This window comes from Adiantum capillus-veneris, chromosome 29 (assembly GCF_014529385.1).
Source record: "Adiantum capillus-veneris isolate H3 chromosome 29, ASM1452938v2, whole genome shotgun sequence".
Taxonomy (NCBI): Eukaryota; Viridiplantae; Streptophyta; class Polypodiopsida; order Polypodiales; family Pteridaceae; genus Adiantum; species Adiantum capillus-veneris.
Genome location: NC_140959.1, coordinates 92,695,556 through 92,983,913, shown reverse-complemented (window position 1 = coordinate 92,983,913; position 288,358 = coordinate 92,695,556). Strand labels below are relative to the sequence as shown.

The 288,358-nt window shown below is 42.8% G+C and overlaps 5 protein-coding genes and 1 pseudogene across 6 annotated transcripts; 2 read left to right on the top strand and 4 right to left on the bottom strand.

Annotated features, from left to right (window-relative positions):
• Positions 1–12,708: 12,708 nt before the first annotated feature.
• LOC147419602 (uncharacterized) lies at positions 12,709–13,646 on the top strand. The gene is made up of 3 exons (XM_086506224.1): positions 12,709–13,150; positions 13,235–13,323; positions 13,428–13,646. The coding sequence occupies exons 1-3, from the start codon at positions 12,967–12,969 to the stop codon at positions 13,500–13,502; spliced, it is 348 nt and encodes a 115-aa protein (XP_086362350.1). The 5' UTR covers positions 12,709–12,966; the 3' UTR covers positions 13,503–13,646.
• A 1,900-nt stretch (positions 13,647–15,546) lies between these two features.
• On the bottom strand, positions 15,547–20,042 carry LOC147419601 (peroxidase P7-like). The gene is made up of 4 exons (XM_086505803.1): positions 19,543–20,042; positions 18,158–18,346; positions 16,909–17,077; positions 15,547–16,218 (listed from the first exon to the last, which is right to left on the bottom strand). Exons 1-4 carry the CDS (start codon positions 19,870–19,872, stop codon positions 15,815–15,817), a joined length of 1,092 nt encoding a protein of 363 aa, XP_086361929.1. The 5' UTR covers positions 19,873–20,042; the 3' UTR covers positions 15,547–15,814.
• Positions 20,043–124,773: 104,731 nt separating this feature from the next.
• Positions 124,774–127,058, bottom strand: LOC147419600 (high affinity nitrate transporter 2.5-like; annotated as a pseudogene).
• A 1,666-nt stretch (positions 127,059–128,724) lies between these two features.
• On the top strand, positions 128,725–185,175 carry RBL14 (RHOMBOID-like protein 14). Its single transcript, XM_086505451.1, has 2 exons — positions 128,725–129,069; positions 184,152–185,175. Exons 1-2 carry the CDS (start codon positions 128,851–128,853, stop codon positions 184,971–184,973), a joined length of 1,041 nt encoding a protein of 346 aa, XP_086361577.1. The 5' UTR covers positions 128,725–128,850; the 3' UTR covers positions 184,974–185,175.
• Positions 185,176–193,183: 8,008 nt separating this feature from the next.
• LOC147419598 (uncharacterized) lies at positions 193,184–251,034 on the bottom strand. Of its 2 annotated transcripts, none has more exons than XM_086505381.1 (12): positions 250,030–251,034; positions 249,835–249,916; positions 249,648–249,725; positions 249,480–249,544; positions 249,144–249,397; positions 221,384–221,469; positions 221,240–221,281; positions 201,488–201,561; positions 201,349–201,407; positions 201,082–201,249; positions 193,657–193,713; positions 193,184–193,558 (listed from the first exon to the last, which is right to left on the bottom strand). In XM_086505381.1, exons 1-12 carry the CDS (start codon positions 250,742–250,744, stop codon positions 193,460–193,462), a joined length of 1,779 nt encoding a protein of 592 aa, XP_086361507.1. In that variant the 5' UTR covers positions 250,745–251,034; the 3' UTR covers positions 193,184–193,459. The 2 variants fall into 2 exon arrangements, with proteins under 2 accessions (XP_086361507.1, XP_086361506.1); XM_086505380.1 differs by having other exon boundaries at positions 201,349–201,410; positions 250,030–250,744.
• Positions 250,789–251,193, bottom strand: LOC147419597 (uncharacterized). Its single transcript, XM_086505382.1, has 2 exons — positions 251,041–251,193; positions 250,789–250,923 (listed from the first exon to the last, which is right to left on the bottom strand). The coding sequence occupies exons 1-2, from the start codon at positions 251,154–251,156 to the stop codon at positions 250,830–250,832; spliced, it is 210 nt and encodes a 69-aa protein (XP_086361508.1). The 5' UTR covers positions 251,157–251,193; the 3' UTR covers positions 250,789–250,829.
• Between the last annotated feature and the right edge of the window lie 37,165 nt (positions 251,194–288,358).

Below are 288,358 nucleotides of genomic sequence, written 5' to 3'. Positions count from 1 at the left end.
TTGCTAAGGGGGGCTTGTGTTGACTTCTCTATTTTCTCAATGGTTCTTGTGTACACATTGCCTTGCCCCTCTTCCCCCGATTGATCATTATTCTTTTGTGGTGGATTCCATGAACCAGTATCTGTCTAGGGCACTGCTAGCGCATCTTTGTTCTCTACAATACGGCATGCTGCCATGGTTGAGGTAGTTGAACATGCCCTAGCAAAGTGCCCAAATTTTTTGCACTTAAGCATGCATCAAAGAAGGTGCCAAAGTTGAGGGGGACAACTTTCAGACCATCTCCCACATTCACCACCAGGTTCTTGGGTTGTGGTTTTCTAGGGTCCCACCAAATGCACACCTTATTAGCTGAGGTCCCAACCGAGCGCCGGTGCTTTCTTTCTTTCTTCTTCTTTCTTTCCTTACCTTCTTCCTTTTTCTTCCCTCCATTTTCTTTCACGCTCCTTTCTTCTTCCCCTCCTTTCTTGCACTAGTGGTAGCGGTAATGGGGGTTCCTCTCTCCCCTCCCACCTCTTTCCGCATTAAAGAAAAACCCTTTATTTTTTGCCCTTTTTCTCCTTTTTTACAAAACTCACAATTGTGAGTGATTGTTGTTAAGTATGGAGCCTGATTCACCCCTTGTAATTTTCTGTGGTAAAAACGCACATTTGTAAGGCTCCCTTTATGAGGAGAAGCCATCGTGCGTTAAGAAAAATAACTCGCTGGAAAATAAAATCACTTGTCGGAAACCAAAATCACCGGAATATTCCATTTTGCTGGAATATTATGGCCAGATGGCGGCCGAAAAGTGGTCAAAAAACGACTGGTCGGTTGGCCGGTTGGCCAATGGCTGGTAGTCAATGGCTGGTGGCCGGTGGTTGAAAGTCAATGGTCGGTGGCCGAGTTCAAATGCAGACTTGTCTTCTCAAGGGAGGCCACACATGGGCGGATTGGAGGGTCCGATTTGGACTTATCTACACAAGGGCGGCTACACATGGCTGCCTCTCATGAGAGAGGGTAGCCCTTTTGGCCTATAAAAGGAGGCCGTTTCTACACACATTTCATAATGTGTGAAGTTGATGCAACAAGGTGAGTGTGAGGTGGTGAGAGTGAAGCAAGGCAGGAGCTCTCTTAAGGGTATAATCCCTTTGTAAACTACTTGTTTTGAAGTACTAAAGCCATTGAATGGCTACTTTCCCGTGGACGTAGCCCACATTGATTGAACCACGTATATCATGTGTACTCTCTCTCTCTCTCTCTACTCTACTCTATAATCTCTTGTGTGTGAAATCTATCTCTCTCCATTAAGTAATCTACCCAAATATCTATTTAGCTACGTCATATTTCCTAACAACTGGTATCAGAGCAAGGTTTGCTTGTAGCTAAGTTATCTCAAGGAAAAGATTCCTTGAATTGAGTGGGAGTTATGGCGGAGGAAGGGAAGCTCAAGATTGAGAAGTTCAACGGAAAAAACTACCAACATTGGAAGATGTAGATTGAAAACTGTCTCTACCAGAAGGACCTCTATCTGACACTAGGCGGTCCTGCAAAGAAGCTCCAACGATGGCAGATGAAGCATGGATTGTCCTTGATCGAAAGGCACTGGGAACAATCCAGTTAAGCTTGGCGTCAACGGTGACCTTCCATGTTTCGGAGATGAAGACCACGGAGGACTTGATGAAGTCACTTGACGACTTCTACGAGAAACCATTGACATCCAATAAGGTATTTCTTATGAAGTGCTTATTCAATCTAAAGATGGCAGAGAATGGTTCAGTTGCAGAACACCTAAATGACTTTAACACAAACATAAGTCAACTTTGATCGGTGAAAATCAATGTTGATGACAAAGTGTGAGCTCTCCTTATACTATCATCTCTACCGGATAGTTGGGACAGCGTTGTGATGGCTGTAAGTAATTCTATTTCTGGCACAAATACTCTTAAGTTTGATGATTTTGTGGGTGTTCTCTTAAGCGAGGAAATACAAAGGAGAAGCACACGAGAATCATCAAGTGCAGCACTGTCAGTGGAAACAAGAGGAAGGCCTAAGGAGAGGTTCAAAAACCAAAAGGGTCATGATCGCTCAAGGCGGAGCAAGTCACGCACAAAGTCAGTTCTTGAATTTTGGAATTGCGGCAAGAAGGGCCACGTCAAGAAGGATTGCTGGTCCAAGAAGAAGAAGGAGATAGAGTCTCCTTCTTCTTGCTGGTCCAAGAAGAAGAAGGAGACAGAGTCTAAAGACAACAAGCCAACATCGGAGGCCAATGTGGCAGGTAAAGTAGAGAAAGATGCTCTAATTCTCTAATTGGACAATGTGTCTCATTCCTAGATAGTAGATTCCAGGGCTTCATTCCATGCAACACCACACAAGCAACATTTCCAAGATTACACCAAAGGTAATTTTGGGTATGTATACTTGGGAGATGATGAAGCTTGTGGGATTGTCGGGAAAGGTACAGTTTCTGTCAAAACTGCTAAAAGAAATGAATGGAAGCTTAAAGATGTTAGGCATGTTCCTTCTCTTCGCAAAAATTTGATCTCTACAGGACAACTGGACGATGAAGGTCACAACATTGCATTTGGAAACAAACGGTGGAAGATCTCAAAGGGATCTTTGGTGGTTGGTTGCCAAGGGAGAAAAGGTCGGTACACTTTACTTGTGTACTGTTAGTACGCAACCTTCAGCTTGTGCAGCAACTACAGAAGTTGACAGTGTGGTGTGGCACTACCGGCTTGGGCATATGAGTGCGAAAGGAATGAAAATCCTTCAAACAAAGAAGCTTCTACCAGGTTTGAAATAAGTGGACTTCGAGTTCTGTGAAGATTGTGTTTATGGTAAACTAAAGAGGGTAAAATTTCAAAAATCAGGAAATGAAATAAAAAATAAAAAACTTGAGTTGGTTCATTCTGATATTTGGGGTCCTGCAAGTACACCATCACTTGGTGGCTCATTGTACTATGTAACATTCATAGACGATGCGACTAGAAAAACATGGGTTTATATCACGAAGAATAAGTCCGATGTATTTTCCATATTTCAAAGGTGGAAAGCCTTTGTGGAGATTGAAACAGGTACCAAGGTTAAATGCCTTAGATCCCAAAATGGAGGTGAATATTGAAGCCAAGCTTTTGAAAGCTTTTGTGTTAGCAATGGCATTCAAAGGCAAAGGACAACCCCAAAGACACCTCAACAAAATGGGATTTCGGAAAGGATGAACAGGACAATCATGGAGCGAGCACGAAGCATGCGGCTATATGCAGGCCTACCGCTTGAGCTTTGGGCGAAAGCTGTAAGTACGTCTATGTACTTAATCAACCGGTAACCCTCAACAACATTGGATGGGGGAGTTCTAGAAGAGGCATGGACAGGTAAACCGGTGAATTATGCATTTCTCAAAGTGTTTGGGTGTGAGGCTTTCATGCACATAGATAGAAGCCTAAGATCAAAGCTAGATGCAAAGTCCAAAAAGTGTTTCTTCATTGGCTATGGAGAAGGTGACTTTGGGTATCGCCTATGGAATCCTAAAGATGGTAAAATCTTAAGGAGTAGGGATGTAATTTCTAACAAAAAAAATATGTACAAAGATTACTTGGAAAGAAAACAAACAAAAGAAACAGGTGATGAGTACATGGAGCTTGAGGACGGTGAAGACTCAAAGACTGCAAACGGTGACAATGTGCAACAACGTCAACCAAATGAGGAGCCTCAACCTATTCCACTAGGATCTACAAGAGCAAGTAGACCTCCAGAAAGGTTTATTCCTTCCTTCAACCATCTCTTGATCTTAGATTTTGGAGAGCCGGAATCATACGAAGAAGCTATGCAACACGAATCCAAAGAAGAATGGATGAAGAGCATGCAAGTGGAGATGGGCTCACTACATCGCAACCAAACATGGGAGTTGGTTGAGTTTCCTAAAGGTAAGCGGCACTTCAAAACAAATGGGTGTACAAGCTGAAGGAAGAAGAAGGTGGGAAGAAAAGGTACAAGTCTAGGCTTGTGGTAAAAGGGTTTTCTCAAAAGAAAGGTATTGACTTCAATGAAATATTTTCTCCAATTGTAAAAATGAACTCAATTAGGTTTATCTTAAGCCTTGTGGCTGCTCATGATTTAAATCTCGAGCAAATGGATGTAGATATGGCATTCCCTCACGGTGACTTAGAGGAGGAAATCTACATGCTTCAACCAAAGGGTTATGAAGTAAAAGGTAAGGAGAAAATGGTTTGCAGATTAAAGAAGAGCTTGTCACTGGTTTAAAGCAAGAATCAAGACAATGGTACTTGAAGTTTGATCGATGGATGTTGGATCATGGATTCACAAGATGCAACTCGGATCACTGCGTCTACACGAAGAATTTGAGAGATGGGAATTCATCATCCTAATGTTGTATGTTGATGACATGTTGATTGCAAATGCTAACATGTAGGACATCAAAGACCTAAAAGAGGAGCTGTCTAAATCTTTTTCAATGAAATATTTAGGTGCTCCAAAGAGGATACTTGGTATGAAAATATCAAGGGACAGGACGAAGAAGACAATAAAGCTATCTCAAGAGGATTACATCAAGAAGATACTAGAAAGGTTTGCAATGCAAAATGCAAAACTAGTTCCTACACCTTTGGCTAGTCACTTTAACCTAACGAAGGATAAGTGTCCAAAGACACAAGAGGAGATAGCCTATATGTCTAAAGTTCCATATGTTACAGCGGTGGGTTCTCTAATGTATGCTATGGCCTGGACAAGGCCAGACATTGCACATACAGTGGGAGTTGTGAGTAGGTTCATGGACAACCCAGGTAAAGAGCATTGGCAAGCTGTGAATTGGATACATAGGTATCTAAAAGGGACAACAACAAATACTTTGTATTTTGGAGGAACTAATATTTTCCTAAAGGGTATGCTGATGCAGATATGGCAGGTGACAAAGATACTCGAAGGATCACTATGGGCTATGTTTTCACGGTTGGAGGCACAACAGTAAGCTGGGCTTCAAAGCTGCAGAAAGTGGTATCACTTTCTACCACGGAAGCACAATATGTAGCAATGATGGAGGCAAGCAAAGAAATTATGTGGCATCATAGATTCTTAAAGAGCTTGGATTCAAACAAGACAATTGTGTTTTGTACAGTGATAGCCAAAGCGCTATCCATCTTGCGAAGAACTCAGCCTTTCATTCAAGGACAAAGCACATTGAGGTGAGATATCACTTCATACGCACTCTTTTGGAAGAGGGACAACTAAAGCTAGGAAAGGTGCATACAACTGAAAATCCTGCAGACATGTTTACAAAGGTGGTCAACAAGGAGAAGTTGAGCTTTTGCTCATCTTTAATCGGCATTCAAGGATAAGAAGCCAGGATGGAAAGAAGTCACAGGTTTGGTTTGGAGATCAGTTTCCAAGTGGGAGATTGTTAAGTATGGAGCCTGATTCACCCCTTGTAATTTTCTGTGGTGAAAACGCCCATTTGTAAGGTCCCCATTATGAGGAGAAGCCATCGTGCGTTAAGAAAAATAGCTCACCGAAAAAGAAAATCACTCGCCAAAAACCAAAATCGTCAGAATATTCCTTTTCGTCGGAATACTATGGCCGGACGATGGCCGGAAAGTGGTCGAAAAACGATCGGCCGGTTGGCCTGTGGCCGGTAGTCAATGGCCGATGGCCGGTGGTCGAAAGTCAATGGCCAGTGGCCAATGGCCGAATTCAAAAGCAGACTTGTCTTCTCAAGGGAGGCCACACATGGGCAGATTGGAGGGTCCGATTTGGACTTATCTACACAAGGGCGGCTACACATGGCTGCCTCTCATGAGAGAGGGCAGCCCTTTTGGCCTATAAAAGGAGGCCATTTCTACACACATTTCATAGTGTGTGAAGTTGATGCAACAAGGTGAGTGTGAGGTGGTGAGAGTGAAGCAAGGCGGGAGCTCTATTAAGGGTATAATCCCTTTGTAAACTACTTCTTGTTTTGAAGTACTAAAGCCATTCAGTGGATGCTTTCCCGTGGATGTAGCCCACATTGGGTGAACCACGTATATCGTGTGTACTCTCTCTCTCTCTACTCTATAATCTCTTGTATGTGAAATCTATCTCTCTCCATTAAGTAATCTACTCAAATATCTATTTAGCTACGTCATATGTCCTAACAATTGTATTAGAATGCCACCAAAAATTTACAAATGAGCCTCAAACTCATGCCAAGCATTTAGGGCCAGATGGTTACATCAATATTAATATACTATTACCAAAAGCCCAATCCTTTACACCGCAAGGTTCGAGAAAATGGTCTATAAAACTCTCCCTCCACGGGTTTTAAAAAAGCCCTCTTTTATTTCCTCCACACCTTAGTCAAGTGATAGCATGCAAGCTTCACTTTACTTTTAGTAAGTGACCCATGAGAAGCATCACATGTGCATCTCTTTCGTCCGCGACTTCACACTCCTAGCATAATTAAAAACTCTTTCTTGCTTGTGCCAAGGCCTCATGGCTGCTAAAGAAAGCAATCCATTCTAGTGCTGGCTTTGTGAAGAGGTCCTCATAAAAAAATTCCACAATCATCTCACAACCGTCCTCTGTAACCTCGTCGCTGGAATATCCGATTGCAGAATTGCAAAGCACTAGATCAATTATGGTTGTATCAAGCCTGTTTCTTATCTGATTTGAGCATGGTAAAATATGGCTAGTACCCGATCTTATTTCCCACATCCAAATCCTTGATCTTGTCACAAATCTTCAATATGTACACCCTTGCATTATTAATTAAATTGAGCTTGATTTGGTCAAGTTAAGCTCATGATGTGAGTGTTGCAAAGCATATTTGGAAGCTCGTGTCACAAGCTATCAAGAAAAATATGAAGAGCTGAACTTGACCACCTGGTATTCCAAAGCCGAACCAAAACCTATAGACCCGGCCCCTAAAAAATGTTGAACTATCCATAACTTTCCAGTTCTCACTTTGATTGGCAAGCCATAAATACATGATTAGAGACCGTTTTGAGCACTACCCTTTCACTTCATAAACTTTCATTTTAGAAACATCCATTCATTTTGGCTTAGAGGTATCGAACCACACATAGTGGTCCCAAAATTTACATTTAGCAGGCATTTTGGCAACCTTATGTTATAACAAAACCTTGGTATAAACCATGAAGTACGAAAAACCCCATAATACATGGAAACCTTTCTCTTTCACCCCGTGATGGTAGAACAATGTGACATCCACACCATCTGAACCAACACATCTTCGGCATGTGCCAAAGGCCTTGGAATGTAACACATAAACTATAACACACCAGCATTGCCCCACCATAAATAGACCTCAATAAGCACCCAATATACAACGAATCCTTTACATCAAGACACATAAAAATATCCCCTCATGCATCCTCATACCCTTCTAGGTCAAATGGTAAAAGAAGAAATTGTCAAATTAGTTGATCTGCATAAAACCCTTTTTTCATATGCGACTGCAAAAAACCATAGTGTATGTGTATTCTACAGACTTCACACAACATAACACCATAACCCAACCCCACACATAGCATTTGTAATATTTCCAATACATGAAAATCTATCATGAATCAAGAGGAGCACCCAAACCCTATTGGTAATGGGTAGTTGGCAATAGAATCTATCTTTTGGCATGCACATAGAAGTAACTACTCCCCTATGTTGGCAATTATAAGACCCGTGACACGATAAAAAATAAGGAAATTCTTCTTGGCTCCTTTTGAATCCAAAGGCCAAAAGGGAACTAAGAAAACATGTATATAGTATCTGTATTGAGCATGAATATAGAAACTTTGATGATAGCTCCGTAGAATGGCAAAAATGCAACTTGTTTGTACCAAATTCTTTTGTCAAAAAACAAAATAGTGAGGCAAAAGCAACCATATTTTTGGATCACTAACCCATTGAAGTTAATGGAAAAATTTATCTCATGTCCTACAAAAATCCCCCATCTTATCTATATAAAATCAACCCTAAGAAAGTGTTGTTTTGGGCAAAATGGACTAGTCCATCAACTTTGGAGGCTTGTTATGAATAAGATTTGAGAAAAAAATTCTCATTTTTTCCATATGTATAATCCTTGAATTATAAGCTCATGAGTATTTTCCAAATGAGTGATTCTACTATGGTTTTGGAAGTTGTTTTCAAAACCTTGAAAGGGCACTTTTTTGTCATGTTAGGTTACCTATCTAGTGACATAGAACTTTTGTAACCACACCTACTACCATATAATAGAGTACTAGATTTGGCACTGTCTCCACCAAATTGGCCTTAAGAATGTACCAAACAAATTACAATTACAAAGAGTAGTTATTACTTGAGAATCATTGAGTAGATGCATAGGATGTTTGACAACACTTTTTCTTTCAATTATATTCTTTCATATTTCCTTCTTATTAGGTGAAACTCTAGTCTTCGATGTTTAAAAGGCATACACCAAATATCTTGTTTCATCGGTGATAATGGTACGTCAAGGCAATTTTCTTTGATAAGCACTCCGTGGCAAGGCTTCATGCTCATCTGTATTCTCTAGCCGAGAGCTCACAATTATTATGTTCCTTCGATGGATACCCAAGATACTAGCAATTCTAGATTGGTTCACTAATGTTACACCTATGTTATTGTTCAAGATCATTGTCAAAGATGTTCTTCTCACAAAAATCTCACTTGCTGAGTGGGGGACCTTAAGTTGAGTCAAAGTGTTGCATAAATCCGAGAGAACAATGTCTTTGAGATTGTTGAAATTTGAGTTTTGTAGCTCAAAAAATGTATAATGGTCCAAGAGTTGCTTAATTTATTTATTTTTTTGTTCATTGCCAAGCCTTTAACTCGTAGATGCTATGTTCCTTTGATGCATACCCAAGACACTAGAAATTCTAGATTGGTTTACTGATGTCACGCCCGTGGTATTGTTCAAGATCATTGTCAAAGAGGTTCTCTTTGCAAAAATCTCACTTGAAAGTTGAGTCAAAGTGTTGTGTACACTCAAAAGAATGGCCTCTTTGACATTTTATTCATTGCTAACCCTAAGTTTGCTTGTGCCAACATAGTGTCATAGCTACACAAGAATTATTCCTTGACTTAGCTTTTGGTAATCCAAATGCAAAAAGAGGGAAGGCTTTTTTTTAAGTACAATAATTACAAAGGAATTCTTGATTAATGGGACTTGTCTCAATGGAATTATGGTGGAATGTATTTGTGGATGTTTGGACCACCTTCCATCATGTTGATAGAGAGTAGTTGTGTCACCCAAGCTATATTCTTCAGTGGTATTTTCCATTGCCAGTGAGAGAGAGAGAGAGAGAGAGAGAGAGAGAGAGTAGGCATCCCTCTACAGGATCACACCTCCAACCCATTTTGGCCCTTCCTTGCCCCATCCCCCATGTCTCCAAAATGATTTTGTTTCACTCATGAAACGCCTTTATAAAAAAAATATTATTCCATGCTCAATTTTAATTAGAACCCCTTTTTCTACACACATGAACCACCAAAGGCAAAGTGGTCTCAAGGATACTTCTTTTTGTACCACAAGATTTCCTTTATGAGAACACAAAGGGTGACAAGATGATCAATGGTGCTATGACGTGGCTGAAACTCGCTTGTCCTTTTTCATGCTTGTTGTTCTTCTAGCCCACTCAATTATCTCCATTATGCACCCAAATAAATTTTCCATAAGAGACCCTAATATCATAGTCCTATTTACATCCCCTTCTTTATGGAAAGCTTGATTAATTAGTGCTCCAATCACAAGGCATACCATGTTGAAGTGCAAGGTTGATCATATCACACATCCAATGATGTGATGCCTCTCCCATACTTTTAATAATTTTTGGCTTGATATCTTGAAGATCTCTCGCTTTGCAAGTGGATTACTTTTGAAGCCCACCACATATATCTTCAAGACTAAAAAAAGAGGGCATATATGGGAGTGAACCATAACATAACTTTCTTGCATTTGTTGGTTTCTCATCGATAGTTGCCTATATTGCATGTACATATCCATAAAACTCAAGTTACCAAAACTCTCACCCCGCTTTTCCTTTAGGTTTCTCCAAATTTTCCAAAAGTACGTGCCTTTTCTAGAACTAGAATTTTTATTTTGATTGACTTCCCATCTTCTTTTCTTTTGAATTAGTGCTTTGTACACATACAAATGACTTTGATAGTTATCTTTGTCCTTAAATGCATCTAGCTTTATTTGGGACTTTTGAGCATCTTGAAACTCTTTATCAAACCACCTCTTGAGCGATCTACCATTGTTCACACCTCTGACATGCTTTATGGAAAAGAAATCTTTGACACAAGAACAAATAACTTTCTTGAAGGATTTCCATTTATTTTCCAATGATGCATAATTTTGGAGCTTTCTCATTCATAAATGTTTCTCAACCATTTTAGTACACATCCGTGATTGTTTGATATCCATACAAAGAAAACTTTTCTTCACTTTAAATGAGATTTTTATGATTACTTGTTTCTCCACATGTAAGATCAATAGGTAAGGTCCAATGTTATGATTATAGGCCCCATTGTTCTCATTATGGGATCCATTGTTTTGATTTTGGACTCCATTGGCCAATTGTAAAACTCTATAAGTGATGGCTTCAAAGAGTAGCATATAGTCAATCACACTATTCCCATCGTGTTTTCTAAATGTAAATTCTTCAATTCCATTCCATAAAGATACACCATTTGCAATGACCATACGCATACTCTTGCACATGCATAGGAGATTGTGATCTAGATCTTTCTTACCCATCGAAGTATGATCATACAAGTGAAAGTCCTCCAACTCTCTTTAATGATGACATATCAAACTGGTGTGTATCATGGTGCAATGTTTTTGTGTGGCCATTTTATCCCTAAAGATAATATCATCACTTTTGCCTTTAAAATAAGCAATGTCCTTCTCTAACATTAAAAAATTTCTAATTTCTATCCATGCAAGCAAGAAAGGGGGAACCATGATGATGGATGTAACAATCGGCAACAAAAATGGTTGCTCTTTTTGGTGTCATAGTTTTCAGCCATACGTAACATTTGCGCTTGCCATCTTTTACAATTGATACAAAACATTCCAACCCTTTCTAAACCATGGATGAACCCCTCCTTTACTTCTTCATTGATTTATATTTTTTCACCACTTCAATCAATGTACATTGTATTCCTCCATCCCATTAATCTATGTGTGTCATGCTCCCAAGTTTCACAAGAAGTACATTATTAGCTTTGTTAGGTAGTTCATTCGTACCAATTGCCACATTCATAGGTATTCATTGACATTCCAAATAATTCTTTCAATTGACATTCATAGGTCACATATTCTTATTTTCTTAATGAGCTGGCCTCCTTCTTAAGCATATGTTTTCTTCATGAGACATGTCCTTGTTTTTCTTGTTCCTATTACATTTAACTACATAATAGTATGATCTTCACATACAAAATATTTTGTAGCTCTCAAATATGTCTCACTAGGATAATATTTTGCTTGGTCGCATTCGACATAGAGCATATGATTGGCCTTTCTTTTGAGAAGAGAGCTCCTTGCTTACCCACTCTAAGTGCTCCCTAAACCATAAATCTTTACATACTCAAGTGGGTTTTGAAAAAATCTTCAATAAAAATGGCAAGAGAAGGAGACATCTTTGACTTCTCTTTGAGAATTCCACAATTCTAATCTCTCTCTCTCTCTCTCTCTCTCTCTCTCTCTATTGTTCTCTCTCTCTCTCTCTCGCTCTTGTTTACCCTATCTCTCTCATATTTTTATATTACATCTCTTTCTCTCTCTTGTGTATTGTATCTCTCTCATCTTTGTGCATTAAAGGGGATGGATATGGAAAGAGAATGAGCATATGACATGTTGCATTCCTCTTGATAGCCTTTTGTATTCCATCAAGTAGTAATTCTTTCTAAAGTAAAGTAATAGCATTATTCTTTGGCATTTGGTTCAAGACATCACACATGACATTATGTTTGCAAGATTTCTATACTATCTTGATGCCATAATTAGCTAAGACATATTTTCAGTAACCCTACTTGGTCGAAAGATTTGGCTATGTTTGGACATATTTCAAGGATGTGTGTGTGTGTGTGTGTGTGTGTGTGTGTGTGTGAGAGAGAGAGAGAGAGAGAGAGAGAGAGAGAGATTCTAGTATCATCCCTGAAGGTCAAATATGACCAAATGGACCAAAGATACATGTGATGTACTTTGTATGGGGCTGACAAGTGATTTTCAATGCTCCAAGATAGTGGTGATGAGAATGTAATGGAGAGCCCACACTATGTCTGGGAGAGGAAAGTATATAGGTTTAAGTCATGGATGAAAGTGTGAGGGACCTCAAGGTTTTTTTTTTTTGAATGTATGGTTTTATGGAATAATGTGGTGGTATTGTGATGCCTTGGCTTGTTACGAGCACGGTTTCTTTGTAAATTTTTTGGTTCAACACTCATGATTTGTGAGTTCTGCACAAAAAAAAAAGTCATCTGGACCCGGGCCCAGATGGATCACATCTACATTCTTCAAATGCCATGCTAACACAATCGGGCAAATTACCTCAATGCTCCATAGTGCTCCTCTACAAATTAAAATAAGATGGTAATGCTTGTTTCATAGAACCCACCTTGTAATCTATGGTTTCCCTTACCTACTCCTGCCACCTACATCACCCTTGTCTGTTACACCTACACAACTCGCACGATTTTCACTTGGGCCAAGGTGCGTGCAACCTTGTAGAGATTATAGAGGGTAAGAGAGAGAAAGAGGGGTATGGTCAATGCCTTTTTTTTCCCAAAAGTTTGGACTTGAGACTATAGTCTAAGGTCTGCTGGGATCTCTATGGTTGCACTCTCCATGAGGCAGGGGATCTCACATGCGGTGCTACGGCAGGGCGGGGTACTTGTAGCCAAGCTGGATGATGGTGTGGCACCAAGGCAGACGTGGCCTCCTCTGGGGTGAGGGACCGGGCGATCTTCCTCCTCGCCATGGTTTGCCCCTTGGCTGACACCCTATATTTTTGGCATGCAACCTCCCCTTGGAGGAAAATTGGCAGTCGGTTTGTGGGCCTGCTTGCAAGAGGCGGTCAGCTCGTGGCAACAAGGGCTCTACTCTGTAGGGGCTTGCCTCATCTTTTAAAGCCTATGGCTTCTCATGGACTCGATGTAGAAGGTGGATTTTGTTTCCTTCGATTGCTCCTTTTTTGAGTCGGGGTTCTGCTCTGTGCTGCTTCTTTTTTTTGTCATGTCTTGCTAGCTCTCTCAAGTGGAGGTCTATCTCTTAGTGGCAACAAGGGTTGGGTCATGGCAACCTCTCGAAGAAAGCATGGCATGCAAGTGATGGAGGTAACGCCTCCCCCTTTCTGCAACAAATATGTCTTCATATTGGTTATGGTGTTTCAAAATCAGCATTGTACTGATGGGGTCCTGTGGTGTTTTGCTCCATCTAGAGGGGGATCTCACCCAAGTGTGGCAAGCTTGGTGTTAATCCATGGCACCTTGTGCTATTGGGTGTACCCTTCTAAGTCTATTTGGTATGTTGGCTTGATTGTATCCAATTTTTCTTGGGTTGTCTTGATGCCCTAGCTCGATTTGTGAGCGGGGCTAATCTTGTAAATTATTTGATCTGATTCATTTATTCATTCACTGTTGTGAGTTTTGCAAAAACAAAAAAAAAACCTCACTTTCCTTGATGTCCAAAGGAAAGTAAAAGCTCTCTCTCTCTCTCTCTCTCTCTCTCTCTCTCTCTCTCTCTCAAAGCAAACGCATCTTCTCAAGGGCACAACCACATGGATTAGCGAGGCTCTAACCCCCGCCCAACTCAAGATAAAGAAGCAACGGTGAGTACGTCGTCTATCATGGTGGTAGAGCCATCATTGAAGAGTTTCGAACACAGAAACCCACCCGACATCTTCCTCCTCCCCCTTAGCCACCCCTACCTCTTGGGATAGTTTCCTATGACATTAAAACTCTCTTCTTCTTCTTCTTCTCTCTCTCTCTCTCTCTCTCTCTCTCTCTCTCTCTCTCTCACACACACACACACACACACTCGTCTGCAGAGAGAGTTTGGGTTGAGTACATTTTGAACTAATTAAAATTACAAAATCTTGTGTAGATTTTTTGCTTTCCTCAAAGAAAATCTGAAAAATTTCACAAGTTTTAGTGTTTTGCACTTTGCCCCTCACCTTATATTCCTCTCTCTAGCCCCCCGCCCCCCCCCCCCCCCCCCCCCCCCCCCCCCCCCCCCCCCCCCCTCTCTCTCTTTAGCCCCCTCCTTACCCACTACCCTCTCTCTCTTTGATCTTCTCCTACCCCATATTCCTCCTCCTCTCTCTCACACACACACGTGCGCGCACACACACACACACCAATGTATTTTGTCTTTAACAGAATCCAATGGGTCACACTTCATACACTACATCACCCATACTACCCCCCCCCCCCCCCCCCCCCCACACACACACACACACACACACACACCAATGTATTTTGTCTTTAACAGAATCCAATGGGTCACACTTCATACACTACATCACCCATACTACCCCCAACTACAAAACCGTGTCCTTTGCTGAAAAAGGAAATTGTACTCGCCATTATATCCTTGAGACTATCCCTTTGTCAATGATACACACTATCTTAATCATTTGACTTAGCTGCCACTCCCCTCAATGAGAGATGGGACACTCGGGATGCACATTATTCTCATTGCAACTTCAAGAGTATAAGTACCACACACTACTAGAGTGCTTAGCGCTTACTCACATTTGAACTTGCTTCCCCACACTTTCAGCCATGACTTAGACCTACACACTTTCCTCTACTAGCCACAATGTGGGCTCCATGGGATTCTCATCACCACGATCTTGGAGCCCTGAGACTTGAGGGTGCATCGAGGTCCATGAATAAGGGATTGAAGCCGATAGGCAATAAGAAACCACATATCTAGACAAGAGGTGTATGCGAAAGGGGGGATCATGCATCTCAAGCACGAGAAAGGCTCATGGCTAAAGTAAGCCCCTTAGGGTGGGTTCAGACTAGAGCGACGGAAAAACAAATTAGAGGACTTTAGGATCCAACGTCTCTTTGAGAACAACCACTCGATAACTAGTTTCAAATTGAATCTACTAACATAATATGGTGGAGGGAGTGACCCTTTACACATGTCACGTTCTGCGAGATGAAGGCTATAAGCCAAAAGTGGGGGAGCGAAAAAGAGAGAGAGAGCTCAAAAGGGGGGCGAAGGAGAGAGAGAGAGAGAGGCTGTCAAAGGCGGCCGACGATACTCGTATTTAAGAAAGTAAGGAAGTGATCGTCTCTATTGGAAACCGTTTGAAGAGTGGACTCAAGCAATCAAAGTCATTATGGTTCTGATATCAATCAATCCACAAAATGTAACTATCTAAGTAGCTTTTGTCGCTCTTGTCTGTGAGGGCCTTTGTAGATTTGAAACGTGTGTTATGACCCCTCAAGGCACCCAACATGCTTGAGGTAATTGTACAATCTTTCGAGATTAATATGACACATCCACTCACAATTGTAAGTATGGGGGAAAAAAAGAGAGGACTATACCAGCAAAGTTTAGTACATTCTTTTGCAAGAACTAGCCATTGCTAGCACAATACAACGTTGGAAGAGGACCAATTGACACTAACAAGAAAAGGCTACATATAGAAGAATGAGATATGGAAACTTAGTGAAACTGAGCATATTTTGAACAAAACTTTTATGAAGGGCTCGTATAAATGAACTTGAAGAGCTATGGAAACACACTAGGTTTACTCATCTGCATCATCCTTGTAGAACTAGGGACACACATTAGGAATTTGGTAGATTTTTATGAGTTTGGAGCTGTGCATTTTTTCCTAATGACTCCTTTTTGACCAGTTAGGACACCCAACTGGCTCATTTTGACCATAGAGATTGAAAATTGTTGAAAGAAGAGGGGCTGATTTTGCGCATACAATTGAACAAGTTGCATGGTATCCGAGGCATTTAAGAGTGTTGCATCTGTATGAAAGATTGCTACCTTTGCCAAAACATTCTTAAAGTATGCATTGTCAAAGAGGTTCTTGGTGATGAAATCTAAGTGCACTGTGAACCCTGCCTTTGCTGAGTTGCTTGCTGGTAGGCAAATGCGTGATAGATTGGATGCAAAGGCGGGGTTAAGATCGGTAGAAACTGTGGGTGTTATTTGTGGATCCACAAACCTGCAATGCGCTTGCCCAATCGAATGGCCCCCTATGTATTAAAAATCAGCATTGTATTAGTTAGAGGAACATTGATTAATTTATAATATAGCTCTAATCTTATAAACAGTAGGATGTAAATCCACATGCATAGTTGGATGTATTCCCCTTTCAAGAAAGGGCTTAACTTTGCTTTCAAAGCTTAATCACAAGAAGATTTATAAGGAATTTTCTCATGTAGGAAAACGGAGTCTTTTTCAGTGTTTTTCATACAATGTCCAGCAGACCGGCGGTCCCCTACCCCCTATCGTACCTAGCTAGGTATGCGGTGCCTCCCTCATAGAAGCTCCTGATGTTGAGGTAAGTCACAATGTGGGAATTATTGTGAGAATTTGTCCTAAACTTCTTGTGAATGACAAGCCAATGGCTTTGAAAACAAGCTTATAATTTTCAATTATAGTTAATCATTCATATTATTAAGATAACACTAAAGTGTATCAATCTCCACATATGTGATTAATGTAATAGCACATCCAAGCAGAGATGGTTTAATTGTTCTCAATAAGAACTAGGATGTGTGTGTGTGTGTGTGTGTGTGTGTGTGTGTGTGTGTGTGTGTGTGTGTGTGTGTGTGTGTGTGTGTGTGTGTGTGTGTGTGTGTGTGTGAGAGAGAGAGAGAGAGAGAGAGAGAGAGAGAGAGCATAGGCATTGGCATACAATTCCATTCTTTCCTTGAGCTTACCAGATAAGGAGACAAGATCCTTGATGTCAAGCCCATGGTTTTGGAAATTCTGTTTGAGAGCAGAAATGTTGAGTGTGGGAGGAGGGATGTTGTTAACGACAGTTTGATTGGAAGCGGCAGAGATGCTATCACGCCGTCCCATTTGCATCGGAATGTTTGGCCCACCCACCTATACACAATGCCTTGTAAGTCTTGACATGAGAAACAATATATAGCATGTAAGGGTGCCAATCTCAATGTGCCTATACCATAAATTTAACATAATTTATGATAAATCTATGTGAGAAACTTAAAATTATCCACAAGCTTATGTTAATAAGCATCAAGGTTTTGCATGCAAAATCTAGAGCAAAAATGGTGCATACCTCTTAAATAATCAAGAAAAGTTCTTGGAATTATAAGCAATATAATCTTAGGTATATCAACTATGTTTCAATGGTGTTAGATATTTTATTAGCAGAGGATACTTATTTAGCAGAATCATGCGAAAATAATTTGAGAAGAGTGTACATGTGCCATGTAACAATAATATCATGCAATATTTAGAAATTTAGAATGTGTGCTGTCGGAGCTAATCAAGACTTCCTGTTTTTTTTATTAAGACTAAGCGTCTGGCTTATTTCTTTTAGCTTTTACAGTAAAACACTGATGTACATAAGGAGGAAGGGTTTTGAAAATTTTGTATCTTGATCAAGCAAGGGCAATGTATTGCCATAAGCAAGTGCCACAACCACCATGATGTACTGTTTGTGGTGGTTGAATTGTGTTTCTCTTGCATGCTTTACAAGGAGAGTTCAAGTGATGCTTGATAAAAATCAATTTTTTGGCAATGTTTTTTAACTAAGATTTATGTCAAAATCTATGATATTCGTCGAGATTTTGCACTAAAATACCCATTTTTGGAATGGAATTACCACCGAGATTTTTCATTTTCAACGGAGAAATTTACACTACAAACCAGCACTGAGTCCAAGCAAAAGCCTTACCCTCACAACCTTATAATCATGAAGCAAAAGCCTTCAGTAGAGTAGATTAATACATAGGGACATCATTATTGTGAATTAGCTTTTGAGCTCATTTGCATTTTTATAGCTACCCTCTTAAAAAGCAACAATTGCAAGACCTTCACAATGGAAAAATCATCCCCATGCAATCCTTTTCTCTTAATTGGACCTTTTTCTGCCATGATTTAGTTCAATGTGATATGCTTCAATCATATATTCCCTTTATAGAACAATGCAAAACTCACCAAGGCAACTGCAATCTTTGTTGATAAGATGATAGTGTCTGCACAGGAGACAACACCTGGGCACACAGCCTCTACTGATTCTTTGATTTCATCCAAAGCTCTTAATGAGGATGCTCTAATGCTTGCATTATTAGGAGTGGCAGTTTGCTCTGTCACGGGTTTCACCAACAAAAGAGAGGCATCACAACCCTGAATGTTTGTAACCGACCAAAAGCTTGTTAGTGTCTCTTCCTTGTCAACAATGTAGAGGACGAGCTTGCAAATGAAATGTGACATACAATGCACATATATGCATGTGCCTTAATTCTTGACTAGAGAATTAGTGTATAACCCACTAAGGTTTATCGTATGGTGTCGCGTGAGTATACAACATGGAGATTTTATAAGGCAAAAGAGGTAGATTTTACAAAGGAGGGTTCCTTATATAAGGTTCAAAAAGGCAATTTTGGTGCATGTAGGTGACATCTCCCTAGTATTGATAGTGGATCTCTAGTGGATCCCTCAGGTGTATAAGCTTGACTATAGAAAATAAGATATTAATTTGGAAAGTGAATAATCAGTTAATTAACTACAAAAAAGAGCTAAACTAGTAGCATTTGGCATAATGATCTTGGTGCAAGTATCTTGTAGCAATACGAGCATTATCGCCCGTGTTGATACAAAGGATGTCGTGAGAAACTACTAGGGAGTCGCTTGGTTGCCTTCGAACCCATGACCCAAATCACGAACGATGAAGACTCAACCAACCAAGCTAGCTCCTTTGGACCTTGGTGCAAGTATCTTAATGTAGTCATTGTTGAAATTGAAATCATGCACAATGGAAACAAATGTTACCCTTGTGATAGAAATGAGTATCCTTGCTTTCATTGGGAACAGATGCATTGAAAGAAGAGAAAGACACACACAAAGCAATAATAATTATATTCTATAGAATAAAGAGATGGGAAAATGGTGAGAATGATTAAGGTTAAAATGTGACAACTTGTAAGATTGATATTATCTTGAACGTTGAGAGCTCAATGCTTGGAGAGAAAAGTGGGTTTGTTGTGATTGCACCCATAAGCTAGAAATAATTTAGAAAAATGAAATATTTATGAGAAAGCTTGCAGAATTAATGTATGGTTCTTCAAATTATAATGATTGAAAGAAACGTAGGTTTAGTATGATTGTTCTACCAACTTAAGCTAGGCTAGTGGAAAGGCTTTGCAAGACAAATTAAGGGTTTGGAAAGAGGAGCATTTTGAAGTTGTATTGTGGTGATGAACTCAAGACCTCTATGGAAGAGAGAGAGAGAGAGAGAGAGAGAGAGAATTACAACCTTGACAGAAGAAGAGATTTGAGAGAGAGAGAGAGAGAGAGAGAGAGAGAGGACGGGGAAGGGAGACCTGAACAAAGCAATCGTGGAACATGATACGAAGGATGCCAGCAGCTTGGCCGGGGTCCCTTTGAAGGATGGCCCGCATTTTCTCTTCAATCACTTGCTCCACCTGCGGGCAGGAGGCCTTGTAGAACTCCATAGACAGGTCGCCTCCGCCACTACTACTACTACCACCACTAGGACCCGGCCCCTTGTTGTTGTAATTGTTGTTGTTGCCGCTGTTTCCATTTCGTGGCTTGAACTGAGCGCCGCCACCCTGGCCGCTCACCATGGTCCCCAACACCAAGCTTATCCCTGCTATTATTATTGCCACCACACTCACACTCAGCTTCCCCATCTCTCTCTCTCTCTCTCTCTCTCTCTCTCTCTCTCTTTTGCTCTTGCTTCCAACTTCTGTGGGTTGACGCTTTTGCCCCCAATTTGGCTTATATACAGATAGCTGGCCTTCCCCAATATTCCAACAACTCCAACGACGCGCTCTCTCGTTAGGAGTTGGCAGAAAAGGTAAGGCTAGGCTACGAGACACATTCTCTAAAGAAGAGCCTTTCTTAGCGCTCGCTCGCTCTCTCTCTCTCTCTCTCTCTCTTATGCACATGCACAAAGACCCACTCACTCATCCCCCAAAGGGTCAAGGGAAATTCTCTAAACAAGAACCTTGGTAGTTTGGTGCTCTCTCTCTCTCTCTCTCTCCCCTACACACATACACACCCAAAAGTAAAAGAAAGTTCCCTAAACAAGAACCTCAGTAGTTCGGCTCCCCCCCCTTCTCTCTCTCTCTCTCTCACACACACACACACACACACACACCCCTTTGACCAAACATTAGGTTCACCCACACCCAACGAACCAACAAGCACACATATGCCCCTCAAAATTCCAAGAGCTTCCATGGAGTTGCATTCCCATATCCTTCCCTTCTCTCATAGGGGGTGTGCAGTGTTAGGAAAAAACCGGGGTCCAATGTATTTTAACCGGTTGAAATCCTAAAATCCCGGTTAGATTTTGAGCTTGTGTTGAAGAAAACCAAGAAGTTTTCACAAATTTTAGTGTAATTACCGACAAAAGCTTTAAATTTTGACCTAAAAACCGGGACAATTTCAAGCTTGCCCTTATTTTCTTCGGTTAGGACAAATGTATTTTTCTAGCCCTGGGGGTGTGTGTTGCCATGCATCAAAAAAAGCTTCTCACTTCCTAGTACCTACTCTACTCTGCCTTTCAAACAAACCAAGAAACAATCCTGTATGTCGGCTTTAGCAAGTTCCTTGCGTGTCAAAAATCAATGCATTTTAATGCAAGATATGAACGTTGGCCCATAACCATAAGGGAATAATTGTACAAGCCTCCCCTCCTCCTCTCATGAGTTGTTGTGTTTATGTTGTTTTGTACAAAGCACACATGTCCCTTTTGCCTTTTCATTGCACATATGCACCGTTAATTTATGTCCTCATCCTCCTCCTATATAAAGGAATGTGGTTGACAAGTGCCTCTTTTCTCTTCCTAATTCCTCTTTCTTCCCGTTTTTCCATAGTCACAATTGTGAGTGGAAGAGTTGTATTATCTCTATAAAAAAATCTATACTATATATAGATAACGAGGGGGAGGGATTCCGACCCCCCCTCTCTGCCATACATCTTTAGCTCCTTCATCCGGCAAATTCAGGCAATCAATGCTCACTATGCAAATAGCTAGAGAGAGAGAGAGAGAGTACTTGTTCATTTATGTCCTCATCCTCCTGTGCCAAATTTGAGGATTCTCTTCTCTTCCTAGTTTCTATATATCTTTCCCTTAAGCATCCGAACGGCTCCTCCTAGAGACCAAGCAGGTGCACATGGTCCCACAACCCACAAATTTAATTGTAGTGCTTGGCAAGTAAAAAGTTGCTCACATTCACAGATGCCAATATCCAAAGGTTAGAAACTCACACATACCTGTTTAGTGAGGATGCCTCCCCCCCACACCCCCTTCTTTTCAAAGTCGAAAACCCAAAAAAAAAAAAAAAAGGCAAACCTAAGGAGGATTTTAGTGAATGTCACTTAAAATATATGTACTATCACATGGGTTCAATAGGTTGCCCCAATTTTGGAAGCAGGTGGATTAACGGGTATCTTCCGAGATGCCTTGGATAGATTTGAAGTCAAAAAGGGGGAAGCAAACACATGGAGGCAGGAGAGAAAGTCAGTATACACGACATGTTCTCTGGAAGTGAGAGAGAGAGAGAGAGAGAGAGAGAGAGAGAGAGCATCCCATTTGCAAGGGCTCGGTAGAGCGTGAACGGGGAGAGAAGCAAGGCGGCGTAGAAGAGGAGTCTGTTGTCCAAGATGTGGAGGGAAGCAAGGAGACGTGGGAAGCAAGGTGCATGGCAGTGGGGGTGGTGGTCGTGGGTATGGGAGGCGTAGAGAGGATGCTGCCAGGCAGGATGGTGGAGGCACAAGGGGGGCGATGCACAGCACGCGAGTAAACAGAGCGCCAAGCGATGGCGAGCACGTAGGGGAAGCGAAGAGAGAGGAGAGAGACGGATTGTTTTTCTTTTTGTTTGGAGTGCAGGGATCTTGCGAGATTCAGTTAATAGGAGCGTAGACCCAATAGATTATAATACCAACAACAGTCACTTGTTTATTTAATGAGGAATATCACTGAAGTAACTTCAAAAAGTAAATATATAGATTGAGTGGAAAAAGAGTGTGTTACATTAATTTTGAAAAGATCACAGATAAAGGATGTTTACAATACCCGTTGAACACATGTGATCTAGAAGTTTTACATATATTGAACCCCATGCAAAATATTCTCATCCCACTTCACAATGCCCCCAGGCCGTTCTTCCATGGGCCCCTTGTGGGACGAAATGACGACCAGCTTCTTCTTTGCATGTGGAGCTGTGGAGCTCATGAAGGGGAGTGGGGAAGGTGGCAGGTTCCCTACTTCTAGTGGCAGTAATGGTCACCTTGGCTTTGTGGAGGTGTGTGCTTGGATCACCCTGAACAGCCTAAAGGTTGGTGACCAATTCAGTGCATGTCAACGGCATGTTCTTCTTTTTTGGATGTTGGCCCTGGGGCCGATGATAGAGACCCTATGACTCCGTCCATCTTCGGCTTTACTGCTCCGAGATACTGGTTTCGAGTCCCTTCCTCGACAAGGGTGTAGTGGATGGTAGATGCTAGTCACCCTGTGGCATCCATGGAGTTTTGACGAGGTTTCTCCCTGTTCATCTTGCTTCTAGGTTCTCTTTGTTATATTGATGGGGTAGCTCCCATGTTTTCCATGGTTATTTGGGTTTGAGGGCTTCCTGTAAAAGCCCTCAAAACATTGTTTGATTTCTATTATGCTACCATGATGCCATGGCTCATTTTGAGCATGGCTACTGATGTAATTCTTTTTGCTATGCTTATGTATATAATACTCACAATTGTGAGTACTGCAAAGAAAAAAACGACAAATATCCTAAGAAAAACATTTAAAGTAAACTTCATAACAAGGAGGATGGGATCTAAGAGGGCCAATTTATTTGCCATGAGATTATAGTGGTGATTAACATTTTGACAAATAAATGCATGCCATGCATGTTAGAATGGTGGGTGTGTGGCTACTAGCCAAGGGTGTTCAATAATAGAATTGTGGTCTCTCTTGAAGTCAAAAGATCTATTAATTAGGGATTCCCTCTAGCCTCCTTGCCTTTTGCCATTGGCTCTCATCCTCTAATTATTGTGTTGGAAGCTACTGTTGCAAGAGGGGAGATCAAAGGGTTGACCATGCCGGGTAATGCCCAACTACTAGGGAAGCTTTTCACATAGGATTCCCACTTATTCTTGAAAGCTTGCCCTCAGATTGTCAGGAAGATTGTGCAAATATGTTTTGTAGCCTCAGAATCAAAGTCTTATACTGAGAAATCAAGATTGATCTCTCTCTCTCTCTCTCTCTCTCTCTCTCTCTCTCTCTCTCTCACTATAAAACACTCATTGGACCCATCTTTATGGATGGGAGGCACTTTGTTGAAAGGAAAGATCTTCCAACATCTGGGAGCTCCCTTGGGGTAGACATAATGCAGAAGCAAAGATTTCAATGGGTCTTGGAAAAGTTTAGGTGTAAATGACAAGGTGGGAGTGTGTGCTGCTGCCTTTTTTGAGCCAAATCAACGTAATCAATTCTTATATGCTCCCTTTGGCATTGCCTTTACTAGTCCACTCCTAAAAAAATAGCCAAATTTAACTGGAAAGATTTCTTGAAATTGGTAAAAAGGTTCATATGGAAAAATAACACCAAAGACTTTGCAATGGGAGAAATGGGTGTCAATTGCTAGGCCAGTGGAGCAAGGCGGTATCAGAATACTCAACCCAATTATTCATGTTGAGGCCCAATGTGTGGTCACGCTTGTGAAACAAGAATAGGTTTGGGCTATTATGACAATTTATATGATGGACAAGGCGGAGCTTCACTCTAAATGTGGCCATTGGAAATGGATAGAGGTTTACAACAAACTTCTAGTCCCCCGATGGTCCAACCTGAGACTGGGTGGCATAATGGATGAGCTGGTATGTAAGTGTAATAGAGAAATAGAGGCACTAGAGTGGGGAGAGATAACCATATATTTCCAAAACTCCAAAACACATTGGTCCCCTTGGCTCTCTAAAGTTGGGGGCATACTATCAAACCCTTTTTGGATAGAGATTTCCAGAAAGGTTAACAAAGGACTTTAACATTTGACCCATTTGTAGGACAATAGTAGTAAGAGCTAGAAAGAGACGGACCTTTTGGCTATGCAGTATGACCTCAATGGCAATGAGAGATTACTGGTCAATAGAGCTATAGAAGGGCTGGAAAATATTTTGATGCCTCTTTGGGAATCCAATTTTGAGTGGAATGCCTGGCATTGGCCCAAGAACAATCATTTCTATAAACTACAAATCAAGGGTTTTACCTCACACTAATGCTCAGGGCTGATTGGTTCACCCCTTGAACAAGCAATGGGACAAACAATGGCCGAAAGATAGATGGGAGATTGTGGCAAGAAACATCTACAACCCATAGTGGCCTTTGTCAATGAAGATTTTCTTGAGGAAGGTGCTTTGGAGGACAGTGCTGACAAACTCAAGATCAAAGCTCAAGGTATTGGGCTAGGTAGGTGCCTGGGGTACAAAACGACTATTGAGGACCCCCGTCACTTGTTCAAGGAGTGCTCGGTGATTACAGGACTAGCAGGTAAGATTTTAAATGGATTCAAAGGACTTGGAAAATAGGGTTCTTCAAGGATGATTTGTTCCTAGGATGGAAGGGGATGAAAAGGCAAGCACTCTTGCTTTGTACATAAATTGTTAAATTATTCTTCTTTCATCATATTTGGAAGGCCAGAAAAGGACCTTTTTGTGGCTAACTTTGTAGAGATTATCCAAGAAAGCAGGTAAACAATTGTTGCAATTGGAAAAGCAAAAAATTCAAATGAGTGGAGCGGGGCATCTAGCACAATCAAAACTAATTACGATAAATATGGGATATGTTTTGCCTCTATTTGAGGCCGTGTAACTTCTTAATGTAATCAACGATCCCTCAAGGCTTGGCATGAGCTTGAGGTTGGATTTTACATTACTTTGTAGAACATCCAATACGTCCTCTCACTATTGTGAGTTTTTTTATGAAAAACAACAAGAATGTGGGTGTTTAAGAGAGGTGTAATGGTGGTCAAAATATGCACTTTTTTCCCAAAAAGGACTTGGACAATTTTATGATTTCTGGCCTTCTATAATCTTTTTGTAAATTTGTTACAAGAATATAGGAAATTATAGATGTGTGATGTACATGCCAAGCTCTTTATGTAAATTTGTTACATGATATGGTTTTATCTACTAGGTTTTAAATTTTAGTTTGGGGGAAAATTTTGGAATAAAAAACTAGCCGTTTTTCCTATTCAAATTCAAAACCTTGGATTGCTTTTTTAATACTAAAGGTTTAACTCCTTTAAACTACCAAATAAAGAGGCTCTGCTAAACCTCTTTCTCTTCCTCATGTTTGTATTGGAAATTGTAAAACTAAGATCTACCGCTTAATACAATCCAATGATTGTTGAAAGCGGCTCGTGAAGTATAAAACCATATGTTGGTTCATAAACCAAATGTTCAATTACAAAATGGGAGATATTCACATATGATTAAATATTAAAAAACTGCATCTAAGCACCATAGTGTTTTACATGATGATCCTTATCTACAGCTACCTTTTGTTACTTATGGCATCTTTAATCTTTTGAAATGCACTCTCTAAATCATGTATAAACTTATCCACCATCAAAAATCTTATTATGTGTTCTTGAGATAGGAGGAACTCCTTCAACAATCCCACATGTAGAATATTTTCAACAGAAGTATACACTATGTTGTTACATGTATATTCTATAAGTGATGAGTAGTTCAGTCACTAGTTTCTTTGGTCTACTCTATTGACATAATTCTTAAATAGATCCAATATAGTGGAGCTAGAAATTTCACTCAGTACTTAAATTTTCAATTAATTCTCGCCGGAAGAGACTTGTCATTTGTGAGTCTCTATCAGAGACAATTGAATTTGGTAAGCCATGATACTTGAAGAGCCAAGAAATATAAAGATGAGCCTCTTGCGGGAGTGAATCACACCACCCAGAAAGTGCATGCAACACAACTTAGATCAACATAATGTCAATCGAGGACACAAATGACACGATAGGCACACGGAGTCTTTAGCTTGTCAGGGTGAGAACATCCTACACATACAACACTATGGAAGGCCAACTAAACCACAGCCTAGAATCTCCCTGCTCTCAACTACACCACCTACCCACATACACACAACGAAAGGAAACCCATCAAATCATGTCACAATCGTATGTAGCTTAAGAAACACCATCCCTCACTAGGATACACATGTCCCAAAGTCTCTACACTCAAAACCCTAGATCTAAACCCATTTGCGGAAGACGTGTATAAAGATAGGGCAAAATTCTAAAATGCATGAAATTGAAATCTATGAGTACCTATGGATAGCTTATGTTTCCACAATTCTAATGACTACTTGCATGCAAAAAACATACATCATTTGATATACTTATGAACGCAAATAGCTCATAGATGTGTCAGCGTGTTCGCTTTGTTCCACGAGGAATGCTTGGCGTTGTTGCCGCATAGCTCTCCTCGAGGCTACAACAATGGTGGAGTCAGATCTCCAATGCGATGAGTGAGTCGGGTGTAGCGTGAGGATGAAGCTCAAGCTTTCTCTCTCACACATAGTAGACGGTAGCGCTAAACTTCAATTATGATTAAGTGTTTCTACAAAAGTGACCTATGTACCTTATACACTAAGGCTACCTTAGGTTACTCAAAAATAGAGTTTGAGGGGTCAAATGGCTTGGTATTTACAATCTGGAAGTGCCATTGCACCCCGGCTTCTGCAACTAGACTACCTCCTTATTACAAATGATGTTTATAACCACAATCCTCAGCGTTCCATAGCTCTCAAAAAATAAGGCTTTGTTGAGTTATGTCATGATGTTGACCCAGTGGTCAACACTCCCCTCCTTCGAATTCGTGTCATCCCTGACATGACCTAGTTGTTGATGTTGGTGTGGTCTTTGTTTTCATTTTGCTGATGTAAAGAAAGTATAGCATGTAGCCTTTGCACGAGCTCTTCATGTTCATCCAATCCGACATACATAGTCTTCACATGATTTAGGAAAATCATAATTGATGAAGAACATCATCTGCCAATTTTGTGTCTTTCTCATTTTTAGAAACAACTTTTACAATCTGTAGAATTGAATGATTGGCTTTCATATCTTGTGAGCCAATGACAACTTTGTAAGGATTCTGTAGAAATCGTATGGCTAAACCTTCAACTTCTTTAGGCCAAGTTGCACTCCAATGCAAAGTCTGTCTGTCAGGTCGAATATGGGAGATAACAATCTTTTGAGATCCTCTGATTACTTCTGTGTCAGCTCTTCTTCATTGGGGACTTCTTTGTTCCTACATCAAGGTGATCAAAGCCGCATTTTCCATTGTTAGCTTTTGTGTCATGTGTAAATCCTTATAGTGCTTCTACTTAGACATGATTTAATTAAAACCCGACAAACCCCAACTAATTCCCCAAGTTAGTAACTTGCTTCCAAAGGGCTTTATCTGACATCATTCGTGGTAGATGACCATCGATGAGCTATCATAGTCCATTTGTCCCCAAAATTTATATACATGATGTATAGGGGATGTAGATGGCTATCATGGCTTCAAATTTGAAAATATTGCATCTTTGGCTAAGGGTTAGACTTTCTCTTTTTCTTTTTTTTTTCTTTTTATTTAAAATTTTTAAACCCTTAGCTTGCATTCTCTATTCATAGCCTTTTCACAAAGTTTAGCTTGAATTGGACTTGTGTGTGTTAGCTTTTCAAGCTAACTTTTTGGATTTTAGTCTTGAAAATGACTAATGGGCATCATGGCACCTTCTGCCTACCAAACACATGTAGAACCAATGATGATGATCAGAATTGGGCTTGACCCTTGGTTGCTCTTGCAAATATCTATCACAATAGATGACTGAACCGTCATTTCTACCCATTTTGTTCTTGTCAGTATTGTTAGTCCCTTTTGTTTGTTAGGCTTCATTAAGTCACATACAAGATAGAAGATTATAATATAAAGATCTACTTCCTATATACGGCCTTGTCGTCACGTGAAGTGTTTGATGGCAACTTTACACTTGGTGGGTGCTTTTGTTTAGTTGCATCACCAACTTCCTTTGTCCTTATAGGCCATCCCAAAGTTTTATGACCATTCTCAGTCATGTTTGTCCTCATGTTGTTGTCGAAGGTTGATCGGCATTATTTGTTTACCTCTGACATTACCTATTGTGCGTGTGGCTTTTGAGACATACCTCGTGAAGTGTCATCATTTTCATGTACCTTCTTCCCTTTGTACTGCTTAGGCATCTCTTCATTTGGATTATGGATCTTTTTTGTTTTTCTCAAGAGAATCTCAAAAAAAAACTAAATAAAACAAAAAATGAACTCAACACAAAAAGCAAGATCAAGTTAATAGAAATCTAAACACTATGTACACTGTACACATGTCCCTATGAGCTCATATATGGCTTTTATCCCCGTAGTCCTCTTGTAATGCTACTATGAGGGCATATACTTTGAATTTTGTCAAAAAATCATCACAATCAAATGTAAAAAATCAATACAAGTCACAAAACATTGCCCTCTAATATTCATAATATTAGGTCTGCATTTAGAATGCCTCCCCCCATCCTATTTGGAGTCCTCCTTGATGACTGTACTATAGCCCTATCATGCATACACAGTCAATGCATGGAAAATATTTATGATGTGCAAGATGTGGGTATAAGCAATTTACTTATTAGCATTTGTTGGTGAGGCTTCCTATTCTAAGCAATGTTATGGTCGTTGAAACTCTTGTGCCGTTTTGCTTGATTGAACTTTGTAGAGATTTTTTGAAGGCTTACTTATTTGTTTGATGCTTCTTTGGAATCCATTGTAGCCTTGTGGTTGGTTGTTGTATTTGGCATTGTTCCTCAGAGTTCTCTTTTAATTGTACTTTAATTTAATTGTAGGAGGAATTGAAAGAATTCAAGTGAAGGTGCAATGAAAGAAGTTTTATTGGTTACCTTTGGGACCCACTTGTTCATGATTACTGGTTGTTTCATTGATGCTACTCGTTTGGGAAACCATACTTGTCCCCATTTTGTTTTTGTTTGAAGAGATTTCTTTGGGATCCACCTTGTCTTTGTGTGAGTCTTCATCGATCTTTGCTTCAACTCATGTACGCTTTGTTGGCGACGAGATTCAGACTTTGGGAGTTAACAATTTAACCATTTTTTAATCCAAATGAACTCCTGACCTCTTTGTGCTTGAGTCAACTTCTTTGGAACCCAAACCCAATTTGCGAAAGCTTGCAACTTTGTGATTTTGTTAGCCATTCTTGCACAATTTGATTTTTTTCCTTTTGGTGTTGGATCTTGTGATTTTTCATCAGAGATCTTTGTCTTCTTGATCCATACCTGGTTTTGGCCAATCTAGCTCTTTGGTACTTCCAGATTTGTCGAACTTTTTGGTTTTGACTTGTTGTCCTTTTCTTTTGGCCTTTCTTGGTTGTTACTGAAGCTGTTAGTGATAGTGATGGCCTCAGTTTCTGGTAAGGAATGTCATAAGAATCATCACTATCATTGCTATCCTCAACAAGGTTGCATTCTAGCACTTTCCCTTTGTGGTTTAGCTTGTTATGGAAAGTTACTGTCTGCTTGCTCTTGGGTTGTTGTACCCACTTAATTAGAGCATTGGTAGATTGTTGACATGGTAGTCTTCTTCTTGGCTGAGTCTTTTCTTCATGTATGGGAGCCACATATGAGGATGCTTGTTGCAGTTGCAGTTTCATTTCCACCAAGGATTTTGGAATCCACTTTTGATGCACTTTATTCTTGTAGCGGTGACATTGTTTCCTGGTTCTTTGATTTGGACAATCATAGAATCATGCATTTGTTGAAGTGTTGTTCATGTCACCTACTGGGTTGTTTGGATATGCTCTTTGCAAGCCGAAAAATGCTTCAAATTTGATGAAATTTGGCCTATATGCTTCCTAAATGTTGTAGATCACAAGGGTTCACTCAAATGTAACTTTTGACCTTAGATCTGGCCTCTAAGACATCATACGTGAATGATGTCCAGGTGGTCACAATGGACTTCTGTTTCTGCCAGAGCTGCCCCTTGGTGTGTACAACAAGAATATATGCTCACAGTAAATTTTGGATGTCAAGATTGCACAAGTATATCAGTTTTTGACATGGAAATCCCCTGAAAGAGTAAAATCCCCTTAAGTCTCAATCTATATGTCCAAATGACATGAAATCTAGTGGGTGTGCTTAGCACAACATGCAAAAGATGGGTATAATGTCAAAAGTTCAAATTTTTTGCCAGAATTAGCCTTGAGACATCATACGTGTATGATGTCTGCTGATAGATTTTTGGCCAGAACTCATTCACAGACATCCCCAAGTCTCTAGCACTGGTTTTCAAGCACTTCTACCAATTTTCATGCAAAAATGTGCTCAAAATTATAGATTTTTCTATTTTCCATTTCAGACACTCCGTCTTTTGCCTTTTGGGTGTCAAGAGTTGGTCAAAACTCTAGTCTCAGTGTATATTTAGGGTAAAACCTCCCTTCTGAATACTCTGGTAAAGTCAAAATTTTCAATTTTGGTCTTTAGATGCCTCTTGAGACATCATACGCGTATGATGTCCAAGTTTACAAAAGTACAGGTTTTGTTCACAGAACCCTTGCACATGCCCTCTTATATATTTTTTATTGCAACCATCACACGAGTGTTAGTAGGAATACCTACCTTAAGTCCTTGTGTCCCCGGTAGCAGCGCCATTGTTGCAGGAGCGAATCACACCACCCATAAAGTGCATGCAACACAACCTACATCAACATAATGTCAATCGAGGACACATATGACACGATAGGCACACGGAGGAAATCTCTTTAGCTTGTCAGGCTGAGACATCCTACACATACAACACTCTGGAAGGCCAACTAAACCACAACCTAGAGTCTCACTGCTCTCAACTACACCACCTATCCACATACACACAACAGAAGGAAACCCATCAAATCATGTCAGGATTGTACAAAACATAAGGAACACCATCCCCTCACTAGGATACACGTGTCCCAAAGTCTGTACACTCAAAACCCTAGCTCTAAATCCATCTGTAGAAAGTGCATATAAAGAAAGAGCAGAATTTTGAAATGCCTAAAACTAAAATCTATGAGTACCCATGCGTAGATTATGTCACCACAATTATAATGACTACTTGCAGGTAGAAAACAGACATCATTGGATATACTTACGATCGCAAATAGCTCATAGATGCGTGAGCGTGTTCGCTCCATTCTGCAAGGAATGCTTAACGTTGTCACGTAGCTCTCCTCAAGGCTACAACAATGGTACAGTCGCATCTCCAATGCGATGAGCGATCCGGGTGTAGCATGAGGATGAAGCTCAAGCTTACTCTCTTTCTCTCTCACACACAGTAGACGACAACGCTAAACTTCAATTATGATTAAGTGTTTTTACAAAAGTGACCTAGGTACCTTATATACTAAGGCTACCTTACGTTACTCAAAAATAGAATTCGAGGGGTCAAATGGCTTGGTATTTACAATCTCAAATTGTCATTGCACCCAGGCTTCTGCAACTAGACTACCTACTTATTACAAATGATGTTTATAACCATAATCCTCAGCCTTCCATAACTCTAAAAAATAAGTCTTTGTTGAGTTATGTCGTGTTGTTGACCCAGCGGTCAACAGAGCCATATGCTAAGATTTGATAGTCTTTTTGGTATGTGTACTGTCAAGGAAATGGTAGGACTCGAGTGGGGCATAGACCCTAGGCAAGGTCGGCAATGCATGCATGCTTAGGTGTTCCTAAAGATAGGCTATAGGTCTCTAAGCGGATGTGGTTGGGTGGAGTGTTGGTGTAAACGTGGTGTGCCTCTTACCCTGGTTGGACGCGCTAGAGGCATTCGACCACCCATGGCTGAAAGCAAGGGATGGTGGTTCAGAATGGATTGTCCTTGACATCACATAGGCTTGGTGGGTTTTCTAAGTAGAACAAGACTAAAGTAAAAGAGGACAAAAAGGAAATAACGGAGAAAATTTAAAGTGAAAGTTCTTGAAGGTTTTATATTTTAGACCTTTTTTTTGAAACATTCCATAATATATCAACGTAGGTGTAGACGTGGTGGGACTTTCAGCATGCAAGGAAGCATATTCTGCTACTCTGGGGGGGGGGGGGGGTGGCATGTGTGATGTGTGTGTGTGCGCGTACATCCATGGCAACTCCGACCAGTATCATATCTACAAAGATAATAATGGAAGTTGAGTGTGATCCCTTCATCAATATTGAGTCACGAATATTTGCATTTTTAGAGGGTACTATCATGGAAACCATGAGCACTCATGAACCTGTCCGCAAACAAGAATTTTTGTGGGACTATTGGGCACAAAAGAATCATGAGAAATGATGCAAGGAGCGCAACCCTGCTAAGACAGCTGAACTTTCAAGAACTAGATCAAGAAAAAATATATGTAAAGCCATGGCTTGATGTTCGTGTTGGTAGACCCAAGGACTAACAACCATAGAACAAGAGGAAATTCTAGAGCAACTCATGCATCATCATCCATTTTCCAAGTTGAGGAGTTTGGATGTGTAATTGAGTCTTGTTTATTATGTTTGCAACACATTGACTTAGCTGAAAGTACCCCACTTTGCAAGTGAGCTTTTTGTGAAGAGAACCTCTTGATGAATAGTGAACAGAGAACAACATTAGTGAACCATTCCAAAATTGCTATTATTTTGGGTGTTCATTGACGGAATATAGTGGCAGCAAGCAATCAACTAAAATGAAATATGAGGATGAAGTGTTGCCACTTAGTGCTTGTCACAGACAATTACCTCGCCATACAAGTATCACAAGTGAAACTTGATATTTGATGATCGCATTTTGGAAATCCAAGACGAGAGTTCCACCTAACAAAAAGGATATTTTTAAGCAGAGGATCAAGGCAAAATGTGTCATCAAACATCCCATACACCTTCTAGATGACTCTCAACTAATATGTTTTTCCTATAATGCAATCCTTGGTGGCCTTCGTTTCTGTTGGAATAGTACAAAATTTGTAGTCTTTGGACAACATTCACATTTGGTTGTACACAGAACCAAATTAGTATTTTTTTTCCAACAATCACTCTAGGACATATAGTACTAGTTTGGTATTTTTTGGGTAGCAATCATTGTAGGTACCAACTCCCAGCTCCATCGTACCATGGTACCAATTTCCACCTCCATAGTACCAAATTTGGTGCTTCTCTGGATTTTTCATAGTACCAAACAAGATGCACACACTTGGTAGTGTAATACCAAATCGTGTTTTGAAACAAATTTGGTGCTTTCAGTGTATCCTGCAAAGTACCAATTTTGGCGCTCTTTTGTATCTAGAAAACTTTCCAGTTTGGTATTATGGATCCAGCTTGGTACTATGCAGTATACAAAAAAGTACCCAATTTGATACTATGTAGGGTACTTTTAGTGTTTGCATAGTACCTACTAAGGAGATCCACAGTAACAATTTGATACTTTTGGGCACTTCTCACACTTGGAAGTATAATACCAAATTGGATTTTGGAAACAAATTTGGTGCTTACAATGTATCCTGCAAAGTACCAAGCTCAATGCAAAGTACCAATTTTGAAGCTTTTTTGTATATTGAAAGGTACCCCATTTAGGACTATGGATCCAGTTTGGTACTATGTAGTATGCAAAAAAGTTTCCAGTTTGGTATTACGGACCCACTTTGGTATTGTGTAGTGTACAAAAAAGTACCCAGCTTGGTACTATGCAGGGTGCTTTTAATATGCTTGCATAGTACCTTAGGGATCCATAGTCCCAATTTGGTACTTTTAGAAACCACTCACACTTGGTAGTATCATACCAGATTGGGATTTGAAAACAGATTTGATGCTTTCATTGTATCCTACAAAGTACCAAATTAGATGCATAGTACCAATTTGGTGCTTTTTTCTATTTTAAAAAAATGCAGTTTGGTATTATGGATCCAGTTCGATACTATGCACTTTATAGAAATGTACCCAATTAGGTACTATGGATCCAGTTTGGTACTATGCGGGGTGCGTTTAGTGTGTCTCAATAGTACCTTAGGGGATCCATAGTACCAAGTTTGGTGCTTTCATCAACATAGTATCAAAGATTATATGCACAATTGAGTAATTCTTTTGAGCACTAATCATTCTACGTAGTATAGTACCAAATTGAATTCTAAAAACAAAGTTGTTGCTTTTATGGTACTTGCACAGGTTACATAGAACCAAATTTGGTGATTTTTTGCACCCAATTTGGTACTATAGTCTAATTTTTGTCGATACAGTGCCTACAGTGAAGTTGTCACTTAGTGCCTTTGAGACACTTAAGAAATTATTTATCCAAAAATTGAAAGAGTGTTATTCTTGTTGCTGTATTTACCATATCAGAATGGTATACATCAAGGATGCTTTCAATCAAATGCGCCAGAACAAGTTTGGGCATCATTCCATGTACATGATCCATGTATGGTAGACATAGTGACGCAAGTCAAATATTCACAAAACCTGATAGTTTTTCAACACATAAGTAACTTGCTAGATTTCATATTGTTCCTTCGCCCTAAGGATTATGAATATCATGCAAAGAGATTCTTGCTTGGAGAGATCCCTAGATGTGGTGTAAGAAAGTTGTAATTTTGCCTAGACGAGATTGCAATAGATAGCAGGGAGGTGACTGTTAAGATATTTAAGGATGCGGGTATTAAATAGGTTAATGCCAAAGGAAAGAGAAGAAGAGAAATGACTTGGTTCCGGAAAGGATGAAAAGTGCAACTTTCAAGGCAGTGTTCTCCAAACCAAACAATTTTTCAACACATAAGTAGCTTTTTGGATTCCATATTGTGCCCTTGCCCTAAGGATTATGGTTATCATGCAAAGAGATGCTTGTTGCATAGTTCCCTAGATGTGGTGTGAGAAAGCTTCTACCTGTACAATCATTTAGTTACTACTATTTTATACAGTACCAGTCTTTGGTGGTAGTATGCCACCAAATTTGGCATTGTAGTGCCAAATTTTGGTATTGTGCTAAATGGTTCTTTTGCAGCCAAAGTTATAAATCCCAACAATATGGTGGTAATAAGCAGTCTTTCTAGTACTCTGCAATAACTATCCACTTCCTCTCACTCATCCTCCCCTCCCTTGATCTCATCATCTCTCTCCCCTTCCTTCCTTTCATCCTCTTCCTTCCTCTCATCCAATCTTGAAGAGGAACTACTAACCTGGAAACTCCCACTTGTCACTAACTCCAAAGTCACCCTTGTCACCAAGTAGTAATAGAAAAGTACCAAAGCAGTAGCAAGAAAAAGTACTTGTACAAAAAGATAAAGTGCACCAATAAAAATTTTCCAAGGACCAAGGTACATGCACAACAATAGTTTTCATGAAAAGCCACAGGCAATGTACAAGCTTACAATATCTTTTACACATCAAGGGGGTCAAAGAAGTACAAATACCCTCTACAGATACAAAGTAGTTGGCAATGTACAAGGAAATGTCATCCTTGACATCAAACAAGGGTGTGATATGGTTGTAAGTAGTGGAAAACTTCTCAGTTCACCACCAAGAAATCAATGAAAAAATGACCTCCGTAAGATACTTTGGCTTTTTGGGGTCATAGCACTTCGGCTCATATGACCAGATGCATTAGTACAAGTTGTAATCATTTTTCAAGGACTTGTATCTTGTGTCATCAACAAGGAGGGTGTTCTCTTTAATGAATTTTGGATGCTTGCACCACACTCTTTTTAGGAGCTTTAGAAAATAGGCTTGTTGTTTGCAGAACTTCTCCGAAAGGGCTGGCACATCTCTGAGTATGGGAGTCCACATCTCACATTCACACTAGTCAAAATTATCGATAGCAGATAAACTAGGGAGTTAGACCAACTATAAAAATAAGATTACCAAAGTAACAAATTGTATATAGTGGTGACAGAGTATTGAACTTGGTACAACATAGTACCAAAGAACCAAAGTACAAAATAGTACCTAATTGTGTACACAATACCAAACATAGTACCAAAGTACCATAGCACTAGAGTACCAAAGACAAACAATGCCAAATTTTTGTACACAATAGTACCAGATTGTGTAAACATTACCAAATTTCATGAACAGTACAAAATTTACCAAAGTACCAAATTGTGTAAAGAATGCCAAGGTACCAAAGTAACATATAGTACCAAAATGTGTACAAATCAGTAGCAAAGTGTGAAACAATACCAAAATCAATAAAACCAGTTTGAAAGTTGAGGGATAAATACCTAAAAAAAGTTCTTTCATCTTCATCAATTGAAGGAATCAAGCATTCATTATGGCCAACAAATTATTCCTTTGGCTCTATGACTAAAGTATCACATAGCACCTCCTCCTTAAGTTGATGATGAAATCCTCCACATCAAGTGTGACCACACAACACAATATTTATATCGGGAGACTTGCACACCTTGGGTAATTTCTAATGGGAATGGGATATTCCACAAACATTTGGGTTCTTCAACCTAATCCTTCAGTAGCACTCCTATGACATCCGAAATTACAAGGTGCCTATCACTCACCATTATATATGTCAGCATTGGATGTATCCGATCATTGTTCATTTAGACACCAATTGTCCCTTTTGCTATAGTACCACAAAACTATATGAGTAGAAGAACACATCATTTTTTCAATTGCAAAGTTGGACATCAAGCACCATATAAGTTTACCAATAGGACATGATAGTTCACAAACACATTGACATCTTTCAAGGGTAGCGTGACATGACACCAAATGAATTGACATAAGAAAAATGGGCTAGTATTTTATATTAAGCTAGAAGCAAGTACAAATGTTATCACAACAGCTAATTCTTGTAGGTTTGTGGCTTGAGACCACAACCAATGGGGCGCTTTCTAGATTTCATAAGGAAGAGTTGGGAGAGGGTGGTTGAGTCAATACTATCACTTGTTTCTAAAGACGTTGCATCCGACGTCTCCTCTGCACCTTTGACCTCCCCCGCACCTTTGTCCTCCTCCATGCCTTTAGCCTCCTCTACACCTGGGCTACACCTTTGGCCTCCCCCGCACCTTTGGCCTCCTCCGTGCCTTGAGCTTCCTCTACACCTTCGGCCTCCTCTACACCTTCGGCCTCCGTGCCTTGAGCTTCCTCTACACCTTCGGCCTCCTCTAAACCTTTAGCCCCTTTGGCCTCCTTCACGCCTTTAGCATCTTTCATGTCTTTGGGCTCCTCTGCACCTACAACCTCTTGTGCACTTTTAGTAGCTTTCTCCACCCTCTTTACCTTCTTCCTCCCCTTTTTGCCCACCTTCTTCTCTGCAAATTTTGATGTCGCATCCAAAAATTCTATCGCCGAGAGAATTTCACATGTCATCATCACCTCACATCAACCGGCATTTCTTTGTTGATCTTCTCGCCTTGGTCAATCTCCATATCAACAACTTTCTCAATCTAATTACTTCCCTCCTATTGTTTTTTTTGCGGTCCCCTCTCCTCTTTAACCCTCTCTTACACTCTGGCATTCAGTTGATCTTCTCCCAAGCTTGAGTCCATAGTAAGCTCAACCCCTTTCCCTTCCATTGTGCTGGCATCAAGGTCTTGTAGTATTTATTGCACTGACTTGTAAGGATATTATTGGACCATGTGCATGGCATTAGACTTCTTGTGACCACGGAGATCCTTTCAATCCACTAGGGTGTTGTCATGGGTGCCTGCACCAAAAGCTCCTCTACCTACATATACACAAAGATAAAATATAAGATTAGATCATCAATTCAAACGATATAGATATATAGTGTCCAGCACAAACACCCCACTTACTCTTCAATAAGTAATAACCTTCCTTTGCCTACATATACATATACACAAAGATGAAATATAAGATTAGATCATCAATTCAAATGATATAAATATATAGTGTCCAACAAAAACACCCCACTTACTCTTCAATAATAACCTTCTTGATACCCAGGCCTTTGCCTCCAAAAGGAATTTTGGTGTTGCAACATACCTTCATGCATATATCTTTCATTTTCAGCAAAACTGCAAAACACAGTGGATGGTACTGGATGCCTGCTGTGAAGAATGAAGGTACCAACCACGTAAGAAATCTTCAAACCCTCTCCATATGCAACACAAGTACCAAAAACATGAATTGTGTTTTGAGGGTCCACAACATGAGGCCTTGGCGTCAATGTGCATGTCATCTCTTCACACCATCACACAGCTTTCTTACAAACTCGTAATGGTCTTGTGTTTCTAGGCACTCATTGTAGATCTTGGCATACTCCATGTGCAAAAAAAAAGATATTCTATTAACTTATCTGCCAAAACAAACAATTAGCAAAAGGAATAACACAAGGAATACCAAAACAGTATTAAAATAGTACCAAAACAATACCAAATAGGTACCAAAATATGTCAAATTATACTAAAACAGTTCTATACAACACTAAATTGGTACAACAAAGTACCACAAACTCCCAAGACATACCCAAAAAGTACCAAAAGAATACTAAATAGGCATTAGAACAATACCAAAATGGTACAAAATAGGGACCAAAACAATATCAAAACTGATCAGATTATACCAAAACAATTTCAAAAAGTAGTAAATTGATACAATGAAGTACCAAAAATTCTTTAAAAAACCAAGCAATACCAAAACAGTACTAAATATGTAACAATGTAGTACCAAAACAATAAAAATATAGTACCAAATGCATAACAAAACATGTCATATTGTACCAAAATAATTTTAAATAGCACTATAGTGGTACAAAAAAGTGCCCAAAACTCCCAAGAAATACCCAATGAGACCCAATAGCTTATCACAAGAAGGTTCCAAACCAGTACTAAAATAGTACCAAATGAAGCGTAGAAAACACCAAAAATACCAAAGATAGGACCAACATAGCACCCAAGATATATTTAGTAGTACCTAATAAGACCCAAAAATTTGTAACAAAAAAGCACCAATGCAATACCAAAATACTTCCAAAGAGAACCAAATGAAGCAAAGAAGCACCAAAAGTACTAAAGACAGTAACAGCATAGAACCCAAGACATATCCAATAGTACTCTATAAGACCAAAAAACTTATAACTAGAAAGTACTAAAGCAATGCCAAATTAGGTCAAAAGAGTACCAAGTAAACAAAAAAGCACCCAAAGTACCAAGGATTGTGCCAACATACCACAGAAGACAAAATGAATAGTACCCTATATAACTCAAAATCTCGTAACAAAAAAGTACCAAACGAGTACCAAAACAGTCCAAGGGAGTACCAAATGAAATAAAGAAGCACAAAAAAAGTATCAAGGAAAGTACCAACATAGCACCTAGTGTTCCAAAATGTACCCCAATAGTTAAATAATATACCAAGAATTGTGGTGAGTTGCTCCTCCCACATCTTGTATTCTCTCTCTCTCTCTCTCTCTCTCTCTCTCTCTCTCTCTCTCTCTCTCTCTCTCTCTCTCTCTCTCTCTCTCTCTCTCTCCAATGGGAAGATATGATCCAATTTTGAATGAGCTTGAGAGGATCTCCTAACGAATCTAAAGAACCAGATGTGTTTTTAGGAACTCCATGCTTGTGATGACAAATCACTCAATAAGTGTTGATGGTCACATATTGGACCCTTCACACTTGCACTTTCAAGGAAAGAAGTTCTCAAATGCCAAGGGGTGGTAGATAAGTTCACTATACCAATATTCTTACCATCACTATTGAAAGCATGCTGGCGTATGGTGGTACCTATTTTCCTAGTCGTTTAAGTAGTATACTTTTTCAAGTTTTCAAGCCAAGACCCAAGGTTCTTGGACAAGATAAAGCAAGGGCTTGTCCAAGTTGTGCAATGGTGTTGCACAACTTTTCTTGATGCAAGTGACATAGTTGTGCATAGCTACAAGGTATTAGTTATGGGCAAGGATTAGAGGTTAGTGTACAATTGAATTCTTTGTGTATTATGTGATGCCATCGCATAAAACATGCATTAGGCTGTTAATTTCATGGCATATACTCTCACAACATTCCTAACATCACATCCAAGTCACTCACATGCAAAACAAAGGAAATGATGAAAAAAGTTCTTGTTGTAGGCCATCAAGCAGAGTCCAAAAAGTGTAGATGTGCAACAAAAGAAATATTTTCGGCCTCTATTCTTCAAGTTAAGGCTGCACACCAAAAAATTCAATGAGCAACAACTCTACGCTGTGGTAGAGGAAATGGATCCCTTGGTGCAAGATAACTAGTAATCAATATATTGCATCTACTATTGTGCTTGTGTTTTTTATTTTCGAATATATTACCAAATGTATGTTGTTTGTAATCCTCCTTTCATTGAATGTTTCCTCTAGTGTTGGATGATCTATCACATTAATGTAGATTGACCCAACCAAAGATTCATTTGGTATCAACGCACTTCGAAATTTGAAATGAAACTTCTTTCAAGGTAGTCAATTTCTAAAATAAGGTGAAAAAGAAGAAAAGTCCTTTGTTCTCAAAATGTCCACAGTGTGACCATCATCAATTGTTGACTTGGTGAACCGTATGAGACAAAATGGAACACAAAATCTACGTCACACCTAGGCTCAATTCAATCACACCAAGCAGGTTGCGGATTGGGTAAGAATGGTGTGTCATGTATACAAACCAAAGTTTGTTTCTCAAGCATATTAAATGTTATACTGGCCTGCAAGAAACTAATTTTATTCGTGGGATGGGATAGCATGTAAGATTTGTTCATTGTAAAAACATGAAAAATGAAGGAAGAGTACAAGGATTCACAATGTGTTTTCAGGACTGCCTAAAATGAAACATTGGGCAAACATGGTTGTGAGCCAGCACATTCTTTTGGTTTCATGGCAAAGAAGTGTATGCAAACTAGAATACAATGCACCATGTGTTCAATGGAAATAAGGGAAATTTGATAAAAAGGTAGGGAGCATTCTTGCCTTTTTCATTGGAAGTAGATTATGCATCATCATGCAACCATATATGTAGTGGCACCCTCATAAGCAACCCACAAAGAAATGTGTGAGAAGTGGAGACAAGCAAAAATTAAGGAAGTCAATGTAGTCAAGGACTAATTGCTATGACAATGGTGGTGACTAGGGAATTGCATGGAAACATATCTTGCATACATGGATTCATGGCTAAGGTGGTCGGAGGTCTGCATTGCCCATTGGGTAGCATCATGAGTTTGAGTTCCAACATCCCTGTGTTGTCTAGCAAGAGAGGGATTCAAGAACTGGATATTGATGCACAGTGCATGCACTACTGACCTAGAAATTCCCTTCTTCAAAGCACGAATATTTAATGAATCCACCAAAGGAACCCCATGCTACGTGGTTCTCTCAACTCTAGTGATAAGAAAATATCTCAAAAAAAGAGGTTGCCAACAGAGCTGATTAATGTAGAGGATGAATCAACTCACCAATCGGAGTACAATTTAGTCACCAAGGATCATCAGCCAAAGGAGCAGTCAAGGAAGATGAACATTGCAAGTGAAGGGTTCACAAATACGCCTGCTAGGAGGGATGAAGAGTGAAAACTTGCATTAAAAGAGAGAAAGATCAATGAAGCAATGTGGGTTATTCAATGCACCTACACTGGTGGATGGCAAAGACATAGTAGGTTCATCGCAAGATCTAGTGTGAGAGTTTGAGCTCCCTCTTTTGAAAGATATCACAAGGATCCAAGAAGAATGGTTTGGCAATGGTTTTGGTTCTTTTCTAATCCCGTGCTACATTGCCATATTTTGGATAGCAATATATGACACATAACCTGGGACTGTACTAATCATTTGTCTTGTGTAAGTTGGCACAAACCTTACTCCAGAGGAGCTGCATAAATTGCATGAAGGTGGGCATCAAGTGGAGAAATCTATAGGGGAGTACAATCCTACAAATGTGCATACTCTAGGGGCCAACGAGTATGTGATGGAGGAATCACATACTCCAATGCAAAGCAAGCATTCCACCACTCAAAATGGGGTGTGAACAAAATATCAGACAACAGTTTCAATGGAGGCACCACCTCTAGCTTTTAAGGCAAGGGTGATAGAGGAGATTTGTCAAGCCAAAGGGATGCATAAAGTTTTCAAGGTGGAAACCCATGGAGAAGGAAACCACGGCAATAAGTGACACTCAAATTTGCAAAGATCCAATTTGCACATGCATGGATTTTTAAAATCATGTTGCATGCAGGTGACCCTATCTTGCATGTAAACACATATATTTTGTATTCTTGTGCATTCTAGGTTCAATCCATAATGAGCATATATCTATCCATCACACAACTATTGGAAAAGTCCAAGTCTTCAATACACTAAGTAGAGAGATCACTTATTCTACCATTGACATGCAAGTGGGTTTTTTTCACCTTCCTCACCAATAAAACATGTTCTTGAATATATATTTTACCATTGACTCACTCTTCCCTACGTATTTGCAGTTTTGGAATCCTAATGATGAAGTTCATCAATAGTTGCATGTTTTTTGTATGATTTTAGAATGCATCTTCTTTGGCTACCTGGAAATTACAATGCAATGTTTTGTAATGCTTTTTTACATTGTGCCAAAAGGTGTGAGGTTTCTAGCTTGTCACATCAAGTATCTATTCATGTTAATGTTAAAGTAAAAGCCTCTCAAGGGCTATAAACTGGCATTATATTCACATTTTTAGCAATATATCCACTAGCTTGCATAGAGCATTACTTTTTTGTCATGGTGCGCATGTCCTCGAGGCATCCATCAAGGATGGTTGGGATACCTTGGAAGCCATCATCAATGGCGAAGCAACTTATGGAGCTCAATGGTTCAAGTAGATGATCAAGGAAACCATAAAAATCTATGGCTTTTATTGCATTTTTGTGGAGCTCAAGATGTGTATGTTGCTAAACTTTAATAAAAAGGGCCAATTCCCCGCAGATAGTCGGGATCATCACAAAGGATAATGATGAAATATTGAAGAATAGGTGAAGCAAGTGGTGAATAGTCTTTTTCCCATACATGGCCATGCTCCTAGAAAACTTGAGCTTTCTTAAATTGAATGCGGTCCAGCCTACATGTCATACACAATGTAATGCATTCTATGAATGATGGATGTTCATCTCTTTTGAAGCTTTGTTGTCCATGATTTTTGCGATGATGTAGTTTGTTACTAATGATATGCATGCCTCTCTCTCTCTCTCTCTCTCTCTCTCTCTCTCTCTCTCTCTCTCTCTCTCTCTCTCTCTCTCTCTCAAGCTGGACACACCCCACGGCATCTAACTACTCGACGGACTATTATTTTTGTAATTATTCATTCATTGAGGAAAACCCGATTTTTCACCTTGTAAATATTGGGATTTACAGAAGTTTCCAAATTGTATTCCAGTTTTGATAGTTAGATTGAATAGATGGTTGATTTTGGAACTTTAGGGTTGAGAAGTTGCAAGGTATATATATCACTTTTTGACCTTAATGAAAAACCTTTTGTCATTTCAAAACAAGTTTGAAGTCTGTGACAGCGTACTGTGTACAAGAGACAGAGTGAGAGCTTCATCTTGACACTACGTGTGCTTCGGTGGTTGGAATTGAGTGCGGAGAAGTGCAGCGTGTTGCCCCCGACGAGAGCTACACGCCGATACCTACATTGCGCGTGTACAGTTCGGTCTTGCGAGCTCCTTCTACGAGCTTCATCGGTTGCTTGGGTGAGCATACGTTGTCCGATTTTGCATTGCAGCATATCCATGCATTCACAATGAGTAGAACTACACATTAGGCACTTTAGATTTCAGAAACAGAGACCTGCAGATTTCGGCCAGACATCCTACGCGTTTCTGCACCGGGTGTTTTGGGTCGGGATTTTGGTTCATAGACCTTAGGGAGAGTGACCTATTGGTAGTAATAGGGTCTCCTTCAAGTCCTATGGTGTTTCGAGATCGTTTGATGGGTGTTCGGCTCCAAAAAGCGTTGTAGGATGTTTCCTCTTTTGCACTCTTGAAGGCTGTGACTTAGAAAATTGGTAGAGACCTCTGTAGGAATCAGTTAGGAGTCGTTCGAGGGTAGGTTTACACCTTATGCTTGCTTCCATGCGCCTGCGGGTCGAGCTTCGTCCTTAGCTGACATTATATGTTAGGTGAGTTCTCGCTGTGCTGACGTCCGTCGCAGCGTAGCCGTCCTTAGGTAGGTGATTGAGACTAATCCTTGAGGATTGGGATTTTTGGCTTGCCAAGAGTCTCGCTTTACATTTAGATAGGATCAGAGGGTGGAGGACTCTCTAGGTCTTAGAGGGAGTCTAGGAAGCGTGTATCTGGCCTAGATCCTTCGACTTAGGTAGAAGAGGTAGACTTAGGTATTTTTAGGTAGTAGTCGAGTTCTAGAGTAGGAGGTGGAGTGGAAGAAGCCGTGAGAGGAGAGCTTGAGAGTCCGGAGAGGCCAAAAAGCAACCAAAAACACCATTTCTTCATGATAGGTAGGAGTAGAGTAAGTAGGACATCATGATTCAGATCTAGAGCATTTCATGCATGTACACTTGCTTGGTATAATCATTACAAGTTTGTAAAAGAAGCAAAAAGACGCAAAAGTGTGGGTGAAAGCCTAATTGAAGTCCAAAAATTGATGTGAGTGTTTCTGATAGATCTACAGAGCTTCAGGAACTTCAGGAACATTCCTGTCAGGAAAAACTTTAATTTTAAGCCAAGAGACATCCTACGCGTAGGATGTCTATAGGACAATTTGGAAGGAATTTTGGAATTTTGAAGTTGACCAGTGTGTTCAGGAGGTAGGGTTTACCCTAATTTCAACTGGAAAGTGAAAATTTTGTCATATCTTGATAGGATAAGGCCAAATAGACTGAAATTGCTAGACATCCTACCCAAATAGTGCCAAAACATTAATTTGAGACCAAAACCATAAGATGGCTGCATGAGCATGTCTTGCATGATATATTGAGTGACTAAAAGGGGTTTCACCTCATTTGGGTAAGAAAATTGGGTTCAAAGCGGACTTTAGCACTTTTGACTTTAAAAAAAAGCAAAAACAGCTGAAATTTAGGACTTTTGACATCCAAACCAAAATCTAAGCATACCACTGGGTTACTGACATCCAAGGGAAGCTGTGGGACAAATATGGGGTCAAACACGCCAAAAAGACATCCTACGCGTAGGATGTCTTTTGAGTGATTTGGGACTCCAAACTGAATTCTGAGTATCCCAAAGTGATCAGCAATTCAAGGGGAGCTTGGGCTTTGAGTTTTAAGCCATTCTGATGAAAAAGACATCCTACGCGTAGGATGTCTAATGCATGAAAATGAAGCCAGACTTTGACTTTGAGCATAGTAAGGTGTTATATAGCCTAAGGCAAGCCTCCTAGTCAATTTTGGTCTAATTTGGAGTTGATTAGACTGATCAAAACCATCAAGAGGCCATCGGAACAGATTTCTGGCTCATTGACAAGCTAATAGGTGTCCAAATCAAAAAGTCAAAGCAGCTGTGAGCTCAGCACAACAAAAGGAAACAACAGTGCAAAAATCCAGGCAAAACACAGAAGGAGACATCCTACGCGTAGGATGTCTATTGCAGCATACTGCAGAGAAAATTTGACCTGGCCTTGACAGTGAGGTTCCATTTGGCTTAAGGGTTCCAGAACTTCTTTCAGAAGTGAATTTGGACCTTGTTTGCCCATTTGACAAAGCAAAGACTGAATTCAGAATTTTTCGCGTAAATTGCCAACATCAGAGGGAAGTATTGTTCCATATTAGCAAACCTAATCCAGAACATCAGCAGTGTATAAAATACAGTAGTGGTTGAGATTAACTCTCCAGTTATACCAATCATTACTAAGATAACCTCTAGCAGATAAATTCTTTGATTCAATTGCCGAAATTAAAACGCTTGTGTATTGGTATATTCAGCAACAGAGCAAGAAGTTGTGCAGAAACTGACCCATTGCCAAGTGAGTGGTTGAATTTGTGATAAATTGCATTGATAAGTTTGATGAATTTAAGATCAGGAAGATACATTGTTAGAGACCAGAAGGTGGCAGGTGACCAAGGTAGCTTAGTGTCCACCGAAGAGAGTGTAACTCAGGCAAGGCTAGATCTGCTTGCACCAATTATTGAGGAAGGTAGTGATACTGACACTTGGTCAGACAAATCTTTCTTCATGATGGGTAGTCAACAGCCAGGAGGTTTCACCTATGATGGACCTATGCGAGGAGGAAGCACCTCCCAAAATCCTTTGAATGATTCCAGGCTCACGGTGATCTTCTTAGAGGGAACAAACTCAAGAGGAGCCCTAGTCTATTCTGGCTATCGAGGTCGCAAGTGCATTTGTATCGAAGAGAGGCCATCACAAAGATTGGAGATAATCCGAGTGTATGATGATGGAGATAGATTCCGAGACGAAAAGGGGAACCACTATTTAATAGTTAGCAAACCTGAAGATTACAACAGATATGGAGATAACGTGGCAAAAGGGAAAATGGTTTCAGAAACTCATGAACCGCCACCAAACATTGATCGGCCTGGAGCTATTTTTATGTATGATAAGAAAACAACCAGGATTCCAACTTATAACGAGAATGTGGGAATCTACAAACATGAGAGTGAGGGTATTGTCTCTTACTTTCGCAGCAAAGAACCATATGTAAACGAACTAAGCAAAGACAAGGTTCTCTACTTATTCTCTTATGAAACTACTACGGGGAAGGGCATAGTTTTTGTTGATAGATATGGACAAGAATATCAGCGTATTCTCCCAGAGGAAGTAGAAAGAGCAACAGGTCCAAGAGCATCAGCATATGCCCCTAAGGAAATGCCGAGAGCCATCCACACCCCAAGCAAGTCAACAAATCCATTTTCAGATGAGTATGACACTACCTCACATTCCCCCAGACCGCAAGCATTCAACAACCAAGACCAACCAGCAAACTAGCCATCATTGCAGGCATGGCTTTGACAGAGTGCAACAATGGAACCAGACCGAAACTGAGACGGTTATCAAGCCGCACGAGGGCTCAGGGATTTGCAAGAACCACCACACTATTCAAGGTATCAAGCAGAGAGTAAGACACAAGGGTCGACCGAGCCTGGAGGACCACCCATGGAACGAGTTCGAAGAGATGAACCACCTCCAGCGAGAACCGTGAGAAATTATAGCACCGTTGGGAGAGGAACCAGCCTATTACAGAAGGCCTGAGGAGGTGTATCGACTTGGACGGGGTGATCCAATGATGAGGTTTGTAGACCATCGCAGAATTAGACCTTCTCAAGTGCAAAAATGGGTAAACAAGAAATACACAGGAAACAGAGACCCAAGAGATCATGTAGCAGCCTTTGTGCGTGTAATTAGAGCCGAAGAGGTGTTAAATTTTCCTACCCAATTTGCAGGGTTTGGACTAACCCTAGAGGATGATGCTGCAACTTGGTTTGACTCGGTAGAGCGTAGAGACTTTGAGTCGATGGAGGAAGAGTTTGATGAGTTTATTGAGGAATTCTCTCAAAGGGGAATAGCTCATAATACCGTCTCACAAATCCATAAATTCAAACAAAAAGATGGAGAATCTGTACGGAAGGTAGCCCTAAGACTAAAAAGATATGTTAAGTTCTGTCTTGTTGAAGAACTGCCAACTCAGTCCAGACTTATGCTGATATTCATCCAAGGACTAAGGAATGCAGATCTCCAGAAAGACTTACATATGAAGAGGAGCACGACATTAAATGAGTTGACCAAGGAAGCTCTGTACCTTGTGGACAATTGTGTGGTCTACAAAGAAGGGGAGTTCAAGGACCTTGATGATGATTCATCTTCGCAGCAAAGTGGGAGCAAGTCTTCCAAGACAACACTGAAAGGAGAAATAGTGGTAAACCAGGAGCAGCTCGTAGATGAAGTGCTAAAAAAGATCAACTTGTACGCCAAACCCCAGGCTAAACAGCCCAAGTGGTGTGCTAATGAACAAAAATGGACAAACCATGGAGCCGAGGAATGTTACTATAACAAGGGATATGTGAGAGAGAGACCTTATGCTCCCCAAGCTCCAGTAGCTTCCCCTCAAGTACCACCGATGCCTAGATATCAAGCAGGCAACTTACCAGGACTTGTAGGTGTAGAAAGACCACAACCAGTGTTGGGGCAATAACCACCCCCACCAGGATTACGACCAGTTGATATAAGATACACACCAACGATAACTCAATCAGAAGAAAAGGCTTGGTGCCTATGCATGCATATTATGAAGATCCCAATGGATATGCGGCAAACCCTGTCTATTACCCACCAGAAGAGCCCTCGACACCAGAATCATGGAGCATGATAGGGAATCAAGGACCACCAACTGCTGCACAGGCCGCGGGAGAAGGAAGATATAGCCTAGATGAATGAACACTGATGTTCATAGACAATGGAGGCATGGGCGGACAGAGACATGCTTACCAGCAAAGAGGGGCTCAAGGAGCACCTCAACAACCCAAGGGACCCTGTTTTACAAGTATGGCGGAGACCATTGGCTGAGGGACTGTCCTCATGATGAAATCATTAGAGTCAATGTGTATTGCCCTGATTGTGAAATTACTCATTTGATTCCCGATTGCCCTAAAAACCCGAGCAAAGGAGCAAAAACCACCTTGAACCTGTTAGGAACAGTACCTTCCAGTGGAGGATCGGAAAATGAAACAATCATACCTATTCAGGCGGTAACACGAGCCCAAGCCCAAAGAAGGACGAACGAACCCATAGTAGAAGAACCAAAAACCGATGCCCAAAGTTCAAAAACGAAAAATCAGAGAAGCACTTGGAAAGCTAGAAAGGCGCATAGGAAAGCGAGGAAAGAACGAGAGCAAGCAGCCCTATCCGATGAGTTGAAACATACAAAGAACAGATTGGAGCGGTTAGAGGATCTAGCTAGCTTAAGCTCACACACCACAGCAGTCATAGCACCCAAAGAAATAGAAGACCCCAAAAGTGCAGGACCGGGAGGATCTGTACTGGCAGACAAGGTAAACGAGCAATTGGATGCGCTTCTAAAAGCTTATGAAGCTCGACTTAAAAAGAACCAAACCCAGGAGCAAAGGTGGATGACTTATCCATATGCACAAATAGAAAAACAGAGGTTGGATATGTGTAAAAAGATGATTGAGACGGCTCAATCATTGATGGAAGAACCGTTGGGTAAACCGGCAAATTGTCATGAAGCACCAGCTCCAACCCCTATCCAACCAACATTAAAGAAACATGAAGAAACAAAGGAAAGACTCACGAATGCCTATGAGTCCAGAGGAGAGCCTATCATAGTGCCAAACACCACCGATGGGGCAAGTGACGGGTTCCAGCCTAAAATATTGGCAGAAATGGGTAAGGACGATAACGGTTTAGATGATCTGTGGAAGCAAATCCGAGAGGCCAATGAGGCTAATAGGATGAGTAACCACATGAATGGCATGAGAGAAGAAAAGAACGTGATCTTGCCTCCTATTGAAGAATTTGAGGCAAGATCACAAATGAACTTAGAGATACATTCACAAGGGGGAGACCAAGGATCTATTAGTTTGGGGCACAGCCAACAAGACTCTTTGAGAACTTTACCCTCTTTCTTGGAAGAATATGAAGCTAAGTCGGAAGTAAGAGCAATCCCATCTCAAAGACTTTCTTCTAACAAGGTGATGGATTCGCAAGGATTGATTGAGTTGTTATCCACCCCGGTGGCATGCACAATCACGTTAGCAGAACTCTTAAGGATAAGACCAAACATGTGGACCACAGTAGCAAAATGCCTAGAAAAATTTGGAGTGAAAGACCCCACCTTGAAGCTCCAAGAAGGAATCAGGGAGTTGGACAGACCTAACCTAAACACTAGGCCGGTACCATTGAATAAGGTTGCAGAATATTGCGAGGGAGAAGACGGAAACACGACGCTATCGGTAGAATTCCAAGGAATAGTTTCCAAAGCTATTGTGCGCTCCTTGCCGCACTGTCGAAGCAAGGGACTTGCCAATACACCGTATGCGAGCCACAAACGGCTCCAAGCACACAACAAGCCTAAACTAGCAAGCTCAAGAAAACAAAGGGTGTGTCACTCACCGCTCTACGCTCGCCTTCGTGGTGGATTCCTCGCCGCGATGAAGAAGAAGCTGCAGTCGTGCCGCGCTCAACCGCTTCGCCGCCGTCGTGCCTTCGTAATGCTCGATCGCACACACACTCTCCCTCTCTCTCACACACACACACACACACAAGGAGGTGAAGAAGAAGAAGATGGAGATGGAGCAAGAGCACTCTTCAATTGCACAAATGAGAGAATGAGTAAAAATTAGGTTTAGTTGGCTTTTATAGGAGCTCACCCCATTCACACTTGGACGCCCATGCTTAACCAACTAATCCCTTGAATGTCCAAGTTAAAGTGCGCCTCTCATCGGCGATCACTCTACCTTTCCCCATTGGACCGACAAGCCCGGTACCTGACTCTAAATAATACAACGTTTATAGATCATAGGGTGTCCGTGTGCCGTGAGGGTTAACATGCCCCCCTTCCTGATGTAGATTCCGTCCTCGGAAGCTATTGAGTTGAAGCTGGTTCGTCGAGGTGGAAGAGCATTTGAGATGAATGTCCTTAGCCTTCTTCAGTCACTGCAAAATCAAACAACATTGGCACAGTAATTGCATTCTCTTAAAAAGCATATGCAGTTTTAGGTAGACACATTGATTGGTAAAAGAATTGCAAACAATTTGTTAGCAATGAACATTAAATTGCAATGTAATCAAATGCATAAACAGATGTAAAGACAAAAAATTAAACAAGTCTGGGGTCGCTAATTTGACGGTCGAAAGGCACTAGAGATCAAATATTAATACCATGGGTAAGCTTCTTAATTTTCTGTGGTCAATTAAGTTGTTTAATCGCGAGAGCCAAGTATTCATGTTCAAGGGCTGACTAGAGGCTATATCTAGAAAACCTTGTAATTAAGCTACCATAAAAGGAATTTCTCATGAAATCATCGCCTGACTGATTACTTTTTCTTTGACCCCCCAAAGTCTTTTCACACTGATTCAATTATGATGTGTGTGCTTATTTTGTATGCCTTGGGTTTTTTGCTTTTCAAGGAAAAGCGCCCACACTGGGAACCTCTAGGGCTCTAGTACCATAGGCGATACATGTGAGTGAAGTACCAAATCAAGCTGAGATTTCTCTTCCAGCTTAAAATTTTACATTGTGGCACTTTGATTTTTTGCTTGTTCATTTTTCATCATTTTAATTTTGTAACTTTGGGGGGTCATATAACACTGTTACCCTCCCCAGGCTCATCACATTAGTAAACTCCCTTTATAATACTTAAGCTAAAGGTCACTAGTGTTAAACCCACTAGAAAGCCCTAGTACATTTCATACAATGCTGCCTAAATCGGATTAAGAACCTAAGTAACCATTGTTTATTAGGAAGGCATTCCCCATGGTATTAAGAGAAGATTTCTAACACCTAACTTGGTCAAACTAGCTTAGTCGGACTGCTTGATTTTTACACCTTAAACAAGTGATTATGACAAAAGATTGCATTGAATTAAATGTTGGATACTAAGCCAATGCGCTGAATAGTATGCTACCAATCACAATCAAAGCAGACAATCATAGATGCAAAAAGATAACGGCAATGCTAATGGACAAGAAACACCTGTTTGTGTTGATGGTCGCGCTTGATTTGAAGGTTCCATGAAGGTCCAAATCCTATCAATAGCAACACGTTCCTGTACACACTATGAAATACAAACAATACCTCTAGGAGGCACATCAGTGGGAAAAGAGATCTTTGCTAATCACTCAACTCTAAAACAGAAACACTCCTATCGTACTAATCTTACCTACCCTCCATCATTCAAGTGATGAGGATCAAAGGTGTTTTATGGCATAGGTTTCTGTTTCACTGTACCAGATGTGACATGTGTAGGTCTGAGTCAATGTTTTGACTTTTATTGTGCATACTCGTTTGCTAATTGCTCTTGCTCCTTTTTTTTTTTTTTTTGAGTATAAAGCTTTATATGTACATTCCCTAAGATTGGAATTGAGAGGTCAGGGCAAAAGGTTGAGAGGGAAACAAATGAATGATGACTGTCAGCAAACACTCCCCCCTTCCTTGGGTAGATCATACCGTTTGAAATGAGCTTGTCACCCTTTGAAACCAATTGTTCCAGTTGGTAATAGGTGAGGATTTTTGCCAGTAGTTTGCTATTACCCTAGGTGCCTCGTCAAGTTGTAAGGGTGGTAAGGTACTCTCCCAGGATTTTATTTGCAACGTTGTTGTAGGTGGTGAACTTACCCCGGAAGGTGCAAACTCTTTCGTGCTTGGATGGATATGTACAGTGGTAGGTGGAGGTTGTGTCGAAGCTTCTATTTGCATATAGGAACTACATGAAGAGCAAGAAGCTTCATTTGATTTCCCTGTTCCTGAGCTAGGTGGAACAAATCGTTCTTTCTTTGGTACCCAAACTAGCTCTAGAACGGGTGTGTAACATTCCATGATTTTTTCCTTTCCGCGATTTTCAATTTGTTTTGGAGCCACAGGATTGGGTTTACTTGGGTCAGGTGATAGGTAAGAGCACAATCTACGTTTTGGCACCCAGATTTGATCATTTCCTTGATAGTAGCCTTGGGCTTCCAATAGTCGTTTAGGGATCCATCGCAACATTTTCGTACTTTTCTTGGAGCGAGTGGTACGTTTCTTACAAGGCTTCTGTTTTTTAGCACTAGCTATGGTCGCTAAAGAAGCTTTAGGGACCCACTTGTATGTTTTCTCTGTTATATTAGGATGGTTCTTGTGTGTCTCAAGCTTTCTTTCAACTACATCAGTTGAAGCTCTAGAGAGTTGGGCTATGGGGACGTATGGTTCAACCTCCTGGACATGCAATGTCTTGGGTTTTATTTCCTTGGGCAATATCTCAGGGACTATGGCTTGAGTGGTAGGGCTAAGAGTTGGTTTTTGCGTTGTAACACCCCCAGTCCCCCAATCAATAGTGCATTTGGTGGCTATCATCCACGTGCGGCCTAGGTTTATATTACCCTCCATATTTCCAGTAGGCATGACCAAAAAGTCTTGAGCTACCACCCCATTGTCGTAACTGACAGAAGTGTGCCAGATTCCAAAAACTGCAGTTTTTTTCTTGTTGACACCCTTGACTTGGATAATACTCTCAGATAGAGGTGGCTTCCCTAACTGACACCACACCCCATAGGATAGCAGATTGTATTTAGCACCCGTGTCCAATAAGGCGTTATATAGCACTTTTCCATAGGCACTATTTAACTCAATGGGGTATCGTAGAGGTGTGTCAGAGTCCAACCCATCCTCTTCGTGTGCTTCATTTGCATCAGGTTCCGAGCGAGTAGCTCTACCTAATGTTTCCATGAAACGGCTAAACATACTAGTACTAGGCTGTGGAGCTTCGAGAGGTGCATGGCCTTCTCTCTCAGTGTTTTGGGTAGGGTATGCTTCCATGATTTCTGAGTCGGAGGAGGAATCACTAGCGGCTATTTTAGGGTCTTGGGTGGTGCTACCTTGTGTCCCCGCTGAGGGTCTAGAGCTTATCGTGGATGGGTAATGGGTGTCCGTATGAACAGAGGCACCCTCAATATGCTCGTGTTCTAGCACCCGCCCAGAGCGTAAGTGCATGTGCTTTTGATACCCTAAGGTGTCAAAAAGTTGCTCTAGGAGGCCTTGTGACTAGTTTTTAGCGTGTTTTTTGTTTGTTTTTTTGCTAGATTTTTTAGAGCGTGTCGTGGAATGGGCCGTGTGATAGCTCAAAACGAGCGTATCGGTCAGAGGGTCGTGCCGTGCTTTACAGCCCTCCGTTTGGTCACTCTATGCCCTCGGAATCCCTAAAACTGTCAATTTCCAGTAGGGAACTAGGCCCAAACTAAAAAGTCTAAGGGTGCAAGTGGGAAGAGAAAGGAGGAGAGTGGAGGACTTGTCCCACATGCTCTCATTCTCTCTTGAGGGAGTAGGGTATATATATAAGAGTGAGTCTAGTATATATCATAAGACTGAGGCCTGGGGCCTGGGCCTGGGCTTGGGCTTGGGAAAATGATCCCGATCCCGATCTATCTTTTATACAAACCAACCCGTCCGTTTTAAGAGTCGCGTTTTTTATTTTCGAAAAATATTCCGGATTTTTTTCCTTTTTTTTTTTTTTTTGGCTGATGCAGAAAATACAGAAATTGAAAAACGCAGAAATGCAGAAATTGCAGAAAATGCAAAAAACGCAGAAATTGTAGAAAATGCAAAAAAAAACGCAGAAATTACAGAAAATTGACAGAAATGCAGAAAATTGCAGAAATTGAAAACGCCGAACTTGAAATTGCAGAAATTGAAAAAACGCAGACAATAGCAGAAATTGAAACTTGACAACAATTGTAGAAAATGCAAAAAACAGAAACCTTCCACACACTCCTTCCCTGCCTTTCCTATGATAGAAATTGCACCACAAGGAAGCGTAAAGTGCTAACCGAGCTTAGTGTAGGGCATATCCCCGGCAACGGCGCCAAAAATGTGCGCTCCTTGCCGCACTGTCGAAGCAAGGGACTTGCCAATACACCGTATGTGAGCCACAAACGGCTCCAAGCACACAACAAGCCTAAACTAGCAAGCTCAAGAAAACAAAGGGTGTGTCACTCACCGCTCTACGCTCGCCTTCGTGGTGGATTCCTCGCCGCGATGAAGAAGAAGCTGCAGTCGTGCCGCGCTCAACCGCTTCGCCGCCGTCGTGCCTTCGTAATGCTCGATCGCACACACACTCTCCCTCTCTCTCTCTCTCTCTCTCTCTCTCTCTCACACACACACAAGGAGGTGAAGAAGAAGAAGATGGAGATGGAGCAAGAGCACTCTTCAATTGCACAAATGAGAGAATGAGTAAAAATTAGGTTTAGTTGGCTTTTATAGGAGCTCACCCCATTCACACTTGGACGCCCATGCTTAACCAACTAATCCCTTGAATGTCCAAGTTAAAGTGCGCCTCTCATCGGCGATCACTCTACCTTTCCCTATTGGACCGACAAGCCCGGTACCTGACTCTAAATAATACAACGTTTATAGATCATAGGGTGTCCGTGTGCCGTGAGGGTTAACATCTATTCTTGACAGTGGAGCGGGAGTTCCTATCGCCACCAAGGAAATCTGGAGAAAATGGGGAAAACCAGCTTTGAGGGCTACCAGAATGAAGCTGCAGTTGGCAGATGGGTTCATGGAGAAGACTCTAGGAGTCTTAGAAAAAGTAATTGTCACTTCGTGCGGAATCGAGTATGAGCATACATTTGCAATAGTCGATTTTGACAAAAAGAACAATTATGAGATAATCTTAGGATGACCATTCATGCGACAACTGAAGATGGTCCAAGATTGGGGTTATGACCACATATACCTCAGACATGGCGAGACGACAAGTAAAATACACCTGAAAGACCATAGTTACGAAGATGTAAACCAAACACCAGTAGAAGAGTTTGATTCGGCTACAGTAGCAGGATCGGAACTACCAGCATGGTTAGGGCAACCAAAAGAGCTATAGATGTGCGGAGCTTCACATTGTGGAAGTTTAATAAAAGAGGAATGCGTCTTAGAAAGAGCAATTGAGGACAAACAGTATATTCAAGAACCTTTCCCTGAAGATGCCTTGGAACCTCTAGAATGGGAACACATACTGGCAACATTGGATGTCTGTACCATTAGTGACAGTCCAACAACAAAATTTTGCGATAAGGATGGCTATGATGTGCTACCCTATTACATGGTAAGCATTGTACCGGAAAAAGAGATGGTAGAACCTCCAGAACAAGAAGAGTTTTACAACTCCTCTGAACATTTAGAAGTAAATGATGATGCAGATAATGAGTGTTCAGACACCTCAAGTGAGCGTGGAAATAAAGCCAAGAATATCAAGTTTTATGATTTTGCTAATCAACACCCTAGACGCCAAGAACGCTATAAGAGGAAAAGAGCAGGAAACAAAGTGAGAGAGAACCTGATGCCCAGGATAAAAGGTAAAACTCACTATTTGATGCTTGTAAAAGCAAAGGATTGTGTAAAAGATCAAATATCAGGAAAATTCTCAAAAAATCGAAAAGAAAGAACGCGAGGAGAAATAAAACAGGTAAGAAAAGCTAAAACCGAAACAAAAATCAAAAAAATCAAAAAAAGAAACAACAAAAGACCAAGAGTGGACCAAACTGGAGCGTAAACAGAAATATCAAGAACTGAAATGGTCTTTGAGAGAGATATGGACTACTGAAGAAGATAGTGATGGAAAAAAGGAGTCAGAAAAAGGCAACATGAACGTACCAGCACACTATCGGAAATTTACTATCCAAGATAGAAAAATCATTATGACACCACCAATCAGGGAGAGAACCAACCAAGAATCTTACGATGGGCCTGAAAATGCAAAAAAGATAGACCTCGCAGAACCAGGTGAAAAGCCTTAGCTGGTCTATATAGCTAACGATTTAGAGCCTGAGGAGAAAGTGCAGCTAACACAACTTCTCAAGAAGTATAAAGATGTGTTCCCTTGGTCCTACAAATACCTCAAAGGAGTTGATCCATTGATATGCCAACATACAATTCCTTTGAAATCGGATGCAAAACCTAGCAAACAACGTCCTTATACATATAATGACACATTTGCAACAAATCAAGAAAGAGATTGATAAACTAATGGAAGCGGAATTCATCTATGAGATTGAACATACAGATTGGGTGTCACCAATTGTGGTAGTTCCCAAAAAGAATGGAAAACTGCGGGTGTGTGTAAACCTCAAGAAGGTGAATGCAGCAACCATAAGGGTTAATTATCCCTTGCCAATCACAGAACATGTGCTGGAGCGAGTGGCCGGGAAACGGGCTTATTCCTTTCTAGATGGGTTTTCAGGATACAACCAACTGGCAATAGCAAGGGAGGATCAACACAAAACAGCGTTTGCCATAGAATGGGGGATTTATGCATATCGAGTTATGCCATTTGGCTTAACAAATGCACCAGCCACTTTCCAGAGGTTAATGACTCATGCTTTCAAGGAATACCTAAGAATATTCTTAGAAATTTACATGGATGACCTGTGTGTACACTCTCTTCTGCGAGAGGAACATATTGACCATTTGCAAAAAGTCTTTGAAAAGTGCAGAACATATCGAATCTGTCTAAACCCGGAAAAGTGTGTATTTATGGTTAAGCAAGGACGAATCTTAAGACACATTGTCTCACGAAACGGCATAACCACAGACCTAGACAAAGTCAAAGTCATTGTAGACCTGCCCAGGCCTACTAATGCAAAACAAGTACAATCCTTCATGGGGCACTGCGGATATTATCGAAGATTCATATACATGTATGCGGTTATCGCACAACCTCTGTATCGGTTGCTAGTCAATTACGAGTGGACTGAGGAGTGTGAGACCTCATTCCAAAAGCTGAAGGAAAATCTTATATCAGCACCTGTACTAAAGGCACCAGATTGGAAAAAGATATTCCATGTGCACATTGATGCCTCAGCATATGCCATTGGAAGTATTCTAGCTCAACCTAGAGACGGAACAATGGATTTTCCGGTTTGCTATGCGAGCCGACAGTTAAACAGTGCAGAAAAGAACTACACAACCACCAAGAGGGAAGGATTAGGAATGATTTATGCTGTAAAGAAATTTCGGCATTATCTACTTGCAAACAAATTTGTGTTCTTTACAGATCATCAAGCTCTTTTGTACCTAGTAAATAAACCTTGCAATACAGGGAGAATCGTGCGTTGGTTTATTATATTGCTAGAATTTGACTTCACAGTGGTGGTCAAAAAGGGTAAAACCCACCTGCAGAAGGGGTAGATGATGACATACCAGATGCTTATCTTTTCAACATTGAAATGGTACCCAAATGGTCTCAGGAAATAGTTAGCATTCTCTCCTTCGGACATGAGTTTGATAATACAGAGTGCAAATCCAAACAACAAACAATTCGACAAACAAAGAACTTCCAGTTGATAGCAGGACGGCTGTATCATCTTGAATCTAACCTAATCCTACGATTATGTATAAATCCGGAAGAATTCGAGTGCTACCTTGAAGAGGCACATGTCCAGGGATGTGCTTTTCACTGTTCAACAGTGAAAACACACCAGAGACTGAAACAGTTAGGGGTTTATTGGCCAACTATGTATGCGGATACACATTCTTATGTTACCAATTATACAGTATGTAGTGCCAAACGACCAGTGGATCACGCAACTTTGTTTCAGGTGAACATAGCACCTGAATGGAGTCAATATGTCATTGACTTCTTAACGACCAGAACATTCGCTGAGAACATTACAAGAGCACGAGAAAAAGCTATAGAGCTGGAAGCACGTGACTTTCAGTTAATTGGGAATCAACTCTATAAGCGAGGAAAGGACATTCAACTTAGAATCTGTGCAAGTGAAAGTGAATACCTGCTGATTCTAGAACATGCACATAGTGGAGTAAGTGGAGGCCATTTTTTAGGCGATAAGACGGCAAAAATTGTCTTAACCGCAGGAATTTGGTGGCCTACATTACACATGGATGCTGAAGAGTTTGTAAAGCGTTGTGATGCATGTCAACGCACCAAGATACCACTAAAAAGAGATGAGATGCCATTACGGCCAATGATTGGGGCAAGAGCATTTGCAAAATGGGTCATTGATTTTGTGGGACCTATATCACCCCCTACATATCGCACCCATACCCAATATATCATTGTGGCTACGGACTATCTCACAAAATGGGTCGAAGCCAAAGCAACACAAAAAGCTGATGCACGCACCACGGCACAATTTTTGTATGAGCATGTTTTTGTACGTTACGGGTTACCAATAGAAATTGTCAGTGACCGTGGAACACACTTTCTCAATGAAGTCATTGAATATCTACTAGGGAAATTCATGATCATACATAGGAAATCAGCACCATACCATCCAAAGGCCAATGGGCAATCTGAGGCCACAAATAAAACACTATGCACGGTTCTCACTAAGATAGTGTCAGAATCAAGAACAGATTGGGATCAGCAACAGCTACACTCAACACTATGGGCATACAGGGTAGCTTACAAAACATCAATAGGAACAACACCATACAACATGGTGTTTGGACTAAATGCTATACTACCCATAGAGTTTTTAATTCCAACTCTACGAGTAGCAACAAGCTTGGAATGGACAGGGCATGAACTCTCTTCGAGGATTAATGATCTTGAAAAGCTCGATGAACTACGCTTACGAGCTGTCGCTTCAATCTATGCTAAAAAGAGAAGACAAAAGGAATTTTTTGATAAACATGTGCGTACAAAAGAGTTCAAAACAGGTGATTACGTACTTGTTTATACCTTGAAGCAACATGCCAAGAAACTAAAAAAGCGAGGGATGGGACCATTTGTGATTCATGATCTATCACAAAGTGGAGCTGTCAAGCTTGCTACACTAGCTGGTGAAGAAATGCCAAACTGGATTAGTGGATGTCGACTAAGAAAATATCATCTACCACTCACACAGGAGATGCTCCAACAAATTCACCAAGGAAAACAAAGAATGATGGAAAAAGAGAGAGTAGAGCGGAAGCTCAAGCCGAAGCACAAGAACGCATCGCAAAAAGACGGCTTCTGCGACGACGACAACAAAGTGGACCACCACTGAGAATCAACGCCATTCGACTGATGAAGTTGGAGGAAGAAACAGTGGAGCCAATAACTACACTCAAAGTGGGCAACAATCAAGTTGAATCAACGGCTTTGCTTGATTCGGGTGCTCAAGTAAATTTGATCTCTTACGGATTATACCAACAACTCAGAGTCACAGATCAACTTCATCCTACTCCCCAAGTGCTGGAAAGTAGCACATCACACCCATTGAAAACATTGGGATGGACTATATTGTATGTACAAATACATCAATATGTTTACCCACACAAATTCTATGTGGTGACAGATGCAAGCACACAACAACAAATAATGTTAGGGCAACCTTGGCAAAAAGCATACAATGTGCAGATCGATTGGAAAGCAAAGGCAGTCAAAATTCAACATGAACATGAACAACAAGTGATACCTTTTGCTCCGCAATACCATCATGATCAACTGCAAACCATGCAATCACTGGAAACAAAGCCTACAACACGAATGCCAGTCAAGAACAAAATGATACCAGAGACCAACAATAAGGTAAAAGTCAACCATGCTAATTACAGACAGATGAAGTCACCAGCCACAATGCAAAAATTAGGGCTACCAAAACAAGGTAAACAAGTATGGATGCGGCAGGATAGAAATGCAATGGCGGAAAAACCACAATGTAACAAACGGATTCCAACAAAGAAGACGGTTCAACCCCACACCCAGGGCATAAAACAGATGTGGATACCAAAGAAAATGCTTAGCAATAATCCAAATGTCACTCACATTTAGATACCAAAGCAAAAGCAAAAGGAACTACATTCCGTACAAACAACAAAGGAAAGCAGACAACTGCATTTCAAAAGGGAACACCATCGTATGTGGATGCCGATGACAGACAAATCAGTGGCAAAAAAGAACGTACCAAACCATCTACAAAAATTGGCAGCAACAAAATACCAATGGAAAGCCAAGGTCATAAGGCCCATAGCCATTCAATCACAGCCCTCTCTATCCTTAGAAACAGCTACGACTCCATCAACAGCGTCGGCAAAGCAATTGCCTCTTGCCAAAAGGACAATTAAACAGAGAGCAGTAGAGTTACAGCTGCTACTTGCAAAGAAAACAGGAAGCCTTGACGGCGAGTGCCAATAAGCATCTTGCTTATTCCCTTCTCTTGCACAGCATTAATTTTTCCATGCATTGACCGAGTATGCATAAAGCAGGGCCCGTTAATCGGCAAGGCATTAGCACAACTGTTTCAACCTATGCACGGCACATACTCCGAGGCAATACCTTGTCGTCCGGGAGGACTCCGGCTAGGAGGGGGGGAGGCATTCTAGAGTTACTCTCAAATGCGGAAACAATAACAGAAACAGCAAAAAAGGGCATGATTTTCTACTATTTTAAGGGTTGTTGTTTGATTGCGAAATTTTTTGGAGTAACCCAAGTATATATGCCCTTATACAGCATGAAGCTACAGGTATATGGGGGCCAAACGCCAAATCAAGCCCCTAGGTGTGTGTGTATATAAGTAGAAATAGCCATTTTTCAGGCAAAATATTGGTAAAACGGAGAAATCTAGCCATAAAAATTGCATGTGAGTGTATATAATGTGTTGCGGTGATGTTTGTGATTTATTATAATTTTTGGGGATTTTCTGGGTTTGATTTGCTATTTTCCTTTTAATTTTGCTAATTTTCGTCAGAAAACTTCAAAAATATAAAAAGCAGGTGAGAAACAATCGTAATGAAAAACAAAAAATATAGTGATGATCAGTGACTATAGGAAAACCTATGGTACAGTGGGGGTGCAATTATGAGACTGGAGCGGAAAGCGTGTTTTGGCCGGATTTTGACCGAAATGCCAAAATTCTGGTAAACAGGGCAAATGGAGTCCAAATCAAGAAATTTTTGAGCCTAGACCGCATCTCGCGAGAAGATAGGAGCACATGTCAAATTTCATGAAAAGTGCTTCGGGGACCTCCATTACAAGAAATTTTCACCCCATTTTTAGCTCATTTTCACTATTGACTTTGTGGAGAGAGCTTCTGCCACCTAGAGCGGATCGACCTTCCAGCGGCTTCTACGACGCGCACGACTACCCGACAAGCTCCAGACATGAGAGGTAGGCTCAACACCTTGAGCTCTTCACGCATGATTGTCATTATGTCGCGAAAACTAGCGTAGAGGTCACACACAAAGTGAGCGGTAGAGACCTGCAAGTAGAGACAGCGGCCTAACGGCTAACCCGAAAGCAACAAGACTTCATCAGCAACTTACCCTAGTCTAGGAGACCAGTCCTAGATAGCCAAACACAGTGGGAAACCATCGGGAAAAAACCTAAGTCCCAGAAACCCGCAAGAGGCCACCAAATGGGAAATCGGCGAAACGGCGACCAAATGCTACCAAAATTTATGGGTAGGAGCATCTCGACATGCTCGACAAGTCCATATGACCCGCATGACCAAAACGTGACCCGAAGCAGCACTAAACCTCACAAACGGCATCAGACACACAAAGCGTCCAAATGCACTTGCGACCCAACCGCAAGTCTGTTTGCTACCAAACTTCACGAGCGGCTTTCCTAGACCATCAACAACCAAGTCCTATGGTGGTAGACCACCACAAATCATCAAAGGTATGTAAACGCAACCGCGGGTGCTTCTAGAGCGACAAATTGCCAAATGGAACTCCGGTGAAGCCAAAGTCGACAAAAACCATATGGCAAGGATCCCCAAGGGATCGAGAAGCTATGGAGACCAACATCGAGAAATTTCATCGCCTTAAAGCACTCCAAAAGTCAGAAAACGGCTCAGAGGCTCTGAAGTACATACAGGGAGTTATACTTTATCCATTTGACTTTTTTGTTGAAATTAGGCTCAAAAGGGACTTAGGGGAGCAAAGGGCAAGCACTGGGAGCACCAGCACTGAAAAAATCACCAGGAGACATCCTACGCATAGGATGTCTCAAGGACACTTTTTGGCACAAACCTCATCAATTTTTGTCATGCACATGTTCTGAATGACATTTACAAGCCATACACCAAGTTTCATCACATTGGGACCAGATTTGACCTCATATGCATGGAAAAACGCAAAGTTAGAGCAAAGAGGCAATAATGGGCCATTGACCTACCAAATCTTGTCCAAATCTCATGAAACTTGCACAACACATGCACATACACATCAGCAAACAATCTGTGTGGTCAGGGAGTCAAAATGATGAAAAAGACATCCTACGCGTAGGATGTCTAATGGACCTTTTTGGCATGGAAGGGATGTTTTGTCATTTCAGATCTAATTACCTCATCATCAAGAGCCCATATGTCAATTTTAAAGCCATTCTAATCACTTTTGACCCCCAACACCTTCAAGATACACTTTTTGAGCCCAAAAACACCTCACAGTGCCCTACAAGCATCAAATCTTATCCAAATTCAAATCCAAGAACATGGCCATGTTCCATAGGCCAAGGACAACCCACAGAACAAGTTTCATGCAATTCTGATGAAAAAGACATCCTACCCGTAGGATGTCTTCAACATAAATTTAGCCTTCTATGCAAGGAATGACATCACAGGAGCCACTACCATGGTGCAATGAGCCCATATACCAATTTTCAACCCATTTGGACATCAATTGCTACCTATGATGGACATTCTACCTAAATTGTGACCTAATGCCTGAATCAGCCCAAAAATCTACTTTTTGATATCCAAATTCAAATCCAAGCCTATAACCATGCTCCATGAGCCTTACACTACCTGCATGTCAAGTATGAACCAATTCTGAAGAAAAAGGCATCCTACGCGTAGGATGTCTAGATGGAAAATTTTAGCCAGATTTGCACTGTGAGCACATGCACAGCTTCACAAGTTCCTTTTAAGCTATAATTCCAATTTTCAAGTCATTTGGATGAGTAAAACTCAGTTTCGCAGCTAATATGGAAAAAACGCTAACTTCGGACTACTGAGTGCAACAGGATCTATGGCAGCCTCGAAGTCACCGGCAAAGAGAAAAAGAATGACAATCAAAGACTATCTGGACGAGGTGGAACCTTTTGTCATTCTAGAGGGAACACTAAAGCCCACCAACACCTGGATACAAGAAGATCTGTTAGAGTCAAACGACCTAAAGATCTACCAGGGCGTGTTCAAGGACATTGAAGGCAATGTTATAGAGCTACCAATGCTGCCAAGAGAGCTCAATGAGTTTGCACGAAGCAAAATGGCCGGCTACTTGGAGAAAATCGACCTCCACAACTACTTCGAAGCAATACCAGCAGGAGTGGACGTCAAAAGAGTATGGGAGTTTGTAACCAACATCAAAGAGGATGGAGTGGCCAAGGTAACAGATTTACAAGGGAGACCAGATACAGAGATCATAATCACGGAGCGGGTTGTAGCCCATGCACTAGATCTCTCCAATCAGGGAGACAGTGTGACAAAAAGAAGGGATGAAGTCAAGGTGTACAAAGAGAAAAAGGCAAATTACACCTTTGAAGACATTTCCAACCCAAAGGTGGCAATATGAGCCAGTTGTACAACCAGTACTTCCACATGTGCACTAAGAGGCCACAGAAGTAGAGGATGCCGCCAGGTGCAATTGCCACAACGTTTACTTGGGCAATGACAAAAGGCACCCCAAAGATTATCAACTACGCGGCATACATACATGACAGCTTGGTAAAGATGGGCAATAAAAATCCAACCTACATAGTGCCAGGAGAAATGATAACCAAGGTGGTTTATGCAGCACTACACGCTAAAGGAAGGTGGCCTGACCCCCCATCTCAGAACGATTGGTTAAGGGTGAAAGAAGACAAGGAAGATGAGCCGCAAAGGGCACCAAGGGTGGCTACGAGGTTGCAAAGATGGCTAGAGCCAGTTGAAGAGGAGCTACCCGAGCAGAAGAAAGGAAAGAAAGAGTTTGTTCAAGTGCCGGCTAAGGAAACCAGGTCTCAGAAAGCGGCAAGACTCGAGAGGCTGATGGAGAGTTTCCGAGTAGAAAGAGCCCTCAAGGGTGATTTAAACGAACTCTGGAAGCCATCTCTCGAATCTATGTCCGGATCATCCAGAAGAGTGCAGAGGGACCGCTTTGAAGATTACATCAAGAATTTCGAGATTCTTGATGCTGCAGCGGAAAACATTCCCCATGTCCCTTTCACCGAGGAGGAAATGGAGTAGATAAGGCAGACATTGCTAGATGAGCAAGAAAGCCAAGAAAGGGAAAGGAAAACAAAATCAGACAGGGACTTAAAAGGCAAATCGGAAGCTTTACTAGAGAGCCCTAAACCCAGCCCACAACCGTCACCACCACCCTCACCACCTCCCAGCAGCCCTCCACCAGAAGATAATGCAGCTGAGCAAAAACAAGACGAAAATCAAGGAGAGAAGCAAGAGCAAAGGCAGGAACCTGAGCCAAAGGAAGACGCCAAGCCTAAGTCTGAACAAAAAGAATCACATGAGGCCTATTATACATTTTTGGACCTACTAGCTACAGGCTATACAAAGTAAGAAGCCGCCACAGTCGCATTTGACTTGGCAAGAGAAGTGCATAAAGAACAGATGCAAGGCATCCGGCTAGTGGAACTTAAAGAAATTACTACAGACACTGTGGACCTGCACCCGCCCTCCAATGACTGGGACAAGGTGATAACAAAGCTAGCCGGATTGCGAACCCAATCTATGGCTTTAGAGAAAGATATGATAACTCTCAAAGCCAGCGAAGAAAAGACCAAGATGGAAAGGGATTCTCTGCAAGCATAAAGCTAGAAACAAAAAGAGAGAGAAGCTGACCTCCAGGCCAGGTTGGCAACGGCTCTACAAAACTGCCAAGCAATGAAAGAAGCAAATGAGGCAACAGCAAAAAGAATACAAGCAGCTGAAGAAGAGTGTCTACAGCTCAGCAATTCATTGCGAGATGCTGAAAAAGAACGGGATAATCTGACACTACAACTGGCAGAGGAAACAAAAGAAGTTGAGGCCATGAGGAATGCCAAGGAAAGAGCAGAAATAGAACAAAAAGCAAGCCTGGATGAAATCCTTGAGCTCAAGGATCAATTAAAAGTCAAAGATCAAACCATCCAGAGGCTGCGAGCATCGCCTGCTAGAGTCAGAGCTACGAGCTCGACTCAAATCATTTCCGAGAGTCAAATATATGAAGAGCAAATGCAGGAACTTCAGAAGGAGCTGACTCTCGAGAAAAAGCAGAGATTAATGATGGCTAAAGGGTCTATTGTAATGCAAACAAGAATGAAGGACAGCCAAAAAGCCCTACAAGAAGAAGTGGAGAGCATAAAGGTGAAGCTCGAGGAGGCAGAAAAAATAAACACTGAACTTAATGACCTCCTCGTGAATATGGGCGGACAAGCTGAAGCGGAGAAGCAAACACTCCTCAGGCAAATTGAGGAGTTGAAAGGCCAGCAAGGAGGAGAGGCAGAAATCTCAAGGCCAGCCGCCAATGAGGGAATCGACATCGAAAATGTGGGAGAGCCTGTGGACACAACCATGCAAGAGGAAAGCATAGCAGGATCCTCTCAAGAGCCACAGAGTCTAACACAAGAAGAGGAGGAAAATCTGCGTAAGGCAATAGAGACAGAGCTACGAGAAAGCACAAAGGAAGCCTTGGAATGGGAGCAGAGGGTCTTCAAATCTATGACCATCCAGAGGATCGACGCCATCAATGTCAGGCGCGAGTGGCTTCAGCCCTCTCTCCCATATCCATTGTTGAAATATGAAGCAGCAACAATAAACAAGCGAATCAGGGAAGAGCAAACGGTACCTCTCTACAATGCAGACACCTCGAGGCCAGAAGGAGTGAAGCTTATCGTGGATTCTCAGCCAAAGTGGAGGAAGGCTTGGCTTACCAAATATCCACAATACCTAATCCACTTGGTAGAGGCACCTAAACATATCAGAGACATCCTCAGCTTCTGTCCTCTACCAAGAATTAGGACGTGGAAGGCACAAGAAATTCTGCAAAGAAGCCAACCCACTTGGTTGAATTACCCAAAGTTGCCGGGCGTGAAGGCGGGTGAGAGCATAAGTGTCCAATACATGGTGAAAACCCTAACGGGCGCCATAAAATTTTTCACTGGCTCTCCTGACCTTACATGCATTATGATGAGAAAAATCTGCAGAACAATCCTAGCAGTGCTCGAGACATTCAAGCCAGGACAGGTGACTGACAGCATATTCTTCTTCCAGGACACATACAAATGTGCTTATGATATGTCAGGTCAGCCTTCCAAGGAGGTGATACATGCGCTGTATCAAAGAATCATGTTTCTACCATCTTATCACCTCAAGGCTTTTGAAGAATCATTTTATACAGGATTCTTCACCATGAACACAGAAATCTTTGGACCAACAATGCTTAACCTACATGCTAGGTACGAATCACAACTAAAGATGCGGGAAACGATAAGATGAGGCAGCTGATCAAGGCCATGTCGGGGACGACATGAACAAGGAGGGGGGGGATGTTAGAAGCTGGACACACCCCAAAGCATCTAACTACTCGGCGGACTATTATTTTTGTAATTATTCATTCATTGAGGAAAACCCGATTTTTCACCTTGTAAATATTGGGACTTACAGAAGTTTCCAGATTGTATTCCAGTTTTGATAGTTAGATTGAATAGATGGTTGATTTTGGAACTTTAGGGTTGAGAAGTTGTAAGGTATATATACCACTTTTTGACCTTAATTAAAAACCTTTTGTGATTTCAAAACAAGTTTGAAGTCTGTGAGAGCGTATTGTGTACAAGAGAGAGAGTGAGAGCTTCATCTTGACGCTACGTGTGCTTCGGTGGTTGGAATCGAGTGCGGAGAAGTGCAGCGTGTTGCCCCCGACGAGAGCTACGCGCCGATACCTACATTGTGCGCGTACGGTTCGGTCTTACGAGCTCCTTCTACGAGCTTCATCGGTTGTTTGGGTGAGCATACGTTGTCCGATTTTGCATTGCAGCATATCCACGTGTTCACAATGAGTAGAACTACACATTAGGCACTTTAGATTTCAGAAACGGAGATCTGCAGATTTCGGCCAGACATCCTATGCGTTTCTGCACCGGGTGTTTTGGGTCGGGATTTTGGTTCATATACCTTAGGGAGAGTGACCTATTGGTAGTCATAGGGTCTCCTTCAAGTCCTATGGTGTTTCGAGATCGTTTGATGGGTGTTCGGCTCCAAAAAGCGTTGTAGGAAGTTTCCTCTTTTGCACTCTTGAAGGCTGTGACTTAGACAATTGGTAGAGACCTCTGTAGGAAATAGTTAGGAGTCGGTCGAGTGTAGGTTGGCACCTTATGCTTGCTTCCACGCGCCTGCGGGTCGAGCTTCTTCCTTAGCTGACATTATATGTTAGGTGAGTTCTCGTTGTGCTGACGTCCGTCGCGGCGTCCAACATTGGATGTTAGAAGCTAGACACACCCCACGGCATCTAACTACTCGGCGGACTATTATTTTTGTAATTATTCATTCATTGAGGAAAACCCGATTTTTCACCTTGTAAATATTGGGACTTACAGAAGTTTCCAGATTGTATTCGAGTTTTGATAGTTAGATTGAATAGATGGTTGATTTTGGAACTTTAGGGTTGAGAAGTTGTAAGGTATCTATACCACTTTTTGACCTTAATGAAAAACCTTTTGTCATTTCAAAACAAGTTTGAAGTCTGTGAGAGCGTACTGTGTACAACAGAGAGAGTGAGAGCTTCATCTTGACGCTACGTGTGCTTCGGTGGTTGGATCGAGTGTGGAGAAGTGCAGCATGTTGCCCCCGACGAGAGCTACGCGCCGATACCTACATTGTGCGCGTACGGTTCGATCTTGCGAGCTCCTTCTACGAGCTTCATCGGTTGTTTGGGTGAGCATACGTTGTCCGATTTTGCATTGCAACATATCCATGCGTTCACAATGATTAGAACTACACATTAGGCACTTTAGATTTCAGAAACGGAGACCTACAGATTTCGGCCAGACATCCTACGTGTTTCTGCACCGGGTGTTTTGGGTCGGGATTTTGGTTCATAGACCTTAGGGAGAGTGACCTATTGGTAGTAATAGGGTCTCCTTCAAGTCCTATGGTGTTTCGAGATCGTTTGATGGGTGTTCGGCTCCAAAAAGCGTTGTAGGAAGTTTCCTCTTTTGCACTCTTGAAGGCTGTGACTTAGACAATTGGTAGAGACCTCTGTAGGAATTAGTTAGGAGTCGGTCGAGTGTAGGTTGACACCTTATGCTTGCTTCCACGCGCCTGCGGGTCGAGCTTCGTCCTTAGCTAACATTATATGTTAGGTGAGTTCTCGCTATGCTGACGTCCGTCACGACGTAGCCGTCCAACACACTCTGTCTCTCTCTCTCTCTCTCTCTCTCTCTCTCTCTCAATGCAGATGGAGAGAGAGAGAGAGAGAGAGAGAGAAAGATTCAAAGAAAGAGAATGAATAGATCTTTGTGGTATGTATTCTCTCTCGCACACGCACATTCTCTTTAGAATATTCTTTGGAATCTATTTTTTGGATTCCAAAAAGTGCTCGCTAGAAAGCCCCCCTTGAAATTAGTAGCTACATGGATTTTTATAACAATGGACTCTTAGGATTATTGGGTTTTAAGGCTAAATAACAATGTTATCTTTTTCCTCTTATTGCATGCAGGAAACAAATTTTGGCACAAGGGCTCTATCCTTACTTGCAAAATGTGGAAAATTGGTTCATTCTTCGAGATGTTTTGCCTCATCACACCAAGGAGAACTAGACTTTGACTTAGAGTGCAAGACTCAATATGGATAACAAAATTTACTCCTGTTGAGGAGAGAAAAACCATCAAACATGCCCGAATTTGGACTATGCCACCTGAAAAGCGTTCTCAAAATATTTTTTTGACCTCTTGGCATACTTCAATTCTCTTCATACAAAACGATATTCAAGTGTTCAAAGCTTCAAGAGAGATTACAAATTTCTCTTCTTGGACGAGTGGTTGTCATCAAGAGGGAGGTTATATCTTATACTTCTATGGCATCAAAGTTTTAAGATGGATTTCATGATATTTTGGCATGGCAAGCATCAGAGTTTTAAGATGGATTTCATGATATTTTGGCATGGCAAGCATGGATGCAAGGATTCTCTGCTAGGCAAGACATCATATACGAGGTCTCAAATTTGAGGAGTGAGGTCATGCACAAGGCTCTTGAATTTTAGGGGTGAGACCATACAAAGGCATGCAATAGCTTGCTAGAATCCATATCATACATAATTCAATGGGCCTTCAAGTTACTACAAGATGGCTTTCTAGAGTCAGTACCCAAGTAAAATTTGAAGCTTTAAATTCTAAACTTATCCAATCTTGTAGAACTCTCCACAATACAAACACCGTAAGAAAAAATTTATTATGTTAATAAGCAAGGTTGGACAATCTAAGGTACACTTTGTCAATGCAATTATGGCATGCATAATTGCAAGTACTTTTGATGCTTCCACTATAAGGTACAACTCAACAAGGTCAATTATTTGTCAATAATTGACAAGGTCAATTTTATTTTTATTCTCCAAGTATTCACTATGGTGCATAAGTTCATGGTTTCTAGTTATGACTTTTTGGACAAAAAGGTTTCACAACCCTTGACACTCAACAAGGTCCATCACATTTTCTGAGCTTTTCTAAGATTTTGAATTTTGCAAGAAAGACTAGAACATGAGCAGGTTTCAAAAACTTTGAAGCTCCACCTTGGGTTACCAAAGAAACAAAGACAAGTTTTCTTACAGTATGGCTCTCACATCTTAGCCCGTGAGAGTTGTATCATGCATGACGTAAATGTCTAATGAGGAATTTTAAAAACATTTTAGCATAAGTGTTAACCACTTATGGACACCCTATCACCTTTGATGGATGCCTTATTACTTTATTTGAATCATGGACCGGGCTTGTCAGACCTATAGGTGCGTAAGTGATCGCCGATGAGAGGCGCACCACTTATCTTATTTTTGCTATGACCGGCCATTGTGGGTGCCCATGTGTGAATGGGTCAAATTCATATAAAAGGTCCATTTTGACCTAAAATCCTCATTCTTGAGGTGCATGCTAAAGAAGTGCTCTTGCTCTACCTCTACCTTCTTCTCCATCGTGTGCTCACGAGTGTGTGTGTGTGTGTGTGTGTGTGTGTGTGTGTGTGTGTGTGTGTATGTGTGTGTTTAAGTATGAAAAATCCCCTCATAATTGAACCATACTTAGACAATTGTATTAAATAATATATTAAATAACAATATTTTAAAACAAGATGTCATAAATCTCAATTATCATGTCATATACACCACTATAACATTCTGTATCTAATGGATAATACAATCATTTAGATCAAAAATTTGATCTTTGATCACTACAATTTAATATCTTAGTGTTGTATCTTATGTGCCTATCCTTTGGGATGAGCTTCTACTATATCTACATGTAGAAGGATCTAGCTGGTACATTAGCTAGTACATTGGATAATCTTCCGTTATTGCTGCAGTTTTCGTTGTAATCCCAAGGAAAGAATCTCTTACCTGTCATCCATCCAAGAAACACAAGCCTATCAAAACTGGCATTACTTGGGAAGACAGGTGTCAACGACTCCCTCCCCTTGTTATTGGTGTCAAAAATTACAGCAAAAACTAGCAACATAACATAGATCGAATATTATACTAAAAGACTAAGCAATTTATTTCCGATATTGTTTACATCTTTTAATTCCAGAAAAAATCGGACAGCATCCCCTTTGTAAATTGGATCAGTTCTCAAAAAAGTCCAGTCTAATGCCATTTCCTCTGAGACCCCCCACTTGAGGATTAAGGCTCTTTTAACAATCATTGGATTAATTTCCAAGCAAATTACAACCCTTTGTTTCAAAAGCTATGCATTTATTCATCAAGGAAGGATAGCATCAAAACAACTCTGTGAATTCACCACTATATACTTACCTTTACCAAAAGTGAGCTCCTGCACAGAAGTACAATTTAAGAAAAATGGTTTTTACTAATATCTGCAGTAAGTCGTATTGCATCCTTCTTTACCAATGTTTACAGCTATGCATCTGTTCTTACTAGCCTTGAACACAAGATAAGTTAGTTCCGAGCTAATAAAGTTGGGTAAGTGGCCTTGAAACGATTCCCTGCTTCTGGTATTAAAGATCTCTAAAAAGAAAAAATTGGGCAGCATCTCCTTTGTAAAACGGACAATATTTCAAGTTTCCAATCAATGCCATCTCTACTGAGACCCTCACATGAGGTTTAAGGCTCTAGCAACCAATACATATGTGTTATTTTCAAGTCAAAAAGTCATCATGCCAAACTTGGTCATGCCAAATTCTGAAGTCTACAAACAATTCTCTTTATGATGCAGTAAACCAGCCATGTATGTTCAATCATGTAGGTAGGTCACAGCATGTATAAAAACCAAGTAGTGACATCCTGTACCATTTCTGGTTCAGAGGGGATACACACCAATAATTGAAATATGCCTCCTATGACTGAATATAGAGCCAAATGAGTAAAAAAACCTTTTCCTTAACTTTCCATTGAGACTTCTTATATTCTTCTATGAGTGAATGTAGATCGAAAGAGTAACTAAAAAACCATTTTCATTCATTTTCAGTGGCACACAAATTATGCCAGCAATTTGCTTGTGTATTTGACCTTTTTCCAAAACATAACAGTAGAACATCCTCCAAATGCATTATAGGACCAGAAAATGCATTAAAAAACGAATTCAAATGTTACACGAATCCACTTCCAAACCCTAAATTCTGGTAGAATCACCACAAGTTCAATACCATGGCATGGAATCTATGCTATGAGCTATGTACAGGTAGGCAACCAGGGAAATGAAATCATATAACGGTCATAGTTCCTCAACTGTTGACACCGAATTTTCCAGAATACATACCTGTAGGCTTAATAATGCAAATATACCTATTTTTAGAGAATCCAAAAATTTAAATGTATTGAATACCAAAAAAGACTAGTACCAATATCTTACTGAGCCTATCACTATCTATTCAGGTTATACATTATCGAAGCCAAAAACGAGTAAGTAGGTTTTAAGGCACACCATGATTTGCACACACGAGGAAGCTGTTACCATGTAGGTTATTTTCAATGTACAAATCATATAATATAAGCTTCAATACACAATCCTAGTTTCACTTTTCGATCATTAGTTCAAATGCTATACGTATTGAGAAAATGTTATACGTATTGAGCAAGTGTATTATCTGAGGTAGCATCACTCCAGCTTCTGGTATTAAAGATCTCTAAAAAGAAAAAATTGGGCCTCATCTCCTTTGTAAAACGGACAATATTTCAAGTTTCCAATGAATGCCATCTCTGCTGAGACCCTCACATGAGGTTTAAGGCTCAAGCAACCAATACATATGTGTTATTTTCAAGTCAAAAAAACCATCATGTCAAATTCTGCAGTCTACAAACAATTCTCTTTATGATGCAGTAAACTAGCTATGTATGTTCAATCATCTGTTAGACCAATCTTGAACAGTCAACAAAGCTCAATGATCATACCTATTATGCTAATGGTAATCATTCCATATCCATACATTTATTATTGCTTTTGTGTGTGTGTGTACCGTTTAAAAGTTAGAACCACTGAATAATCATATCAAAAGTCTGAGATATACACTAGGTATATATTGCATGGTTGGTATGTTACGGAATTTTTCTACTCTGTTTTACGACTATGCATACGATTTTGGTTGTCACTATCCCTTTATCCACAGAGGCCTAAGGCATATCTGTATACATTAATTGAGTCAAATTTGTTAAATAGTTAATCATGGCCATCTATCTTGCAAACTTCCATTTCTACAATCTGATACGTCCTTTTGTATCATTATACCATCAAAATAATCTAAACAAGGACTGCATGCTTATGGTTATTATGCTCTATCAAATTCTCTACGACTATGCTACTTTGTCAAGTATATGAATTTTCAAGAAAAAGATCACATTACATATGTCAAATAAGAAATCCCAAGATTACTGAGTAGGTGCAAATGCACCTACCTGTAGTTTGTTCATGCACCTTCCGTCGAACATGTCGGTGAATGCATAGGTGATGCTACTCTCATGTATACCCCAGTGTTTCCTTTGTTCCTTCTGCATGCTTTTGGTGTGTTTTATGCCTGTCGATGGAGTCAATAAGACTGCCCAAGGTTGTGATCCATTGTATCCCACGAAGCACGTTTGTTCCAATTTTCTTCAAGGTTGTTCAACTCCGATCAAGAGAGAGTGTGTGTGTGTGTGTGTGTGTGTGTGTGTGTGTGTGTGTGTGTGTGTGTGTGTGTGTGTGTGTGTGTGTGTGTGTGTGTGTGTGTGTGTGTGTGTGTGTGTGTGTGTGTGTGTGTGTACTACAAAAGCTGTGTATGGCTCTAAAAGCTTGGCATGGTTGTATACAAAGACAGGGCAGCACACGGTTACCCATGCGCTGCAGAAGCAAAGTGATGTGGGCAAAACATATGCTTGAAGATACCTGTGGATTTCCTGGGGATGGCCTCTGTGTGTCTGTGTCTGTGTCTGTGTCTGTGTGTGTGTGTGTGTGTGTGTGTGTGTGTGTGTGTGTGTGTGTGTGTGTGTGTGTGTGAGAGAGAGAGAGAGAGAGAGAGAGAGCGAAAGCAAAAGTGTGTACAGCAATAAGAGCATGCACAGGGAGTAGTACAGCATGGTGATCTGGGATAGGAGAAGCCCAATATGCGCAACCCGAATCAGAAAAAGGCTTGACGAGTTTTGGGGGCGAGCGAGTAAGCTTTATGTGGGAGGGTGAGATAGCTTCAAGACAATACAAGGATGCCAGCAATGAGAGAGAAAGGTGGGGTAGCACCAAAAACTGCTAGGAAAAATAGAGAACAGTATATGGGCTGCACATGCATGGCCAAATAAAGAGAAGAACAGCTCATATAGTTAAGTTACCAGGTGGTTGGTGTGCATGTGTACCCACCTCCAACCGGTACCCCGATTATGGACCTAAATACGTAGTGATTCCGTGAGAAGTGAAAAGTCTCCAAGAAGGGAAAGGTCCATTCTCTACAGATAGAGACAATCAGAGAGTGCAAGAGACTTTGCACATATTTGTACCAATCTTTCCTCGAGTCAGTGGGTGCTCAGAAATTTACTGACTTTGTGTGTGTACTGCACACCATTGAGAAGGGCGGACAAGGCCTTCCAGAATGTTGTCATGGCGTAGATATAGGAATCAACACTATCAACTCGTATAGTGAGCCACAGGTCGTGATTGGATAAGGGACGAAATAGAGAATAGAATCTATATTTAATAAGCAAGGGTGTGTGTGGATGTGGTATACATCTGGTAGAGATTTGGTACCATGAGCAATTATAGGTGGTCTTCTCTAGCGACTCGATGAACCTTTTCTAGAGAGTAGCAGCTCTAGGTTAGCACACCAAAGAGGGAAGCTGTTAGCCCAAGGGTTAGCCAACGACTTGTCAGCCAGATAAGTGTGTGTATGTGTGTGTGTGTGTGTGTGTGTGTGTGTGTGTGTGTGTGTGTGTGTGTGTGTGTGTGCGTGTGCGCGCGCGCGCACGCGCACGTGTGTGTGCTTGAGAGAGAGAGAGAGAGAGATAAAGAGAGAGAGAGAGAGAGAGAGAGAGAGAGAGAGAGTGTGTGTGTGTGTGTGTGTGTGTGTGTGTATGTGTGTGTGTGTGTGTGATCGAGCATTACGACGGCATCAGCGACGGCAAGGCGGTTCAGCGCGGCGGTGGCGGCTCCCTCTTCTTCACGGCACGGGAACCTTCACGATGGCAAGCATTGAGCAGTGAGTGACACACTATTGCCCCTTTGAACCTACTAGGAGATTCTAGTTGTGTGCTTGAATACGGGAATATGGACAATAGTCGACAGGTTTAGCAAGCAAGCACACTTTATTCCTGTCAAAAAGACTATTAAGGCATACCAATGGCAACTCTCTTCATATCTCAGATTTTCAAACACCATGAATTACCAACATCCATCGTGTCGGATAGAGATCCTAGAATGACCAGTAATTTTGAAAAGGTCTCTTTGAAAATCTAGGAACAAGATTGAATTTCTCTTTGGCCTATCACCCACAAACGGATGGCCAAAGTGAGATAGCCAATCTTATGATACTCGATCTACTCAAGACTAATGTTACCGAAGTAGATCAACGCTCAAAATAGGAAAAGTACTTACCTCTTGTAGAGTATGCCTACAATAATACTATACATACTTCTACGGGAAAAGCACCTTTTGAGATCATTGAGGGAAGACCTAAAAGTCCCTTGCTACTCAAAGTACATGGGAAGATCTTCGTCGCCGATGAGTATAGCGGTGACCTACAAGAATCTTTTCAATAGATTAAGGAGGCTATATCCATCTCTCAACAAAGGCAAAAAGCTGTTGCTGACAAGCATAGAAGGGCCTTAACGTTCAAAGAAAATGGCTGGGTCTTACTCAAGTTTCCTAAGGTTGGATTAAGGCAAACGATGGGCAAAAATCCTATGGGCCATCAAAAGTATTATGCTAAGCTATAAAAAAGATACTATGGTCCTTTCCAAATCTTGAAGCCCATCAATGAGATGGCTTACCAACTCAAGTTGCCCAACCATTGGCTCATACACAATGATTTTCATGTGAGCCTACTTAAGTGCTACAAAGGAGAGCCACCAAGTGAACGAATTATTGAAGACCCACCCAAAGTTGAAGACCAAGAAGAGGTGCTACAACCCGAAGCTATCCTTCGGCATGAAAACAAGGTACTACAACATGGTAAGATTATCCGGCAGTATCTTATTAAGTTCAAAAATTATCCTTTTGAAGATGCTAGATGGATGCAAGGAATACAACTTGAGGATAGTATGAACCTTGTCAATTCTTATAATGCTACATTAGAGTAAGCAAATGTACAAAGTTCTTTTAAATGATGCATATTTTTGTCTTATAAGATTCTCTCTTTTCATTGTTGTGCACAAATTCAATGAGTATACATGCTTAGGATCATGTTGTGGAGATGACATCTCCCAAATACCAAGTAGAACTTGTCACTCTACTTTGGAAGTATGATATGGACTAAAGAGCAGGCATGCTTGCGACAGACGGTGTCTCTCAGCACCAAGAGTAATAGTCATCCACTCTGGAATGATGTCGTAGGGTAAAAAGGGATCCTCTACCCGCTAAGTAAAATGGACTAATGAGTATGCTTTACCCTCCTTACCTCATAGTCGAGGACGACTATGATTTCAAGAGAGAGGTAATGTCATAAAATCTAACATCTAACTTTACCAAATGATTTTCTCATGTTAAACTAATCATTTTATATGGGGAGATAAAAGGGAAACAAGAGTTAGAATATAGATATGTGTTTGTAGACATATCTCAACCATGGGCCTAAATGAGAGATAATGTTATCTCTAACTAGAGGCCAAAATGGAGAGAGTCTACTAAAGAGCTAGATGCCATAAGTGCTTTAAGTTCACCTCACCATGGGACTGAGAGGAGAGATGACTGCATCTCATTAGGGGTCCATAATGGAGGCATCTTAATAAAGAGCAAGGTGCACTTAATGAAGCTCTAAAAGACCTTAGGTTTGGCTTCATTAAAGCCTCCAAAGATAAGTGTTAAAATCCTTAAGACATAGTCTTAAATTTTTAACTTTAGTCAATTAATGTCCAAGCAAGCAAGGGGGAAGATTGCTTAGGCAGGGGCTGTGCTTAAGAAGGGTTCCTGCCTGCTTACCAAGTTCAAAGAACTAGCTACAAAGGAGGGGGCGAGCCCTAAAAAGGAAGGAGGTAGGTAGTGTGTGTGCACCTCACCAAGGGCCCATACTCTCATGAGAGGAAAGGGGCCACATGTCAGGTGTAGAGGCACACTGCTCAAGAAAGCAGGGGTTGTGCTTAAGCAAGGGGGGTGCTAGCTTAGCCTCACAAGAGGGAAAGAAGGACACTTGTCAAGAGAATACACACCTTGCCCCAAAGGGAGCCAAGCTCTCATTGGCTAGAGGGTTGCAAGGCCCAATGAGCTTCAAGGGTAAGCCTAGGAAAGGGGGTCGATCAAGCTCTCTCTCTCTCTCTCTCTCTCTCTCTCTCTCTCTCTCTCTCTCTCTCTCTCTCTCTCTCTCTCTCTCTCTCTCATTTGAGCCTCCCACGAGCCCTCTCCCTCTCTCATTCTTCTCTTCACAAACTCTTGTGAAGCAAGAACTCCATCTCCTTCTCCAAGCTTCAGAAGTTGAGTGCCTACTACAACAAGCTCTTGGCTATGGATGCAAATCCACACAAGAGAATGCTTATCAATCTCTCTAATCTCCATTATCACTATGCTAAGCTATGCTACAAGAGCCATGAGTGATTATGTGCAAGAGGGTATTGCTTTCTCGTAGAGCTACTTCTACTTCTCTCTTTTTCCTCACTCCCTGCCCGCTCTCCTCACCTTTCATGGTATTTGAGGCCTTGGGATTGAGGCTGGGTATTTTTCAAGTTCATGCTAATCATGTTTATTGTTGTTGTTATGCTAACTCTTTGTTAGTGAATCTTGCAACCTTTGCCTCATCAAGAAGGTCTCAAGGAACACAATAATTTGTATTGTAAACAATTCTTCCGTCATGGAAGAATCTATAATACAAATGCCTATTGGAGGGGGGACCGCCGGCTCCAACTAATCCGGTCCTCTGTCAATTTCTCTAAACTCTCACTCTCTTTTACAAGTATTGTTCATGCCATGTTAATGAAGTATGTGTTAGTGTTGCTCTCTCCATCCAAGCACTCTTTTTCTCATTCTATATCTACACACAAAGGAATGCTCAAGGAAATGCTCAATATGTTATTCAATTTCTGCTCCAGTTCAAGTTAAAAGGCTAATTCCATTACATACGAAATAAGCACACACGTCAAAAATTGAATCAATGGGGAAAACACTTTGGAGGGTCAAACAAAGGGAATAATTCATGCGATGATTTCATATGCAGTTCCTTTTATCGTAGCTTAACTAGAAGTTCCTCTAGGTATAGTCTCTAGTTAGCCCTCGGACATGAAATACTTTGCTATCACGATTAAACAACTTAATTGACCAGAGAGAATTGAGAAGCTTGCCCATGGTATTAATAGTTGACCTCTACTGCCTCTCGACCATTCAATTAGTGATCCTAGACTTGTGTATTCTTTGACCTTTGCAAATGCTTATGCATTTGATTATGTTACAGTTTAATGTCTACTGCTGAAAAATTGTTTACTATTCTGTTACCAATCAATTTGTGTGCCTATTCATTGTATATGCCTTTTAATTATATATGTTCTATGAGAACGCAATTATTGTGCCATTCTTGGCTGATTTTGTAATGTTTGAAGAAAGCTAAAGATATTGAATCTCAGATGCTCTTCCACCTCGACGAACGGGCTTCACCTTACTAGATTCTGAGGACGGAATCTACATCACGAAGGGGGGCATGTTAACCACTTGCTGACACCCTATCACCTTTGATGGATGCTTTAACACTTTATTTGAGTCGGTTTATAGGTGCATAGGCAATCGCCGATGAGAGGCGCACCAGTTATGTCATTTTTACATTATTTTTGCTATGATCAACCACTGTAGGCGTCCATGTGTGAATGGGTCAGATTCATATAAAAGGTCTATTTTGACCTAAAATCCTCATTCTTGAGGTGCATGCTAAAGAAGTGCTCTTGCTATACCTCTATCTTCTTCTCCATCTTGTGATCACAAATGTGTGTGTGTGCGTGCGCGCACACACGTGCACGTGCGTGCGCGCGCGCTTGAGAAAGAGAGTGTGTGTGATCAAACATTGCGGCGGCATCAATCGCCGCCACAGCAAGGCGGTTGAGCGCGGCAATGGAGGCTCCCTCTTCTTCACGGCACGAGATCCTTCGCGACTGCAAGCATTGAGCAACGAGTGACACACCATTGCCCCTTTGAGCTTACTAGGATAGTCTAGTTGTGTACTTGCAGCCATTCATCGCTCGCACACAGTGTTCGGCAAGTCCCCAGTCTCCGACACGTGTGGTAGAAGCGCACAATAAGCTATCATCATAAAAATTTGGGGGGCTTTGCAAGTATCTTAGCAATTATCCAATAGGTTCTGGCATGTACCAATCCAACAAGATTCTAAGGTGCATAGTAAAGACTCAAGATATATCAAAATCCATGGCTATGAGTCAGATCTGAGTTGGATCCAAAAAGTAAGAAAGTTGAAAAGCCACAGCTATGAGCTAGATATAGAGCTCAAACACTCAAGTCAAGAGGGAAAAAATCAAAGAGCAATGCTTATTAAATTGAAGTTGGTACTTGCTCCTACATTGTAAGAACTACAAAATTCATGGTAACAAGGTTGGAACATTTCAAGTTTTTATCGTCTTTCATGTGCTTTTAACCTTTAATTTAAAAGAATCATGACTTGCAAAGCAATATTCTCAAGGCTTTTATGTGTTTTTAACCTTTAATTTTGAAAGAATCATGTCTTGCAAAGCAAGGTGCTTTGAAAGCCATAATAGATAGCAAGGCTTCTACCCCATGCCAATGCCCTTCTTGTTGAGTTAAGATCTATGACAAGGTACCAAGGGCTAGGGAAATTGGCATTATTGAGATACTAGTTCACATTTTATGAGTGACAAGGTCAAATCGTGCTTGAATGTATCAATGCCAATTCTAGATAGTGCAAGGTACTTAAGGTTATTAGCTCAAACTATTGAAGCCCGTTGTAGCCAAGGGCTTATCAATCTATTTTTTATGAGCTGCATGCAAGATGTTCTAGTAAGGTAGAATTAATTACACACAAAAAAAAAATTACGCTTCCACTTTGATGCAAGATACTCTATCAAGGATATTATACTTCAGCTAATGTTTGATTATTTTCTTGATAATTGATAAGGTGGATTCAATTTTATATGGTATCCATAGGATTATTTTAGAATACTCAATAGCCATTGTGGCTGGTATATTTGTTGATCTTTGTTGCATAGGAATGCATCGACGGGCACTATATATCTAATTGTCTCTATTCACAAGGTGCCTGCACTAAGAGTGATGGTGATGTCTTTAGACAAGCATGGCTTGGATATCAAGAAACTAGTTTATGTGATAACATGACTTGTCTATGGGAGCCTCCAAGCAGGTAGTCTCTTATTTCCATTATATCTCTGTGGACTTTCAACCACATATTCATGCTTCATTATGGTGGTCATACATCTCTCTTTAATCTATGCAAGGCATATCTTAAAACAAAAACCAAAGAATGCCTACTATGACAACTTTCTTCAGTCTTTTGAGAATCTTTCACTTTTTTCAATGAGATGATATGATCCAATTTTGAATCAAATTCTAGCTTGAGAGGATCTCCTAATTAATCTAAAGAACCAGATATGTTTTTAGGAGCTCCATGCTTGTGAATGAAAAATCACTCCTTACGTGTTGATGGTCACATATTGGACCCTTCCTGAGGACCCTTCATACATGTGCTTTCAAGGAAATAAGTTCTCAACTGCCAAGGGTGGTAGATAAGTTCACTATACCAATCTTCTTACCATCACTATTGGTAGCAAGGTGGCCTATGGTAGTACCTATTTTCCTAGTGGTTTAAGTTGTATACCTTTTCAAGTTGACAAGCCAAGACCCAAGGTTCTTGGACAAGATAAACCAAGGGTTTGTCCAAGTTGTGCAATGTAACATTTAATGGCCTAAAAAATTGTGTGTAGCGGAAATTGGCATGAACATAGTGGGAATTTCATTAGCATAGATTCCTAATGAGAATTACAAGAGTGCTTGGGTGGAGAGAGCAACAAAAAGCATAACACCTATTTAGATAGCAATACTTTCAAAAGAGAGAGAAATTTTGACAACAGTTGAGGACCGGATTTGCATGGAGCCGGTCCCCCCTCCAAAAGGCTTTGTATTATGGTTTCTCCCATCAAGAGAGACATTGTACAATACAATTCTTTGTGTTCCTTCAAGAGTAGCTAGTGCAATGAAGATGAAAGATTCATGCACTAAGCAAAACACTTAGCAAACACAACATCAATTATCCCCGGTCTCAGATCCAAGACCTCACACACCTTCAAAGATGGTGAGAGCTAGCAGGGTATGAGAGTAGATTGAGAGGAAGAAGGAGTATCTTACAAGAAATATGTACATCTCCTCACATAATCACTCATATTAGCATAGCTTAACTTAGTAATTAGCATGGTAGAGGAGATGAGCATGCATTGAAGCTTGGCTCTTGGTTGGATTTGCATCACAAAGCCAAGAGTTGTTGGTGTAGGCCTCCCTTCTCACAAGCTTGGAGTAGGTGATAAGCTTTCCATTAAAGCTTGAAAAGGAGAGAGAGTCTTCTTTACTTCACACATGAGATTGTGTGAGTGTGTGTGTGATAATGCCTTGCAAAAATCAGCCCCCTCTCTCCCTTGGGCGACCCCTCTTGCTATTCTCCCATTGGACCTCCCTAGGGCTAGCCAATGACAATTAAGCAGCATAAGTGATAGCCTTCTGACATGTGTCCCCCTTTCCCGTTCTGTGAGAGATTTAGGTAATTTAATAATTCAACTAAACTCTCAATGGACCCCTTTGCCTCCTAGCCAATAGGAATTAGGCAAGCCATTGGGCTGTTGAATGCTCATTGGACCCCTTGGGAGACTGTCCAATAGTCTTCTAGAGGAATTAATTCTCATTGATTCTTTTATTAAGTGTTTTAAATTAATTAAACTAGATTTACTCTAGCCTAATTCTCATTTTTCCACCTCCAAGGCCATCCAATAGAAATTGGGTACACCTTGTGGGCATCTGGGCTAGGGAGCTGACATGTGTCCCTCATTCCCTTTGTGTAAAGGGAGCTTGTCTGTGTGTGTGTGTGTGTGTGTGTGTGTGTGTGTGTGTGTGTGTGTGGTGTGTTGTGTGTGTGTGTGTGTGTGTGTGTGTGTGTGTGTGTGTGTGTGTGTGTGTGTGTGTGTGGCATTCTCTCATCCCCTACAAGACAGGCTCGCCCCCTCCTAATTAGGGATGTGTAAAGACTTTTTTGGACACACACAAAGCATCCAATTCCCCTATGGTTGACCTTTGGACACAACCTTTGAATTTTGGAACCTTAGCATTTTGGAAGTCTTAATGGGCTGAACCTTAGGGTCTTTTTAGCCCATTGTTGCACATGGCTCTTTTGCAGATGCCCCCCCCCCCCCCCCCCCCCCCCCCCCCCCCCCCCCCCCCCCCCCCCCTGCCCCCTAGCTTAACCCTAGCTTTGTCTCCCCTGGCACTTCCCCATATTAAATGATCAGTTTAACATGAGAAAATCATTTAGAAGAATTAGATATTGATTATTATGACAGTTGCAACGGTGTTGCACACCTTTTCTTGATGCAAGTGACATAGTTGTGCATAGCTACAAGGTAGTAGTTATGTCAAGGATTAGAGTTTAGTGTCTCGAGTACCTCCTCTACTAATTTTTCCTTATCCATGTTATTTTTCCTTATGATGGAATCGAGAGTGCACTCTAGGTATTATCTACTCTTTTAGTGGTCAAATCACTTAAGATGGTCCTAGGCTTACAAGATAGGGATAAATTTGGGCATGTGTTGTCAGTCACAAGATTTACAACATGGTCTAGGCACTCAAGGAGTTCAGTTTAGCCAATTTGGAGGTCTCTCAGTCTTATCGCTGAGATTTTTTGCTAGTTTCACACACTAGTGCTTTTTGTACTTGATGAATGTTACATTTCTTGACATCATAATATGAGATATATTCCACACATGGAGGGTATGAGATCTCTAGGACTCACATTGGCACCTTCTTAACTATGTATCACAACAAAGTCCCTATGTGCTAGTCAAATTTGTTTATTAGACCATTTCAAGCATGCAGTATCAAGAAAAGTTTTAGGTTATGTAACAAGTATTGTCAGCACTTTTCAATGTAACAAGTACTGTCAAAAACATTTACAAATGGTTGTTTATAATTTCTAGTTGCATCTATGCATACCTAATACACACATAGCAAGGACCATGGTCCAAAGCGTGCATTGTGTATGCATGGTGTGCGATGAACAAGATAGCACACAAAGATGGGTGGATCCAACCTCACCATTGAGAGGATTCCCTTATTCATATATATGTACAATGAATAAGATATGAGTAAGTGAGAAATCAAACATTGTGTCTGTCCTCGGGGTGAGGCACACCACCTTTACTTCAACAGCCTTCCACTTAAAGGCGAGTGTGTTGATAAGTGAATCTACTATAGGACGTAGTAGAATATACAAAGGAGGGAGAGTACGCTCTCAACCTATGACCGGTAGCTCTCTCAAAATACATGCATGTCATTGTGCGAGACAAATGAAAATGAAGTTGCCAAAAAATTGCAAGCCTTGTCAAAGGATCTGCAAAACTCACATTTAATTTATAGGCGTGATGAGACGAGTACTTTGCAGAAGAAGAATCTCTTTCACACAAGCACACTTGGTCAAGGCGAGGTCCTCAAGTGTGTGTATGCACCCTTAGGGGTTAATTTGATCAAGATGCCTTAGCTTTTGACACCTTAATGTGTGGAAGAAGACCTTCAAAGGCTATGGTGCCGTGCAGTAAAGCGCACAAAAATTGAGAGAGAGAGAGAGAGAGAGAGAGAGAGAGAATTTTGTTTGGAGATTGGGGCCCACATACAGTGACGAGAGTTGCTGAGGATGCCAATGCAAACACAAAGAGGGCATCAATGCACCGTTTTGTAGTGTTCGACACCTATCTCCCCTTGTGACTAAGGGCCTAAATAGACCTGCACTAATGTCGAGAAAATTTCCATCATCTTCTCCACGATTTCCATAACCTGCAAGCCCAAAAAAGATCACGTCCAGCTTTTCTAAGAATAGCTTTGATACCATTGTGAGGCCTTGGGCTTTGAAATTGTACTCTCCTCCTGATCTCATGCTTCTTTATGAGCTGACCCTGGCCTACCCTAGCCTTACAATAATAGTAATAATTCTATTTTTGAATAGGATAGCAATGATTGTTATAGATTGAGAATTAATTTGTCTATAAAGCTAATAGATAGTCTTGGTGGTGCTTGCAAATCTCTTTACAATATGCTGAAAGGATACGACTATAATGCCCTAAGGTGGATAGACCAACGAGGCATTCATTATAGTGAGAGTTTCATGACAATCAGAATGCAAATAGATTAGAGAGAATGTACTCAATGAAAATAGAAATTCTTGATTGATTATGATGATAGAGCAAATTACAAGCTCAGCATTATGGCCTTATATAGGCTCAAAGTGAAAGGTGGTATTAAATGCTAGAAAGTGATATTCATCACATTTGGGAGAAAATCCAAGTGGCATGTGGCTATACCAAATAGCATGTGACTATAAAGAAGCATGTGTTTAAGGAAGTCTATGTAGTGGGATGCATACATGCACATAATGGTGCATGGTTGGTATGCTTGGCTTCAGGTGTTGGTCGTGTATAAAGTGTAAGCTAAATGGATTGCCCCAAAAAAAGCCCTCGTAAGTTGAATCTTACACAAAGGGGCATGGATTCTAATCAGGGAGTCTAACATGGGCTACATTGGGTAACTACATAGGGCTCATAAAGATGGAATTCGATGCAAGAGAGGGTAGGGATTACCTCCAAACTTTGGGTTTGTTAGGATTCAAGCCCTAAACTATTGCCAAGCCATGGGAACATGCCCCATGGCACGCACAAAAGATCAGTTCAACTCTAGTTTGCATGGCCAATTGCTCTATATATATGTAAGTCTTTTCATAAATATAACAATATCATAGCATGTTCTTTCTTTTTTGTTGTGTCAAATCTCTCTCTCTCTCTCTCTCTCTCTCTCTCTCTCTCTCTCTCTCTCTCTCTCTCTCTCTCTCTCTCTCTCTCTCTCTCTCTCTCTCTCATTCAACTCCTTCCTTGCTCTTACTCCACTCTACATGCTCCTAAGCCATGGCGAAGGCAAGGTGGCATCCTCCCTGGCTGATGCAAGCCTTTCATGTGGTATCAGAGCTATGAGGTTCAACCAGAAAAGCTTCGTGGGAAAAGTCGCTTATAGCGAAGAAGAAGGTTTCGTGAACCTACATGGTTTTGGGCATAGCTTCCATTAGCAAGCCTCTCCATGGCCTAAGCTACGACCCCAAATTCGGCCTTGGTTTGTTGCTTTAAAGCAAAGCTTTTGTCAATGCCTCTACAGAGCTCGCCATCAACATCGTTCGTTTTTTTATTTTTCTCTTTCACTCTCCATTAAACTTTAACCCCTTTTTCATTTTGGTTTTGGACTTAAAGAGGGTCTTCACACTCTATAGATGACTCCAATCAAGCCGTAGACGTTGCCCCTCCATAGCAAGAAGAAGAAGGAACCAGATTGCATCAGAATTCCTAATGTCTTTGTTTTAATATTGCAATGCCACTGAGCTAATAGGAATTACATTCAAACAAATTCCCATTTTGAATAATTTCAGAGAAAGATAACATTTGATTTAGGATTTATGCAACGCTTGGATCCTCTTGATGATACTGACATTAGATGCAAAAGTTTTGGAGTCAAGCTCAATGCAACCAAGCTCTATGGCTAGCTACTTGATCAGTGCATGAAAGATAGCATCAATGATAGGACATATGAATATGGAAGCTCTTCAAAGAATAGGCTTGAAGTTGTTTTTACTAGTTTAATATCAAAGTTTTGTTCAAGATTTGTCTGTTGTCAGCACAATCATATATTTTTTAATCAAAGCCTTCTTTTAGTTTATCAGTTGTTGTGAGTTATTTTCATGCCAAAATTTTGTACGGGTTATAGAAATTGCCACATATAAGTGGTAAGACCTCATATTTTTGCTTGGTTTTGAGTTCTTGTTGTCTTAGTTGTTTGAGGAAAGTGCGCACACACACCTATGTTGTTTCCGGGGGGGCTTCTACTCGTAGTTTTGGGTGATTGAACTCTATTATAGTTTGTATGAAGTCCATTGTCAGTTGTTCGGGCTTGAAGGGGATTGTTAGGATTCAAGCCCTAAAATAGTGCCAAGCCCTGGCGTGTTCTTTTTGTGTTGTTGTGTCAACTCTCTCTCTCTATCTCTCTCTCTCTCACATTCACCTCCTGCCTTACTCTTACTCTGTTGCACACCCTCCTAAGCCATTGCAAAGCCAAGGTGGCATCCTCCCTAGCTGCAGCAAAAATTTCAAGGTTTGGGGTGGTGTCTAAAACCCAGTACAATACATCCTCATAGTGTTGACATCCTCTTCTTCTTCTTCTTTTTCTTCTCCTTCCACAATGCATACTTTACCTTTCGAATCTCTAGAATTCTTTTGGTTCATAGCATTATATTTGAAGAAACATGGTTGGGTGCATGTCCCTTCTTTTTGCAACAATGAGGGCACACCTTGGTGAACATAGTGCTTGTATACATGCAAGCATAGTGCTTGTATACATGCAAGCATAAATGCAATAGATTTGTACAAAAGCGGAAATACTTGTGCAAATGCATGGCTTGGTGTTACAATGGCCATTGCTAAACTTGGGATTAGATAGTTCATACATATCAAGCGAGCTTTGTGCAAATGAATCCTTAATTGAATTTACAAAATGTTGACTGAATGTGAAATTAATCTTTACTTTTGTGAAGCACCTCTTCATAGTGGTTGAAGATCTTGAAGCCCGAGGTTTGTGGGAAAAATCATTGAGAGCAATTGTTGAACTTGAGCTTGCTCAAGGAAGGTGCCAAGACTTAAGGATTAGTGAGCCCTTGGATCTTAACTTGAGAGTGTGGAAACATGGGCTTGATCGGAGAGGCCCCTCTTAAAGCACCCTTGAGTTTTTGGGAACAGAGCAGGCAAGCCGGGAAGGCTCGGGCAGCTAGGCAGCAATCTGAGCAAGCCGAGCAATTTCAGGCAGGTCCAAGTAGGTCCGAGAAAGCAGGGCAGTTTGGGATAGATTGGGGAAACCGGGCAGTTTTGGACAGTCGAATAGAAATTCGAGTAGGCCGGGCAATTTTGATAGACGGGGAGGCCGGTGGGTAGGCTAGGGTAGCGGGCAGCCAAGGGAGGTACTTTAGGCCATGTGCCTCAAAACTTTTAGGCAAGCAAGGGGTCCCATGTTGTGTTTCAATGTATTGAAGGTGTGCTTTGACTTCTTTGACACCTTTTCAAAAGGGTACACACACACACACATGTTAAAGTGGTGCACACACACATGTCAAATGGCATGCGCGCACACACACACACACACTTAATGAGTGGAATGAGAAGAAAATGAGTGCTTAAAAGTTTCAATTGTTGATAAACGTAATCATGTATTACTTTCTCATGCATAATCCAAACGAGGCATAGGAAGGCTCAATTAAAAGCTCTTGTGATGCGCTACGCAATCACATGGGTGTAGATTGAAAAACTCCAATGATTCCAAAGATACAAGCCCAACAAATGAGAGGGTTTATGGGGGGTTTATGTACAATACACATACTCAAAACACACAAAAAAAATCTAAAACTAATCACACCAAGCACTAGTGATTACACCAAGCGAGGATAGTATCTCATTGGCATTACCAAGAACATGCCCAAACATTAACTAAATCAAGAAGTGTAGGTATGCTTATTGCTAAATAATATAGAAGGAAATCATGTTTCTAGCCATAGGCCTTGCTTGAACTTGCCTTATTGCTAAGGAACCTTGCATATATGCTTAATTAACTACTAAAAAATCAAAAGTAGTCACCTTGTTCCCATTAGAAATATGTTGAGAAGCATCAAAACAACTCTCTTTGGTCCCATCAATCTCCTTGATCTTGGAGCCCATATAGATAAACTTTTCGACTCTAGTCTGAATTTCTTATCGGCCTCTACATAATTTCCTACTATGTCGTGCATGCATTCAAAAATAACTTTGCAGTACTTTGTCGTATGACAAAGTGGTGGCTTGCAATGCTACACACCATGAGGAAATGAATCCATCTCTCTTCCCTTCATCGACCTCCTTGCTAATCTTGTCGTGCTGGCGATATAGCTACAATCATCGGCTTCAAGTTTCAACTGCTACAGTTTTATCGTGGGAGCACTACAAGAAGTTGTGTGCACTTGTGATGTTTTTAGCGACAAAAATACATTGGGTTTTTATACTCCCCGACGTCGCTAACAGCGTAGCTACGGGAACATCGCTATATGTGTCACTATAGGCCTTGCTATCATCGTTGCATGACCATCGCTATATAGCGACGATTGCACGTCTTCTATAGCGACGGTCATAGCGACATTGCAAAGCCTTATATAGCGACGCCCGAGAGTAAAAACATTTGGGTGGCAGGGCATTCACCCGTCAACCATATTGAATGTTTCAATAATAGAGTAAACTTAAATGAATCCAATATAAGCCCAGATTCACCTTTGAAAGAAAGTGCAAGGTATAGACCCAAAGTAGTCACCCACAAGACAATATGACCATTAACTCCATCATGCATAGTATTGTTTGCAGAATAAAGATATAAAACTGACAAAAGTAAATTGATGAAAGTAAATCAATGACAATTGTACAGATCATAAGCAAAATCACCTGATTGTTAAGCTTTGCAAATATAATAGCTACAACACCATTGTCATTATTGAGAAAAAACATGGTTTTCCAATAGTTACAAAAAGACGTATATACGTTATCTCATTATACATGCTATGACAAAAGGAAACTAATGCTCTGGCTACGGTTAGACTCATGTCGTCTAATCAGATGTCTCATAGCGTCCAAGTGGCGTATCCGTCGGATTCTGCAGAAAAAAACAATAAGACTTTCTGTAAGTATAAACATATAATTTACAAAACAGTCTATTTTTTTAGCTTATCATTAAAATACAACGAATGTAAAAGAGTAAAGTGAAATACTAACCATGCCACTGCGAGAACTCAGAATGTCCATCAGGGCGTTTAAGCCCTTTCTGCTTGCGTACTCACGCTCGTACGGTGTGGGGTCATGTCCTATCATCAACCACTGTTCAAAACATACAAAGAATCCATTATGTTAGAATTTAAAAGTACAAATAGATGTAACTACCAAACATAAAGAGCAATGCAAAAACACTTACAAAATCGGCCTCAAATGATACCCACCCACCACTCCCCAGGTGGTGCAAGCTCCCTGTGTCTACTCGCGCTTTAGCTCCCTCCTTTTGTTGCTTCCACTTGTCAGGATTTTCGCGCATTCTTCCAATCTTCTTTGGCCAGCCAATTTGGTTTGTTCCACCCATGTTTTATTGCTTTTTGTACTTCAAAATGCTTGTGCTTGCAGTATTTGCGCATTCGAACCTTCATCAGGTCTTCATTGAAGCGCTCATCCCAACTTGACACGGGAAACACGTCATGCAGCATGCTGATAACTCTGTCTTTTGATTCACTTGGCACTTCACTCTAGGTGTTTAGTATGTAGTGTCTAAACACCTGAGATCAAAGACCGCGCATGCGCGAGATTACCTTCTTGCCTTCGTCATCCAAGATGATGCCACCGCTGATGTCGATCGAGTACGACAAGCCCTCTCGCCTGTGGCACGTGAATCTGGGTGTCTCGATAGGGGTCTCTAGCGGCGTCAGGTGTCTCCACTAGAGGCTGGGCCTCAAAGCGAGGAGTGTCAGCTGGGGTGACTCCCGGAGGAGTAGCTAGTGGTGTGTAGCCAGGATAGGCCGATAGCTATGCAAAACTTGGCATAGATGGCGATGTCGTGGCTGGTGTGGGGCGGGCAAAGAAGGGAAAGGTAAGGAGCCTCGTCAAACATGAGGCAGTGTCGAGGCATCAGCAGCGGCATCCCCACAGCAACCGCTGTCGCCACCACTAGAGCATCTCTCTCTCTCTCTCTCTCTCTCTCTCTCTCTCTCTCTCTCTCTCTCTCTCTCAAGTGTGGTAAAAGGCCCAAGCATGTAGCCTCCAATCATGATGTGAATCATTTGTACCTACGTCTAGACTTCAAACGAGCACTTCTATATGCTAATATGATGGACCAAATGTTAAGCATGATAGAGCATCAAGAGAGTCCAACATTAGAATGCAAGTGGAAAGTTTTCAAAGAAGTAATTTGCTCCTGTGCGAAGGAATACTTTTCGGTGAAACACATGTCTTGCAAAAGGTCTAAGAAGAGTAGCACCAAGAAGAAATGGTTTGACATGGAATGTAGGCAATCCCGAAAACACTTGATAAGGTTGGATGCAAGCAAAGACAAGGAAGTTTACTTGGAACATTCACACACATACAAAGCACTTGTTCAAAAGAAGAGGAGAAGGTGGGAAGTCAAAAAACAACTTCTTTTAGCGCAAGAGAAATCACATGCATGTGACAAGTTTTGGCAAAATCTAAAAGGCAAGCGCGTTGAGAACTTTGGTGACTTGACTCTTGAGGATATGTATATGCATTTCAAGAACCTCTATGAGCAACCCAATGTTGATAAGATGGAGTGTTGTAGCTCCCTTCCATTTATGCCTCCCTTTGTTACCATTGAAGATGTATGCCGCGCACTTGAGAAACTTGCTATCGCAAGGCAGGGGACCTTCAAGGTGTCAAGGTTGAAATGATTAAATGGACAAGCAAGAAAACACGATATTGGATATGCAATATGTTTAACCTCGCACTTCAGCATGGCATGCCTCACGATTGGAGTGAAAATTGGATCAAACCTTTGCACAAAGGAGGAGATGTAAACAATGTCAACAACTATCACACTATAATGGTTGGTTCTTTGATGGCAAAGTTATTTGGATGTATCACAGAGATGAAGATAAGTGAATGGGCTGAAAAGAATGGCAAACGTGCGCTTGGCCAAGCAGGTTTTTGAAAGCATCATAGCACTATTGATCACCTTGTCACTCTTCGAGTTCTTATGGAAGCGTCTCGATTGAAAGGAAAAAAGTTGTATTGTTGATTTTTGGATTTCAAGAAAGCTTTTGACGTGGTACCATGAGGAAATCTTTGGAGACGTATGCAAAGCCTTCAAGTGCCGAGAGAATTTATGCATGCAGTCTTTCGCATCTACCAAAAAGTGATATGTCGACTACGTAAGGGAGATAGAATTTCAGAATTTTTTGCGAGCACCATTGGTGTCAAACAAGGATGCTCACTTTCCCCAACCCTATCTGGGCTACTCAGTGATGAATTGGAATGCATGGTTCTTGATTTTATGCAGCAAGAAGGCAAAGAAGAGGTTAAGATCGGAAATGCGGTGATCATGCTTTTTCTTTATGCCAATGATGTAGTGCTCTTGGCACATACCTTAGAAGATGCACAAAAGCTTATGAGTGTCTTGGAATGCTTTTGCCTACATAGTGGGCTGATCGAGAATGGATCCAAAACCATGGTTATGCTTGTAAAGACCCTCAATGACAAAAATCCATGCATTCTATACAACAATGAGCAACTTGAAGTAGTAGATCACTTCAAGTACCTTGGCCTTGAGGTTCCATCCAATCATAAATGGAGGGATTGCGAAATGCGTCGCTTGGAAGCCAGAAAGAGGGCTTATTATGCATTTGAGAACATGTGCAATGCTAGAGAGATCAAGTGTTGGGCTCTCAAAAAGTACCTCTTTGACACATTGGTGACACCAGTGCTTCTTTATGGATTGGAGGTGTGGGATGGAAGCATCGGGAAGTCTACTTGGAAAAATTTTGAGAATGTCCAAAAGCGTTTTCTCACCAACTTTCTCCAAGTCAAGACACAAACACCCTACATGCTCTTACTTCTTGAGTCCGGATCGCTTCCTATTGAGGTCTTAGGCATGCAAAGGGTTGTGGAGTACATGCTTAAGACACAACATAGCCCTTTGTATCGACTTCCTAGAATCGCATATGAAGCAAATCAAAAGGTCCAAAAGACATACAAGAGCAAAATACTAAGTTCGGGGTGGATGCTTGACATTAAGAAATGGTTTGGAAGATGGGATGCATGTCACTTGGTCAAGGATGCGTCGATCGACTCCCAAGTTAATAAGGCCTTCTTACAATGCCAATGTATCACGTCTTGGGAGAAATTTGAAGGTTCTCGCTTCAGCCATTACACCACACACGTTGCCCCAAACTACAAATCTCTCTTCTTCTCCAAACGAGGTAGCCGAACCCATCCCTACATTCTTGAGCCCGTCCCATTGAGTGTGATCCACACCATTGCCTCCATTCGTCTTAGCTCCCATTCTCTACGTTGTGAGACAGGACGTTGGGGCACTGGCGAGGAGTCTCATCGACTTTGCATCTTATGCCCTCGTCAAGTGCGAGAGAGTGAGTAACACACACTACTTGAGTGCTCAGCTTTTCACCACATTAGGTCCTCTTTTCCCCATATATTCATCCATGAGCTCTCCCTACATACCTTCCTCTCCCAACCACGATGTGGACTCTCTATTGCGACGCTCATTTCAGTCATTTTTGAGCATCGAGAGTCACTTATGACCTCCACTCACACCACGTGACGTGTTCATTTGGTCCCATAGGTCATACTTGACCTCCGAGGATGAGTATAGAACTCTCTCTCTCTCTCTCTCTCTCTCTCTCTCTCTCTCTCTCTCTCTCTCTCTCTCTCTCTCTCTCTTTGTTCACACTATAAACTACCTCACATTCTCTAGTCATGTCCGATCCCCGCACACCTCGGTCTAGAGGTGCACAGAGATTAGAACCACCGGGTTATAATCTCGTCTTTATTGGTCAATGCCTATATCTGTGGGTACAAGATATCTACACACCACCTCTACATGATAGTGCATTTAGTAGACAAAAGCCCTTTGCCTCTTCTCTAGCTGTAGCAATTCACAGCATCTTAACATCTCTTCACAGCAGATCTTTGTTCAAGGGATTATGTAGCACATTACATGTTGGCCTCCAATTTGAGTATCATGCCATTGAAAGCTTCCCAACTTAAGATCGCATCCGTAGTGAGGAAGAGAGGAATCACCATTCGCCTAACTCTAAATTTTTTTCGTAATCCCGAAGGTAGACTTTAATATAAAACCTAAATCCAAAATCTAATCTTAAATCTAACCTAATTGAACATATAGTGATTCTGAACTAATGAACATGGTTAGTGGGTGAGTTAACAGGTGTCAGATCTCTGATGGAAATATACATATTTATGTGTAACTAGTGTTTGCTCTTTGGGCAAAGCTTTCATTGACATGCCCTAAAATCTAACCTAAATCTAATATAATCTAATTTAATCTTAAATCAAACATAAATCTAGATCTAATATAATCTTAAACCCAACATAAACCTAAATCTAATTGATCTAATCTTGAATCTAACCTAAACCTAACTGTAATCTAACTTAAATCTAAATCTAATCTAATCTTAAATCTTGTCTTGATTTTAAATCTAAATCTAATCTAATCTTAAACTCAACATAAACCTAAATCTAATCCAATCTTAAATCCTAATCCTAAATGTAATATAACTTAAATCTAACCTAGCTAATCTTAAATCTTGTCATAATTTTAAATCTAACCTAATTTTAAACTTAGCATAAACATAAGTCTAAATGTAATCTAACCTAATCTTAAATGTACTTTAAATCTTAATGTAATCTTAAGTCTAACCTAATTTTAAATTTAGCATAAATTTTAAATATAATATAAATGTAATCTAACCTAATTTTAATTAAATGTAATTTTAAATTTAACCTAACCCTAAATCTTATTATAACATTTCATTTCATATTTTTTATATTTTTTTATCTATATATCTCTCTCATTCTTTGTTTTCTCCCCTTACCTCTCTCTTTTCGTCTTCTCTCTCTCTCTCTCTCTCTCTCTCTCTCTCTCTCTCTCTCTCTCTCTCTCTCTCTCTCTCTCTCTCTCTCTCTGTGTGTGTGTGTGTGTGTGTGTGTGTGTGTGTGTGTGTGTGTGTGTGTGTGTAATATGGCCATCTGTAAAGCTAACATCATTCCCTCAGGTGTTATCCCCATTGGTACATTCAACAAAATATGCCAAAAAAACAGTTGCTCTTTATGCTTAAGCAGTCCCAAGGCCCTCAATAATGCCCATGTGTAGCAGTTACAATTATGCAACGGCTTTTTACAGAGCCGACCCCTAAATTACATGTAGGTACTTCAAAAAGACCATTATTTTGCTCAAGAGCTAGGCCAAAAAGTTTTTCTCTCTAAGTCTAAGACAAATACACAGTGTATAACTCAGACGGCATCTTTCACTTACCATGCAAAGTACTGCAACCAAACCTAAACAAAAACCGAAGCTTTGAAGTAAGGTACCTGTGTTTCTTGAGCTGCAAGCTCCATTTTTACAAGTTCAGACAGTAGCGAAAAAATGAGCAAAAAAAAAGACCTACTCCAGGGCTAAGTGAGGTCCAAAGTATGCCCTCACCTCAGTTTATATAGGATGGCATGCACGCACCCAGAGCCAACAGGTTGAATGCAATCAGCCACCCTCAACTGCGCGAGCTTGTAAGCGCCATTGCCTGGGGAAGGGGATCGAGAGTGGACAGGGGCCGCCTACCCCATGTAATGATTTCACTTCACGCTTTGGTTAAGCGGGGGCCAAGTCCCCTTATGAGGCAGTTTCTAATATGGCAAAAAAGGGGGTTATCTTTATTATGCAACCATGGGGGGGGAGGGGGGGGGGGGGGGGGGGGGGGGGGGGGGGGGGGTGGGGTTTTTTGTTTTTTTTGGGAAGATTTTCTTTAAAAAAACCACTTATGACCAGTATACTAGTGTGTGTGTGTGTGTGTGTGTGTGTGTGTGTGTGTGTGTGTGTGTGTGTGTGTGTGTGTGTGTGTTTCCTGTTTATGCATGTGTGTACTCTCTCTCTCTCTCTCTCTCTCTCTCTCTCTCTCTCTCTCAAAGACACAATGTGTGTATGTGTGTGTGTGTGTGTGTGTGTGTGTGTGAGAGAGAGAGAGAGAGAGAGAGGGAGAGAGAGAGAAAAAGAGGGGAAGGGAACATGAGAGAGGAGAGGGAAGAAGCATACATGGCTCTCCTTCCTCTCCTTGTGTGTGTGTGTGTGTGTGTGTGTGTGTGTGTGTGTGTGTGTGTGTGTGTGTGTGTGTGTGTGTGTGTGTGTGTGTGTGCGCGCGTGTGGAAGAAAGAGAGAGAGAGAGAGAGAGGGAGAGCGTGTTTACCACTTTCGCTTGAGCACCGAAACTTAGATTTGAGATATGAGTTTTTGGTGCTCTCGGTTTATTTTTACCCCTGTCGGCGTCGTTATGCAACAAATAACATAGTGACGCTTATAGTGATGCTCATAGTGACACTTATAGCGATGCTCAAACGACGATGTGAATTTTCACTTTTGAGCGTCGCACTGCAAGCGTCGCTAATGTGAGGTACCTCTTGTAGTGGAAGACCCTCCTTAAATCAGCATGAATCCTCTTGAATACTTGTAATTTCCCGAGAATCTTTACAACTTTTTTTTGAGCTTACAAAAATTTTGCAACACGTTTGTGCCTTGATGTCCGCTACCTTCGACTTCTCAATCTCCGGCTTCAGCAATTTTCGTAGGTTTCTGAGGAGAAGATGGGGTGGGGGGGGGGGGGGGGGGGGGGGGGGGGGGGAACCCTCCCTTGGTTTCCCAAAATCCCAAATAGTAAGTCCCATGGGTGCTTGTGTGTGAAGGAGTCAAAAAAAATGGCAAATTTGTGGCTATAGCAGCGTGCAGTGACCTGCACAAAAGGAGATGATGATGTTGCGTGAGCTATGAGCTCTGTCGAGCCTCATGCCTGTAATGAGAAACACGCAACATCTGCTTGTGCTCCCAATGAGCCCACGCTTGACCGATTCTGTGCAGGTTGGCCTCGCCCGCCTCCCTTCTCCAAGGGTCATTGCACACGTTTCTCTCGACTTTGTCTCCATGACTCCCTAGTGCATGATGTATAGGAGATGCAGTGGGAGATCATGCCCCACTTCCAAGAATAGCTTTGATACCTATGAAAGGGCCCTAGGAACTGCCTTGAGGATTCTCTACCCTACCACCCTTTATATAGGCCCTTGGTCATCTAGATTTAGAATCCCTTGTCCACATCTAGCAGTCAGCCCTTGGCCTGTGTCTGTGACCCCCTTGGGTTTTCCCTTGGCATTACATTAGTAGTTCCACACATGCTCTTGCCATACCCTTAACTTTGATGATGTGGCTAGTTTCTTGCGCTATTAGGGGAAATTAGATGGAAGTTTATTGTTTATTGACATTAATAGTTTCATCATTGCTCTAGCATACAATGAACTTTGATTATGTGGTTAAGTTCTTGTTATTAAAGGTGATTAGATGGAAGTCTTTTGAACAAGGCAAGTAGAATATAACCCTCTCTCAAGATAGAGGTAGAAAGCAATTCAAGAATAAGGCCAGTGACACAAAAAGTCTCGTGGTAATTGTATCAAACACCATGGCAAGAGAGATCTAAAGTGTTGACATTGCAAGAAAGTGCACATTAAGAAAAGCTACTATAATTGGAAATAGGACAAGAAGAAAGACAAGCCCGAGGATGGCAAGAAAGAGGACAATATTAAAGCCAAAGTAAAGAGGTTAATTCAACCACCAATAATGGTGGAAATATTTTGTTTGCCTCTTTCTTACATACAAATTTCTAGATGATAAAAGATTAACTTATATAAGCACAATTGGATTTTAAATTATGTTGCATACTTTCATGTTACTCCTCATAAGGAGGTCAATTAGATAGGGTTGACCCTTGGCACCTCTCATGTATGCCATAGCCTCATATGCCTTTGGCTAGTTGGTTGTTGGCTGCTTATATCAGAGAGACATCAAATGAGTTAAAGTTGTTAGCTTCAGAAAGGATCTTTGCTTGCAGCAATTTATAAATGATACATACTCTATTATTCATGAGAAAGAACATTTGGTGAAATATTTTTGGTAATTCCTTATTGCTTGGCCAACATGTCCATCATCAAACATATTAAGAGACCCTACATATTGGCACATAGTACAGAAGCTCCCAAAGTGCTTGTAGATGCAGGTTGCCATCTTCTACCTAGCTGGAAGATTTTTAGATTTCTTAGCATCCTTATGGGTTTTCATGTAGCCAATAATAGAGTTCAAAGTGGGCACTTGAGAAGTTCAAAAGCAATATCTCGTATTGGAAAGTTATGCATCAAAATATGTCTTCTAGAGTGTTGAGTTACTACCTGGCCTCGTCTTTGTAGAAGCCTTACAAAGCACAATTGAATCCATCCTTGCCACTTGAAAGAAGGTTCTCATGGGGAGATAGTGACAACTGCAAGATAATACTCAAATTTACAATTGATATTTATATAATAAAGCTAATTTTTATATGCAATATATCGTATTTTTCTAGGAAGATTTGTAAATGCGCCTATGTATTTTTTATTCGAGAGATATCAAACTCTGAGCTATAATATCTGATCATGCACTCAAAGCCCAAGTAGTCGACCAATGGCCTTTTTTGAAGCCCTAGGTATAAAGGTGAAAAACTTTAGTTTGAACACACATCATTATCTTTGAGGAACAGAAGAGCTCTGTGTACGACTATCAAGCGACTACTCTACTCAAACTTGTAATCCATCTTTCTCTTAATGCAGTAATCCAAATTCAATTCCAAGAATCACATTGTCTTCCTTGTCTCTTGCTCTTTCATTAGGGTGTAGGAATTTCAAGTTCTTTTGTGGTTCACGACTATGTGTCTATGAGTCTTTTCTTCATTTTTTAGTGCTTAAATCACTATTTTTGACATTTTGACCATAGGAGAGTTTTATCACACCTTAGGATGACCTATTTATGTTGTTCTATTACATTTTTTATGATTTGGTACATTATGGATCAATTAAATAAAGAGATCCCTCCAATAAATAGAAACTACAATAAGATAACAACCATCTAAACATTAAATAAATGAAATTGTGGTTTGTCTATTGAAGTTTCATATAGGCGCAAACTTCATCACTAGCTCTAGTTCCGTAACAATGGGTTGGACTTCCTACATGTGATCACTTTGTGCCAATGGAGTGACATACGAGGTGTCATGAAGTTTAAACTTTAAACTATCCTCTTGCTAATCCAAAAGTGCTTGTAAGTCCGCATCCAAGGAACACCTAGGATGATTGATTCATTGAGATTTATATCTACCATTACATGAAAGTGATGTAGGCATTGATGGTTGTTAAGGTTGATTGTTGACATATTAGCTTGACCTAAGCTAACCATCTTTCCTCGTTTTATAGCTTTGAGCTCTATTTGATTTGTCATTACATTTGTCATCTTCATGTATGTGGAGTACTTGACGGCATTGGCTCGAGGCCTAGTGTCCACTAGTGCTCGCTCTGTCAATTTGTCTAGAAGTTGTATTATGGTGCATACATCCATACCTCCAAGCCAATTTTTCTTTGTCTAATTTGTTTTGATCGGAGGAGGTGTTCTTACAATTTGTGGCACAACTTGCAAGTTGTTGCCATGTTCTGTGCTCTTTTAAATATACAACTTTGCTTTCTTTTGAGCATGTGCTTGATTAGCTTGGGCTTGCTTCTTCCTTTATGCTATGTCATGGATATTTTCTAGAATTTTTATGGTTAGTGGCACATGATACTTCTTCAACATGCATCCACTTATCCATTTGGGCATCTCTTCTCCCTCTTATGTTGCAAGTTTTATAGCTCCATTGGATAATATGTTGTGATTCATGAATGGGCCATTACCTCACTTCTTTAATTTCTTGGAGTGTTATTTTAAGGTCTAGACTTGTACATAGTCTCCCTTTTTGAACTCCTTGTTGATTACATGTTGATCGTGAAACTCCTTCATACGTCTTTTTTGTGCATAGAGGCCTGCAATAGCTCTCAAGCGTGTCTCGTTTAGCCTCTCAAGAATATATAATCTCTCTGATAGCTCATGAACTGTCTACTATAATTCCTTGGCTACTTGACGTATAAGAATAAAAAAATCTATGGATATTATGACATTAAGTACAAAAACTAAGTGGAAAGGTGTCGTTCTAATCGCTGTTTTGTAAGCTACTCGATATACCCATAAAGTTGAATATTGATTTTGGTCCCAATTCTCTCTCAACTTGTTCATTATCTTTGTGAGCATAGTGCATAGGATTTTTTTCATGCTCCCGGCTTGTCCATTAGCTTGAGGGTGATAAGGTGTTGATTTGTGATGAATTACCATGAATTCATCTAGTAAGAGTTCAATCACTTCATTGAGAAAGGAGTCCCTCTGTCGCTAACTATTTCAATAGGTAGCCCACATCTTGTCAAGACATTCTCATACAAGAATTGTGCTATCATGTTTGCATCGTTCTTTTGTTTGGCTTTTGCTTTGGCCCATTTGGTTAGATGGTTTGTGGCCACTATGCTAACATGAGTGTGTGTACGATATGCGGGGGTGCTATCGGCCCTAAAAAATATATGTCCCACTTGAATAATTCTCTTGCCTCCATCATAGGTCGTAAAGGCATTTTGTCTCTCCACATAAGTACTTCTGTGCGTTGTCATTCCTCACATCTCTTTACATATGCTTCAACATCCATGAACAAGATAGGCCACCGCATTCCTACAACAAGAATTTCTTTTGTCATTTTGTCAGCAAGAAAATGTCCACCTGCTTGTCCAACATGAGCTTGCTCTAGGATTGGAATGTATTTACACTCCGTGGAACACATCCGTAGATGATCATCCTTTCCTCTCTTGTAAAGGTGATTCTCTATCAACAATAACTCTCCACTTTGGTCTCACTGGATTTTATTCTAGCTTTGCTCAACCCCTCTAGTAAGGTTCTTGTCATTAGGTAATTTGCAATGTATGAGCTCCACTTAGGTGCTATTGTGAGTCTCAACAACGCTGCATTTTCTACATGTGCCTTTATTGCACAAATATTGCATGAACTAATGTAGTCATGAACACTTCTATATATTCTAGGCTAGTATACACGTAGTTTCATTAACCTTTGACATGTTTGCACTTTTCCATTGTGAATTCCTGTGTTTTGCATATGAGATTGCCTTGAGTACACTTTTCTCTCAGTTGGTTCTATATATAGCTTCAATATATTGTCATGTCCTTGCTTGTATAGCCTTCTAGCTATTAACAGAAGTATTTGAGTTTGCCTAATAATTGATGGTTGCCTTTTGATATGTAGTGATCAAATGGTGAGCGATGTGACATGTTCACTCCACCTTGGCACCATCTCAATGTTGAAAAGGTAAGAATGTAGCAAGTCATCATCAACTATGGTGGGTGCTTCTCCATGTGTCAATCTTGACAAATGGTTAGCCCTTTGATGCGTCGTTCCTTTTTTCACCACCACAATGAAATCAAACTCAAGCAATATAATAAACCATCAAACAATATGTCTTGTATTGCAAGGTTTGTTCACCAAGTATAGTAGTGCTTGATGATCCACAAAAAACACAAATTTGTTCGCGAGAAGATAGTGTCTGAACTTCTTCACTGCACAGACAATTCCTAGCCCTCCTCTCTCTATGGTCATGTAATTCTTCTTTGCACTTTTCAATTGTCGACTGAAGTAACATATAGGAAAATCCATGTTGTTCTCTCCATGGTGCACTAAAATGCATCCTATAGCATAAGGTGATGTGTTGATGTGGGCATGGAAGATTTTTATCCAATAAAGAGCTTTCAAAATTGGAGCAAAAATCAATTTTTCCTTCAATAACTAGAATGCTTCTTCATATTTATCGGTCCACTCAAATTTTGTGATAAGAGAGTAGAGAGGTTTGGTAATGATTGCATTCATATAGATGAATCTTCTATAGTAATTACAATGGCCCATGAAAACTTGTACCTCCCTAAATTTCGTCGGTCTTGGTAGAGGAACAATCACTTGAATATTCTCGAGATTCATGGAAATGCCATTCCTAGACACTTTGTGCCCTAGAAGTTTTCTTTGTCTTACCATGAAGATACACTTATTTAGATTTAAGCATATGCGATATGTTCTACACTTCTCAAAGATCTTCTTCAAGTGGTCTATGTGCTCTCTTTTCAAGAGAGAATATACACATAAGTTGTCCATGTAAATCTCTAAGAATTTTCTTGGATATTCCTTAAAGGCATGACTCATTAGACTTTGGAATGTGACAGGTGCATTGGTTAAGCCAAATGGCATCACTCAGTAAGCAAATATGACCCATTCTATAGCAAAATCTGTTTTGTTGATCCTACAACTTTATAGCAAGCTAATTATAGCCTAAAAATCTATCAAGAAATCTATAAAATTCCTTTCCTACAACTTGCTCTATCACATGGTCAGTAATTGGCAAGGGATAGTTTTCTCTTATGGTAGCTGGATTTACCTGCTTCAGATTTACACATACTTGTAATTTTCCATTTTTCATGGAACTACTACAATCGGTGACACTCAATCCATGTGATCAATCTTGTAGATAACCTTCGTTTTCTTAAGCATGTCTATCTCCTCCTTGATCTTTTTAGCAAACATTTTGTTATAAGTATAGGGACATTGTCTACAAGGCTTTGCATCACTCTTAAGGGGTATTGTGTACTGACAAAATTTTGGGTCTACACCCTTAAGGTCTTTGTATGACCGTGCAAATACATCTCTATACTCTTTGAGTGTAGCTATCAATAGCTACTCTTCCTCCTCTGTGAGATCAGTGCCAATGTATGCGTGCTTTGGCTCCTCTTTTGGTGTAGCTAATCTAAATGCTTGGCTTTCTGAGGTATATTATAAGATGTACGTGGTTCTTTAAGTTCAAGCATTGGTTGCTGAACTATAATATTTCAATCTTAGATCGTGTATCCTTTGTAGTGAGAGGGTGCATCAAATCGATCCATGTCCAAACCCTCTACACTTTCCATCTCAGTTGTCGAAATTTCTTTCAAAGTTTGTTTCAACTTTTGATATTCTCGTTTTCACTTAGTTTTAGTCATCCTTGATGATGTTTCAATTGTATCTTTGGTTTTTGGTTTGCTTTGTTTCTTAGGATTGGCCCTTGTTGAAGCCGGTTTAGTGTATCTTTGTGATACAATCCATTCTGCATTTTGTTCCTCATAAAAGGCATTGATTTTCTTTTCATTTGCTTTTGTTCATTGCTCATTTTGCGTGATATTTGTTTTATCTTCTAGATTTTTGGTTAGGGAAATCATAGAAGATTGCCTATTTATTTCCTGGTTTCAATTTGTTTTTAGAGCTACTCAATAGCTCATCCTCTAGATCTATCTCTAGAAGAGAATTGTCTCATGAATCTTGGAACTCTTCCTCGTTTTCATCGCTCAGATCTTTGATGGAAATCTCGTCAACTATGCATTTGCACTCAACTATTTTGGGTGTATCCGGGTCCTTAGTCTTTGATCTTGATTCCAAGATAGCACTTACCATTTGAAAGGGTGCTATGTCATAGCCCTCTTTGTCACAAAATCTCATTGGGTTTACTTTGTTCATGTATACATCTAGGGTCGCCGGTATCTGAGTCCATCCAGAAGGTTAAAACAATTCCTCGGGAGATGGCTCAGGGATATACTCTCTATCTTCTAGTGGTCTATCTAGGATGCAATATTCTTTAGCCAAGATCTTGTGTTCAGAAGCTTCGTATGTAATGGAAATGTCCTATGAACTTTCAGAATAGCAAAATTAAGAGAATTAGAGTGAGCATTTTCATGAGACTACTTTGAGAACATAGAGGGTGAACTTAATTAGCGGTAGCAACATAACCATCATACTTAATTAACTTGGAATGAACAATACTTTTGCAAGAGATAGAATAGAGAACATGACAATAGTTGAGGACCGGATTTATGTGGAGCCAATCCCCCCTCCAATAGGCTTTTGTAGTATAGATTCTCCCATAAAGAGAGACTTGGTATAATACAATCTTTGTGTTCCTTGTGACCTAGGTGATGCAATGAAGATGGAAAGCTTCATGCATCACGAGCATAACATGAAGTTTGTAAAAGCATTAACCATCCCCGGCCACAGTCCCAAGGCCTCAAACACTTTCGAAGGTGGAGAGAGCTAGCGGGGAATGAGGGTAGGGAAGAGGAAGAAGAATCATTAATGCGCATTTAGGAATTTTGGGAAAAAAAAAAGCAAAAATGGCACAATTCTTCTTTCCTTCATTTCTAATAGCAACTAAACTCCGGTGGAGGATGCACAACATTCTTGTCTACAATTCTTAAATGAATGCTAGCAGGAATGGGATTTTCTTCTCCATCTTGCAAACAGTTGTCATGTATTCACATATCTGTACAAACTACTAGACAATTGATGTTCTTTTCCTTGAAGCTCAATACTTGTGGAAAATGTTACATGTAGTTTGTGCATACAAGAAGGTGTAAAAGGTGTATGATCATGAGACATATGCTTGATACTAATACTCTAAGAGTGGTGCAGATCCTCTCCTTGAAAAGTATTGTGAGATTTTGAAAGTATGCTTTCAAAAGACAAGGATCATGTCAAAAGACTTTGTGGGGTTAGAACTCTTGTGCATGCCATCTATAGCTTGTGCCTATTGTAGTTGTGCAAGCAAGCATAAAGGGTGATAATAAATTAGAAGGGACAATGGTTAGTCTCAATGATAGATACATATCTTCACCAATGATCAACAGCTCCATGACAAGAGATGTTGAGACTGGAAGTCTAGATCAAGGCTCTTTGAAAATACATACAAACCAAATGGGTGGTCCAAATTGTGTTGGCATAACCATGGAAAAGAGGTTCCTCAATTCTTGTAGAGATATTGCAAGGTGACTACCTTGGAGTGTGACATCTTTGTATCATTACAACCAAAACTACCTCAAATAAGTGTTGAGGCTCAAACTTGAGGGAGATCGTAATGCATACTCTAAGGTAAGGGGGCTAGAAGAGTGACAGCCCCCAATTATGAGCATATTATATGCCAAAGATGTTTCACTTTGGATCTTATAACATGCTCACTTTGTTAGCCTAGCAGATGATGCGGTCATCGCCTAAAGTCTTAGAAGAGGACTTGAATCTGTGCTTCTACTAGTCCTCGCACGCCACATTACATTTTGTGCATAGTTTTCCTTTCCTTCTTTGCCTACTTCTTGCACAAGAATTTCAACGACAATGCAAAGAAGAAGATGCTTGCAAAATAGCAGGGAGGCTCGAGACAACAAAAAGCACTATGTTTTGGTGCAATACAAGTGGCCCTCTTACCTTATGTGCATCTTCAAATTCTAGATCGAGAACCTCAAGAGAAAGAGTGAAGCTCGAACTTGAGGTCAAACGAAAAGCAATGCTTCATGACCAAAAGACATTGGGCTTCTCTTCCAAAAGCTAGTGAAAGGGTGTGTGTGCTCACCACGCAAAAATTGAGGGGCGCGCACCGTGCACCATTATTTAGTTCAAGATGAAGAATCATGTGAACCTCATAAAGGAGACGCACTTTAATTTGAATTTTGAATTTCGCACGTCCAATTTGTCAGGTTTTGACGGTGACGTTCTCCCATGCCGTCTGCAGATATCATTCATTACCGCACATTAGGTGCTCCACTGTCTGTTGCAATGTTGAGCTTTAACGTCAATGCAAGATAAAAAATCAAGAAAGAACTTACAATTTTGTATGTACGTTGCACGCAGCTCCAAGCTGAACGACCTTCTTGTTGCAGTTATGCAGCTTACACTATTTCTTGTGGATTCATGCTTGAACCCCTGACAGTGATGAGAGGATGGCTATTGGCATTGCAGGCTAAAAATGAGCAGCAACACAAGGAGGCTTGTTGGAAGGATTATGCAGGCAAGGGTAGTGCAACCATGGGTAGTTTGACTATGGTGAAACAGGTTTTACAGGATCAAGGCCCCATGTGGCAGCACACAAGGGTAGTTGGGATGAGTGCATGGATGGATGAATGATGGAGACCTGTGCAAGAGGCGTGAGAAACAATGTGTGACTAGTGGCGTGAGCATCGAAGGGGAGACAAGCTCAAGATGATCAAGCTATGGCAGCAAAGTAGGTAGCAGGTTTAAAGGCAGAGCTGCTGTTGAATTTTTGCTACCAAAGCTTGTGAATGAAAGCAAGCGTGCTCTTCGCGGCCTGGGTACTTTCGTGCCTATCATTGTAGCCCTCACGTTGGTGACGTGGCTCGATTTGGGAGCTACCCTCCTCTTCATGGGCATCTACAACATCATGACGGGCCTACTATTTGACGTGTCCATGCAATAGGGTCAAAGCCCAGCATTAATAACACCTGAAATTGATGAGATGATAGCTACAGAGCGGCAGACAGCGTATACAACTACAACACTTGACGGTGGTGAGACGGTACCTACAAAGCGGTGGACAATAGTCCCGATCAAGTCTCGGCGTTAGCGTAGATATTAGCTAATCATTTAGATCACTTTCAAGTGGTTGTAACTTTGTCAGTCTTGTCATTGGATTTCAGGCCAAGCCCACACCTTTGAGCTCTGTGGGTTAACAAAATTGAGAGTTCACATCATGATTGAGCCACATGGAATACCATTCTCTCATCAATTGGCTAATGTACATTTAACTTCTAGTCTAAGGCTTAAATCATGTGCACAATTTTATGCATGCCCATGGTCGTGCCAATTGTGCCATGCAAACAAGCACATAAGTAGTTTTTCTTATAGTGTGTGTAGTTTAAAAGGTTTGGAAAGTTTTAACTTTTTTCTGTTAGTCTTAGTTATATTTTTGAACTATGTGATGTGAGTGTCATTGCACATTTTGTAGTTAACATGGTGCTACCGTATAGGCTCTAGCCTCATGCCCTTTATTGACTTAGAGCAAGGTGGATGCTCACACCTTCATGTCCTCTTTCAACTTAGAGCAAGGTCATTGGAGGTTTACACCTTCATGTTCTTTACATGCCTAGAGGAAGGTGGAGGCTCGAACTTAAGTTTGAGCCTCACGCTCTTACTGATTTTGAACAAGATGGAGGCTCAAATTTAGACCTGCAAAAGGTAATGGCTCGAACTAAAGTTCATGTCCCTTACATACCTAGAGCACGACGAGGCTCGAACTTAAGTTCGAGCCTCATGCTCTTATTGATTTTGGACAAGATGGAGACTCGAATTTTTACTTACAAATTTGAAGCAAGGTAGTGGCTTGAACTTAAGTTTGAGCCTCATGTCCCTTACATAGTTGGAATAAGGCAATTCCTCGAGCTTCCTTCCCCTTACATAGCTAGAGCACAAACAAGCGCATAAGTAGTTTTTCTTATAGTGTGTGTAGTTTAAAAGGTTTGGAAAGTTTTAACTTTTTTCTGTTAGTCTTAGTTATATTTTTGAACTATGTGATGTGAGTGTCATTGCGCATTTTGTAGTTAACATGGTGCTACCGTATAGGCTCTAGCCCCATGCCCTTTATTGACTTAGAGCAAGGTGGATGCTCACACCTTCATGTCCTCTTTCAACTTAGAGCAAGGTCATTGGAGGTTTACACCTTCATGTTCCTTACATGCCTAGAGCAAGGTGGAGGCTCGAACTTAAGTTTGAGCCTCACGCTCTTATTGATTTTGAACAAGATGGAGGCTCAAATTTAGACCTACAAAAGGTAATGGCTCGAACTAAAGTTCATGTCCCTTACATACCTAGAGCACGACGAGGTTCGAGCCTCATGCTCTTATTGATTTTGGACAAGATGGAGACTCGAATTTTTACTTACAAATTTGAAGCAAGGTAGTGGCTTGAACTTAAGTTCGAGCCTCATGTCCCTTACATAGTTGGAATAAGGCAATTTCTCGAGCTTCCTTCCCCTTACATAGCTAGAGCACAAACAAGATCTTAAGTTTGAGACTCATGTCTTTACCTATGGGTTTGGAACAAGGAAGAGGTTTGAATGCATCACTCTCCTTACATGCCTAGAGCATAGCCCCAAGTATTTGAACTTCAACCTTACTGTAGGTATTAAAGGGACATATAAGGCTTGAACTTAAGTTTGAGCTTCATGTCCTCTACGTACCTAGATGAAGGTGGAGGCTTAAACTTACCCCTTTAGTACCCATATGAAGGCTGAGCATTTTTTATCATATGCCCCTTAACTACTTAGACCAAGGAAAAGGAATTTCAACCGTGTGAAGCTTATGTACCTAGAATAAGGTGGATTCTTGAGTCATGCTCCTTACATACCTATAGCAAGGTGGAGGCTCAAATTTTGAGTGTGCTCATCATGTCTTACTAGTACCTTGAGCATAGTGGTAGCTCTAGCCTCATGCCCCTTATGTACCCCCATTCAATACCTAGTGAGAGGTGGAAGCTTACACTAAGGGGCATAGAATGGGGGCACGTAAGGAGCATGAGGCTCAAGCTCAATTCCTAGCAAGAGGTAGAAGCTTATAGTAAAATTGAACTTCTTGCCATTTTCTTATAAAAAAATTGGATATATTGGTTTGAGCAACATGCCCCTTCTATACCCAAACATTCTTCATATCTATAAGTGAGCAGCAACAGCAAGTAAGGGTTGATCAACTTAAGTTTGAGCCCCTTATTCATGTGCTAGTGCCTCATTTTTATATTGCACAAAGGGTCCACACAAACAAAAATAAGTCCAAACATAACAAAAAATACTATAGTTTTAAGTCTTATTTTAAAAAATGGGACTTGAATAATTCCCAAAATTCCTAAATATGTCTTCATTCATATGAGAAAGAAATAGTTCCTCGCTTATCATCACTCTTCTTGCTTAGCATAGCATAATAGCATAGTAATGAAGATGATGAAGATGGCAAGCTTAAGCATTGAAGCATGCTCTTGATTGGATTTGCATTCCATAGCCAAGAGTTTTGGTGTAGGCTCTCAACTTCTCAACAAGCTTGGAGGAGGAGATGGAGCTTTTGCACTTTGCACTTCACACAATAAGAGTGTGCGTGAGTGTGTGTGGGACAGTATACCCCCCAAGCTAGCCCCTAGCTTCCTTGTTTGAGCCCCCCTTGTAGCTCATGTTGGAAGTTGATTGGACCCCTTCAAGCCCAACCAATCACATGCAAAGTGCATATCAAGCAACCATGCTAACCTTGGGACAAGTGTTCGCCTTTCCCCTTTGAGAGAGAGGACTTGATAAATGCATAAACAATTAATTAAATTATCTAAATTATCATTGGGTCCCTTGAGAGGCAAACCAATAGGCTTTAGGCACCTTATGAGGGCAGCATGGAGAGGAACTTGACATGTGTCCCTGTTGCTTCTTTACGCAAGGATTGACTTGTGTGAGGGTGTGTGTGTTCTCTCTCATTCTCCTACAATGAGGGCTCGCCCCCCCATGAGTAGGGATACTTGTTGACTTTTGGAACACCTTGAGCCCCTCAAGCACCTTAGTCAGCAAGCACGACAAGCACCTCAAGCTTGGGCCGGGTTCCCACCTCAAGCACAGTCCTAGCTTGCCTAAGGTCAAAGGACTTTTAACACTAACCTTTGGAGGTCTTTAATGAAGCTAAACCTAAGGTATTTAAGCTCCATTAGCTAGCCTTGCTCTTTGACATATCATCTCTCATTTGGACCCCTTTACCCTTGGCCCCGTGCTGAGATAGATCCCATAGCACATGTCTATATTCTAACCCTTGTTCCCGTTTATTCTCCCACATTAAATGGTCATTTTAAAATAATTTGGGTTGGTTAGATATTAGATTTTATGACATTACCTCTCTCTTGAAATCATAGTCGTCCTCAACTATGAGGTAGACGAGATAAAGCCTTAGTCATTAGTTGATGTTTCTTAGCAGGTAGAGGATCCCTTTTTAACCTACCACATCATTCCAAGATGGATGACTAATCCATTTGGGGCTTGGTAGACTTAGCTACAAGCATGTCTGCTCTTGAGTCCATTTCATTCTCCCAAAGTAGAGTGACAAATTCTACTTGGTGTTTGAGAGAAGTCGTCATCACAAACATGATTCTAAGCATGCATACTATTTAAATTTGTGCACAATAAAAAGAGAATTAGTCTCATAAGATAAAAACATTGATCATTTGAAAGAAACATGTATATTTGCTTACTCTGATGTGACATTGTAAGCATTGACAAGGTTCATACTATCCTTCAGTTGTATTCCTTGCATCCATCTAGCATCTTCAAAAGGATTTTGAACTTAATAAGATACCGTCGGATAATCTTACCATGTCGTAGTACCTTGTCTTCATGCCGAAGGATAGCTTCGGATTGGAACACCTCTTCTTGGTCTTTAATTTCTGGGGGGTCTTCAATATTTGGTTCACTTGGTGGCTCTCCTTTGTAAAGCTTAAGTAGGATCACATGAAAGGCATTGTGTATGAGCCAATGGTTGGGCAACTTGAGTTTATAAGCCATGTCATTGATTGGCTTCATGATTTGAAAAGGACCAAAGTATCCTTTTGCTATTTTAGCATAATACTTTTGATGGACCGTAGCATTTTTGCCTGTCGTTTGCCTCAATCGAGCCTTGGGAAACTTAAGTAAGACCCAATCATTTTCTTTGAACGTTAAGACCCTTCTGTTCTTATTAGTAGCAACTTTTTGCCTTTGTTGAGATAGGGATATAGCCTCCTTAACATTTTGGAAAGATTCTTGTAGGTCACGACTTTACTCCTCGGCAGCGAAGATCTTCCCATGTACTTTAAGTAGCAAGGGACTTTTAGGTCTTCCCTCTATGATCTCAAAGGTGCCTTTCCTGTAGGAGTATGGATAGTATTATTGTATGCATACTCTACAAGGGGGAAGTACTTCTCCCATTGTGAGCATTGATCTACTTTTGTAACATAAGTCTTTAGTAGATAGAGTATCGTAAGATTGGCTATCTCAATTTGGCCATCCGTTTGTGGGCAATAGGCCGAAGAGAAATTCAATCTTGTACCTAGATTTTCAAAGAGACCTTTTCAAAAATTAATGGTCATTCTAGGATCTCTATCTGACACGATGGATGTTGGCAATCCATGGTGTTTGAAAATCTGGGATATGAAGAGGGTTGCCATTTGGTGTTCCTTAATAAATTTTTTGATAGGAATAAAGTGTGCTTGCTTGCTAAATCTGTCAAGTATTGTCCATATTCTCGTATTCCCATGGATAGACTTAGGTAATCCAAAGATAAAATCCATGGATATACTCTTCCATGATGAATTAGAGATTGGCAATGGCTCGAGTTATCCAGGTTGCTTCCCTCTATCATACTTGGTCTTTTGGCATACCACACATTTTGAAACATACTCTTGTATGTCTACTTTCATGGTAGGCCAATAGAAATATGTCTCTAATTCTCAAAGAGTAGGTTGAATGCCTCTATGCCCGCATAGGGAGGAGCATGGGATTCATATATGACTTCTCACGAAGGGAGTGGGTAACACACGAAGGGAGTGGGTAACACATAGCCTATTTCCATGGAGAAGATAACCATCTTGCAAGGTGAATGGTTCTTCTTTCTTCCCCAATGCAAGGGCTAACATTATGTCTCTAAAGTCGGGGTCAGTAGCATACTCATCTATCATAAAAGATAAATCATTTGTGAGTTGTTGTAGACACCGCATTAACTCTTGGTCGTCATGAAAGTGCATCGACCACTTCATTATGCTTACCAGCAATGTGAGCAATATGAAAATAAAATTGCGAAAGAAAATTTGCCCACCTCATTTGTTTGTCCAAAAGCTTGGTTTGCGTCATGAAGTACTTGAGACTTTGGTGGTCCGTTCGCAAAATAAATGGAGTCCCCAATAGATGGTGCTTTCATGTGTCTAGGGCATGAAGAACAGCTAAAAGCTCTTTTTCATATATGCCCAAGACCCTTTCATCGGCATTGAGCCTTCGGCTCTCATATGCTATGGCATGCCCTTCTTGAAGCAAGACTCCTCCAAGGCAATCACCAAAAGCATCATATTGGACCTCAAATGGCTTTGAGAGATCCGGAAGCATAATTACTGGTTGGGAGATAAGCTTCTCTTTGAGCTTGTCAAAAGCATTTTTCTCTTTAGCAGTCCATGAGTACTTAACGTTCGTCTTTGTAAAGTCATGTAAGGTCTTGCTATTTGAGAGAATTTTGCTATGAAGTGTCTATAGTATGCACACATACCAATAAAGCTTTGTAGCTCATGTAGATTCCTTGGATTAGGCCATGCCTTTATTACCTCTAGCTTAGATGGATCCATATGGATACCATCATGAGAGATAATATGACCTAAGTGTTGAATCACTTGAAGGAAACATTCACTCTCTTTTGATTGATAAAAAGCTTGTTTTCACTCAAGGCTTGAAAAATCACCTCGAGATGTTGCTTGTGCTCCTCTAAGGGCTTGGAGTAGATGATGATATCATCAAAGAACACTCCAGGAACTTGCGGTAGGCCCTAAATATTTTCTCCATCAAACAATTGAATGTGGCTTTGTCAGAACACCGGCAAGGCCAGACTAGACAAGGGCAGGGCCAGGCTAGGCGGTGTGGAACTAGGAGTCCAACTAGGGCAAAGGGCCAGGGGCTTGCCTATATAATGGGTGGTTGGGTGGTGGACTCTTAGGATCTAGCTTCCCTTGTCTAGTCCGGCCTTGCCGGTGTCCTGATGACAGGCTTGTGCATTAGTCAAGCCAAAAGGCATGACTAGGTATTCATAAAGACCAAACGTTGTACGAAATGCGGTCTTTACGATGTCTTCATTCACTGCCCTTATTTGATGATAGTTAGCCACTTTTAAGGTCAATCCTACTGAAGTAGGTTGAACCTTGTAGCTTATCATACATATCTTCTACCCGTGGTACGGGAAATCTGTTTTTGATAGTGATATGGTTTAGCGCTCGACGGTCCACACACAGGTGGTATGTACCATCTTTCTTTTGCACTAAAAGGACTAGAGAAAAAAAGGGAGAGGAGCTAGGCCTCACCATCCCTTTGTCTACCAATTCTTGTACTTGCCTCATGATCTCCTCTTGTTGAGCTTGGGAAACTCAATAAGGAGGCTTGTTAGGCGGTGAGCTTCCTGGTAGGAGCTCAATCGATGGTCGCCATCCCCTCGTTTTGGAGGTAAGTCCATAGGGATATAATCGATAAACACATCTTGGAATCTATTTAGAAAATTAGACAAGTTTAAATCTTGTTTATTCCTAACACTTCTCTTTGTTAAATCATTAGCATCATTTAGAGACTATTTGACAAAACTCATGTACGCAAAAATTGAGCTCTTCATTGACTTATCAAAAGCAGGTGAATTTACAAGTGGTATAGTACGAGCGGACTCATTAGCATCTATATACATGATCTTTTCCCTGTAGGTGAATTAGATTCTCCTTTCAAGGAACTTCATGGTGGCAGCCATGCGGTTGAACCATGGTGCCCCTAGGGTAACATCCTCATGTTAGAGAGGAGAGTTGAAAAAGTCTTCTTTGTCGACGTAGATTTGGACATGAAGCCTCAACTTCCCAATCAAGGGACTAACGGAGGCTTGCGATCCCTTGAAATCTCCATTGACAATTATAGTATCTCCCATCTCGAAAGCTTGAATGCCCAACTTAGTGGCCAACTCCATTGACATGAAGTTGTGAGTAGAGCCAGTGTCAAACAGGATGAAGCCATCATGCTCCCTTACCTTTCCCCAAGCATAGGAGAGAGGTGATCCTTTGCATGAGAATCCTCTTTTGGAGCTTCGACCATGGAAGCTCTAGGAGTCTCATTGCGGACATTTCGTTTGAGGCAAGAATGATAGCCATGTCCTTACTCCCCACACTTAAAACATTTGTGGTCCTTACGAAAAGCTTCTAGCTCTTCAGGAGAGAGTTTATTTTTACCTTTGTAAACTCCCTTCTCCTTGGACTGATTGTTGTTGTTGTTGGAATTGCCTTGGGAAGATTTTTGGGCATTGTTTTTCCCCTTTGCATCATTTTTGTCTTTGCTTTCCATGTGCTTGGCATTTCTTTTAGCCCCTTGTTGGAAATTGATGTGCAAAGCAACCATACTATGGTGGATTACTTCGGTGATAGAACCAGGACGTTGAGAGTTGACAAACTCGACCATTTCTTCAGGTAATCTCGCACATAATTGTTGCTTTTGCTCGGTAAAGTTTATCTTTTTAAGACAGTAGCCTTGAGATGTAAATCCCAAAACTTGTCCACATATTTGTGGATAGACTCGTTGGAGAGCACCTTCAAACTCCGTCATTTGATAAGCACTTTGTCCTTTGCATCGCTTGCAAGGAATTGCTTCATGACAGAAACTCGTAGAATTTTCCATGTCTTTGTTTGGGGCCTCACCGTTGCCACAAAGTCTAGCCCACCATTGACGAGCAGATTTTTGGAAGTGCATAGCTACACGATGTATCTTGGAGGACTCTCTGAAGCCCTCGTCTCCAAAGGCCGCATCAAATTGCTTGATGAAGGCCAATACTTTATCGGTAGCACCAAAGGTGCCATCATAGGTGAGAAAAGGGACACTCTTTCCTCCCTCTTTGAATTTCTTGAGCTTTTGGGACCTTCTCCATGCAGGATAGGATTTGCGATGTCCTCTCCTCTTGTATTCTCTAGGAGAATATCCGCTACTTTTATCGGAAGAGGAGGAAGGTAAAGAAGAAGAAGAAGATGGTGACCTCTTTCTTGCCTTTTCTTTCGTTTGTTTCCTCTCGTCCCTTTCGGAGCGACGAGGAGAAGGACTATAGGGAGATCTTTTCCTCTTGGGAGGAGTTGGGGATCGTCAAGACCGCCATCTTTGTGGAGCCACATCTTCAGAGGAATTTGGGGATTCGCTTCTTGCTCGTTCATTGGATTCCTCCTCCTTCATCTTGTTTGACCCTGGCTCTACTCACAACTTCATATCAATGGAGTTGCCCACCAAGTTGGGCATTCAAGCTTTCGAGATGGGAGATATGCTAATGGTTGACATAACTTTCAAGGGATAGCAAGCCTCCGTTACTCCCTTGATTGGGAAGTTGAGGCTTCATGTCCAAAGCTATGTCGACAAAGAAGACTTTTTCATCTCTCCTCTCCAACATGAGGATGCTATCCTAGGGGCGCCATGGTTTGATCACATGGCTGCCAATATGAAGTTCCCTGAAAGGAGAATCTACTTCACCTACTGGGGAAAGAACATGTATATAGATGCTAGTGAGCGTGGTCACACTATTCCACTTGTAAATCCTCCTGCTTTTGATAAGTCAATGAAGAGCTCAGTTTTTGCGTACATGATTTTTGTCAAAGAGTCTCTAAAAGATCTTAATGTTTCATCAAATGTAAATGGTAGGAATCAAGAAGAGTTAAACTTGTCTAATTTTCTAAAAGGATTCCAAGATGTGTTCATCGAGGATATCCCTATGGACTTACCTTCGAAATGAGGGGATGATGACCATCGTATTGAGCTCCTTCCAGGAAGCTCACCACCTAACAAACCTCCTTATCAAGTCTCTCAAGCTCAACAAGAGGAGATCATGAGGCAAGTCTAGGAATTGGTAGACAAAGGGATGATGAGGCCTAGTTCCTCTCCCTTTTGTTCTCCAGTCCTTTTATGTGCAAAAGAAAGATGGTACATACCGTATGTGTGTGGACTATCAAGCACTAAACCATATCACTATCAAAAACAGATTTCCCGTGCCTCAGGCAGAAGATTTGTTTGATAAGCTACAAGGCTCTACCTACTTCAGTAGGATTGACCTTAAAAGTGGCTATCATCAAATAAGGATAGTGGATGAAGATATCCTAAAGACCGTGTTTCGCACAACGTTTGGTCTTTATGAATATCTAGTCATGCCTTTTGGCTTGACTAATGCACCAGCTACGTTCAACCGTCTAATGAAGAAAAAATTTAGACCTTACCACAAATTCACTAGAGTGTTCTTTGATGATATCATCATCTACTCCAAGTCTTTGGAGGAACGTAAGCAACATCTCCAAGTGATTTTTCAAGCATTGAGGGAGAATAAGCTTTTTATCAACCAAAAGAAAAGCAAATTTTTCCTTCAAGAGATTCAATACCCAGGTAATATTATCTCTCAAGATGGTATCCATATGGATCCATCGAAGTTAGAGGTAATAAAAGCATGGCCTAATTTAAGGAATCTACATGAGCTAAGAAGCTTTATTGGTATGTGCGCATACTATAGACGCTTCATAGCAAAATTCTCTCAAGTAGCAGGACCATTACATGACTTAACTAAGAAGAACGTTGAGTATGCATGGACTGCTAAGGAGCAAAATGCTTTTGATAAGGGTCAAGGAGAAGCTTCCCTCCCAACCAATCCTCATGCTTCTCGATCTCTCAAAGCCATTTGAGGTCCAATGTGATGCTTGTGGTGATTGCCTTGGAGCAGTTTTGCTTCAAGAAGGGCATGCCATAGCATATGAGAGCCGAAGGCTCAATACAGATGAACGAGTCTTGGGCATTTATGAGAAAGAGCTTTTTGCTTCAAGAAGGGCATGCCATAGCATATGAGAGCCGAAGGCTCAATACAGATGAACGAGTCTTGGGCATTTATGAGAAAGAGCTTTTTGCTTCAAGAAGGGCATGCCATAGCATATGAGAGCCGAAGGCTCAATACAGATGAACGAGTCTTGGGCATTTATGAGAAAGAGCTTTTAGCTGTTCTACATGTCCTAGACACATGGAAGCACTACCTATTGGGGACTCCATTTATCCTACGAACCAACCACCAAAGTCTCAAGTATTTCATGACGCAAACCAAGCTTTCCGACAAACAAATGAGGTAGGCAAATTTTCTTTCTCAATTTAATTTCCATATTGCTCACATTGCTGGTAAGCACAATCAAGTGGCCGATGCACTTTCACGAAGTCCAAAAGTTAATGCGGTGTCTATAGCTACTCACAACGATCTATCCTCTATGATAGATGAGTATGCTCCTGACCCTGACTTTAGAGACATAATGTCAACCCTTGCTTTGGGAAAGAAAGAGGAACCATTCACCTTGCAAGATGGTTATCTTCTCCATGGCGATAGGCTATGTGTTACACATTCCCTTCGTGAGAAAGTTATGTGTGAATCCCATGCTCCTCCCTATGTGGGGCATAGAGGTATTCAACCTACTCTTCGAGGAGTAGAGACGTATTTCTATTGGCCTACCATGAAAGTGGACATACAAGAGTATGTTTCATAGTATGCCAAAAGACCAAATATGATAGAGGGAAGCAACCTGGATTCCTCCATCCCATTGCCTATCCCAAACTCACCATGGGAGAGTATATCCATGGATTTCATCTTTAGGTTGCCCAAGTCTATCCATGGGAATACGGGAATATGGACAATAGTCGACAGGTTTAGCAAGCAAGCACACTTTATTCTTGTCAAAAAGACTATTAAGGCACACCAAATGGCAACTCTCTTCATATCACAGATTTTCAAACACCATGGATTACCAACATCCATCCTATCATATAGAGATCCTAGAATGACCAGTAATTCTAGAAAGGTCTCTTTGAAAATCTAGGAACAAGATTGAATTTCTCTTCAACCTATCATCCACAAACGGATGGCCAAAGTGAGATAGCCAATCTTACGATACTCGATCTAATCAAGACTTATGTTACCAAAGTAGATCAACACTCATAATATTGTACATACTTCTACGGGAAAAGCAACTTTTGAGATCATTGATGGAAAACCTAAAAGTCCCTTGCCACTCAAAGTACATGGGAAGATCTTCGCCGCCGATGAGTATAGCCGTTGTCGGGGGATATGTGTTCGCTACGTGAGCCGGGCAAGTGCCGAGCCTCTGGCTGTGGGAGGTGTGAAAGAGAGAGAACAAGAACAACAGATGAAATTGAACCTGGAAATCACCATAATCATCAATTAATTGATTAACACTTGAGTACAACTTAATCTTTAGCCAAGATGGGCTGTTAACAGCACCGTCACTTGGATCATCTGCTGACGAGGAGTTTAAGCTCCCGCTTTACAAAATTAACTGGGCCGTTAACGACACCGGACCTCAACAAGATAATTAATCGAACTTCAAGCTGATGACGGTGATAGAGATTGCGTTCTGTCGCTTTATCTGCCTCATTTGCCTAATTCAGCTCAGTGCCTCAATCTTTATGCTTCAATTATTGCCAAATTCTCTGCAAGCTATCTCTATGTAGCATCCTCTGATCGCCTTTGTCGTCCTTTTTATGCTTAATTGAGAGAAAGATTGAGAGAGATCTTTCAACATCCCCCCCGTCTTTCTCGGTCTTCACCTCCTTCACAGATTCCTCGTTTTACTCCTTCACTTTCCCTTAGGGGATCTGCCAAACTCGCCCCAATAGCTTAGGGGTTTGTAGTCGTCCAAGCTCTCCCTTAGTTAGCTTCAAGAACGAGATCGAAAGAGAGTTTGAGAGAGCTTTGCCTCCTTTGTCTTGTCATGAGAGCGAGAGAGAAGGAACACTGCTTGCTTGCCTCCTCTTCAAGCTAGAGAGAGAGAGAGAGAGAGAGAGAGAGAGAGAGAGAGAGAGAAAGAACTTGCCTTGCTTGGCTTGGAGATTGAGAGAGAGGGCTCTCCCTTCTTGGCCCTTACCTCCTTGCCTGAGCCGGAGATTGAGAAAGAGATCCTTTCCAAAACCCTTATGCTCTCCCCTCTCCTCCCGTTCACCCTGCCTTCCTTCGTTGATGCCCTATTCCTCTCTCCTCACTTGTTAAAAATATAACCTCCCCTTAGTAGAGCCAGCGCCACTGACGTGGCATGAACCGGGTCTATGACGTGGCAGGCAGAGCCTCAGACCAGTGGGAAAATCTGCGCGACCGGTGCCAAAACTGAACGCCCCGGTGAGAGCCGCGACTTTCCCTTCATGCGTGCACTCATCCGAGGTCCGAGCTGGCCGACACGACCTCGACTTCTCCCCCTTTGCTTTCTTGTCGCTGCCTCAGTTCGCCTTTATTTTTCTTGCTTGGCTTCACACTAAAGCCCCTTAGTTTACAAGGTGGGCGGCCCTTAATTGGCTTGGTTTGATTGTCTTGGGCGGCCATTTTAATTCATTAGCTTGGGCGGGCGACTTCATGGTGGGCACCACATTTTTTTTACACATATAGGTTGAGCATTGCCAAGCACAACACCTTCCTCGAGTGGCCCCCGTCGAGCTAGGCCTATCCCACGATGAGTACGCTCCATGAGATGACATTTAGGACTATGAGCTCATCAAGTGCTTTCGTAATGGCACTACTTTTAGCATGCATAATCTAGCAAAGCAATACCAAGCACGACTCCTTTCTCCACCAGTCCTTGACTATCTTTGTGAATTTTATTGCCGTCTCCAGCATCTCGTATAATCCTTAGCACTCGATGAAGATAGACAACCTCCTTACCGCAGCCGTGTTGGGCATTCCCCCGCAATCATTGGATTCCAAAAGACGTCATTTTGGACATGATACTCCTAAAGCACTTGCTGCTCCCAGATATCTAAACCCAAATAAAGCTCAAAAATTCCCAGTGGCACTCCGGCCGAGCGGACTAGACTGGCACGGAACCGGCCCCCGAAGAATCTTTAATGGCCCATAACATGGCAACCGTAACTCCAATCCTTGATCTAAAAAGACCGACGCGCTCCACAAAGTGAGCACTTCAGGCCCGTGCATTCATTTCATCTCTATCACCTCAGCTGCAGTTGCCCAATCCGGTACGGATCTGCAATCGACTTGAACTTTAAACTGCCATAACCTCTTCACCATAGCTCCAATCGACGAGCCGTAAAGACAAGCCGGTAGAGCACTTCAAGCATTGTAGTTCTAGATCATAAACTCACATATGTGCTCACTTCAAGCATACTCCTTTTTGGCATCATTAAAGCACCCGTTGGCCCTTTTAAGCTGCATCTAGCATACATTAATCATTAAACTGGACCTGTTAACAAGCCCTGATCACTACTCACTTAATGTGTAGGCTTCAAAGAAGCTTAGCTTGCATTTCTCTGCTCTTTTCCTCATCATGGCAGCGGAGCTGCACGACACCGTGACCTACAAGAATCTTTTCAAGAGATTAAGGAGGCTATATCCATCTCTCAACAAAGGCAAAAAGCTGCTGACAACCATAGAAGGGCCTTAACATTCAAAGAAAATGATTGGGTCTTGCTTAAGTTTCCTAAGGCTCGATTAAGACGAACCACGAGCAAAAATCCTACGGGCGATCAAAAGTATTATGCTAAGCTAGCAAAAAGATACTATTGCCCTTTCCAAATCTTGAAGCCCATCAATGAGACGACTTACCAACTCAAGTTGCCCAACCATTGGCTCATACACAATGCCTTTCATGTGAGCCTACTTAAACCCTACAAAGGAGAGCCACCAAGTGAACCAATTATTGAAGATCCTCCCAAAGTTGAAGACCAAGAAGAGGTGCTACAACCCGAAGCTATCCTTCGGCGTGAAGACAAGGTACTCCACATGGTAAGATTATCTGACGGTATCTTATTAAGTTCAAAAATTATCCTTTTGAAGATGCTAGATGGATGCAAGGAATACAGATTAAGAATAGTATGAACCTTGTCAATGTTTACAATGCTACATTAGAGTAAGCAAATGTACAAATTTCTTTTAAATGACCCATGTTTTTGTCTTATAAGACTAGTTCTCTTTTTAATTGTGCACTAATTTAAATAGTATGCATACTTAGAATCATGTTTGTGATGACGACGTCTCTCAAACACCAAGTAAAATTTGTCACTCTACTTTGAGAAAATGAAATGGACTGAAGAGAAGACATGCTTGCGGCAGCTATGTCTCCCAAGCACCAAATGGATTAGTCATCCATCTTGGAAAGATGTTGTAGGGTAAAAAGGGGATACTCTACCCGCAAAGTAAGATTGACTGATGACTAAGGCTTTATCTCTTCTACCTCATAGTCGAGGACGACTATGATCTCAAGAGAGAGGTAATGTCATAAAATCTAATATCTAACCAACCCAAATGATTTTCTCATAGTAAATTGATCATTTAATGTGGGAGAATAATGGGAACAAGAGTTGAGATATAGACATGTGCTTATAGATCTATCTCAACACGGGGCCAATGGTAAAGGGGCCCAAATGAGAGATGGTCTATCAAAAGAGCAAGGCTAACCAATGGAGCATAAGACCGTAGGGTTAGCTTCATTGAAGACCTCCAATAACGAGTGTAAAAGTACTTTGACCTTAGGTAAGCTAGGGCTATGCTTGAGGTGGGAACCCGGCCCAAGCTTGAAGTGCTTGAGGTGCTGTCGTGCTTGATGATTAAGGTGCTTGAGGTGCTTGTCATGCTTGAGATGCTAGGGTTGTACTTGAGGTGGGAACCTGACCCAAGCTTGAGGGGCTTAAGGGCCAAGCTTGTGGTGGGAACCAAGCCCAAGTTGAGTGGATTGAAGTGTGCAAAAGGTCAATGCCAATCCCTACAAGGAGGGGACGAGCCCTACATGAGGAGGGATGAGAGAGAACACACACACACACACACACTCACACAAGGTATGCCTAGTACAAAGAAAGCAAAGGGGACACTTGTCAAGTTCCTCCTCATGTTGCCCTCATGGTGTGCCTGAAGCCTATTGGTTGGCCACCCAAGGGGTCCAATGATATTTTAGGAGATTTAATTAACTTTCTTTGCATTTATCAAGTCCTCTCTCTCAAAGGGGAAAGGGGGACACTTGTCCCAAGGCTACCCTTGTTTCTTGTAATGCCTCTTGCTTGTGATTGGTTAGGCCTGGAGGGGTCCAATGAGCTTCAAGCATGAGCTACAAGGGGGGGTCGACCAAAGCAAGCTAGGGGGTTGCTTAGGGGGTATACTCTCCCACACACATTCACACACACTCTCACTATGCATTGTGCAAAGTGCAAGAGCTCCCTCTCCTTCTCCAAGCACGTAGAGGTCGAGAGCCTACACCAACCCTCTAGGCTATGGAGTGCAAATCCAACCAAGAACCATGCTTCAATTCTTAAGCTTGTCATCTTCTCCATCTTCATTACTATGCTACTATGTATGCTAGCAAGAAGAGTTGTGATAAGTGAGGAACTAATTCTTTCTCCTATGGAATGTTTCTTCTTCCTCTTCCCTACCCTCATTCCCTGCTAGCTCTCTCCACCTTCGAAGGTGTTTGAGGTCTTGGGACTGAGGCTTGGGATAATTAAAAGCTTTCTTCAAAGTTTATGTTATGCTTGTGATGCATGAAGCTTTCCATGTTCATTGCATCACCTAGGTCACAAGGAACACAAACATTGTATTGTAACAAGTCTCTCTTAATGGGAGAAATCATAATACAAATGCCTATTGGAGGGGGGGACCAGCTCCACATAAATCCGGTCATCAATTGTTGTCATGTTCTCTAAATTCTCTCTCTTGTAAAAGTATTGTTCAAGCCAAGTTAACTAATTGCTATGATTATTTTGTTATCTTCAACTATGTTCACCCACTATACTCACAAAGTAATTTCTTAAAAGTATTCTCATTAATTTCCGCTACTCTCAAGTTAATAGGCCAATTCCATTACAACATACCTACCGGTCTCTCAACATATCCATTAAGGAATGTAGTTCCATTCTCGTTTTTTTGAGAGCTTGTCTTCCCCATTTCTCCCATATCTCTTTCTTGGCAATGGCCGCTCCAATCCCGCTATCTAGTATATATTCAATTGTTTTGATCCCTTTGTGCTCCAATGGCAATGTAATATTCCCTTCTTCCCCTTCACAATAATCACCCACCTTTTTTACAAGTACTGGTTTATCTGGTGTTGGTTTACCTTATTACCATATACATGTGTTAGTGATGTGTGTGAACACACTTAGGACTGCCGGGGCATAGGAGGTTTTTCGCCCCGTGCATTGTATATATGCCCATCACTCTAGGGCTATATTATCTTTCCATTGCACAGTAAGTAATATACTCTCTATTGTGTGCCTTGAGCCTCCTTCGTCTTCTCCAAGATGTGTGTGTATTCCTGCAACCATGATTCCAACAATTGGTATACAGATCAGGTCGCATCCTCTCGGGCTTAGTCGCCAGCAGTTCCAGCACACGCTTGCTCACTTTTTCCGATTTCTGTGAGCTTTGGTGAGCGTATACTTAGCATTTTCACTATGTGATGCTTCATTCCAAGACAAAATGTTTAACTATTCACATTGCTTTTATGCAGCTTGACACAAACATTGTCCTCTGGCTTGCACAATTGGATGATACCTATACATGATTATTGTAGGTAGGTAGTGCCAAGTTGAGCTATCGTTGTTTCCTACCAATTGGTTCTACTCATCTGCTCGTATTCCAGAGCAAAAGCAGAGGCAATATAATTACAACCAACTAACCAAGAAACGAATTGCGGTCCAAAATCTATCAGAACACGTATGACAAAGAGCAACACCTTCGTCTCATTGCTCAAACAGTTGTAGAGAAAGCCGTGAAATTGGACCATTTTACAAACAATTGTAGATGTAATCAATCATCATATAAGTTTAATAAATACACATGAACTTCTTTTTTTACCGATGCGCTTTGTTCTTGTTTAGTTCAGTGCTAGATGCTTGATGTCAATATCGATGTGTCCTGTTATGTTCTATGGATGTTCTATAGGGTAGAGGAGCCACTAAAAAGTAGGGACCCCCAAATAATAAGACTCATTTGACCCACTTTAGAGGCATCAACGTGCTAATGACTCCATGGTTAGCGCGGCTGAGGCAAATCACTGCCGTATGATTCGAGGTTCAATCCTTGTTGACGTCCGCGCCTCTAAATACCCCCCTCGATGGTTTCATCATTAGTCCCATTTTTTTACACGCAAATTTGTATTCTTTGTCGATCTTTGCCTGCAGAGCTCCCTTTGGGCTGCTATTTTTGTTGAAGCTTGCCTCTATGAAGATCTTTCATATGCACCTCTCCACGCTTGCATTGGTGGAGCATAGCTCTCCTAATTGCATGCGCAAGTTCAACACCTCTAAAGTGGCTCCTCTATCCTAGCAATGCCACAAAGCAAGAATAAGTCAAGGGGAGTTGTCCTAGTGGTTAAGCCTCGTTTATAAGTGACACGGGGTCCAACTCGTGGGATCTACGGCCAGGCGCGAGTTTTGGGCTGTCGGATCTCCGCAGAGCGAAGGGGGGGGGGGGGGGGGGGGGGGGGGGGGCACGATTTATATAGCGATGAAGTCACATTGCTTTCAACTGGTCGCGGTAGGGGAGCTGGATAGGGTGTGTGAGCGCGACTGGGCGGGTGGAGAGTTCGAGATGCAACGGAGCAGGTGGGGAGCCTACTTTTTTTATCCACCGTAGATGGGATCAATGGTGGATGAAACCGTGACCGTAGATCCCACGAGTTGGGGCGTGTCACTTATAAACAAGGGTGTGGGTGTGTGGGTGCAATCACGTAAAACAGCTGATGGAGAGCTATTAAAACAAGTGATAAAATCACAAGGCCTGCCTGTTAGAAGATACATGTATATATATATATATATATATATATATATATATATGATATATGTAAATAGAAATAATAATTGTACAAAAATTTATGCAAGAAATTATATTGCATCCACTACATGCTCTTGGCAAGGTTCATTCAAGGAATGTGCAAAGGCATTTATTCATCAACCAAGTCAGAACTTAGCATATGCACAAAGACAAGGCTTGTCCTCGTCACAACAAAAGCTTCAGGATTAGTGCCAAAACTAGTGCCAGGGCCCAGCACGATTGGACAAATATTTCAGGAATAGAGCCAGAACATCAGACATTACCCACTCTATGAGGAGTTTGAACAAAAACCCGTAACATACTTTGTAAGGATTTTGTAGAAATTGCCTGACTAACTTTTTGACTTCTTTAGGCCAAGTTGCACTCCAAAATAAAGTCTGTCTGTCAGGTCAAATCTGCAGATGCCAACAATCAGAACAAAGGAGAGATTTATGATAAACAAGCCTTGTCATTCAAAGTTTTTATATTTCATTCAAACATGGGAAACAATTTTCCTGATTTGAGGTTCAAAACCCATGTCCAGCATTCGATCTGCCTCATCAAGGACAAGATATGTAACCCTACGAAGGTTGGTTTGTTTACCATCGAGCATATCAATCAAGCAGCCTGGTGTGGCTATAACACCTGATTAAAAGACTTTTCCTTTGCCTCTGTGTGTGTGTGTGTGTGTGTGTGCGCGCGCGCACGCCTATATATATAGCTTTTAAAGATCCCTTATCTGCGGTCCTTTTGGTCCACCCCCATAAACGCATGTATTCTTTGATGAAGCCCCAAACTTGTTGCCTCTTGTTGAATTTGGACAGCAAGCTCTCTAGTGGGTGCTAAGATGAGAACAATCGGACCATCACCTGGTGCTGCACTTTCACAAACATACAAGTGAATCCAGGTTATTTCTAAGACAATGTATATTTCAAAACAAGCTGGACCTACATAATGCAGGCTGGGCATTGACATGTAAAGTTGCTGGTAATAGGTAGGCAAGTGTTTTCCCTGACCCGGTTACCGCAAGCCCAATAAGATCTCTTCCTTTCAAGGCCATCGGCCAGCCTTGAGGTTGGATTGCTGTTGGCTCTTTGAAACCAGCTCTGATGATGCCTCCAAGAACATAATCTATACATCAAAACGTATTAAAACACCCAGAGATCATGTAAATGCTCCATTCTTGGTGAATGTCACAACTGATGCACATAAAACAGGGAGCCATGCTGAGACGAACCAGGAAATGAAGCTTCCTCAAAGGAGCGAACCCACAAGCGCCCCCTCATACCAAACCTTTGAGCTACGAAATCGGAGAGCGCGCCTCCAAAGGGCCTTGTCACAAAATTGGCAAGTCCAAAGATGGAGGCCATCACACCAACTACAAATAATGTTAGCTTGAACTTGTCGAAAAAGTACTCTGCTATCACATTGTGTATTATTAGCTCCACACCAAAACAGAACCCATGTATCATGTCGAGCACCCACGTCCTGTAGTTCTTCACCCCGTTAATAATGACCTATTATGGGCACAACAAAAAATCAGGATAAGATCATGCTATCAATTGATCTGAAAGCGCCATTAATACGCGAGTGCAGTCAGATCCATAAGACATGCTTGCACATCCACCGGCAGATTTGGAAGGTGGTCATAAGCAGAGGTATAGATGACCAACATAATATATAAGGAGTAGTGCCATATGGGAGAGGCATTCACAGAAGTCATTCCCTTAAGCCAACCATCTAGAAAGCTGTTCAGATTGGTAATGTGTACCTTGACATAGTTGTCTTTGATGCGATTGCCCTTTCTTCGGAGTTGGCAGTAGTTTTCGAGCGGAGTGTCTTGGGTGCAGGTAAGCATAATGATCCCTATTACGACTTGGACGATACCTGGGACGAAAAACGACAAGCGCCAGGCTATATTGAAATCTGGTGAACCAATAAATCTTGGACTTGTAATCAGATCGAAGAGAACAGGCATAAGGAGCTGTGCAGCGCCACCCCCCAAGTTTCCACACCCAATTGTGATCCCTGTGCCAACGATTGGTGCACTAAAGATGGAGGCCATCTAGAATTGACATGTCACAAATGTTGCAAGCGAGAACCCGATGAAGAACCTACATTTGCATGAAATCTTTAAATTTTCCATAGAGTTGAATGGAAGCTATCTTGCTTCATGTGCTTATATGAAGGTGTTAAGTTGTAGAATGAGTGAATTCACACAATTTTGATTCGAGCAAGAAAATATAGGAAAATACCTACACAGAATGAAGCCTGTTGCAGTGGACACTGTTGCCATGTAGAAGACGGCTGGTGCCGTCAACAATATAGCACATGCACCTGCATATCTCGGTCCCACCATATCACACGCGAATCCCATGACAAGTTGTGATGCAATGGAGCCACACACTGATGCAATCCCCGCTTTCCCAACCTCCTCCTGTCGGAGATTGAGATATCACGGGTAGCAGAGGGCCTGCTACAAAACTAGATACAAAACTTACAAAGAAGGAGAACTAGGAGATATGGAAACTCCTCAAATATGGTTGGGCCAAGGAGAAGAGCTTGATCCTCTTGGCCTTGTATTCTGAATCCACAGGCAAGGGGAATTTGGTTAAGTGAGGCTCTACGTCATGCAGATTTGACTCCAAGGACACAGCTACATCTGTAGTAAGCACCTTGTTGTCATCGGCGGGAAGGTGATTTGAGGCCGATGCTGCAATTGGAGGGAGCTTGAGCTCGTGTGAGTTTTGATCTGCAAGCTCGAAGATGCCGTGGGAGTGCTTGGAGGGTTGATGTCACCAGAGCTGAGAGATCTCTTCATCTTGGCAGGAGGGATTATTGGGGAGTCCAAAGTGGATCTGCCTCACGATGATGATGACGATGGAATTAACTAGTGCACGTAGTGTCCTGGAAAGTCTATTTCCAAGTCTTATGTGAAGCAATGCAGCAGGCTGCGAGGCGCGTGCAATTGGAAGAGTGCAGGAAGCTGAGCTGTAGAGGATCCTCAATACCCGCGTCATGCGGAAACACCCATAATTACACACCACTTCCTCTCAAGGACATCAGAACTGGCAATCATAACTCAAGGTGGAAATTTACAATAAGGCTATGGTCACGCGAGGCAAGGCTTAGTTCTCCGTAGATCAGCCGATAGGCCCTAACGCATGGCAGCTTTCCAAAGCTTCTCATCGGCTTAGTACGCCAACTATGCTTATTTAGGCATAGTCACAAAATTATGCCGGTGTACTCTCGGTCAACTCTCTCTCTCTCTCTCTCTCTCTCTCTCTCTCTCTCCTACCTGCGCCTTGCCCTTTCTCTCTCTACCTGTTGCTGCCCGCGGTGGACGCTCTGCGCTGCTATCAGTAGCTATCGAAGCTTAGTGAGAACTAAGCCTCGCGTGACCATGCTCTAATAAAGAACAAGATGCACATACGTATCTCCCACTTATCACCTTCAGTAAAGAGTTTCAATCATTTTTCCTAATGAAAACCAAAACTATTTTTCCCCAAGACAACAAGTGATAAAATCACAAGGCAGGCATGATAAAAATTTCTTTTCGACATCCAATTTTTCAAGTCCCCTTTCATATGCTTTGTGTAATGCAATCAACTTATATAATTTGTCATATATAACGTTAACTTACAGATATAAATACAAAAAATGACAGGCAATTTTGAGATTGTTTTGATAAGCAAAATAGCCTTTGACAAAAAAAGTAGGCGTCAATTTTAGGCCTTGATCTGAGGTTAGATCTCACTTTAAAATCATTACATTTCTAAGCTTTAAAAAAAAAAACACAAGCGTGCACATAGAATTGAATTAAAAAATCACCCTTAAGATACACCCTAAGCTTTAGATCCCTATGCTCTACACCCCACTTTAAAAATTCTACATTTTTAACCTCTAGAGCCTTTTTTACAAATTTAAAACTGTAGATCCTTAAGTTGTAAATCCCACTTTAAACGCTTTAAAGTTCTAAGTCCTAAAACTCTAGCGTTTCGGGATGACCCTCCCCTTACTTGTTGATCCATGTAACATTTTCACTTTCTTTAATTCAAAGTTTTACCTTCTAATAAAAAAAAACTCTAGATCCTCATTGGATCATTGGAAACTTTACTTTAAAAGTTCTACATCTTTAATTCTAAACTTAGCTTTAAAATCTCTAAAAATAAAAATAAAAAATATTTAAAAGTTAAAGCCCTAAATGATAAATTCCTTCCATAAAGTTTTAACTAACAAAAATGTCAACTTTAAAGTATTACCTCAAGTTTCAAGGGGTGAACCAAATTCTCAAAATGAAAAGGTGAGTAACACAAATTTAAAAATGAAAAGGTGACTTTTTGGATTTGTGGAGCCTCTAAAGCTTTATCATTTAACATGTAAGGCTATCAATGCTTCTAAAGGCAGTGGACAACCCAAATTTTTTTCCTAGATATATGATAGTTCATTTTATATTTCAAAACTCAAGACATGTCCATCATTAGATTTACACAATTCATTTCAATGAGTGCCCACTATCTTATTTCAACCAATCAACATTTTTGACATATCAAAAAATGTTTAAAAATACAACTCAACATACATTTTTCGAGTTTTAATCAGCAAAAAGAGAAGGCAACGCTATAGGGCAGGCCAAAAAAAAAAAAAAAAACTTGAGAGAGAGGGCATAGAGCATCTTTCTAGTCCCTTCGCCACAAGTAAGCCAGCCGCGTACAACCTTTACCGCATTCAGCACTCACACAGAAAGAAAGAACGAGAGAGAATTGCAGGACTTCGGAGGGCGATCCGGCAAGCGAGCTGTCGTCTTTGACGATGTATAGGGGCCGAATCCGCTCGAACACTGGCGGTGGTGGCATGCTCTTCATCCTCGCATTCCATGCCCTTGCTCAATATGCAGGCCGTGATCAAAAACCCCCTGTTACTGCTGCTCTCATTGTTGCCAATGTCCTCCTTTTCCTGAGGCCTGGAAGACTCGATGATGTCCTCCCTACCATCTCCGAAGTTTGCTTGAATCCTCACTTGGTTCTCAAGGTGCGTATATTGCTCTGCTAGCACATCTAGGGATGACTATTTGCAGTTTTTGAAGAAAATATGGATGTATTGGAGTCTTCTTCTGCTTTGAAGGCGTATATATCGGCTATTGAGTGAATGATTGGGGGTCAATACTGCATGATGCTTCCAGGCAGCCTGCGCCTCCAAAAGGACAGATGCTAAGAGAGAGAGAGAGAGAGAGAGAGAGAGAGAGAGAGAGAGAGAGAATTAGTGTTGGGAGAAATCTTCTTTTAATTGCGCAAACAAATTCCTTAAAGCAATCCTTGATAGGATTTTTTGCCAAGTAGTCTATTTATTTATACATATGTATACCATTTCATAGTGGAATTTTTCTCGTTAAAGCTCCCCTTAGACATGTTTTGAATTTCTAAACGGCTCAAGGTTAAGACTAGTCACACTTTTCCTAAACACTTGAGCGACTTAAAGCAAAGCCAACCATAAGATCGAAAAAGGTAGCACAACGGCTTGATTAATGAAGTGAGCAAGAGCAAGAGGAGGTGGATAGTTCGGTAGGTGTTCTACGCCACTTGAGGGAGAGGGAATCAAATGAGTTATAACCAAGTGTGGTCCATAGTTTTCATTGGATATGGAAGTATGGAAAAAGTATGATTGGCTGGCTTCGGCTGACCCATACATGACTGTTATGTCTTGCTCGCAGGAGAGGGGATCTAGCCCAGACGTCGCGGGATTGGCGTCCAGTGTCCGGGCGGACGCAGTGTGAACACGGCCAGTGTGGCCGACCATTATTATAAAAGGGAGGCCAATGCCTTATTTGTAGTTATCGACCCCAAGGCTAGGAGTGCGGGAGGTCACCTTGAGGAGGTGAGGCTGGTAATATGGGACGCTCGGTCTTACAGATGCACGTCTACGTCCTCGGACGTTGCCCAGTGCGGGGGAGCTGTCGGATGGTGGCTATGGTTGGGTGGTTCGTCCGACGCGTGTTTGTAGGCAGTCCGTGTAGCTAGAGATCCACTCGCGTTCGTTTCAATGACCCTAACCTACTTAAGACAAAAACATAAAGTAATATGTCCTACTTTAACCATTCCATATTGACCTTAACTCATAAACAAAACCTATGAAAGATTTCATGTGATGGGCATGATAAAGCAAAACCAAATATAGATTGTACTAACTACACACAGGTAAGGTGCAACGGAAGTGAATGTTGAACTTTGGTCAAGATGAGTGCTCTGAACTGTGCTCAAGGTTTCTTTTACTTACGGAAGGGAGAGCCTTTCGTTCCTTTAGTGAGAGAGTGCAATGGACACAAACAAAGTGAATGGACACTGTGAATGGAAGTGCATGAGACTGAGAGACAGAGAGAGAAGAGAATACGACACCGGGAAGTTGTCAAACCCTCCTCCAAGGGCCCCATTTCAATGGCTAGAGTGGTCTACTATTGATTGCACAATCTGATACAAAGGGCTGATGCAATGAGTCTAAATGCTGCGATGTCGAGGTCGACGGTGTGGACGACGATGACGAGACTAGGGCTGAAAACTGAATGCTTCGAATCGGTAACTGTTGCACCAAGTCGGGGGCTGATTTGCTAACTTGATGGCTGAAAAAACGTTGCTTCCTATGGCTGAAATGCTGTTCTTATGGCTTGAAAACGCTAGACAGCAGGCTTCAAAAACGCTAGGAGTGCTGAGGTTTTCTTCGCTATGACACCGTTGCGGTAGGGATCTGTAATAAGGGTTATCGCTAGCTAACCTTGGGGCTGAATCTGCAGCGATCTAAAAACAAAACGTTGGTTGAATCTTGTTGTTTTGCTAGCGTTAGTTGAAGGATCCCAAAACGCTGGAGCAGGGTACTACCTTGGGTTTGCTGGCTGAAGTGGGAGGTTCCAAAAACGCCAGGCGGAGGGCTGTCTGTAGAAAACGCCAAGTCTTTCTTGCTTGAGAAGGTACCTGTTGAGCAATGCTTCTGTTGCCTCTTTTGCCAGAGAGTGCTAGCTCTTGTTTTCTTATATATTATCTTAGCAAAATTGCCCTACCTAGTTTCCAACAAAAGTCACTTAAATATAATAAGTGAAAAATGTCAAAAATAGGGAAAATATGTTTTTTGCTTTGTAAATTGATCTTGATGGAATCTGATGGGAATGCTGATGATCATGCTGTGTGCAACCGGAGGATATGCATCAAATCTAAGTGTGGACATGCACGGTCTGCGAACAGACTCATGAAAGTGCCATATCACTTCCTATGCTAGATTGACTTGATTGAATTGAGCCCTGGTCATGCTGTAGCTTGTCCACGGCAAAGTTACCCGGAACGAGAACGGGGAACGGGAACGGGGGCCTCCGGAACGTTTCTGGAACGCCCCCCCCCCCCCCCCCCCAAAAGGCGGAACGGGAACGGGGCCCGGAACGGTAAGTTTAAAGTATGCTTAAATTAGGTTGGATTTGACCTATATGTTAGTAGAGAGCCATACACACCCATTAGTCCAAGTAGAATCCTATTCAGGCATGCTCTGCAATGATTCTTCAGTCTTAAGGGCCAAGGCTTACACACGATTGCGCAATACACAATACATGAATTGGGATCATTCTTCACAAAAGCATCTTGAATCTTGATCCTTCATAGAAAGAACATTAACTCAGAGTTGAAGAATAGAATCTAGAGTCCATGCTCTACACAAAAGCTTGGAGAAAAAAGATGATAGATGATAGATTATAAAGATGGCTTACAAGGCCAGCCAAGGCGCTACAAAAAGACATGTAGAGGCTAAGAGTGCTAAATAACAACTGTAAGAGTCAATAGGTGACATGTCAAGACTCAATCACTCATATGGTAGTGCAATACAAAAAGGGGGCAAAGCCGGCGGCCACAAAGGAAACAAATATCAAAAACCAATGAGCAATGAGTCATGACTCATGCTTGAAGTTCACCTCTAGGTAGGGACAGAAGAGCATCCCCCCTCCCAGTTTGTAGTGGAGTCCTGGACGTCGTGAATATCATCCCAATCCTCCTGCATAGGCTCATCCTCATGCGTAGATCCTCCTGCCTCTCCAAGCACCTCTGCCTCTGCCTCCATCTCCCACTGTAGAAAGGGATCTGTCACTTTGGATGCTGACTTGCAAAGCATTCTTAAGTTTGCACTGACAAAAACAAGGTCATTTGCTTTCTCCACTCCAAGTCGGTTCCTCTTTCTAGATGCAATGTGGCTATATACACTCCACAATTGCTCCAAGCAAGAGGAGCTAACCACTTGGCTGAGAATGCGTACGGCAAGTTGCTGAAGATCGGGACCATCTGAACCATTTTCTTGCCACCACAAGACGGAGGAAATCTTGGTGCGATCAATTTGGGCATTGGCTGTCCCAAATGATCCTCGCATATCCCTGTAAAATGCAAGCTGATCCTTTATCTTGTGTTGCATGTCACGTTCAGGGTGAAGCTTCTTCAAGAGGGTGTTCCAATGTGTATTTACCTCCGAATCATGCTCCTGCCCTGCACCTTGGAACTCTGGGTCCAACACAAAAGCTGCACCATGAAGAGGTGAACTATAGGCATTTCACGTGCTATTGCAAAGCTCTTTGATTTCTTCGAGCTTATCTGGGTCCTGCTCATACTCTTCAAGGGCCTCGACCTTGAGATCGATTGCTTCATAGACCTTGCCAATGCAAGGTTGCATACCATCCATCACTCTAAGCAAGTGGATCACTGGTTTCACCATTTTGTCAATACTCTTTAGGGACTCCCAGAACTCGGGATCCTCCACCTTCCCTGTACAAATGATCCCTACGACTGTACTTGCATGGGTAGTATGAACAAACTCTGTACTGATGAAGAGCTGTCGCACTGCACTTTGACACTCTACAAAGCGGCTCACCATTAGATAGTTGTAGGCGAAGCGGGTCTCACAATACTTTAGAAGCACTTTGCCCCCCGACTGCTTCAAGAACTCGGCTCGAAGTATGTTGTGGTTGTTGATGAAAGCAACCACCTTGGACGTGGATGCAATGAGAGGCTCTATCCAAGGTAGTTTGCCGAAATCCTTCAAGAGGTTGTTAAGGCAATGTGCCATGCAAAAAGACACCGTGATGTGAGGATAAGTGCCTTCCAAAATAGCTCCGGCTGCCCTGTTTGATGCCTCCCCATCGGTGACCAAACCTATCACAAGGTCCGACCCAATGGTCTCTACGGCGGAGGCCCACTCACCCGCAAGGACATCTGCTGATTTTCCCGTCTCCGAGGTGTCATGGGAGTGGGCAAAATACATCTCCCCTTTGGAATAGGAAACAATGCCATGGATGGATTTCCTCCTAGTGTCGCTCCATCCATCCGCAATGAGGGTCACTCCATACTTCGTCCATTGCCTCTTCATGTTGAGGGTTGCCATCTCCACTACGGCTTTCTCTCTATCGAGTAGAGTAGTGCGGAGGGCCTCAGAAGAGGGTGGCGCGTAGCGTGCCGCATACTCTCCAATCCTCGTGCACATGGTCTTGAAGTACTCCGACCTAGACATTGCACACAAGAGGTATTAGTATTTACTATTTAATTGAGAATTTACTATTTGATTGTATTGAAAATGATAGTAAGTCTTATCGAGCCTTTATGAAGGGGATGTGATCGTGATAGAAAAAGCGGGCAACACTTGCATCCACATCCTCCTTCCTTTTTGGATCCCAAGTGGTATGTAGGGTGCGTTGTTGAGAGTTGGGGGTGGAGACCGGAGTAGTATTAGGCATTGAAAATGCCGAGCGAAAAGATGTCGCCGCCTTCTCCGTCGTCGTCGCATTGCTATCACCACCAACCGATGAAGAAGGTGTAGAAGAGGGAAAAACCAAGTTGTCGGGGTCGATTGCGGAACGCTTAGGCCTTGCCGATTCTTTCTCTCCTTTGTTGGCTTTCATGGCGGCATCCTTGGCTTCAAATTCCTTCAATCGTTGCTTGTTGACGTCCTTGCATATTGCTACTTGTTGTCCCTCAAGCTTAAGGAGATGAGCACTGACTTTGGTTGTACCGGATTGCCATTCGAAGCCGCATAGTTTGCACTTCCATGCGCGTGCACCACCGGACTTTCCCAACACTCGGGAATGCACTTCATCCCACCATGATGTTTTGTCCTTCTTCTTCTTGGCACCCAAGGGATCACGTTCACTTGATACGGAAGCTTGCGCCATAAGTGATGAGACTCGATAGAGGAAGGAATCTTGAGAGAGAGAGAGAGAGAGAGAGAGAGAGAGAGAGAGAGAGAGAGAGAGAGAGGGTATGATGGCGCGATAGAGAGTGATGGAGAGGTGGAGTCTTGATTCTTGAATCTCAAGCTTGAGCCTTGAGGCTTAAAGCCTTGAGGCCCAAGGGAGAGGAGACTCGAGAGAGGTGATGAGAGATGGAGAGGTGGAGCTTGAGAGGTGGAGCATCAAGCTTGAGCCTTGAGGCTTAAAGCCTTGAGGCCCAAGGGAGGGATGTTGGGGTATAGGCGTCTGTGCCTTGCCCGGCCGCCCAGAGTCTGGGCGCCCACTGACTTGTATACCTTATACATAGCATAAGTGTATAGGGGGCTGCTCACTCTTGGAGTCTCCCCACCCACATCGTGTCTGTCTCCTTCTCTCTCTCTCTCACTCTCCGTCTGTGGTGTGCTCCCCGATCCCCTTCAATTGGTATCAGAGCTATGGTGACCGCGGAGAGCACGACGGCTTTGAGAGCTTCGAGGCGATAGCTCGCTCGCTCTCGACGGTGGAGTTCGATCGCGGAGTTTCACGGAGAGCGATTTTAGCTTGAGGAGCATTGTCTTTGGAGCTTAGGAGCTTGGTGTGGTCAAGCTTGGTCGAGGAGGCGGTTGCGGCTTCCTTGGTGAGAGGAGCTTTTGAGCTCAGTGGAGCTCGTTAGAGAAGTGCTCGGCGGAGGAGAGCTTGACATTCGAGTGCTTGGATGCTGTTGTGGCAGAGCTCTTGTGTTGGAGCTTGCATTGAGAGGACATTGCATCACGCAGAGTGGCGCAGGAGCAGGTTCAAGACTGTGTGCAGCTCGTTTTTGCCATTTTCGGGCTCTAAAACGCAGTTTTTTGTGTAGCTCCGTCATACAGAGTCAGATCTACATGATCCAGGAGTCTAGGTCAGGGTTTTGGCACGCTCCGGACGCGATGGTGATGTCTATTTGCTGAAATTATGCTTTGAATTATAGCAGGTACAGCAGCAAGTTTATTTGTGCACTCTCGGGTCCCAAAAACACTGTTTTTGGCATAGCTTTCACACCCGGACTTGGATACATATGATCCAGGAGTCTACCTTGGGGTTTTGACACGCTCCGGACGCGTTCGTCATATCAGAATTTTAAAATTCTGAACGCTGAATTTTCTGTAGCAGCAGCAGTTGTTTATTGTGTGTCGAGGATTCCACACATGGTTTGCTCTCAGATGTGAGAGTGATATTTGCTGCAAGTTTCCTCACAGGTGGGAGGATACGATGTATGCCTTATGTGGTTTGATGCTCAGGGAGACTAATGTGATTGCATTTTGAGCTCGGCAAGGTATGCCTCGAGCATGTTTTTTGGCAGTCACAGGTAGAGCAGATATTTGTGTACTAGATTTGCAGGTGTTTGCAATGATGTATGCAAAGTGTGGAGATTGGTGCATGCATTTGGAGTGCGGTTTGATGCGCTTTGGTTGCTCATGGTTTTGAGCGTGCAGTCAGTTTGGTTATAGGTTTTGTGGCCGTTTTACTGACGAAACTCTGGCGAAATTTTCCCAGGAGTTTTATGCGCATTATTTATGCGATCTAGGTAGAGATTGCGGGTTGCACTCAGCATTTGCGTGCGGTGTTCTCTGCAGGTGGGAGATTTGTGCGTGTGTATGCATCGATACCGCACAGTGTGGGCTTGGTGATTAGCTCACAGATTGCAGTGTGATACTAGAGCAGGCGAGGCTTGTATTGACATTGCGGGAGCTCTATTTTGGAGTGTGTCTCACAGGTTTTACATTGTGTTTCTGGCCATATTGGTAGACAGTTTCCAGGTGTTGTTGGTGAGGTGGTTTTGCTTTCTAGTTTGCTACATTGTGCTCATGGCAGAGACAGGTGATCGATCAGATTGTGACCTCTCACAGATGCGTGTGTTTGATGGGTCAGACTTTGCGGCATGGAGAGAGTGTATGCTTGATGCATTGACACAACGAGGGTTGCATCGACCATTGAGTGGTGATGCAGGTAGACCTTCAAACATGTTTGACGATCAGTGGCAGGAGCTAGAGGAGATGGCACTATCTACGCTCTCTTTGCACCTAGCGGAATCTGTATATGCTCTTGTTATGTATGAGACTACTTCGAGAGCACTTTGGCACAGATTGCATGATATGTATGATAGATCTGAGTCATCACGGACTCGTGTGAGACATGTACATTCACGAGCACGCCGACAGGTAACATGTTGGTATTGTGGTCATTCTGGACACGTTAGACGGCGCTGTTTTCGTCGTATGCGACATCGTAGGAGACATGGCAGTCTCAGAGATGTATGTAGTGATGCCATGGACTCAGTTGCTTTGACAGTTGAGGCACATGTAGTGTCGGAGTATACTAGTGACGGGGATGTCACTTTTACCTCAAGCTATGCACGAGATGCTATACATGTGGATAGTGCACTCCCTTCGCAGTGGTTGCTAGACGCAGATGCTATGTTTCATGTCACGCCGCATCGTGCATGGTTTTGTAGCTATTCTAGCGGGATGCTTGGCAGTGTACGTTTGACCGATGGATCGGTGCATGCGATAGCAGGTGCAGGAGATGTGAGACTGTCATTACCGAGTGGTGCATCTTACTTGTTACGACATGTGCGCTATGTACCAGATTTGACAGTGAGTTTGATCTCGATTGGTCAGCTAAGAGATTGTGGATGTCAGATTTCGCTACGAGAGCGAGATTTTGTGATGCATTTGGGTTCGCTAGTGATTGCGAGAGGTGCCAGGAGTGGTACAGGCTACCCATTGCATGTGGATCACACGAGAGACGGTGTTGTCTCTGTGATCACGCAGCCAGGTAGAGAGCGAGAGAGCAGGCGAGTCTCTTTTGCTTGTGGGTTGCAGGATGCTTTGCATGGAGTGCAGAGTAGTGAGCTCGTTGTGCACACAGTTGGGGCACGACTTGAGCAATCACACAGAGAGGTGACAGAGTCAGACATGCATGCTTTGCTAGTGACTGAGCAAAGCAGAGAGTCAGTTGTGCGAGATACTTCTATGCAGGATAGACAGGTAGAGCGGTCTTGCTCTAGTGAGTCACGACAGGAGGACGTTGTGCAAGAGTCTATGCATACGGAGTTAGAGCATGAGAGCTCTAGTGAGTCACAGCAGATTGAGTGGTCATGTTTGCAGTGGATGATTGCAGAGGAGGCTGAGATGTCAGCGATTATGCAGTCATTCCTTTCTATGCTCGACAGTGAGCATGGGGATATAGTTGTGCAGGATATGTCTTCCAGCAGACACCTAGAGTAGCTGGTTTGCTCTGAGGTTGCACGACAGGTTGATGCGTCTTTTGCGGACAGTCAGGAGATGCATGTGGCTGACACGCCTTGTCAGTCAGAGATGCCTATTGCCAGGGATATATATGTTGATGCATGCTCCGTAGAGCTAGTAGGGCCCGCTAGCATTGCATCGGCATTCGGTGGTCTCATGTATGAGATGTTGATCTTGAGACCGGATATCGCAGCTGCAGTGGGAGCATTTGCAGTTGGGGTTGTCAGTCGTTTGTTGACTGATGATGGCATAGTGCACGAGGGAGATATGCAGGTATTGTGTACATACTTGCAGTACGTGTGCGGTACGTTTGGTGGTGTATGGACTTACACGGGAGTAGGACAGCCGGATGCACACGATCACAGCCAGCCAGTGGGCATCGGTTGAGAGCGGTTTTCTCTCACCTTTTTTAGTCTTTAGACTAGGTTCCCTTGCTTAAAGGCACAGTCGCCTTTAAGTGGGAGGTTGTTGGGGTATAGGCGTCTGTGCCTTGCCCGGCCGCCCAGAGTCTGGGCGCCCACTGACTTGTATACCTTATACATAGCATAAGTGTATAGGGGGCTGCTCACTCTTGGAGTCTCCCCACCCACATCGTGTCTGTCTCCTTCTCTCTCTCTCTCACTCTCCGTCTGTGGTGTGCTCCCCGATCCCCTTCAAGGGAGAGACTTGAGAGAGTGCCCTGGGAGAGAGAGAGACTAGAGTGCCTTCAACCTTGCCCAATGCCTTGAGCCTTGGCTTATTATATAGGGAAGATCTCTCCCCAAAACCCATGGCGTTCAAAATTTAAAAAACCCAAACGTTCGTTTTAACTTTTTTTTACCAACGGACGGTTTTTTTAAAACTGCCGTTCTGCCAGGCCGCCCGTTCCGGGGTCCGTTCCGCCCGCCGTTCCGGCAAGCGTTCCGAAATGTGCCCGTTTTCGTTCCGGCTGTCCGACCCCATGCGAACGCGTTCCGAGAACGGGAGGGGCCCGTTCCGCCCGTTCTCTGTTACTGTGGTCCACGGACACATAGGGTTGGATGTGTCACATGACATCCCCTCCTTTTCAAAGTGAGGTACTGATACCGAACTGTATGGCAGCGAGGGAGATCGCCAACAACATCCGGAATCCTCGAAAGGACTCTTCGCCGGCCCACTCTGATGCGTGGGTCGTGCGATACTTGAACTTCATAAAGATCTGCAATGCTTGCTTCTTTGGGCCGCGCCGAAAGCGACACAAAGTCATCTTCAATGCTTCAGCTTCGTCTATAGTCATGCGTCTTACCTTCGTCAAGGATCTCTGAGGATGAAAATTCCTGAAACCACTTCCAACACAAAAATATGAACATACCAATTCCATGTAAAGTGACTGGAAAAATTCTAGTTTTCTTTAAAGACTGTGCATGCAATGTCGATGAACATAGAGACGGAGTGCCAAACCGTTCATCAAACATACGCAAACAATGGGGTTGAAGCTTGACTTTCTGATCTAAATCAATCAACTGTGGCAAAACACAATGGAAATGTCGATGCTTATGCTCAATCCTTCTTGTGTTCTTTTGGAAACTGCCATGTCAAGGAAGAGACATGGAATGTAAATTCCTTGAATGCAAACATTTCAGCTTTTCATGAGTAATCCGCATACATCCGTGCTCATTCATGAGTAAATCGTGCTCAACGTACAATATGTTATGTTTGTGAAAAGGGATCACATAAGGACGGTGATTAAAATACAGGAAAGCATCACGAATAAAACACTCGTGCAATGCGGGTTGACTAATCATTCGTACACTTAATACTTCCTGTGAGGGTTCTCTGGACCTAGGCGCGAGAGCCAAGATCGGTTCTTCGTAATCGATCGAATCTGCCTGTGGGGGTGCTGTGGACCTCAACTCGAAAGCCAAGATCGATTCTTCGTGATTGATCGCATCTGCAATGAGGTTAGCTTCGCTAGAAAAAGCATCAATTTAAACCATCTTCCTTGTAAACAATTACGTCTTGATCATACAAATCATCATGCTCGTGAAAAATCACATCTTGATCATGCAACTCATCATGCTTGTCATTGTTATTCAAATCATCATGCTTATCATCATGCAAATCTTGTGTGTCATGCTTTGGAGAAGAAGAGACTGAGAGAGTCTCCTTCTCCTGAATCCTTTCAATCTTCGCCTGCACATTAGAAATGAGAGATGGAGAATGAACAACTTGCTCTCCACGAATGACAAGGGGAGAGTCACTTTTGGCATTGAAAGTGAACGTATTTTCCGCCCAATCAATGAGAGGGTTATGCTCACGAAACCATCGAATGCCCAAAATCATATCACATCCTGAGAGAGGAGACACGAGAAATTTTCTATGAAAAGCAGCCTGTTGAATTGTAAACAACACATCAAGGTACTCTTCCGTGATGAGAGAGTCGATATCGGGAGTGTAACAGACTTGGACACTCCAAGTCAAGAATCAATCACGACAGCACCAAATAACCACTTCAAAACAGTTCACAGATCACAATAGATTTGCACTGGCCCGGTGGAGTTCCGTGCCTAGAGATGTTGGCCCCAAAGATTGACGCCCTTTTCGGTATTTCTTTTTGTATTAATTAATGTTCAAAGTAGAAGAGAGCGGTTAGGGTTTCACTCTTAGACTTTGCGTCCAGATGCCTTGCAGAGTGAGCCCAAATCGCTTATTTATTGTTTACAAGGGATGCCAAAAGCAGAGCCCCAAAAGCTTCCAATCAAAAGCAAACTCTGTTTCTCTCACAAGCCCTCTCTAGGGCCTTAGTAGAATAAAGCAATGGAACTCTCTCTCTCTCTCTCTCTCTCTCTCTCTCTCTCTCTCTCTCATGGCAAATTGCGTCGCCCAAAAGCTGAAAACAGCGCCCGTAAATCCCGCCGCAAATCTCGGAAGTCCGTATTGCTGCCACGTGGCATTTCTGCCGCCAGAATTAGGGTTTCAACCACAGTTAGGGTTTCAACAGCAATTAGGGTTAGGGTTTTGCAAATTAGGGTTTTTGGCATAAATTAGGGTTTGCAGGTTTTAGGGTTTTTTGCAGAGTAGCCACGTCATCACTTTGTGACATACCCCCCTCTTGAAAGCATTGTAATCGCCCTCGATTACGTGTGCAAAACAGGCAGAGGCCATAAACCGTCTTAGCAGACACTGACTGTTAGTACCTACGTACTAGGAACACACATCTAGCACATGTACCAATCGACAGTCACATCACAGGACATCACTCGACATCACAGGACATCACATGACATTCAACATTCATTCGGATCTTAGACCATGATTTATCGGCAATGTAGCTTGCAATCGCATCTAGATCCAATCGGAACCTCATCGATGTCCGATTGACTAACCCCTATTGCAACCATGTCTATTTGAGATCAAGTAGACCAAAATGCTGCAGTCATCTCTTCTATCAGTTCCTGCACTAAAAAGAATTCAAGAACAAATCAGTATGATAATCAGGAATTCCATTTAAAGTCATACAACAGAATACTGTCAGCTTTCAGTATCCGTGAAGCTCAAAGAGACATCAGTGACTCTTATATCTAAATCAAGGCATCCGTTGACAAAGGAGCGGAGTGACTCCCCTCTTGTGCGTCCCATTGTACCAGATCTTCGGCCAAGCTGAATTCTGGGTTCCATTTGGAGTAGACTATGCTAAACCAAAAGCATCGAGGTAAAGTTTCGCAATTTGAGGAGTATTTGCTAGGTCCTCCTCCTCCCATCCACTTCGCATCCAATGCAGGATAGTTCTTGAACTTAACCAAGAACCGCCTTCGGACTTTGTAACAAACTTGGACACTCTAAGTCAAGAATCAACCGCGACAGCACCAAATAACCACTTCAAAACAAGTCACAGATCACAATAGATGTACACTGGCCCGGCGGAGTTCCGTGCCTAGAGATATTGGCCCCAAAGATTGGTGCCCCTTTCGGTATTTCTTTTTATAATTATCAGATCAAAGTACAAGAGAGTGGCTAGGGTTTCACTCTCAGACTCTGCGTCCAGATGCTCTGAGAAGTGAGACCCTCACCACTTATTTAAAGGTTACAAGGGATGCCCAAAAGCAGAGCCCCAAAAGCTTGAAAGCAAAAACAGATTCTCTCTCTCTCTCTCTCTCAATGAGAGCTAGTAAAAAGCAAGTTCTCTTTTTCTCTCTCTTTCTCCCAAATCATAGTAAAAAGCAAAGATTTGCGTTGCTCAAATTTTTTATATTTTTTTTTTGACCTCCGCGATTTTCAAAAATTAGGGTTTGTGGTAGAAATTAGGGTTTGCAGGTTTTTTTTAGGGTTTCTGGCAGAAATTAGGGTTTTTGCTGTTCGCCACGTCATCACTTTGTGACTGACTTTACCTTTGTTCTTCGTATCTTTACATGCCAAAATCTGTTCAGGAACAAGGATCTCCTCGTTTTCTTCCACTTCAGGTTGCTCATCAGGCTCCCTGTCACAAAGTGATGACGTGGCGGACAGCAGAAACCCTAATTTCTGCCAGAAACCCTAAAATTCCTGCAAACCCTAATTTCTGCCAAAAACCCTAATTTCCGGAAATTACGGAGGCTAAAAAAAAAAAAAAACTTTTTTTTTTGAAAATGATGAGCTACGCGAATTTTGCTTTTTTTTTTATAAAAAAAAGCGAAAAGACTCTCTAAGAGAGAGAGAGAACTTTATTTTAAAAGCTTTTGGGGCTCTGCTTTTGGGCATCCCTTGTAACCTTTAAATTAGTGGTGAGGGCCTCACTTCGCAGAGCATCTGGACGCAGAGTCTGAGAGTGAAACCCTAACCGCTCTCTTGTACTTTGATGATTGATTAATACAAAAAGAAATACCGAAAGGGGCGCCAGTCTTTGGGGCCAATATCTCTAGGCACGGAACTCCGCCGGGCCAGTGCAAATCTATTGTGATCTGTGAATTGTTTTGAAGTGGTTATTTGGTGCTGTCGCGGTTGATTCTTGACTTGGAGTGTCCAAGTCTGTTACAGTGGAATCAGAGCACGGCCGATTTCTCTTCTACGGGAAATCCGATCCCCGATTTTTTTTCCGCGGCACCTATGGCTTCAGGCAATGATCAGTCGACTCCCTCTGCATCTGGAGATGCGGGCTGGGATCACAACGAAGATTTAGACAGAGAGTATGGCCCGCCTCGGCCTACTTAGGTGGAGCGGCGAGATATGGAGCGTCACCAGTTGATGGGCGATGCAACAAAGATGATGCTCAATTTTGCCAAGGACCCGAAGATGGCAAAATATAAGAACCACAACACCACTCCCGAAACCTGCTCTCAAGAAACCGTCTGCCTCCAAGAAATATACGGAGAAGGAACTGGAGAACGTGGTTGATGCATGGATTGCTCAGCTTTTTGACGCGCAAAAGAAAGCCAAAAAGCAGAAGAAAAGCACTGATTTTTCCAGGTTATTTGGGTCGTCAGTCGACATTTGACAAGGCAAAGAAATAGAAGAAGCGTGTTCGATTTGAAGGAGTACCCAGTTCTCCTTCTTCTTCTTCTTCGTATGACAGTTCTTCTAGCTCTTCAGATTCGAGCGAATAAGACAGGAAAAGCAAAAAGCGAAGCAAGACACAACGCTTCGGAGAAGGCAAGAAAAAGGCAAGGAAGTCTAAGTCTCGCCCAGTGAGTGACACTTCTACAGAGGACTCGTCTATGGATAGTTCAGACTCTGACAATGGGAACTTTTATGCGAACAAGAAGAATCTTTACAAAGCCAACCAGTATGACTTTCTCGAAGATAAAAGCAAGAAAGTCCGAGAGTTTAAGGAAGGTGGCCAAGCACTTAAGTTTGATACTTTTTCAGGATACTCAGATGCTTCGAAGGCTTTGTCTTTTATACAGCAGTTTGACATCGCTTTCGTGAGAGGATGCTATTCAGAGCACTCCAAGGTTCAGAGAGCTGCCTCTTACTTTAAGAGGAATGTTCGTACTTGGTGGTCCACGCTTCTATTAAGCAAGACTGTGCCAGTTACATGGCTGAAATTCAAGAGGCTTTTTATTTCTTCTTGGTTGACTCAAGAGTTTGAGCGAGATATATGAGCTGCTTGGAACCATCTCCGGATGACCAAGAGCGATACAGTGAATTCTTTCTGTGAAAGATTCTGGAGCTCTTTTCTACCCGCCTCTTCATTCAAGAAGATCTCGTTCAGAGAACAGATTGAGCGGTTTACCTTGGGTCTACCTACAGAGATCGGAGATCACTGCTTGGAACAGAAGTCAGCTTCTATTCAGGAGTTGATGAGTCATGCGAAGCGGGGCTTTGCCATTCACTCTGGCAGTTTGACCTACCCCACAGATGAGGCCATGACACAACGAGCCGAACAGACTTATGGGAATGAAAGTAGAAAGAAAAAGAGCAACCCAGAGAAAAAGGATGCATGACCCAAGCTTACTCGTGAGGAGAGAGCTCGCTTCATCAGAGAGGGGAAGTGCTTTGGATGCGGGGAACATGGACATATCTCCACGAAGTGCCCTAATAAGGCACATAAAGAATAGAATGATTAAGACGACGACAGGTTTGAGAGTTCGAGAGCAGCTGAGGAATGTGGCAGAAAAGGCAGATAGAAAAGCAGAACTGGTACCACATGGTGTGGGACCTGCACCGAATCTAATGAATGAAAGTACAAACTTTGCCGCTTTTGGGGCAAAGTGAAAGATAAGGAAGCTCTTTTGAAGGAGCCAAGGCCAACTACTTTTCACTTGGAATTGGCGGCTCGATTTGGAATTACGCCCGACAGACTGACGCCACAGGCGGAGGTAGTTCGACTGGCACCCGGATGGGATGTTGCCATTACACAGAGCATTGGCAAACTTCGTTTGCAATGACAGGGGTGTTCAGGGCACGCGAGTGACGTTCTACTCAGGATCCCTTTGTACCACAAGAACTACGCCGTGGTTGACCACTGGGTCGAGAAAGCGACTTTGATAAATGAAGGGCTTAGAGATTGTACTTGATGAACTTTAGTTTCTTACTCATTCTTTTGGGAGAGAATTGAACGTTGGATAAAGGTTGAATATGTTTTGACCTGATCAAAAGAACGCCAAGATTTTTCTCCACACTCATGCCGATTGCTTTTCAGAGGGCCTGAAGATCAAACCATTGATCTTATACTTGGAAGCACGCAACCGAATCGGCCACCTTACCGTGTGAGCCGAGTACAGAATGAAAAGATTATGAACCAAGTGAAAGACCTCTTGGAGAAGGGTCTTGTCCAGCCTAGTACTTCACCGTATTGCTCTCCAGTGTTGTTGGTTTAGAAGAAAGATGGATCTTGGAGAATGTGCATCGATTATAGAGTTCTCAACAAAATCACCATCAAGAACAGATTTCCGATTCCTAGGATCGATGATATACTCGACAGGTTACAGGGATCCTCGTGCTTTAGCAGGATTGACTTGAAGAGTGGATATCATCATATCAGGATAGCGCCGGGAGACGTCTATAAGACAACTTTTCGGACGACTTTTGGGTTATTTGAGTTTTTGGTGATGCCTTTTGGCTTAACCAATGCTCCTGCGACATTTAACCGGATGATGGATAGGATTTTTCGAGAGTACAGGCTATTTGTTGGCACTTTCTTTGACGACATCATTGTTTTCTCCAAGAATGAGGCAGAACACAAAGATCATCTGCGTCAGGTCTTTCAGGCATTACGAGATCACAAGTTAGTGATTAATGCAAAGAAAAGTGATTTTTTTCCTACCAGAGATACACTTTTTGGGACACATTGTGTTAGCAGAGCAGGAGTGCAAATGGACCCGGCCAAGATAGAGACTATCTGTGATTGGCCCGATTTGAGGAATATCCATGAAGTTAGAAGCTTCTTGGGACTGTGTTCATACTACAGGTGGTTCATACGAAAGTTTGCAGAGGTTGCTTCCCCTTTGCATACCTTGACACAGAAAGGAGTACCTTTCTCGTGGGGACCCCCAGAGGTGACTGCCTTTGGGACATTGAAAGAGAAATTGACTACGGGACCTATTTTGACTTTGCCGGACTTGCAGAAGTCATTTGAAGTATATTGTGATGCTTGTGGTTGTAATCTGGGTGCGGTCTTGATGCAAGAAGGCCATGTCATAGCTTACGAGAGCCGTTTGTTCTCTAAGCCGGAGATGACAGCACAGATCTATGAGAAAGAGCTTTTGGCGGTTATCCATGCTCTTACTCAGTGGCAGCATTACCTACTCGGAGCGGATTTTAGTGTCTTTACAGACCATCAGAGTTTGCGCTACTTCTTATCACAGAAGCAGCTTTCGGAAAAGGAGATGCGGTGGGCGAACATCTTGTCACAGTTCCACTTCAAGATTGTCTATGTGCAGGGACAGAAGAATGTGGTGGCAGATGCTTTGTCTCGGAAACCGTTGGTTCTGGCTGTTTCCGCGATACATCATAGGAGCTTCGAGGATATGGTCGATCAGTATGCCACAAATACAGATTTTGCAGATATTTTCACACGGGTACGGGATGGGGAGATAGTAGCTGGATACTCCCTTCGGGAAGGCTACTTGATGAAAAATACTATGTTGTGCGTTACACAGCCGTTGAGGGAAAAGGTTATGATTGAATGCCACTGTCCACCTTTTACGGGTCACTGCGGCATTGCTACCACCATGAAAGGGGTAGAGAGATACTTCTCTGGGCCGAGACTCAAAAAGGATGTGGAAGAGTTTGTGCGCAGTTGCTTGGTATGCTAGAAGGTCAAGTTTGACAAAAACAAGGCACAGGGATTGTTACAGCCTTTACCCATACCCACCCACCCCTGGGAAAGTATTGCAATGGATTTCATTTTTGATCTCTCGAGAACACAGAATGATCACGATGATTTTCCGATTACATGGCACGTCTGAGACGATTGTCTCCGACAGAGACCTCGGATTTATGAGTTTGTTTTGGAAGGCAATTTGGGAGAACATTGGCACGCAGTTGCAGTTCTCGTCATCGTTCCACTTGCAGACTGACGGGCAATTTGAGATTGCCAATTCAGTGATTTTAGATTTATTGAAGTCTTGTATCTCGGATCAGAAGACTCAATGGGAAAAGAACCTACCTTTGGTGGAATTTGCCTACAGTAACACGATACACTCTTCGACGGGAAAGACGCCATGTGAGATTGTTGAAAGTGCTGTGAAGGTTCCATCCTTCCTGAGCACGAAAGATTAGATATTGGAAGCGGATGAATATTCGCGAGATTTGGATACGGCTTTTGCCAAGGTTCGCGAGACTTTGCAGAAGTCTCAAGAACGACAGAAAAAGGCAGCGGATCGCCATCGTCGCGACTTGAAACTGAAGGAGGATGATTGGGTGCTCTTACTTTTGAGAAGGCACGCCTAAGAAAGAAAAAGGGAAAGGAGAGGCTTTTTCCAAAGCTTAGTATGTGATACTACGGACCTTTCCAGATTACTGAAAAGATAAATGATGTCTCCTTCCGATTGAAACTGCCAAATACTTGGAGGATTCACAATGCATTGCATGTGAGTCTCTTGAACCCTGTTAAGGGTGATGTGCCTGATGATGGGGAGCCTGATGAGCAACCCCCAGTGGAAGAAAACGAGGAGATCCTTGTTCCTGAACAGATTTTGGCACATAATGATACGAAGAAAGGTAAGTCCGAAGGCGGTTCTTGGTTTAGTTCAAGAACTTTCCTGCATTTGATGCGAAGTGGATGGAGGAGGAGGACCTAGCAGATACTCCTCGGATTGTGAAACTTTACCTCGATGTTTTGGTTTAGTATAGTCTACTCTAAACGGAACCCAGAAACTCAGCTTGGCCGAAGATCTGGTGCTGTGGGATGCACAAGAGGGGAGTTACTCCGCTCCTTTGTCAACAGATGCCTCGATTTTGATACTAAAGTCATTGATTTCTTTTTGAGCTTCAGGGATACTGAAAGCTGACAGTATTCTACTGGATGACTTTATGAAATGGAATTCCTGATAATGATACTGATTTGTTCTTGACTTCTTGTGAGTGCAGGAACTGATAGCCGAAATGACTGTAGCATTTTGGTCTGATTGATCTCGAATAGACATGGTTGCAATAGGGGTTAGTCAATCGGACATCGATGAGGTCCCGATTGGACCTAGATGTGATTGCTAGCTACATTGCCGATAAATCATGGTCTAAGATGCGAATGAATGTTGAATGTCATGTGATGTGACTGTCGATTTTTGTACATGTGCTAGATGTGTGTTCCTAGTACGTAGGTACTAACAGTCAGTGTCTGCTAAGACGGTTTATGGCTTTTGTCGGTTTTGCAGGCGGAATGGCGGTCGATTACAATGCTTTCAAGAGGGGGGTATGTCACAAAGTGATGACGTGGCGGACAACAGAAACCCTAAAATTCCTGCAAACCCTAATTTTTGCCAAAATCCCTAATTTCCGGAAATCGCGGAGACTAAAAAAACAAAAAAAAAACTTTTTTTCTTTTTTTGAAACTGATGAGCGACACGAATTTTGCTTTTTCTTATATAGAAAAAGAGAAAAGACTCTCTAAGAGAGAGAGAACTTTATTTTAAAAGCTTTTGGGGCTCTGCTTTTGGGCATCCCTTGTAACCTTTAAATTAGTGGTGAGGGCGTCACTCCTCAGAGCATCTGGACGCAGAGTCTGAGAGTGAAACCCTAACCGCTCTCTTGTACTTTGATGATTGATTAATACAAAAAGAAATACCGAAAGGGGTGTCAGTCTTTGGGGCCAATATCTGTAGGCACGGAACTCCGCCGGGCCAGTGCAAATCTATTGTGATCTGGGAATTGTTTTGAAGTGGTTATTTGGTGCTGTCGCGGTTGATTCTTGACTTGGAGTGTCCAAGTCTGTTACACTCCCCATCATCAGGCACATCACCTTTAAAAGGTTTCAAGAGACTCGCATGAAATGCATTGTGAATCCTCCAAGTATCAGGCAGTTTCAGTCAGAAGGAGACATCATTTATCTTTTCAGTGATCTGGAAAGGGCCGTAGTATCGCATACTAGGCTTTGGAAAAAGCCTCTCCATTCCCTTGTTCTTTCTCAGGTGTGCCTTCTCAAAACGTAAGAGCACCCAATCATCCTCCTTCAATTTCAGGTCGCGACGATGGCGATCCGCTGCCTTGTTCTGATGTTCTTGAGACTTCTATAAAGTCTCGCGAACCTTGGCAAAAGCCATATCCAAGTCTCGTGTATATTTATCCGCTTCAAAAATCTTATCTTTTGTGCTTAGGAAGGGTGGAACCTTTGCAGCACCTTCAACAATCTCAAATGGCGCCTTCCCCGTCGAAGAGTGTATCGTGTTATTGTAGGCAAATTCCACCAGAGGTAAATACTTTTCCCATTGAGTCTTCTGATCTGAGATATAAGACTTCAATAAATGTAGAATCATTGAATTGGCAATCTCAGATTGCCCGTCAATTTGCGGGTGGATCGATTACGAGAATTGCAACCGCGTGCCAATGTTCTCCCTAATTGCTTCCAAAACAAACTCGTAAATCGGGGGTCTCTGTCGGAGACAATCGTCTCAGGCATGCCATGTAATCTGAATATCTGGGCCACAAACAGTCTCGCTAAATGATCCGGCTTGACTGCTTTCTTCACTGGAATGAAATGAGCCTGCTTGCTAAATCTGTCAATAACAATCCAGTTACCATCGTGACCACTCTGTGTTCAGTTAGCATCGTGACCACTCTGTGTTCTCGAGAGATCAAAAATGAAATCCATTGCAATACTTTCCCAGGGGCGGGTGGCTATGGGTAAAGGTTGTAACAATCCCTGTGCTTTATGCCTGTCAAACTTGACCTTCTAGCATACCAAGCAACTGCGCACAAATTCTTCCACATCCTTCTTGAGTCTCGGCCAAAAGAAGTATCTCTCTACCCCTTTCATGGTGGTAGCAATGCCGCGGTGACCCATAAAAGGTGGACAGTGGCATTCAGTCATAACCTTTTCCCTCAATGGTTGTGTAACGCACAACATGGTTTTTCTCATCAAGTAGCCATCCCGAATGGAGTATCCTGCTACTGTCTCCCCATCCCGTATCCGTGTGAAAACATCTGCAAAATCTGTATCTGTGGCATACTGGTCGACCATGTCCTCGAAGCTCCTATGATGTATCGTGGAAATAGCCAGAACCAATGGCTTGCGAGAGAAAGCATCTGCCACCACATTCTTCTATCCCTGAACATGGACAATCTGGAAGTGAAACTTTGACAAGATGTTCGCCCACCGCATCTGCTTTTCTGAAAGCTGCGTCTGTGACAAGAAGTAGCGCAGACTTTGATGGTCTGTAAAGACAGTAAAATCCGCTCCGAGTAGGTAATGCCGCCAATGAGTAAGAGCATGGATAACCGCCAAAAGCTCTTTCTCATAAATCTGTGCTGTCATCTCGGGTCTTGAGAACAATCGGCTCTCGTAAGCTATGACATGGCCTTCTTGCATGAAGACCGCACCAAGACTACGACCACAAGCATCACAATATACTTCAAATGACTTCTGCAAGTCCGGCAAAGTCAAAACTGGTCCTGTAGTCAATTTCTCTTTCAATGTTTGAAAGGTAGTTACCTCTGTGGGTCCCCACGAGAAAGGGACTCCTTTCTGTGTCAAGATATGCAAAGGGGAAGCAACCTCTGCAAGCTTTCGAATGAACCGCCTGTAGTACGAACACAGTCCAAGAAGCTTCTAACTTCATGGACATTCTTCAAATCGGGCCAATGACGTATAGTCTCTATCTTGGCCGGATCCATTTGCACTCCTGCTGAGACAATGTGTCCCAAAAAGTGTATCTCTAGTAGGAAAAATTCACTTTTTGCATTAATCACCAACTTGTGATCTCGTAATGCCTAAAAGACCTGAAGTAGATGATCTCTGTGTTCTGCCTCATTCTTGGAGAAAACAATGATATCGTAAAAGAAAGTGCCAACAAATAGCCTGTACTCTCGAAAAATCCTGTCTATAATCCGGTTAAATGTCGCAGGAGCATTGGTTAAACCAAAAGGCATCACCAAAAACTCAAATAACCCAAAAGTCGTCCGAAAAGCTGTCTTGTAGACGTCTCCCGGCGCGATTCTGATCTGATGATATCCACTCTTCAAATCAATCCTGCTAAAGCACGAGGATCCCTGTAATCTGTCAAGTATATGATCGATCCTAGCAATCGGGAATCTGTTCTTGATAGTGATTTTATTGAGAGCTCTGTAATCGATGCACATTCTCCAAGATCCGTCTTTCTTCAAAGCTGACAACACTGGAGAGCAATACGGTGAAATACTAGGTTGGACAAGACCCTTTTTCAAGAGGTATTTCACTTGGTTCATAATCTCTTCATTTTGTGCTCGGCTCACACGGTAAGGTGGCCGGTTCGGTGGTGTGCTTCCAGGTATCATATCAATGGTATGATCTTCAGGACGAGTAGGTGGTAACTCGCCCGACAGGCCCTCTGAGAAGCAATCGGCATGAGAGTGTAGAAAATCTTGGCGTTCTTTTTCAAGTTGACATATTTGTCTTATCCTCATCACTCACCTCTTTCATAAAGATCGAGTAAACAAACAGACTGGATTTCATTAATTTAGAAATGGCCGAAGCCGATACAATAGGGACAGACTCGTCCTTTAGTTTAGTATCAAGTACAATGGTTCTGCCCTTCTCTGTAGTTAATGTCGCTTTCCTTGCTCGATAATCGACCACGGCGTTGTTCTTGTGGTACAAGGGAATCCCTAAGAGAACATCACAACCTTCCAAAGGCATTATGAAGAAGATCTCATGCCCCAAATACCCCTGACAATGCAACCGACGTTTGCCAATCACAGGTGTAATGGCCACGTCCCTGCCTGGTGCCGCTAGAACAGCCTCCGCAAGTGGTCCCATCCGATTGGGAGTGATCTCGAGCTGCGCCGCCAATTCCGGTGAAATGAAGTTGGCCTTGGCTCCTCCATCAAAGAAGATCAGGGCCTCTTGGTCTATCGTTTTGCTCCAAGCTCGGCAAAGTTCTGTACTCTCGTCCATGGTGTTGGGATCGGTACTCACACAATCTGAAACCAGTCCTGTTTTCACCTTGCCTTTTCTTACACGTTCCTTAGCTGCTCTCGAACTCTCAGGCCTTTCGTCGTCCTTGTCGTTTCGTTCTTTCTGTGCCTTTTTAGGGCACTTCGCGGAGATATGTCCAAATTCCCCGCATCCAAAGCACTTCCCCTCCCTGATGAAGCGAGCTCTCTCTTGAGGAGTAAGCTTGGGTCGTGCATCCTTCTTTTTTGGGTTGCTCTTTCTCTTTCTACTTTCATTCGGTGAAGTTTGTTCGGCTCGTTGTGTCATGACGTGATCGGTGGGGTAGGTCAGACTGCCAAAGTGAATGGCAAAGCCCCGTTTCGCATGACTTATCAACTCCTGAATAGAAGCTGACTTCTGTTCCAAGCAGTGATCTCGGATCTCTGTAGGTAGACCCAAGGTGAACCGCTCAATCTGTTCTCTGAACGAGATCTTCTTGAATGAAGAGGCTGGTAGAAAAGAGCTCCAAAATCTCTCACAGTAAGCATCCACTGTATCTCTCTTGGTCATCCGAAGATGGTTCCAAGCAGCTCGTATATCGCGTTTATACTCTTGCATCAACCAAGAAGAAATAAAAAGCTTCTTCAATTTCAGCCATTTAACTGGCGCCGTCTTGTTTAAAAGGAGCGTGGACCACCAAGTTCGAGCATTCCCCTTAAAGTAAGAGGCAGCTCTTTGAATCTTGGAGTCCTCTGAATAGCGTCCTCCCGCGAAAGCGATGTCAAACTGCTGTATAAAAGACAAAGCCTTTGAAGCATCTTTATATCCTGAAAAAGTGTCAATTTGATGGCATGTCTACCTTCCTTAAACTCTCGGACTTTCTTGCTTTTATCTTCCAGAAAGTCATATTGGTTGGCTTTATAAAAATTCTTCTTGTTTACATAAAAGTTGCCGTCATCAGAGTCTTAACTATCTGTGGACGAGTCCTCTGTAGAACTGTCAGTCATTGGGCGAGATTTAAACTTCTTTGCCTTTTTCTTGCCCTTTTCGAAGCGTTGTTTCTTGCTTCGCTTTTTGCCTTTTCTGTCTTCTTTGCTCGAATTTGAAGAGCTAGAAGAAGAAGAAGAAGAAGAAGAAGAAGAAGAAGAACTGGGTACTCCTTCGGATCGAACACGCTTCTTTTGTTTCTTTGCCTTTTCAAATGTCGACCGACGACCCAAATAACCCGGGAAGTCAGTGCCTTTCTTTTGCTTTTTGCCGTGCTTTTTAGCTTTGTTCTGCGCGTCAAAAAGCTGAGCAATCCGTGCATCAACCACCTCTTCTAATTCCTTCTTTGTATACTTCTTGGGAACAGGATGTTTCTTGAGAGCGGGTTTCGGGGGTGGTGGTGTGGTTCTCTGCCACTCCGTATGCACCTCCTCCAAAGAGGTCTTGCTCATATATTTTGCCATCTTCGGGTCCTTGGCGAAATTAAGCATCATCTTTGTTGCATCGTTGATCAAATGTCGGCCCTCCATCTCTCGATGCTCCGCTTGAGTAGGCCGAGGCGGGCCATACTCTTCTCGTGAATCTTCGTTGTGGTCTCTTCTTGCATCTCCGGATGCAGAAGGAGTCCACTAATCCTTGTCTGAAGCCATAGGTGCCGTGGAAAAAAAATTGGGATCGGTTTTCCGTAGAAGAGAAATCGGCCGTGCTCTGATACCACTGTAACAGACTTGGACACTCCAAGTCAAGAATCAATCACGACAGCACCAAATAACCACTTCAAAACAGTTCACAGATCACAATAGATTTGCACTGGCCCGGCGGAGTTTCGTGCCTAGAGATGTTGGCCCCAAAGACTGGCGCCCCTCTCGGTATTTCTTTTTGTATTAATCAATGTTCAAAGTACAAGAGAGCGGTTAGGGTTTCACTCTCAGACTCTACATCCAGATGCCCTGCAGAGTGAGCCCAAACTGCTTATTTGTTTACAAGGGATGCCAAAAGCAGAGCCCCAAAAGCTTCCAATCAAAAGCAAACTCTGTTTCTCTCACAAGCCCTCTCTAGGGCTTTAGTAAAATAAAGCAATGGAACTCTCTCTCTCTCTCTCTCTCTCTCTCTCTCTCTCTCTCTCTCTCTCTCTCTCTCTCTCTCTCTCATGGCAAATTGTGTCGCCCAAAAGCTGAAAATCAGCGCCCGTAAATCCCGTCGCAAATCCCGAAAGTCCGTACTGCTACCATGTGGCATTTGTGCCGCCAAATTAGGGTTTCAGTCAGTGTTAGGGTTTCAGCAGCAGTTAGGGTTAGGGTTTCCAGAATTAGGGTTTTTGCAGATTAGAGTTTTTGGCATAAATTAGGGTTTGCAAGTTTTAGGTTTTCTGCAGAGTAGCCACATCATCACTTTGTGATAGGGAGCGAAGCCAAAAACCTTGAGAGGAGATTTTTGACTAACCTCTAGGCGGGCTCTCTCAACAAGAGAGGGACTAATCACATCATGCATACTGCCGGGGTCAAACAATATGACAAAACGTTGCCCCGTCATATGACCATAACATTTAATGAGGGACTCATCAATGGGAGGGTCATGAGAAACTTGGGGCACAATCGTGCTGTCATTTATTGCATTGACAGAGGAAGTGGGTTCTGTGGGTTCTTTAGATTCATTCGATTCAAGCTTAGGACATGTTCTTTTTATGTGACCCTTAATGTGACAATGAAAACGACGACCTTCCTTAGAATAAGTGCTTTGCTCTTCCGACGTGATGTATCCTCCTAAAATTCCTTGTGCTACCTTTTCATATGGAGTGAGCTTAGGTTTAGCAATTGTGTTGGCTTTACCCTTAGGTTCATTGGAAGAGTACTTTTCTAAAAGACTATTGGAAGATTGGTTAGAAGAGTTACCGTTCTTACCATTCTTACCATTCTGGGGGTTCTGAGAGGTTCTTGTTGAAGTCTTGTTTTCCTTAGGCTTTTCCTTGTTGTGCTTCATCTCCTTTGCGAGAGCAATCGCTACCGCCTTGTTGAGATCGATTGGATTGAGCACCTCGACATCATACTTGATGTACTCGTCCAATTCATAAAGGAATGCCTCCTTGCGCTCCGCATCCAATTTGCGTAATTGAGTGCCGAGCTGCAAAACACGATTAGAGGAAGACATAACTGGCATACCATTTTGCTTGAGACCGCGCCAATCGTCCTTCAATCGTGCGAGGTACTGAGGTGGCATAAACCGCGCCTTGAGCTTGTCTTGGAAATTGCCCCAATTGAAGGAAAGGGGCGTGAATTCGTCGGCTTCCTGTAGGTGCGCGGCCAACTGTGCCTCGTGCCATGTGTGGTACCAATTTATGGCATCATCGGCAAGGTACATAGCTGTCGTCAAAACCTTGCTATTTCCTGTCTTCTTAGTTGTCGCAAAATAAGCATTAAATTGATGCAACCAAGAATGAATAATCGTAGCATCCATCTTACCATCATACTTACTGAACTGGATCTTCTCTGTGACTGGGTTGTTGGAGGCCGAATCTCGGCTTGCGCCACTTGATGAACTACCAACATCTTTGGTTGGCTTGGACTTCGAGGCGAGAACTTGTCGAACCATTTCTTGCATGCGTAGTTCTCTCTGTGTCTCACGATCGGCCTCCAAGGCCGCTCGTCTTTCTTCGGCCACCAAGCGCGCATCATCGCGCTCACGCTCCTAAGATGCCTTTCTTTTTGCTTTTCTTTCTTTTCGTTCCTTGGCCGCCAAGCGCGCTTGTTCATGCTTGCGAATCATCCGTTCCTCGGAGGCTACCTGTCGTTCTTGGCGCAGCGCGCTTTTCTTGTTGAGCCATCGCAATGCGAGTCGCTTCTTGTTGTGCCATTACAACGTGATTCGCTTCTTGTTGTTGTGCCATCACAACGCGATTCGCTTCTTGTTGTTGTGCCATCATGTCCATCATCGTCTTGACCAAAGCCTCCATAGGATTTGGTGCAATCCCTGACGTAGATGGCGAAGGGGGAGGGTCAGGAAAACCTCCATGGTGAGGAAATTCTTCTTCACTACTTTCATGCCTATCACCTCCATGCGAAGTATCCATTCCGCTTCAGGTGATGACCATACACTATGATCTTTGGTTCTTAAGTTCACGAGGAACTTAGGTTCTTGCGGGTCTTGGGGGTCTTGAGTCTTGAGGTTCTTGAGGGTCTTGAGGTTCTTGAGGTTCTTGAGGGTCTTGAGGGTCTTCTTTCGCTTGCAATCTGTGTTAGAGAAGGATCTTCTCTTCACCGGAGTTCTGCTCTTTTCCGAGGGCGCACCCCTTGGCGGCCTTGCGCTCACACCAAGGATGCTTTTCCCCACCTCACGTCGATTGGCCGGCCGCTAAGTCAGAGTAACAGGGAACGGGCGGAACGGGCCTCTCCCGTTCCCGGAACGCGTTCCCATGGGGGTTGGACAGCCGGAACGGAAACGTGGCCATTTCGGAACGTCTGCCGGAACACTCACCGAGACGGGCAGAAAGCCGGCGGAACGGCAGGCCTGGCGGACCGACAGTTTTAAAAAAACTGTCCGTTAGTCCAAAAACGGACGTTTGGGTTTTTTTGAATTTTGAACGCCATGGTTTTGGGGGGAGATCTTCTCTATATAATGAGGCAATGCTCAAGGCAATGAAGCAAGCCAACTTCCAAGGCTCAAGGCACTTGAACTTTGAAGGCACTCTAGTCTCTCTCTCTCCCTCTCCCAAGGCACTCTCTCGGGTCTCTCCCTCCCTTGGGTCTCAAGGCTTTAAGCCTCAAGGCTCAAGCTTGACGCTCCACCTCTCCATCTCTCTCATTCATTACCTCTCTCGAGTCTCCTCTCCCTTGGGCCTCAAGGCTTTAAGCCTCAAGGCTCAAGCTTGAGATTCAAGAATCAAGACTCCACCTCTCCATCACTCTCTACTGCGCCATGATCCCCCCCCTCTCTCTCTCTCTCTCTCTCTCTCTCTCAAGAATCAAGATTCCTTCCTCTATCGAGTCTCATCACTTATGGCGCAAGCTTCCGCATCAAGTGAACGCGATCCCTTGGGTGCCAAGAAGAAGAAGGACGAAGCATCATGGTGGGATGAAGTGCATTCCCGAGTGTTGGGAAAGTCCGGTGGTGCACGCGCATGGAAGTGCAAACTATGCGGCTTCGAACGGCAATCCGGTACAACCAAAGTCCGTGCTCATCTTAAGCTTGATGGACAACAAGTAGCATTATGCAAGGCCGTCAACGAGCAACGGTTGAAGGAATTTGAAGCCAAGGATGCCACCATGAAAGCCAACAAAGAAGAGAGAGAATCGGCAAGGACTAAGCGTTTCGCAATCAACCCCAACAACTTGGTTTTTCCCTCTTCTACACCTTCTTCATCGGTTGGTGGTGATAGCAATGTGACAACGACGGAGACGGCGGCTACATCTTTTCGCTCGGCATTTTCAATGCCTAATACTACTCCGGTCTCCACCCCCAAATCTCAACAACGCACCCTACATACCACTTGGGATCCAAAAAGGAAGGAGGATGTGGATGCAAGTGTTGCCCGCTTTTTCTATCACGATCACATCCCCTTCATAAAGGCTCGGTAAGACTTACTTTCATTTTCAATACCCTCAAATAGTAAATTCTCAATTAAATAGTAAATACTAATACGTCTTGTGTGCCACTAAGTCGGAGTCCTTGAAGACCATGTGCACGAGGATTGGAGAGTATGGGGCACGCTACGTGCCACCCTCTTCCGAGGCCCTCCGCACTACTCTACTCGATAGAGAGAAAGCCGTAGTGGAGATGGCAACCCTCAACATGAAGAGGCAATGGACGAAGTATGGAGTGACCCTCATTGCGGATGGATGGAGTGACACTGTGAGGAGGTCCATCCATGGCATTGTTGCCTATTCCAAAGGGGAGATGTATTTTGCCCACTTCTATGACGCCACGGAGACGGGAAAATCAGCAGATGTCCTTGCAGGTGAGTGGGCCTCCGCCGTAGAGACCATTGGGTCGGACCTTGTGATAGGTTTGGTCACCGATGGAGAGGCATCAAACAGGGCAGCCGGAGCTATTTTGGAAGGCACTTATCCTCACATCACGGTGTCTTTTTGCATGGCACATTGCCTTAACAACCTCTTGAAGGATTTCGGCAAACTACCTTGGATAGAGCCTCTCATTGCATCCACGTCCAAGGTGGTTGCTTTCATCAACAACCACAACATACTTTGAGCCGAGTTCTTGAAGCGGTCGGGGGGCAAAGTGCTTCTAAAGTATTGTGAGACCCACTTCGCCTACAACTATCTAATGGTGAGCCGCTTTGTAGAGTGTCAAAGTGCAGTGCGGCAGCTCTTCATCAGTACAGAGTTTGCTCAAACTACCCATGCAAGTACAGTCGTAGGGATCATTTGTACAGGGAAGGTGGAGGATCCCGAGTTCTGGGAGTCCCTAAAGAGTATTGACAAAATGGTGAAACCAGTGATCCACTTGCTTAGAGTGATGGATGGTATGCAACCTTGCATTGGCAAGGTCTATGAAGCAATCGATCGCATGGTCGAGGCCCTTGAAGAGTATGAGGAGGACCCAGATAGGCTCGAAGAAATCAAAGAGCTTTGCAGTAGCAGGTGGAATGCCTATAGTTCACCTCTTCATGGTGCAGCTTTTGTGTTAGACCCAGAGTTCCAGGGTGCAGGGCAGGAGCATGATTCGGAGGTAAATACACATTGGAACACCATCTTGAAGAAGCTTCACCCTGAACGTGACATGCAACGCAAGATAAAGGATCAACTTGCATTTTACAGGGATATGCGAGGATCATTTGGGACAGCCGATGCCCAAATTGATCGCACCAAGATTTCCTCCGTCTTGTGGTGGCAAGAAAATGGTTCAGATGGTCCCGATCTTCAGCGACTTGCCGTCCGCATTCTCAGCTAAGCGGTTAGCTCCTCTTGCTTGGAGCAATTGTGGAGTGTATATAGCCACATTGCATCTAGAAAGAGGAACTGACTTGGAGTGGAGAAAGCAAATGACCTTGTTTTTGTCAGTGCAAACTTAAGAATGGTTTGCAAGTCAGCATCCAAAGTGATAGATCCCTTTCTACAGTGGGAGATGGAGGCAGAGGCAGAGGTGCTTGGAGAGGCAAGAGGATCTACGCATGAGGATGAGCCTATGCAGGAGGATTGGGATGATATTCACGACGTCCAGGACTCCACTACAAATTGGGAGGGGGGATGCTCTTCTGTCCCTACCTAGAGGTGAACTTCAGGCATGAGTCATGATTCATTGCTCATTGGTTTTTGATATTTGTTTCCTTTGTGGCCATCGGCTTTGCCCCCCCTTTTTGTATTGCACTACCATATGAGTGATTGAGTCTTGACATGTCACCTATTGACTCTTACAGTTGTTATTTAGCACTCTTGAGTCTTAGCCTCTACATGTCTTTTAAGTTTTTGTAGCGCCTTGGCTGGCCTTGTAAGCCATCTTTATAATCTATGATCTATCATCTTTTTCCTCCAAGCTTTTGTGTAGAGCATGGACTCTAGATTCTATTCTTCAACTCTGAGTTAATGTTCTTTCTATGAAGGATCAAGATTCAAGATGCTTTTGTGAAAAATCATCCCAATTTATGTATTGTATATTGCGCAATCGTGTGTAAGCCTAGACTGAAGAATCATTGCAAAGCATGCCTGAATAGCATTCTACTTGGACTAATGGGTGTGTATGGCTCTCTACTAACATATAGGTCAAATCCAACCTAATTTAAGCATATTTTAAACTTACCGTTCCGGGCCACGTTCCCGTTCCCCCTTTTTGGGAGGGCCTGCGTTTCGGAAACGTTCCGGAGGCCCCCGTTCCCGTTCCCGTTCCCGTACCGGGTAACTTTGCGCTAAGTGCATGGTTCGCTCTTATTAATGAGTGAAAAGAGGCACAAGGAAAGGCTGGACAAGCCCTTCTTTCTTGGGATTCCTGTCACTCTTCAAAACACGATTAGGAATCGACACACCCAAGAGGACTTGGGTTACGTGCGACCGCAACAAGCAAGAAATAAATAAATCTGTAGTTCCCTTGAGTGATACAGGACACTGTCAAAGCTCTGATACCAATGTAAGGTGCAGTGGAATGAATGTTGAACTTTGCTCAAGATGAGTGCTCCGAACTGTGCTCAAGGTTTCTTTTACTTACGGAAGGGAGAGCCTTCCGTTCCTTTAGTGAGAGAGTGCAATGGACACAAACAAAGTGAATGGAAGTGCATGAGACTGAGAGATAGAGAGAGAAGAGAATACGACACCGGGAAGTTGTCAAACCCTCCTCCAAGGGCCCCATTTCAATGGCTAGAGTGGTCTACTATTGATTGCACAATCTGATACAAAGGGCTGATGCAATGAGTCTAAATGCTGCGATGTCGAGGTCGACGGTGTGGACGACGATGACGAGACTAGGGCTGAAAACTGAATGCTTTGAATCGGTAACTGTTGCACCAAGTCGGGGGCTGATCTGCTAACTTGATGGCTGAAAAAACGCTGCTTCCTATGGCTGAAATGCTGTTCTTATGGCTTGAAAACGCTGGACAGCAGGCTGCAAAAACGCTAGGAGTGCTGAGGTTTTCTTTGCTACGACACCGTTGCGGTAGGGATCTGCAATAAGGGTTATCGCTAGCTAACCTTGGGGCTGAATCTGCAGCGATCTAAAAACAAAACGTTGGTTGAATCTTGTTGTTTTTCTAGCGTAAGTTGAAGGATCCCAAAACGTTGGAGCAGGGTACTTGCTTGGGTTTGCTGGCTGAAGTGGGAGGTTCCAAAAACGCTAGGTTGAGGGTTGTTTGTAGAAAACGCCAAGTCTTTGTGGAAGATTCTTGCTTGAGAAGGTGCCTGTTGAGCAATGCTCCTGCTGCCTCTTCTGCCAGAAAGTGCTAGCTCTGGTTTGCTTATATATTATCTTAGCAAAATTGCCCTACCTAGATCCCAACAAAAGTCACTTAAAAATAATAAGTGAAAAATGTCAAAAATAGGGAAAATAGGTTTTCTGCTTTGTAAAATGATCCTGATGGAATTTGATGGGAATGCTGATTATCATGCTGATGATCATGCTGCGTGCAACCGGAGGATATGCATCTAATCTAAGTGTCTGGACATGCACGGTCTGCGAACCGACTCACAAAAGTGCCAGATCACTTCCTATTCTAGACTAACTTGACTGAACTGAGCGTTGGTCATGCTGTAGCTTGTCCGGGTTCGATGTGTCACGTGACATCCCCTCCTTTTCAAAGTGAGGTACTAGTACCGAATTGTATGGCGTCGAGGGAGATCGCCAACAACATCCGGAATCCTTGAAAGGACCTCACTTTGAAAAGGAGGGGATGTCACGTGAGTATCAAGTTCTGGACTACCAAGCCAAAATAACATCACTCTATGCTAGAACCTATAATAAGCCCATACTATCCTCTTAAAGGCTAAAAGCATGCCAAGGTGGGCCTTAAAGATGATTATAGACTTGTTTTCCATACGTTTATCAAAGTATGGTATTCTTCCCATATGGGTATGGAAAAAACTATGGTGTGATCTACATTTTGTCAATTTCGGACACAGGTTGGTGTTCTTGTATCCACTCTTGCAGGAGTGATATTTGCATATGCACGTAGCGGATAGGAGAAAGAAAGGATCCACACTCCAACAAAACCTCCTCGAACTGTTGTCATTGTTGGCTAAGGATTTGGCACAACATGCTCCACCTCTAAATCTCATCCAAGGAAGTCGGATGATCAAACAAGAAGAGGTTATGGAAAGAAAAGTATCCCTCTCTCCTTGTCAAAGCCAACTCCAACACGCACTAGATAGTAGAATATGCACTTGAACTGCTGCATACCGAAAAAACAAGAGTCAAATGAAGCAGGAACTGGAACTTGCATCCTTAGATGGAAAATGAAAAATTATGGAACATCCTCTGCTTCAAGACGGAAAGAGATCCCCTCTTTGTCATCCACAATCCACAGTTTGGTATAAAAGTGTAACCAAATCATCAACTTGCTTCTCATCAGATAGGTAGCTCCGTCGACAATTCCAAGAAAGATGTGCATTTGCAAAAGGCAAAGCAAATTTTCCAATCCATCTCCTTGAAGAAAAGTTAAAAACACAGCCATAGTAGACTCCTCCAAAAGTGATGAAGAAGATCCTACTGCTGTCCAAACACTTCTCTCTGAAGAAGAAGTTGGAAATGAATAGCTCCCCCTCTGGATCCAACAACCGCATGCATGTTCCGGGCTCCCCTTGCGGCAAGGCACGGTAACATGACTCCATCTTGGATAACCAAAGCTGTCACGTGACACATCCAACCCTATGTGTCCGTGGACAAGCTACAACATTATCAGGGTTCAGTTCAGTCAAGTCAGTCTAGAATAGGAAGTGTTTTGGCACTTTTGTGAGTCTGTTTGCAGACCGTGCATGTCCAGACACTTAGATTAGATGCATATCCTCTAGTTGCGCACAACATGACCATCAGATTCAAGTCAGATTCCATCAAGAGCATTTTTACAGTGCATAGACCTATTTTCCCTATTTTTGACATTTTTCACTTATTATTTTTAAGTGACTTTTGTTGAAAAGTAGGTACAACAAATTTGCTAAGTTTGTATATAAGCAAACCTAGCGCTAACACTTTCTGGCAGAAGAGGCAGCAGGAGCACCACTCAACATGCACCTTCTCAGCAAGACCCCCGACTGCATGACCTAGTGTTTTTGCATCCTCAACATCAAGCTAGCGTTTTGCAAGGACGGATCAGCCTTGGCGATTTTGCATTGCAGAGGAGCTTCGGCATTGATAGACACAGCAGAACCACTTCACGACAGCAGATCAGCCCTAGCGTTAGTGGATTTTCCCTAGCAGAACAACAGATTTTCAGCCCTAGCATTTTTGCATCTGCAGACACTTCAACGTTTTTGTAGATCTTCGCAACGGAATCCCCACAAGCATCAGCGTTTTCAGTTTTCAGCAGTTAGCACTCGCAGAAGAAGTCTCGAACCTCACAGATCTCACCTTCCAGCAACAGTTCCTCGCCACACGGTCAGTTTCTGCAAGGTTTACAGTTTCAGCCCGGAAAATGCAGATTTCAGCATCTGCGTTTTCAGCGCATCGTCGTTGCATTGTCGCCATCGCCGTCGTCACCGACATAGAGTCAGAATTCAGCAGATAAAGATTTGCAGATTTCAGCCCTTAGCGTTTTCAGATTTCAGCCCGTCTCGTCGTCGTCCTCATCGTCATCGACATCGTCGGCAAGTCCAAGCATTGTAGAGATTTGTGCAATCAAAGTAGACCGCTCTCGCCATAGAGAGTGGGGCCTTCGGAGGAGGGTTTGACAACATCTCTAGTGTCGTATTCTTCTTCTCTATCTCTCAGTCTCAGCACTGTCATTCACAGTGTTTATCCACTTTGTTTGTGTCCATTGCACTCTTTCACTAAAGGAACGGAAGGCTCTCCCTTCCGTAAGTAAAAGGAACCCTTGAGCACAGTTCGGAACACTCATCTTGAGCAAACTTCAACGTTCATTCCGCTGCATCTTACATTGATATCAGAGCTTTGGTAGTGTTCTGTATCACTCAAGGAAAGAACCACAAGAACCACATAATTTTTCTTGCTTGTTGAGGTCGCACGAACCCAAGTTCACTTGGGCGTGTCGATTCCTAATCATGTTTTTGAAGAGTGACAGGAAACCCAAGAAAGAAGGGCTTGTCCAGCCTCCCCTTGTGCCTCTTTTCACTCATTGAGAGTGGACCATGCACTCAGCGGCCGGCCAATCGACGTGAGGTGGGAAAAAGCAACCTTGTTGTGAGCGCAAGGCTGCCAAGGGGTGCGTCCGCGGAAAAGAGCAGAACTCGGGTGAAGAGAAGATCCTTCTCGAACACAGATTGCAAGCTAAAAAAGAACCGCAAGAACCTCAAGACTCTCAAGAACCCAAGACCGGCAAGAACCTCAAGAACTTCAAGAACCCCAAGAACCAAGAACCCAAGTTCCTCGTGAACTTAAGAACCCAAGACCACAAGAACCCACAAGAACCCATGACTTTAGTGGATGGTCATCACTCGAAGCGGAATGGATACTTCGCTTGGAGGTAGTGAGCATGAGGGTGGTAAAGAAGAATTTTCCCCACCAGGAGGTTTTTCCGACCCTCCCCCTCTACGACAAGGATTGCACTAACTCCTATGGAGGCTTTCAAGAAGATGATGATGGGACAGGAAGTTAGAACATGAAACAAGAACAATAGAAAGAATGGCAGAAATTGATCGTCAGCACCAAGACAAAATGGCAGCCATAGCACGTGAGCGCGAGCAAGCACGCTTGGAAGCCAAAGTAAGACAAGCAGAATTTGATCGTGAGAACAAAGCAAGACAAGAGAAGGGAGACCAACACATGAAAGAGTTGTGGCGACTTTTTTCTATTGTGCAGGCGCAGTTTGCACAGAATCAGGAAAAGGAGACTCTCTTAGTCTCTTCTTCTCCCAAGTATGACACACACGATTTGCATGATGATTTGAATGACAAGCATGATGATTTGCATGATGATCACGATGTGATTTCTCATAAGTATGGTGATTTGCATGATGATCAAGAGGTGATTTTGCACGAGCATGATGATTTGCAGGATAAAGATGTGATTGTTCACAAGGATGATGGTTTAGTTGATGCTTTTCCTAGTGAAGCTAACCTCATTGCAGATTTGATTCCACACGAAGAACCGATCTCGGCTCTCGAGCCTAGGTCCAGAGACCCCCCACATGAAGTATTCTGTGTCCGCATGATTAGTCAGCACGCATTGTTCGAGTGTTTCATTCGTGATCGTTTCCTGTATTTTAGTCAATGTTTTTATGTGATCCCTTTTCCTAGGCATGACATATTGTACGTTGAGCATGTTTCACTCATGAATGAGCACGGATGTATGCGGATTTCGCATGGAAAGATGAAATGTTTGCATTCAAGGAAGTCACATTTCATGTCTCTTCCTTAGCCTGACACAGTTGTAGAAAGAGCACATGAAAGTATGAACACCAAGCATGGGCATTTCCGTTGTGAATTGCCACAGTTGATTGCTCTAGATCATAAGAGAAAGATTCGATCTCATTGTTTGCATGTGTGTGGTGAACGGTTTGGCACTTTGTCTCTTTGTTCATCTACATTGCATGCACAACCTTTAGAAAAGGCAAGATTTTTCCCAGTCACTTTACATGGAATAGGTATGTTCATGTTTTTGTGTTGGAAGTGGTTTCAGGAATTTTCAGCCATGGAGATTCTTGAAGACGGAAAAAGCATGACTCTAGACGAAGTTGAAGCATCGAAGGAGCCACAAGAGACTTTGTAATGCTTTCGGCGCGGCCCAAAGAAGCAAGCGTTGCAGACCTTTATGAAGTTCAAGTATCGCACGACCCACACATCAGAGTGGGCCAGCGAAGAGTCCCTTCCAGGATTCCGGATGCTATTGGCGATCTCCCTCGACGCCATACAGTTCGGTACCAGTACCTCACTTTGAAAAGGAGGGGATGTCACGTGACACATCCAACCCTATGTGTCAGTTCAGTCAAGTCAGTCTAGAATAGGAAGTGTTCTGGCACTTTTGTAAGTCTGTTTGCAGACCGTGCATGTCCAGACACTTAGATTAGATGCATATCCTCTGGTTGCACACAGCATGACCATCAGATTGCAGTCAGATTCCATCAGGAGCATTTTTACAGTGCATAGACCTATTTTCCCTATTTTTGACATTTTTCACTTATTATTTTTAAGTGACTTGTTGAAAAGTAGGTAGGGCAAATTTGCTAAGTTTGTATACAAGCAAACCTAGCGCTGGCACTTTCTGGCAGAAGAGGCAGCAGGAGCACGGCTCAACAAGCACCTTCTCAGCAGGACCCCCGACTGCATGACCTAGCGTTTTTGCATCCTCATCATCAAGCTAGCGTTTTGCAAGGACGGATCAGCCTTGGCGATTTTGCATTGCAGAGGAGCTTTGGCATTGGTAGACACAGCAGAACCACTTCATGACAGCAGATCAGCCCTAGCGTTAGTGGATTTTCCCCAGCAGTAGATTTTCAGCCCTAGCGTTTTTGCATCTGCAGACACTTCAACGTTTTTGCAGATCTTCGCGACGGAATCCCCACAAGCATCAGCGTTTTCAGTTTTCAGCAGTTAGCACTCGTAGAAGAAGTCTCGAACCTCACAGATCTCACCTTCCCCTAGCAGTTCCTCGCCGCACGGTTAGTTTCCGCAAGGTTTACAGGTTCAGCCCGGAAAACGCTTGAAATCTGCGTTTTCAGCCTGTCGTCGTTGCATCGTCGTCATCGCCGTCTTCAGCGACATAGAGTCAGAATTTAGCAGAGAAAGATTTGTAGATTTCAGTCCATAGCGTTTTCAGATTTCAGCCCGTCTCGTCGTCGTCGATATTGTCGGCAAGTCCAAGCATTGTAGAGATTTGTGCAATCAAAGTAGACCGCTCTCGCCATAGAGAGTGGGGCCTTCGGAGGAGGGTTTGACATCTCTGGTGTCGTATTTTTGTCTCTCTATCTCTCAGTCTCAGCACCGTCATTCACAGTGTTTATCCACTTTGTTTGTGTCCATTGCACTCTCTCACTAAAGGAACGGAAGGCTCTCCCTTTCATAAGTAAAAGGAACCCTTGGGCACAGTTCGGAACACTCACCTTGAGCAAAGTTCAACATTCATTCCGCTGCACCTTACAAAAGCTATCCAACATTGTTGGACATCCTGAAGTCTCCAGCGGGTTCCCCTAAGTGAAAAGAGGTCGAGGTACTCAAGGGTAAAGACGGGGAAGTCATAGACGAGGATCCAAGGCCGCCACATACCCAAATTTGCCCCAAACTTGGAGAAAACTAGAAAAAAACAGCAAGCTTCTTCTCTCTCAATCATGTCCAAAACCGCATTGGATCAACCATATCCCAGCACTCAAGTGGTTGTATCACCATAGTGCTCTGATACCATGTCAAAGGTGGCAGCGGAAGATGCAATGAAGACAAGAACTGGCTCGTGATCCAGTGGGTACCTCGACTCCTATCTAGAACACTTGCAATGCCAAACACATGAACACGACACACTTGTGGAGAAGAGAGATCACTAAGGTAGAAAGAGACACGACATCTGAGAGAGAGAGAGAGAGAGAGAGAGAGAGAGAGAGAGAGAGAGAGAGAGAGAGAGAGAGAGAGAGAGAGAGAGAGAGAGAGAGAGAGAGAGGGCTCAGACACAGATCCAGCTCTTATGCTTACCTCGACTGGTTATCGACGAGGGACTTTGGCTATGTTACCACAGATCGCTTGGCAGGGGGATCCTCAGACCCGTGATGAAGTTTTTTCAGTCATCACTAGCATTACACTATGGAATATTTGGAGAGCTCGTTGTCTTCACATTCTCAGTGCAGCACCACATCTCCTTCAGGATACCCTCACGGCCATTTGGCTGGACATCATTCACACCCTCATTTGGCAGTGGGATTCTTCCTCAGGTACATCTAGAGCAGCCGAGGCTCGTCGATTTGCCTTCCTTCGGCGTTGGGCACGATCACCACTCTTCTTCACACTTTCAGGTGGCCAGATTACATGGCATTATGCCCCCCCTCAGTGGTTTCTCCTTCACTCATCACACAGACCACCATGAGATTGTTCTAGTTGAGTTGTCACTATAGTGGCTCTCACCCTTACATTCAGATTGTACACCCCACGTGATAGGCTATGTTGGCATCCGCTGGGGATTATATTGTACTCAGTAATATACAGCCCTGATTTTTCCAAAAAAAGAGAGAGAGAGAGAGAGAGAGAGAGAGAGAGAGAGAGAGAGAGAGAGAGAGAGAGAGATCAGTGGACGAGTCTCATGGACGTGATGTGTCTCGGGATAGTGGAGTATCGGAGACACGGCAAAACAGGGGATGGGGGATGGGCTAGGGGACACGTGTTAAAAAACACTTGTTCTATACTAGACAACACTAAGAGCACAAGATTGCCAAGAAAAAGTGGGTTTTGTGCTTATAAATATCAAAACATCACACGCGATAAGAATGTGGAAAGCGCGGGCTGCACACATTGACGCGATGATGATGAATCATACTCAAAGGGAAAAAAGTAATGATGTACAAGTGAAGAGTGGATTGGTAGAGTCTAGTGGGCAACATTGACATATAGCTCAAGACTCTGAAAAGCCTTGAGAAAAGGTGTAGGGTCCTGTTATGTCCCGCTCATCACAGGAGAGGGGATCTAGCCGAGATGCCGTCGGGATGGGCGTCCAGTGTCCGGGCGGACGTAGTGTGAACACGGCCAGTGTGGCCGGCCATTATTATAAAAGGGAGGCCAAGGCCTCATTTGTAGTTATCGACCCCATTGGCAGAGTACCAATGGTTAGCCCGCGAGGCTAGGAGTGCACGAGGTCACCTCGAGGAGGTGAGGCCGGGTGGTATGGGACGCCCGGTCTTACAGGTGCACGCCTACGTCCTCCGACGCTGGCCCTAGCACGGGGGAGCTGTCGGATGGTGGCTATGGTCGGGTGGTTCGTCCGACGTGTATCTGTAGGCGGTTTGTGTAGCCGGGAGATCCTATCTCCTCGTTCGTTTCAGGGTATCAGAGCCGGCTTGGCTGCACGAAGGACCGAGTGCACACCTACGGATTGGTTCGGGTCGGAAAACCTCAATTTTGTGTAATTTTCAGTGATTAATTTCTTTTTCTTCTCACAAGCATGTGTACAGGCGAAAAAATTGATGTTGTTTTTGCTCATTCTTGATAAAATTCAGGGATTTGATAGGTACGATTGCTGAATTTTTCTGTTTTTTGACAAAATCAGAGGTTTTTTTTTGTTTCCCACTATTCTTGCTGATTTTCGACGAAAATCAGAGAATTAGACTAATTTGCGGGAAATTTCAGCATGCAGTACCAATTTTATCTAATCTTTCTCTATACTCTTCCTCTATGCGAAGCATAGAGAGAGAGAAAGAGAGAGAGAGAGAGAGAGAGAGAGAGAGAGAGAGAGAGAGTTACCTCTTTCCGTCTACTGTGTGTGGGGAGAGCTTTCCTGTATGCTCAGAGAGGGGTCTGCTGGCGTGGAAAAGATGTGCAGCGCTGGCTCCAAACTGGCGCTGCTTTCCTCTGCTGGCCACGAGCGAACACACGCTCCGGCACCCAATTTCTCTCTCTCCACGTGTTCGGCAGCGCTGGCAGTTCGTGGGATTTTTTTTACGCTATGGGCCTTGCGCTGTTATAACACGCTGCCTTGGTTTAATTCAGTGGGTTTTTTTTAGTACTATCAAGTGGGCCTTTTAATTTAAAGTGGCCAGGACACTTTGTTTTATTTAATAAGTATGAAACCTGAGTTTTATTAAAACTCACTTACAAAGACTTGCAAAACCTCACTGAGAACTCAATTTTGGCTCTCCTGCTCCTCTCTCAAGCCTACTCTCTCTTACGTGCTCGCGCTCCCGCCATCACCTGCTCGCCTTCATACGCTCACGCCGACGCGTGGAGCTCCTCGAACTTCACTTTTTCGCGACCAAAAAGTGCAGAAAAGGCCCGGTTTCGCGTGAAAATTCCAGTTTTTCATGCTTTTCTCCATGGATTCCTCCAGCTCAGATGTGTAGTGTGACGATGCGCCAGGTAACATCCAAATCCCATTCACGCATGCTCTCTACACATGGATTACAGCGTGTTACTGCTTTGGAAAACGCGAACGTTCAGACGTACATTCGCCTGGCCTCTCTCGAAGGGGTCATGCAGGGGCTCAGTTTTTGCCTCTCTACTCTCGAAAATATGGCTCAGTCGACGACTGCGCGTATTTCCGAGGGCGAAACCCATCTCCAGTAATTGCGGACGCAGATTGCTGCTTTTGGGCGCTCACAGGGTGGTCGGACTGCCACAATTCCGTACAAAACTACAAATTTCTCAGGTGAAGAGAAGGAGTGTACGGAATTGGCCGTAAATAACTGGCTGCACCAGTGGACCACATACTTTGATCTCCATGGGGAGCATGATGAACGGAGGATTCAGAGGATTCCTCTCTATCTGCGCAGTAAGGCGCTTACCTGGTGGCGTGATATGACAGAGAAGCCTATGACGTGGGCTGATTTTTGTGTGAAATTCAAGAGGGATTTCGCTAAAATGGACCCTTTGAAAGCTTATGCCAAATTGCAGAGTCTTTCGATGAGAACTCTGTCGTTTGATAAATATACGACAACTTTCAAAGAGGCGCTCACCTTCTGCAAGGTGGATTCCACGCACGCCGTGCACATGTACTTGCTGGGGTTACATGAAGATTACCGTTGGGCCTTGATCAAGGACAAAGCCCCGACTGATGTCGAGGATGCAGTGGCAAAGGCCAGGACGTTCCATTTGATAAATGGAGCGAATTATGAGAAGAAAAGAATTGCAGACCATCAATCCGATGAGGGTCGCTTCCTCGTTCCAGCATAAGTCCAAATCACCGCCGAGATCTTCTCAGGAGAAGAAGAAAGCCAGGAATGCTTTAGTTGCTGATGCAGTGAAGAAGGGGGCTTGCTTCGGATGTGGCGAGACGGGTCACCAAATCAAGGATTGCCCCAAGAAGAAAAAGACGCAGAAACCGCAAGGTTGTCCTTCGGTTCAAATCCACGAGATCTCAAGTAACTCTGATGTTGTTCAAGTTGAAATCCATCATTTAGCGCACAGTTCATGCACTAATTGTACTTTCAGCACCAAAGTGTTTGATAAGCACGATCTTCTCCGTTTCCTTGGGAAGATCAATGGTCACGACGTGACCGTGCTCCTTGATAATGAAAGCTCACACAATTTTGTGGATGCAAAATTGGTGCAGAAACTGAGCCTGCGGACGCGGGACATTGACCATGAGTATCGCGTGAAGATGGTTCGTGGCGTGGATACGGATGATTGGAATCGGATTGTTCCAGATTTGTCGCTCGAGCTGGCTGATTACAAAGAGAACCTGGATTTCCACATCATGCGCTTGGATATGATAAACAAGACTCATTGTATATAGACTATGTACATCACTCTCTTGTTTTTGTTAAGCAGAACATGCCTCATGTATCTGTGTCGCTTTGTAATCAGAAGTCTGTAAATAATGGTTTTGCCATATCAGTTGTTATTGCTTTGGAAATGTATAAAGAAATAAAGTCTTCTGATGTTGACTTTTATCAATGTGTACCATCTGCTTGGTTTGATTCATTAGTGCTTGGTACTTCTGTCACTGAATTTCGTAAAAATGTTTCATGTTCTTCTGTTGAACTTGGGGATTTCGACGAATCCAACCTTATGCGAGAAATCATGACCGATTTCAAGGATGTTTTTCCTGATGATCTACCTCCTGGCTTGCCGCCTTCAAGAGGAGTAGATCATGGTATTGAGTTGGTGGCTGGTAGTCAGCCCTTCTCAAAGCAACTGAAACGAACGAGGAGAAAGGATACGTCCAAGGACGTAGGTGTGCACCTGTAAGGCCGAGCGTTCCATACCACCCGGCCTCACCTCCTCGAGGTGACCTCACGCACTCCTAGCCTCACGGGCTAACCACTGACACTCTGCAAGTGGGGGTCGATAACTGTAAACGAGGCCTTGGCCTCCCTTTTATAATAATGGTCGGCCACACTGGCCGGGTTCGCACTACGTCCACCCGGACACTGGATGCCCATCCCGACGGCATCTGGGCTAGATCCCCTCTCCTGTGAGCGGGACATAACATACTTCCCTCCTTAAGAACCATTGATGTCCTCATCAATGAAGTGGGGATATTGAGCCTTCAAAGCTCTAACAGGTTCCCAAGTAGCAAACCTTTCAGATTGACCCTTCCATTTAATTAAGTACTCGTCATAAGCCTTTTGACGTGAATGACATGTACGATGATCTAAAACCGCTTCTGGTTCTCGAGGAATATACTCACTTTGCATATCTTGCCATACATTTTCCTTGATAGGCACAACAACGTCGGCTTCGCCCAATTTCACTTTAAGACGGCTTACATGAAACGAACGAGGAGAAAGGATCTTCCAGCTACACAGACCGCCTACAGATACGCGTCGGACGAACCACCCGACCATAGCCACCATCCGGCAGCTCCTCCGTGCTGTGGCCAGCGTCCAAGGACGTATGCGTGCACCTGTAAGACCGAGCGTCCCATACCACCCGGCCTTACCTCCTCGAGGTGACCTTGCACACTCCTAGCCTCACGGGCTAACCACTGGCACTCTGCCAGTGGGGGTCGATAACTGTAAATGAGGCCTTGGCCTCCCTTTTATAATAATGGTCGGCCACACTGGCCGGATTCGCACTACGTCCGCCTGGACACTGGACGCCCATCCCGACGGCATCTAGGCTAGATCCCCTCTCCTGTCTGAGCGGGACATACCATCAACCCTATCGGTTTAGTAAAACCGAGGAGGACGAGATTCAACGACAGCTGAAGGATTATCTCGACCGGGGTTTTGTTCGGCCTAGCAAATCCCCATGGGGAGCGCCAGTGCTACTTTCTCGAAAGAAGGATAACACTATGCTCTTGTGCGTGGATTACAAGGGGTTGAATTAGCTCATTGTCAAGAACAAGTATCTGCTCCCGTGCATGGACGATTTGATAGATCGGCTCCATGGAGCGTTGTATTTTATGAAGATAGACCTGCAATCAGGCTATCATCAGATACAGATCAAACTGGAAGATATTCCTAAGACAGGCTTCCATACGTGTTATGGTCATTACGAGTTTTTGGTCTTGCCTTCTGGTTTGACCAATGCTCCAGCTACGTTCCAGCAGATGATGAATGATCTGCTGAGACCATTTTTAGGCAACTTCGTTGTTGTATTTCTCGATGATATCTTGAACTACAGCTGAAGTTTGTCTGAGCACCTAGTGCATATACGCATTATTCTCGAAGTACTGAGAACTGAGAAGCTTTACGCTAAGGCTTCGAAGTGTGAATTCTTTGAAAAAGAGCTTCTGTTGGGTCACATCATTACTCGCGACGGAATTCGCGTTGACCCTGAAAAATTGGATAAAGTGCGAAATTGGCCCATTCTAAAGAACGTGCGCCAAGTAAAGTCCTTTTTAGGCTTTACTGGATTCTTTCGCAAGTTCATCAAGGATTACTCTAAAGTTGCTGCTCCGCTTACGCAACCTCTAAAAGGAGCGGTGAAAGGGCCGAAGACTTCGGGTCCTCGTCGTAAAGGTAATCCCCCTGTTGTCTGGAATGAGCGTCTCAACGAGAGCTTTCGGACACTAAAGCACTTAGTGACTACTACGCCAATATTGCAGTGACTACTGCGCCAATATTGCACATTGTGGATCCTAGCAAACCATTTGTGGTTGAGACGGATGCTAGTGATTATGCTATTGGTGCGGCCTTATACCAGGACGGACGTCCTGTTGTGTTTGAAAGTAAGAAGCTTTCTGACGCTGAGATGCGTTACCCATATGAAAAGGAGCTTTACGCTGTAGTCAACGCCCTGAGGAAATGGCGGCACTACTTGTATGGCTCTACGTTTGTTGCATGGACAGATCATCATTCCTTGCGCTATATCTGTGATCAAGGTGATCTCAGAGGCCGGAAGGCTAGATGGGTTGAGCTTATGCAAGAGTTTGACTTTGAGATCCGTTATAGAAAAGGATCCAGCAATCGAGTTGCCGATGTGCTCAGCAGGATTTCTGAGATTAATGCCTTGTCTATGGCTGAAATCTCGACGGATTTCTATCTCTCTCTCCGAGGGCTATGTCGTACTGATGGCCACTTTGGCAAGATATGGAACGAGGTCGAAGTGGGGCATGACTCGCATATAGGCTTGGGTGGTCCGGAGACCCAAGTGAGTCGTGCTGGAGAGACGAGACAGCGACAATATTCCATTAGAGGTGGACTATTGTTCAAAAATGGTAAAGTCTGTGTCACAAAGTGATGACGTGGCGAACAACAGAAACCCTAATTTTTGCCAAAAACCCTAATTTCCGGAAATCGCAGAGGCTATAATTTTTTAAAAAAAAATAAAAAATAAAAAATTTATAGAAAGATGAGCAACGCAAATTATGCTTTTTCTCTACCTAATGAGAAAGAGAGAGAGAATGCTTTTGCTTTCAAGTTTTGACTCTCTGTGAGAAAGAGAGAGCAATTGCTTTTGATTTGAAGCTTTTGGGGCTCTGCTTTTGGGCATCCCTTGTAACCTTTAAATTAGTGTTAAGGACCTCACTTCTCAGAGCATCTAGACGCAGAGTTTGAGAGTGAAACCCTAACCGCTCTCTTGTACTTTGATGATTGATTAATACAAAAAGAAATACCGAAAGGGGCGCCAGTCTTTGGGGCCAATATCTCTAGGCACGGAACTCCGCCGGGCCAGTGCAAATCTATTGTGATCTGTGAATTGTTTTGAAGTGGTTATTTGGTGCTGTCGCTGTTGATTCTTGACTTGGAGTGTCCAAGTCTGTTACAGTGGTATCAGAGCACGACCGATTTCTCTTCTACGGGAAATCCGATTCCCGAATTTTTTTTCCGTGGTACCTATGGCTTCAGGCAATGATCAGTTGACTCCCTCTGCATCTGGAGATGCGGGCAGGGATCACAACGAAGATTCCGGCAGAGAGTATGGCCTGCCTTGGCCTACTTAGGCGGAGTGGCGAGAGATGTAGCATCGCCAGTTGATCGGCGATGCAACAAAGATGATGCTCAATTTTGCCAAGGACCCGACGATGGCAAAATATATGAACCAGACCTCTTTGGAAGAGGTACAGATGGAGTGGCAGAGAACCACAACACCACTCCCGAAACCCGCTCTCAAGAAATCTTCTGCCTCCAAGAAATATACGGAGAAGGAACTGGAGAACATGGTTGATGCACGGATTGCTCAGCTTTTCGACGTGCAAAAGAAAGACAAAAAGCACGGCAAAAAGCAGAAGAAAGGCACCGACTTCCCGGGATATTTGGGTCGTTGGTCGACATTCGACAAGGCAAAGAAATTGAAGAAGCGCGTCAAGTTTGAAGACCTACCCCGTTCTTCTTCTTCTTCTTCTGACAGTTCTTCTAGCTCTTCAAACTCGAGCGAAGAAGACAGGACAAGCAAAAAGCGAATCAAGAAACAACGCTTCGGAAAGGGCAAGAAAAAGGCAAAGAAGGCTACATCTCGCCCAGAGACTGACAGTTCTACTGAGGACTCGTCTACAGACAACTCAGATTCCGATATCGGAAACTTTTATGCGAGCAAGAAGAATTTTTTTTAACAAAGCTAACCAGTATGACTTTCTCGAAGATGAAAGCAAGAAAGTCCGAGAGTTTAAGGAAGGTGGCCACTCGATCAAGTTTGATACTTTTCAGGATACTTAGATGCTTCGAAGGCTTTGTCTTTTATACAGCAGTTTGACATCGCTTTCGCGGGAGGACGCTATTCAGAGCACTCCAAGATTCGGAGAGCTACCTCTTACCTTAAGGGGAATGCTCGTACTTGGTGGTCCATGCTTCTTTTAAACAAGACTGCGCCAGTTAAATGGCTGAAATTTAAGAAGCTTTTTATTTCTTCTTGGTTGACGCAAGAATATGAAAGAGATGTACGAGCTGCTTGGAACCATCTTCGGATGACCAAGAGCGATACAGTAAATACTTACTGTGAAAGATTCTAGAGCTCTTTTCTACCCGTCTCTTCATTCAAGAAGATCTCGTTCAGAGAACAGATTGAGCGGTTTACCTTGGGTCTACCTACAGAGATCCGAGATCACTGCTTGGAACAGAAGTCAGCTTCTATTCAGGAGTTGATGAGTCATGCGAAGCGGGGCTTTGCCATTCACTCTGGCAGTCTGACCTACCCCACAGATGAGGCCATGACAAAGAGCCAAACAAACTTCTAGGACTGAAAGTAGAAAGAAAAAGAGCAACCCAGAGAAAAAGAATGCACGACCCAAGCTTACTCCTGAGGAGAGAGCTCGCTTCATTAGAGAGGGGAAGTGCTTTGGATGCGGGGAACATGGACATAGAAAAACAGAACTAGTACCACATGGCGTGGGACCTGCACCGAATCTAATGAATGAAAGTACAAACTTTGCCGCTTTTGGGGCAAAGTGAAGGATCAGGAAGCTCTTTTGAAGGAGCCAAGGCCAACTTCTTTTCACTTGGAATTGGCGGCTCGATTTGGAATTACGCACGACAGACTGACGCCACAGGCGGAGTTAGTTCGACTGGCACCCGGATGGGATGTTGCCATTACACCGAGCATTGGCAAACTTCGTTTGCAATGACAGGGGTGTTCAGGGCATGCGGGTGACGTTCTACTCAGGATCCCTTGGTACCACAAGAACTACGTTGTGGTTGACTATCGGGCCGAGAAAGCGACTTTGATAAATCAAGGGCTTACAGATTGTACTTGATGAACTTTAGTTTCTTACTCATTCTTTTGGGAGAATTGAACGCTGGATAAAGGTTGAATATGTTTTGACCTGATCTAAAGAACGCCAAGATTTTTCTCCACACTCATGCCGATTGCTTTTCAGAGGGCCTGAAGATCATACCATCGATCTGATACCTAGAAGCACGCCATCGAATCGGCCACCTTACCGTGTGAGCCGAGTACAGAATGAAAAGATTATGAACCCAGTGAAAGAACTCTTGGAAAAGGGTCTTGTCCAGCATAGTACTTCACCGTATTGCTCTCCAGTGTTGTTGGTTTTGAAGAAAGACGGATCTTGGAGAATGTGCATCGATTATAGCACTCTCAACGAAATTACCATCAAGAACAGATTTCCGATTCCTAGGATCGATGATATACTCGAGAGGTTACAGGGATCCTCGTGCTTTAGCAGGATTGACTTGAAGAGTGGATATCATCAGATTAGGATAGCGCCAGGAGATGTCTACAAGACAGCTTTTCGGACGACTTTTGGGTTATTTGAGTTTTTGGTGATGCCTTTTGGTTTAACCAATGCTCCTGCGACATTTAATCGGATGATGGACAAGATTTTTCGAGAGTACAGGCTATTTGTTGGCACTTTCTTTGACGACATCATTGTTTTCTCCAAGAATGAGGCAGAACACAAAGATCATCTGCTTCAGGTCTTTCAGGCATTACGAGATCACAAGTTAGTGATTAATGCAAAGAAAAGTGATTTTTTTCCTACCAGAGATACACTTTTTGGGACACATTGTGTTAGCAGAGCAGGAGTGCAAATGGACCCGGCCAAGATAGAGACTATCCGTGATTGGCCCGATTTGAGGAATGTCCATGAAGTTAGAAGCTTCTTGGGACTGTGTTCATACTACAGGCGGTTCATACGAAAGTTTGCAGAGGTTGCTTCCCCTTTGCATACTTTGACTCAAAAAGGAGTACCTTTCTCGTGGGGATCCACAAAGGTGACTGCCTTTCGAACATTGAAAGAGAAATTGACTACGGGACCTATTTTGACTTTGCCGGACTTGCAGAAGTCATTTGAAGTATATTGTGATGCAAGAAGGCCATGTCATAGCTTACGAGAGCCGTTTGTTCTCTAGGCTGGAGATGACAGCACAGATCTATGAGAAAGAGCTTTTGGCGGTTATTCATGCTCTTACTCAGTGGCGGCATTACCTACTCGGAGCGGATTTTACTTTCTTTACAGACCATCAGAGTTTGCGCTACTTCTTGTCACAGAAGCAGCTTTCGGGAAAGCAGATGAGGTGGGCAAACATCTTGTCACGGTTCCACTTCCAGATTGTCCATGTGCAGGGACAAAAGAATGTGGTGGCAGATGCTTTGTCTCGAAAACCGTTGGTTCTGGCTTTTTCCGCGATACATCATAGGAGCTTCAAGGATATGGTCGATCAGTATGCCACATATACAGATTTTGCAGATATTTTTCACACGGATACGGGATGGAGAGACAGTAGCTGGATACTCCCTTCGGGAAGGCTACTTGATGAGAAAGACTATGTTGTGCGTTACACAGCCGTTGAGGGATAAGGTTATGAGTGAATGCCAGTGTCCACCTTTTATGGGTCATTGCGGCATTGCTACCACCATGAAAGGGGTAGAGAGATACTTCTTTTGACCGTGACTCAAAAAGGACATGGAAGAGTTGTGCGCAGTATGCCAGAAGGTCAAGTTTGACAGGCATAAGGCACAGGGATTGTTACAACCTTTACCCATACTCACCCACCCCTGGAAAAGTATTGAAATGGATTTCATTTTTGATCTCCCGAGAACACAGAATGATCACGATGATTTTCCGATACATGGCACGTCTAAGATGATTGTCTCCGATAGAGACCCCAGATTTGTGAGTTTGTTTTGGAAGGCAATTTGGGAGAACATTGGCACGCAGTTGCAGTTCTCGTCATCGTTCCACTTGCAGACTGACGGGCAATTTGAGATTGCCAATTCAGTGATTTAGATTTATTGAAGTCTTGTATCTCGGATCAGAAGACTCAATGGGAAAAGAACTTACGTTTGGTGAAATTTGCCTACAATAACACGATACACTCTTCGACAGGGAAGACGCCATGTGAGATTGTTGAAAGTGCTGCGAACGTTCCATCCTTCCTGAGCACGAAAGATTAGATATTTGAAGCGGATGAATATTCGCGAGATTTGGATACGGCTTTTGCCAAGGTTTGCAAGACCTTGCAGGAGTCTCAAGAACGACAGAAAAAGGCAGCGGATCGCCATCGTCGCGACTTGAAACTGAAGGAGGATGATTGGGTGCTCTTACTTTTGAGAAGGCACGCCTAAGAAAGAAAAAGGGAAAGGAGAGGCTTTTTCCAAAGCTTAGTATGTGATACTACGGACCTTTCCAGATTACTGAAAAGATAAATGATGTCTCCTTCCGATTGAAACTGCCAGATACTTGGAGGATTCACAATGCATTGCATGTGAGTCTCTTGAACCCTGTTAAGGGTGATGTGCCTGATGATGGGGAGCCTGATGAGCAACCCGAAGTGGAAGAAAACGAGGAGATCCTTGTTCCTGAACAGATTTTGGCACATAACGATACGAAGAAAGGTAAAGTCCGAAGGCGTATCTTGGTTAAGTTCAAGAACTTTCCTTCATTTGATGCGAAGTGGATGGAGGAGGAGGACCTAGCAGATACTCCTCGGATTGTGAAACTTTACCTCAATGTTTTGGTTTAGCATAGTCTACTCCAAACAGAACCCAAAATTCAGCTTGGTCGGAGATCTGGTGCAGTGGGATGCACAAGAGGGGAGTCACTCCGCTCCCTTGTCAACACATACCTCGATTTTGATACTAAAGTCATTGATGTCTCTTTGAGCTTCAGGGATACTGAGAGCTGACAGTATTCTGCTGGATGACTTTATGAAATGGAATTCCTGATAATGATACTGATTTGTTCTTGACTTCTTTTGAGTGCAGGAACTGATAGACGAAATGACTACAGCATTTTGGTCTGATTGATCTCGAATAAAAATGGTCTGATTGATCTCGAATAGACATGGTTGCAATAGGGGTTAGTCAATCGGACATCGATGCGGTCCCGATTGGACCTAGATGTGATTGCTAGCTACATTGCCGATAAATCATGGTCTAAGATCCGAATGAATGTTGAATGTCATGTGATGTTCTGTGATGTCTGGTGATGTCCTGTGATGTCGTGTGATGTGACTGTCGATTTTGTACATGTACTAGATGTGTGCTCCTAGTACGTAGGTACTAACAGTCAGTGTCTGCTAAGACGGTTTATGGCTTTTGTCGGTTTTGCAGGCGTAATCGCGGTCGATTACAATGCTTTCAAGAGGGGGGTATGTCACAAAGTGATGACGTGGCGGACAACAGAAACTCTAATTTCTGCCAAAAACCCTAATTTCCGGAAATCGCGGAGGCTATAATTTTTTTTATTTTTTTATTTTAATAGAAAGATGAGCGACGCAAATTTTGCTTTTTCTCTACCTAATGAGAAAGAGAGAGAATGCTTTTTGCTTTTAAGTTTTGACTCTTTGTGAGAGAGAGCAATTGCTTTTGATTTGAAGCTTTTGGGGCTCTGCTTTTGGGCATCCCTTGTAACCTTTAAATTAGTGGTGAGGGCCTCACTTCTCAGAGCATCTGGACGCAGAGTCTGAGAGTGAAACCCTAACCGCTCTCGTACTTTGATGATTGATTAATACAAAAAGAAATACCGAAAGGGGCGTCAGTCTTTGGGGCCAATATCTCTAGGCACGGAACTCCGCCGGGCCAGTGCAAATCTATTGTGATCTGTGAATTGTTTTGAAGTGGTTATTTGGTGCTGTCGCGGTTGATTCTTGACTTGGAGTGTCCAAGTATGTTACAGTTTGTGTGCCGGACATCGATGAGATTCGACAAAGGATTTTGTACGAATGCCATGATGTTCCTAGCGTTGGGCACCCAGGCATCCAGAGAACTTTGGCTTTGGTCAAGCGATATTTCTATTGGCCAAGGATGCGCTCTTACATAGAGAGCTATGTGAAGAGATGCGCTCAGTGTCAGGTCAATAAGGCAGAGCGCCTTAGGAAAGCTGGCTTGCTACACCCATTGGAAATCCGAGGTGCCAAGTGGCAGAGTATTTCCATGGATTTCATCGTTGGTTTGCCTAATACTAGTTGGGGCAATGACGCTATTTGGGTTGTGGTCGATAGACTCACAAAAATGGTGAAGTTTATACCAACGAAGTCGATAGTAAAAAGCCATGAGTTGGCGGTTTTATTTGTCGATCAGCTTTATAAGCTGTATAGTCTCCCAGAGGATATCGTCAGTGATCGAGATACTAAGTTCACTGGCCGATTTTGGCGAGATGTGTTCGCTCATCTTCAGACGAAGTTGAGTATGTCGTCTTCTGACCATCCTGAGTCCGACGGACAAACTGAGAGGATGAATCAGACGTTAGAGGACATGTTGAGAGCCTATGTCTTCATGGGCAGTCTGACTGGGAAAGGTATCTTCCACAATTAGAGTTTGCCTATAATAATAGAAGCATTCTGCTACTGGATTTAGCCCGTTCATGCTGATGTATGGATTTGAGCCTAAATCCCCAATTGCTATTGGCTTAGAGAAAGTCAAGGAACGCCAAGCTCGTGATTTCCTATATGACATGCAGGAAATGCTCGAATTGGCTAAGAATAGTATAAGAACGGCTCGTGACCGAGTTACTACTTATGCTAATCAAAAGAGGTCTCCAAGGACTCTAGATGTGGGACAGTGGGTCTATCTGAAGATACCCAAGGATTCCAAGACTATGCGAACAGGAAAGCATTAAAAGCTTTCAACTAGATATTGTGGTCCGTTCTTGATCACAAAGAAAATTAGCCAAGTTGCCTACAAATTGGCTCTTCCTTCGGATGTTGGTGTGCATCCGGTGTTTCATGTCAGCCGCCTTAAAGTGAAATTGGGCGAAGCCAACGTTGTTGTGCCTATCGAGGAAAATGTATGGCAAGATATGCAAACTGAGTATATTCCTCGAGAACCAGAAGCAGTTTTGGATCATCGTACCCGTCATTCGCGCCAAAAGGCTTATGACGAGTACTTAATTAAATGGAAGGGTCAATCTGAACGATTTGCTACTTGGGAACCTGTTAGAGCTTTGAAGGCTCAGTATCCCCACTTCATTTATGAGGACATCAATGGTTCTTAAGGGGGAAAGTATGTTATGTCTCGTTCACAGGAGAGGGGATCTAGCCCAGATGCCGTCGGAAATGGCGTCCAGTGTCCGAGCAGACGTAGTGTGAACACGGCCAGTGTGGCCGGCCATTATTATAAAAGGGAGGCCAAGGCCTCATTTGCAGTTATCGACCCCACTGGCAGAGTGCCAGTGGTTAGCCCGCGAGGCTAGGAGTGCGCGAGGTCACCTCGAGAAGGTGAGACCGGGTGGTATGGGACACCTGGGCACGCCTACGTCCTTGGACGCTGGCCCCAGCACGGGGGAGCTGCCGGATGGTGGCTATGGTCGGGTGGTTCGTCCGACGCATACCTGTAGGCGGTCTGTGTAGCCGAGAGATCCTATCTCCTCATTCGTTTCACGTCCCGTGTTTGCGTCTCACTTGCATGTGTTATCGGGAACCCCGTCCCGGGATGTGTTCCCTCTACATCCCATGTGAGAGATGCCTCTGTCATCGCGTCCCCCGGTCCCGTCCCGCATCCCCCATTCCGTCCCTGCCAAATAGGGTCACGTCCTCAGGTCCCCTGTTTCTATGAGGCAGAGGAGCAATAGCAGAACCTCTCAAGAAGCATCAACAATGTAAGGTGCAGTGGAAGTGAATGTTGAACTTTGCTCAAGATGAGTGCTCCGAACTGTGCTCAAGGTTCCTTTTACTTACGGAAGGGAAAGCCTTCCGTTCCTTTAGTGAGAGAGTGCTCAAGGCAAGTGATCACAAACAAAGTGGATAAACACTGTGAATGAAGGTGCTGAGACTTAGAGATAGAGAGAGAAGAGAATACGACACCAGAATGTTGTCAAACCCTCCTCCGAAGGCCCCACTCTCTATGGCGAGAGCGGTCTACTATTGATTGCACAAATCTCTACGATGCAATGGACTTGCCGACGACGATGAGGACGACGACTAGACGGGCTGAAATCTGAAAACGCTAATGGCTGAAATCTGCAAATCTTGTATCTGCTGAATTCTGACTCTATGTCGGCGATGACGATGCGACGACAACGCGCTGAAAAGGCAGATGCTGAAATCTGTGTTTTCCGGGCTGAATCTACAAACGTTGGTTGATCTGATCGTGCGGCGAGAATCTGCTGCGGGAAGGTGAGATCTGCAAGGTTTGGGACTTGATCTGCAATGTCTAGGTGCTGAAAATACAAAACGCTGATGCTAATGGCTGAACTGTTGCCGGGAATCTGCAAAACGCTAGGAGATCTGTTGTTTGCAAAAACGCTAGGTTGATATGGGGTCTGCTGCAAAAACGCTATGGCTTCTACTGGGTCCTGTTGTCGCCAGGCTGATCTGCAAATGTAAACTTTGGCTGATCTGCAATGCTGAAAACGTTGGGCATGTTCTTGGCTGAAAACGCTAGGTTGAGTGCCGGGGGGGGGGGTCTTGCGAGAAGGTGCACGGTTGAACACAAGGTTCCTGCTGCCTCTCTGCTAGAAATTGCTAGCGCTAGCTTTCTTATATACTTGCTTGTCAAATTGCCCTACCCAATTTCCCAACAAAAGTCACTTATTGATTATAATTGAAAAATGGCGAAAATAGGGAAAATAGGTTTTTTGCACTGTAAAATACTCCTGATGGAATCTGATGGTAATGCTGATGATCATGCTGTGTGCAACCAGAGGATATGCATCTACTCTAAGTGCTTGGACATGCACGGTCTGCGAACAGACTCACAAAAGTGCCAGAACACTTCCTAGGCTAGACTGACTGAACCCTTGTCATGAACTAGCTTGTCCACGTACACATAGGGTTAGATGTGCACATGACAAACAGGACCAGCGTTTTTACACCAGCAAAAGCTTGCGTTTTACCCATCAGCCATTAGCGTTTTCAGAACCAGCCCACCAGCGTGTTTGCTTCAGCATTCAGCCCTTTCCGCAGCAGATCCTCAACGTTTCTGGCCTCGATCAACACCAGCCACTTCAGCGTTTTTGGAGCATCTGCCTCAGCGTTTTTGGATAGCAGATCAGCCCACAACCTTGTCGTCGTCGTCGTAGTACCAAGCATCTGCAGCAATACCCATTAGCACCTCAGCAGAACGGCAGATAAGTAGCCCTCATTGTCGTCGTTGTCGCAGTACCCAGCATCTAGCATTAGGACCGCCGTGTTCTTAGCACCGAAGTACCTTCAGCACCCAAAGTACCCCGCAGTACCCTAGTACCAAGAACCTGCAGTACCAAGCACCAAGTACCCACAGTACCGCTTCAGAAGTATCCATCATCAATAGCATCAAGTACCCATTAGCATCTCAGCATTTAGTCATTGTATGAGCATTTGGGCAATTAATAAAGCAAGTACTTGCTCTGGCAACAGAGCAAGGGGTCCCTTGAGGGTGGTTGGGACCCGACATGTGGTGTCGTCTCTCTTTCTCTCTCTGCATATCTCTCATTCATTGTCTTTAGTTTCAGTTTCTCTTTCAAGGGAAGTAAAGTAACCCTTGTGTTTGTGCGGAGTACTAGATCCGAGCTAAATCCTTATTCCGCTGCACCTGACAGCAGTATACAACTCAAACACACACCCTGACCTCCCACGTGCCCTACATATATAAGGGTAAGAGGTGGAGGTAGGGAAAAACAACCTACCACCACACAAAAACAAATAGGGGCACCAGACATTAGACGGGTGGGGGGCCCCAAAGTGGCCGGTTGGACAGAGATGCGGCCTAAATGCAATGCAAAGGGTGGCTAGTCCAGGACACACACTCGTGACTAGCCGTACACACCTAGACGACGAAGGTGAAGCAGCGGGAGTGCTAAATAACATTGTCAGTCATGGTGATGTCTGGTCGGTAACTTCTCATGTATCTCAGTCGTTTACTGTGGTAGCTTTGTGCTGTCCCATTGGCTAGGCCATTAGTGCACATAGAAGTATGGCTCTTTTGCTTCACAAGGAGAGAGGACCTGCGGGGTTTGTATTCCCTTGAAGCTGCTCCAAGTCTTTCAAAATTCAGCTAGACATGCCTATTTTCTTTATGGACAGATACACCTGATCTCGACTGCGTCACTATTTACTGCTCTATTATCAACTTTATCTACTTGAGATCAAGAAAATTTAATAGAAAAGAGAAAGAGCTCCTGTTTTAGGAATTTTTCCGCTGTTATGAGTTGTGGGTCTAAAGGAAAGCTTCATGTTTTTGTACAGAATTGGGACATCAAGCGGATCTTTCTTTCGGCGTTTTACCATGCTGATGAGACTCACCTGGTGTACAATATGCTCTCCCTTTTGTGGAAAGGGGTGCAGCTGGAGGGTAGCATGGGCAGTGTGAAGTTTGCAGAAATGGTTGCTGTGCTGCTTGGATTATCACATAGCCTTGTTGTGGTGGTTGCCAAAGGGTTAAATGTGTTGGGGGAGTATCCAGATGCACTTCATAATCACTGTGCGATTGGATTTTCTGCAGTTTTATTTGCTTTGAAGGTGGTACTGAATCGGAATTCCCCAACCTTTACAAATGTGTATGGAGTATTGGTTCCATCACGTTATGCCGCATGGGCTGAATTGGTATTGATACAGATGTTTGTGCCTGGGACCTCTTTCTTGGGGCACCTTTGCGGTATATTAGCAGGGCTGCTTTATGTGCATTATTCGCGTTGGCTCACAGCAAGTGGGTTTTTTGGAGCTCTGTTTAGGAGTTGGTCAATGTTTAGGCGAAGATTCACATGGCACTTTCCCTTGTTTAGGAGGGGAAGAACTCTTAATGGTCCAAGGAATGGTGAAGAGCGGAGAGCAAGACATAATGATTCTGCTGATAGCAGAGTGACCAATGACGAAACTTCATCCGTTGTGTGGCAGTGCCATATGTGTACATTTGACAACTCGATCTATGTAGATAATTGTGAGATGTGTGGTGCAGCCTTTATGGACAGGCCTAGTGGCAGCAGTACTCCTTCAGCCCCACCATTATCATCTGCTTCAATGTCTGTGGAGGAGATGAGAAGAGCACGCATAGCACGTTTCAACAGATGACATTTTTACTTGTATATTCTTTTGTGTCAGCTTAATGCTAGCAATTGCTTGATGTCGATGGCCAATTGTAGTCACAGGGTCACAGAAAGTGGAAGCTGTAGATATTGAAGGGACTTACAGGAAGAAGTACGTGGGGAGCTTACGATGATTTTTTGCTATCGCAATGGCTCCGTTATAATTGATGTTTTTGATATGAGAGTAACATTGGCTCATCCTGCCAGTAAATTGCACGGCTTGCCATCTTCATACTGTTGTTATGATGCTCCAAAATGAAATGGAAACCGTTTTTCTCATGAAGTTGCTGATGGCCTTCAAAGATTGAGTTTTTTTAATAACAAATTCAAGCAGGTTGGAGATGGAAGAGAATTTGGACTTTATGATCGGCAACAGAAAAGATGAAGGTTCATATTGCACATAGAAATTTCTTTTGTCAGTGTTGAGGGACAAAGAAGTGCCTTAATGAAAGGATTTGATGCTTATGTATAAAATTTGTTTCCTGCTTTAAATGGACAGCTTGGTACAAGTTTTTGATTTTGCAATGGGGAAATCAGCAAGGGGCCATTTACGGCACAATGCTATTTAAAGATGAGGCTTAGCGTGCCAGCCATGTTGTCCACATTGCTAGTTTCTACCTGAGCCTATTTTCATGTTTTCTCATCCCTTCTTTGGTCATCAATGACGGGATATTTAGTGGAAAAGCTTGTGCCAATCTTCCTGTTCATCATCGAGCTCCCCATTTTTCTTATGTCCAAGTAGAATGGGTAATGAGAGTCGTAAGCTTTTTCACTTTTAATGACATCCGAAGAATGTTCTTAGTTTCGAGTTTGACTATAAATTGAGAAAAAGATTATCTAGCTTGTTGCAAATATTTATTGGCACGTCCTTTTGTATTAGTTGTTGTATGGTGAGTTACTTCAAAATAAGATGAAAATAGCTAAGTGCCTCAAGAAGCACAGTCCTTCAATAATACAACTTGGCCTTTTCTATTGTCCATTTGAAGTTATTTGCTAACTACAATTCCCTTGAAGAAGGGCAATGATGGTTCTAATGTATTTGGAGGGCACTTATTAATCCCAGTGTGACATGCCACTCATTAGATAAGTATGGTCTTGTAAATGAAGTTGGAGTTGCTACTTTGGAGGTAACGGATAAAAGGCAATGGTTAGTGTAGGTGTGTGAAATTCTCACCTCACATGGCTCTTGGTTCAGAGGGAAAGTCATAATTGGTATTGCTCGTAGAATCTTCCTTGTGTACGTCTCTCTCTCTCTCCCCCCGAGTGCTACGAAACAATTGTTGATAAGCAAAAAAATAGTCTAATGAGACGAGGACTAAATCTATCAAAGTGTGTTGGTGCCCTATCTGCAGATTTCTTATTACAAAATGGTGGCTTATTGAAGAGATTTTGTGAAAGTTAAACTTGGATTTGTTGTCAGAAGCCAATTGTACTAGCTCTTCCATATTGAATAATTCAGCAGTTCTAACGAGAGGAATATACTTGCAACATTGCACGATATCAGCCATGCAAATATGCTCAATCTGTTTCGAAAGTTGAAGAATACCATACCTTAATCACATTCTTTTAGTTCTAGATTTCTGGTCTACACCATTTCCTAGGGAAGGAAGCCTTATTTTCATTAAGTTTTCAACAATAAGGCGGTGATCTATGTGAGGGTAAAGTGACTCAATGAGAATGTGATCTAGGCCTTTAAAGTTCAAAGCCTCCTAGTTTCATTATGGTCAATAATACAAGGACCAATTGTGCAAACCTACAAACAAAACTTTTCAAAGTAAATCTAGGAAAGCCTCCTAGTTTCAAAATGGTCAATAATATAAGGACCAATTGTGCAAACCTACAAACAAAAGTTGGAAAAGTGTTTGATGAAGCTACTTTCTTATTCCTAAGGTAACCATTGCTATGAAACATTTTGATAGGGTTAGTGTACTTCCACTCAAAACACATCATTTTTTAGCAAAAAATTACCAAATTATTGTATATATTTTTTTAATGAAAATCAATTTAGGAAGGAAATGAAATGAAAAAGAAAATGATCAAAGAGTTAATTGAAATAGAAAATCCATGTAGGAAGGAAAGGATCAAAAAGTTTATTAAGATAGAAAATGTGCAAAGATCTTGCCAACATACTATTGAGTTCATTGTATGCATGTGTTTTTATACTTCAGGTCTGTATTATTAAGAAATCCATGGAAACTAAACATAGCAAGAGGGTCATATACATTCACACAAAAAGGAAAATATTTCATTAGTGTTGGGTGCACATTATAGGCATCGGTAGACCAAGCTACTTGTTATCCATTTCCCTATGTATCGCCTAGGTAGTAAATTGTTTATAAAAGGATCCATATAGTCATAGAGAGCTATCGAGCTAATATTGAACTTTAAAAATTTAAGTTATTGTAGAGGCTTATTCCAACACTAAGTTTCCAAAAGCTACGTTATACTAGATGCTTATTCTAATTATAAGAAATTCACATAATCTAGCCACCAAATTCAAAAACACGTTACAAAACCAAAATATAGATTATTCATCCCACAATTTTCTATCCCTATTTTAGGATACCCTAGCTACCTCAACTCCTATACATCTAGCTCCAATCCCTATCACTTGCAGAGCCCCTTTTGTAACACCTTTATGAGTTAATCAAACCATGTTTTGCTTCAATCGTTATTCAAATCTTCTTATAGTTTAAGTAGTTTTGTAAGTGTGATTAAATCATGCCACTAATAGTATGAATGAGACACTCATTTATCCACCTTAATACCTAGCATACTTAGTATCAAAGTTACAAGTAAGGCTAGTGCTTTCAAATCCACTTACCCCTAGAACCTTTCTATGCTAGGCCATTTTGTTGGGGTAAAGGCGATGTGCCTCTTACCCCGTTCCGGCATGCCATAGGCATCCAACCGTCCATCACTCGTACACGCCTTATTCTTTACTAGATAGAAGAATAAGGGGTTTTCTCACACACATTTTTGTGAGCTGATCCACCCACATCTCTCTCTCTCTCTCTCTCTCTCTCTCTCTCTCTCTCTCTCTCTCTCTCTCTCTCCGCACCCGCACATGCACACACATCGCATTTGCACATACAAAAGGAGAGAGTTGGTTTGGTGACGGGGTAGGCAAATAGTCTTGCTTTGAGACTAAATCAAGAACCATTAAATTAGTTGACACTTTTTCCAATGCCTTTTGTAATATTCAATTTATGTTTTGGCTTTCAAAAACTACCCACAAAATACCATCTAGAAGTGTCTGACAAGAAGTGTCAAGGACACTACTTCTTGTACCACCAACCCATGCTTCCATACATGTTTGAATGTAGGTTTCTAGAATTTATATTCGTATGCAGTGAAGCATAGTAAAACCCTAGTGAAGCGCTCTTTATGATATAAACTTCAAGAGTGGTTAATTGGTAAAACTTGATTCCTTCTCAAAGAATACATGTTTCCCTATACATTGAGTAACCATTGTCTATGTATCTAGTTTGATTCGTTCCTATTTCTTTGTGTGCAGGAAATATGTGTCTCTTCTTACAATCATGTTAGCTGAGGATTTAAGAATGCCACTTAGGGAGGAAGGGAGCAAGCTAAAATTTCACCTAGAATTAGAGAAGAGTGGTCTGAAATTATGAAAAGATAGATTAGATTTCATTATTTCCCTCTTTTTAAAGGCATAGAGATGAATTGTGTATGGTTTGATTTTCTCCAAAGAGTGTGAATTTCCCATGTTGGGGAGTCTTTAGTGTCCTTCACTCTCACTAGTATAGTTTCCCAGGCAATCATGACAAAAAGATAGAAGGTTCTTGGCACCAAAACCCCCATCGAGTAAGAGTTGCATCCATTCCAAAACTAAGAAGCATGTTTGTACATCTTTTGATAGAGAGCAAATAGAGCATGTACCTAGATGTACACTAAACACACAAAACCTCCATGCAACTCACACATGAAATCATAAACTAGCTTGAAATATTGCAATTTAGATTATTGTTGCCTTGAACATCATTGCGCGTGCGCATGCGCGCACGCAAACACACACACACACACACATACATATATACATACATATATATATATATATATATATATATATATATATAATCTTTGGAGTCAAATGGCTCCCACTCATAGATAGTGCAAGTCTAATATTGGTCAACAAAAGTTTCTATTAATAATATTGTGCTCATTGCAATGAGGACATAGAAAGGAAAAGGAAACAATTCAGGTCTTTGTCGCATAAATGTCAACAATAAATTTCATAGTGTCTCTTAGCCTTTTGGCCTTCCAATGGAAAGGCCTTAGCATTTGATTGTGCTCTTTTCGCTTTGGAAATAGGTAAATGATGCTCAAATCGTTGTCTTTTTGTTTAATACTAAATCTTGATATTTGAAAAATCAAGATAATTAATTGCCCTCTTGCACTCATCTCTTCAAGCATGTTCTCTCTCTCTCTCTCTCTCTCTCTCTCTCTCTCTCTCTCTCTCTCTCTCTCTCTCTCTCTCTCTCTGTCCAAAATATTGAAAACCATGAAAAGAGAGATTCTTTTCTAGTTTCCTTTCCTATAGAAAAATTACTCTCTCATTTCCATCCAACTATGTATATTCACACCATTTGAGCTCTTTCTAATATCAGTAGCCATCGTGGAATAAAATCCCATTTACCTTTAGATTATTGGCATAACCAAAACACCCAAAATTCCTTGCTATTCTAAGAAATTTGCTTTTGCTGAAGAAAGAACTTGTTATTCCATAATGTTATGCAATCCTTCACAAGTTATTGTTGTCATCCTCTATAGAACCTTTGGTAATACATAGGCTAATATTTGAAATGGATAAGCACCTCCCCCTGTGGGCCCTCTGTTGTGTTGGAAAAAAAAGTTATTGTTGTCATCCTTTGTAGAACCTTTGGTACTTGTAATGATTCTTATCCCTCTAATGAAGGCAATATAGTGCGCAACATTTTGTGGTTTATTAATTTTTGCTTTTTTTTTCTAGAAAACAAAACTTTTTTGCATTTTTGCATCTGTAGACATGGCAAGCCTTGTAAAATTTTCACTTGTTTAGCTAAGTTCAAAATAGTGATGAATTTTTTTAATGAGAAACTAATGGTTAGTTAGATGTGGCTTAAATGTTATCTCTTGTTTCTTAAACAAAAAAGAGTATGATAGCATTTCATTTAGGATTCTTTCAAGCATTCATGATAGAAACATTTTCTCTTTCACCTTATTTGTAAAGATATTAAAGATTTGGTTTTACTGAATATCATGCATAATTTGTTTGATGGATTATTTAAATTGAGCATCTTTTGCTCTCTTTTATCCCGAGCCTCTCATTCTTGTAGAGAGAGAGAGAGAGAGAGAGAGAGAGAGAGAGAGAGAGAGAGAGAAAGAATTATAAACTTGGCACATTAATTTATAAATATGTATACGCTACATTTTGATATTTTGATATATCTTGAAGTTTCACTTAATATCTAATAGCAATGTAAAAGGAAGGCCATTTAGTTTTTATTTAACTTGTTCCAAACAAGAATTAGGTGTCCCCAGTTTCGAAAAAGTAAAAAGATCTTTCAAAACATATTAAGTACGTAAGTGAGGGTGAGTTTAGGAAATGAAAAGACATATGAAGGTGGAAAGTCAAAAGATTTTTTTTTTCCACATAAGAGGTGATTGACATTTGTGTTTCTCTTCTCCTTTATTTCCCCTTTAGCATTTTTTTCTCTTTAAAGTGTCATTGCTCTCTCTCCCTCTCTCTCTCTCTCTCTCTCTCTCTCTCTCTCTCTCGCAATGTTGTATCCGTCCTTCTCATGTCCAGATGATATTGTTGCAAATCTATGTGCTTCGTCATTGCTCGTTGTTGTGTGCTATAGACGAACCCATCGGTTTTGTTGTTATTGAGGGAATGTTTGAATTAGGAATACCTTTTAATTAAGAAGTAACTTTAGCTAGCACAAAAACGGCATCACTATAGCATTTACCCTTTGTGCAAGACAAAAAGGTGTGTTCCTTGAGGTCTAGAACTCTATTAAACATAGACTTTGTTGTTAGCTGTATGTACACCTATTGACCATAATTTGCAAGGCTTTGTGCAAATCTGCATAATTACACATCATTTGTTTGGTAAGCAATCATTTGCCCCTTATGTCATGTCATTTGTAATTGTCTCTCACTAAAGCTCAAAGCACTACCAAATATATTCCTATCTTTAGTGCTTAATAATTTATTTTTAAAAACTCATTGTAGTGTAATCCGATCCATTAAAAAATACCCTCACTGAAAACTTTTAAGTTAAGAGGAGAGAAAACTTACAAAGCTTTGAGGAATTTAGTGTAAGATCTCCTGAAAATAGCACATTAGTTTATTATTTTTTTACAAATCTATCAAGAAAAGTAATATATGTTTTTGTGTCAATCTTTCTTCATCCACACACACACACACACCTCTTGAAAAGATTGTTATAGTTTTCCAAAGCTTGTTGTGATGTCATATTTCTAATGTTTTAATTTCTCTCAAATTCCTCCCAATTACTCCTATCACCTAGTGTCATGAGGGCTGATGTAGAGAATATCAAAACTTATCCTTGCATGCAAGTAGAGAGCCTAGGCTACATCCCACTTTGCAGCTACTTTCAATAGGCATTAGCAATAGCTACTCAAGCATGTGTTAAAGGCTAGAAGATTCATTCTATGGCTTTCCCTTGATGGTAGGAAATCCACAAGTCGTCGATACCATCACCACAAATATGTCAAAAGTAATAGTTGAGCCAAAAAGCTTTCACCCATAAACACCAATTCAAACAATAGAGGGATGGGAGGGGAATTTTAAGACAAGGACTCCAATTTCATGTATTAGGTTGCATTAGAGCCTGATTAATTGCAAATTGAGAGTAGCATTGTGATTTTTTCTTCGATTTTGTGTATGTGGTGATGAGTAATGCTTCCTCAAAGCCTGATGACAAAGGAGTAGAAGAAGCATAGATAGCTTTGGAGGCTACTGATTGGAATGAGTCTTTCGAACATAAACGATTGAAGGATCAAATATTTGGAGAAAAATCTGTAGTACATACACATTTTATAAAAAAAATGCTCGTATTGTGCTACAACAATGCTCTTGGTACATCATGCCATAGCAAATTTCCAATCAATTGGGAAGGTCTATTCGTAACATGAAGCTTTGGAATATGGAAAATGGGTGACCCTAGACTAGTGTACCTCCCAAAATGACAATCCAACTTCAAGTCTTCATTAAAAAAAAACCTAAAACATGAGCCTGATTTTTTATGGTGATGCTCATAAAACCCGACAAGTGTGTGACATCAATTAACTACACTTAATTCAATCATCACGGGTTACAAAGCATATCTGATCTAGACCATCCATCCCATCAAGGACATCCTTTGAAAAGCATCCAAATATGACTTGGACCTGAAGCAAGTGTTGCATGTCCACCTGGCACATTGATTTGTCTGTGCATGGAGATGGAAGACCTCATGTAAATGACTCAAAGCAAGCCCCGCAACTTGAACCCACATATACTTCCCTTGCCCTATGTAAGAACTAAGATGTTTGAGCTCAATTATGGAATCCAATTCTCACATATGTAAGGCGCATGTCTTAACACAAATTTCAGTTGGTGACACAATTGCAAGCTAAGTAGGAGTGGAAGGTCAGTTTCTTTGGGACAGTTCCACTCCCTTAATCCCCATGTCAAAGAAGGATCAAACCACTTTAAGAAAGAATACCATAGATTCAATCTTTCACACATTGAAAAGCTTAAAAATTCCATTTTATAAATCCTGATGTCAAAGAAATAAGTCCACTTCATGATTTCTGATGTGTAAGAGAGTGTTCAAAGACACATAGCGCAGGGGTTGTCAATTGAATATTCATCAACCAGTGGCATGTGCGAGAGCTTTGGATTAAACCACATCATGAGGAAGAGAGAAGAAGAAGAGTATTTTAACGTCGTAGGAAACTATCCCAAGAGACCTTAAAGAACTATCTGACGAGGAGAGTTGAGTTACCTTAAAGAACTATCCGACGAGGAGAGTTGAACTCAAGACCTGTTATTCAAGAGGGAAATGGCATAACCAATCTACCACACTTGGGTGATAGAAAGATTATACCATTTTCCTCTTTTTATTAGCGCGCACACACACACCCACACCAGAGAGAGAGAGAGAGAGAGAGAGAGAGAGAGAGATCCAAAGGCTTTTACACATTAAAAAGCTTAAAAGAATATACAATTCCATCATATGCATACGTGTTTACATCAATTGGTCATTCATGTACGCTTCTGCATACAATATTAAAAATAGGGGTAATAATCAGGTGATTGTGTAAAGGTTTCAGGTGCTTCAACTGTGTATACAACTTGAAATTTTTAGCCATGTTAGATAGCAATTTCCTATGATACAGAGGGTTTTATCCCAAAATGAACCAATGTGAGAGACCGGACTCGATGGGAAAATGTGTGCTAGCTTAGTAGCAATGCATCTGTTCGATTGCAAGGATCGAGTGCATTCAACAGCGCCCCCATGGCTCCCGCATGACCTTCATGTCGCAGGAACATTGCCTGCAATATACAGCACAATAGATCAATGTTCATGACGACTTCAATGTTACACCTAGACTATTTGAATGATCCAACAAAAAACATGAAAGCTACTTCACCTTGATTTGTCCTTTGGACCAAAATTCCATTGCTACAGCCAAAAGCCTCATTGCCAACTGATGCATTCAAAGAAATAGTTAGCTAGAACTATTGATTCCCAAAATATCCCTCAAATTTGTCAAATTTCAAATCCGAGGAATCGGTCGCTCGCTACTGCTGCTCCCCCCCCCCCCCCCCCTCGTGCTGCCTCCCGTCCCCCGCCTGCCCTTGCGCGCTTCGCCACAGCAGTAGACACAGATGGAGGCTCCAGCTCCGCCACAGAGGGACTCATCCGAAGCCCCCTCGCCCGACCCCGCTGAGCCCACCATTCGACTTGCTCTATCGCCGACAGAGCAAGCGAGCCTTGCCGCTGAGGTTGAGCGTTTGCAGGCGACTTCGGTCATCTGCAAAATTCTCGGCACCCGTCCTAGCAGAGGAGAGCTGCGAGACCTTCTCCAGGCCCGCCTTCTTGCAGAGGTGGGCAAGATCTTGGGTGTCCAGATTCTCGGACGGGGGTACTACCAGATCGAGTTCGAGACCTCCGAGATGGCTTCCAAGGTCATAGCTATGAGTCCACTGGCCATCCGAGCATCACGCGCTCACTTTCGACAGTGGCGACATGGTTTTGACCCGACTTCGGATGTGCTAGTAGAGGAGGCAGACATCCCCATCTCAGTCTGCTTTCCGAGTTTACGGAGGGAGTACCTACCACTTCTCTCCAGGATTGGCTCTGCCATCGGGACTGTCCTGGAGACACCTCGTACGGCAGCATCAGTAGCTGCCAAGTCGGCTGGCATCCCCTCAGTTCGAGTTTTGGTCAGAGATACCCACACGCTCCTGAAGGTCATCCTTCTACCTCGGGTGAGTGGGGGTTGGTTTAGATAGAGTGTGGAGTACTCGGGTCTCCCGAACCAGTGCTTCATTTGTAGACAGATGGGCCACCTAGCGAAGGCCTGTCCACGGAGGAGGCCACGACCTGCACCTCAGCCTCAGCCCCAGCCTGCCAAGGCTGGGCCGCAGCCACAGTCAGCGGCACAGCGCACAGATTCAGAGTCACCCTCCGAGCCTGGGGCTCCAACGGAGGAGGGGTGGCAGAGCAGGCTCGTGGCCGCCGACGCCAGGGGCCACAGCGACAACCTGGCCCTCAGGTGCCTACTCAACAGCAGTGGGTTCCCACGGGGAACCGCTTTGGTCCTCTTGAGTAGGAGAAGCCCCCTACGCTAGCCTCCACCTCCGCTTCACCCTCGCCAGCCGCCCCTCCTTCAGAGTTCCCCTCCTCCTCCTCTTCCTCCCCCCCGCTCTCTGCTCCCGTCCACTCCCCACCTCGCCCCTCTACCTCTATCGCCCCTCCCCGCTTTTCCTCCCCTCCGCCCCCCCCCCCCCCCCCTCCCAGCTCCTCCTTCCCCCCCTCCTGCTCCAGTTCCACAGTCGACTCAGGAGACTGGTCCCTCGCTGGCGGCTAGGAGATCTCTTGGCAGCGCCTTTGCCACGAGTCGCCTAGCGGGTCAGCCCTTCTTGGGCCCTCTCTGCAGATTCAGACATCTTCCCTTGCAGCTATCCCTCGTGGTCTGACGAGCATTGACCTCCGACGCCGCTGGGATTTCTTCGACTACGGGTTCACTCGCTTTCTCGGCGATTCCGCAGGAGACCACGAGGCAGCCTGCTTCAGGGTCCATGCTTTGTTCCTCGCCGCTAGGGGGACAGAGGCCTTGGACTCAGCAGTTGGTTTCTCCTTCCCCCTCTGTGGTAGGACCGAGACAGAGTGGTCCCTCGACTCAGTGGTGGGATGGTTGCATACACAGGTTCTCGAGTTCTCTCACCACATGGGAGAACTTGGAGTTACAGATTTGCTGCAGACTTTGTGGCCACTGGCCAAGTTTGCAGTGACACCCCCAGACTCAGCAGGATGTAGGCACATTGTGGTGTACTTTTTTGCTGATACGCAGTGTTTGCCTTGCTATGTATACATTCATGAGGACTCCTGGACAGAGGAGGTTGCTTTATGCACGGCTCGCTCTGCTGGGCTTGGGTTAACACTCACTACAGTCTCGCCTATCTAGACGACGCTCGGATGCGGATTACTCCCCATCCAAGCCAGCCTCGAAGATAGCCCGTCTTGCTGCTGCGGCATCATCTGTTCTCTCTCGCTCCCCATGAGGATCGTCTCGTGGAACGTGCAGGGACTAGGTGGGCCCCAGTTTCAGCGACAGCGGGGCCGATTGCGTCAGGAGCTTCAGCGTTGCCTTGTGGGAGGAGAGATTGATCTCCTTATGCTTCAGGAGCACCATCTGTCTGAGAGCCGCATTCGGCGATGTGGTCAGATTTTGCGTGGACAATTTGATACCTTTTGGTCAGCTGCTTTTGGACCTGGAGGCATCCAGGGTGGGGTATGTATGACTATTGTGGACTCATTGTAGCAGGCCATTGTGGGAAGAGGGATTATTGTGCCAGGCAGGGCTCAGTGGATTACTATGCAGGTTCAGGGTGGCCTTGTGGGCTTCCTGAACATCTATGCGCCCAATGTGGCGAGTGCTCATGCAGAGTTTTGGTCACAGATTGTTGAGTCTTTGCCACAAGCTGACCATTGGTGTGTAGGAGGGGACTTCAACATGTTGGAGGACCCTTCTGACAGGATTGGAGGCAACCATGCTACTATGCATGGAGTCGAGTTAGCAGCTTGGGAGAGGTTGTGTATGACTTTGAGGGTCTCGGATACATGGCAGCACTCTGGCTTTGTGAGGCCTCCAGAGAGTCTTGCCTTCTCTAGGTCGGACCGCAGAGTGGGAGGAGTGAATCTATCGCGGATAGATCGCTTCTACACTAGTGACCACTTCAGTGACTTGGGGGGATCAATGGGCATCCTGGCAAGGACATCCTTCTCGGACCATGCACCAATGATCCTCACAGTGGCAGACAGGCAGAGGAGTGGGAGCACGATGCTTCGCATCCCAGAGCGGGTCTTGTTGGACTCAGCACTCAGAGAGAGGGTAGAGGCTCTCTGGACAGAGGGCATGGACAGCCAAGCTCTTCCTGCAGACAGAGTGGCCTTAGGCCTAGCTTAGCTTAGCCACTTTTTTCTCCAGGAGTCTCAGGCTCGACGGGCTGCAGCGAGAGAGGAGGAGCAACGTCTCAGACGAGGCATTGCTTCACTACAGAGGATGCAGGAGCAGCATCCAGACAGTCCATGGTTGGAGGAGCAGTTACAGCAGGCTCGCCAGGGGCTTGCTTGCACAGAGGAGAGGCGTCATGAGTTTGCCTTTCACCGACAGGCATCTCAGTGGACTCAGGTGGGTGACAGAGTGACAGGTGCTTTTTTTGAGACAGTGGGACCTCGGCACTCGCATGCCAAGGTCAATTAGTTGAGGAGACCCGATGGGTCAGTTGTTTGTGAGCCCGAGGATATGCATGCAGTTGCTACGGACTTTTACCGTGAGCTACTGTCGGCTGAGCCTCAGTCAGAGCGGCAGGATGCATGCAGGGAGCAGGTTTGGGCACAGATGCCTTGTCTTGTGACTGAGGAGATGCACCAGAGGCTAGAGATGCCTCTTCAGCTTGAGGAGCTGCACACGGCTCTTAGGGCCCTCCCTTGTGGTGGCTGTCCAGGTGAGGATGGGCTGACTCCCAGCTTCTTCTTGGAGTACTGGGACCTGCTTGGCCCAGATCTTTGTAGTGCCTTTCAGTACATTCTGCACACAGGAGTGATGCCGGATAGCATGAGTGAGGGCCTGATTTACCTCATTCCAAAGGAGGGTGGCTCCTTGGATGAGATTTGACAGTGGCGCCCCATCACCATCCTCAACTCAGCCTACAAAATTCTTGCCAAGGCTCTGAGTTTGAGGATCCAGCCACTTTTGGAGAGCCTTATACATGGGACTCAGATAGGTTTTGTAAAGGAACGCAGTATCCTTGACAACATCTTCACTTTCTGGGAGGCTTCTGCCCTGGCACAGCTCCGTGGGGAGGACCTTGTGATTCTTCTTCTCGATTTTGAGAAGGCATACGACAGAGTTGACTGGGACGTTCTAGAGGGCACGCTACGCAGGATGGGCTTCTCAGATGCTTGGATCAGAGGGGTGTCAGCTTTGTACAGACAGGCTCACAGTCAGGTGCTGTTGGCAGGAGGTAGAGGTGAGCGCTTCATGCTCACACGTTCGGTCAGACAGGGTTTTCCTCTTGCCCCTTTTCTCTTTCTGTTCTATGCGGAGGCGATGAGTAGATTTTTGGTGTCACAGCAGGTTGGTTTGAGAGGCTTAGCACTCCCTATACAGGGAGATGAGCTTCTGGACGTTGAGTTTGCCGACGACTCAGCCTTGTACTTAGAGGGCCAGGAGGCCAATCTACACAGATGGGCTTCTCAGATGCTTGGATCACTCTAGAGGGCACTCTACGCAGGATGGGCTTCTCAGATGCTTGGATCACTCTAGAGGGCACTTTCTAGAGGGCACTCTACGCAGGATGGGCTTCTCAGATGCTTGGATCAGAGGGGTGTCAGCTTTGTACAGACAGGCTCACAGTCAGGTGCTTTTGGCAGGAGGTAGAGGTGAGAGCTTCATGCTCACACGATCAGTCAGACACGGTTGTCCTCTTGCCCCCTTTCTCTTTCTGTTCTACGCGGAGGCAATGAGCAGATTTTTGGTGTCACAGCAGGTTGGTCTGAGGGGCTTAGCACTCCCTATACGGGGAGATGAGCTTCTGGACGCTGAGTTTGCCGACGACTCAGCCTTGTACTTAGAGGGCCAGGAGCAGGCTTTGGAGACCTTCTGCTGTGCATCGCACTTATCAACTGGAGAAAGACAGTGGTTTTCTCGGTTGGCAGTGCTCCTGTGCCAGATTGGATGCCAGGAGAGGGTTTCAGGTGGATTCCTCCAGGGACTGCAGTTCGGTACTTGGGTTGTCAGGTTGGTTTGGACTTGTTCCTCGAGCAGCAAATTGCTCCTCTTCTCCTGTCCATCAGGAGAAAGCTGTTACATTGGAGCTCAGCACGACTTTCGCTGGCGGGTAGAGTAGTAGTTGCCAACCAAGTGTTGTTGGCGACTATGTGGTACATCACTTCTTGCTGGATCTTCTCGAGTTCTTGTATCAGCCAGGTAGAGAGGCTGATCAGGAACTTCCTTTGTTCAGGTCGTGACACTCAGATTGCCCGAGCCAAGGTGGCTTGGTCGGTCATTACACTTCCTTGTTCTCAGGGAGGGCTTGGGATCATTGATCCAGCACAGCAGAGCAGAGCCCTTCTTGGGAAGTTCGTCGTTAGAGGACTTCTTCCAGGCGAGAAGCCCTGGAAGGAGTTCTTGCTGCAGAGGCTTCGTGCCAAGGTGCCTCAGTCAGGAGGCCCTTGGCAACCTTCGACCAGATGGATCTTTACAGAGTTACACCGAGTTGGTTTGAGCAGGAGACTGGAGGACCGCTTCGCTGTGTGTTTGCTTTGATCTTGGGAGCTCCTACGGCGTGGCCTAGAGCAGAGACAGCCGACGTGCACAGAGGAGCGCCTACGGAAGCCCCTCGTCTGGAACCCCATGGTTAGCACTCAGAGAGGCCACTTGGTTGGGAGTCGGCCTCATGTTTCTTGGGGTCCCATGGCAGCAGGTCCAGCGCGCTCTCTAGGTGACTGGCTAGAGTTCACAGGTTTGTTAGAACTTAGAGGAGGTGCAGGGTGTCCAGTTACAGGGCATGAGAGGGGTGCAGAGCATGTGTTAGGACATCTCAGAGTCAGTTCCAGCTGAGTGGTTCACGCCTCTCGAGCCAGTAGCACCCCAGTGGATGGGAGCCTTCACACGACTGGAGGTTCTCATTTCAGTCAGGGCCTGCTCAGAGACTGTCCCAGCCCTTTTCTTCAAGCTTCATGGTGGGGGATGATTACAACGAGTTGCAGTAGAGGCCCCGCAAGTAGCAGAGTGCTGTTTCCAGAGGATTAGAGTTGTGGGCATCTGTGGGAGGACTTGCGTCATAGACCCTGACCCAATAGCTCTTGAGACTGGACACTGGAGGCTATGGGCTTGGGAGTGTTGTCCACTGGCACGAGTGCAGTGGGATCCTGGTGAGTGGCTATGGAGGGACCCCTTCTCTTCTACAGACCGCCCAGGAGTCCCCTTCTTTCAGTACACTGTTCGGCTTGGACGTCATATACTTGCAGCATAGAGAGAGGCCCGCCCCGCTGCAGCACATCATTGGCAGAAGGAGGGCCTCACAATCGAGTTCTTGGCAACCTTTTGGCAGAGGCTGTGGGACTCCAGACAGCCGAGGCGCGCCACTTTGTTTCAGTGGGCTGGTTGCACACAGAGCCACAGTAGTAGGGAGCTGGCTTGTACATAGTGGTCTCTCGGCCGCATGTGCACCCTGTGACCAGTTGGTGGAGAGTCAGCGTCATTGTCTTTGGGACTGTCCCTCGGCCCAGCAGATGTGGCTACGAGTTCTTCGGCTGATGCCTGCCCTCTCCTCGGCTCGACAATACACTTGGGGGGCAGCGGCTTTGTCCACCCTCACGGGCCCGGCACTTCAGTTTGAGCTATCTTCCACCAACAGGATGATAGTGATGCAGGGGGGGCGACCTACACTCCAGCCTGCTACAGAGCTTACTCTACAGGAGTGGTGTAGTGAGAGAGAGAAGTGTTGAGAGCTCATCAGTGGCCTGACACTTTGGTTCATCTGGCGGGCCCGCTGTTTCTGCATCTTTGAGGCTCGCCCTGTGCCACCAGCAGAGACTGTTCGTGACTTTTGGCTAGAGCTGATCCATACTCTCAGAGGACACCTTGAGGGACTACAGAGCAGCTCCGACCGCATGCGGGAGCGCCGCAAGGCTTTCCTTCGACTATGGCGCCCTGGGCCTTTCTACACTATAGTCCAGGGGGTGCTCAGATGGCACTACTGTCCACCTGTGTGGCTCTTCCCTCCTCCCATCTCTTGATTTAGCCTCATTGTATATATGCTGTTTTTTCATTGGGAGAGTCTCCCCATCATGCTTGTTGTAGCCCTCTCTTGCAGAAGTGGTTGTAGCCCTATGGGCAGTTTTCATTAACTAATAGAAGGATCTTTTTCTCGGATTTTTTTTTTTGGTCAAATTTCAGCCCTCATATTTGGCCAAAGATTCCCAAACTACCCTTCAATATTTCCAAGATTCCTAAAATACCCCTCATTAACCTGGCAAACATCTCCAAAGACAATTCTTTTGCAACTCTTCATAGGAAGAATGGTTCTCCCTCAATACAAGATATATCATTCATTTTTGTAGACACAAATGCCTGTATTTGTGAGCTGTTGTCTTACGACATTTAGGAGTTAGTTCTCTCGTATCAAAAAGACTAGCCTATGCAGAAATTATGGTATTGCATCCAAATATGATACAAGGGTATACTGGGAATTTTTGAAATTTGAGGGGTATTTTGGTAATTTTCCCTTTCTCCAAAGAGCAAACATGCAACATTTCAGTGGTCTGAGCTACTAGGAGGTACCTTGTTTCCATGCATGAAGCTACCAGTAAACAGGACATGCTCTACCCCCGTAGCCTGCGCATGCAGTTTTGCAAGGGAACCAATATTGTTAGTAATCATTAGAAGAGTTGCTTTGGCTAAGTGCTGTGGAGTCTTCATAGCAGCGTCCCTTCTAGCTGGCTGCACGAGCTGCATCAAGTTCACCAACAAAGAAGTATCACCAATTGCCATTGAAGAAGTGTGAGCAGCACAAAGTACACATGATACATTTTTACAAATATACGTCACCTTGCCAAACGAGCTTGCAACCGTTGTAGCAGCAAGGCCCATTTCAGAATAATCGCCCCCTGCTAAAATGAAAGCCTCAACACTGGGAGCTTTTCATGCTTGACATACTATAATAGGAACCATATCAGTGATCACTTACCATAGATATCACCTACAAGCATGTCAATTTCCGTTGAGTCGCCTTCTGCTGCTAGGTCTATAGCCTCCTTGAAACTACAAAATCCTCTCTCTCTCTCTCTCTCTCTCTCTCTCTCTCTCTCTCTCTCTCTCTCTCTCTCTCTCTCTCTGTGTGTGTGTGTGTGTGTGTGTGTGTGTGTGTGTGTGTGTGTGTGTGTGGATAGTTTCCTACGACATTAAAACAATCTTCTTCTTCTTCTCTCTCCTCCCAGTTGGACACCAAGAGGACATGGATAGAGCTGACACAGGAGTTGGGCACGAAGATGGCTTTCTATAGAAAGAATCTTCTTCAACTCACAAGGGATGGGTTTGTGATTCATCCCAGCTATATGGATACACATCTACTTCATGGGTTACGGTGTGCCATTGGTCAGACACGGACATCTTCGGTGTCCACACCAGCTTGAGATTGAGACTGGTAGATTCAGAGGGATACCAGCAGCTAGCAGGATATGCCACCTATGCCATACAGAGCCAGAGACGGAGACATATTATATATGTCAGTGCACAGTGTATTACGAGATACGGGGTTGCTTCCACTATCTATTCAGAGGAGGCTTCGGACCCTTCTCGAGAGTCATGAGCTATCAGGACCAGAGATGTGTTGGCTTGTATCTACTTGAGTTACACAGACACAAAGATAGTTTACTGAGGAGATCTGGAGAGAGACAATCCCACAGACAGATTACTCATTTTTTTCACACCAAACACTAGACAGATAGAGGAGCAGCCACCATCACAAAGCTCAGCTCATACTCACACCCACCGTACTCTCATTGGCCGAGCATTGGCACTCGGGAGATCAAGATGCCCACGACTGAGGAGAGGAGCTTCACAGCATCGACGGAGACTACAACAGAGCATTCGAGCCATACTATCTCAACATCCAGAGTACAGATGAGGATGGATCCATCACCCATTGTATTTTTCTCTTGTATTGGGCACCCATTGTATCAGTGATCACACATACCCACACAGTTCAAGCTAGTAGCTCTTCTAGATTCATTTTAGTATTTCTTTTTTTGTACTCAGACACGGTACCAGATTCACAAGTTTGTAACGGATTGCTCTCATAGATCATTTTGGCCTTTTGAAGACATTAATATATCATTTCATTTCATTTCTCTCTCTCTCTCTCTCTCTCTCTCTCTCTCTCTCTCTCTCTCTCTCTCTCTCTCTCTCTCTCTCTCTCTCTCTCTCAAAAAAAAAAAAAAAAAAAAAAAAGGGAGGGGGGCACGGGGGGGGGGGAGGGGGCGCTCTAACCCTTAATATTATAGAATATTACAAAGGCAGACTCTGCCAATCACAATACAGCATGTAGCCAAATTACAAGGTACAACCAGTCGTGAGTATACCCCTCAAGATCTCCAAAAAGCACAAAGCGAAGAGAAAAAGGCACAGAGAGAAAATAGGAAGATGAAGAGGCTTTTGACTCCGTGGCATGGAGGTATAAATCTGCCCAAGGATCCTACAACCCCAGGTGATACAGCACTGCCAAGACATCATGCTTTGTAACTTCTCCGACTGACCAGTGGCGCACACCACCAAGGCAGAAAAATAGGAAGCTGAAGAGGCTTATGACTCAGTGACAAGTAGGTATCCTATAGCCCCAGGTGATATAAAACTGCCAGAAGTTAAAGAGGCTTATGACTCCGTGACAGGGAGGTATAAATCTGCCCAAGAGCCCCAGGCAATGCAACATTGCAAAGACATCATGCTCTGTAACTTCTCTAACTAACCAGTGGCACGCACCACCAAGGCAGCAAAATGTGGTATGTCACAAAGTGATGACACGGTGTGACTTGCCAATAGAAGACAAAATAAGAGAGAGAAATCGGTCATCTGATGACGTGGCATGTGCCTGTACAGATGCTGATGCTCCCCGGTAGTTGTTCTTTGTGGACATTTTAATATAAAAAGAAGTACCAAAAAGGGCACCAGAATTTGGGGCCATGGCTTCAAGAAGTAGAGCTCCGCCATTCCATGTCTCTTATCTATTGTGAGGTGTTCCCTATTTAAATTCAAGTGTTTGCTATTTCGGTTCAATTCGGTAATTGTTGCAATGATTTTGTGACTTGCCAATAGCTTGCCGATCATAGTGGTATCAGAGCTCAAACAATTGGTTCTTCTCAGAGCAATCCAGTGATAAACAATTTTTGGCCTGTACATAGTAGTGGGTATATGCATGGGCATGTGTATATAAAAAAGTGTTTACATGCATTTGAAAGGTTTTCTAATGCGATATTGCGTTTCAAATATGGTGGACAATGTATGCATTATAAATAGTCATACTTATATGTCAACAGGTCGCACACATGTACATGCCTGGACAGGGTGTCAAAGCCTTAGATGTGGTGCCAAGTGGCTTCTTTTGGCTTTAGGGCGTTTTTTTGAGCTTTCTAGAATGTAAATAATGCAGGTGGGAAGTGTGGTCACTCTCATCGCGCCCCACGTGCGGTAACTGTCTATTTGCAGCGCCCGATATGCAGCAATGCGCGAACTGCCTTGAAAATGGTCAAAAATAGAATGTAGGTATGTGAGCATGAAGTTTGGGTATCAAGGATCAAGACTACAAAATTTGGTGGATTTTAGAGTTCATTTGGTATTTTTCCTGCGAAAAATGCCCGTCGGGGGGTCAAAAACTGGCCAAAACTGTGGCCCTAAAAAGGCTGAAATTTGAGAGATTTGAGAGAGAGAGAGAGAGAGAGAGAGGAGTCGACACGGCACGGCAGAGTTCCGAGCTAAGATCACTGGCCCCAAAGACTCGGCCCCTTTTGGTATTGCTTTATTATTATGCTCACAAAGTACAATTGTGGAGGGTCCAACTCTCTCCGAGACTGTGTCCAGATGCTCTCTGAAAGAGTAACCCCAAGGGCACTTATAAACTTACAAGGGATGCCCAAAAGCAAAGCCCCAAAAGCATCATTTCTAAAAGCACTTGATCCCAAGAGCGTGTGCTTTCAAAATCTTGTATGAAAAGTTGCCAAAAATAGCCAGCGCAAATCGCAAAAGTCCGTACAGGCTGTCACATCATCAATCCGCGCAATTTATGAAAATCAACGCTAGCGTGCAAGCTTTTGATATTTGGGTTTTAAGCCCCTTGGTCGATGCTTCATAAGTTGGGTAGGGTTAGGTTTATTTAGAAAACCCTAACCCCTTCAATTTAGGCCCCTCGGCCACACTTTTTGGGTTCAATTCTTTGGGTTCCAGTTCCTCGTGTCCACCCAACCATTCCTCTCCAGTTGGGCATGCCACATCATCACTTTGTGACAAGGGAGGACATATACCCGCTATACATTTACATCAAAGATTGACTCAGTTTATACAGAGGAGATCTATAGTCGTCAACGTACAACATCCACAGGCCAGGACTCTCAATGGAGGAGATCACCACTTTACTAACCGAGACATTGCACGATGCAGCAGTAGAGGCATACCCACACACTCAGCCTGATTAGAGACGCAGTTGTAGAAGCATGCCTAAGAACAGTTGGTATGACAAGGAGTGTGGAGAGACGAGAGCACCGCTTCAAATGGATCTTCTCCTAGAGGTCATCGATCATAGAAAGTCTCAGGGTTAGGTTTCATAAGCACTCCTCTCCCCCAGTGATTACTTCTCCTGATGTGTGGGGTCAATATGCAACATCCTTATATATTATCCCTGGACAGACACCCCTTCTAGATCCTCCTGAGCCATGCCCACCTACGAGTACCTTCTTTACCACTGAGATGGTAAAGGCAGCCATTGACAGGATGAGGATCAAGACGGCATATGATCATGATGGTCTAGTAGCAGAGCACTTTATTCATGCTAGAGATATGCTGGCAGAGGTTCTTGCAATTCTACTCAATCGTGTCATGTGTGAGGGTCTACCTGAAACTCGGAGACTGTCTACTATTGTGCCTATCTTCAAGGTAGGTGATCCTACAGAGCCTGGAAACTACCATACTATTATGATTGGACACATTGACACATTTGTATGCATCTATCCTTGAGCAACAGTTGAGTAGATGGGAAGAGAGTGAGGGCATACGGGTAGCGGGACAAGCCGGTTTCTAGAGAGGCTTCTCCACTCTTGACCATGAGGAGGGTAGGGCACATGGGAGACAAATTTTTTGTAGCTTTGTGGATTTCCACAAAGCATTTGACATGGTGCCCAAAGCCAGATTAATGCGCAGACTACAAAAGATGGGAGTACCCATTGAGTTGATTTGGGGGATCATGGCTCTATACAAATCATTAGTGGGACATGTACGCACTCCAAAGGGAATATCTAATTTAGTTGACTCCACTATTAGAGTGAAACAAGGTTGTGTTGGGGTATAAAGCCCAATGTGGTCGCCCAGGTAAGTGGGCGGGCCGCCATGTATGTACACATATTCTTTTGTAAAAACCTAATAAGAACTCACTATGCTCTACACATTACAGTAGAGCGAGTTCACCATATCGTCGTGCTCTTCTTCTCGCACTCTCTCTCGCGTCGCACTTCCGCTCATACTCCTTCAACTGGTATCAGAGCTCACATTGAGGCTCGGGGCAGCACTGCAGGAGGCTAGAGTCACCAGCTCATATTGGAGTGAAATTCGACAGGCGAAGACACGGCCCCAAATCCTGTGGGAGAACACCAAGGGCTCGGTGTTCTCAGAATTTCATTCTGAGGTCATCTCGGCCACCGTTCGGCTTCGACAAAGGTCTGCGCAGGCCATTTTCGACTACGTGGTCTCGGCGGGTGTAGATCCGACTCTACAAATTTGGGGTTTTCGGCCTACGATTGCAGGTGCTGAGGATATCGACACTCCTAGAGTGTTGATTTGTGGCTGTCTACACATCGAACGACGGCTCACAGTTCTTGGAGGCGTGTCACATACGACACGGGCGCATCTACACACAGACTGTAGGCGACATCCACTAGTTCATCAGGTAGCTTGTGTTTGCTGCTTGATATTCCAGATTTCATCCTAACATTGCAGGTACTTCCACATGGGATGTATTGTCAGAGATGATGTATGTTTGTTGAGGGTTTGTTGGCTGTGAGTCACGCAGCAAACAACCGCTGCAGCGGTTACAGCATACAGTGGGAAATTTGTGGATGTATGACTTTGTGGGAAGTCTATGTACTGTCAGATTTACTACAGCCTTTATTGAGGGTCGAGTGAGGTTTTATTGAGCTGGGGGATTCTCGAATGTTGAGATTCTTTCGGTGATACAGGTCTTGGAGCGATCCCTCGAGCACCCTTAGATAGGCAGCTAGGATGTATTGACTGTGAGTTAAACACTTGGGATTGCATCTTTGCTTTACTGCCGTTGAGGCATTGTCGCAGTCTATGCTTATAGGACAATGACAGGACAGTGAGAGACAGTACAGGTGCAGGACAGGTTTACCCGCAGCTTACAGTGTCAGAGAGACAGTGTTTTTTGAGCTGTTTTTGGTCTGTTTTTAGTACACCAGAGCCATTTTACAAAGGAGACTCTGCCAAAATTTCTGCAGAATCTGAAGCTTTCTTGGTTCATTTGACAGGTTGATATTGGTTCAGAGGTCATTTTACAGGGGAAACTCTGCCGAATTTTTCCCAGAAAAGTAAACTACTGTGAAGCGTAGCTATGGCTGGATCACAGGACACTGCTCTTTACAATATCAAGAAGTTGGATGGAACCAATTTCCCATTGTGGAAGAAGCAGATTTGGCACGTGTTGGTACAAAAGAAGCACATAAAACCTATAAAGCTCAAGGGGATAAAACCAGAAGATATGGACGAAGATGAATGGAGCGAAATGGATGAATTGGCACTTTCTACCATTGTGCTGACTTTGGCAGAAAGCGTTTACTTCAATGTAGCAGACGAGATGTCGGCTTATCAAGCATGGTTAAAGCTGAGTGATCTTTATGAGAAGCAGAGTGCAGCTTTACAGGTATACTGGCTTAAGAAGCTTGTTGACTTGAAGATGAAAGAAGGGACACCTATGTCCAATCATCTGAATGAATTCAACACAATCTATAGTCAGTTGTCAGCTCAAGGTGTCAAGTTTGATAAACCTGTTAGAGCTATGTTCCTGTTGATCACATTGCCGGAAAGTTGGGACACTTTTCGCACAGCTTTGAGTAATTCTGCACCTCCAAATGGTTTGAACATAGCAGGTGTAGAAGGAAGTCTTCTTACTGAAGAAACCAATAGAAAGACAATGGACAAAGGCAAAGGAACAGCCTTAGTTGTCAGGGGAAGGACCAAAGAAAAGTACAAAGGTGGAAAGAGGAATCAGTCTCGTAGCAAGTCCCGCAGTGCTAAAGGCAAGAGTGACATAGAATGCTACCATTGTGGCAAGAAGGGTCACATGAAAAGAGACTACAGAGAATTGAAAGCAGAAAAAGGCAAAGAGAAAGCTGAAGACCATCGTGAGAAGAACAAGTCCTCAGTGAAGATTCAAGAAATAAATGTGACAAACACTATTGCAGTGGATGACAGTCTAGTGTCAGGAGACATCTACTTCTTGAAGAATACAATGGACTCAGCTCTTCTTACAGCATCTGATGGAAATGCACTGAGTGACTGGATTATAGACTCAGGGGCATCACTTCATGTGTCTCCAAACAAGGAGTGGTTTACCTCTTATGTGACCACTAAAGATCATGTTCGGCTAGGCAATGGGCAGACATGTGAGATCTTAGGTGTTGGAGATATTCAATTGAAGTTTCAGAATGGCTCTTCTTTCACGCTGAAGAATGTGAGACATGTTCCTGCAATTACAAAGAGCTTGATCAGCACAGGTTTACTTGATGATGCTGGCTACGTCACCACTTTTGGACAGAACATGTGGAAGATATCCAAGGGTTCTATGTATCAAATGTCTCTAAAAATGTAATCAATGTAACCGAGCAGCCGAACGTTTCTTTGTGGCATAGCCGGTTAGGACATATGTCCAAGAAGGGAATGGAAATCTTGTCTCGTTTTGGTTATTTGCCTGGCTTTTCATTTAATGATTTTGAATTCTGTGAACATTGTCTGTATGGTAAGCAAACACAGTAGCCACATAAGCATAGAAGCAGTAGAAGAGATACACAGTTGGCACTTGTTCATAGTGATTTGTGTGGACCTATGCCTAACCTATCTCTAGGGGGAGCTTCTTACTTTATGACATTTATAGATGATTACTCGAGGAAAGTATGGGTTTACTTTCTCAAGCACAAGGATGAAGCGTTTAGTGTTTTCAAAACGTTTGTGACACTTGTGGAGAATCAGAGTGGCAAGAAGCTTAAATGCTTACGCACTGACAATGGTGGAGAGTATGTTTCAAAGGCCTTTCAGGACTTTTGTGAGTCAAAAGGTATAAGACGTGAACTTACTGCTCCTTACAATCCTCCTCAAAATGGTGTTGCTGAGAGGATGAATAGGACCATACAAGAGAAGGTCAGAAGTATGTTGTCTAATGCACAACTGCCAAATGGGTTTTGGGCTGAAGCTGTATCAACAGCTGTTCATCTTGTAAATAGATCTCCTAGCAAGGTTTTGCAGAAGGATTCAGTGTCAGAGATGGTATGGTCAGGCAAAATGCCCTCATACAAGCATCTCAGAGTCTTTGGCTGTGAGGCATATACTCACGTTCCAAAGGAATTTAGGAACAAACTTGAGCCAAAGAGTAGAAAGTGCATCTTTCTAGGCTATGGTAATTCTGGTGAGATGGGGTACAGACTTTGGGATCCCGAATCCAGAAAGGTTGTCCGCAGCAATGATGTTCACTTTAATGAATCCAAATATCATTCTAAACCAGAGAGGGTTGAGGAGATTAGAAGAGTTGTCTTCAAGAAGATGGACCTGCACGTGCAAGACAAAATGTCAGGGCTCAAGAGGAGCAAGGACAGGATAGAGTGGAACCACAGGTTGTGGCTGAGCCTGAGCCACCTATTGTGCGTAGATCTGGACGTGTCACGCGACCTCCTGATAGGTTTGTTCCATCTATGAATTATGTCATGTTGACTGATTGCAATGAGCCTTCATGTTACAAGGAAGCAGTGCAAATGAAGGACTCCGGGAATTGGCAATTGGCCATGCAGTCAGAGATGACAGCTCTGCATAAAAACCAGACATGGAAGCTAGTTAAATTACCACGGGGCAAAAAGGCTCTACCTTGTAAATGGGTTTACAGGTATAAGATCACCGCTCATGATAGTCAGCCAAAGTACAAAGCAAGCCTTGTTGCCAAGGGCTTTAAGCAAGAACAAGGCATTGACTTTGATGAAGTCTTCTCTCCGGTGGTCAAGATGACTACATTGAGATGCTTTCTTGTATTGGTTGCCATATTAGATTTGGTGTTGCACCAAATGGATGTCAAGACAGCGTTCTTGCATGGTGATTTAGATGTGGAAATTTACATGCAGCAGCCAGAAGGGTTTGTTGAGAAAGGCAAGGAAGATTGGGTATGCCAGTTGTTAAAGAGTCTTTATGGCTTAAAACAATCACCGAGGGCATGGTACCATAAATTCCACAAGTTTATGCTTTCTCAAGGCTACAAACGTAGTGAGTTCGATCACTGTCTATATACAAAGAAGGCTAAGGATGGCAGTTGGCTGATCCTTATTTTGTATGTGGATGACATGTTGATTGTTGACAAGCACTTGGAAGAAATTTCAGCTTTGAAGTCAAAGATGGCAAAATCGTTTGACATGAAAGACATGGGTGAGGCAAGTCATATACTTGGTATGCGCATTGAGAGAGACAGATCAAAGAAGTTGATTTGGTTATCTCAAACAGAGTATATTGACAAGGTTTTGCAACGTTTCAATATGGAGAAGGGAAAGGCACTGAGTGTTCCACTGCCACCATATGTGAAACTTAGCAAACAAGATTGTCCTGTGCCTAAGGAAGAACAGGCTGAAATGGATAAGATTCCATATGCGTCTGCAGTGGGTAGTTTGATGTATGCAATGATTGCTACTCGCCCAGACAGTGCATTTGCAGTGGGAGTAGTAAGTCGATACATGTCAAACCCAGGCAAGAAACATTGGGAGGCAGTGAAAGGAATATTGAGATACCTGAAAGCTACAAAGAGTATGCGTATATGCTATGGGAGTCAAGAGCTAAGTGTAAAGGGTTTTACAGACTCAGATTATGCAGGTGACTTAGACAACCGAAGGTCTACGTCAGGGTATGTCTTTACATTGGCTGGTGGAGCAGTATCATGGCGTTCTAGATTACAAGATTGTGTTACTCAGTCTACTACAGAGGCTGAATATGTTGCAGCATCAGAGGCATGCAAAGAATCAATTTGGCTTAATCGACTAGTAACAGATTTGGGAATCAAAGAAGAGATGCCTGTGTTATATTGTGATAGTCAAAGTGCTATACAATTGGCTCGCAATCCAATTTATCACTCAAAGACAAAGCATGTGGATGTGAAGTATCATTTCATCAGGGAAATGCTCGAGGATAAGCAACTTCAGCTTGTCAAAGTTCACACCACAGAAAATCATGCTGATCTACTTACAAAAGGACTTCCCTCAGAGAACTTTGCGCAAGCAGTTAGGTGTAGGGTAGTACATCACTTCTCTACATCTCTTGTATATTAGCTTGTATAGTAGTTTCTCTCACACTTAAAGTACCACATTGGACTTTAAGTGGGAGGTTGTTGGGGTATAAAGCCCAATGTGGTCGCCCAGGTAAGTGGGCGGGCCGCCAGGTATGTACACATATTCTTTTGTAAAAACCTAATAAGAACTCACTATGCTCTACACATTACAGTAGAGCGAGTTCACCATATCGTCGTGCTCTTCTTCTCGCACTCTCTCTCGCGTCGCACTTCCGCTCGTACTCCTTCAGGTTGTCCATTGTCTCCTACTCTCTTTAGTATGTATAAAGATGAGGTTTCTGATTACATTGATAGAGGGTGACAGAGGTGCCCAGCTGGCAAGGACATGGATTCCATTGTTGTTATATGCTGATGATATTGTTGATCTCTGAATCACCGGAGGGTATGCAACGACATTTGGATGCATTATATAGCTTTGCCGAGGATAGTGGATTGTTTGTAAACCTTGGTAAAACCACGTTTATGGTGTTTAACACCACACCGCAATGGATCAAGCGATCAGCACCTACAATCCCTTATGCTAGGAGACTCTCGACTACACAGATGCATACACTTATCTTGGGGTAGTCTTCACTTGGCCAAGGTTTTCTTTGAAGAGAGCAGCAGAGACGAGACTCTGACCAGAGCATATGCGGCCTTGGGAGGATTGGAGAGGATGTGTTCGCAGGTTCAGTTCTAGGAACCCTGAACAAAGCTCTGGCTCTTTGATACTTTGGTAGCTTCAACTATGCTCTATGGGGTTCAAGTTTGGGGACCCTCTCTGGGCCAGGATGGGTGGAGAGGTACGGAGAGGCCCTTGGTATCTATGATCTCTTGGCTGATTAGAGCCAAGGCCTCCGTGCAACACAAGATCATTAGAGCAAAGTTAGCAACCCCCCCTATGGAGAAAGAGGCGCTTACCAGATCAGTCTCGTTTATGCACAATGTGTGGGATACTATCAGAGATAGGTATGCCAGATTGGCCCTTGAGTTCTCCAGACAATTAGTAGGGGGACACATCATGCTGGTATGCACAAATGTCATTATGGTTCCAGATACATGGCTTCAGCACGGACAGCTTGCCTCCCTTCCAGTACTCCCTTGATGCACCATCACTGTCTCTTACATGGGTGGAGATTACTAGACTCATTCGCCAGATATTGACCAGTTGGACACCAAGAGGACATGGATAGAGTCCACAGAAGTTGGGCACGAAGATGGCGATCTATAGAGAGCATCTTCTCCAACTCACAAGGGATGGGTTTGTGATTCGACCAAGCTATTTGGATACATGGGGACGGGTCAGCGTTCTACAAAAAATGCTGACGTGGCGTTGCCGTAGGAACAGCCACGGTGGGCGCTAGCTTTTGGAGACCAGATGCTTTTAGACTCTCAGCTTTTCATGTAAACTACTTTTGAGGGCCGAGAGCCTTCAAATATGAGCTAAGGGCTCAGTCTCTGGCATGCTTCCGCGTGGAGATGTAGAGCAATCAGTGTAATAGGGAACGGGCGGCGGAACGGGACCCTCTCGTTCCCGGAACACGTTACCAAGCCTCGTGCTCCCTCAAAACAAGAACAGGAACGGAACACCGTTCCGTCCCCAGGCAAAACCGGACCGGCAGGCGGAACGGGCCCCAGAACAGGCGAAACGCCAAGCGGAACGCGGAACGTGGATCCGGAACGACAGATTTTTGAAATTTGGAAAATCTAGTCCATTTAAAAAATAATAGGACATTTGGGCAATGTTGTTTGAATGCTTTTTTTGGGGGGAAGGTGGGTATCCTTCCCATCCTCTCCTAGATAATCCAAACCCTTTCCCTCAAACCTCAAGCTCTCAAGAGTTAAAAACAAGCCTCCCCATGGCATATTTTAGGTTTACCGTTCCTGTAACAAACTGCTGATGTGTCGACCTACTGCAGAACGGAGCTACCGGCCGAGGGGCCTAAACCCTAAGAAGAACAAGCAATAGAAGAAGTGTCACAGAGTGATGACGTGATTGCCCGAGTGCAGAAAACCCTAACCCTAATTTCTGCCAGAAACCTTAATTGCTGAAACCCTAATTTTGGAAACCCTAACCCTAAATCCTGCAAACCCTAATTCTGGAAACCCTAACCCTAAAACCTGCAAACCCTAATTTTGGAAAGCCTAATCCTAAAACTGCAGAAACCCTAACCCTAACCCTAAGGACAGTAGGCTGATTTCCGAAATTGCGCTGGCATGATGACGTGGCAGGCTGTATGGATTTCTATGATTTACGCTGGCAGCTTTTGGCATTGCTTTTTGGACCAGAAGCTTTTGAGTTTGAAAGTTTTTCATGTAAACTGCTTTCTAGGGCAAGGGACTTTAAATATGAGGCTAGGGCTCATTCTCTCGCATGCTTCCTGGAGAAGGTGCAGAGTCTGGAGTACCGGCTTGTACTTTGATGATGCACTATAAAGAAATACCGAAAGGGGCGCCAAGGTTTGGGGCCAATTGTTACCAGCGTGTGACTACTATCTATCCTTTTTGTTGATTTCTTTCTTATTATTTATTTACTTTCACTTTTTGGAAACACCCCTCGGGAAATCTAACTGCCCTGCATTGCATAGCTAGTGTGGAACTGTCCAGAGGGAGTCCTGGCCTGAGGACAAGAGAGCACTAAGGTTGGACAAGGACTATGGTTAGCCAAAGTGGGGTCATTGACTAGCCAAAGTGGAATCCTTTGCTACAGAGGCTACATTTCAGTTCTGGGTGTGGCTGCAGTGTACAAAGGGGGTCAGATGACCTAGAAAGATACAATGCAGCATCTCCTAAAATTTAGGGAACTACTATTTTGGGACCTGAAAATGTGTTCGCGTCATTACCTCCGGAATGACAAGGGGAACATTTTATTACTCTGCAGTAAAGTCAACCGGGCAACCGGTCGGGAGATTTTTAGGCGGCAACCCCGAAACGGGAAATGTCTTGTAAATGTGCCAAGTGGCACATTTCTGTGCACTTTCCTCATGCAAGAGAAGGTGGCGTTGAATTTAGAGGGAAGAAGCTCATCAGGTTGAGAGCTATGGAGTGCTTCCTTTCCCTCTTATGTACAGTGCGGTGCCAGGAGTGATGCCCTGCACGCTATGCACTGCCCTCTCTCTCCCCTATGGCAGTATGTCATGCCCCTCTAGTGGGCTTTTCAATTGACCAATGTACAGTTGTGTGGGTTCATGCACGATTGCCGAGGCAAGAGCCTCTTGCACAGGTACTGGATTAGCTAGCGGCTAATCCCCCGCAGGTACAGGTGAATTCGGAGAGGTTTCACGCCAAAAATCTCGTCCGATTCAAAGGGCAAGTAGCCCTACAGGTGCGGGAGCTCAAGGACTTGCTACGGATGCGACCGGCACGCGAAACGGAGCCCGAAACAGTAATTTACAGCCTACTGTGTATTTTTGCAGGTTTAGGGTTTTGGCCCTAAACGGTCCCTAATACCCCCAGGAGGTTCGGGGACGCGAGGGGACTGCTGTACAGGTGATCTGGCGCATTTTCGGGGCTGAAAACAGAGAATTCAGCGTGCTGCAGATTCTCGCCAGGTTTTGCAAAGTGCCCGTATGCGTCGGGAAAGTCATTCAATGCGTGGGAATACTGACTGTGAAGGGTCCTAGTACAGTTATGTTGCCAAAATCGGACCGGAACAGTTGAAATTCAGCCAAGTTTGTGTGGGGCAGCTTGTAGGGAACCACATCGTTTATTCCCTCTTTTAAACAATAAAGAAATACCGAAAGGGGCGCCTAAGTTAGGGGCCAATCTGGTGTCGGTCTTCTCATACAGGTGCAATCTAGCAACCTGTATCCCTTTCCCCTTTGTTGTGTCTTGAAAGTACAGGTAAAGTGGGCGAAAAATTAAATGGGTGAAAGCAAATAAGGTTTAAGTCTAAAGTCTACCGCCCTTTTTGGATTGTACAGGCCGGTTTCACCAATACTCTCTGGGGTGGAATTCCGCCACTCCGTGTCTCATGTTGTCTCTCTCTTTCAGTTCAGTTGTTATTGAAGTGCTAAAAGTCTGTTCAGTCTGCTCTTTTCTATTGGCACGTGGTGCCCGCCTTGTGACAGTTCCCCCCCGTTCCCGTTCCGTGTAACTATGAGAGCAATGTCGGCAGCGTTGTACTGAGTTGAAGCGATACAAAGACATACTGAAAGGGGCGCCACAGTTTGGGGCCAATGCTCTCCTGGGGTGCAGCTCCGTCACTTCGTGACTCATGTGCAATGTATCTCTTTCAGTTCAGTTGTTTTGAAGCGTCTAAAGTTTGTTCAGTCTGTTCTTTTCCATTGGCACATGGTGCTTACAGTGGTATCAGAGCTCCAATCGTGTGCTTTTCTAAAAGCATACCAATCCTGGGTAGGTAATTTTAATGCAATGTGATGGCTAACTTTGCTATGAAATGAGAAAACTGAATGACCCTCAGAAATTTTTTTGAGCTAACTTGAGTTGTTTTGCAGATGTAATCGCGGACAATTACTATTCTATCAAGAAGGGGGGATGTCACAAACTGTTGGCGTGCCAAGCCACTGAAGACCTAGAGGATTTGGGACCCTAGCCCTACCCCTAGCCAACCTGTAGATCTCGGCCGAGGGGCCTAACCTTGACAGAAGTCAGAAGAAGTAGGACCTACCAACTTATGAAGTCTCGTCGAGTGGCCCAATTGTTAAAGAAGAGTTGGGATTAAAATCCTAACCCCTGGCAACTTATAGGACCCCATCCGATGGGGCCTAAAACAAAGTAGACACACTCACACACAATGACTTGTATAGACTACATGATGACGTGGCACTTGTACAGATGTCACAAATCACGCTGGTTGCAATGTGGCACTACTATACGGACTATTCCGTGCTTTACAAAAAATGATGACATGGCGTTGCTATATGGACAGCCTCAGTGGGTGCTAGTGTCACGTGACACATCCAACCCTATGTGTCCATGGACAAGCTACAGCATGATCAGGGTTCAGTTCAGTCAAATCAGTCTATAATAGGAAGCGATCTGGCACTTTTGTGAGTCTGTTCGTAGACAGTGCATGTTCAGACACTTAGTGTAGATGCATATCCTCTGGTTGCACACAGCATGATCATAAGCATTCCCATCAGAATCCTTCACGGGAATTTTCCAGTGCATTTAGCCTATTTTTCCTATTTTTGACATTTTTCACTTATTATTTTTATATGACTTTTGTCGGAAAGTAGGTAGGGCAAATTGAGTAAGTTTGTATATAAGCAAACCTAGACTAGCACTAATTGGCAGAAGAGGCAGCATGAGCACCTTGCTCAACAAGCAACTTCTCAGCAAGACCAACCCCCGCAACTACTCTGGCGTTTTCTCCACAGAAGACCTAGCGTTTTTGCATAAGATCAGCCTTGGCGATTTGTGCTCAGGAGATCAGCCCCGGCGTCGTCAAGACACAGCAAATCAGCCTAGCGTTTTGCATTTGCAGAACAACCGGCGACAGCAGCAGATTTTCAGCCCTAGCGTTTTTGCATCTGCATTATACCCGAGCGTTTTGCAGATTCTCCGCGATGGAACCTCAAGAACCACCAGCGTTTTCAGTTTTCAGCCTTTAAACACCGCAGAAGAACCCCCAAACCTCGCAGATCCCACCTTCCTGCAGCAGTTCCTTGCCGCACGGTCAGTTTCCGCAAGGTTTACAGTTTCAGCCAGGAAAACGCCGATTTCAGCATCTGCGTTTTTAGCGCGTCGTCGTCGCATCGTCGCCGTCGTCATCGACGTAGAGTCAAAATTCAGCAGATAAAGATTTCCAGATTTCAGCCCTTGAAGTTTTCAAATTTCAGCCCGTCTCATCGTCGTCCTCATCGTCGGCAAGTCCAGAGATTTGTGCAATCATAAGTAGACCGCTCTCGCCATAGAGAGTGGGGCCTTCGGAGGAGGGTTTGACAACATTCTGGTGTCGTATTCTCTTCTCTCTCTATCTCTCAGTCTCATGCACTTCCATTCACAGTGTCCATTCACTTTGTTTGTGTCCGTTGCATTCTCTCACTAAAGGAACAGAAGGCTCTCCCTTCCGTAAGTAAAAGTAACCCTTGAGCACAGTTTGGAGCACTCATCTTGAGCAAAGTTCAAACATTCATTCCGCTGCACCTAACATTGGTATCAGAGCTTGTGTTCTATATCACTCAAGGAAAGAACCACAAGAAACTTTTTTTTCTTGTTGCAGTCGCACGAACCCAAGTTCGCTTGGGCGTGTCGATTTTTAATCGTGTTTTTTAAGAGTGACAAGAATCCCAAGAAAGAAGGGCTTGTCCAGCCTCCCCTTGTGCCTCTTTTCACTCATTGAGAGCGGACCATGCACTTAGCGGCCGGCCAATCGACATGAGGTGGGAAAAAGCAACCTTTGTGTGAGCGCAAGGCCGCCAAGGGGTGAGCCCGCAGAAAAGAGCACAACTCGGATGAAGAGAAGATCCTTCTCGAACACAGATTGCAAGCGAAAGAAGAACCTCAAGAACCCAAGAACTCAAGACCCACAAGAACCCAAGTTCCTCGTGAACTTAAGAACCCAAGACCACAAGAACCCACGACTTCAGTGGATGGTCATCACTCGAAACGGAATGGATACTTCGCTTAGAGGTGATGAGCATGAGAGAGGCGAAGAAGAATTTTCCCACCAGGAGGTTTTTCCGACCCTCCCTCTTTCCCATCGACGTCAAGGATTGCACTAAGTCCTATGGAGGCTTTCGACAAGATGGTGAGGGACATGAAGTTAGACCGCGAAGCACGAAAAGCACAAAGAGAAGCAGACAGAAAGGCCTACAAAGAAGAAATGGCAGCCATAGAGCGTCAGTACCACTTGGAAGAAAAAGAAAGTCAAGCCAAATTGGATCGCGAGAACAAAGAAAGAGAAGCACAATTTGATCGCAAGAACAACGAAAGACAAGCAGAATATGACCGCGAGAACAAAGCAAGACAAGAGAAGAGCGACCAACACATGAAAGAGTTCTTGCGACTCTTTTCTCAAGTGCATGCGCACTTTGCACAGAATCAGGAAAAGGAGACTCTCTCCGTCTCTGCTCCAAAGCATGACACACAGGATTTGCATGATGATGTGAATGACAATGATAAGCGTGATGATTTGGATGACAATGACAAGCATGAGGATTTGCATGATCAAGATGGATTTCTTACAAGTATGATGATTTGCATGAAGATGACGTGATTGTTCACAAGGATGATGAGTTGGTTGATGCTTTTTCTAGCGAAGCTAACCTGGTTGCAGATTCGATCAATCACGAAGGATCGATCTTGGCTCTCGAGCCTAGGTCCAAAGAACCCCTTCAAGAAGAACCGATCTTGGCTCTCGAGCCTCGGTCCAAAGAACCCTCACAGGAAGTATTATGTGTTCGCATGATCAGTAAGCACGCATTGATCAAGTGTTTTATTCGTGATCGTTTCCTGTATATTAGTCAGCATCTTTATGTGATCCCTTTTCATAGGCATACCATATTGTACGTTGAGCACGATTCACTCATGAATGAGCGCGGATGTATGCGGATTTCTCATGAAAAGCTGCAAAGTAAGCATGCATTGATCGAGTGTTTTATTCGTGATCGTTTCCTGTATTTTAGTCAGCATCTTTATGTGATCTCTTTTCATAGGCATGCCATATTGTACGTTGAGCATGACTCACTCATGAAGGAGCGCGGATGTATGCGGATTTCTCATGAAAAGCTGAAAAGTATGCATTCAAGGAAGTCACATTCCATGTCCATTGTCTCTTCCTTGGCATGACACAGTTTCCAAAAGAGCACAAGAAAGATTGAGCATCAAGCATCGGCATTTCCATTGTGTTTTGCATCAGTTGATTGATTTAGATCAGAAAGTCAAGATTCGACCCCATTGTTTGCGTGTGTTTAATGAACGGTTTGGCACTCCGTCTATTTGTTCATCTACATTGCATGCACAGTCTTTAGAGAAGCCGAGATTTTTTCCAGTCACTTTACATGGAATGGCTATGTTCATGTTTTTGTGTTGGAAGTGGTTTTAGGAATTTTCAGCCTCGGAGATTCTTGAAGAAGGTAGACACATGACTATGGACGAAGTGGAAGCATTGAAGATGACTTTGTGTCGCTTTCGGCACGGCCCAAAGAAGAAGGCGTTGCAGACCTTTATGAAGTTCAAGTATTGCACGACCCTCGCGTTAGAGTGGGCCGGCGAAAAGTCCTTTCCAGGATTCCGGATGCTGTTGGCGATCTCCCTCGACGCCATACAGTTCGGTACCAGTACCTCACTTTGCAAAGGAGGGGATGTCACGTGACACATCCAACCCTATGTGTCCGTGGACAAGCTATAGCATGATCAAGGTTCAGTTCAGTCAAGTCAGCTATAATAGGAAGTGATTTGGCACTTTTGTGAGTCTGTTCGTAGACCGTGCATGTCCAGACACTTAGTGTAGATGCATATCCTCTGGTTGCACACGGCATGATCATAAGCATTCCCATCAGAATCCATCAGAATCCTTCAGGGGAATTTTTTAGTGCATTTAGCCTATTTTCCCTATTTTTGACATTTTTCACTTATTATTTTTAAGTGACTTTTGTTAGAAAGTAGGTAGGGCAAATTGACTAAGTTTGTATATAAGCAAACCTAGACTAGCACTAATTGGCAAAAGAGGCAACAGGAGCACCTTGCTCAACAGGCAACTTCTTAGCAAGACCAACCCCCTCGACTACTCTGGCATTTTCTCCACAGAAAACCTAGCGTTTTTGCATCAGATCAGCCTTGGCGTTTGTGCACAGCACATCAGCCCCGGCGTCGTCAAGACACAGCAGATCAGCCTAGCATTTTGCATTTGCAGAACAACCGGCGACAGCAGCAGATTTTCAGCCCTAGCAATTTTGCATCTGCATTATACCCCAGCGTTTTGCAAATTCTCTGCGACGGAACCTCAAGAACCACCAGCGTTTTCAGTTTTCAGCCTTTAAACACCGCAGAAGAACCCCCGAACCTGGCAGATCTCACCTTCCCGCAGCAGTTCCTCGCCGCACGGTCAGTTTCCACAAGGTTTACAGTTTCAGCCCGGAAAACGCAGATTTCAACATCTGCGTTTTCAGCGCGTCGTCGCATCGTCGGCATTGCCGTCGTCATCGACATAAGAGTCAAAATTCAGCAAATAAAGATTCCCAGATTTCAGCCCTTGTAGTTTCCAGATCTCAGCCCGTCTCGTCGTCGTCCTCATCGTCGGCAAGTCCAAAGCATTGTAGAGATTTGTGCAATCATAAGTAGACCGCTCTCGCCATAGAGAGTAGGGCCTTCGGAGGAGGGTTTGACAACAATCTGGTGTCGTATTCTCTTCTCTCTCTATCTCTCAGTCTCATGCACTTCCATTCACACTGTCCATTCACTTTGTTTGTGTCCATTGCACTCTCACTAAAGGAACGGAAGGCTCTCCCTTCCGTAAGTAAAAGGAACCCTTGAGCACAGTTCGGAGCACTTATCTTGAGCAAAGTTCTAACATTCATTTCGCTGCGCCTTACAGCTAGCTTTTGCAGATCACATGCTTTTAGACTCTTAGCTTTTCATGCAACCTGCATTTAGGGCCAAGGGCCTTTAAATACGAGCTAAGGGCTCACTCTCTGGCATGCTTCCGCATGAAGATGCAGAGTAGTGTTGTCAACGTTGTACCAAGTTGAAACAATATAAAGAACACCGAAAGGGGCGCCACAGTTTTGGGCCAGTGCTCCCTTGGGGTGGAACTCCACTACTCCGTGTCTCGTGTGCACTGTATCTCTTTCCGTTCAGTTGTTTTGAAGCGTCTAAAGTCTGTTCAGTCCGTTCTTTTCCGTTGCCACAAGGTGCCCTCCCGTTACATGACACATACCCCACACACTTCCAGCTAGTAACACTTCTAGATTCATTTTACTATCTCTTTTTTTGTACCCAGACATGGTATCAGATTCACCAGTATCTAACGGTTGGTCTCATACGTCATTTTGGCCTTTTGAAGACGTTAATATATCATTTCATCTCATCTCATCTCGCAGTGGCTATGCATGTTGGGTAGTATGCGTATTAAGGAAAAAACCATCTTTTCTTTTTTAAACCCTTCCCATGCCGAAATATAATCGTGAGACACACATGTAGAATACTGGTAAAACATCACGCTTTCCTCTTTATATTAATAGTACTGACCTTGTGCAGCCAGTCAATGCAGAAGCCAAGCCCAAGAAGGTACTGCAAAGCCGATCAAAATTAGACACATTTAACAAAGGATTTCCAAGATATAGCTTTCAACCATGTCATTTACTGTATCAACTGATTAGAACAAACCCTTACCTTCCACCCAAACTTGTACCCCCTACTCGTCTGAACTGCTCAGGTGATTCTACCAGCAAAATGCTTACACCAGAGCCAATATTTATCTGTCATAAAGAATAAAATTGTGATCAAAATAGGTGTTCATTGTACAAATAACATAACGTGCGTGTGTGTGTGTGTGTGTGTGTGTGTTTACATATATTTATTTATTTATATTTACCATTATTGATATAGATATATGTATGTATACATAGATACTAATAAATGCATATCATCTAATATAAATCTACACTGATGTTAGCGAAAAGTTTGAAACGTGTCACAAAAGGAAGTGCGTTTCAAGCTACTGGTTATAATAAACACAAGGATGCTCAACCAACCTTGATGCTTCTTTGCAGTAGACGTACTAGTTGACAACAAAATCAAGTAAACTACATTCATTGTTGAATTTCAATTTGGGGTTGCAGTGTCCCTTTTAATACACCAGCCAGTACGTGGCTAGTACACTCCCCTCGGTCTCCTCAAACCACCCATGTTTGTTGTTAACAGTCAGGTTATATCCTACATGTTGCTTCCTCCGGACGAGCACCTGTACGGTGCAAAACACTTAGGAGATTGGATCTATTTTTCACTCCAAACGGTTTCATTCTGCTGACAGAGCATATTGAAATGTCAAATGACAATATCATGACAAATTTGAAAGCTTTAAAGTCTCTCTCTCTCTCTCTCTCTCTCTCTCTCTCTCTCTCTCTCTCTCTCTCTCTCTCTCTCTCTCTCTCTCTCTCTCTCTCTCTCTCTGTGCCGGAGGTGCGGCGACCACAGCAGAGCTCATACTCTCCTCACACCAGAGGCACACTGATTGACCGAGCGACTGAGCTCGGGAGATCCAGGCGCCCAGGGCTGAGGAGGACTACACAGAATCGGCGGAGACTACATCAGCGGATTGGGGTCACCCTGGCCCGATATGCACGATGCCCAGTCAGACTACTAACCATGGAGGAGATTGATGAGATCTGGCAGCGATCGATGATGGACTTCCAGCGATCGATGATGGTTCGCATAGACTTGATGTGGTGTAACAGACTTGGACACTCCAAGTCAAGAATCAACCGCGACAGCACCAAATAACCACTTCAAAACAATTCACAGATCACAATAGATTTGCACTGGCCCGGCGGAGTTCCGTGCCTAGAGATATTGGCCCCAAAGACTGGCGCCCCTTTCCGTATTTCTTTTTATATTAATCAGATCAAAGTACAAGAGAGTGGCTAGGGTTTCACTCTCAGACTCTGCGTCCAGATGCTCTGAGAAGTGAAGCCCTCACCACTAATTTAAAGGTTACAAGGGATGCCCAAAAGCAGAGCCCCAAAAGCTTCAAAATCAAAAGCCTAAAAATTAAAGCAAGGCTCTTTATCTCACAAGCTCTCTTGAGCTTTTAAAAATAAAGCAAAGGGTTTCTTCTCTCTCTCTCTCTCTCTCTCTCTCTCTTTCCCATTTGCGTGGAAAAGGCAGAAAGCATCGCCCAAAAGCTGTCAGCGCAAATTCCACCGCAATTTCCGGAATTTCGTACCAGCTGCCACGTCAGCATCCCGACAGATTTTAGGGTTTGCTGAAATTAGGGTTTCAGCCAGAATTTACGGTTTGCTGCAAATTAGGGTTTCTGGCAGTTTTTAGGGTTTGCAGGATTTTAGGGTTTCAGCCTGAAATTAGGGTTTCTCCGTAGCCACGTCATCACTTTGTGACATACCATTCTGTCTTCTCGGGAGATCAAAAATGAAATCCATTTCAATATTTTCCCAGGGGCGGGTGGGTATGGGTAAAGGCTACAACAATCCCTGTGCCTTATGCCTGTCAAACATGACCTTCTGGCATACTGCGCACAACTCTTCCACATCCTTTTTGAGTCTCGGCCAAAAGAAGTATCTCTCTACCCCCTTCATGGTGGTAGCAATGCCACGGTGACCTGAACACCCCTGTCATTGCAAACGAAGTTTGCCAATGCTCGGTGTAATGGCAACATCCCATCCGGGTGCCAGTCGAACTACCTCCGCCTGTGGCGTCAGTCTGTCGGGCGTAATTCCAAATCGAGCCTCCAATTCCAAGTGAAAAGAAGTTGGCCTTGGCTCCTTCAAAAGAGCTTCCTGATCCTTCACTTTGCCCCAAAAGCGGCAAAGTTTGTACTTTCATTCATTAGATTCGGTGCAGGTCCCACGCCATGTGGTACCAGTTCTGCTTTTCTATCTGCCTTTTCTGCCAGGTTCCTCAGCTGCTCTCGAACTCTCAGGCCTGTCGTCCTTCTTATCATTCTGTTCTTTCTGTGCCTTTTTAGGGCACTTCGCGGAGATATGTCCATGTTCCCCGCATCCAAAGCACTTCCCCTCTCTAATGAAGCAAGCTTTCTCCTGAGGAGTAAGCTTGGGTTGTGCATCCTTCTTCTCTAGGTTGCTCTTTTTCCTTCTACTTTCATTCCCAAAAGTCTATTCGACTCGTTGTGTCATGGCCTCATTTGTGGGGTAGGTCAGACTGCCAGAGTGAATGGCAAAGCCCCGCTTCGCATGACTCATCAACTCCTAAATAGAAGTTGACTTCTGTTCCAAGCAGTGATCTCGGATCTCTGTAGGTAGACCCAAGGTAAACCGCTCAATCTGTTCTCTGAACGAGATCTTCTTGAATGAAGAGGCAGCTAGAAAAGAGCTCCACAATCTTTCACAATAAGCATCGATTGTATCTTTCTTGGTCATCCGAAGATGGTTCCAAGCAGCTCGTACATCTCGTTCATATTCTTGCGTCAACCAAGAAGAAATAAAAAGCTTCTTAAATTTCAGCCATTTAACTGGCGCAGTCTTGTTTAAAAGAAGCGTGGACCACCAAGTACGAGCATTCCCCTTAAAGTAAGAGGCAGCTCTCCGAATCTTGGAGTGCTTTGAATAGCGTCCTTTGTTGCTAATTGGACTATTTTCTTATTTTTAATGATTAATTTCTTTTTCTAAGATATTTTATTGTGTACACTAAGAACTGTTAAAAGATTGTAGCTACAGGAAGTGCCATCTAGAACGGACAACTCTGATGTGTCATTTGATGGGTGACGGTAAACATCGCGAAGGAGTTTCCGTAATTTCGGTGGAAAGGGCCGGGTTACGAGTGCCCCTGATGCGTTACATGATGGGTGACGGGTGCATCATAAAGGGGGCATTCCGTAGGCTAAGGAGGAAATCCGAACTGAGTAAGAAAATACGCGTAAGAACGCAAGCACAAGAATAAAGATGGGTTCAAGGAAGCTTTTTACGAAAAGCAGGAACCTTCGCGGGAGGGCAGATGCTTTCCCCACGAGGAAGCTATGTCTGCATTGCATCTATGCCGTGTTCTGCACCCGGGGACGCCTGGAATGTGTTTGTGTAACATCGATTTTAACTCACTGAGTGGATTTTTTAAGTTTAAACAGGTTCACACTTTATTTTAAAGTTTGGCCGCCCACTTTTAAGTGGGCAGCCCTTTATTAATAAAATAAAGCAAAGGCCCCAAAATCCTACGCAAAAAGCTGTACGGACGGCTGAATTCAGCGATCTCTCTCTCTCCTCTCTCTAGGGGCACCAGGCTTTTGCTTTTCGGCTTCTATTCCCGCAGGGTGCAAGGGCCTATAAAAGGGCAGTTAGCGTTCCAATTTTCTACACGCCAGGAGCAGCAGGAGGAGTTAGCGCTGGGAATTTGGAGCAGTCATTGCGAAGGAAATTCAGCAAGTGTTCAGTGACGACGGAGTACGGAGGTCGCTTTTCCGAGCAAGGAGCGACAGGTATAATTTGTCAATTACGCATTGCGAGTTGTTGCTTTGTGTGGCTTGTTTTGCAGGAATCTCCCTCACGGGAAGTACGGTTTCACGCCTAAGTCCCTCACGGGAAAAGTACGGCCTCGTGCCTAAGTCCTTTACGGGAAAGAACGACCTTCGGGTCTAAGATTACAAAATGGAGGGGTTTCCTCGGGTTCTTGTGCTTGTATACGACTCTCCCTAAATAAAGAATACTCTTGACGGGGGGGAACCAACCCATCTTCTGGTCCCCAATACTGTGTCGATCTTCTTCTTTCTCTCACATTTGCAAAGTTATTTAATTTTCAGATTTTTAAGTGCTCATGTACGCTCCCGTCTTGTGACAGTGGTATCGGAGCTCGGACTCCTCTCTTTCTCTGCAAAGAAGGACAATTCCGGGAAGAACCATGTCGAGCCAAGGGAGAAGCGTTGAAGAGGAGCTTCAACAAGTGAGAGCTCAGCTTGCGGATTTGCAACAAGTCTTACTATTGCCAGATGTCCAAAAGCTCTTGGGCAGAATGAAGAGAACGAATGGAACCGATGCAGTCGGGCATCCAGACCACACTGTTGGCGTGAGACCACAGGAAGAAAGAGAAGAAGAACGTGCCGAGGTGCACAAAGGATCTTCGGATCGGAATGAACGGCCTACTCCAAGGAAAGGCCAGGAAAAAGCGCTCTCTTTGCTAGACGAGAGCAAGGACATCTCTATCTCATCTCCATCTTACTCTCCTGATTATACTTCTACTTCTCAATCGTCTCGCCAGAAGAAGGAAGCTGCTACTACTACTACCCTACATCAACCTAAAGATAAGCCTCGATTCAAGAAGCATGGTCGCAAGTCTCAACATCGCATGAGAGTCTTCAAATCGGGCGACAAGGACATCAAGTTCGAAACCTACAACGCACGAAGTAATATCTCCAAAGCACTGTCCTTCATCAGACAGTTTGAAGTCGCCTTTACCAATGGGCACTTCACAGAAAGATCCAAATTGCGCCATGTGGGGATGCACCTCAAGGAAACAGCAAGTAATTGGTGGTCAGCCAAGATTCTGGAAGGTTCTCAGGCCAGAACTTGGGAGAGATTCAAATCTGAATTTTATGAACAGTTTCTTCCGCCTGACTTCGAGCAGGACATACGGAAGGAATGGGACTAGCTCGCCCAGAAGGAACATGAGAGAGTAACAACCTATGTGGACAAGTATTGGTCGGTTCTTCTGAAGGTCACTCCCTTCATGAAGATCGCCGACGAGGAAAAGAAACGAAAGTTCGAAGCGGGTCTCCAACCGCAGCTTCGAAAGAGTATGAAGGTGTATCCGCATGACACTCTTCAGAGGATGATGGAGTCAGCAATCATTGTTGAGGATTTGCACTCAACTGGGACGCCCAGAAAAATGGAGCATAGCACTTACCGTGCGAGACAATTAGGGGTCATGTTGACCAAGGGGGCCAAGGAAGGAAACGTCCTCCATCTAGGGACTATGATCATTCTAAGAAGCCAGAGGGCAATGGCAAGCGAACTAAGTATCTCTCTCCTACTCAACTTCAAACTTTCAGAGAGGAAGGAAGATGCTTTTACTGTGGCGAGAAAGGACATATGAAACCGGATTGCCCGCTAAAGCAGCAACGGCAAGAACACGCCCCTACGAGGCAAGATAAAGCAAGGAAGGAACCCGCTCCACCAAGCTCGAACTCAATTCAGATGTTCAAGGAAACACAGAAACGGAGAAAGGGAAGCGTCAACTTCTGAAGGGCTGGGGGTCTTTGAACAACCAACGAGTACTGATTCTTTATGATCCAGGATCCATGGATAACTTCATCTCCCTGGATACTGCGGAATGTTTGTGCCTCACACCGGCTCACCTTGGCACACCGGTTACATCCGGATCGGCATTCGAGGGGTTGACAACCAATGCAACTCCCGTGCAAGGACAGGTCAATCTTCAGATTGGTGAGTACAAGGACCGCGAATCATTTTTGATGGCCCCCATCGAGGGATGTGATATCATCTTGGGTATGCCATGGCATTTCCACATGACACCTGTCCCTGATTATGTGGAAAAGACCCTCACCTTTGATCATGGGGGTAAGAAAATAAAGATTCATGCTGATGTAGGAGATTGGCAGTTCCCAATTGTAAGTCATATCTCCATTAAGAAAGAAATGAAGAAGTGTGTTTCTGCTTACTTGATTTTTGCACGTGAGAAGGATAAAACTCACCTTGGCACACCGGTTACATCCGGATCGGCATTCGAGGGGTTGACAACCAATGCAACTCCCGTGCAAGGACAGGTCAATCTTCGGATTGGTGAGTACAAGGACCGCGAATCATTTTTGATGGCCCCCATCGAGGGATGTGATATCATCTTGGGTATGCCATGGCATTTCCACATGACACCTGTCCCTGATTATGTGGAAAAGACCCTCACCTTTGATCATGGGGGTAAGAAAATAAAGATTCATGCTGATGTAGGAGATTGGCAGTTCCCAATTGTAAGTCATATCTCCATTAAGAAAGAAATGAAGAAGTGTGTTTCTGCTTACTTGATTTTTGCACGTGAGAAGGATAAAACTAGTGGGGATTCACTCTCTAGTTTGGAAATTAAGCGTTTTCAATTTATTGAAAAGTACAAAGATTGTTTCACGGAAACACTCCCTGATAAACTACCTCCGGTACCGGAAGATCACCGCATAGATCTCATACCGGGTAGCTCGCCTCCCAATCAACCCCCTTATCAGGTGAGTCTTGCTCAGCTTTGAAGCAAGTCAACGAGCTTCTAGAGAAAGAGTTAGTACGGCCAAGTGCTTCACCCTACTGCTCTCCAGTTCTACTGGTACAGAAGAAAGATGGCACGTTTCGAATGTGCATAGACTATAGGTCTTTAAACAAGATCACGGTCAAGAATCGCTTTCCGATCCCTCGAATTGATGATATACTTGATAAGTTGCAGGGTGCAAGTGTCTTTAGTCGCATAGACTTAAAGAGTGGGTATCATCAAATACGGATCGCCCCTGAGGATGTCCATAAGACTGCTTTCCGCACAACCTTTGGACTATATGAATTTTTGGTAATGCCTTTCGGCTTGACCAATGCTCCTGCGACGTTCAATCGCATGATGGACCGCATTTTCAGCCCGTATCGAGCTTTTACGGGAGTATTCTTTGACAACATACTCATCTTCTCTAAGTCAGAAGAGGAACATCGGAAGCACTTGGACCTAGTGTTTCAAGAATTACGAAAGCATGAGTTGCATGTGAATGCAAAGAAGAGCGAGTTCTTTCTCTCAGAGATACACTATCTCGGCCATATAGTCTCTCACAGTCAAGTGAGTATGGATCCTGCCAAGATCCGAGTGGTAGAAGATTGGCCTATTCCCACTACGGTACATGATGTACGTAGCTTCCTGGGATTATGTTCGTATTATAGAAGGTTTGTCCGAGGATTTGCCCATGTAGCAGGACCACTTCATGATTTGACAAAGAAGAAGATCCCTTTCAGATGGGGTCGAGACAACAAGGAGCTTTTGATCGGCTCAAGTACTTGCTAAGCCATGGACCTATTTTGATAGTGCCTGACTTGAGGAAACCATTTGAGGTTCACTACGATGCTTCAGGTGATTGCATCGGAGCAGTGTTAAACCAAGAAGGCCATGCAGTGGCCTACAAAAGCAGACGGCTTAAGGATGCAGAGTTGCATGCATCAATCTACGAAAAGGAACTCACGGCTGTGATTCACGCCTTATCCAACTGGAAGCACTATCTTCTAGGAGCGGATTTTGTTATCAAAACTGATTACCAGAGTTTGCGGTATTTTCTTACGCAAAGGAAACTATCTGAGAAGCAGATGAGATGGGCAAACTTTTTGTCTATGTTTCACTTCCAAATCCTTCACACGGCTGGGAGTAAGAATGTGGTTGCAGACGCACTGTCTCGGCGACCAAGGGTGAACGCTATCACTTCGGTGTATCACCAAGAATTAGAATCACTACCGGATTTGTATCCGAATGATCCAAACTTCTTCACCATCTGAGGAAAGCTACAGCGTGGAGAGAATGAGTTCCCTTATTCTATTCGGGATGGTTATCTCTACCACCATCAGGCCATTTGTGTTGCAGAACCATTAAGAAAGAAGATCATGGATGAAGCACACGCTTCGCCTTATGCGGGTCATCGGGGTATTCTCCCTACGACCTTAGCAATGGAAAGATATTTCTTTTGGCCTAGCCTTAAAGCAGACATTGATAAGTATGTCAGGGAATGCTTGGTTTGCCAAAAAGTGAAGTATGATCGGCATAAGACGCCTGGGTTGCTACAACCTTTGCCTGTGCCTAATGAACCTTGGGAAAGTATTGCCATGGACTTCATCATGGACCTCCCTAGAACTCAGACTGGAAATGACGCGATCTGGACCATTGTGGACAGGTTTAGCAAGCAAGCACACTTTATACCAGTCAAGAAAACGATCAAAGCAGATCATATGGCTAGGGTCTTTCTAGCACAGATCTTTAAGCATCATGGAATGCCTAAGTCTATTGTGAGTGATCGAGATCCTCGCATGACAGGAAATTTTTGGCGTGCCTTGATGGATAATCTTGGTACGAAGTTGAATTTTTTGTCTGCCTACAATCCTCAAACGGACGGGCAAAGTGAGATAGCCAATTCCACAGTATTGGATATGTTAAAAGCTTATGTGTCAGACCGGCAATCTGACTGGGAGAAATATTTGCCTCTTGTCGAGTATGCGTACAACAATACCATACACTCATCGACAGGGAAAGCACCTTTTGAGATTCTCTATGGTAAGCCTTTGCTTCCATCAATCCTTTTAACTAAGGATAAGATCTTTGCAGCAGATGAATTTGTCCGGGATTTGGACACAGCCTATGGGCAAGTTAGGAGAGCTATTCTACGCTCTCAAGAAAAGCATAAGAAAGCTGCAGACAAACACAGGAGGAATCTAGACTTAACAGTCGGACAGTTAGTCTTACTCAAGTTTGAGAAGGCAAGACTTAAGAAACAAGCGTCTCATAAGGAGAAGGTGGTAAAACTTTCTACCTGTTATTATGGGCCGTTTAAGATCACTAAGCAAGTGAATGATGTCACATTCCGATTAGAGCTACCGCCTAATTGGAGGATCCATAATGCTTTCCATGTCAGTTTACTCCGGTCGTATGTGGGACCGCCTCCAAGTCAGCCTAGTGCTGAGGAACCTCCTAAGGTTGAGGAAACAGAAGAAATACTCCAACCGGAGCAGATAGTAAGTCATCAGGAGCGGCCCCTCAAGTCCGGAAAAATAACACGGAAGTATTTGGTTAAGTTTAAGAACTATTCGAATCTAGATGCTCAGTGGATGACGCAGGAGGAATTAGCAGCTTATCCCGAGAAACTGGAGGTATATGTTCAAGCACTACAGTTGAGGTCAACTGTTTAGAAGCCAGAGGGATGTTGCTAATTGGACTATTTTCTTATTTTTAATGATTAATTTCTTTTTCTAGGATATTTTATTGTGTACACTAAGAACTGTTAAAAGATTGTAGCTACAGGAAGTGCCATCTAGAACGGACAACTCTGATGTGTCATTTGATGGGTGACGGTAAACATCGCGAAGGAGTTTCCGTAAGTTCGGTGGAAAGGGCCGGGTTACGAGTGCCCCTGATGCGTTACATGATGGGTGACGGGTGCATCATAAAGGGGGCATTCCGTAGGCTAAGGAGGAAATCCGAACTGAGTAAGAAAATACGCGTAAGAACGCAAGCACAAGAATAAAGATGGGTTCAAGGAAGCTTTTTACGAAAAGCAGGAACCTTCGCGGGAGGACAGATGCTTTCCCCACGAGGAAGCTATGTCTGCATTGCATCTATGCCGTGTTCTGCACCCGGGGACACCTGGAATGTGTTTGTGTAACATCGATTTTAACTCACTGAGTGGATTTTTAAAGTTTAAACAGGTTCACACTTTATTTTAAAGTTTGGCCGCCCACTTTTAAGTGGGCAGCCCTTTATTAATAAAATAAAGCAAAGGCCCCAAAATCCTACGCAAAAAGCTGTACGGACGGCTGAATTCAGCGATCTCTCTCTCTCTCCTCTCTCTAGGGGCGCCAGGCTTTTGCTTTTCGGCTTCTATTCCCGCCGGGTGCAAGGGCCTATAAAAGGGCAGTTAGCGTTCCAATTTTCTACACGCCAGGAGCAGCAGGAGGAGTTAGCGCTGGGAATTTGGAGCAGTCATTGCGAAGGAAATTCAGCAAGTGTTCAGTGACGACGGAGTACGGAGGTCGCTTTTCCGAGCAAGGAGTGACAGGTATAATTTGTCAATTACGCATTGCGAGTTGTTGCTTTGTGTGGCTTGTTTTGCAGGAATCTCCCTTTTACAGGAAGTCCCTCACGGGAAGTACGGCTTCGCGCCTAAGTCCCTCACGGGAAGTACGGTTTCACGCCTAAGTCCCTCACGAGAAAAGTACGGCCTCGTGCCTAAGTCCTTTACGGGAAAGAACGACCTTCGGGTCTAAGATTATAGAATGGAGGGGTTTCCTCGGGTTCTTGTGCTTGTATACGACTCTCCCTGAATAAAGAATACTCTTGACGGGGGGGGACCAGCCCATCTTCTGGTCCCCAATACTGTGTCGATCTTCTTCTTTCTCTCACATTTGCAAAGTTATTTAATTTTCAGATTTTTAAGTGCTCGTGTACGCTCTCGTCTTGTGACATCCTCCCGTGAAAGCGATGTGAAACTGCTAAATAAAAGACAAAGCCTTCGAAGCATCTGAGTATCCTGAAAAAGTATCAAACTTGATCGAGTGCCCACCTTCCTTTAACTCTCCAACTTTCTTGCTTTTATCTTCGAGAAAGTCATACTGGTTGGCTTTGTAAAAATTCTTCTTGTTCGCATAAAAGTTTCCGTCATCGGAATCTGAGCTGTCTGTAGACGAGTCCTCAGTAGAACTGTCAGTCTCTGGGCGAGATGTAGCCTTCTTTGCCTTTTTCTTGCCCTTTCCGAAGCTTTGTTTCTTGCTTCGCTTTTTACCTTTTCTGTCTTCTTCGCTAGGAGAACTGTCAGAAGAAGAAGAAGAATAAGAACTGGGTACTCCTTCAAATCGAACACGCTTCTTCTGTGTCTTTGCCTTGTCAAAAGTAGACTGACGACCCAAATATCCCGGGAAGTCAACGCTTTTCTTTTGCTTTATTGCCGTGCTTTTTGGCTTTCTTTTGCGCGTCAAAAAGCTGATCAATCTGTGCATCAACCACCTCTTCTAATTCCTTCTCTGAATATTTCTTGTGAGCATAAGGTTTCTTGAGAGTGGGTGTAGTGGTTTTCTCCCATTGCTTACGCACTTCTTAAAAAGAAGTCTGGCTCATATATTTTGCAAATTTTGGGTCCTTCGCAAAATTGAGCGTCATCTTCATTGCATCGCCGATCAACTGGCGACGCTCCATCTCTCGCCGCTTCGCCTGAGTAGGCCGAGGCGGGCCATACTCTCTGTCTCAATCTTCGTTGTGATCCCAGCCCGCATCTCCAGATGCAGAGGGAGTCGACTAATCCTTGCATGAAGCCATAGGTGCCGCGGAAAAAAATCGGGGATCGGATTTCCCGTAGAAGAGAAATCGGCCGAGCTCTGATACCACTGTAACAGACTTGGACACTCCAAGTCAAGAATCAACTGCGACAGCACCAAATAACCACTTCAAAACAATTCACAGATCACAATAGATTTGCACTGGCCAAGCGGAGTTCCGTGCCTAGAGATATTGGCCCCAAAGACCGACACCCCTCTTTTTATATTAATCAGATCAAAGTACAAGAGAGTGGCTAGGGTTTCACTCTCAAACTCTGCGTCCAGATGCTCTGAGAAGTGAAGCCCTCACCACTAATTTAAAGGTTACAAAGGATGCCCAAAAGCAGAGCCCCAAAAGCTTCAAGATCAAAAGCCTAAAAATTAAAGCAAGGCTCTTTATCTCACAAGCTCTCTTGAGCTTTTAAAAATAAAGCAAAGGGTTTCTTCTCTCTCTCTCTTTCCCATTTGCGTGGAAAAAGCAGAAAGCATCGCCCAAAAGCTGTCAGCGCAAATTTCACCGCAATTTCAGGAATTTCGTACCAGCTGCCACGTCAGCATCCCAGCAGATTTTTGGGTTTGCTGAAATTAGGGTTTCAGCCAGAATTTACGGTTTGCTGCAAATTAGGGTTTCTGGCAGTTTTTAGGGTTTGCAGGAATTTTAGGGTTTCAGCCTGAAATTAGGGTTTCTCCGTAGCCACGTCATCACTTTGTGACATGTGGGGGCCTTTGAGGACAGCTTCAGAGACGGAAACATTGTTTTCTACTCAGAGACTCATCGGACTCCAGGACAGTTGATGCCGCATATATCAGGATACAGATGGGAGACAGCTTGCTAGACATGCACCAAATCTGAGCATGGGACTAGAGGATCAGGATGTGTAGCAGTTCTTTTCAAAGAGGAGCTCCAGCCACTACTGCACATAGTTCGGAGAGATGATCAAGCCAGATACATGTGGGTGAGGCTAAGGGCAGAGACTGGATGTTTTTCTCCCAGCACTTCAGTATATGCTTCATCCAGAGGACAGTCTCCTTACTCTGTACTTGATGATGATATTTGGGAGTTCTCTAGGGATGGAGACATCATACTATTGGGGATTTCAATGCCCGTACAGGCAGTTCACAGACGGTTTTCTATGACACCTCAGATGAGATGCTCAGAGAGCTAGAGCCAGAGGAGATGGGGCTAGAGAGATGCTCACACGACAGAGAGCATACAGAGTATGGGAGATGACGACTACTCACAGTTTAGCCATACTGAATGGCTTATCAACATTCCCATCATCTACACGTTTTACTTGTTTTCCACACAGACATGGGGCCAGTACTATAGACTATGTTCTAACACATCCGAGCTTTATCTCTCACATTCAGGATTTTACAATGGAGCCCAGGCCTGTTGAGATAGCAATCGATCATGCACTTTCCTACATCTCAGGCCTCACGGGGTGGTAGACGTCCACGCTATACTTTTACACCAGAGGCTGACTCAGTCTATGCAGAGGAGATACGTAGACTTTTATGCACATCAAAGCCAGTATACAAAGTGGAGGAGATCACATCTATGCTGACAGTGACATTACATGGGGCAGCGACAGAGGCATACCCACACACTCAGCCTGGTCAGAGACGTTCTTGGCACATGCCTAAGAACAGCTGGTATGATGAGGAGTGTCGACAGAGGAGAGCTCAGATCTAGCGGGAGCTTGCATTGGGAGTGATCACCTATAGACAGTCTCGTATTGATACAGGACGACTAGTACGACGGAAGAAGCGAGCTTTCTTGGTCCAGATGAAGCAGGATTCATATCAACTCTTCCTTTGTAGAGATTCAGGAGAGGCTTGGCGTCTATTCCATGAGCAGTCTCCTCCACCAGTGATTACTTCTACGGAGATATGGGGGCAATATGCAACGTCATTATACAATGTCCCTGGACAGCCACCACTACCAGATCCACCATAGCCATGTCCGGCTACGAGCACCTTCTTTACCACTGAGATGGTAAAGGAGACCATTGACAGGATGAAGACTAGACGGGCACAGGATCATGAGGGTTTGGTAGCAGAGCACATTATACATGCTGGGGACTTGTTGGAAGAGATGCTTGCACGGTTGTTCAACCGTGTCATGTGCGAGGGCTTTCCTGAGTCTTGAAGATTGTCTACTATTGTACCTATCTTCAAGACAGGATGTTAGGTGCAGCGGAATGAATTTTTGAACTTTGCTCAAGATGAGTGCTCCGAACTGTGTTCAAGGTTCCTTTTGTTCTTATGGAAGGGAGAGCCTTCTGTTCCTTTAGTGAGAGAGTGCAATGGACACAAACAAAGTGAATGGACACAGTGAATGAAAGTGCATGAGATTGAGAGATAGAGAAGAGAATACGACACCAAAGACGTTGTAAAACCCTCCTTCAAAGGCCCCCACTCTCTATGGCGAGAGCGGTCTACTTATGATTACACAAATATCTACAATGCTTGGACTTGCCAACGATGTCGACGACGATGAGGACGACGACGAGACGGGCTGAAATCTGAGAACTCTAAGGGCTGAAATCTGCAAATCTTTATCTGCTGAATTCTGACTCTATGTCGGGGACGATGTCGATGACGACGGTGCGACGACAATGGGCTGAAAATGCAGATGCTGAAATCTGTGTTTTCCGGGTTGAAACGGTAAACCTTGCGGAAACTGACCGTGCGGCGAGGAACTGCTGCAGGAAGGTGAGATCTGCGAGGTTCGGGACTTGATCTACGGTGTCTAAAGGCTGAAAACTGAAAACGCTGGTGGTTCTTGATGTTCCGTCGCGGTGAATCTGCAAAACGCTGAGGTTGGTCTGCAAATCAAAAACACAAGGGCTGAATTTTGTGCTTCTGCAAAAACGCTAGGCTTCTGCTGTGTCTTGTTGTCGCCGGGTTGGTCTGCAATGCAAAACGCTGGGGCTGATCTGCAATGGAGAAAAACGCTGGCTGTCCTTGGTTGAAAACGCTAAGTCTCCTGGCGGGGGGGGGGTCTCGCTGAGAAGTTGCCTATTGAGCAAGGTGCTCCTGCGGCCTCTTCTGCCAATTAGTGCTAGTCTAGGTTTGCTTATATACAAACGTACTCAATTTGCCCTACCTACTTTCCAACAAAACTCACTTAAAAATAATAAGTGAAAATTGTTAAAAATAGGGAAAATAGGCTAAATGCACTGGAAAATTCCCCTGAAGGATTCTGATGGATTCTGATGGGAATGCTTATGATCATGTTGTGTGCAACTAGAGGATATGCATCTACACTAAGTGTTTGGGCATGCACGGTCTGCGAACAGACTCACAAAAGTGCCAGAACACTTCTAAATCTAGACTGACTAGATGGACTGAACCCTTGTCGTGCTGTAGCTTGTCCACGGATACATAGGGTTGGATGTGTCACGTGACACAGGAGACCCCACAGTGCCGGGAATTACCGTACTATCATGGTAGGACACACATTGGCACGGTTGTATGCATCCATCCTTGAGTATAGGCTGAGCAAATGGGCTGAGATTATGGGCATACGGGCACCTGGACATGCTGGTTTCAGGAGGGGTTTCTCCACGCTGGATCATGTCTTTACACTCAGAGCTATCATTGAGGAGGGTCGAGCACATGGTAGACGCATATATTGCAGCTTTGTGGACTTCCGCAAAGCTTTTGACACAGTACCGAGGGCCAGATTGATGCGCCGACTTATGGAATTGGGGGTACCCACAGAACTGATATGGGGGATTATGGCATTGTACAGTTCAATGAAGGGTCATGTACGCACACCACAGGGGATATCTGACATAGTTCACTCCACTATTGGAGTGAAACAGGGATGCCCATTGTCCTCTACTTTATTTGGTATGTATGTTGATGAGGTCTCTGATTATATTGACGGAGGAGGAGATAGAGGTGCTCAGCTTGCAGGGGCATGGATCCCTCTTTTATTGTATGCTGACGATATCGTGTGGATATCAGACTCACCAGAGGGTATGCAGAGACATTTGGACGCATTGCATAGTTTTGCAGGGGATAGTGGATTGTCTGTAAACCTTGGTAAAACCAAGGTCATGGTATTTAATACCACGCCACAGTGGGTCAGGAGATCAGCACCTACATTCACATATGGTCAGGACAGTATGGAGTACACTGATGCATACACGTATCTTGGGGTGGTCTTTGGTGGACCGAGGTTCACACTGAAAGTGGCAGCAGACACTAGATTGACTCGTGCCTATGCAGCCCTAGGAGGTTTAGTCTTTAGAGAGGATTTGTTCGCAAGTTCAGTTCCAGGAACCTCAAACAAATCTCTGGCTCTTCGACACTTTGGTCGGTTCAATTATGCACTACGGGGTTCACGTTTGGGAATTATCTGTTGACAGTGCTGGATGGAGTAACATGGAGAGGCCCTTGGTATCTATGATTTCTAGGCTGATTAGAGCCAAGACCTCAGTTCCACATGACATCATACGAGCAGAGCTGGCTGCCCCACCCATGGAGATTGAGGCACTTACCAGATCAGTATCATTTGTACACAGCTTATGGGACACCACCAAGGACAGATATGCTAGGCTTGCTATTGAGTCATCCAGACAGCTGGCATTACAGGGAGATACATCATGTTGGTATGCACAGATGAGCTCATGGTTTCAGAGGCATGGTTTCTGCATGGACAAGCTGCCCCCTTTCCAGTATTCTCTTGATGCACCATCTTTGGCTCTTACAACTAGACTCATCCGGCAGGATCTTATCCAGCTTGATACCAGGAGGGCATGGATGGAGCCATCACTTGAGTTGGGTACGAAGAGGGCTTTCTATATAGAGCATCTTCTCCAACTCACGGATTTGTCACATGGCCCAGCTACATGGACACACATCTATCTCATGGGTTACAATTGTGCCATAGGCCAGATACGCACATCTTCACACCAGCTTGGGATTGAGGCAGGTAGATTCAGAGGCATACCAGCAGACAGGAGGATATGCCAGTTATGCCATGCAAAGCCAGAGACAAAGTTTCACTTCATATGTCCCTGCACAGTCTACTATGAGATTCGGGGACGCTTTCACTATCTATTCAGAGATGGTTTTGACTCGTTATGTAGAGTCATGAGATATTAGGATCAGAGATGTAAGGTGCAGCGGAAGTGAATGTTGAACTTTGCTCAAGATGAGTGCTCCGAACTGTGCTCAAGGGTTCCTTTCACTTACAGAAGGAGAGCCTTCCGTTCCTTTAGTGAGAGAGTGCAATGGACATAAACAAAGTGAATGGACACTGTGAATGACGGTGCATGAGACTGAGAGATAGAGAGAGAAGAGAATACGACACCAGAATGTTGTCAAACCCTCCTCCAAAGGCCCCACTCTCTATGGCGAGAGCGGTCTACTTATGATTGCACAAATCTCTACAATGCTTGGACTTGCAGACGATGTCGACGACGATGAGGACGACGACGAGACGGGCTGAAATCTGAAAATGCTAAGGGCTTAAATCTGCAAATCTTTATCTGCTGAATTCTGACTCTATGTCGATGACGGTGTCAATGGCGACACCATCATCGACACCGTCAGAAACTGTAAAGCTGAAAATGCAAATGCTGAAATCTGCGTTTTCCGGGCTGAAACTGTAAACTTCGCGGGATTTGACCGTGCGGCGAGGATCTGGTGCTGCGGGAAGGTGAGATCGCGAGGTTCGGGGGTTCTTCTGCGATGTATAACTGCTGAAAACTGAAAACGCTGATGCTTCTTGGTGTTCCATCGCGGTGAATCTACAAAATGCTATGCTGAAGCAAAAACGCTAGGGCTGAAAACGGTCCTGCTGCTGCCGGTTGTCCAGCAAATGCAAAACGCTACGCTTCTTGATGGGTCTTGCTGTTGCCGGTTGTCCTGCAAATGCAAAACGCTAGGCTTTTTGATGGGTCTTGCTACTGCCGGGGCTGATCTGTTGTGCACAAAACGCCAGGCTGCCTGTAGATGAAAACGCTAGGTCCTTGCAGATGCAAAAACGCTAGCCCTGCTGATGTGGGGGGTCTTGGTGAGAAGTTGCCTGTTGAGCAAGGTGCTCCTGCTGCCTCTTCTGCCAGAAAGTGCTAGCACTAGGTTTTCTTATATACAAACTTAACAAAATTGCCCTACCTACTTTCCAACAAAAGTCACTTAAAAATAATAAGTGAAAAATGTCAAAAATAGGAAAAATAGGCTAAATGCACTGGAAAAATGCTACTCATGGAATCTAATTGGAATCTGATGGTCATGTTGTGTGCAACCAAAGGATATGCATCTAATCTAAGTGTCTGGACATGCACGGTCTACGAACAGACTCACAAAAGTGCAAGATCGCTTCCTATTCTAGACTCACTTGACTGAAGTGAACCCTGGTCATGCTGTAGCTTGTCCACGGACACATAGGGTTGGATGTGTCACGTGACATCCCCTCCTTTTCAAAGTGAGATACTGGTACCGAACTATATGGCATCGAGGGAGATCGCCAACAATATCCGGAATCCTCGAAAGGACTCTTCGCCGGCCCACTCTGATGTGTGGGTCGTGCGGTACTTGAACTTCATAAAGGTCTGCAACACTTGCTTCTTTGGGCCGCGCCGAAAGCGACACAAAGTCTCCTGTGGCTCCTTCGATGCTTCAACTTCGTCTAGAGTCATGCTTCTTCCTTCTTCAAGAATCTCTATGGCTAAAAATTCCTGAAACCACTTCCAACACAAAAACATGAACATACCTATTCCATGTAAAGTGAGTGGAAAAAATCTCGTCTTTCTCAAAGACTGTGCATACTATGTAGATGAACAAATAGACAGAGTGCCAAACTGTTCACCACATGTCACAAACGGGAGCGAATAACAATATAAAATACATTCGGATAAATAGGATTTATCACTTATTACTGAAGCCAGAGGATATAGAGAGAAATAAATAGAGAGAGAGATAGAGAGTGAGAAGATCGACACAGTACTGGGGACCAGAAGATGGGCTGGTCCCCCCCGTAATAGTATCTTTATTACTGAGGAGAAGTCTATACAAGCACTTGAACCGAACGTATTACCACGTTCGTTCTAGAATAAGACTTGATGGTTCCCGGAAGCCTCAGCTTCCGATTCCTAGGGCAAAACCCTATTCCAAGGAACTTCCGTTCCTTATTCCAATTCCTCGAGAATCAAGGTTCTCGCCTCTGGATCTCACCTTCCAGACTCAAGGCATGACATCCCTGCAACTCTTTTCCAACTCTCTTTCCAGAGTCCTCTTCCCGCAGAACAACTCTGCTTTCCCGGACACGAAGTCCTTACTTGGGAATCCCAACTTCCGGATCACAACTTGAGAGACTGCCTCTCTCCGATCCGTGGATCTACTTCCCAAACTCGGGTACGAAACCCCTGGGCTGATCTGGCTCTAGTTCCTCAGAGCGCTTTTCTCCTGCAAAGGCTCATACCTTCCTCTGCTCCTACTCCCTCACTAAGAAGAAGTATACTTGCAAACAAATACTCAGAGTTCATAACATGAAAATCGTTACCTTCAAAGTCTCGACGCTCGAAACGCAACTCCGTTCTCGAAAAGCAATTCCCCGGAAGAGATCTCTCCATAGAAAATCCTCTCTTCCAATCCTACACACAAAAGAGGTGTGTTCTCAGGTTCCTTCTCGTAAATCAGCCCCGCCTACGACGTTTATGGGCTGAAAACAGAGAAAAACAGCAACTTGTCGCGATGGAAACACGCTTCGTAGGCACTTCTTCGCGAGGGAACTTGCGCACTGGGTCTTGGCGACATCTGGTACACTTGGGGCAGCCATGGGCATCACCGGCAACGTCTTCTTTACGGCTGAAATCTGCAGCAGCATCTCCTCCTTGCAAAGATTGGTCCCCCCCTCTGAGTGAGGGCATGTGATGCTTTTATAGCTCCTAGCCACGGGCACGAATAGCTGCTCGCGTAGAGATCGCGGCCGTTTTTTTTTTTTTCATTTCTGCTAGAAAAAGAGAGAGAGAAAACGTTGGCTGATCTGTTGCCTTATTTATCAGATGGCTACCCACTTAATAAGTGGGCGGCCGGCGTATTTTAAAAATAGTCTGAACCTGCCCAAAAACTCAATAAAACCTTATAAGTTAAAAACAATGCTTTCACAACACTTCCCAGGCGTCCTTGGATGCAATCACATGCACAGTTGCAATGCAAACATAGACTTCCTCGCAGGAAAGCATCTGCTTTCCTGAAAAGCAATCCCGCTTTCTCAGAAAGCATCTGTTTTTCCTCAAAGTTTCCTCTGAACCCATCTTCATTCAAGTGCTTGCTTTTCCTTGTGCACAATTCTAACACAGTTCGGAATTTCCTCCCGACTATGGATATTCCCTTTCCGATGAACCCATCACCCACCTTGTGACGCATCAGGAATACCCATCACCTAGTCCTTTCCTACCGAACTTACGGTACAATCTCCTTCACGATGCTCTATGTCACCCATCCTATGACGCATCAGAGATGTCCGTTCCCGGATGGTCGGATACTTCTTTCCGATGCTCCCTGTCACCCATCCGATGTGACACATCAGAAGTACCCGTTCCTAGTGGCCTTACAGATATTCCCGTTCTCAGTGTTCCCGTCATTACTTTAAATGACGCACTAGGAATACTCTGTACTCGGATGTCTCCAGTGAGAAAAGCCCTCTCACTTAAAATTCCAATAATTCATTTAGAATTATTTTTCCTTGGTGTTCCAAGCGAGAAAACCCTCTCACTTATAAATCCAATAATTCATTTACAATTATTTTTCTGTAAGATAAAGCCAATTTAGCAACACCACACACGCGCAAACAATGAGATCATATCTTGTGTTTCTGATCTAAAATCAATCAACTGTGGCAAATCACAATGGAAATGCCCATGCTTGATGCTCAATCTTTCTTGTGCTCTTTCTACGAATGTGTCATGCCAAGGAAGAGACATGGTATGTGACTTCCTTGAATGCAAACATTTCAACATTTCATGAATAATCCGCATACATTCGTGCTCATTCATGAGGGAAACGTGCTCAACGTACAATATGTTATGCCTATAAAAAGGGATCACATAAAGACGCTGACTAAAATACAGGAAACGATCACGAATGAAACACTCGTACAATGCGTGCTCACTAATCATGCGAACACATAATACTTCCTGTGAGGGTTCTTTGGACCTAGGCTCGAGAGCCAAGATCAATTCTTCGTGTTTGATCGAATCTTCCTGTGGGGGTTCTGTGGACCTCGACTCGAGAGCCAAGATCGGTTCTTCGTGATTGATCAAATCTGCAATGAGGTTAGCTTCGCTAGAAAAAGCATCAACTAAACCATCATCCTGGTTAACAATCACGTCTTGATCATACAAATCATCATGCTTGTGAGAAATCACATCGTGGTCATCATGCAAATCATCATGCTCGTCATTATCATTCAAATCATCATGCTTGTCATTGTTATTCAAATCATCATGCTTATCATTATCAGGCAATTCATCATGCTTATCACCATGCAAATCCTGTGTGTCATGCTTTGGAGAAGAAGAGACTAAGAGAGTCTCCTTTTCCCGAATCTCTTGCATCTATGTCTGCACTTGAGAAACGAGTCGCAACATCTCTTTCATGTGTTGATCGTTCATTGCTTGTTTTGCTTTGTTCTCGCAATCAAATTCTGCTTCTCTTTCGTCACGTTCACATGCTACGGCTTCCATTCATTCTTGGTACTTACGATCAATTTCTGCCATTCTTTTTGCTTTTCTTGATTCGCGTTCTAACTTCCTGTCAATCATCATCTTGTTGAAAGCCTCCATAGGAGTTAGTGCAATCCTTGACGTAGATGGGGAAAGGGGAGGGTCGGAAAAACCTCCTAGTGGGAAAAATTCTTCTTCGCCTCTCTCATGCTCATCACCTCCAAGCGAAGTATCCATGCTGCTTCGAGTGATGACCATCCACTGAAGTTGTGGGTTCTTGTGGGTTCTTGTGGTCTTGGGTTCTTAAGTTCACGAGGATCTTGGGTTCTTGCGGGTCTTCGGTTCTTGAGGGTCTTGGGTTCTTCAGGGTCTTGAGGTTCTTGAGGGTCTTGAGGTTCTTCTTTTCGCTTGCAATCTGTGTTAGAGAAGGATCTTCTCTTCAACCGAGTTCTGCTCTCTTCCAAGGGCGCGCCCCTTGGCAGCCTTGCCCGCTCACACCAAGGTTGCTTTTTCCCACCTCACGTCGATTGGCCGGCCGCTAAGTGCACGGTCCGCTCTCAATGAGTGAAAAGAGGCACAAGGGGAGGCTGGACAAGCCCTTCTTTCTTGGGTTTCCTGTCACTCTTCAAAAACACAATTACGAATTGACACGCCCAAGAGAACTTGGTTACGTGCGACCGCAACAAGCAAAAAAATTCTTGTGGTTCTTTCCTTGAGTGATACAGAACACTGCCAAAGCTCTGATACCAATGTAAGGTGCAGCGGAAGTGAATGTTGAACTTTGCTCAAGATGAGTGCTACGAACTGTGCTCAAGCGTTCCTTTTACTTACAGAAGGGAGGCCTTCCGTTCCTTTAGTGAGAGAGTGCAATGGACATAAACAAAGTGAATGAACAATGTGAATGATGGTGCATGAGACTGAGAGATAGAGAGAGAAGAGAATACGACACCAGAATGTTGTCAAACCCTCCTCCGTAGGCCCCACTCTCTATGGCGAGAGCGGTCTACTTATGATTGCACAAATCTCTACAATGCTTGGACTTGCCGACGGTGTCGACGACGATGAGGACGACGACGAGACGGACTGAAATCTGAAAATGCTAAGGGCTGAAATCTGAAAATCTTTATCTGCTGAATTCTGACTCTAAGTCGATGACGATGTCGATGGCGACGATGCGACGACGACGCGCTGAATATGCAGATGCTGAAATCTGCGTTTTCCAGGCTGAAACAATAAACTTTGCGGGATCTGACCGTGTGGCGAGGATCTGCTGCGGGAAGGTGAGATCAGCGAGGTTCGGGGGTTCTTCTGCGATGTATGACTGCTGAAAACTGAAAATGCTGATGCTTCTTGGTGTTCCGTCACGGTGAATTTGCAAAACGCTATGCTGATGCAAAAACGCTAGGGCTGAAAATGGTCCTACTATTGCCGGTTGTCCTGAAAATAGGTTTTATGCATTGGAAAATGATCTTGATGGAATCTGATGGGAATGTTGATGAGCATGCTGTGTGCAACCAGAGGATATGCATCTACTCTAAGTGTCTAGACATGCACGCTCTGCGAACAGACTCACAAAAGTGTCATATCACTTCTTATTCTAGACTGACTTGACTAAACTGAACCCTGGTCATGCTGTAGCTTGTCCGCGGACACATAGGGTTGGATGTGTCACGTGACAAGAGATGTCTCGGATTATTTCTACTTGAGATACAAAGACATAGAGACTCTCTATTAAGAGGGCATAGACAGAGACAATCCCACAGACGCATCTCAGATTTCTGCAGTCCGAGTACCACAGAGGCAGAGGGGCCACCACCACCACAGAGCTTGGTTCCCACCCATACATACACCAGTGGTACTCTCATTGATCGAGCCATAGAGTTAGGGAGATCGAGACGACCACGAAGGGGAGCCATGCAGCACCAACGGAGATTGTAGTAGAGGATCCACAAGATTCTAGCACGACACCGAGAGTATCCTTCATGCTACTGCTATATTGTATCATGGTGACACTTATCCAGCCACCCACAGGAGTCCGTAGCACTCCTATCTCAGTTTTTAGTTTGTAGTTTTCTTTGTTTATACCCAGACTTGGTACTAGACTCACCACTGTAATCAGTTTGGTCTCATAGGTCATTTTGGCCTTTTGTAGACGTTAATATATCATTTCTTTTCATTTCATTTCTCTCAAAATTATGTCACAAAGTTGGTGACATGGCAATCCCTAGGGGATTAGGGCCATTAAAGACCCGAACATTGGACAACCCACGATGGGATCAAAGCCCTAAAACATGTTGATGTGGACACCTGTACGGATCTGGCCGCAAATCGTGGAACATGCTAGCATGGCATAGCTATACGGACTGGCCGCAAAAACGTAGAACTGGATTTGGGCACCAGCTTTTGGAAGTTGAGTGCTTTTGGGAGAGCAGCTTTTCATTGAAGATGCTTTTAGGCCAACAGTCTTTTAATATGTGCCTTGGGGGCTCACTCTAGCATTCTCGTGTGTGCGGAAGAAGAGGAGATGTTACAGAATCATGACGTGGCTACTGACAGCAAAAACCCTAAATTCTGCCAGAAACCCCAAAATTCCTGCAAACCCTAATTTCTGGAAACACTAACCCTAACTGCTGACTGGAAACCCTAATCAGGCAGGGAATGCCACGTGGCAGCAGGTACGGATTTCCGGGATTTGCGGCACGAATCACGGAGCTGAAAAAAAGCTGGAGCGACGCAATTTGCCTGGCTTTTTGGCTACGCAAAGAATTGGATGAGAGAGAGAGAGTTGAATTGCTTTATTTTTGCTCTCATTGAGAGAGAGAGAGAGAGAGAGAGAGAAACTGCTTTTGCTTTCAAGCTTTTGGGGCTCTGCTTTTGGGCATCCCTTGTAACCTTTTTATATGCAGTGAGGGCCTCACTCCTCAGAGCATCTGGACGTAGAGTCTGAGAGTGAAACCCTAACGGCTCTTGTACTCTTAACATTGATTTTTAATACATAACGAAATACCGAAAGGGGCGCCAGTCTTTGGGGCCAATATCTCTAGGCACGAAACTCCGCCCCAGTGCAAATCTATTGTGATCTGTGAATTGTTTTGAAGTGGTTATTTGGTGTTGTCACGATTGATTCTTGATTTGGAGTGTCCAAGTCTGTTATACAGGAGACCTTCCTAGCAATCATACCTTTGTCAAGTTAAATAAAAGAAATACCAAAAGGGGCGTCGGGGTTTTGGGGCCAATGCTCCATGAGTGGAACTCGACCACTCCATTGTGTGGATCTTCTTTCTGTCTCTCTATTCAGTCGTTTTGAAGTGCTAAAGTCTAAACCAGCCTCTTCTCTTCGTATGGCACGTGGTACCCTCCCGTTACAATGGTATCAAAGTGTCAGTCGTTTGTTGTTTTGGCAAACAAATTGATCCTACATGAACCCACAACAGCAAGCTATGGAGTTTTGGATGAAGAAAGGAGGAGATGAAGAAACAGGAGTTCGGTTTTCCCCTAAAATGCTCTAAAAGCAGACACTTTTCTATGTTGCAGAGGCCTCTAACAATCTCTTTAACAGATGAGAATCTAGATATGCGACAAAAGACAAAGTTGATCCTCTCTCGATGAGCCCTATGCATTGACATGAATGGATTTCAATTCTGACAAGTTTGAAAAATAGGGTTTTCAACAGAAAATTAGGGTTTTTGCAACATATATCAAAATTGCGTTTTTGGTGCTTTTTGCAGACAACAAGTAGCAAGATGGAGGAAGATGAAGTTACAAGCATGGGAGATAAAAAAGAAATGAGAAGAACCTTGTTTTGGAGTCGATTGAATTTGTTTCATTCTTGTTTCAATGCTCATTTCAATGTTGTTAGATAACCTCTGGACGACATAGACTTCAATCTGGGGAGCGTCTAGTTGTACTTGGTGCCTCTAAACGATGCAAGCTACGGTCTGGGGAGCGTTTAGTTGTACTTGGAAACCTCCGGGCAACGTAGGCTACAGTCTAGGGAGTGTTTGGGATTGTACTTAGTACCCTCTGAACGCCGCAGACTTCAATCTGGGAAGCGTTTGGTTGAAAATAGATATCTTTATGTTATTTGTTTGCACTTGTGAACCCTATGTCATCTGTAAAGCATTTTGTGATGCATATGAATATGGTGCATCAATAGTTTCAATTTGGTTGAGATTGCCTAGGTATGTGATCTAAATGCATCGAGATACCTTGACAAGACCGACGTGATTTGGATGCGATGGCTAACATTGCTATGCCAGAATATCAAGAGCTCCAATGCAGATGAGGTGACTGGATGAAAATCTGATCGTGGAACTTTAGGGTGTAATGCATGCTAGAAAATGTGGTATCTGGTATTCATAGGCACTGGCATGTATGCACAGAGACAATGTCTGCTAAAGACTCAGATCGAGCTTTACAAGTTTGATCGCGGAAAATTACTCTTCTTTCAAGAGGGGGGTTTGTCACAGAGCTGGTGATGTGGCAACCCCTAGGGGGTTAGGGCCATTAAAGACCTCAACACTAGACAACAGGCCGAGGGGATCAAAACCCTAAAACATGCTAACGTGGACACCTGTACGGATCTAGCCGCAAATTGCAGAACATGCCGATGTGGCATAACTCTACGAACGGGCCGCAAAACTCGAAATTGGATTTGGGTGCCAGCTTTTGGAAGTTGAGTGCTGTTGAGAGAGCACCTTTTCATTGAAGATGCTTTTAGGCCAAGGGCCTTCAAATATGTGCCTTGGAGGTTCACTCTAGCAAAACGTGGAATTGGATTTGGGTGCCAACTTTTGGAAGTTAAGGGCTTTTGGGAGAGTAGCTTTTCATTGAAGATGCTTTTAGGCCAAAGGCCTTTAAATATGTGCCTTTGGGGCTCACTCTAGCATTCGCGCATGTGCGCCGGTGCGGAGGTAGAGAAGACCTCCTCGGCAATTGTACCTTTTCCAAGTAATATAAAATAAATACCGAAAGGGACACCATTGTTTTGGGGCTAGTGCTCTGGGAGTAGAACTCCACCACTCCATGTCTACCGTGTAGATCTTTTCTCTTTCTCTATTCAGTTGTTTTGAAGTGCTAAAAGTGTGTTCCAGTCTATTCTTTTCAGGTGGCACATTGTCAAGAAGTATACACTACGGCTAGGAAAGCGTCGGGCCTCTGACTGTGAGGGAATGTAGGAAGATCAAGCAAATCGCACATGATTCAAAAGAAAAAGATAAAAGCTTCTCTTGAAAAAATCCAAGATCAACTCAAAACTCTTATGTGTGTGGTGATTTCATATAGCCTCAACCCCAATTACACAAATACAATGCCTATTTGCCATGTGGTAAACCCTTTCTTCCTCCTTAAATTCTTGGTCGAGACCATTTCATGGAGGCGTGAAGACTTCCGTAGACAAGCCCACACACCTTTTTGAAGAGATAAAACCTTAATTGAAACCCACACACACTCAAATACAAGGTAGGAACAACGCAGGACTTCACTAGCACACCATAGAAGAAGCCTGTGTATCCCTTCCTTTAAGTGTTGATCTTCCTCTTCAAACAAGCTTCCCCCTTGCTTAGAGTCACGGCACCATGAGTGATGTGGCATTTTGAACCAAAATTTTCCAAAATTTGGTCAGTAACGCATTTACTTTCCCATAAAGCACTCAAAAACATCGTCTTCTATTCAAAGCTTCTCATAACCCATCTTTATTCATGTGCTTGCATCTTTACACGTAATACTTACCCAGTTCAGATTTCCTCCTCAAACCAGCAAAAATTCCGTATCTGATGCTTCCATCACTCATCGTGTCACCTGGTCTTTCCCACCGAACTTACAGAACAACTCCTTCGCGATGCTTAATGTCACCCATCATATGACACATCACAGATGTCCGTTCTTGATGGCTTTATCAATTCGTGTAGACTTGTAATTCCTAACTCAACAAATCGAGTGCACACATTTAAATATCTTCTTTGACAATGGATCCAAGGTCAATTTCATTTCAGCAGAACTTGGAAGTGAAGCTTGAGGAGATGAGACCACAAATAGATGCAGCTTTGGCAGCACCAAGGCATGAGGTGGCAATGCCGCAATGGGCCCTTTGATAGGCAAAGTTCATTTGCAGGTCCGAGGGTACGCTGGACAAAAGACTTTCATATCATGCCTCTTAAGAGGTGTGATGTCCTTTTGTGGATGCCATGGAATCACAAGAATAATGTCATGATTGACACTTGGACTAGGAAGTTCCATTTGAAACAGAGGCGAGGATCTCAATTCTTGATGTCAAACTTGCCCGCTATCTCCTACGCTATATTGACTATACAAGGGGGGAACTTTCCATATCATGCCTGTTGGTGTGTATATGGCATGATTTGGTGTCCATATTGTCATATGCTGATAATGATGTGCTGATTTCGGATCCACAAGAGGAGCTCCTGAGACAAATGCAGCTTTTTGGAGGCTTTTGTAGAAAGAGGGGACTTATTGTCAACATCGGGAAGAACAAGGTTATGATCTGTCACACTATTTAAGCAATACAATGAGGCACACACATCATGTACGCAGGCAGATTGCTTCCATGACCAACCCAGAGCACTCAACAGGGGACTTGAAATAATTGCCACCTTTTAAGCCTAGGGAGTTGATCACCATATATTGATTGAAGTGATGCCCCAGGGTGATTACCTTACAAAGACTGCAATCTGTTAATATGTGCCAGCTTTCAATCAATAAAAACAGTTGGAAAGGCTCACATACAACAAGATATGGGTAGAGTGTTCGAGCTTCATGCCCTCCACTTCGATGGAAACCATCGCAAAGAGCTGCTCCTCTGATCTTTGCTTGATCCGATCCTTTCTCACTGCTTCCTGTCGTCTCGAGAGTTGAAGTGAGTTTATTGAGCTGATAGACACAGTCTGCATTCTCCTCCTCTGAAAGGTTTTCATCACTATCATTGCTGCTGTCCTCCGGAGATCTTAAAGGTCTTTGAATCAATCCTCCTTGAAAGGAGCCTGCTACACAACCAGAACTTAGGAGGGTAGGATAAATTGCAAACATTGTTTCTTAAAGAATCACTGCAACTGGAACGGCCACCTTTCGGATACTCGAAACTCTCGTGTTGAGCATGTTTCATTAGAAAATCAATGCCTCGAACCAAGCTTCAGGAAAAAAAAAAAACATGTAGAGATTGCATGAAAACTTTACCATTCCAATTGTGAAAAAATTCAGACATCCGATGTCAACATGTTCAAATAAACCAACCTTTTAAGCTCATCAACACGGTTTAGCTGCAAACCAGCAATCTCGAGAAACTGTGAACCAAATTTCCTTGCACCCCCCCTGCAAATAGCATGCCAATTAATATTAAACCATTTGCATGTTCAATGTCCACAAAAGATGTCATATAGAAGTGTCCCAATGGCATACACATACTAATGAGTCTGCATACCCTGTTGCTCCAAGCGCCCGCCTACCCGTCACCAAAGAGTGCTCTTTTGTGAGAAACAAAAACTCCTCCATTCTCCATGTTTCTTCAGTTACCAAAAGGATGTAATGTAACTCATTACTTTATTCACGCTTCAAAATCTTACACTTCCACAATCAAAAGGAAAAAGTAAGCATCAACAAAGTCCTGTAAATTTACCAAAACATTTGAAGTAAAGTGTGCCACGGTCTTGTAATGTTACAGGATCGTGGCTTGAAATCCACAATTTGCAAACAGTCTTGCAGTACTTTGCACGCTCTTTGTCGGAATCTGAAATATTATTTAGCATGTCATCACTCATCACAACTGCTCGATCAATACTAGAAGCACTCGGAGCTGCCAAGTTGTCCTCATTGGCACTGCTCATGTAACCCTGTTGAATCCCAGACCCAATCAGTGAACTTTTGCATGAGAACTCTTTTCTACACTCCTCAATGTCCTGAGGAAAGCCCAATAACTTCAATCTACAGCAGCACTCCTCTGAGCCAGAAGGCGTACTTGCAAAACTTTCCCCATGGTTCTTCTCGACTTCTGAAGTGGTGCTTCTAGAAAGCACATCCACTGAGGAAAATTCAAATCCTCTACTTAGGGGTGTAGTTGAGTCCAAGATATTGAGTGGTTCAAAGAACACTACTTTGCAAAGTGTGCCACCAATGTCAAGTCCAAAGCGTGCATGAGGGGATGCACCCTTCCATGCAGTGGGGTTGACCGGAGATAGAAGGCAGTCTGTGTTCAATGGGGCACAATGATGATGAGAATTGTGAGTGCCAACGGCGCTTTCAAGAGTTGCATTTTTATCTGACTCGGAGTCTGGTAGAGTCAAAGGGCTCAATAAGGCCGCCTTCATGGAGAGACTAACTGCACCTTGATTCATGCTCCCTTATTGGAAATCTTCAGGCAGCATACCGTGTGTGTGTGTGTATGCATGACCTTGTCACCATTCCAAGTATGACTCCTGATCAGAATAACCAATCTAAGCTGATTGAAGCATCCTCGGGATTTTCCAGGACGCCAATCCTAATGCTGAAAGACAAGCTCTCAGCTGGATTGAATCTGAACGTAAAGAAGCCACTTTCACAAAAAACAAAACTGCCCACCTTGCATTTGCTCGCAAGCGTTGCAGGTAAAGCTTGCAAAATTCATGGAATCTGCACAAATGAAGGACCTCACCTGTTTCTGCTTGGCAATGCCGAGTCCCGACCGGCGTTGCATGTTTGAATTCCATGGAGAAAGAGTCCACCTTGCTTTTGTCTGAGATAATAATAATAGTCAACATCCGTTTTCATTACCAGTGCAAGGCCTAAAATTGACAGGCATAGTAGAAAAAAAAATTTGGACAGGCAATTTTTCAAGCCCCTTTTCATATGCTTTGTGTAATGCTATCAACTTACATAATTTGATAACGTAAATTTAAAGGTATAAACACAAAAAATGACAAACAATTTCGAGATTCTAGCATGTCAAATGATAGGAGGTTTTTTTGAAGCACCAGACAAAATAGAAAATAGCCCTTGACAAGAAAAACAGGTGTCAATTTTAGGTCCTGAGATTCGTTAGTTTAGGCCTTCGATTTGGAAAAACCAACCCATCCTTGTCTCCACCCAAATACTTCAGTCAAGTTTGGAAGTCTAGGAACCAACACATTTGATCACTCGACGACCCACTTCAAGGAGATCAACCAAGAAAACACGGAAGTGATCATCTCTATTGGAAAACACACAAGCTCTGAAGAGTGGAAGCAAGTATTTCAAACCATCATGGCTCTAGTGTCGGACCAATCCATAACAAGTAACTACCTAAGTAACTCTCTTTTGTAAGGGGTTGTGTAGCTTTGAAACATGTGTTATGACCCCTCAAAGCACTTAACGTGCTTGGGGATAATTGTATATTTCTTTCCAAATTAATATAACACATCCACTCAAAATTGTGAGGATGGCAAAAAAAACCACACACAAAAAACGTGAGTTTCATTTGCAACAAAGTTACATAATATTGTGTTGTAAACAATTACAATTTACATGTAACTCGTGTGTGCATACACACACACATGTATATCTATATGTGTTTGCAAATACGCACACGCACATGCACATGTATACGCATGCATGTGTACAATGTATATATACACATACATACACGTATATCGCTATGTGTGTGTATATTTGGGTGCACGTGCACACAATAAATACATATATATATATATATATATATATATATATATATATATATATATATATATATATATATATATATATCTACACTAGTATCATGGTTTTGAGGTTTTTTATAAGTGAAGTTGCGATCTCCCTCAAGAATTCATTCAGACACTTTCATTTTCCAAAAGGGACACACAAACACAAACTCAAGACATGCCAATTCTTGTTGCATCTATATGCCCTACAAACCACCACGAAGGGGCATTCATTTTCAAGACCCCACTATATATGAAACTTTTACTATAAATAATATACTTTCAAGGAGTCTTTTGCACCTCTCTCTCTCTCTCTCTCTCTCTCTCTCTCTCTCTCTCTCTCTCTCACTCATGGCTTTTGCACATTTGTTGTAAGGTCTCCAAACCCTCCGACACCAAAGCGGGATGGTACCATTGACAGGTCTCTAGGCTTACTAAAGTCAAAGTCTTTAAACAAGAAAAATTCCAAGGAATTCACCCTTACCATTGGCAATGGTTTAGGTTTATAGCCCTAGAAGAGACTTAGTCCTGTCTCGCAGTGGAAACGGGACCCTGAATGAAAAAAAAATTCCGGCCCTAAATCTTCATCCTTTAGATTAAGGTTTCCTTAGCCAACGCTTTTTTCCCTCTAACATATGTGAGGGTACAGCCGCTGGTGGATTCCTCGTCCAAGTGAAGAAGTTTCTAAACGTTTTAGTGCGCGGGAATGGATAGTTACCTCACTAATCAGGTCCATCCGTCCATGATTGACAACCTTAGTCAATCCCCACTTACCACCCCGTACTCACACATGATTCTATTGTTATTTAATTACTATCACATTCTTTCCACAATTAAAATAATGGTTCCTTTTTTAACTTTTCAAACTGCATTTCCTTAAGACAACCTTTGAAAACAACATTGAAGACATTCTTTCAGAAAACATACATCTTTAAATTTAAAACAAGGTACTGTCATTTCAAGGTATCACCGACCAATACTAACTTGTCTCAAGACCACCTATACAAGGGTGAAAAACGGCACCCATTCCTTATTTATATAACCGGGGTGGAAAAGTCTTCACCCAAAGTCCGGGCGCCCATACGCCAAAACCAGTTGCCCATACAACTGGGCGGTTCCTCTATGATAAACTTAAAGTACTATCCATAAACATAAACAAGCACGGGGTAAAGACTCCACACGTGCCGAGGTAACCGACTCCTCCATGATGGTATCTCCATCATTACTCATTACCTGGAGTAAAAATATTTCCAAGGAATCAGAGGTGTCTTGAGACAACCTGTCTTAAGGATGGTCAAACATTTCCTTCCTATTTCAACCAGTAATAACCCAATCATTCATTTCCTAATTACAATCATTGATCGTGGGTTTCGTGGAAGTTACCTTCCTTTTACAACCAGTGTCTTCCTTCCTAACCTTTCGTATGCAATGCTTAACTTAAAATGAACTTTAAAGACTATTAATGGCATAATTGAATTCCACTTGGGACTGGTCGTCCATCTATTGCGGGGCAGGTGCCCGTAGACTCTCCTCTGTTGGCCTATGGCTAGGCCCTGCTTCATGGTCATTACTTGCTTTGTTGCGTTTGTTGCTATCATCTTCAACTTCAATCAAAGGATTCCCCCGGGTTCTCTTGGGAGCCATTTCGGCAACCTTATAAAAAGGAATTAATCCATTATAGGATTACTTGAATAACATTTATTTTCCTTGTTTACCCAAAAATAAGGATTTTTGGACTAGTTAGGGATCTTTAATAGTCGTTCTGACAGGTTACTCATCCCATAACTTAATTATGCTATAGATACTTTTTTCCCCATCCTTCCATAAGGGTTTTGGACTTCGGTTAATTCTTTGATAATTAGATAATTTTATGTCTTAATTTTTTTCTTATCCATTATATACAAAAATCGGTTACTTTTGACCAAAATACTTACCTTAAACTAATTATCTAAGGTTAGGATAATTATCATAGATTTTCCAAGGTATATTCCTTCTTTGGTATTGATATCAAAGGTTTTCTATTTACTTTACTATATTTCTCTTTTTATTTTCTCCAAAAATTAGAGTAATTTTATTGGATTATATAGTTAAACTAATTTTCTAATGGTAGTATAATTTTCCCAGGTTTTCTGAGGTCTAATGAACCTCTAATAGACATCTCAATTCAATTTAAATCCATTTGCTAATTTTCCCTATTTAAATTGCTTAAAAAATAGGGTATTTTAGCTAAAGTAATTAGCTAAATTAACTTTCTGAACTTCTCATAATTATGTCGGGTTTATGAACACCTAATTAACCACTGATAATTATATGAAATCATTTTAATTACAATTACTAATTTCTCCTATTTAAATTGCTTTAAACGCAGGGTATTTTTGCAAAAGTAATTAGCTAAATTAACTTTATGAGATTTTCCTAATTATCATGGGTTTTTGAACACCTAATTAACCACTGATAATTATATGAAAGCATTTGAATTACAATTACTAATTTCGCCTATTTAAATTGCTTAAAAAACATGGTATTTTAGCTAAAGTAATTAGCTAAATAAACTTTCTGAACTTCTCATAATTATCACGGGTTCTTGAATATTTAATTAACCATTGACAATTATATGAAAGTATTTGAATTATAGTTACTAATTTCCTCTATTTAAATTGCTTAAAAAAATAGGGTATTTTAACTAAAGTAATTAGCTAAATTAACTTTCTGAACTTCTCATAATTATCAAGGGTTTGTAAACACCTAATTAACCACTGATAATTATATGAAATCATTTGAATTACAATTACTAATTTCCCCTATTTAAATTGCTTAAAAAGCAAGATATTTTATCTAAAGTAATTAGCTAAGTTAACTTTCTGAGATTTTCCTAATTATCACGGATTTTTGAACACCTAATTAACCACTGATAATTATATGAAAGCATTTGAATTACAATTACTGATTTCTCATATTTAAATTGCTTACAAAACAGAGTATTTTAGCTAAAGTAATTAGCTAAATTAACTTTCTGAACTTCTCATAATTATCACGGGTTTTTGAATCCTAATTAACCATTTATAATTATATGAAAGCATTTTAATTATAATTACTAATTTCCCCTATTTAAATTGCTTTAAAAACAGGGTATTTTAGCTAAAGTAATTAGCTAAATTTATTTTCTGAACTTCTCATAATTATCATAGGTTTTTGAACACCTAATTAACCACTTGTAATTATATGAAAGCATTTGAATTACAATTACTAATTTCCCGTGTTTAAATTGCTTAGAAAACAGGGTATTTTAGCTAAAGTAATTAGCTAAATTAACTTTCTGAGATTTTCCTAATTATCACGTCTTTTTGAACACCTAATTAACCACTGATAATTATATGAAATCATTTTAATTACAATTACTAATTTCCCCTATTTAAATTGCTTAAAAAACAAGGTATTTTAGCTAAAGTAATTAGCTAAATTAACTTTCTGAGATTTTCCTAATTATCACGGGTTTCTAAACACCTAATTAACCATTGATAATTGTATGAAAGCATTTGACGTCCATTTACTAATTTCCCCTATTAAAATTTGTCAAAAAATAGAGTAATTATGCCTAATTAATTAGGAAAACTTCTCAAAAAATTATAGGATAATTTTCCTAGATTAATATCTGTGTAATGTATCTCTGATTATTATTTCAACTAATCTAATCCTAATTAATATTTTTACCATTAATTCATGGTTAATTTGGCTAAATTTCAGCCCTAATATAATAGGATAATTAATTAGCTTACTATTACTAAGCTTAATTATAATAATCAGCAAAGATTAATTTATTTAAAGAGGTTTAAGAAGCATATATAGGCCTAATCTTTGATTAATTAACCATTTATCTTAATTTAATCTTACTAATTAAGAAGGATTAGGTTAATTACCGTTAGGGTTAATCAATTAGAGATTTAACTCTAATGATTTCTGCGTAGTGTTTCTCCCTAGATGAGAGAGAAATTCTCAAGGCTCCGAGTCTAACAAAATATGAAGAGAATGGTCCTATTTATAGCTTTTTCTGGGCATCTGGTAGCTTTTGGCAGCTTTCCCCTAGTCCAAGTAGCCCCCCAGCTTGAAAATGGCGCATTTTTTTGCCATCACTGCCCCTGGCAAGTTTCCACAGCTTCTACACTCACCCCATACCTTCCAGAATTTGCCTGTTTGATTTTTGCAGATTTTCCATGATGAAATTTGGAATTTCCTATTTAACTCTGGAACCTTAGTGTAAAGAAGTCTTTGCTAATGATTAAAATGAAACCATCCAATTTTTGTTATTAGTTAAATTTCTATGGTAATTTTCCAGGTCTCGCAACTGTTCGCGTTTTTATCGGAATCAGATTCTGAAAATTTCTAGACATAGTAAAGCTCTGCTTATAATTCCAAAAATACCAAAATAAATAGTGTTTGGAGTCCTGCAATGGTATTTTCCATTAAGTTTTTCAAGCTTAGTACAGTTTTGAAGGTTTCGGAAACTGGAAACCTTACAATCACCCCAACTTAAGGATTTGAGATGTCCTCATCTCAACCGAAATTGGGAAAATCCTTGTGAAGGGATACTTCATCCTCCCAGGTGGCATCCTCGGTAGGGTAGTCCTTCCATTTGACCAAATATTCTTTGATAACTCTGTTTCTTAGACTCCTTTCCCTGGTGTCAAGAATACAATCTGGTTGAAGTTCAAGAATTCCTTGCTTCTGCATTACAACTTGTTCGTCATCCAGAGTATGATTTGGATTTGGGATGTAAGGTTTTAGAAGACTGATATGGAAAACATTATGGACCTTGAGATGCTCAGGTAATTTTAGTTTATAAGCTTGATCACTGATTACTTTAATCACTTCATACGGTCCACAATATCTGGGGCTTAGTTTTTTGTATTTTCCCAAGGATAGAGTGCTTCTTTTTGGCCGAACCCTTAGGAATACTTTATCTCCTTGTTTGAAAACTCGATCAGACCATTTTTGATCAGCATACTGTTTCTGGCGATCCTTGGCTGCCTGAATTTCTTGCCTTATGGCTTTGGTTTGGGCTTCCATTTCCTCCAACATTTGCTTTGAAGCTTCTACCCTTGTAATAGGATCAGAAAAGTTTAGGGGTGATATACACTCATGCCCATAAAGAGCATTGAATGGTGACATCCCAATGCTTTGATGAAAGGAAGAGTTATAGGTGAATTTCACCAAAGAAAGAAATTGGATCCATTTTTGGGGTTCCCTACCACAATAGGATCTAAGGATGTCTTCAATGACTTGGTTTACTCTTTCTGTCTGGCCGTCTATCTGGGGGTGATAGGATGTACTGAAACATAGCTGCGTTCCTAAGGATTCAAATAAAGCTTTCCAAAATTTTGAAGTGAATTTTGCATCTCTGTCACTGACTATTCTCTTAGGAAGCCCGTGTAATCTGAAGATCTCTTTGATAAAGAGACGGCTTATGTCTGATGCAGTATAAGTTGTTTTTACAGGCATCAAGTGGGAGACTTTAGTCAACATATCCACTACCACCATAATGGAGTCGTAACCCCCTTGAACAGTGGGAAGTCTTGTTACAAAGTCCATGCTAATGAGTTCCCACTTCATCTGAGGAATGTCCAGAGGTTGAAGTTTTCCTAGCATCATTACCCGTCCAGCCTTAATCCTTTGACAGGAAAGACATTGTCTGATGTAGCGAAGTATATCTCCTTTCATTCCTGGCCAGAAATAGCTTTTCCTTATGGCATTAAGGGTCTTTGCATAGCCGGGATGGCCGGCAACTGGAGCATTATGTCCTTCATAAAGGATTAACTCCTTTAATGTTGGATTTTTAGGAATGTAAAGCCGATACTTATAATAGAGAAGCCCCTCTTCAAGTGAACAATCCTTGATTTTGTCTTTTTCTTTTTCTTTTAGATCCTGTTGATTGATAACCTGTAAAAGTTTTTGATAATCCTTATCTTCCAGGGAAGCTTCTTTAATCTTGTAGAGGATTGGATTGTCAACTGTGGAAATAGCCCCAAGAAAAACCTTACGGCTAAGAGCGTCAGCAACCACATTCTCTTTCCCCGGTTTATACTTTATCTCAAAGTCATATTCCTGTAATAGTTCAATCCATCTTCTCTGCCTCATGTTGAGTGTTGCTTGTGAGAAAATCCATTCTAAACTCTGATGATCGGTGATCAATTGAAATTTTCCTCCTAGAAGGTAATGCCTCCAGAGTTTTAGAGCATGGATGACAGCTAGAAGTTCCAAATCATGAGTTGGATAGTTCAGCTCGTGGATTCTTAATTTTCGCGAAGTAAAGATGATTGGTCTACCTTCTTGGTTTAAAACTCCTCCTATAGCAAGACCGCTGGCATCTGTTACTACTTCAAACTCTTGAGTGAAATCCGAAAGTTTGAGCACGGGAGTTGATGTGAGATTTTGTTTTAGTTTGAAGAATTTCCCCCAGGTAAGTTTGGCTGGCTTTTTAAGTAACTGCGTCAAGGGAGCGGCGATAACTGCATAATCTTTGACAAAGATTCTATACCATCCTGTAATGCCCAAAAATCCCCTAATCTCGCTGACTGTTTTGGGTTGTGGCCAGTCTATTATATCTTTAACCTTGGCGGGGTCTACTGAAATTCCTTCAGGGTTGATTATAAAACCAAGATAACTAACTTCTGGTGTGGAGAACACACATTTACTCATCTTGGCGTATAACTGATGTTGGCGTAGAAGATGGAGTACTTTACATACATGGTCTTCATGATCTTTTTCATCCTTGGAATATACCAGGATATCATCGAAAAACACCAACACAAAATCATCCAGATATTCTCTGAATATATCTTGCATGAGACGATTAAAAGTGGCTGGAGCATTTGTAAGGCCAAAGGGCATCACTATGAATTCATAATGCCCATACCGGGTGTTGAAAGCAGTTTTGTAGATATCTGCCTCCTTAATCCGGATTTGGTGGTAACTTGATCTGAGATCAATTTTTGTGAATACCTTGGCTCTATGTAACCTGTCAAGAAATTCATTGATGCGAGGAATGGGGTACTTATTCTTTACTGATACCTGGTTAAGCCCCCTATAATCAATGCAGAGACGTAAGGATCCGTCCTTCTTCTTTTGTAATAGAAGAGGTGCTCCCCAAGGTGAAATGCTAGGTCTTATGAATCCCTGCTCAATAAGCTGACGAATCTGTTCCTTTAATTCAATAGCTTCAGGGAGGGACATTTTGTAGGGTCTTCTTGAAATTGGTTCACTACCTGGAAAGGTTTCAATTTCGTGGTCTATATCTCTGGGAGGAGGTAAATTCAAAAGATCTTTCGGAAATATATCCGAATTTTTTTTAAGCCATTCTGGAGTTGGGTTATCCCTTGAATCATCTGCCTTGTTAAGTTTTACTACAAAGATCTGTTGCCCTTTACGTAACCCCTTCAGAAGTCGGCTAGCCTTGACTAAATGAGCCTTAGGTTTCCCATTTAATCCTGGTACTAATGTTTCTTCACCTAAGTGATTTTTAAAGGTTAAGTTCCCTTGAGCACAGTGAATTTGGGCTTGATTTTTTATTAGCCAATCCATTCCTAGGATACCATCATAGATTCCTACTGGAAGAGTTCGAAAATAAGATGAAGTCAGGGTTCCCCCTAGTTCAAACTCAACTTTCCCAGTTGTAAATTGAGATAGAACCTCTTTCCCATTTGCTAATTCTACTACTAATTTCTTGGTAGGATATTGGTTCAATTTAAGTTTTCTTAAACATTTAGGGGAGAGAAAAGAGTGTGTGCTGCCACAATCTATAAGTAGTTCAAATTGTTCACCTTCTCTGTTTGCACTAGTTTGGATGACAGCGTACTGTTGTCGAGCTCCAGGATTATCAATGGCGGCAAAAAGAGTAGCTCTTTCATTTTCCTCATCCTGCAAGGTAGGCTCTCCTATTGCAGCATAAGTTCTGGCTCCTCTACCTCTTCCTCTGCTTCGTCCTCTATTGCCTCTACCTCTTTGATTATTCCCTTGTCCTATTTAGGTCTGAGAAGGGGTTTCGGTAGCAGTTTGAGGATTTTTCCCCTCAGGACATTGACTCCTGTAGTGTCCCATTCTATTGCACCCATAGCATCTTATGTTCGGAAAAGTATGCTCTATGGTGGCTGCAACTGACACTGTCCTTCGTTGACCTCCTTGATTATAATTCCCCCTTGCTCTTCCTCTAGAGTTATTGTAGTTGTAATAGTTCCGGGCAGGAGGGTTCCCTTCCGCTGCAAGTGGTTTAGCTCTTAGAAGAGCATCTTGAATAGAGGTGGGTCTCATAGCTTCCAGCCGGTTGCTCAAGGGTTTATTTAAACCCTGACAAAAACGAGAAATCTGTTGTTCCATAGTCATTGGTGGTGCGTATCGTCGTAAAGACACATATTTGGTGTAATACTCTTCCAAAGTAAGCCCTAACTGTTTGAGGGCGAAGAACTCGTTCATCTTGATAGCTTGGTGAGCTGGAGGAAGATATCTTTCTTTCACTGCCTGCTTCATTCTTTCCCAAGAGGGACTAATGGAAGGATTATCTCTACAGTATTGTTTCCACCAGAGTTTGGCATCTCCGGTGAGCCGGAACATTCCTAACATTGCTTGATCTTCTGAAGCAGTTCCTGCTGCCAAGAAATAATCATCCATGGCGTCGAGCCATGCTTCGGCATCACGTTCTAAATTGGTTCCTTCTCCCTTGAAAGTTGGGAGTTGAACTTGTTTTAACAGTAGTTTCTTTTCCTGGGTGGGAGTATAGAGACTTTTGGCAATTCCTTGAGTTTGTAATTAATGAAGATGTTTTAGTGTTTATACTTCTTTTGTTTTGTCATGCAGTCTCTAATTTATATACTTTTTAACACACTAAAAACAGAATCTGACAATCATTACCAACATTTCAATTTAACTACACAAGCATGTCATAAAACCATGGTATATACAAAGGTTGATACAACACCGACTCATACTATGTACAAAATAGGCTCATACTATATACAATGTGTGATTCCCTAAATCAACAACCTCTTTACCACTGGTGTGTCTGACAGGGGATAAAAAAAGATGACGTCTTTTGGTCCCTTAAACCTTGTGCCTACCCTCATGGGCCTGATCCTACTTGGGTATATTACTATGGCTACCTGATCATAGACCCACTGATTCTGTAACACTTCTATCCCATCTACAACAATGGTCTGATCTGGATCTTCAGTCCCACTAAAGAAGAAAACTTCGATGGTCCGAAGTGTTTCTGCCCACTTGAGTCTTTTTAGATTGAGTGTCAACCCTTCTAACTGTCCCGCATCAATCAGGAAAATTCCGCCAAACTGTGACCAGCTGATTCCCCATGTAGGAGGAGGGGAAAACATTAAATCTAACAATTGCATGATGCTCTTGTGAAGTACAAAGTTGTTGGAGCTACAAGCAGCCTCGAACATGATGTTGAAAATCACAAACTTTTGGTAAGCTTGGCGGATATTTTCCTGTATTGATAGGGAAATTCTCATTTCACAATATACTATAATTAAGAATGCAATACAATTTATGCCTATTTCCCAACTTTTACCCTTCTAAGGTCAGGACCTTATTAAACCATGCTCTGATACCACTTGTAAGGTCTCCAAACCCGTCGACACCAAAGCGGGATGGTACCATTGACAGGTCTCTAGGCCTACTAAAGTCAAAGTCTTTAAACAAGAAAAATTCCAAGGAATTCACCCTTACCATTGGCAATGGTTTAGGTTTATAGCCCTAGAAGAGACCTAGTCCTAGCTCGCAGTGGAAACGGGACCCTGAATGAAAAAAAAATTCCGGCCCTGAATATTCATCCTTTAGATTAAGGTTTCCTTAGCCAACGCTTTTTTCCCTCTAACATATGTGAGAGCACAGCCGCTGGTGGATTCCTCGTCCAAGTGAAGAAGTTTCTAAACGTTTTAGTGTGCGGGAATGGATAGTTACCTGACTAATCACGTCCACCCGTCCATGATTGACAACCTTAGTCAATCCCCACTTACCACCCTGCACTCACACATGATTCTATTGTTATTTAATTACTATCACATTCTTTCCACAATTAAAATAATGGTTCCTTTTTTAACTTTTCAAACTGCATTTCCTTAAGACAACCTTTGAAAACAACATTGAAGACATTCTTTCAGAAAACATACATCTTTAAACTTAAAACAAGGTACTGTCATTTCAAGGTATCACCGACCAATACTAACTTGTCTCAAGACCACCTATACAAGGGTGAAAAACGGCACCCATTCCTTATTTATATAACCGGGGTGGAAAAGTCTTCACCCAAAGTCCGGGCGCCCATACGCCAAAACCAGTTGCCCATACAACCGGGCGGTTCCTCTATGATAAACTTAAAGTACTATCCATAAACATAAACAAGCACGGGGTAAAGACTCCACACGTGCCGAGGTAACCGACTCCTCCATGATGGTATCTCCATCATTACTCATTACCTGGAGTAAAAATATTTCCAAAGAATCAGAGGTGTCTTGAGACAACCTGTTTTAAGGATGGTCAAACATTTCCTTCCTATTTCAACCAGTAATAACCCAATCATTCATTTCCTAATTACAATCATTGATCGTGGGTTTCGTGGAAGTTACCTTCCTTTTACAACCAGTGTCTTCCTTCCTAACCTTTCGTATGCAATGCTTAACTTAAAATGAACTTTAAAGACTATTAATGGCATAATTGAATTCCACCTGGGACTGGTCGTCCATCTGTTGCGGGGCAGGTGCCCGTAGACTCTCCTCTGTTGGCCTATGGCTAGGCCCTGCTTCATGGTCATTACTTGCTTTGTTGCGTTTGTTACTATCATCTTCAACTTCAGTCAAAGGATTCCCCCGGGTTCTCTTGGGAGCCATTTCGGCAACCTTATAAAAAGGAATTAATCCATTAGAGGATTACTTGAATAACATTTATTTTCCTTGTTTACCCAAAAATAAGGATTTTTGGACTAGTTAGGGATCTTAATTAGTTGTTCTGACAGGTTACTCATCCCATAACTTAATTATGCTATAGATACTTTTTTCCCCATCCTTCCATAAGGATTTTGGACTTCGGTTAATTCTTTGGTAATTAGATAATTTTATGTCTTAATTTTTTTCTTATCCATTATATACAAAAATCGGTTACTTTTGACCAAAATACTTACCTTAAACTAATTATCTAAGGTTAGGATAATTATCATAGATTTTCCAAGGTATATTCCTTCTTTGGTATTGATATCAAAGGTTTTCTATTTACTTTACTATATTTCTCTTTTTATTTTCTCCAAAAATTAGAGTAATTTTATTGGATTATATAGTTAAACTAATTTTCTAATGGTAGCATAATTTTCCCAGGTTTTCTGAGGTCTAATGAACCTCTAATAAACATCTCAATTCAATTTAAATCCATTTACTAATTTCCCCTATTTAAATTGCTTAAAAAACTGGGTATTTTAGCTAAAGTAATTAGCTAAATTAACTTTCTGAACTTCTCATAATTATCACGAGTTTGTGAACACCTAATTAACCACTAATAATTATATCAAATCATTTGAATTACAATTACTAATTTCTCCGATTTATTTTCTTTAAAAATAGGATATTTTAGCTAAAGTAATTAGCTAAATTAACTTTATGAAATTTTCCTAATTATCACGGGTTTGTGAACACCTAATTAACCATTGATAATTATATGAAAGCATTTTAATTCCAATTACTAATTTCTCCTATTTAAATTGCTTAAAAAACATGGTATTTTAGCTAAAGTAATTAGCTAAATTAATTTTCTAAACTCCTCATAATTATCACGGGTTTTTGAATACCTAATTAACCATTAATAATTATATTAAGGCATTTGAATTATAATTACTAATTTCCTCTATTTAAATTGCTTAAAAAACAGGGTATTTTAACTAAAGTAATTAGCTAAATTTACTTTCTGAACTTCTCATAATTATCATGGGTTTGTGATTATGTAATTAACAACTGATATTTTTATGAAAGCATTTGAATTACAATTACTAATTTTCCCTTTTTAAATTGCTTAAAAATTAGGGTATTTTAGCTAAAGTAATTAGCTAAATTATTTTTATAAAATTTTTCTAATTATCACAAGTTTTTGAACACCTAATTAACCACTGATAATTATATGAAAGCATTTGAATTATATTTACTAATTTCCCCTATGTAAATTGCTTAAAAAACAGGATATTTTAGCTAAAGTAATTAGCTAAATTAACTTTCTGAGATTTTCCTAATTATTATGGGTTTTTGAAAACCTAATTAACTACTGATAATTGTATGAAAGCATTTGACATCCATTTACTAATTTCCCCTATTAAAATTGCTCAAAAAATAGAGTAATTATTCCTAATTAATTAGGAAAACTTCTTAGAAAATTATAGGATAATTTTCCTAGATTAATATCTGTGTAATGTATCTCTGATAATTACTTCAACTAATCTAATCCTAATTAATATTTTTACCATTAATTCATGGTTAATTTGGCTAAATTTCAGCCCTAATATAATAGGATAATTAATTAGCTTACTATTACTAAGCTTAATTATAATAGTCAGCAGAGATTAATTTATTTAAAGAGGTTTAAGAAGCATATATAGGCCTAATCTTTGATTAATTAACCATTTATCTTAATTTAACCTTACTAATTAAGAAAGATTAGGTTAATTACCGTTGAGGTTAATGAATTAGAGATTTAACTCTAATGATTTCTGCGTAGTGTTTCTCCCTAGATGAGAGAGAAATTCTCAAGGCTCCGAGTCTAACAAAATATGAAGAGAATGGTCCTATTTATAGCTTTTTCTGGGCATCTGGCAGCTTTTGGCAGCTTTCCCCTAGTCCAAGCAGCCCCCCAGCTTGAAAATGGCGCATTTTTTTGCCATCACTGCCCCTGGCAAGTTTCCACAGCTTCCACACTCACCCCATACCTTCCAGAATTTGCCTGTTTGATTTTTGCAGATTTTCCATGATGAAATTTGGAATTTCCTATTTAACTCTGGAACCTTAGTGTAAAGAAGTCTTTGCTAATGATTAAAATGAAACCATCCAATTTTTGTTATTAGTTAAATTTCTATGGTAATGTTCCAGGTCCCGTAACTGTTCCCGTTTTTATCGGAATCAGATTCTGAAAATTTCTAGACATAGTGAAGCTTTGCTTATAATTCCAAAAATACCAAAATTAATAGTGTTTGGAGTCCTGCACTAGTATTTTCCATTAATTTTTTCAAGCTTAGTACAGTTTTGAAGGTTTTGAAAACTCGAAACCTTACATTTGTCATAGCTCCATTGTTGCAATGACATAATGTGTGTTAACCCCTAATTAATGCCTCTCTTAAACACTCCCATCAAACTAGGTGAAGAGTTGTAGATGCCTACAAAAGATTATGGGTGTGTGTGTGTGTGGCCCCCAAGTAACACTCCAAATAAAGTAGGATAGAACATTTGCCATGTGGCCCTATCAACGAACTTAATCCATTGGTCCACTTTGCTCACAACAAGCTTGATCCAATGGTCCACAATTTCCCCCCAGAGTTCCAGGAGACTACTAAGCCCTTATGCATGCCAAATAGGAAAAAACATTCACTTTGCCATGTAGCCTTAGTCAAGAATCTCAATCCAATCGTCAATTGTTGCACATAACCACCTTAATCCAATGGTCTACAATTTCTATGTGTGTTTGAGAGTCTCCTAACATCTTTATGTATGCAAAAAGAAAGTTGTGTTTCTAGAAGGTACTCTTGGCCTTCTTTAACATGGTAAGTCTAAACACGTGTAGGCCTTCTAGAGTAGGAAACCATAAATAGCTTTGGATTTCTTGGTGTAGGGAAATTGGAATGGTCATGCAATGACCATTCCCTATAATATTGTGACCGCATGGTGACCATTCTCAGTCGTCAAAGTCCAGGGGGGAGGGGGGGCCAATTGAATGCTATGAGGACAACGGGTAGACAGACATGTGAATAACCTCCCAACCATCCTATATATTGGCCCCTGGTCCTCTTCCATATATAGACCCCTTTACTGCATGTGTGTCCGGCACATTGCCCGGGATGTGCCCGTCTAGTCCTACCCTTGGCATGATATTACTCCCCCCTTGGAGAAGCGTTTTCGTCCTCAAAAACACAAGTGGTGGTATCTTCATAAGAACACTAATGTTTTCCACCGTGGCATCCCTCATGGATCCAACGGTTCGTTGAATCGGAACCCGGTTCATTGGGAGGTTCAATGAAATCAAGAGTAACATCTTGATTTTCTACATTGTTGTCCCTGTGCAACCGTCTTGGTTAACCGACTCATAATCAAAAGAGTGTGAAGGCTCCATTTAGAACTCACTTGAGAATGCTAAACGAGTTATCACAACTAAGAGGTGTTTAAATGCAAACCCAGGTTTCAGACTTTCTGAAGGTATTGGAATGTGAAATATAACCTCGGCTCATCTTTCCATGAAAGTACTATACTGACATATTCATCAGCAGCAACCAAGTCCTTGACTTGTGGTGGTTTCTTGCCAATAGTCAACCTCATCCAAACTGATGATTAAGGTTGATAACTTGAGAATAACAGGCAGAGACTAGAACTAGCCGTAACATGCCTTTCATCATAGGAAGCAAACTCCAAACCAGAAAGGTAACCGATCTAGTTGTTTCACTTCTTGCTAACGTATGCACTTAGCATATCCTTTAGCGTGCTTTACTAACGTATGCACTTTGCATATCCTTTAGTACCAAATAGAATGCTTGTAAGCTGCCCATCTACGCGGGATGAATAGCAACAGTAAGAGTGAGATGCTTTCCCCCAACCACTTACAGACAGTCACCCACGACTGACGACAAACTATGACTCAATCATTGAGTATCCAGCCATATACTCGATATGGAATGGAGACAATCAACTAGGTTGAAAGCAGATTGGAGTTTCAAGCAGCCAATCACGAACACCCATACTCAGCCATCACCTTGTATGGTAGGGTGTAAACTAAATCTGCAAGAGAGATTGCACTGGCAGTGCAAAAAATTGCAGAAACAATAATGTCCATGAATTTGCATGCCGCTCCGAATAAATTTGTGGTAAACAATAGGGCCCATAACACCTAGTGTACATGCATTTAACACAAACATATCGGAACCGCAATTCCATGACAAGACTTTCCACGGTACGTACGTGAAAGTTTTGCAACAAACCATAATAGAATGTGACAAGCCGATCACACCTAGGTACCAACCATGAGACATTCTCATGTACATAGCATATGTAGCTATATGTAGAAAAGACCCTCCGTTAAGGTGGTTTCACAGCACTTGGAATCATAACAAGTTTGTACTTAGTACCCGACAATTTCTGGCCACTGAAATTGCTTCTGATACTGTGTGCTTAAAATGGTCGAACCAATGGATGCTGTTACCATATACATGTGGTAGTGATGTGTGTGAACACACTAGGACCGTCGGGGCATTTTTTCCCTCTTTAGGAGGTTTTTTCCCCGTGCATTATATATACGCCCATCACTCTAGGGCTATCTATCTTTCCATTGCACACTAAGTAATACACTCTCTATTGTGTGCCTTGAGCTTCCTTCGTCTTCTCCAAGTTGTGTGTGTTTCTCTGCAACCCTAATTCCAACAATTGGTATCAGAGCAGGTCATGTCCTCCCGGGCTTAGTCGCCAGCTGCTCCAGCACACGCCTGCTCATCTTCTCCGATTTCAGTGAGCTTTGGCGAGCGTTCGCAGGTCGACAAAATTTTTGGGTAAGCTCATAGAGCTTGGTCTGCTCAGAATTTTGATTTGGGCTCATTTCGGCCTCCGTTTCCACTACAGGCAGTACTGCACAGGCTATTTCGTCATTTTGTGCAGAATTTCTGTCAGTGCCGTTTTCTGCATAACAGGTGCCTTACAGTCTTCTACGGTTTGTGCTATATAGCACAGGTTGTTCCCGCTCCGTTTCTCCTATTTTCGGGCAGTTTTCACATCAGGTGCAACATTTACCATGACTGACAACAACAACATAGATGTGTTCAAGATGTTTGCTGCTGAGGACAGGTTGGATGGGGACAACTACCCTATGTGGGCTTATATGATGCAACATGTTCTTGTGTCAAAGGGTGTCTGGAACATTGTGCAGGGCATTGATGTACGTCCTGGTTCTGAGGATGTAGGCGATGTTGAGGATGTCGCAGGTCTTGCTGCAAGGATTGCAGTTGTTAGAGTTGTTTTGCCTACGGCAGAACAAGCTCGTTGGGATGTTAAGGATGCGCAGGCTCATGCATTGATTGCGTTGTCTGTGAAGCGCACCATTGTTCCTCACATCCGTTCTGCAAAATCTGCAAAACAGGCTTGGGATATTCTAGCAGGTCTTTATGCAAGCCGCAATGAGGCTAAAATTGCTTTGCAGCATAAAGAGCTGGAGTCGAAGATTATGCATGAGGATGATGATATGGACACTTTCATTGCTAGTGTCAAGGATATCAATGAGCAGCTTATTTCTGCAGGTGAAGTCATTTCAGACAGTTCCCTTGTGCAGACTGTTCTTGATGCCTTACCAGATTCCTACCAGACTTTTGCTAGTACTTGGAGACTGATGACCCAAGGAAATCCAGAAGTTGTCAAGTTTGATGCATTATGCACATTGCTGTTGCAAGAGTCACTGTCCAGAAAAAACAGGACTAGACAGCGTGCAGTTGAACAGGCTTTTATTGCTTCTCAAAGAAAGGGTGGTAACAGCAATGCAGCCACTTCTTATGGTTCTGCTGCGAGTGGCAAAAATAATGTTCCTAATGCTTCTGCTGGCAACAATTCGTCTGGAAATTCTGGTGATAAGGGCAAAAAGAAGATGCGTTGCCATTATTGTAAAGCCAATGATCACTTGATCAAGTCGTGTCCTAAGTTGAAGGCCAAAGAGGCTAAGAAGAAAGAGGGTGGTTCCACTGCAAATGCTGGTTCCATTACAAATGCAGCCATTGTTGAGTCTTCTGTGAAAGGAGATTGTGTTGCTGATGTTGATGCAGAATGGGCTTTTAGCGCAGAGTGCACTTACAATCTTGCTGTCCATGATGCATGCTTGTCAGTTGCTGCAGATTCACATGTGTGGTATTTCGACAGTGGTGCTACAAAGCACATTACCTCACATCATGAATTGTTTACCTCTCTCGAGTCTGTCCCTCATGGGAATTCAGTCACTTGTGCCAACAACACCTCTTATCCAGTTCAGGGAGTTGAAAAGATTGTGCTCACTGCAGCTAATGGCAGTTCCTTCACACTTGTTGATGCACTTTATGTACCTGGGATCAAGAAGAATCTCTTGTCTGTATCCGCACTTGCTAGACTTGGACTTGTAGTCAAATTTGTGGATGACAGATATACAGTTCATGATCTCAGTTTTGGTGATGAAATTGTTGCATCTGGGCTTTTGTGCCGTGGGCTGTATAAGCTCACTTTGTATGACAAGTGTGGACAAAATTTTGCAAATGCTGTTGTAGATTCAAGGGCTATTTCAGATGCAAAACTTTGGCATGCACGTTTTGGTCATCTGAATTTTGCCAGTTTGCTGCGTTTGCAGAAATCTGATATGGTTGCTTCTTTGCCACCTCTTGAAGCACCTGTCAAACATGTTTGTGAAGGCTGTATTTTGGGTAAGATGTAGCATTCTAAATTTCCAAAGGATGGTTCAGTTCGGGCCACATGCAGGTTGCAGCTTGTGCATAGTGATGTTTGTGGGCCCATGCAAACTCCGTCCTTGGGCAATTGCCTGTGCTTCGTGACTTTCATTGATGATTACTCCAGGCATGCATGGGTATTTCCGCTTAAAGCGAAGTCCGAAGTTTTTATGTGCTTCAAACAATTTCTGGCTATGGCTGAAAATGTCTCAAAATGTACTATGGGCACCCTCCGTTCCGATCGAGGGGGGGAGTATATGTCTCATGAATTTAATGCACTTCTGGCTAGTCGTGGGATAAAACACCAATGTACAATGCCTTATACGCCTCAGCAAAATGGTGTTGCTGAGAGGAAAAATAGGTCATTGACGGAAATGGCACGATGTATGGTCAAAAGTCAAGCTTTACCGCATTCTTTTTGGCTTGAGGCCATCATGTGTGCCACTTATGTACTTAACAGGTGTCCTACGAAAGCTTTGCAGTCTATTACTCCATATGAAGCATGGCATGATAGAAAGCCTTCTATTGAGCACATGCGTGTTTTTGGCTGTTTGGCATATGCTTTGGTGCCACAAGTGCAGTGTAGAAAATTGGATGATAAGGCTGTCAAATGTATTTTTGTTGGTTATAGTGCTGAAAGCAAAGGTTACAGGTTGTATCATCCGCAAGCAAAACGTATTCTGGTTTCTCGGGATGTAGTGTTTGTGGAAGATTCTGTTCAGCCCTTACTGTCATGTACTAGAGACAGTAATGTAAGCTCACAGGACATTTATGACACTTTGTTGCCTCTTTTCAGTGGTGGAAATACGAATGTAAGTTCCAATGAGGCAAATGTACAGCCTATGGGGGTTTCTGAAAATGTTTTAGATCAGCCTATTACTGATGCAGATGTACATGATGTACTTGATGAGGAAAGGGCTGAAAATGAGCAAGGCTAGAGGTATGCCAAAATGGCTGGTGCACACTTTGCGTGACAGTAAATTGGATGCACCTTTGTCTAGTCGTACTCGTTCAGGCTCTCGCCATGCATCTTATGCATCAGATTGTTATGCTTTGGCTGTGTCTAGTTTACATGATGTTGAGGAGCCTCTGTCTTATGATGAAGCACATAATTCAGAAAATTGGATGGCTGCCATGCAATCAGAATATGATGCACTTATAGAAAATGACACATGGACTTTATGTGATTTGCCTCCTGGCAAAAAGGCCATTGGTACGAAGTGGGTTTACAAGTTGAAACGCAAGCCGAATGGTGAGATCGATTGCCATAAGGCTCGACTTGTCACAAAGGGTTATGCACAGCAAAAAGGCATAGATTATGAAGAGACTTTTGCTCCCACTTGTCATATGACTACTGTGCGTTTTCTATGTGCATTGGCAGGTCATTTTGGTTGGGATGTACATCAATCAGACATTGTTACTGCTTTCTTGAATGGTGACATATTTGAGGAAGTTTATGTAACGCAGCCTCGCGGTTTTGTCATAAAAGGACAAGAGGACAAAGTGTGCAAATGTAACAAGGCTTTGTATGGGTTGAAGCAATCTCCTCGTGCTTGGTATGAGAAAGCTGACACTCATTTGGTCAAACAGGGCTTTCGTAACAGTCCAACAGAAAGCACATTGTATGTAAACCGTGAGGGTGATGTACTTCTCATTGTGGTTCTTTATGTCGATGATTTGCTGATCACTGGACCAAATGAGAGACATATTGCTGAATTTAAGGCTGATTTGAATGCTACTTTCAAGATGAAAGATTTTAGGCTGTTGCATCATTACTTGGGTATACAGTTTAAGCAGTGTGATGGTGGTATTGCCTTGTGTCAGAAAAGTTACATAGAGACATTGCTATGTATGTTTGGACTTGAGGATTGCAAACCTATCGCCACTCCATGGAAACAGGTTTGAAGTTGAGTCTACATGATGCTGGTGATCCTGCTGATGTCACTCTTTACCAAACTGCTGTTGGCTGCCTCATTTATGTATGCAACACGAGGCCGGATATTCACTTTGCAGTCTCACAGGTCAGCAGATTTATGCATAGCCCAGGGTCTAAGCATTGGCAGGCTGTCAAGAGGATTTTCCGCTACCTTAGTGGCACTTTACATCTTGGCTTGTTTTATCCCAAGGGGGGATCATTGCCGCCAGACTTACATGCTTTTTCGGACTCAGATTGGGCTGGTTGTTTTGACACGCGAGTGTCCACATCAGGTTTTTGTTTCATGCTTGGAAGTTCATGTATATCATGGTTGAGCAAGAAGCAACCTACTGTGGCCACTTCGAGTTGTGAGGCTGAGTACAGGGCAGTCTTCACAGCTACGGTTGAGTGTGTATGGCTTAGACACCTTATGGCTGATTTGGGTGTTGGATAGGACACTACCAACACTATCTACACTGACAGTCAGAGCGCATTGGCAGTTGCGAGGAACCCAGTTTTTCATGCTCTCACAAAGCACATTGAGGTGCATCACCACTATGTGAGGGAGATGCTCTCAGTAGGAGAGATCAGCTTGGCTTATGTGCCAACACAGGACAACCTTGCAGATCTTTTCACAAAGGCATTGTCTTGTGAGAAGCTTGAAGCTTTTTGCAAAGCTTTGGGCTTACTCCCCTTTGTGGACTGATCATGTCCTTAGGGCATGGCACTTCCCTTTACTCATGTGCTAGCTCTCGTTCACTACATCACTCCAGGGGGGATTTGTTACCATATACATGTGGTAGTGATGTGTGTGAACACACTAGGACTGCCGGGGCATTTTTTCCCTCTTTAGGAGGTTTTTCCCCCGTGCATTATATATACGCCCATCACTCTAGGGCTATCTATCTTTCCATTGCACACTAAGTAATACACTCTCTATTGTGTGCCTTGAGCTTCCTTCGTCTTCTCCAAGCTGTGTGTGTTTCTCTGCAACCCTAATTCCAACAGATGCGACCAGCACCTAGGGACTTTGTCACGACACATTGGTAAAAGTTGGCGCCAGTGTCAGTCCAAGAGACTCATATTCTCCACATGTGGAATATGTCTCAAACAAGGATATCAAGAAAAGCGACATCCATCAAGTACGAGCTGGTACTTGTGTGTGGAGGTAACTGCAAACACTTCGCGACAAGAGTGAGAGGGACCCTCATTATCATGCTCCACACTGGCTAAACTGAACTCTTTGAGTTCCTAGACCATGTTGTATCCCATGTGACAACATGTGCCAAATCAAACCCTACAACTAGGTTCGTAATTGCATAAGGTATAGTGGACGCTATGGTCCAAAATACTCTGTTCCAACATGCCCTTGGCATGGCTTTGAAACATTCAAGCGTATTTATACGACTTGCAGTGGAAATCGTGGGTGTTTCCTGCGCAATCCAACCCCTTTGGTTAACATCTACGTAGTCAAACCCCTTGGTAAGACCCTCTGTAGAAACTGCTCAACTAGCAGGCAACGGTAACCAACATAGTTAACCGTGTACATAATGATTGGAATCAACTCGAGAAGTTGAATTCGTCTGCTACCGTGTGGTAGATTGCGGAATTCTTTCCTTGAAAGTTTAACTGGGAGAGATCAAACTGTGATCCTCAATGCCTATGGGGTGATTTAGCAGTCACCCTCCGGGTCGTACCCCAAACAATATGTCCATAGACACTCCGTAGTGTTATAGAGAGAGCAAGAAATCCACACAAGTGAACTGCCTAGCTCTTGTGGATAGCCATGCTATCTCAACTGATTGCTGCATCTATACTTCCTTGTAGAGATCAGCTGCTGTGAGTTGAAGATTTATCAAAAACTCAACTTGAGTGTCGCACTGAAAACATGTAGTGCAGAAATGACACTGTAAACATCCTGAATGACAAGACCCTTTCTTGTCCATTAACGTCGATGTATACTTCCCTGGGTAGATCTGTTCACTCTTGAAAACAATCACCCAAAGAATGCCAATACTTGGGTCTTACCCTTGGCCTGACAATGGTGCTTAGCCTGTGTGGGTCATAGCCCTTGTGCAAATTAGTGTTCAATGGACAAACCTATGAAGACCAATTTGAGTAGCATCTTAGCCACGTGCTAGCTGAGAGTTAGAGCACCTTGGCGCAGGCTGACTCACGAGCAAAACACGTGTCAAAATCTTCTTAGAAGATTTTCATTATTCCCTTAAAGAGAGAGAACGAGAGAGAAGAAGAGCATGCTGGGCTGCGGAACTTTCCTTGAACGACTATGACGTGTAGTTGATTGCCATGCTCGTGTGCATCTTATGCCTAACATGCAGCGTATCCAATAAGCATGCAACAAGTTTTTGCGATGACTCTCTCATTGAGAGAGGTAACAGAAAAACACAACGACATCTTGATCTACCTGCCTTGCAGGGTCGTGATTGTATGAAAATGACTTAGCATGGCCACTTTGCCTGTGAAATAAGTCCTAGATTTAGGTTCCTTTTAGTGTTGTTGGGTGTTGATAGCAACCAACCATCCGGTTCAACAATCCAGCACTTAGTCTGTCCTTGACAGAGTTGCGAGTGTGATAGCGGAAGCATAATGCATAAAGTGGTGGAATCCATGCCACCTGCTTAGCATGCCTTGCATGCAAAAACGTAAGCCCTTGGCTACTATAACGGTCTCAAGCGTGAGAACCAAAACCATAAGTGCCTTGCACAAAATAAAATGGTAGGGATTTTGTGAGCTGACATTCCCTATTTTGCGAGTTCCCCAAACTTGTGTGCCAAAGCCCTTGATTCCAAATCAATGGCAGTATCTTGGCACAAGGGAGAAGCCATGCTTCATGTAAAATTGCCAAAGCACTTTGCTTTGCACAATGACAGTAATTGCCAAGTAAAGTGTAAACATGGAAAAAAACAAGAAAAGATTAAACTTGGCTAACCTGGTAGTTGTTGCTGCAACCAGTTGTCATAAATAGAAGCCTTGCTTCACCTAAATCGGGTAGTGCTAATAGCCAACTGAGGTGGCTGCCAATAGCATGACAAAAATAATCGACCTTGTCGAGCCATTTCAACTGAAACTAACCAGTACTGTGTGGCAAGAATCCTCTGTCAGCTTGGAGGAACAGTGACAAGGAGTCGGCCATGCCGAGGAGCTTGCTGCCTGTCTCCTTGAGATACTGAAAATTTGGCCCTTGGCCTTGCCTTTGAAGCAAAATGTAACCTGTGATGAGCATGCTCTATCAAGGTACTCAGGAGAAGCCATGCTTCATATAACTATATCCGGCCTCATTGCCAAAAAATGCTATTAGCAACAGATGTCATAGCAAAGAGAGTCGACCTTGTCGATCATGCACAAAAAATTGACCGTGTCGAATTGTAAATGTAATGAAAAAAAAAAGTAGAACACGTGCAAATTATGCATCGCGTACCTGCTTGGCTCTATGAATGATAGCCGTGATCATCCATTCCATTGCATACTAGAGTTATCAAGCACATGCGCAAGAACTACTCTACTTCATGCTGTCAAGGGCCTTGCCCAATTCGCAACCAATTTGCTATGCATTTGCATCAAATTGAACCGTCATCGAACTGTGCTTGATGTGGATATTTCTCAATGATATATGCAGCAAGTATGTAATGCATATGATAATTGTCACAAGCCGTGCCTAGTAGCAGTCTTGTACGGGGCCTTGCTCATTGCAATACCAGTTACAGCCTGATTGAACAGTACTGCTAGACACTCTGGCACCCTGCAAAAACTATGAGGGTAATCAACTTGATAGAAACAAAATTGAAAGAGGGTACCTTGTTGCCGTGATCTCTGTTGATTCTCGAGTCGTGCTTGAGGACTTATTGTAACCGTAACCATGGTCCTTACCATGGTAGGGTATATCCTTGTCGATTGCAGCCTGGCTCCATCACTTCTCTTGAATCAACCAATAATCATCATCCTTGTCGTAATCTCCTTGCCGGAATTGCTCCTTGCTAATTGGCAGCAACCTCCCTTGCATGTCAATCCTCCAATCCGATGACAAGCTGGTCGTCTTGTTATTTATGTGTAGATTGTGTCATGATGTATCTGACACGTTGTGTCGTGCCCTCCTTGCTTTGAAACCCTGCAGATTTTGCCCGTCGTAGTCGACCCGGTAAGGATGGGCTCGTGTATACTGTCCTCTCTGTGCCCTTGCTGCAGCGGCAAGATAGCCCGTGGGCCAACACCCTTAACTGGGTGGGTTAAAAAAAATAAAAAAATAAATTGTGTTTTTTTTAATAACTGTGGAGAGCTTCCATGGCGTGCTGCCGCCACAGCGCAGGAGAAATCCGCACGCAGGGGGTGATGGGATCCTCCCCGGGCCTTGCTTGCATGTCAAAAAAGGCTTTCCATGGCTTGGCACTCCTGTTTGGAGCCAGCGCTGGTCGACTCTGTGAAGTCGCCGTAGATGGACCCCGTATGCAAGGGACGATGCCCGCGCGGCCCTTTTCTTCATCATCTTCCATGCAAGCGGCCTTTCCCGCCATGCAAGGTTGCATGCAACCTCTTGGACCCTCGTGGGTCATGCCCCCCCTCCTTGGCGAAATCCATGCTCCCTTCCTTGTTCAAAGCCATGCTCCGCCATGCCGAGGTCCACCAACGAGAGAGAGAGAGAGAGAGAGAGAGAGAGAGAGAGAGAGAGAGAGAGAGAGAGAGAGAGAGAGAAGAAAACCATGCTTCCTCCCTGTCATGGCTCCACCCTACCTCCTCCTCTCCACCTTGCTCTGATACCAGTATGAGGACAGCGGGTAGACAGACATGCGAATAACCTCCCAACCATCCTATATATAGGCCCCTGGCCCTCTTCCATATATAGACCCCTTTACTGCATGTGTGTCCGGCACATTGCCCGTGCCGTGCCCGTCTAGTCCTACCCTTGGCATGACAAATGCTGACACGTCAACCATGTTGACGGCCAGACGTTATGGAATCGCAACTGCTCAGCACAGTGTACCATTGCTTGCGTTAGTCGAAGTTGCAATTGGGACTCCACCAACACAGTCGAGCATTGTTCGCATTGACGTGATGCACCAATGATTGGTTCTACAGGTTAAAACTACGTGATGCACCAATGATTGGTTCTACATGTTGCAAATTACGATGTTGTTGAGTTGTGATGCATCCATAGCTCAACAACAGCATTCCCGTTGAGATGTCGACTGCTAGGATTCCTACCCCTGACATGTCGATTGCATCGTTGCTGCTAGGATTTCTGTCTCGCTGATGTGTCGATTGTAGCGTTGCTGCTCGTATCATATGTTGTTTGCTAACCTGGTTACGATCTTGTAGATGCAGCACCTCAAGAGCAGCCAATCTGAAAGTACAAGTCAACTGCCCCCCCAACCCTGGACTTTCACAGATGATTCATGGGATGTTAGTGATTTGTAATTCCATCTATTAAGCCTCAATCAAGAATCAGTGGCACATACTAATGGCATTATATAAGGTGGAAATATGACTAGAAGAAACATTCAAACCAAAATGAAGTCACATGGAGCCATCAAAAATATAAACAAATGAACCCTTAAAATACCAGTAAATATGTCTCTCTTTTCTCTAAAGCCTCTTTTTGAAGGCCAAAAGACTTAGGTACCGTCCACACAAAAGGAATTTGTAAATGGGTGATTAGACACTTTAAACCCCAACCAACAAAAAACAAGTGAAAGAATCACGACGGCTGTAACATTTAATGGCCTAATAACTTGTGTGTAGCAAAAATTAGCATGAACATAGTGGGCATTTCATTAGAATAGATTCCTAATGAGAATTACAAGAGTGCTTGGGTGGAGAGAGCAACAAAAAGCATAACACCTAGTTAGATAGCATCAACAATACTTTCAAAAGAGAGAGAAATTAAGCTATTGACAACAGTTGAGGACTGGATTTGCATGGAGCCGGTCCCCCCTCCAAAAGGCTTTGTATTATGGTTTCTCCCATCAAGAGAGACATTGTACAATACAATTCTTTGTGTTCCTTCAAGACTAGCTAGTGCAATGAAGATGAAAGCTTCATGCACTAAGCAAAACACTTAGCAAACACAACTTAAATTATCCCCGGTCTCAGATCGAAGACCTCACACACCTTCGAAGATGGTGAGAGCTAGCAAGGTATGAGAGTAGATTGAGAGGAAGAAGGAGTATCTTACGAGAAAGATGTACATCTCCTCACATAATCACTCATATTAGCATAGCTTAGCTTAGTAATTAGCTTGGTAGAGGAGATGAGCATGCATTGAAGCTTGGCTCTTGGTTGGATTTGCATCCACATGCCAAGAGTGTGTCGATGTAGGCTTCTATCTCACAAGCTTGGAGTAGGTGATGAGCTCTCCATTAAAGCTTGGGAAGAGATAGTCTTCTTTGCTTCACACTTAGACTGTGTGTGAGTGTGTGTGTGATAATGCCTTGCAAAAATCAGCCCCCCCTCTCTCTCTTGGGCGAGCCCTCTTGCTATTTGCTCTTGCTATCTCCCCATTGGCCCTCCCCAAGTCAAGCCAATGATTATTAAGCAGCATAAGTGATAGCCTTTTGACATGTGTCCCCCTTTCCCCTTTTGTGAGAGCTTTAGGTAATTTAATAATTAAACTAAACTCTCATTGGACCCCTTTGCCTCCTGGCCAATAGGAATCAGGCAAGCCATTGGGCTCTTGAATGCTCATTGGACCCCTTGGGAGACTGTCCAATAGTCATCTAGGAGACTTAATTCTCATTGGTTCTTTTATTAAGTGTTTTTAAATTAATTAAACTAGATTTACTCTAGCCTAATTCTCATTGGTCCACCTCCAAGGTCATCCAATAGGAATTGGGCACACCTTGTGGGCATCTGGGCTAGGGAGCTGACACGTGTCCCTAATTCCCTTTGTGTAAAGGGAGCTTGTGTGTGTGTGTGTGTGACTTTCTCTCTCATCCCCTACTCCCAAGGCTCCCCCCCTTCTATGTAGGGATTTGAAAAGACTTTTTGGTCACACACAAAGCATCCAATTTCCCCTAGGGTTGACCTTTGGACACAACCTTTGAATTTTGTAACCTTAGCATTTTGGAAGTCTTAATGGGCTGAACCTTAGGGTCTTTTTAGCCCATTGTTGCACATGGATCTTTTGCAGATGGCCCCCCCTTTGGATCCCTACTGTGGCCGGTCTGCTAGCTTAACCAATATTCTAGCTTTTTCTCCCCTGGCACTTCCCCATATTAAATGATCAGTTTAACATGAGAAAATCATTGAGGAGAATTAGATATTGATTATTATGACATTACCTCTCTCTTGAAATCATATTCGTCCTCGACTATGGTGTAGAGAAGATAAAGCATATTCATGAGTCCTTTTCTTAGCGGGTAGAGGATCCCTATGTTACCCTACGACATCATTCCACAATGGATGACTAGTCCATTTGGCGCTTGAGAGCTTGAGGCTTCCGCAAGCATGTCTGCACATTAGTCCTATCAATCTTCCATGGTAGAGTGACAAGCTCTACTTGGTGTTTGGGAGACGTCGTCTCAGCAAACTTGATCTAAGCATGCATACTACTTCATTTTTGTGCACAATAAAGAAAAAGAGAGTCTTATAAGACAAAAACTTTGTTCATTTTTAACATTTTGTACATTTGCTTACTCTTGGGAAGCATTTTAAGCATTGACAAGGTTTAGGTTATCCTTTAATTGTATGCCTTGCATCCATCTAGCATCTTCAAAAGGATAATTCTTAAACTTAATAAGATATCGTCGGATAGTCTTACCGCCTCTTAGTACCTTGTCTTCATGTCGGAGAATGGGCTCGAGCTGCAGCACCTCCTCTTGGTCCTCGATCTCCGGTGGGTCTTCAATAGTTGGTTCTTGAGGTGGCTCTCCTCTGTAAGGCTTTAATAGGCTCACATGGAAAGCATTGTGTATGAGCCAATTGGGCAACTTGAGTTGATAGGCCATCTCATTGATTGGCCTAAGAATCTGGAAGGGACCATAGTACCTTTTTGCTAGTTTAGCATAGTACTTTTGGTGGCCCGTAGGATTCTTGCCTGTCGTTTGCCTTAATCGAGCCTTGGGAAACTTTAATAAGACCCAATCGTTTTCTTTAAAGGCTTGGGCTCTTCTGTGCTTGTCAGCAACAGAATTTTGCCTTTGCTGTGAGATAAAGATAGGATCCTTAATCTTTTGAAAAGATTCTTGTAGGTCTCGGCCATACTCATCTGCAGCGAAGATCTTCCCATATACCTTAAGTAGCAAGGGAATTTTTTCCCGTGGAAGTATGTACAGTGTTATTGTAAGCATACTCCATTAAGGGTAAGTACTTCTCCCATTGGGATCTTTGATCTACTTCCGTTACATAGGCTTTTAGTAGATCGAGAATGGTTAGGTTAGCTATTTCACTTTGGCCATCTGTTGTGGATGATAGGCTGAAGAGAAGTTTAGCCTTGTCCCTAAATTCTCTAAGAGACCCTTCCAGAAATTACTGGTCATTCTAGGATCTATATTCGACACTATGGACATTGGCAAGCCATGGTACTTGAAAATTTGTGAAATGAAGAGGGTTGCCATTTGATGGGCTTTGATAGTATTTTTGACAGGTATAAAATGAGCTTTTTTACTGAACCTGTCTACTATCGTCCATATTCCCGTATTCCCATGGATAGACTTAGGCAATCCAAAGATAAAATCCATGGATATGCTCTCCCATGGTGAATTAGGGATTGGCAAAGGTTGAAGCAATCCAAGTTGCTTCCCTCTATCAAATTTTGTCTTTTGGCATACCACACATTTAGAAACATACTCTTGTATGTTCACTTTCATAGTAGGCCAATAGAAATATGTTTCAATTCCCTTTAAGGTAGACTAAATCCCTCTATGCCCCGCATAAGGTGGAGCATGAGATTCATACATTACTTTCTCATGTAGTGAGTTTGTAACACATAGTCTATTGCCATAGAGAAGATAACCATCTTGAAAAGTAAATGGTTCTTCTTTCTTCCCTAATGCAAGGGCTGAAATCACATCTTTAAAATCGGGATCAATAGCGTACTCATCTATCATTGAGGATAGATCATTGTGAGTTGCTATGGAAACCGCATTCGCTCTCGGTCGTCTTGAGAGTGCATCAGCTACTTGATTATGCTTGCCAGCAATGTGAGCAATATGAAAATGAAATTGTGAAAGGAAATTTTCCCACCTCATTTGTTTGTCAGAGAGCTTGGTCTGCGTCATGAAGTACTTAAGACTTTGGTGATCCGTTCGCAGAATGAAAGGAGTCCCCAATAAATAGTGCTTCCATGAGTCTAAGGCATGTAGAACTGCAAGGAGTTCTTTTTCGTATATGCCTAGAGCTTGCTCAACAGGGTCGAGCCTTCGACTCTCATAGCCTATGGCGTGCCCTTCTTGGAGCAAAACAGCTCCAAGGCAATCACCACAAGCATCACATTGGACCTCAAATGGTTTTGAGAGATCCGGTAGTGTAAGCACAGGTTGAGAGGTAAGCTTTTCTTTAAGCTTTTCGAAAGCATTTTTCTCCTTAGCAGACCATGTATACCTAACGTTTTTCTTTGTTTTATCATGTATTGGTCTTGCAATTTGTGAGATCTTTTCTATGAAGCGTCTATAGTATGCACACATACCTATAAAGATTCTTAGTTCATGAAGATTCCTTGATTTAGGCCATCCTTTTATTACCTCTAACTTTGATGGATCCATTTGGATGCCATCATGAGAGATAATGTGACCTAAATACTGAACCTCTTGCAAGAAAAATTCACTTTTCTTTCGATTAACATAAAGTTTATTCTCTCTTAAAACTTGAAATATTACCTGGAGGTGTTGCTTGTTTTTGTCTAATGAATTAGAGTAGATGATAATATCATCAAAGAACACTCTAGTGAAGGTTCGATGCGGCCGGAACAGCTTCTCCATCAAGTGGTTGAATGTGGCTGGTGCATTGGTCAAACCAAAAGGCATCACAATGTATTCGTAAAGACCAAATGTGGTGCAAAATGCGGTCTTTACAATGTCTTGATCAACTATCCTTATTTGATGATAGCCACTTTTTAGGTCAATCCTACTGAAGTAGGTTGATCCTTGTAGCTTATCAAATAGGTCTTCTACCCGTGGAACGGGAAACCTATTCTTGATAGTGATCCTATTTAGTGCTCTATAGTCGACACACATACGATATGTGCGGTCTTTCTTTTGCACTAATAGCACAGGTGAGCAAAATGGAGATGAGCTAGGCCTAACCATGCCCTTCTCAACTAACTCATGCACTTGCCGCATAATCTTCTCTTGTTGAGCTTGAGAAACTCTATAAGGAGGTTTATTAGGCGGTGAACTTCCTGGAAGAAGTTCAATTGCATGGTCATCATTACCTCGTTTAGGAGGTAGCTCACAAGGGATGTCGTCAATAAAAACATCTTGAAACCCCTTGAGAAAATTGGATAACTCTAATTCCTTTTGGTTACTTTTATTTTCTTTTGCTAAAGCATTAGGTTCATTTTGAGAATCTTTAACAAAAATCATGTACACGGAAATAGAGATCTTTATTGACTTGTTGAAAGCTGGTGTATGTACAATGGGGATAGTGTTACCCATTTCCTTAGCATCTATATACATGTCTTTTTCCCTGAACTTAAAGGAGATTCTCCTTTCAGGAAATTTAACATTGGCAGCCAGGCGGTCAAACCATGGTGCCCCTACGATTACATCCTCATGCTTGAGAGGAGAGATAAAGAAGTCCTTTTTGTCCACATAGCCTTGGACATGAAGCCTCAATTTCCCGATTAAGGGAGTGACTAAAGCTTCTTGCCCCTTGAAGGCACTGTCTGCGGGTAGGACATCTCCCATCTCGTAGGATTGTATGCCTAGCTTGGTGGCCAACTCTATAAATATAAAATTGTGAGTAGAACTAGGGTCAAAGAGAATAAAAACATCATGTTCTCTTACCTTTCCCCAAGCATGGCATAGAGGAGATCCTTTGTGGTGAGTTTGGTGAGTCTCCTCCTCTTGGATTTCAACCAAGGAAGCTCTAGGAGGATCTTGGCGGTTGTTCTTTTGGGGACAAGCGCGGTACGCATGCCCTTGTTCGCCGCACTTGAAACACCGGTTATCCTTGCGATAACGCTCAAGCTCTTCAGGAGAGAGTTTGTTCTTACCTTTGTAAATTCCCTTCTCTTTAGCTTTGTTGGAGGTGCCCTTAGGAGACTTTTGGACATTGTCCTTCCCCTTAGGCTCATTGGAACCCTTGTTTTCCGGGGGATTATTATTTCTTTTAGCCCCCGTTTGGAAATTGATTCAAGAGGCCACCATAGTATGGTGTATTACCGCCGATATGGTACCTGGCCTTTGGGAGTTAACATACTCCGCCATTTCTTCGGTTAAGCCCGCACAAAATTGTTGCTTTTGCTCTCCAAAATCCAACTTTTTGAAGACAGTGGCTTTGAGTTGTAGGTCCCAAAACTTGTCTACATATTTGTGGATGGATTCATAGGGAGAGAGCTTTAGGCTTCGCCATTCGGTGAGTACTTTGTCTTTGGCATCGGTGGCCAAAAACTGCTTCATAATGGAAGCTCTTAAAGCTTTCCATGTTCGTGGAGCTTCACCGTTGGCTCGTAGGCTAGACCACCATTGCCTGGCGGACTTTTGAAAGTGCATAGCTACATGACGTAGCTTAGAGGACTCCGTGAAGCCCTCATCTCCAAACGCCGCGTCGAATTGCTGGATAAAGGCCAAGACTGTGTCCGTAGCACCAAAGGTACCATCATAGGTAAGGAAAGAGATGCTCTTCCCTCCCTCTTTGAATTTCTTCAACTTGGACGACCTCTTCCATGCGGCATAGGATTTCCTATGGCCTCTTCTTTTTGATGGTTCAAAGGTTGCACCATCACTTTCTTCAGAAGGTGAAGAATTTGAAGAAGGTGGAGAAGAGGGTGACCTCTTTCTCGCCTTTTTCTTGTCTTGATCTTTGTTGTCTTCACCATCACTTTCATAAGAGGAAGAGGATGAAGAAGATGGAGAAGAGGGTGTCCTCTTTCTCGCCTTTTTCTTCTCTTGCTTTTTATCATCCCTCTTTGAATTATGGCATGGAGAAGAGTGTGATGGTCTTCTCCACTTTGGTGGTGATGGAGAGCGTTTAGCCCGCCGTCTTCGTGGAGCCATCTCCGCCGAGGTGGCGGGAGACTCACTTCTTTCTCGTTCCTTCGGTGGAGGCTCTTGAGTTCTCCTTTGGGAAGGAGATGCATCATTAAGAAGTAAATTCTTGAGCCCTTCGTACGGATTCTCTTCTTCTTCCCGAATCGGAGAGAGACCTCTTTTGGGAGTCTCACAAGGAGGCTTCCTAGATGTTCTCTTGTCATGGTGATAAACTTGGAGAATCCCATGAGCACGGAGCTGCCGTTGCACTACAGTTTGGAGAGATGGATTGCCCATGGCTTGTTGAAGCCTAGAAACAAGATAGTTAACAAGCATTGAAGCATCATTAGTAGCTTGCTCATGAGCAAAATCAAAGTTATCAACATTAATTTCACTCTCTTTACTATTGTCAGCCATTCTAACAACTTTTAGGTGTAAACTTTGTAGGTGTACTTTGGCACTTCAAGCCCTAGTTGCTACTCCTCTTTACCTCTTTAGAAAAAGCACTCAAGCTACTGTACCCGCGGCTCGAATACCATTAATTGCAAGGAATAGAAGAGAGGGTATTTCGACACCAAAACAACACCGGCTCCTGTCAAGCTTCTAATAGCTCAATAGTGGCAAGCCCCGTAGGCCATGCGAATAACCTCCCAACCATCCTATATATAGGCCCCTGGCCCTCTTCCATATATAGACCCCTTTACTGCATGTGTGTCCGGCACATTGCCCGTGCCGTGCCCGTCTAGTCCTACCCTTGGCATGACAAATGCTGACACGTCAACCATGTTGACGGCCAGACGTTATGGAATCGCAACTGCTCAGCACAGTGTACCATTGCTTGCGTTAGTCGAAGTTGCAATTGGGACTCCACCAACACAGTCGAGCATTGTTCGCATTGACGTGATGCACCAATGATTGGTTCTACAGGTTAAAACTACGTGATGCACCAATGATTGGTTCTACATGTTGCAAATTACGATGTTGTTGAGTTGTGATGCATCCATAGCTCAACAACAGCATTCCCGTTGAGATGTCGACTGCTAGGATTCCTACCCCTGACATGTCGATTGCATCGTTGTTGCTAGGATTTCTGTCTCGCTGATGTGTCGATTGTAGCGTTGCTGCTCGTGTATCATATGTCATTTGCTAACGTGGTTACAATCTTGTAGATGCAGCAAACCTTGACGGCAGCTGCGTAAAGAAGAGAAAGAAGAAGAAAAGATTGGTGGTCATTTTTGAGAATCTACACAAAGGTGAGTCCAACTTCTTCAAAGCTTCACTATCACAAGAATTCCCTCACTACATTCATCCATCTTCCTCCAACTATTCAACTCATTTTATCCATTATAAATGTATCATTATCTTTTAGTGATTACTAACACTAACTACTAACTTAATATCCATTGATATGACCCGAAAACACACCTCCCCTCAAGACATGTACATATAGTAAAAACTCTCTCTCTCTCTCTCTCTCCTTGTAACTCTCTAATTTCACCTTTATCTACTACCAATAATGCTTTCTCTTGAGACCACATCCATGACTTAAGCAGACAAAGAAGGTCCGCAATGATTTGATATTTTTTTTAAAATAAAAATCTTAATTTGATTAGCTTGTAAAAAAGGGTTACCAATAACCTTAAAGAGGGGTGTCCAACCTATAAATAGACTCCTCTCCTTCTTGTAAATCATCTCCAATTAATTAGTAGCACCCCAAAACTCTATACATGAGGAGAGATTTAGGTGTAGTCATAACCTTGTGAGCTTCACAGTTGGTGTGAGAGAAGCTCTGATGCTACAAATTGCAAAGTGATAGAGTGTGAGTGCCATATTTCAAACCACTATGGTACTTGCTCTTTCACTATTCAAAATTGAGCTTTTAGTGCTTCAAATGCGTGCTTGGCTTCATAATCTTTGTCCTTCTAGTTGTGAAATTCTTTGGCAAATGCAAGGTGACTTGTATCTTATAAGTTTTGTCATTTGAGCTTGCTTGAGAAAGTGATTAATGTGTTTTCATTGCCTAGTTCTTGCTCATTGTAAGAGGGTATGGTGGTGAGAGGTGTCCCACAACCCTAAGACAATGTGTGTGTGTGTGTGTGTGATGGCAATGGTTAGATTTCACTAAGCATTGGCTTAGTCTTGTGCAAGCTACGTGATAGGATCGTAACAAACAACCTCCATTTGCAAGTTGCAAACTAGGCATTGCACAAGTTCCATTCCTCTCTCTTTTTCCTGCTCTATTTCTCTCTTGCTCCATTTGGTGTGTGTCTTTGTGTGAGATCGTTCGTGTGTGTTTTGTCACGCCTCTTCTTGGTTGTGGCAAAAGCTCTCTTGTGTCCTAGTTAGAATCCTGTAACTAGGTGGTGCCCTTTCACTTTTTTGGATGTGGGTTTGGTATTTTTTTCTTGCTCGTGGTTGCTCCAGCCCCAATTGAGCAGCACGGGAGCCTTAGGGGTGTTTAGAGGTCGCCTCTCTTGTTGCCTAACCCGGACTTCTTTAGTAGCATAGACATATGGCACTAACATACCAATGTCAATACTTTGAGAAGTGACTCACATGGAGCATGCAGACTCTTTGAGGGTGTCATTCCTCAAGAAGTGAACCTAAAAAGCAAACACATCAACTCAACAAGCTAATCACCACTCCTAGATCGGAAAATTTGCCTATGTCCTTTCTCCCCGCTCTAGGCATAAGAGAAATAAAACAAAAGCATGCAATGTAAAAGATGGAGTTGATGGGTGCTTCAAGCAACAAATGTAGCACATGCATCAAAGGATGTCAAAATAGTTTCCACATTTCCAAGAAGATTTTGTGATGCAGAAGCTTTTTAACTCATACTTGAGATGCTTCAGGGACTATCACTTGTGTTGTTGTTGAAGCTTTTGGTTGTTATGGAAAGAAAATATTCATCTAGCTTTTTGTCAGGACCAAACTCTCTTTGATGTTATGGGAATTGATTATGTAGAAAGCGTCTTTGAACTCCTAGTACTCAACTTAACTACGGCTTTTGCCATGCCAAAACTAGGAATTGGCATTTTAAAACTTGTGTACACTAGTTCTTCTAGCTCTTTGATTGGTGGCTTTTCCATCATTATCCAAGTGCGTCCATAAGACATTATATTCTTTGTAGCATAAAGATCTATCATAGGTGAACATGTAATTTTGAATCCTATTGTGCCACATATGCTAAATTTGATCATTGTAGGAGACAATCAATTTTTTGTCTTCTCCTTGTTCTTCTCTTGATGTTGATCTGCTAAACATCTAATGTGGAACTTGGAACTACTTCTTCATCTGCTTTCAGTTGTGCATTTTTTGGAGCCGGCCTCTTTGAAACAAATGTTGTGGATTCTTCATGTATGTCAATGATGACATATTCTTGTGGCTTCTTTTCTTCCTTCATTTGTGCTTTTCCATCATGATGCATGACATAGTTTTTGTCTCACCTTTTCTGCTTTCATACTCTTAATTTTCATTAGCTTTCTTCAACACCTTTATCATCAAATAGGAAGATATGTCATAGCCTTTCTCATCACAAAAATTTGTAGGTGTAGCTTCATTTATGCACACATCTAGAGTAGCCAAGATTTGGTCCCATTCAAACGGTTCAAATAAATCCTCAAGAAATGGTTATGAGATGTAATCTTTGTCTTCTATTGGTCTCTCTAAGATGAAATCTTCTACCACCAAACTCTCATACTCGGAAGCTCCACACATATAGAGATGATTTGCTTTACAACCATAATGGGATTTTTGGTTCGTTGACCGATTGAGTCAAATTCCTCCACAAGAGTTTGACGAACATCTCTAGAGCTATGGCCGTTCACACTGATCCTTGTTGTAACCGCTTTGTGCCTCAAGTAGGTGTGGTTGTAGCACCAATCTTGTACCATTTTAAGTTGTTTCATGAATGGACGTCCCACAATGATATTACATTCCCCCCCCCAAAAATCTACTATTGCAAATGTATATTTGTATTCTATCCCACAAGATGTTACAACTATTTGTTCTAGCATACCCATCGGTTTCTCTACATAACCATATGCGAGTTGCACTTTCATTCTAGTTTTTCTAAGAGTTGGTTTTCTCCATTTTTCCCAAATTTCTTTGGTGGTTATGGCTACTCCAGCCCCACTATCGAGAATGGCCATTGTTTTTACTCCTTTGTGTTCCACTGGTTAGATGGTGTTTCATTCTTCTCCTTCACAGTAATCACCCACCTTGTTTAGAGGTACTAATTTTGCCTTAGGTTTCTCTTGTGTCTTTTTACCCATTTGCTAATCCAAGGGGATATCTTGATGAGGAATTTTCAATCCCATCTTCTCTAAATTTTGGCCCACTTTTTTCCTTAGATGTGGTATAATTTTCAACAATTCTAAGAAAGTAATCGTGTATTATATAGGAGTAGACATCAATTCATGTAGGCTTTGGGTGTCCATCATTTTTGGTGTGGCTTTCCAATGATATGGTACCACTCTAACCTTAAATTTGACTTCATGTTTCCTTGTATATAATGGTAGCGCCCATAGAGAGTGTGGTTTGCTCTCTTCAAATGTTCT

Excerpts from the sequence above, each read along its gene's own strand:
- LOC147419597 (XM_086505382.1), bottom strand. The coding sequence starts at position 251,156 with ATGAAAACGGATGTTGACTATTATTATTATCTCAGACAAAAGCAAGGT. Across the intron at positions 250,924-251,040 it reads GCATTGCCAAGCAGAAACAG|ATTCAATCCAGCTGAGAGCT; the intron begins GTGAGGTCCTTC and ends CTTTACGTTCAG.
- LOC147419602 (XM_086506224.1), top strand. The coding sequence starts at position 12,967 with ATGGTTTGCCCCTTGGCTGACACCCTATATTTTTGGCATGCAACCTCC. Across the intron at positions 13,151-13,234 it reads TCATGGACTCGATGTAGAAG|CTCTCTCAAGTGGAGGTCTA; the intron begins GTGGATTTTGTT and ends ATGTCTTGCTAG. Across the intron at positions 13,324-13,427 it reads ATGGCATGCAAGTGATGGAG|AGGGGGATCTCACCCAAGTG; the intron begins GTAACGCCTCCC and ends TGCTCCATCTAG.
- LOC147419598 (XM_086505380.1), bottom strand. The coding sequence starts at position 250,744 with ATGAATCAAGGTGCAGTTAGTCTCTCCATGAAGGCGGCCTTATTGAGC. Across the intron at positions 201,562-221,239 it reads GCATTGACTGGCTGCACAAG|TTTCAAGGAGGCTATAGACC; the intron begins GTCAGTACTATT and ends AGGATTTTGTAG. Across the intron at positions 193,559-193,656 it reads GGTCCAAAGGACAAATCAAG|GCAATGTTCCTGCGACATGA; the intron begins GTGAAGTAGCTT and ends TGTATATTGCAG.
- LOC147419601 (XM_086505803.1), bottom strand. The coding sequence starts at position 19,872 with ATGGGGAAGCTGAGTGTGAGTGTGGTGGCAATAATAATAGCAGGGATA. Across the intron at positions 18,347-19,542 it reads TCCACGATTGCTTTGTTCAG|GGTTGTGATGCCTCTCTTTT; the intron begins GTCTCCCTTCCC and ends ACAAACATTCAG. Across the intron at positions 16,219-16,908 it reads GGATCTTGTCTCCTTATCTG|GGGGCCATTCGATTGGGCAA; the intron begins GTAAGCTCAAGG and ends TTTAATACATAG.
- RBL14 (XM_086505451.1), top strand. The coding sequence starts at position 128,851 with ATGTATAGGGGCCGAATCCGCTCGAACACTGGCGGTGGTGGCATGCTC. Across the intron at positions 129,070-184,151 it reads ATCCTCACTTGGTTCTCAAG|AATTGGGACATCAAGCGGAT; the intron begins GTGCGTATATTG and ends GTTTTTGTACAG.